General features: G+C 38.9%; 1 protein-coding gene and 1 long non-coding RNA gene across 11 annotated transcripts; one reads left to right on the top strand and one right to left on the bottom strand.

Moving 5' to 3' along the window:
- Positions 1 to 71,934: 71,934 nt before the first annotated feature.
- Positions 71,935 to 123,161, bottom strand: SPOPL (speckle type BTB/POZ protein like). Of its 7 annotated transcripts, XM_043487589.1 has the most exons (13): positions 122,909 to 123,160; positions 100,246 to 100,318; positions 95,343 to 95,502; positions 92,788 to 92,924; positions 92,485 to 92,606; positions 92,059 to 92,210; positions 90,020 to 90,147; positions 84,730 to 84,907; positions 84,594 to 84,649; positions 82,843 to 82,965; positions 79,667 to 79,809; positions 79,524 to 79,577; positions 71,935 to 76,165 (listed from the first exon to the last, which is right to left on the bottom strand). In XM_043487589.1, exons 3-13 carry the CDS (start codon positions 95,344 to 95,346, stop codon positions 76,021 to 76,023), a joined length of 1,242 nt encoding a protein of 413 aa, XP_043343524.1. In that variant the 5' UTR covers positions 95,347 to 95,502; positions 100,246 to 100,318; positions 122,909 to 123,160; the 3' UTR covers positions 71,935 to 76,020. The 7 variants fall into 7 exon arrangements, with proteins under 7 accessions (XP_043343524.1, XP_043343522.1, XP_043343525.1 ...); XM_043487587.1 differs by lacking the exon at positions 100,246 to 100,318; XM_043487590.1 differs by lacking the exons at positions 100,246 to 100,318; positions 122,909 to 123,160 and adding an exon at positions 121,650 to 121,673.
- LOC122453579 lies at positions 122,731 to 258,740 on the top strand. Of its 4 annotated transcripts, XR_006273112.1 has the most exons (7): positions 122,731 to 122,834; positions 143,233 to 143,322; positions 143,866 to 143,911; positions 195,924 to 196,055; positions 238,675 to 238,793; positions 253,426 to 253,553; positions 258,643 to 258,729. It is a non-coding gene; the product is annotated as an uncharacterized LOC122453579 (long non-coding RNA). The 4 variants fall into 4 exon arrangements; XR_006273110.1 differs by lacking the exon at positions 195,924 to 196,055; XR_006273109.1 differs by lacking the exons at positions 195,924 to 196,055; positions 253,426 to 253,553 and having other exon boundaries at positions 258,643 to 258,740.
- Positions 258,741 to 263,362: the final 4,622 nt, after the last annotated feature.

The raw sequence follows: 263,362 nt of genomic DNA, 5'->3' as shown, positions 1-263,362 counted from the left end.
TTGTTTTGTTTTTTTCTCCATTACTCTGGGAGGTGGGTCATAGAGGATCTTGCTGTGATTTATGTCAGAGAGTGTTTTGCCTATGTTTTCCTCTAGGAGTTTTATAGTTTCTGGTCTTATGTTTAGATCTTTAATCCATTTTGAGTTTATTTTTGTGTATGGTGTTAGAAAGTGTTCTAGTTTCATTCTTTTACAAGTGGTTGACCAGTGTTCCCAGCACCACTTGTTAAAGAGATTGTCTTTTCTCCATTGTATATTCTTGCCTCCTTCGCAAAGATAAGGTGTCCATAGGTGCGTGGATTTATCTCTGGGCTTTCTATTTTGTTCCATTTATCTATATTTCAGTCTTTGTGCCTGTACCATATTGTATTGATGACTGTAGCATTGTAGTGTAGCCTGAAGTCAGGCAGGTTGATTTCTCCAGGTCCATTCTTCTTTCTCAAGATTGCTTTGGCTATTCAAGGTTTTTTGTATTTCCATACAAGTTGTGAAATTATTTATTCTAGTTCTGTGAAAAATACTGTTGGTAGCTTGATAGGGATTGCACTGAATCTATAGATTGCTTTGGGTGGTATACTCATTTTCACTATATTGATTCTTCCTATCCATAAACATGGTATATTTCTCCATCTATTTGTGTCATCTTTGATTTCTTTCATCAATGTTTTATAGTTTTCTATATATAGGTCTTTTGTTTCTTTAGGTAGATTTATTCCTAAGTATTTTATTCTTTTCATTGCAATGGTGAATGGAATTGTTTCCTTAACTTCTCTTTCTGTTTTCTCATTGTTAGTGTATAGGAATGCAAGGGATTTCTGTGTATTAATTTTATATCCTACAATTAGAAAAGGAAGAAATGAAGAACCCCCAGGGTTAGTAGGAAAGAAATCATAAAAATTATGGCAGAAACAAATGCAAAAGACACAAAAGAGAGTATAGCAAAAATCAACAAAGCCAAAAGCTGGTTCTTTGAGAAGATAAACAAAATAGACAAACCATTAGCCAGACTCATCAAGAAACAAAGAGAGAAGAATCAAATCAACAAAATTAGAAATGAAAATGGAGAAATCACAACAGAAAACACAGATACAAAGGATCATAAGAGACTAGTATCAGCAACTATATGCCAATAAAATGGACAACTCAGAAGAAATGGACAAATTCTTAGAAAAGTATAACTTTTCAAAACTGAACCAGGAAGAAACAGGAAATCCTAACAGACCCATCACAAGCCTGGAAATCAAAACTGTAATCAGAAATCTTCCAGCAAACAAAAGCCCAGGACCAGACAGCTTCATAGCTGAATTTTACCAAGAATTTCGAAAAGAGCTAACACCTATCCTACTCAAACTCTTCCAGAAAATTGCAGAGGAAGGTTAACTTCCAAACTCATTCTATGAGGCCACCATCACCCTAATACCAAAACCAGACAAAGATGCCACCAAATAAAAGGAAACTACAGGCCAATATCACTGATGAACATTGATACAAAAGTCCTTAACAAAATCCTAGCAAACAGAATCCAACAACATATTAAAAAGATCATACATCATGACCAAGTGATCTTTATCCCAGGGATGCAAGAATTCTTCAATATTCACAAATCAATCAATGTAATACACCACATTAACAAATTGAAAGATAAAACCCATATGATTATCTCAATAGATGCAGAGAAAGCCTTTGACAAAATTCAACATCCATTTATGATAAAAACCCTCCAGAAAGCAGGAATAGAAGGAACATACCTCAACATAGTAAAAGCTATATGTGACAAACCCACAGCAAACATTATCCTCAATGGTGAAAAATTGAAAGCATTTCCCCTAAAGTCAGGAACAAGACAAGGGTGCCCACTCTCACCACTACTATTCAACATAGTTTTTGAAATTTTAGCCACAGCAATCAGAGAAGAAAAAGAAACAAAAGGAATCCAGATTGGAAATGAAGAAGTAAAACTCTCACTGTTTGCAGATGACATGATCCTCTACATACAAAACCCTAAAGACTCCACTAGAAAATTATTAGAGCTAATCAATGAATATTTATTGGCTTTTGAGCAGCAAAGCAGCGTGAACCCACACATAACACTCTCTTCAGTAACAGTAATACAAATGGTGCATGAGATCTCTATCTGTGTGCTCACTTGGATCTCTGTTTGAATTATTTCAGTCTCTTAGGCTTTACAGTAATAATTTCATACACACAACTTTTGTCTTGCCTTACTGTTTATATTTCATGTGTTCCATCATCAAAGAAGAAAAAGTAAGTTCACCAAAGCCAGAGATCACGTTTTATACTTTTTTGGAATGTCCCACAATGCCCAAATAAAGTTGTTGCCCTTTAAGTGATTTCTATCTGATGTTATACTGCTTTGGTCCGATGCATGATACAGGATGCTCGAGGCTGGTGCACTGGGATGACCCAGAGGGATGGGATGGGTAGGGAGGTGGGAGGGGGGTTCAGGATGGGGAACACATGTACACCCATTGCAGGTTCAAATCAATGAATGGCAAAACCAACACAAAGTTGTAAAGTAAAATAAATAAATTAATTAATTTCTTAAAAAAATAAGCAGCAAAAAATAGATAAATAAAAGATTTTTCAAAGCAAATCTAAAAAACAAAAATAAAAATAATAAATAATAAATTAACATAGGAAATTATGTACTTAAAGCATTGGCTCTAATGACTCATTAAAAAAATAAAGATGGAGAATTCTTAAAAGATAATAAAAACAGCATTTTAAGAATCATGCTAATTCTACTTCACCTAATAAAACAAGAAAGAAGAGTATATTTTTCTTTCTTGTCTTTGTTTTTTGTCAGTGACACGCTTACATAGATTCATAATTCCAAAGATATCAACATGATACACAATGAAGCCCTCACTCCCACCACTCTGCTTCCTCTCCAGAGGAAAACTATTGTATAAAAACCATGTGTATCCTGGCAGAGATGAATGAATACGTTCAGAAGTGTTTTAAACGATTCAAAACGTTTTCTTCAGTTTCCCCAGATTCTCCCTTTTGTGTGTATTTGTTTAGTTGAAGCTTTATGATGTTTATTTGTTATTGTCTCCTTTTTTAATTTAACAAATCACTTTCAAATATCAAGTATTTTTAATTTAAAAAATCAATTTACTTTTCATTTTATTTTATTTTTAATTGGAGGATAATTGCTTTACAATATTGTGATGGTTTCTGCCATACATCAACATGAATCAGTGATCCATACACGTATGTCCCCTCCCTCTTGAACCTCCCTCCACACCCCACCCCTGTAAGTTGTCACAGAGCACCAGCTTTGGGTTCCCTGCCTTATACAGCAAATTCCCACTGGCTATCTATTTTACTTATGGTCATGTATATGTTTCAACGTTACTCTCTCAAATCATCCCATACTGTGTCCAAAATTCTGTCCTTTACATCTACGTCTCCTTTGCAGCCCTGCAGATAGGGTCATCAGTACCATCTTTCTAGATTCCATATAATTTAAAAACATTAAATACTGTTAATGCAAAAGTATTATTAATTTTAAAATATTCTTAAAATAATAAGAATCTCATCACCAATAAATTAAATATATTTTTCTTGTCTGTACCCCATATATAGGGATATGTGTGTATACATGCATATACACCAGTTTTTATGTAGTTGCTATAGGTACAGTATGGTAACATGATAAATATGCCATTATATCTTATATACAAAATTTTTGACTGGAATATAAAGACACTAAATACATTTCCTCAGTAAATCATATGAGAAATGCTGTATGGCTCAATATGTCCTCAGAAATGGAATAACCCCAGGATTGTATGAGTAATGGGACCATCTCTACTTTCTCTTTCTTGTCATCCACACTGTAACAGAGGTCCCATGGAATTATTCTAGTACCAAAAACATAAAACAATTTTGCAGAACTTGGCCAAAGAGAAATTACAAACCTTAATTAAGAGAGTTAAGCTCAATGGCGTCTGGGAAGCAAGCTCAATCTCGGATCCCCACTAGCACTAATGAGGCAAATGCAGTCTATCACTAGCATAGTCCCACTCCACTAGTTTCTTGAAAGAACCATTCAAATCACAGTATAACAAAGTCAAAGAGTCTTTACAGGAAAGGAGAGCTAATGTTTATTGATGTTTACTATGGGCCTGGTATTCTTGCCTGGGAAATCCCACGGACAGAGGAGCCTGGCTGGCTACAGTACATGGGATCACAAAGAGTCAGACATGACTAACGCAACTTGACACATGGCTTTGACACCATCCTAGATACTTTTCAAATAAGTACCAACTTTGAAGTCAGTTCAGCCTAGGTTTGTGTCTTGGGCCTGCCATTGAATAGCTGTGTGACCTGGTGGGCGCTAGTGGTAAAGAACATGCCTACCAATGCACAGGTTCAGTCCCTGGGTCAGGAAGATCCCCTGGAGGAGGGCATGGCAACCCACTCTAGTATTGTCACCTGGAGAATCCCATGGACAGAGGAGCCTGGGGGACTACAGTCCATAGTGTTGCAAAGAGTCAGACATGATCGAAGCAACTTAGTACAGCATAAACACATGCATGCATGACCTTGAGTCATTTGCTGAACTTCTCTGAGTTTTCTCATCTTCAAAATGGAGTTAGAATACCTGGTTCACAGCAGTGTTGAGGTGAAAGTAAATTTCACATAGATTATGAAACATAAGGAACAATAAGAACCCTAAAGCACAGCATTCTTTTTATTATTTTCTTGTTACTATTACTTTTATAAAATGCCGTCATAACAAAGCCTGTGTAAATAATTATATTTCATTGTTTTTATTCAAAATCTCTGCCTCTAAAGTACTTGGTATATCAGTGAAAATGTCCTTAATACCAGGTTTAAAGCAATATATGCAGGAAACAGGTAGTTGGACTTCTCAGGCATCTTCGGAGAAATATCTACTCAAGACATTTCCTTTCTTTCTTTAGGAGAAGTTGAATATTTAGACATGGTGCCTTGCATGGAGAAAGTCAATTTTAAAAACAACTACAGCTAAATTCTTAAAGTCCAGATTTCTTAAGTAGGGAATAGATATTTCACTAAATAAAAGATAAAGCAAAAGTAAATTGATTTTTATTTATTTATAAATGCTGTTTAACAAAATACTGATGACTAAAGGAAAGCCTATGACCAAAACATTATTTGTATACTGAGCACCTAGTGGATGGTCTTGCCACCCCCACCATCTCCTATCAATTTTACTTTGCTATAATCAATGTAATTTCATTGCTGAATCCCAGAAGCTATTTTGTGCAACATGGTCCTGCCAGTTGGAGTCTTTTGATAGTGCTGGAAATGAGCACCTCTTGCACTCTAAGCCTGTCAGAAGTTCTATCTTTACAAGGTAGGACCTAGAGACACTTAGGGACTGCTGGCCATGATGTTTCCATCATGCAGGTAAAGAAGCAAATGAAACTGTCCTATAGAAACAGAAAGAGGGAAGCAAACAGAAAGAAGCATAGATGAGAAATAGCCAGCACGCAAGTCTCTAATTCCAGCTCATTCCAGGGGCTACCTGCAATCCTTGCCTTTGAGTTCAGAGAGACTATGTATCATTTAAATAAATATTCTTTTTTCCCCCTATAGATAACTCTATTATCCAGAGTCAAAGCAAGATATAAAGATCACTCAGATCATCTGAGAATCCTAGGGAAGAAGTAAATGTCCTGACTTATTTGACTTTAGCCTTGGCCATGTTACATGCTTTGGCCACTTGAATGTGGATAGACTTGACCTCTGTCCTATCCAAGCAGAACATTTCCATGTAATTGTGGGGGCTGTGTTGGCTGTCTTTGGAGTTTCTACCCTCTGTCATGAAAGTGTCATACCCTTTCAATCTGGAATTTAAAATAAGACACTTGGAATTTGAGCCACAGCTGACTCATACCTCCCATTAACATGAGCCATAAACAAGTGTCTATGGTTTTAAGCTTCACTGATTCAATGGACATGAGTTTGAGCAAGCTCCAGGAGATGGTGAAGGACACAGAAGTTTGGCGTGCTGCAGTCCATAGGGTTGCAGAGAGTCAGACACAACTGAGCGACTGGAACAACAACAAATTGTTTTAAGCTACTGAAACTTTGCAGCTGTTTGTTGCCACAGTGAAAACTAATAAATACAGTGAGGGATAATAGCTAGAGGCTTTCAGTACCTTAGGTTAAGAAATAAAGGAAGAAATAGTATATTGAGAGCCAATGAAAGCTGCAGGAATGAGGAAAAGCTGCGGTCCAGGACATGTAGCCACTGCTCAAAGAAGAGCAGAGGAAAGAAATGAATATCCAGGTCTCTCTCTCCTCTTATCCTTGTTCATATTTGACAGCATCTCCCACTGTCAAAGTCAACCAGAAGTCAATCAGTGAGAGGACCCATGAAAAGAAGTCCAGAAGGCTCAGCACCCCAGAGCATAAAGCGACATGAGAAGGCAGAAACTAGCCATTAGCCATAATGGCAGTGAAAGGATGGAAAAAAGAATATAGATTAACTCCAAAATAACTCAAACATATTTATGTGTCACATAGCCAAGAGTCCTACAAATGTGAAACATAAATTTTACTTACACAAAGAATTAATGAGAGATACATGAAAATTTGAGATCATTCTCTCAATAGAAAAGAACTTAGAGACCATAGGTTACTAGTAAGCTATAAGTTACTTTATTGAAAGGAAATAACTTGATAGGAGGAGGAGTCATATTTTATCTAAGCTGATTCCATGGTACCTAAGGTTGTTACCCATAATTTATACATTACATAAGTACTGGATCAGGACAATGACAGCAATGATAGATTTGCTTCTCCTCCAGCATGAATTTAGAGAGCTGTATTTCTATTTTCCCTATTACTTAATGTAGAATAAAAAGAAACTTTGTACTGTGGTTCTCAAAGATTTTAGGTAACAAAAAATAGTGTTATTTTGCAAAAGACAATCCTGAGTTGTGGGATTCTACAAGTGATTTATTCTGCTACATCATGGGAAAATAAATGCTCTTTCCAACTGACTGAGACTCTTTTCATTTGTCAACTATTGATCCCCTCCCACAACCTCTCTTCTTAGCTCCATGATTCTTCTAGAGGTTAAACCAATGAAGCCCGGTCCCATTTATTTCTTCCTACTTTATGCTGTGGTATCACCATCGATAACCTCAGAGCGGCCAGCCACTCATCTTCAGTTAGTAGCTCTGTGGCAGACACTAGCTAGAGGGAGGATTTTAGAGGCTGTCTAGGCATTTCCTTTCAGCATCTAATAATATAAATTAAACCCTGAAAGGAACTACAGAAAGCATATTTTAAAGAATTATTTCCTTTCAATGTTACATGCATCTACATCCGCAGTGCCCCTTGGTTTGCATTCGGCAGACAGAGCAAGAAGGAAAGTCATAATAGGTATCAACACCTTCTCTGTTAGTTAGGAGGCAGGCAGATTCCAAGAGAACGTGAAGGGAATGGGCCTAGCTGAAGGTCAAAGAAAAATCACCATGACTCCCAAAGGCCTCTGACAATTTATTTTTAGGGTCCACTCACAATGTCCCCCTTACTTTTAGCTCCTTCAATCTTGCTGAAGAACTTTTTGCTCCCTAAAGGTGTGTATTTATTGTTTCTAATTCTTGAGTTACTTCTCCCTATTTCGGAGCTATTGTGCAAAGATGTTCATCTTTCTCTTAAGTCCTCCCATTAAACTGGCATCATTCTAAACACCCCAGAAACCTAGACTCCCCCACAAATGCTTAGAATACCCAAACACTAGCCTATATTTTAGAAGTGAGAGGCAAAAAAAAAAAAAAAATCTATCTAAATAATTGTTGATTTCTTTAGATAGATCAGTGATTTTGTCATTTGAAGGATATCATCATTTGAGTTGCACTAACTTCTTTTGAGACTGGAAGCTACATAACTTTTCTTAATGTTTCTTCTCTGCTTCTTTTCTAGTCTATGAAATACTAATAGCTGGTCATCTGCCCTCAGTGATGCTTGACCAATATTATTAAAAGTACTAGTAGATCAGTCTTTCTATTTACTCATGTTTCATCTTGTCCAAAAAATTATTTAAAGTGTCTCAGAGGGAAAGATTTGTTTTAATACAAAATGCTATAAATCAGAGATGACAGATGACTTTTATGCTATGTGAAACTTTATTGTTTGGTAGTGGAGGCCCAGGAAATGGTGTTAAAAAGGATTTGCAGCCTGCCTTGCTGCTCACTAAGAATGAGTGACACAATCAATTAGCAATGTTTGTCATGAGTGTGTCAGGGGAAAACAGATATACCATCATAGTTTTTTTTACATGAAAAAATGAAATCTAAGTTTTAAATGAAAATGTAAGTAAATAAATAAACCATGTACTGGAGAAAGTTTCCCCAAATATAACACTAAGGCAGAAACTATAAAACAAAAAACTGATAAATTTGATAATTGAATTTTTTAAAATATCAAAACAGACTATACAAAAATACATTTAAAGAAATGAGAAACTAGAAAATATTTGCCAATACTCACTAAATAAGGTATTTATACCCTCTTAACTCGAAAGAGCTCCTCTACATTAATAGCCAAAATATAGTCTTCATCATTAGAGATAGAGAACACATCAGCTGCACCTTAAAAAAATACCTGGCTTAGAATGGCTTAAGCAAACATGTTGTTTTCATGTAAAATTAGTCTGGAGGTAAGTACGGAAATCTGGAGCTGCTGTGGAAGCATCATGATGTAATCTCACCAATAGGGACCAGACTCTCTGCTGGGCCTTCCTTTGCAGTTGGCCTCCCTCTCCTCCTCACCACACAGTGAAAAGGCTTGCAGCAATGCACTCTTACATCAGGGAGGATGAAGAGAAAAGACAGGGCAAAGCCAGAAGAAAAATGTAACAAGCTGGCTTATCTACCCCCTTTTAAAGGGCTTTCCTCGAAGCCCCTCCCTGTGAAGTCCACATCTCCTTAGCTAGGACCGCACATACGCAGCTGCACGATGGGCTGAGAAAACCACTGCTGATACTGCTGTCGTTGTAGTTTAACTTGGCAGATGAATAACATTGAAGTTGAATAAAATGAATAAAATTTGAGCCCTGAATAAAATTGAAGTTGTTTCACTACAAATGAAGGGGAGAATGGGATTGGGGAAAGCCAGATACGGCATCTGCCATGAACATGAACCTGCAATTCAGAGGAAGGAAGGAGGGAGGCAGGCAGAAGGCAGGAAAGAAGTTAATTCAAGACAGAGGGTGGGAGGAAGGTATGGGTTTCAGGTGAACTGCAATGTTGTATGGTTTTCTAAACATTACTCACCAGACCATGATTTACCATCTCTTTTTTCACTTAAAAAAGGACTACTAAACTTGGGTTCTCTGCAAGTTGTTACTCTGCATTGTAAAGAGAAATTTATAACATGATTTAAGTTTTGCAAAAACCCTTTAGACTAATTTTTAAAAGCTGCACTTTGTTTTTGTTTTTGCTTGGGTGTGTAGGAGAGAAAAAATGACTTCCCCTCTGACTTCTAGGTTTTTGGCTGAAGACTGCCCCCTCCCCATAATGAAAGAAAGATTAACAAGAGAAAACAAATTTAATTTAATGTTGTATGTACATTAAAGATATGAAGCTCAAAGAAGTGACAAAGCAGGCAGTTTTTCAATACTTTTTAGACAAAGGAAAAATAACCTTGTGAAGAATTGGTAAGCAGAAAAGTTTGACCTTAGGGTAATAAATTAGTGAGAAGGTAACAAAGTTTGTTTATGGAGTCTTCCAGGACCTGAATTCCCTGTCCCTGGTGATAAGGATGACTCCTCTCCCCTGGTACAGGAGCGTGCACTTCACATGAGAGATTTATCTCCTACTTTCAAGGGGACAAAGGAGCTTCAGAGTGTCCTTGCACCAGCTATTTCTTAAATGACTTTAATTCAAAATAATCAAAATGCCAAAGTGGTATACTTGGGAATGGCCTGCCCTGAATGTCATCAATTGGTTTGTTTTTTGTTTGCTTGTTTGTTTGTTTTGCTTTAACTTTTTAGCTACAAAGTCTCTTAGGAAACGTCAAGCAATAGGATATTGAAATCATATTTATTGAGACACAGTAGTTGGGTAAAATCAGTTTTAAATGATTTTCAATATTCGCTTCCTTTAAAAGAAAGAAATCTCTACCTCTAGGTGTCTAAAGTCAAATTTTATTTAACCTTAAGTCTGAAAGTCTTTGAATTCATCATATTTAATAGCATCTTGCCCTTCTCAGACCTGTGGTCTCCCTAAATTTTTGGAACAGCTATATCCAGGACTAAAACAAAAGGGACCTCTCCCCTGAACTCCAGACACATGCACCCCTCTATCTATTTGACATCTCCATGTGGATGCCATAGGCATCTCAATCTTAATAAATCCAAATTCAGTCTCCTAATCTTCAACCCAAATTGGTTCCTCCCACAGACTTCCATCATCTTTCCCATCACTCATCCCCAAAACCTTGAAGTCATACTTGTGCTGTGCGTTTTTCTCATACTTCATATCCAACCCAATTGCAAATCCTATTAGAGCTGCCCATTCAACTGCCCACCCTGTTCTAAATCACATCCCCTCTGGCCTGGATTATTGCCTCCTACCTGGCTCTCCTCCATCTATCCAGGCTTTGACGGTCTGTTCTCAAGTAGCAGGCAGAAAAAGCCTTTAAAACGTTAAATCAGGTCATACTACTCTTTTGCAAGTCCCACCTTGTCATTCAAAGAAAAACCAAAGTCTCTACAATGGTCTCTCATCATCTGACTTTGCTATTTCTCCTCTCACCTTATTTCCTTTAGCTTCACCCCACAGCAGGAACACTTGCTTGCTCAGGTTCTGCTAACTCAGTGGGCATGTTCATTTGCCCTCTGGTTCCCTCCATGGGAGCTTCAGTCTGAGAGCCACATCACAATCTTCCTCCACCTCCATCAGGTCTCAATTCAAATGTCTCCTTATCAAGTGAGGCTTTTCCTATGGGAAAAGAATATTTGCAAATGAAGCCCCTGACAAGGGATTAATATACAAACAGCTCATCCAGCTCAACATGAAAAAATAAACAACCCAATCAAAAAAGTGGGCAGAAGATCTAAATAGATATTTCTCCAAAGAAGCCATAAAGTGAAGTGGCTCAGTCGTGTCCAACTCTTTGCAACCCCATGGACTGTAGCCTACCACGCTTCTCCGTCCATGGGATTTTCCAGGACAAAAATCCCATATGAAAAGAAGCCATACAGATGGCCAAAAAGCACAAGAAAAGATGTTCAACATCACTAATTATTTATTTAAGTTCAGTTCAGTTCAGTCACTCAGTCGTGTCCAACTCTTTGCGACCCCGTGAATCGCAGCGCGCCAGGTCTCTCTGTCCATCACCAACTCCCGGAGTTTACTCAAACCCATGTCCATCCAGTTGGTGATGCCATTCAACCATCTCATCCTCTGTCATTCCCTTCTCCTCCTGTCCCCAATCCCTCCCAGCATCAGGGCTTTTTCCAATGAGTCATCTGTTTGCATGAGGTGGCCAAAGTACTGGAGTTTCAGCTTCAGCATCAGTCCTTCCAATTATTAGAGAAATACAAATCAAAACTACAACGAGGTATCACCTCACACAGGTTAGAATGGCCATCATCAAAAAATCTACAAACAATAAAGGCTGGAGATGGTATGGAGAAGAGGGAATTCTCCTACATGTTAGTGGGAATGTAAGTTAGTACAATCATTAAGGAGAACAGTGTGGAAGTTCCTTTAAAAACTAATAATAGAACTACCATATGATCCTGCAACCCCACTCCTGGGCATATAATTTGAAAACATGCTGTGCCATGCTAAATCACTTCAGTTGTATCCAACTCTTTGTGACCCTATGGACTGTAACCCACCAGGCTCCTCTGTCCATGGGATTCTCTAGGCAAGAATACTGGAGTGGGTTGCCATGTCCTTCTCCAGGAGATCTTCCCAACCCAGGGATCGAACCCATGTCTCTTATGTCTCCTGCATTAGCAGGCAGGTTCTTTACCACTAGCACCACCTGGGAAGAATTTTAAAGCATTCATGTAGCCCAGTGTTCATTGCAGCACTATTTGCAATAGCCAAGACATGGAAGCAACCTAAATGTCCATCGACAGATTAATGGATAAAGAAGATGTGGTATTATGCGTTTATACAATGGAATATTACTCAGCCATAGAAAAGAATGAAATAATGTCATTTGCAGCAACATGGATGGGCCCAAAGATTGTCGTACCGAGTGAAGATAGACAGAAAAAGCTAAATATATGATATTGTTTATATGTGGAATCTAAAAAAATGGCACAAATGAACTTAATTACAAAACAGAAATAGAGTCACTGATGTAAAGGAAAAAAAAACAGTTACTTGAGGGTAAAACAGGGGAGAGATGAGGGATAAATTATGCAATCTGAACTGACATATACACACTACTCTTATAAAATAGATAAATAATAAGGACCTACTGTATAGCATAGGGAATTATATACAGTACTCTGTAATGGCTTATATGGGTAAAGAATCTTAAAAAGAGTGGGTATATGTATGTGTATAACTGATTTACTCTGCTATACACCTGAAACGAACACAACACTGTAAATCAACTATACATCAATTTAAAAAAAAATTTTAATGAGGCTTTCCCTAATCACACTATTTTAAATACCCACCCACCCTCACTTTTCTCCTTTCCTGCTCTATTATTCTTCATAGTATGCATCACCATCAACATTCTACATATTTTTACTTTCATTTTTATTTTATCTTTCCATCACTCTTTACCCACTCCTAAGAATAAAGCTTTGATGTGACTGGGGTTTTTCCCAGCTAGCTGTGTGTGCCTGGCACATGGTATATATTTGATAAGCAATTATTAGATGAATGAAAGATGGAATGAATAGTAAAATAAGACTATAGTACTGATACGGATAAAACCTCACTTCTTTTTTTCTAAATGTCTTATTTGACTTCTTACAGTTTTCAATAAAAAATTGTTTGAAATTGTTTTTCATTTAAATCAGTATATCTATCTCTCTCTAAAATTACGCTGCATTAGGAAGTGACCTTCTCATTTCTCAGTTTCTCTAGATTGAAGATCAGCACTTTTTTTCTTTAAGGTCAAGTAGGAAGTATGTTTAGCTTTGCAGGCCAAAGGGTCTCTGTCACAAGTACTCAACCCTCCCACTGTATTGCTAAATCTGCGCTGGGTACAATACTAAACAGAAGTGTATGGCTGGAAGCCATTGAGAATCTATTTACAAAAGCAGCTGTGAATCAGATTTGGTTCTTGGGCTGCAGTTTGTCAACCCCTGCTGTAGATGAAATCCCAACAGATTTGTTACTAATCCTGGGATATAGATTACCACAAGTCACTACCTCTGCCAAAAGCTATCAGTGTTTGAATATGCTCAACAGTAGAATCTGAGCAGAAACCAACTTCATGCTTGCCCTCACTGCCTTCCAGTCTGCTCTACAAACTGTTTTCTTTTCTCACCCCTGGATGAAATTTCAGACTGATTCTATAGCTTTTTCAGTCAGTCTCATATTCAGTCATTCTCTGAACCCTTTGAGATAGCAAAAAGTTCATTACTTTTTTTTTTAATTTAAGCATGAAAAAGTTTTAATTTTACTGTTGTATAATAGCATTTTAATTAATTTTAAAAATTAAATTTCAATTGCTTAAATAATTTATTTTGAAATTTAACTTAATTATGTTTGGTTTACAATGTATATCCCCTCTTCCTTGGATTTCTTTCCCATTTAGATCACCATAGAGCATTGAGTAGAGTTCAGCATTTTAAACACATAGCTGCATCACCTGTCTGAACTATCTTATTCCTTCAGGGCCCTCCTCCTCCCTAGACCCCTCTGGTCATTAAAGCCTATAGCACCCTTCCAGCTCCTATTCCATTCCAGCTTCAGTGTTGTCCCTAGTCTGTGTATTAATTTTGCTAATATATCCTGCCATGTAGTTTCATGTTTTGTATCTTTTTCCCTAAGTGGTGTCCAATCCTTTTGTGACCCATGGACTGTAACCTGCCAGGTTCCTCTGTCCGTGGGGTTTCCCAGGGAAGAATACTAGAGTGGGTTGCCATTTCCTTCTCCAGGGGGTGTTCCCACCCAGGGATCAAACCCACATCTCCTGCATTGCAGGTAGATTGTTTACCACTGAGCCTTAAAAAATAAACTTTATTGTTAAAAAATGTTAACTATCACTGGAGCCTTCAGAAAGCTGAAATCGATAGATTTCAACAGTAACGGTAAGGGCAAAGATCACTGATCAGAGACCATCAAAGCAGATATAGTTATGAAAACATTTGAAATATTGTGACAATTATCAAAATGTGACACAGAGATGGAAAGTGAGCAGATGCTTTTAGAAAAGGCTCATAGACATGTTCAAAGTAGGGTTGCCACAAACTAAAGATTTGTAAAAAGCTCAATTTTTATGAAGCATAATAAAACAGTATGCCTGTATCAATAGTAAGTACTAAATATTGTACACACCAGACTGAGTCTTCTTACCTCCCCATGTTCCTTTGATGAGAAAGTTTCTTTGATTTTACTCCCAAATCATCCACCCACCATGCCATGACACAGCCATCACCCACTGCTGTGTGCACTGACCTGGGCACTAAATAATCACTTCACTCCTTCTTGACCTCCCCGCTTGAATTTATTCTCTACTCTACAGAGAGAATCTTCTTTCCACTTCAAAATCTAAACTGGATCCTCTCTCAAGATCCACTTAGTCTTTGCTCCCCAAACTTCCTTTAAAACCTTTGCTGGCTTGGCATTTGCTCTGAGAATTGATACTCCTCCTGACTTAAAGGATAATTTTGGCTTGATCTGACCTCCCAGCCTTCCAGGCCATCTTGGTACCCGATCCCCTCATCCACACTGGTTGTACTTCACTCCTGCGCTCCACCTGTTTCCCATCTAAGGTCTCTAACCCACATCTGTCCACACACTCCCTCTCTGCACTTCCCTCCATCAGTTCAGTTCAGTCACTCAGTTGTGAACTACACTTTACGACCCCATGAACCGCAGCACGCCAGGCCTCCCTGTCCATCACAAACTCCCGGAGTCCACCCAAACTCACGTCCATTGTGTCAGTGATGCCATCCAACCATCTCATTCTCTGTCATCCCCTTCTCCTCCTGCCCTCAATCTTTCCCAGCATCAGGGTCTTTTCAAATGAGTCACTCTCCGCATAAGGTGGCCAAAGTATTGGAGTTTCAGCTTCAACATCAGTCCCTCCAATGAACACCCAGGACTGATCTCCTTTAGGATGGACTGGTTGGATCTCCTTGCAGTCCAAGGGACTCTCAAGAGTCTTCTCTAACACCACAGTTGAAAAGCATCGATTATTCGGCCCTCAGCTTTCTTTATAGTCCAACTCTCACATCCATACATGACCACTGGAAAAACCATAGCCTTGACTAGACAGACCTTTGTTGACAAAGTAATGTCTCTGCTTTTTAATATGTTGTCTAGGTTGGTCATAACTTTCCTTCCAAGGAGTAAGCGTCTTTTAATTTCATGGTTGCAATCACCATCTGCAGTGATTTGGGAGCCCAGAAAAATAAAGTCAGTCACTGTTTCCTCATCTGTTTGCCATGAAGTGATGGGACCGGATGCCATGATCTCAGTTTTCTGAATGTTGAGCTTTAAGCCAACTTTTTCGCTCTCCTCTTTCACTTTCATCAAGAGGCTTTTTAGTTCTTCACTTTCTGCCATAAGGGTGATGTTATCTGCATATCTGAACTTATTGATATTTCTCCCAGCAATCTTGATTCAAGCTTGTGCTTCCTCCAGCCCTGCATTTCTCATGATGTACTCTGCATATAAGTTAAATAAGCAGGGTGACAATATACAGCCTTGATGTACTCCTTTTCCTATTTGGAACTAGTCTGTTGTTCTATGTCTAGTTCTAACTGTTGCTTCCTGACCTGTATACAGGTTTCTCAAGAGGCAGATCAGGCAGTCTGGTATTCCCATCTCTTGAAGAATTTTCCACAGTTTATTGTGATCCACACAGTCAAAGGCTTTGGCATAGTCAATAAGGCAGAAATAGACATTTTTCTGGAATTCTCTTGCTTTTTCGATGATCCAGCGGATGTTGGCAATTTGATCTCTGGTTCCTCTGCCTTTTCTAAATCCAGCTTGAACATCTGGAAGTTCACAGTTCACATATTGCTGAAGTCTGGCTTGGAGAATTTTGAGCATTACTTTACTAGCGTGTGAGATGAGTACAATTGTGCAGTAGTTTGAGCATTCTTTGGCATTGCCTTTCTTTGGGATTGGAATGAAAACTGACCTTTTCCAGTCCTGTGCCCACCGCTGAGTTCTCCAAATTTGCTGACATATTGAGTGCAGCACTTTCACAGCATCATCTTTTAGGATTTGAAATAGCTCAACTGGAATTCCATCGCCTCCACTAGCTTTGTTCGTAGTGATGCTTCCTAAGGCCCACCTGACTTCACATTCCAGGATGTCCAGCTGTAGGTGAGTGTGAGTGATCACACCTTCGTGATTATCTGGGTCATGAAGATCTTTTTTGTACAGTTCTTCTGTGTATTCTTGCCACCTTTTCTTAATATCTTCTGCTTCTGTTAGGTCCATACCATTTCTGTCCTTTTTGAGCCCATCTTTGCATGAAATATTCCCTTGGTATCTCTAATTTTCTTGAAGAGATCTCTAGTCTTTCCCATTCTATTGTTTTCTCTATTTCTTTGCATTGATCACTGAGGAAGGCTTTCTTATCTCTCCTTGCTATTCTTTGGAACTCTGCATTCAAATGGGTGGTATATCTTTCCTTTTCTCCTTTGCTTTTTCAACTCACATCAAAACTTCCTGCATTCATTTAAATGTCATCTCCTCCTATTACTTGACTTCTAAAAACATGTTGAGGAACACACTAGGTACAAAAATAGCAAATTAATTGTGTGTGTTTGCAGCTTCATTTATTGCTATTTTCACTTAATTGTATCAGGTAAGGTGTTTACATGTGTGAAAGTGAAAGTGTCGTGTCGACTCTATGCGACCCTGTGCACTGCAGCCTACCAGGCTCCTCGGTCCATGGGATTCTCCAGGCAAGAGTACTGCAATGGGTTGCCATTTCCTTCTCCAGGGGATCTTCCCAACTCAGGGATTTAACCCAGGTCTCCCACATTGCAGGCAGATGCTTTACCCTCTGAGCCACCAAGGAAGCCTGTAAGTAACCAAAATTGCAAATCAGACTGGCTGGAACCATCAAAGACATTTCTTTATTCCAATAATAGAAAATGCCCAAAGTAGGGCTTTTTCAGAAATCCAGCTCCCTTTTTCTGCAGTTCGATCACCTCTGCCATTCACATGGACTGGCTTCATGCTCAGGCTCACTTCATTGTTTACAGCAGCAAAAATAACCATTTCTGTTTCAAACTTGGAACCCATATTCCACACCATCCGGAAGGGAATCAAGAGAATTCTGTCTGAATCATTAAGAGGAAGCCCATAGCTTCATTCTCAAGGCCCCACTGAGGGGAAGTGGTCCTCCAAGTGACAAATTGGGCAAGCTGATGGACTTGAATCCGTGAGAGCCCGTCCTGGAGCGGGCAGCTGGGGAGTGCCCACTCCCCATGGAGTTCTCCCCAAACTCCATAGCTGCTCTGCCTAGGGAAGGATTGACTTTATAAATGAAAGAGCAAGCTACTTTGGCAGAAGGAGCAGAGACCTGGATGCCTGGAAAACCACATCTTACTGTATTGTATCTCTACAGTAATAAACTGTGAACATTTCCCCACCTCATTCAATCGTGTGCTAAAACATTGCATTTGATATCTTCACAGTCTCCATGGTGTAATGTTCCATTTCAAGAACCCATGAATATGCCACTGTAATTTATTAGACAAAGAAGTCATTTTCAATGTTTTGAAATATTATTATTTCAGTGATTATTCTCCGTCTCTTCCTTTGCGAGGTTCATCTTTCTTTTCACCATGGGCACTTTATTTATCTATCATAATAGCTATTATAAATAATACTGAGATAAACATGGTTTTGTGCTTAAGTATTTTCCTACCTCTCTGGTTATTTCCCTGGGATAAATTCATAAAGGTGAGATTAATGGGTCAAAGACCCAGGTTACTGAAATATAAATTGTCCTCTGGGAAGATTATACCAATTTGGACTCTACAGCAGACCTTGAGTGTGTGGCTGGGCTGGTTTCCTAGTTTCCTTGCTTGACACATACCCCACCCCCCTTCCCATCCACCAAATGTCAGATTCTCTGCCACCTCCATGCCTTTGTTTCCATTGTAAACTCAGCCCGGCTACTGTTACTCCCCTTACAGAGCTTATGAACATGTGTAGAACACATATCCTCACCAATCTGACAGCTCCTCTTTGTTCTACCTTTCTATCATACTCTGACATCCCGCCAAATACAATGCATTACAATGATTTGTTCATTTTCCTGTCCCTTAAACTAGGTAGTGAATCATTCGAGGAAAAGGACTATTTACTTATTTTTAATTTTTTTTTTAATATTTGAGAATAGTTGATTAACACTGTTATGTTAGTCTTGGGTGCACAGCAAAGTGATTCAGTTATGTGTATACTTGTATCTATTCTTTTTCAAAATCTTTCCTTATTTAGGTTACAGAATGTTGAGCTGTGGTCCCTGTGCTATACAGGTCCTTGTTAGTTATCTGCTTTAAATACAGCAATGTGTACATGTCAATCAAAAGGACTATTTCCTGTTATTTTTAATACTAATATTAGACCCTGTAACCTCGCCCTTTAGCAACATCTGGAATGCAGGACATACTCAGAACTGTGTCTTAAACTGAGGAGACCTGGAAGCCACCCACCCTCATGGTGTAATCCAAGCATGATCCATCAATCCCCACATTGCTGGGGATGTTACTCTGTTGCTCCATGCAGTCTGGCCCCCTGTAGTAGTGTGAGTCGCTTAGGGCTGGCCCAGCTTTGGAACAATGTGTTTCTCTCCAAAGTACCACGGGGCTTGGCTGGATGTGGGAGGTGACAAGCCCTTTCTTTCAGCATCGCTGTCAGCCTGTCTTTGGGGTGCTGAAAGCAGCACGAGATGGTCTGATCAGGGAGATGGGCACCTGGGGTGGACTGAGCTCTGGATCTGAGGTCACTCCACCCTCTCTCCTCCTGGATATATTCATATCCATCAATATGGTTGGTGCATGTTTTGTTATTCAGAAAAGAGGGTGAAATTTGAATGTTAGAAGAGTGGGGAGTAGATGAGAAAGGTCTGAGGAGGTGCTAAGAAAGTAGGAACAGAAAACCATCACACCGCATTCAGCCAAGAAACTAGGCTAGCGTCTCTGTGGCAAAATGGAAGGAACAGAAACAGAACTGCTTTTGTTCATGTGACTGTTTATTTAATGGAAGTACTGAGGAGACATAAGGGGTAAAAACCAGAAGCTGGTGGAACCTGATACTCCTGAGCTCAAGCTGAGTGGCCTTCAGGCCAAGAGATGGAAAGAGGCAGAGAAGTACCTTCCCTTCATTGGCTCCAAGCTGTTGGCTAGAGTGCTTGGTGGGGCTGAAGTGTGATGGGAAGGACCATGTTGCCCAGGGTCAAGTTTTCAGCTGGTGTGGTCAGGAGATTGAGCAAATAAATACATTGAGAATAAGGGGACCCAGGTTTTTCATTGTAGAATAAAGGAGTTACTATTAAGAAAATGGGAATGCTAATCACTTATACTGCTAGACTGGCCTGAATTGGCCCATAATAGATAGATAAGTAGGTAGGCAGGTAGATAATGGATTAAACAGGTATAGGTGTATGTGTGTACATACATACAGTGATTGATACAAACATTCAGAGGCCCTGGAAGCAGCAACACTCTGAAAACTGATCTTGCTTTGTTAATATTATTTTCCATTAAAAGGAACCTGGGCTTCTTGAAGAAATGGCTCTCTCCAGGACTGGAGCAAGAAAAATATATAATAAAACTAATACCTTTTGTGCCAGAAAGTAATGAATTGCTGAAGGATAATGGAGACATCAGAAGGGCACACGAGTCAGTTTAAATAGGTTCCCTCTGGTGAAGCCCATGTCAATTTGAATATAAACTTGATAACTGTAACATACTGTAACTCCTTGAGTAAAATGGAAAGCATTGAGTACATGCTGATACAAACAAATCAATAAATGGAGGAAAAGGGAAAATTCCACCCTACAGTAGATCGCCAGTTCGTAAATCTAAAAGGGATGATGGAGTTAGAAGATCTCTGTCTGACACGGCCTGGTTTCACCACTGGGTAAATAGATAGATGGGCTGTTCTCACTCTCTTCCATGGTGAGGTTCATCTTTCTCTTGTAATAAAGTACTATATGTACCTTATTTATTATTCTGGATGTTTTTTGGTCAGTCCCATCTATTTTCCCATCATCTACAGTTATTTTTCAGCCCCTGAATTTGACCTCTTCACACTCGGATTAAATGGGACTTGCCCTTTGAAGCTTTCCTACCCTTTGCCACCACGTCCATCACCTCCACCATGGGTTTGACCTCTTGTACCCTCCTTCGTGCACACTTCGTTATTCAGTTGTGTCCAACTCTTTTGCAACCCCATGGACTGTAGCCCACCAGGTTCCTCTGCCCAAGGAATTTTCCGGGCAAGAATAATGGAGTAGGTTGTCATTTCCTACTCCAGGGGATCTTGCTGACCCAGAGACTGAATCCACGTCTCCTGCACTGGCAGGCAGATTCTTTACCACTGAGCCACCATGGAAGCCACCTTCCCTCACCTCCAGCCAAAAATCTAGCCCAGGTCTAGAGCTCTCAAGCAGAGGCAAAACCAGAATAATTTCTGCTTCCCAATATAAGGGTAACAGATAGAGTTTTTCCTTCATTTTCTTCCAATAGCTCATCCTACTTTCCCCATTCAATCTGAAATGTGTTTCCTGACACAATACTATGGTACTGGGTACTGTTCAGGACTCTTCCAGTCCCTTCCTAGTTGAAATATTACAAACATGATTGAATACTCTTTCCTTTCCATAGAATGTGCTCTGCACCTACTAGAAGGGTGAAGAGCAGATATAGAGGGGAAAACATCCAAACACACTTTGTTTCCCTCTTTTTTTTCTTTCATCTCATAGATTCTTCTTTTTATCCCTTACTGGATAATTACAAAATTATTATTTTGACTATAATATAGATGAAGAAGCAGTGGGCAAGCGGCCCCTGCATCTGGATAGTAGTTAATTCTGCCAGCACAAATTATGGAATCTGACATGAGCAATTTAATCATTTGAACCTTGGTGTTTTCACTGAAAAACTACAGATTTAACCTAATAACTTCTTTTTTTTAACATTTAGACTTACTTTTTTTAAACTTTTTATTTTGTATTGAGGTATAGTCAATTAACAATGTTGTGATAGTTTCAGGAGAACAGCGAAGGGACTCAGTCATATATATACATGTATCCATCCTCCCCCAAATGCCCCTTCCATCCAGGCTGCCACATAACATTGAGCAGAATTCCCTGGTCTATACAGTGCACACATGCATGCATGCCAAGTTGTTTCAGTCATGTCCAACTCTTTTGCAGCCCCATAAACTGTAACCTGCCAGGTTCTTCTGTCCATGGGATTTTCCAGGCAAGGATACTGGAGAGGGTTGCCATGCCCTCCTCCAGGGGATCTTTGCAACTCAGGGATCAAACCCATACCTCTTGCATCTCCTGCATTGGCAGGTGGGTTCTTTACCACTGCACCACCTGGGAAGCCCTACATGAAAGCACATCCCTTAAATACACCCTAGCCTCTGCTGTGAGCAAGAACTAGGCCTATTTTAAACCACTAAGCCTGTATCAAACCACTGAGTTTCCATGATGGGAATGAATGATATTTATTAAAGCATTGTCCTCTCCTAACTAAATCAGATACAAACTTCTTTCTGTGTCATTTACTTCCTTTGCTTGAAACCTTTCTGTATTAATACTGCCTATTCATTACATCTTTATTTAAATGCCATCCACTCCAAAAGGTCTGCCTTTTCTGATTACTCATCTAAAATAATCTAGTCCCTCTTCCATCCCTGTTTACCATCCCCTTACCACACACTACTTTTCTTCAAAGCGTATATCATCAGCTAATGTGGGTATATATTTATTATTTGTTTATTGGTTTCTCACACTGAAATATAAAATGCATTAGAACAATGCCAGCTGTTCTTTTTTTAATTTTTTTTTTTGTAGATACCTTGTGTATACTTGTGCTAGATCAGTGCATAGCTCATAGTAAGAGCTCTGTCAGTACTGAATGGTGAATGCTGCTAATGAATGAATGAATGATGAATAAGTGACTGGGTTTTCCCTGCTTTTTAGCAGCATGGCCCTGTCTGAGCTGCTGCTGGCACCATAGATCCAGGTGCCTCTCACACACCTCATTTTCAGCTGTCCCACAGCACCTGTCTTGTCTCTCTCCCATCAATTAAGCTTATCTTAACAGCTCCAAATGAGGCAGTGCGCCTCCTGAAAGGTGATATTCTGTCACGCTTCAAAAGCTGAGAGAAGTGAGAAATCAAATGTAAACTCCAACAAGGAGAACCGAAACCAGTCTTGGAGGCTGGATGAGGGCTGAGAACACAGCACTTCGGTGGACCTGGAGCAAGAGTGGCCCCACAGCTGGCTGCCTCCCAACCTCTACTTTCAGGCAGAATTTCTCAGTCTGCTAGAACTCCAGTCCTCCTCTCCTCTCTGGCCCTTGGTAGGCTTTGGACTGGGACACTTTTGGAAAGAATGTTGGTGAGAATAGGAGTCGGACAGCCTCAGGTTCAAAGCCAGGATCTAACCTCATCAGGTCCACCATTCAAGGTTAGGTCACATTCATTAATTCAGTGATTTTTACTGAGCGCTTTCTCTATGTGATTCTAAGTGATGGAAAAGCAGCTATAAAATAAATGTATATAAGGAATCTTGGGCAAGATACTTAGCCCCTCTGAGGCTCAGTTTCTCAGCTACAAAATGGGCCAGAAACCAGCTTCATTCATCTTTAAGAACTAAACATGACAGCATGTGAAAGGAGTTGGTACATGCTATTTCTTCATCTTCATTAATTCATAGCCTCAAGTATTTTAAACAAAAATTTTGGAATTCCCTGGCAGTCCAGTGGTTAAGACTCTGAGTTTCTACTGCAAGGGCAATCAAAAATAAAAAATAAAATTAACTTAATGTATTATCTTTTCTATAAGCATAAACAAAATAATAAATATACATGATTTCCTACAAGTTCAGTGAAATTTTTAAAAAGATGTATAGGATGCTATTTCAAGGAGTTTATAATCTAGTAGGAAAGATAGGTAAAATTTCACGATCCCTTGGTTATAATGTGACACACTCCCTGACAGAGAAGTCACTTGTTATATCATGCTTCACATCAGTCTGTAGTCTGTGGGATCGGGACACGTTTTCAAACTATAACTGGACTGAAACTTAAAGGATGAGAAGTTAATCACAAGGCAACAAGGCAGAAGGATGATGAGAGTACATGGGTGGAGCTCGGAAGGCACCTGGAGTGTAATAAACAAGGCCCAAGCCTCAATGGCCAGTACACAGTAAACAGAGTGGAAACTGATGAAGAGAGGTAAGATGGTACCCAACTAGGTAAGCCAAGGTTAGGACATTGGTGTTATGCTAAGAACAATGGGAAATCATTGCAGTACCTAAGCAAGAGAGGGAGGCCAGGGTATAATCAGTTCTGCGTTTATGATGATTACTCGGGTTTCCATGAAGAGAATGGATTGTTAGAGGAAAAAGCATAGAAAAGGGGAGTCAATCATGTAGGAAGCTATTGCAAAATCCAAGTGAAAAATAAGAATTCCTTGGACAAGAGCATTAACAATAAAGATGGAGAGAGGCAGATGAACCTGAGAGATATTTAGGAGGCAAAATCAGTAAGACGTTGTGATGGATTGGATCTAGGCAATGAAGGAGCAGGTGCACCGTGGAAGACTCCTCAGTTTCTAATTCGAACAACTCAGAAGATGCTGCTGCCATTTCACTGAGATAAGATTCTCTGGAAGCAAGGCCGGCTGAGGAGAGAGATCATGATGATGACTTTGGACATTGTGACTTTGCAACCACAGAGTGGGAGCCCACATGTGCCATGGTGAGGACATTACTTTCCTTAAGAGTGACTATGAAGCCTGGATTAGGACCCAGTAGAGGAAATGTTCAACTTTCTCTTTTCACTCCCAGCCTTCCTTTATTAATTATTCAACATATGCCAAGCGCTCTTCTAGATACACCAGTGAACCCACCAAGTCACTGCTCTTGTGGAGTTTACTTGCTAAAGGAGTAGACAGATAACAAAATACACAGACAGTGCTCTAGCTAAACAGCAAGAAAATGAATAGAGCAGGGTGAGGAGGAGAGGTGGCAGGCTGCTGTTTCGTGTATTAATAGAATGGCCAAGGAGTGGAGTCAGGAAGATGGCCGTAAACATGGTGATGGGGAAAGGGGATTGCAGGCAGAGGGGACCAAAGAATCATAAAGACCCTGAAGTGCATTCACTTGGCTTGTTCTAGGAGCAGCTCAAAGACTGAGGCTGGAACCCAGCTGAGTGTGGTAGGAGTGGATGCTAGACCACGTGAGGGAGGAGTTGGCTTTTACTCTTGAGTGTCAAGGCAAGATGGAAAACATTGTACTGTGAGTCAGAGAGTGACAGGAGCTATGTTCTTGGCACAGAACATTTCAGACTATGCCCGGAAGCAGAAACATTCATAACCAACCAAACATTAGAACCAACTCTCTCCAATGCTCTCTTTCTCTTCTATTTCTACTTCAATTCAGTGAATGAATATGAACAGCTGTAGGACTCAACTAATTTTTTTAAATGACATTTACGGAACATTTGCTCTGATAATCTTCCAAGTCCTTTCACAGGTGACAAATGGTTCAAGAGCAGCCTCCTTTCATTAGGCCTTTACTGGAGATCAACCATTTGGTAATTCATGACAACTAGGAAGTGGATGGATTTTATTACCTTTATTTTACAGAATGAAACTGAGGCTCAGAGAAGTTAAGTATCTTAAATAAAGTTACACAGCCCATAAATGGTAGAGGCAAGACTCACCAGATATGGCCAGGGCTTCCAGACTCCAAGTCCACGTGGTCTCCATGGCTCTGAGATGAAGGTTGGATCCCTGGGTCAAGAAGATCCCCTGGAGAAGGAAATGGCAACCCACTCCAGTATTCTTGTTTGGGAAATCCCGTGGGCAGAGGAGCCTGGCATGCTGCAGTCCATGGGGTCACAAAGAGCCAGACACGACTTAGTGACTAAACAGCAACACAACAAAATCCAATACTACAAACAGGAAGTACATAGTTTATAGAATTTCAAACATTTTCAGGGAAAAAAAAAGTAAAACCTTTGTTCAGTGTTTCCATTTTCCAAGTGGTTTCTAAGTGCTTTTAATATGGAGGGCAATAACTCGGGCTTTTTTTTAATCGTACACAGCTAATTACCAGACATACCCGTCCTGCAAGCATTTAATGCCTACATAAAACATGGGGCCATAATGAAGATAATTGAAAGTATGACTTTCATCAATATTTAATTAGCATTTGGTGCTAACTCATTATTTCGGTACAATTAATTTGACATCTTGCTATATGTCCTGAACAGATTTCAATCCAGAGGGCTGTTTTATTGGTGAGACATGTGTAACACTCCACGTGCCCCTACCCAGAGGAAACAATATGAAATATGAGGGAGATGATTGACACTTTAATCTAGTTCTGAACAGTAGAGCCTAATATATTAAAACCAAATAAGCATGTTTACTTAGCAAGGCAAATCCAGGGCTAATGAAAATCCTGGCCTTGCTTAAGCATCAGGGAGAGAACCTACTGTTTGAGCACAATTCTTGGGGAGTCAGCTATTGCACTGGACTGGGGAAGCATTCAGAGCTGGATACCTGTGATCAGAGGTTTAACAACTGGGACTTCCCTGGCAAGCCAGTGGTTAAGACTTGGCACTTCCACTGCTGAGGGAATGGGTTCAATCCCTAGTTGGGGAACAAAGATCTGGCATGTCCTGCAGGGAAGTCCTGAGTAGAGTTCTGTGTGTGTGTGTGTGTGTGTGTGTGTGTGTGTGTGTGTGCGCGCGCACATGCGTGCTCAGTCATGTCTGGCTCTTTGCGATCCCATAGATGGTAGCCTTCCAGGCTCCTCTGTCCATGGAATCTCCCAGGCAAGAATACTGGAGCGGGTTGCCATTTCCTCCTCCAGGGGATCTTCCTGACCCAGGGATCGAACCCAAGTCTCTTGTGTCTCTTGCATTGGCAGGCAGATTCTTTAGCAACTGTGCCACCTGTGTGATACTGTTGTATTTTTTTGTTGTTGTTTTTGTTTTTTTTAAAAAGAGGTTTAACAAATCATACACCTGTACAACCATGGAAGCTCAATGTATTATCCTGCTAGAGGCAAGGGATTCTGCAACAGGAGAAGAACAAAGAACTCAAGGCCAGACTCCTGTGACCTGAGTTTCAAGTAGGTCCCATAATTTAAGCATCTGTTGACCTTTAAGCAGCCCTATGGCTCAGTTTATATATGTGTGAAAATGGAAATGGTAAATATGACTCATCAGACCTGTGTTTCTTCAACTCTCTGTGGTGAAGGACTAGTGTCTTACATTTTGTTTCATCTTTGTAATTTCCCATTGGTTGTGAATTGAAACATCCTTGAAATACATACATACACAACAACAACAAAAAAAACAAAGAATGAAAACAATAACACTATTCTGGGCACTGATATGATTAAATAGCAAATAAAACACAAAGAAGTTTCCTGAGTCCATAAACCTTATAGCCCAATGGGGAGAAAAGAATTAGTAAATAAGTAAACTAATAAAAAAATTGATAATTTGGGATAGTGACAAGAGATGTGGGGGGGCAGGATACCAGGTAGTGGGTCACAGAGTGATAGAGCATGGTGGGCTGCTTTTAACTGGGTGGTCCTTGAAGGGGGATCTCTGAGGCAAGGATCTGAAAGTTGAGATCTGATGGAGGAAGACACTGGTGGGTGTGGGTCTCAGGCAGGAGAACTGCAAGCGTGTTTACATGCCAGGCACTAGGATAGAATCCAGGGTGGCAAAGATCAACACGACTCTGAAAAAGGCATTTTCTAATTAATACTAATAAACAATTGGAACATTTTAATGTAAGGAAATCTGGATATTGCATTACCCTTTTTGTGTGACTAATTGTTTTTAAAAAGTTATTAGCTAATAACACTTTTATTACCTACTGCATGCCAGGGTTTCTTTCAAGCAATTTTCATATACTCATAGAAATCCTAAAAGCAGTTTTGATGATGATGATGACTATATTTTTATTAGTGAATAGTTAATAAAAAGGCACAGAGTAGGTAATTTCTAAAAACCATAGTTAACAAGTTGGAGGAGCAGAAATCAAACTCCAATAGTACGAGGCCAGACCCAACACGCCTGACCTTTTGTAGTTGACTGAAATTATTCCTTACTCTGTTACTGTGCTAGAAATATATCCTTCTTACATGGAGCTCAGAAGGTTTATAGGTTTTTTAAAAGGTTATCTTTTCATTTTGGAGTAACAAATATTTTTTTCTATGTCAATATGCAAATTTACCAGTTTGCAAAATGAAAAGCCATAAATTCCTCATTAACTAATTTATAACTCGAAAAAAAGAATAGAAAAAATAAAAGGACCTACAAAGTAAAGTCTCAATATTTTATTATTAGACTCAATAGATGTAAAATTACTCTTTTCAAATACCATATGATATTGCTTATATGTGGAATCTAAAATATGATACAAATAAACTTCTTTACCAAACAGGAACAGACTCACAGAAAATAAACATATGGTTACCAAAGGGGAAAAGGGTTGGGAGAGGGATAAATTAGGAGTTTGGGATTAGCAGATACGAACTACTATATATAAAATAAATAAAAAGCAAGATCCTACTGTATAGTGCAGGAAACGAAATTCAATATCCTATAATAAACAGTAATGGAGAATATGAAAGAAACAAAAAAAATTACTCTTTCAAATTGCTCTGCTCTTATTCTCAATTTTTGTGCTTACCTTACACGGATCAGTAAAGGTTCACAAACCACACTTGCAGGGCACTGCTTTAGACTTCTCTCAGGGTTGCGAGATTAGTGAGTGGAATAGATTTTAAAATAATTGGAAGGAGTGAACAGCACTCTACTTCTGAGCGGGGGGCAGGCAGTGGTGGCATTTGGATACGGGGAGGAGACGTGACTTTTCTTACGATGTAAGTAAGAAACAATGCTGATCCCCAATTTGGAGTCAGTCAGCTCTCTGAGATTTCCTGAGGCTCAGATTCAAGAACAACAGCTAGTTTAAGCTTAGTCCTACTGTAAACAGAAGGTGAATGGAATAAATGAACTAATTGGCATGCTAATAGCAGGTATGACACATCAAAACTTGAAAAGCAGAGGGAAGTCTGCTTTAGAAAGCAGTGCATCGCTGTGAACATCTCTGGGCTTCTCTGTAGAGCACATCTAGTGGCCGCTCACCCCACTCCCGGTAAGGAAGCTGGAGTGTTTACCTCTAGGCCCTGCACCATTGCCCCCTGGCAGTTCTAACTTCCTGGCACTTCTCTGCCTCTTGCTTGGGCCAAGAAGGCGTTAAGTGGAGGTGAGTGCAGTAGAATGCTGACCGACCATTTGTACTGGAAAGGTGAGTGCTGGGGGCACATGGTGAGGGCACCTACCACGTCTGTTACATCCTTGAAGGGTGAGCATATCCGCCAAAGGCACGTAAAACACAGCCCCTGTCTTCTCAGATCAAAGCGGGAAGCTACGTTGTATGGTGGACAGCTTGTGGGATTTGGATTTGAAAGGAGTGGACTCATCTCCAGACCTTACTGGTTATGTATATTGGATGAATCTCTTCAAGTCTTCGGTTCATCTGTATGTTTCCTTATCTGTGGCATGAGTAGCATAATAGTAAAAGGGACGTAAGAGCAAGGCAGTGCGTACCAAGTGAGGTATGTAACTGATGGAGAGTGCCTTTAAACAATCCATTTTCATTTTTTCTATTAGAAGCTTTTAGAAAAGAAGTTTTCATGTGATAAGGCATTCAAAAATTACTTGGAAAGCTTATTTAAAATACAGCACCCTGGATCTATATTTAGAGTTTCTGATTCAGTATGTAACACAAGATTTTGCATTGTTTAAAAGTCCCTATGTGACTCAGATGGTAAATTCCCTGGTGGCTCAGATGGTAAAGAATCTGCCTTCCATGGGGAGACCTGGGTTTGATCCCTGGGTTGGGAAGATGCCCTGGAGGAGGGCTTGACAACCCATTCCAGTATTCTTGCCTGGAGAATACCCACGGACAGAGGAGTCTAGCAGGCTGCAGTCCGTTGGGTCGCAAAGAGTCAACACGACTGAGGGGCGACTAACACTGCTACTGGATTTAGCAGATGGGGCAAAGAGGAACAATCAAAGGCTTTAAATCAGAGGAGTCATGTGATTGGTACCAGACTGCAGAGAAATGTCTCTGGCTGCAGCACTGAGGATAGACTGGGGGGAAAGAAGGCGAGGACTGAGAAAACAACCAGGAGAGAATAAACTGGAATAAACCAGAAGAGAGAATCTGAGATCTGGAACTGAGGCAACAAATAAGAGAACAGAGAAGAGAAGACATGAGAAATAGGGACCCAAGTACTAATAATGCAGAAGACAAACATGTGTATGCATACCATATGCTCCTATTTTGCTTATAAATTTGTGTGTATATATGTATAAACACACACACATTTACACAGAAAAAAGAGAAAAAGAAATGTAACCAGATGTTAAGAGTGGTTATCTCTGAATGATAGGATATAATGGTGATCTAAAAGATTTTTTTAAATACATGTTTTTCTTCCAAAATGCTCTATAATTAAGCATGGATTATTTTTATGATTAAATTTTTTAAATAAAAAGAAAGAAAGAGGGAAGAACTTCATTATAAGATAGGAGTTCACAAGGGTGATGAGGAAGAGACAGAGGAAAATCTATGAAAGAACAATCCGGGCTTCCTGATGACTTGAAAGCAGATTCTGGAGAACCACTTGCACTACTAGTTAACTATGATGTGACAGGTTAGATGAGACGGGATTTTTCCAGCTCCTACTGTCATCTCATTTGCCTTTAAAATACAATTAAATAAAAGTTACTGCAGATTGATTGATGGCTGGAGTCCTGCTTGCTTGCAAAATGGGTAGGATTTGAATTATATATTTATTGCACATAGAATAAATCTAATGCTTTCCTATTTCTTTAATGATTTTTAGCTTTAAAGGAGAGTCAGATATCCACAAGGGAGGAAAAAAATCCATAGTTTTCAGAACTGACAAGAATATAAGGCTTAGCAAAACCCATGTCAAGTACCACAGTTTGGTAATCTATCTAAGAAAAAATCCAATAGTTCTCCTTAGATTAGCATATGTTAATTTTGGCTGCATAAAACTTCATTGTTGATTGAAGATGAAATGAGTCAATATAATCCATGACCACAAAATGTGGGGTAACATAGAATGGAGCTTTCAGGATGGTCACTATTCCTTTCTTGAATGAACTTTTGATGAAGGTCTCTTGTCATACTTTCAGTTTAAAAAAGAGATCCAAAACTTCCCTGGGCTCCCTAAAGCAAACAACAGCCGTGAAAAATCCTCACAGTGCTTCTCCACTGACACCCAGCAAGGGAACAGGAGACCTCCTAGCCTTCACCTTCAAAGAGGAACTTCAGGGGGGCTTGAAATAGCAGAAGGGCTAGTTACCTCACAGTGTTAACAAAAGATTGCAAGAGAGGTTTTCACTGAAAGCTAGGTTGAGCAAGGGCATCACCATATTGGAGGAGGCAAGGGTCAGAAAGAGCAGGGTCAGGCTCTGCTACTGTTCCCAACAAAACAAACGGCCCCAGTCAAACTTCCAAGAGAGAAAAGGTTGGTGCATGTGTAGGCAAAGCTTGTAAATAAGAATGCAAATGGTGGAGTTTGTGTTTAGAGAACACCAGGACAGAGGTAGAAATTTATGCAGATGAGTAACAAACAAGCACATCTCAAGCCAAAACTGTAGCAACACTTACTGTTTGCTGTCTGTGGCTCAAGAGGTCAAAATATCTCTCTACAGTCCTGTTCTAGAAAAGCAGTTCAGTGATTCCTACGAACCTTTGCAGAGGAGCCAGTGATCCTGCAAGGGACCCTTATACCTGTAGATATGCAAATTTTTTTTTTTTTTGGCCACACCACATGACCTGTGGGATCCTAGTTCCCTGACCAGGGATTGAACCCGGGATCTCAGCAGTGAAAGCATGGAGTCCTAACCACTGGACCTCCAGGGAATTTCTACATATGCAAATCCTATAAGAATATATGAGAATGCCTAAATAGAATTACCTGTAAAGAGCATTGGTATTGCATCTCACCTATATTTGTATTCTTGCTACTACTTTTTAAATGTATATCAATTTTAATGAGATTAATTCTTAGTAACTTTCCATATTTGATATTTTCTCACAACACATACAAAACAATGGGTCAACTGTGGTGTGAGGAACTGTGAAACTTCCCTGCTCAAAAAATTAGGAATGCCTGCCTTAAATAATTTACAGTTATCAATATAAGACAGTAAGAGAACTGATAATAGCTTAGAGATGTAGTTCTTAGATTTGGTTGTACATTCTAATTACCTGGGGGGCTCTTTAAAAACCCAATGCCCAGGTCACACTCCAGACCAATTAAATCAGGATCTGTGAGGTGAGACCCCAGCATCAGATCATTTAAAGCACATATATTCCCATTTTAATTTCTTTGAAAACTGAGAAGTTGCACTTGAGAAACAATTATATGTATAAAAAAGTATAGACAATGGAAAGTAAGTCTCCTCCCACCTCTTATTCCAACATCTATTATCTTTTCAGACACAGCAACTATGACCAGCTTCTTGGCAATGATGCACAGATATCCCTAGCATATGTAAGCATAAACATTGATATTCTTATTGTTACATGAATTGTTCACAATTATCTTCACCAAACATACAACAACCTCTACTATATGAATGGATGTAGCATGAAGGTGTAAGCCCACGAGACTACAAGCTGAGCAGAATCAGTTGTTTCCAGGTTTTGCATAAATATTCTTTTGCTATATGTTTATTAATTTTGCCATCTGTTAGCACTCAGTGATAAACAAGCAGTTACAAAGTACTTTGAGAGATAAACTTTAGTTTGAGAAGATTCTATCAATTACCTTAATTTTTATGCAAATGCACGCCACTGTTAGAATTCAACCTTGGAACTAGTTTGAGAGCAATCGCCTTGAAGGATTCAGAGCAGTGCTTGAATGAGGGAGACAGAAAGGGGTAGAAAAGGAAAGGATGATTTGTCCTGGCTCCATCCCTAGAAGAAGAGAAGAAGAGTCAGGTCCCAGGAGTTTCCAAGATTAATTTGAATTTGCTCAATATCCATGCTTTCTCTTTCTATTCCTCTGGCTCTCTCTCTCTGGGCTTCCCCTTTTAACAACCCACTGCACACTGTTCCCCGCTAAGGTCAGGGGCAAAGTCTTATAACCAGTGCATCCCTAATGTCTTGCACGGTATTTGGTTCTGAAATGTAAGATCCTCAGGAGCAGAGTCATCCCGTGTGTGAGTGCTAAGTCACTTCAGTGTCCAATTCTTTGCAACTCCATGGACTGTAACCCACCAGGCTCCTCTGTCCATGGGATTCTCCGGGCAAGAATACTGGAGTGGGTTGTCATGTGCTTCTCCAGAGGATCTTCCTGACCCAGGGATCAAACCCATATTCCTTATGACTTCTGACGGCTGGTTCTTTACCACTAGTGCCACGTGGGAAGCCCATCTATTAGCAAAAGGGATTGCCCCTTAAGCTACTGTGAGAAGAGGTGTGGGTGGTTGATAATGAGGTCAAGGGAAATCTGCAGATGTCAACAAAGAAAATGTTGTCCCAAGAATTTTCAAGGAAGGAACACAGAAATCAGAAAGACCAGGTTCAAATTCCAGTGCTGGCACTGTCTATTTAACCTTCAGCTGGGCAATCTTCACGGCCTCTGAAATGTATTCTCTGAAGCTTTCGTTTCCTTGGAGATGTGGTGTGGGTGGGGGCATTGTAAGAAAGTGGCCACATGCATCAGGCCTGGTGATCTTGCCTCATTTCATTCAAAACAGTTGTTTTTATCTTGTTGGGAGTTCCCCATAACATCTCATTTGAACAAAATTTTTCTTGCTCTAAATTTGGTGAAAATTCACTAGACAGATCATTTTTGAGATTTCTTCTGGCTCAAACATTCTAAGATTCAGTAATTTCTAGACTCTGAGAACATGAAATTAATATTTCAGACTCCTGAATTTTCAAATCTGTTTCTTCTCTGGCTTTGGAATTAATCATTTTCTAGAAGTGCCGTCTATGAGAATAACATTCCCATACTGGCACTCTAAATGCACATAGGCATAAAGGCCTTAATAGCTTTTCATGATTTACCAAGAAAATCAATCATTCTCTTCTCTGGTCAGACTTGTAAAATAGCAAGTGGGATTTACTAGGCATATGAATGGCCCACAAAGTCTTACTTTCCCAGTGAAAATTTCCAGTGAAAATCAAAACGTGGAAAGTATTTTTTGCTTCCCCCAATTTCCCAACAAGCAGAGGAGGAAGCACACTTTTCTGATAGCTCCCCCTTCACTTCATTTATAGATAACAAATGAGAGAGACGCTATCCTAATAGAAATCAGGGGACTCAAGGATTAATGATTGATATTTTCCCTGGAGCTGACTCCCCAGCCCTGCCAGAGGCGGGCTCTCCCTCCAGCAGCTGTCCTGCATCGCTGATAACTGCCTCACACAGAGAAATAGCAGCAGCTGCAGCGGCCACTCTCGTTTCCAAATTCTCGGATGCTAGGACTTAGTGAAAATTGAGATTCCTGAGTGTTTGGGGAGGCATATTGGACCAGCAGCTAGGACAACTGAGTTCTGGCTTTGGTTTGACTGTGTGACTTGCCTTAGTCTCAGAGATGGGAATAATGATCCTGGCCTTACAAAGCTCAAGGGGTCACCATGAGATGAGATGCAAGAAGTTTCATTTCTGTAGGTTGTCTTGGCACCTGTGACTGTAACAAAATACTGGAGACAAGGCAGTGTCTTAAACAACAGTCATTCACTTCTTTTCAGTTCTAGAGGCTGGAAAGTCCAAGATCAAGGTGTTGGCAGATTTAATTATTGGTAAGGGCTCTCCTCCTGACTTACAGAAAGCCACCTTTTTGCTATTCCCTCACATCAAAGTAGAGAGAATGTGTGTATTCTGGTCTCCTCTTCTTCCCAAAAGGACACTAATCCCATTATAGGGCCTTCACCCTCATGACCCCATCTAAATTTAATGACCTCCCAAAGGCGCCATCTCTAATGTATGTATCTTGGCTCAATTTGTTTATTTTTATTTATTTACTTTTTGGCCACCCACATCGGGATCTTCATTCCCCAACCAGGGATTGAACCCTCACCCGCTGCAGTGGAAGCTTAACCACTTAACGTGGAGTGATTAAGTGGTTAAACATAGAGTGATTAAGCCAACTGGACCACCAGGAAAGTCCCAGCCCCAACTCTAAATATTATCCCTTTGGTGGTTAGGGCATCAACATATCAATTGGCGGGACAGGGACAGCAGGGACACATTGAGTTCATACTCAAGACGAAGCACTGTAGAAATTACCCATGTGTTGAAGAATGTGGAATGATCTGATCAGTATTTATCCCAACCTCTCTAGAATGCATTACTGTACTGTAGTAGAAGTTAAAAATGACATGCCTCAGATGACCTTGCAACCAGTGGTCTGGTGTGATTGGGTTTTGCCAATCACACGCATTTATGAGAGACTTGAGTGCGGGCTTGGTTATAGTGAAGAGCCTGGGTTTTGCTGGTGCTGGCTGTTACAGGTGTGGCCTGGTTTTGCAGCAAGCAAGCAGCTGGAGAGGCAGCCTCTGGATGAGAAAGTCAGTTTAGTAATTGTGGTTGACCAGCTACTCCTTTATCAGCCTGATTCTGGACTATGGCCTTGGGAGTCTCCTTGGAAGCTCTGCCTACAGGAGTTCCCTCCATCCTCCCAGTGATTCTGTAAACCATGTAACAATCAGCTATAAATCCTGCCTTAAGATCGCTAGAGTCAAGAGATAGTTCTGCTTTTCCCAATTCAGTTGCTAAGAAGAAATGGGACTTCAGAGAGAGGTGGAACAGGTCTACCAATTTTCAGACTGATGTTTAAGAGTTGTTTAAAAATTATGTATGAATTAGCACAGTATCTCAGGACAGACAGGCAGAATTAGATTGAGGAGCTAACCTGTGGATAAATCTTAAAGATCCTTGTATGTTTTACTAAGAGCATTATGCCCTTAGTTTGCAGCTGATAGAAAGCAACAGATTCATGTGTGTGTTTCTGAATGGTCAGCCAGGATAAGCTAGAATTGCATATAACACCAAAATCATAGTGGCTTATAATAGGGAAGGCTTATTTCTCTTGCATTCTTTCTACCTGCCTGATACAGTTAGGCTCCAGCTAGGACCCATTAATCAGAGAAGGCAATGGCACCCACTCCAGTACTCTTGCCTTGAAAATCCCATGGGCAGAGGAGCCTGGTGGGCTGCAGTCCAAGAGGTCTCGAAGAGTCGGACACAACTGAGCGACTTCACTTTCACTTTTCACTTTCATGCATTGGAGAAGGAAATGGCAACCCACTCCAGTGTTCTTGCCCGGAGAATCCCAGGGACGGCGGAGCCTGGTGGGCTGCCATCTAAGGGGTCGCACAGAGTTGGACACGACTGAAATGACTTAGCAGCAGCAGCAGGACCCCTTAATAGAGCACCTACTACCTGGAACTTTGCAGGTCTCATAGCAAAGCGCAAAAGAAGTTAGAAAAACCCACATGGTTTGTGACGACAGGTCATGATACCACTTGAAATAAGCCAGACAGAGAAAGGATCTAAAAAAGGTAATGAACTGTATGGAAAAAGAATCTAAAAAAGAGGGGATCTATGTATATGTGTAACTGATTCCCTTTCCTGTACATCAGAAATTAACATGGCATGTTAAATCAACTATGCTCCATAAAAATTAATTTTTTAAAAAAGAACTGAGTGTTGAAGTCTTGCTAACTTTGTTTAAAAGCCCTAAAAATAATTGCATCCAGTAAAACCTCAAATAAATATTCATACATTTTATAATAAAAAAAGAGAAAAGATTGAAGAGATAACATAATGACATTGAATTCCTATTCATTCCACAATACTAAACACTTGTTATTCACCATACATTTTCCTGCGCTGGCTCCAGCATGGAGTGGTTCGGAAGATGGACAAGGTCTTTGGTTTCATGGAGTCTTTGGGTTAATAGGTACTTATTATGTGCCATGTGCTGTTATAAACAGCTTTCCATGTATTGTCTCATTTAATCTTCCTACTAATATCCATAGTTTACAGATTAGTAAATTGAGAAGTAAAATATTTTGACCAAGGCCAGACAGAAAATGGCAGACCAAATCTGCACCAAGGCAGAATTCCAATTGCTGACCCTTCATAGTAAATCATCACTCAGTTGAAACCATCCTAGGCAAGCATGACGGAGACCCGTGGGCTGGAGAAAGGGGTAGGTGGGGGGGTGGGGCTCAAGAGAGAGAACAAGGAGAAACACCTGGGCTTGACTATAGAGTAGATACAAGTAGTGAGGGAGATGGATCTCAGAGGTGTTAGGACACTTGGCAGATGAGTAAATGGATTAACTCATCTTTAACTAACATAAGTGCACCAGAGGGAGCCCATTTGTAAGGGACAATAGTGACCTTGATGTGGGACACATACATTTGAGATCCCTATGTGAGGCATCTAGATTTATTTTGGAAAAGCTATTTTAAAATTTAGGGGGGCAGTGAGAAATAGAAGTATAGGGAAACTTGGTTGTGTAGGATTTTCACTGATGTCATGAAGCAGAGGAGATGGTATCCCAGGCATGCGTGCGTGTGCTCATTTGTGTCCAACTCTTCACGATCCCATGGACTGTAGCCCACCAGGCTCCTGTCCATGGAATTTTCCAGGCAAGAATACTAGAGTGGGTTGCCATTTCCTACTCCAGTGGATCTTCCCCACCCAGGTCTCGAACCTGTGTCTCTTGCAACTCCCGTCTTAGCAGGTGGGTTCATTACCACTGCGCCACATAGATTAGTTTAAAAAGGTTAAAGAGTTGATGCTTCGCTGCTATAGCCAGAGGAATATGTCCAATTGTACAAATCAGAGAGGAACTCAGAGGATTTTTTCCTGTAGATGGGGAGAAGATTGCTCAGATGAGGCTCAATTTGGAAGTTACCCACTTCCTGTCAAAATTCATTTAGTAACAGGCAGCTGGATGGGACATTTTGCCAAATAGGTACTACAGAAGCATAAACCTCTTCCTTCTTCATAATTGCATGGATCTTTACTGCAGCTAAAAGGAACAGAAATTAAATAGTGAGGGAAAAAAGGGTTGACATATGCTTTATACTTAGTGTCAGAATTAGAAAAACATCTGGAACATCAACCATGCTATAAGCAAGTAAATATTTGGGAGCATAAAATTATGAAATATCAACCAGGGTAGATACCCAAAATAATCGTCAAATTTAGAGCTATTCTGAGGGTCTGATGTGAAGGAAAGGGAGCAATTCCTTTGAGCCATCTATTTTAATTTTATTTTATTTTTTTTTTTTTGAGCCATCTATTTTTAAAAAATTTTTTTAGTTTTTTGACTGCACCCCATGACATATGGCAGCTTAGTTCCCTGACCAGGGAGGGAACCTGCACCCTCTACACTGCAAGGCAGCATCTTAACTCTGGACCACCAGGAAAGACCCTGAGACACCTCCAATGACAGTTTCCCCAATGCCCTTGTTTGGGTGAATATGAGTTACATCTGAAGGGACTGAAGCATTGGGTTTTTTAAAAGCTGAACACCTGTTATGTTTTGGTTCTTCACAATTTTTCTGCTGTGTTGGTCCAGAAACCATCTTTATCCTTGGGGCCTGTCTGGAAATGACCCTTTTCTGTCCTGCAAATGTCAGGTAAGTATCCAAATAGTTTCTTTAGGAGAGTCTTGTATGTAGCAAGGTTTGTATGTGGACTGAAATATTAAGCAAACAGATTAGTAATATAAATTCCATGTTTTAGCAAAGACTGTCCCTGCATTGTTAAATAAATTCTTCACCCTAAAGCAAGAATAGAATTGTCCTGTACTTGGAAACTGTGGCTTGTTCTTGAGAGATGCATGTGAATTCTCATCTAAACAATTATTCACAAGAGATTGATGCTAAAACTCGGCCTCTGTGCAGAAATGCCAAGTTGAATCTCAGAGACAGTTTTGGGTGAAGTAGAAAGGAATAGCTTTGTTGCTTTGGCAGGCAAAGGGGGACAACAGGAAACTCTTGCCCTCAAAACCTGTATGTCCCATCCTGGGGGGATTTGGTGAGTATTTATAGCAGTGGTTCTAGGATGGGGTTGCTGATAAAGATTGGGGTGTGTTCAGGGCCTGCACTCCTTTAACCTGGCCTCAGATGGTCTCCTGATGAGCTTCTGCGGTTCCGGAGGTTATCAAACTATGATGTTCTTTCTGGAATGAAGAATGCTTCAGTAAGCAGTTAACTAACATCTTCCATTTGTTGGGAGTTTTAGTTCTTCAGTAGAGCTCAAAGATATTGTTATGTATATCTCTTGAGGAGGAACCAGGCCCCTGCTCCCAAGGCTGCACTAGTTTCTTGACTGCCCCACCCTTGTCTCTGCATGCCCTCCCTTCCCTGATTAGTAAATTTTATTGTTGTTCAGTTGTTTGTTGTTCAGTCTGACCCTTTGCAATTCCATGGACTGCAGCATGCCAGGCTTCCCTGTCCTTCACTGTCTCCTGGAGTTTGCTCACACTCATGTCCATTGAGTCAATGATGCCATCCAAGCATCTCATCCTCTGTCATCTCCCTTTCCTCCTGCCTTCAGTCTTTCCCAACATCAGGGTCTTTTCCAGTGAGTTGGCTCTTTGCACCAGGTGGCCAAAGTTTTGAAGCTAAAGCTTCAGGCTCAACATCAGTCCTTGCAATGAATATTCAGGGTTAATTTCCTTTAGGATTGACTGGTTTGATCTCCTTGCTGTCCAGGGGACTCTCAAGAGTCTTCTCCAACACCACACTTTGAAAGCAGTGCATGTGCAGAGTCTTAACCACCCAACCATCAGAGAAGTCCTTCTCCATGTGCTTTTTAACAGACTTAGGTCTGGAGAAGCAAGCAGGAAGGTACAGGGTAAGAAACCTTTATTGAAGATGAGAAAACTTGGACTATTTATACCCTGTTCCAGCTCTTCTTTATTATTTCACTTTAAACATATTGATTAAAACATGTTTTAATTTTTCAATTAAAACAATTTCAGTTGTTTTAATTAAAACAAAATTTAATTTTTTAATGTTTAATGTTTCCATTTCTCTTTGTGTAAAAGTTTTTTTAAGATATAAAGAGATAATTATTTAAAGATATAAAGATATTATATTATACAATTATCTAAATATATAAAAATCTGAAAGAGCTGTGAATATAAAATTTACTGATGAAAGGCATTAATTTCTTCTGCATATATTTATTTACCAAATCCATGGGAGTGCGTCTGCTGGCAGGAATGTGGACTTCATTTACACTGAGGTTTCAAAGGCTCCCCAAAGCAGATGACCTTTCTTTATACTATTTGGCATCAACATGAAAAAAAAATGTGCACACAATAAATATTTAACTTTCAAGTCATGTTTTCCTTTTGATGTTTATCATAACTTCTGGGAGAAAATGTTTAGACCATGTTTTATCCTGGGTTCCCAGGTGATAGAGCTGGAGGCAAAACGTATGGACTAATATTTATTAGAGATTAAAATCTCCAGGGAACAGGAATAGAGACAAGGGTGGGGTGGAGGGGAGAAGCCCGCCACCACCTGCTCCAACTCAAGGGTACTTTTCCAAGAAGTGTTTCAGAAGACAGAGACTCAAGATGGTCCACTACATGTAGAAGAAAGAAAGAAGACTGTACTGCTTCTCCACTTCCATTTCTCACTGGTCAAAGGTTTGCATCTGAGGCTGTGTTGACCCCCCTCACTGGTAGCTGTGCCCGCCTGAGTGGTCCGAGCATCCCCAGCTCTGCCAGGAGGAAGCCCAGCCAGGGCAGAGCAGGCAGGTCGCACCTGTGTGAAGTGAGATGGAGCGCAAGCGGCCTCTGGGGCCAACCTAGTGCCCCAAAGCCTCGCGGGAAGGCCAGGCTTCCAGGAACTTAAATGGGACTTCCTGGTAGTCCAGTGGTTGAGAATCTGCCTGCCAACGCAGGGGACACAGGTTCGATCCCTGGTCTGAGATGATTCCACTTGCCACTGGGCAGCTGAGCCAGTGGGCCACAGCTACTGAAGCCCGCACACCCTAGAGCCTGCGCTCCAGGAGAAGCCACCACAATGAGGAGCCCGTGAACCACAACTAGCAAAAGCCCGTGTGCAGCAACGAAGACCCAGTGCAGCCAAAAATAAATAAAAATGTTAAAGGCCTTAAAAATTATTTTTAAAAAAGGAATTGTAAATGGTGCTTAAGAGGTGTCAGCTCAGAGCATAATATTTAAGTATTTCAGGGGTTATTTTACTTCACAAAAATTTGGGTATATTTTCTGTATTACTTTTCATGAAAATATAGTCCAAAGCAATCCATTAGAATGACACACTCATGAATTCTTGTAGCATCTATAGACACGGAACACTAAAAAACTATTGTTGACTGAAAAATAAATGCACAGCTTACAAGGGAGAATTATGCTTTATTCGATGGACTTGCTGAGGACTCAAGCTAGGGAGACAGCTTTTCAAACAGCTCTGAGGGACTGCTCCAAAGAGGTAAGGGAGAAGCCAGGATATAGGAGTTTTTGCAACAAAAACCAGGTAGTTGGAACATCAAAATATTACTGTTAATTGAAGAAAACTAGACATCGCAAGTCAGTGAACTTAAAGCTTTTTGGTATATGGAAAGATGCAAGAATTTAGGTTCATTGAAACCATTCCTTTCATACACACCTTAATTTTCTAGGGCCAGGACCTGCTTTTCAGGTCCAGAAATCCTCTCGGGGTGCATATTCTGGGGTGGCTTAGGTGCTGCTGGCTACACGGCCCCAACATCCTTTGCTTATGGATACGGCAGGTGACATTGTTCATCCACACCGTCCAGCCCTGAGTTCTCCAGATGCTGTGTCCGTGTTTGGGGACAGTGGCATTTCTGATTCACTCATTCATTCATTCAGCGAGAATGCATTGGAGCCTCTCTCTACTCTGTGCCAGCCTCTCTTTTAGGCTCTGGAGATAAATGATGAATGTGGATAACTCCTTAGCTCTTGTGGTGCTACTTGCTAAGGGAAGAAGCAGTTAATAACCAAGTAGACTAATAAAAAAATAATTTCAGATGATGATAAGGGATACAGGAGAAATGTAACAGGGTGATCAAATAGTTTTGTAGGCTCTGAGATTCTAGATCTGGGTTAATTTTTTCACGGCTGGTCACTGGTTTTCAAGTCTTGCTATAAGTACAAGAGCATTGGCATGCCAATGCCTTCAGGCATTGAGGGGTGATTTTATCTTTTGTATCTTCAGTGTCTTCCTAAGTGTCCATTTAAGTATTTATGTTACTAGGAGACAGCCTTAGTCCAACAAAATAATGTCTTCTTGAGGAAAGGTGATATAATCATCTGAGCCATAAAAGGCCTTCTTTCAACACCCCCTCCCCACATCATACAAAGACTGAAGTTTCTGCCCAGGAAGGTGCCCTACGGGGTGCTCTGTAGTAAAAGTTCAATGGCTTCAGAAGAAGAATTTGGCCTGTCCATTTTAACCAATCTGTTCTTTTATTATTAGTTGTTGTTTAGTCGCTAAATTGTGTCTGACTCTTTTTCTACCCCAGGGACTGTAGCTCACTAGGCTCCTCTGTTCATGGGATTTCCCAGACAAGAATACTGGAGTGGGTTACCATTTCCTTCTCCAGGGGATCTTTCTGACCCAGGGATTGAACCCAGTTCTCCTGCATTGCAGGCGAATTCTTCATCGCGGAACCCTGGGGAAGCCCTTAATTATTAGACCTAGATATATATTTGGAAAAAAAAAAACTATCACTAAATTCTAAATAGTTTCTATTTTTAGACTTTGTTATTTTCCCTGCAGTGTACTCCTCACACTCTCAAAGGAAAGAGAAAAGAGAAAGCAAAGTGATGAAAGAAAAAAACAAGATTTTTATAAGTCTTTCTGGTTTTACTGTACCTGCATGATAGGCTAGCACATGCTGGAGTTGTAACAGATAATCTCAAAATCTCAGTAACTTTGCAGAGCAGAGGTTTCTTTCTTACAAAATGTCTGCTGTGGGTCACTATAACCCTTTAGAGCATCTTTCCTCTGTGTATGAGTCAGCACTCCAAGCTGTGCTTCTCAACAAGAGTCCCAGTCTGGCGCTAGGCAGCTTGTCTATACCTTGGCCTGGCAATAACACGTCATTCCCAACTGGGGCCTATCAGCCAGACCAGTCACATAACCCTGCCCACTGGTGAGGATGCTGGGAAGTGTGGCAGAGCAATGTGGGGATGTTTGCAAAACCCTGCTGTCTCTCCCACACAGATCTCTAAGGAAAAAACACACAAAGAAGTGAATGTTCATGGATGTTTGCCTGATTCTTCTACCAATGCCAACATAGGGGATCCTGGGAGACTCCTACACAATTTTACCCAACAGGTAGGAGGAATGGAAAGGACGCCTGGCAGAGTATCTCACCGAGGTTCTTCCACCCTCCACTCCCCTCCATCCGTGTGCGTGTGTGCTCAATCGCTCTGTCGTGTCCAACTCTTTGCGACTCTATAGACTGTAGCCCACCAGGCTCCTCTGTCCTTGGGATTCTCCAGGCAAGGATACTGGAGCGGATTGCCATTATCTTTACCAGGGGATCTTCCCAACCCAGGAATCCAACCTGTGTCTCCTGCGACTCTTGCTTTGACAGGTGGAGTCGTAACCACTGAGCCAACAGGGAAAGCACCACCCCATCCATAGTTATGATTATTTCTTCTTGAAGTTGTCATTTTCACGAGATAGCTTACCCAAAATGTAAATGTTCCCTGAAGCTGTTTTAAATACTTTCATGACAAGTTCTGGAAATAAAGCCAAATACATAGGTGCCAATAACCCATTTCAATCATTTGTGAGATGGCTATAAATGTAAGCATGTTGACTTTTATTTCATCTTTCATCTTATTACATTTTGCTCAGATTCAGAGGAAGCCATGATTGAATACTCACCTTAAAAAACAGGAGTCTGGCATCAGGCAGATTCTGCTGTGATAGGAATAGGCTCTGAAAACTACAAAGCACCCTTCTCAGGGCCCTGCTCTAGTGGCTGAAAAAAAGAAGAGAAATTCTCTGTGTATGTTTGAGAATACGGACAATTAGCATCACAACCTTTTGCCAATTCTTCCATCATTGTTCCTCCAAATTAGGATGATAAGCCCTAATTGGAAATTTCTGGAAAAGAAGTGGATTAGGGTAAGGGAAGGGATGGAGGCTAGAAAGTGTGCCCATTCTCAAGCCAATGCTGGCGGACATCATCTTCTCCTCCGTTCTTAGGCTCTCTTGAATGTCTTTCATTCATTCATTCAGCTGATATTAAGGAGCAGTATTAATCCCTATGAAAACTGCTGAGGAATCAACGGTCAGTGAAATGAACCTCATCACTGCTCAGGGAGCTCTGTCTCGTCTGGGCACCAAGAGGTGCAGACATCACTGCAGAAATGAATCTATCACTTGCTGGTCTCAGAGGACAAATAACTTGTTTGCTCTCAGAGCTGTTTTCTGCTCTTGCCCTGATGCGCTGCATTTCCTCCGCCCTCTGGCTTTCTGGTCCATTCAGATGGCAGAAGGCACAGATTGGCGGGATTGAAGGGTCGGAGGAGGGGAAGCCACGAGCTGCTGCTCGTCTTCTCCGGCTAGCTGGGGCTGTCATTATAACTCGCCCACGTGGCTTCTCACCAGAGTTCCCAGAGCCCTTCAGGCCTCTCTAGCTCCTCAGCTCTGATAACCTTCTCCTTCCTCATCTCCCCTCCAACCCCAGGGATGTCAAGGGCTTCCCATAGTCACTTCTCCTGTGTCTAGAATCTCTGGAACCGTTCCCTTCAGTAAGTTCCTTCCAGCATGAGTTCCCTTCCTGGGGAATCACATAATAGACACCCTGATGATGGTCCAGAAAAGATATTTTGTGCCAAGAGAGTATATAATGAGAACTCTGTCATTGTCAAGGTCATAGGAAAGATTTTTTGAGAAAGTGATGTTTGAGCTGAGATTTGAAGGCTGAAAACAGTTAAATAGGCAAAGGATGTGGGTAAGAGAGTTCCTAGGAGAGAGAGGAGCCCGGGTAAAGACTCTGAGTCAGAGGAGCTAAGAGCCATCTAGAAACATAAGTAAGAGTAGTGGTACCTGAGTGTTGCTGGGTTTCCCTGGTGGCTCAGTGGTAAAGAATCTACCTGCCAATGTAGAAGATGTAGGATTGATCCCTGGGTCAGGAAGATCCTCTGGAGGGGGAATGGCAAACCCACTCCAGTATTCTTACCTGGAGAATCCCATGGACAGAGGAGCCTGCTGAGTCCATGGGGTCGCAGTAGAGTTGGACATGACTTAGCAACTAAACAACAGCAGCAAACTGCGTGTAGGGGGCAGCGAGAAGAAGGATGGATCCACAGTTAGAAACAGACTGGATCATGCTGAGGACCTCATTTGACAATGGGAAGCAACATAAAGGCTTTAAGCCAAAGAACCATATGATATGCATTTTTAAAGAAGTTTTCTAGTAGCCACATTTTATTATTTAAAAAAATTATCTATTATTTGACTGAACTGGATCTTAGTTGCAGCCTGCTAAATCTTCAGTTGTGTCATGTGGAATCTAGTTCCCTGGCCAGGAATTGAACCCAGGCTCCCTGAATTGGGAGTGTGGAGTATTAGCTACTGGACCACCAGGGAAGTCCTACTTTATGCCACTCTGTCTATAGTGCAAAAGATATGAGAGAAGTGGGTGAGAATGGATTTGAGGAGGGTCATTGGGAGCAATAGCTCAGGCAAAAGGAGACAGCAGCCCTGGCAAAATGGTTTAGTTCAGTTCAGTTGCCCAGTCCTGTCCAACTCTTTGCGACCCTTGGACTGCAGTACTCCAGACTTCCCTGTCCATCCCCAACTCCCAGAGCTTGCTCAAACTCATGCCCATCAAGTCAGTGATGCCATCCAACCATCTCATCCTCTGTCATCCACCATCTCATCCTCTGTCATCCCATTCTCCTCCTGCCTTCAATCTTTCCCAGCATCAGGGTCTTTTCAAATGAGTCAGTTCTTCACATCAGGTGGCCAAACTATTGGAGTTTCAGCTTCAGTATCAGTCCTTCCAATGAATATTCAGGACTGATTTCCTTTAGGATGGACTGTTAAGGCAAAATGGTTGTCTGAGGAGGCCTTACAAATAGCTGAGAAAAGAAGAGAAGTGAAAAGCAAAGGAGAAAAGAAAGATATACCCATTTGAATGCAAGGGGAGATAAGAAAGCCTTCCTCAATGATCAGTGCAAAGAAATAGAGGAAAACAATAGAATGGGAAAGACTAGAGATCTCTTTAAGAAAATTAGAGATACCAAGGGAACATTTCATGCAAAGATGGGCACAATAAAGGACAGAAATGGTATGGACCAAACAGAAACAGAAGATATTAAGAAGAGGCAAAAGGATTAGAAATGGAGAAAAGTGGATGAACTTAAGAGACATCTAGGAGATCAGTCAACAGGATCAGGTGATTGATGACTTAGGGAGGGTGATGGAGAGAGGGACTCCAAGGATGACTTCCAGGGTTTGGCTTACATGGGTGGGTGAATAGATGGTGTGCCATTCACCAGGACAGCAAACACTGGAGGAGGAATGGGCCTTGTGGGCACAGATAGGGTGAGGAGAAGACAGATCATGGGTCTGGTTTTGCTCACATTGAATTTATAAGTGCCTTAGTGATATCCAAATGCATTTGTCTCTAGTAGGTAGATGGATAGATGGGGCTGGAGCAAATTGGTGGCAGATTCCTATTTCTTCACTCCCCTGAAATAGAATTTTATGCTCACACCCTTTGACATGTAACTTTGAAGTGACTCTCCCAGAGGGAGGAGCATTTTTCTTTCACTAATCTTGGCCTTGGCCATGTAACTTTTTTTGATCAATATAATTTTGGTGGACAAGCTGTAAACAGAGACTTTCACATTTGGCTTGACTTCTTGTGTTCTTCTGATCTAACATGAAAGGGTATGTTTTGGGGATCCCCTGGCCTTCCAGTCTAAACCCCAGAATGAAGCCATGTGGAGTTGACCTGAACACAACCTGCAGCCTGGGTCCAGCTGATCTCAGCCTGGGTCCAGCCTGACTCAGCTGATCTGAAGACCTGTGAGCTTTGCTGTAAAACCACTGAGTTGTTGAAGTTGTTATGCATCAGAAACCAAAGAACATTGTTCAAGCAAAACGACCAGACAGGATTCAAATGAGATGTAGATGGTAATTATAACCATGGTATAGATGAGAACTTTCAGGGATCACATCCATTATGGAATGTGGGGGCATGTTCATTTAGGATAAGGCTGGACAAAGTTTTCTTTGACTGTACTCCAACTAGGCTGATAATCAGGTGCTCTGGCTCCAAAAGTGTCACTGCATTCACACCCAAACCCTGCATTCTTTATCCATCTTTTGACTTACACATTTACAGTGCATTCTAACCGACCATATATCTTTGAGTGGTAATGGCTCTGCCTTTCAAATATTTGTTCTCTGTGGTAAAAATCATATAATATAAAACATACTACTTTAACCATATTTAACTGTACAGCTCAGGGGCACTAAGTATATTCACAATGTCTTGCAACTCTCACCATCATCCAACTCTCAAATTTTTCGCTATCCTAAACTGAAACTCTGTTCCCATTAACCACTAACCACCCATTCCCTTTCCTCCGACTCTGCCTCTGATGTCTACCAATGTGCTTTCTGACTCTATGAATTTGACTCTTCTAGAAATCTCATATATGTGGAATCAAACAGTATTGTCTGCACCTAATGTATACTGAAATGCATTTTTAAGATAATCTAACAAACATTTGCTTTTCCTTTAAAAAAAATTCGGGGGGAGGGGCATGTACACACTGCTTTATTTATGTATTTATTTATTTTTGGCTGCACTTGGTCCAGCAATGGTGTCAGGAGTTCTCTGACACAAGCTATTGTGTGTGACACATCTCTACAATTCAATTCGACTTTGACCCCACACTCAGATGCCAATTGCCAGGTCCAGGTTGTCACCTGTGCCTCTGGGTATCTGGCTATAGATTAGTAGTTCCAACAACCCTCTCCTTGGGTTTGATTGATTTGTTAGAGCAGCTCTCAGAACTAAGAGAAACATTATACTTACAAGATTACAGGTTTGTTGGGACTTTCCTGGTTGGTGGTCCGGTGGTTAAGAACCCGCCTTCCAATGGCAAGGGATATAGGTGTGATCCCTGTTCCAGGAACTAAGATCCCACATTCAGTGGCGCAGCTAAGCCTACATGCTGCAGCTACTGAGTTTGCACGCCACAACTCGAGTCCACGCTCCAGCAACTAAAGATCCCACGTACTGAAATAAGACAGCTACATAAATACACAAATCAATAATTTAAAAAGACCCAAGACAGCTAAATAAATACACAAATCAATAATTTAAAAAAAAAAAGATTTGTCATAAAAGTAAATTTTTTATAAAACATAATAAACAACATAACAAATGCATAACAAACATAAAATACATAACAAATAACAAAGGGTTATTTGTTATAAAATACATACATAAATACATCTTTTAAAAAAAGGTTTTTTATAAAAAGGATATTACTCAAGAACAGCTGGACGGAGGAGATGCGTAATTGCAGGGTGTGTGAGAGGGGTGCAGGGTTTTCAGGCCCTCTTCAGGCACCCCCTCTTCCCAAATTTCCTTGTATTGACTAACCCAGGACTTCTCTGAGCCCCACCCTTTGGGTTTTTTATGCATGCATGCATGCTAAGTCGCTTCAGTCATGTCCGACTCTGTGCGACCCCATAGACAGCAGTCCACCAGGCTCCTCTGTCCACAGGATTCTCCAGGCAAGAATACAGGAGTGGGTTGCCATTTCCTTCTCTGTTTGGTTTTTTATAGAGACTTCATTATGTAAGACTGATTAAATCACTGGCCTTGACAATTGATTCAACCTTCAGCCCCCTTCCCTCCCCAGAGGTCTCGGGTTGGACTGAACCCGCTAGTCAGCTAGATCCCTCCTCAGGTCCTTTTCAAAAGTCATTTCACTCACATAAATCCAGGTGTGGTTGGAAGTGGGGGATTTGTTATAAATACTAAGATACCTTTATTGCTCTTTTCACATGGGAATTCCAAGAGTTTTAGGAGCTCTGTGCCGGGAGAGGGGGTGAAGGCTAAATAAACATTTCTTAATATATATAACACACAGTGTTCAGACTCTCCTGGTGGTCCCGTCCTTAAGACTCTGCATTCTCAATGCAGGTTTGATTCCCAGTCAGGGAACTAGATCCCACATGCCACATGCCGCAACCAAATAAATATATGAATAAATAAGGTGCCTTAAAACAAATAAATAAATCACAGTATCAAGCAGCTAATAGTTCCCTTTTGAGAAGGTTTGGTGCTTCCATAGGTTCAGAACTTCTATTTGTCCAGAAAGAGCAGCAACCAAAAGGGAGAGACTTGGTCAATGATGAGAGCCCAGGGCACGCTGTGTGTCTTCCTGGGGCTGTGTTTCCCCCCAGATAGAGATTAGGTTACGGCTCCAAAGGAGTCAGGAGATTCAGTCAGCTCCCTAAACAGAAGTTCTCCCTACACAATGTCCTTCTCCTGATCTAAGTTATTAAGTCCTGTGACTCAAAGTTCAGGCTCTAGAGTCAGGTAAGTGGGCAGAGTTGAATTCTGACTAACTTTTCTAGTGTTGGTCTTGGGCAAGTTAATGTTTAAAACCCTCCTGTTACTCATTTGAAAATGGAAACAACTGTCTTATTCATCTTGTATCACTATGAGGATTAAATGGAAAACACTTAATACAATAGCTGACACATGGTAACCACTCAGTAAATAGCAACTCATTAACATTAGACAGAACCCTAAAATCTTTCAAATTTATAGATTCCCCAACACCATCTCAACTGCACCTTAAAGATCAAAGATCAAAGTTGACCCTGAAAGTTGTACTGAATAATGGACAAACTCCTTCTATATGCCTCTAAAAGTGAATCACATGATCTCTCTTTTAATTAATTATTTATTTATTTTTAGGCTTCCCAAGTGGCTCAGTGGCTGCAATGCAGGAGACACAGGAGACTTGGGTTCGATCCCTGGGTTGGGAAGATAACATGGAGGATGAAATGGCAACCCACTCCAGTATCCTTGCCTGGAAAATTTTATGGTCAGCAGAGCCTGGCGGGCTACAGTCCATGGGGTCGCAAAGAGTCACACACAACTGAGCACCCATGCTCATAGTAGGCATTTGTTTCTGGCTCTGCTGGGTCTTTGTTGCTGCTTACAGGCTTTCTCTGCTTGCAGCGAGCTGGGGCTACTTTCTAGCTGTGGTGCACAGTCTTCAGTAATTGTGACATGCAGGTTCAGTTGCCCCTCGGCATGTGCAATCCTCTCAGAATAGGGATCCAACCAGTGCCCCCTATAGTAGCGGGCAGAATCTTCACCCCTGGACCACCAAGGAAGGCCCACGTGATCTCTGCCTGAAATCCATCCTAGACTCTCTGTAACTATTAGTCTTAGAATAATAAAATCTCTCCTATATTTACTAAGGCTTATAAAGAAAAAAAAATGATGTCATTCTCCAGTTTGGTGATCAGTCCTGATAATGTGTCCAGTAAGCTCTTGACAAATCCAAGTTACAAAGACAACAGCTTTATAGCCATTTCTTTTTATCTTGTTTGTAATATTGCACATTAAATAGGACATGTATGCTGCCAGGTCTTGTTCATTTCAAAGCAAATTATAAGAGGTGACTCAACTGCGCACCAGGAGAAAGAGTCCAGTGTTTGACCAGCCGGGCCACAAAGACATCTGCTTTCTGACAAGTTGACAGATCGAAGAATTGAACCTTAGTGAATCTTAATGCCATCTGTCATCCTCCACAGTGTTCTTCACTTATTTCTTTGTGAAAGAATGACTAATGATAATTCCTACTAGAGGGCCATTTGCATATTCAAGCTCAAGTGTTATATAGAGTAGAAGAGATGTCAATTCGTTGAGGGGACAAACTCCTTCCCTCCAGACTACAATGCTTCTTTTCTACCCACTGTTAATATTAGGTTCCCTACTGAAACCCAGGGAGACAAAATAATCATTCAAGAGCTGAGCCCAAATCTATTTTCTCATTTCCAAGAACAAGAAAAAACAGTATCTTTTTCTCCTATTTTAGACTAGATTTTTTTTTTTTTTTCTAAATGTGCTCTGTAACTGCCATTGTTCATAGGGGAAAAATGATCTGGATACAACTGGCCTAATCAGCTCTTAATCTGTGTGTCTAAGTGACTGATTACACCTCGTGTTACCCACAGAAGCAGCTGCTGACACCTGGGTCCTTTTGAAAGTGCTGCCTCTGACATCAGTGCCAGGTACATGGCCCTGGAGACTCCAGCCTCCGGAGCATAGAGAAGCCGAGCCATTGCATCTGGTGGAACCAATCAGCGCCAAAATCCTGTTCTGTTCTCCAGATGAATGAGCATCAAGATAGCCATCCTTCCTAGATTGTGAGCAGCTGCTGGCCAACATTGCCACCTTCCAAAAGGAGAGATTTGGAAGGAATGAACCCAGACTATGCCAGTCTGATTTGTTAGACGGTTTGATCCCGGGAACAGATTGGGAGGACTTGCTGCTGCTGGGAGACTGCACAGGGCTCTTCCTAATTATGAGGGAAACAACGGGCCAATCGGAGGTTGGAAGAAGCGGCATCACTCTCTAGCTGGCCACATGTTACCTTCAGCTCCCCCTCTGCCAGCCTGAAATCAATATTCCTCTAGGCTGTCAACAAAGTCCACTTGGAAGAGGTGAGTGGGGTGTGAAGGGTGAATTGGAAGTGTCCCAGCAGGTAGAGAGGAGAGTGTGTTTCTGGTAGGAAAAAATCTCGTAAGTCAGGCCCATGGGCTTGAAACACCATGATGCTTGGGTAAGTTTCTGAGGGCAGCAGTAACAAAGTACCGCAAGCTGGGTAGACAATAGATCTGTTGTCTTGCATTTTTGGAGGCTAGAAGTCTGAAATCAAGGTGTACTCAGGGCCACAATCCCCATGAAGTTTGTAGGCAAGAATTGCTTCTTGCCTCTTCCAGCTCCTGGTGGTTCCTAGTATTCCCTGGCTTCTGACCGAGTCACTCCAACCTCTGCCTCCATCACCACTTGGCCTTCCTCACTCTGTCACTCATGGCCTTCTTACAAGGACAGCAGTCATCACAATACACCAGCCTACCCTTAATATTTTGCTGGTCTCAGGATAAGATGTCAAATAGATACCCACATAGCATGTGTCTAATTATTTAAAGTTATATTTTAAGCTACAAGTTTCAAATATTCATGTTATATTCTCCTCTTTTGACAAATATATTTTCATTATTACAAACTTTAAAAATAAATTGGAAAGCTATGGTTTTGATTTAATTGAAAATTGGCAAAAGATCAAAGATGATCTTCCTGCATGTTCTGTAGAAGGGTTGGTGATGTTAGGATGAGCCATAAAATAAAACATTCGTAATTCATAAATTATCATATATTTATTCCACAGAATTTCTTTTTCTTGCCTTAATTTCAGAAAATATACTAATCATGTTGCTGTTATCAAGCTTTTCACATAATTTTTGTTTTATTGACATTATTGCCAAATTAGACCAAATTCCTTGGATGATTATTGTTCCTAGGTAGTTTAATATTAATCTTAAGAAACTTCGCTGAGGTATGAGCAACTGGAATTTTCAACAAAATGCTTAAACAAATGCCTATATTCAGTTATGAAATATTTTCTATGTGGCAGGAACCCACTTGCTGCAACTAGTGAAGCCCATGCGCCTAGACCCTGTGCTCCGCAACAAGAGGGGCCATCGCAACAAGCAGCCCAAGCACTGCAACTGGAGAGTAGCCGCTGCTCTCTGCCCCTGGAGAAAGCCCGGGTGCAACAATGAAGACCAGTGCAGTCAAAAATAAAATAAAGTTAATTAATTGAAACAAGGATTTTTCATAGAAATGTCATGTGGCACAGCAATCCCACTTTGGGGTATTTACCCAAAGGAAATGGAATCAGATCCAGAAGAGATATCTGTACTCCCAAGTTCACTGCAGCATTATTCATAAAAATACGGAAACAACCTGTGTCGTCAGTGGGTGGGTGCATAAAGAAAATGGATATATGTACATGCACAATGAGATATTATTTACCCATCAAAAGGAAGGAAATCCTGCCATTTGTGACAACATGGATAAAACTGGAGGCCATAATGCTAAGTGAAATAAGCCAGACACAGACAGATACTGCATGATCTCAGTTGTCTGTGTATTTTTAAATCCTTGAGCTACTTTCATATATTTCATTTCCTCTATGAAGTCATAGAATTTTAAACATTAAAATAATCTTATAAAGTTTTATTGGATTTGGCCGTGTATGTAGCTAGAGCATCCTCTTGACTGAACTATAACCTCAGGAGCAGGGATGTTAAGAACTTTACTCATCATGGTCTGCCTTTGGTTTTAGAGGCAAATAGGTAAACTAAAACAGCCTAGTTTAAGTTCCCTTTGGTAGACTAGGAATTCTGGGGACTAGAAGTCCTTCAGCAAAAAATACTGACTAAAATAAAGTACCAATAATATCTCTTAATCCAGAAATTCCACTTCCCATTTTCTACACAGAAATATACATGAGGAGGCAATATATATATGATGTCCATACTTTTTAACATAGAAAAGTCCAAGAAATCAAACATATATTTTACCCTTCCTTTACTGACAAGCTGAGGTAGAGCCATATTACAGAACTCATCAAGGCAATTTTAAAAGGATGAAATAGGCATGTCAATATTCACAATGAAAGATTTTCAATACATACCTTACATAAAATAAAGAGCAAATTGAAATAAAATTGATTTTGATTTCAAAGTTAATGTTTGGGTTATGTTACAATTACATTTTTTGTCTAGGATATCGGGCTATACTTCCTATTCCTCTGCATCTTTCTGAACGGTTCAGTTCTGAAGCCGCTAAGTGGGACAGAACAAGGTAGGCAGCCACACCAGAGAAAACAGCAACGATAGTGGTCCAGAGTGGAATGTCAGGGTCTGAACAGGGCGAGGAAGATGCCCACGTGAACTTGAGGGGGTGGCAGAGATAGGAAGTAGAGTACACTCTAGAAAATTGATCTGGGACTCTGTTGGTTCAGTGGTTAAGAATCTGCCTTGTGGTGCAGAGGACACGGGTTTGACGCCTGGTTGGAGAATGTGTGCGACTACTTCTGAGCCTATGCATTGCAGCTAAGACCACATGCAGTCAAATAAACAAACAAATATTTAAAGAAAAAAAAAGGAGAGTGATCAAATAAGTATATTAAAGATAGTGGGAAATAGGTTTATACTAGCAAAAAGATGGTCTGTATCTGTGAAAGGGAGAACACTGAAATGAATCCTGTGGTTTAATGTTGGATTTGGAGGTTATCAAATGTGAACTTGTAGTGTTCAAAATACACAGATAAACATAGAATAAACACTGAAAAAATATGTAAATATATATGTACATGAATATGTACATGTACGAATATATATATTCCCTCACTCTAATCCTTAAAAGCATCTGAGATCTTCCAGTAGCAATAAGCATGTGAAGTACTCAGATCCTGCCTTCTACATACTATTTTCCACTAAAGGAACTGGGGTTCCTTGAAAAAATGCTTGATTCTAGGGCTGAAGCAGGAAGTAAAAATCAGAAACATCTCCCTGTATAAGGAAGCAAGGAAATGCTTAAAGAATGCTGAGACATGAAAAAGAACACAGAGGTCAGCTTGGTGAAGGAAGCCCTCACTGGGCAAAATCAGGGACACTTTGACCATCAAAAGAAATAATAATAGTAATGGATTATAACCCACTGCATAAAATAGAAAATCATGTTCATATAAATACATAATCAATCGAAAAAGTTTCATGAAGCATGGGATACTTATGTAGTTTCAAAGTAACTCCTCACAAAATGTTTAGTTTCAAAAGATTACAAAGCTACCTTTCAGTGGAAAAGCCCTGCTGCTGCTGCTGCTAAGTTGCTTCAGTTGTGTTTGACTCTGTGCGACCTCATAGACGGCAGCCCACCAGGCTCCCCCGTCCCTGGGATTCTCCAGGCAAGAACACCGGAGTGGGTTGCCATTTCCGTCTCCAATGCATGAAAGTGAAAAGTGAAAGTGAAATCGCTCAGTCGTGTCCGACTGTTAGTGACCCCATGGACTGCAGCCCACCAGGCTCCTCTGTCCACAGGGTTTTCCAGGCAAGAGTACGGGAGAAAGCCCTGCTGACAGCACATTAATTAAATAATCAAGGTGAACATAATGGGATAAATGGGAATCATGTGTCACCAAATATACAATGAGAAAAACCCAGATTTACTTCTGGGATATTCCCACCAGTGTATTCCTGCATATAACTTCAATTTAATCATGAGAAGCAGAAAAAAATCTAAGCCAACTCAAAAACTCAAATTGAAGGACATTCTACAAAATAATTGGCCATGAATCTTCAAAATTGTAAAGGTCATGGAACTCAAGGAAAGACTGAAGGAGACACAAGACACATTATTATAATCAAATGCAACATGAAAAGCTGAAGGGCAAATTTTGTCATAAAGAACATGATTGTGACAACTGGCAAAGTGAGAATGAGGTATCAGTTAAGATGAATTTAACATACTGATGTTGATTACCAGATTTCAATGGTGCTATTGGCTAACATCCCTGATGTAGGAAATTCACATAAAAGTATTCAGAGTTATGGATTATCAGGTCAGTAACTTCCTCAAAACAATGCAGGAAAGTAAATTCTTTGTTCTATACTTGGAACTTCTAGTTTGCAATTATTTAAAAAATATTTTCTTAAAGATAATTATACAAAATAATAGTGCATAAAGCCTATTCCAAATATAAATATAGAAAAACAAAACTATGTATAACTTTACATACAGATTTATGGAAATATGTAGAAAGAGCTTTAGATGACCAGTGGTTATTATATATTTGGGGAAAATAGTTGGTGGGGAAGTTAGGAGGGATTCTTGTTTGTGATCTAAAATATTTTGGTATTGTTTAAATTTTTATTCAATGATAATATATTGCCTGTGTAAAATGAGAAGGAGGAGATAAAACTATCGCTATTTGCAGATGATACGATTATTTACTTGGAAAGTAAAATTAACTTGAAAACTTCCTCACGCATGCAGTAAGAAAATTCAATAAGGTAGCAGAGTAGAAAATTAATATACACAAATCAATGGAATTCATATATACCAGAAACAAGTTACAAAATGTAGTAGAAGAAAAAAAAAAACCCATTTCTAATTGAGTCAAAGAAGGATATAATTTATAGGGGGAAAAAAATAACAAGATGTCAGTCCTCCCTAAATTCATTTAGAAATGTAATATAATCTCAAAAATGCCAACAAGATACTTTTTAAAAAACTTCAACAAGTGATGCTAAAGTTTACAGGGAAAAATAAATGAGAAAAACAGCATGGGAAGTTCTGAAAAAGAGAAGCATTGAAAAGGGTCTAGAACTGTAAGATGCTAAAACAGATAATAAACTGTTCATAATGAAATAAAGACAAGAGAACACTTCCCTGGTTGTCCAGCGGTTAAGATTCTGTGCTTCCTCTGCGAAGGTGGAGGGGTAGAGGGGGCGGGGGATGGGGGTGGGGTGGGGGTTGGTTTGATCCCTGGTCCAGGAAGATCCTGATTAGGGCACAGTGCAGTCCAGCCAAGAAAGGAGAGAAGAAAAAAAAAAAAGACAAAGGAACAAAATAAATATTCAGAGATAGATCTATATGAAGGTGGCATCTGTTAGAGAGGCAACAAAATCAGCTTTTCAGTAGGTGATGTTGGAACAGCTAAAAATAAAAGTCTGTGATAAATTCCATAGGAATCAAATAATTCAATGTTAAAAAATATATAAAGTTACTAGAGGAAAACATCAGGAAAGTCACTTGCAAACTTGCCGTAAGTTCTTTCGACCTGAATCAAATCTAGGCACTATTAAAGAAAAGATGCATACATTCATCTCCATAAAAATAAAAACTTCTATTCAGTAAAAAAAAGTACAAGCAAAGGCAAAGTATAAGTGATTAACTGGAAAAAGTATTTATTGCCAATTTACTTTAGCAGTATAGTGCTAATTCTTCTAATACATAAAGAGCTTCTACACAAACGAGATTATGATCTACACAATTTACAACATTAAAGGGAAAAAAGAGATATATACACTTTTTATGGGAAAAAAAATGTTCCTTAAATGAAAAAAAAAAATTTAAGCTTTATTCATATACATATCTTCCCTGGTGGCTCAGTGGTAAAGAATCTGCCTACCAATGCAGTAGACCCAAGTTTGATCCCTGGGTCAGGAAGACTCCCTGGAGTAGGAAATGGCAACCCACTCTAGTATTCTTGCCTGGAAAATTCCATGGACAGAGGAGCCTGGCAGGCTCCACGGGGTTGTGAAAGAGGTGGACAAGACTTAGCAACTAAGCAACAATAGAAATATAAATTAAAACCATACTAATATAAGACTTTCAGCATATTATGTTGGGAAAATTCCAGCCATTTAACAATGTATCTTGTTGGGGAAGCTGTAGGGAAACAGCACTTTCATTCATTGGCAGGAGCAGGAACTGCTCCTGTGTCAGTAACCTGGCAACTAACTATCAAAAGTGCAGATGTATTTTACCATTTGACTCAGCAACTTCATTTCTGTGTACGAACTGTGGATTAAACATAAATAACAATGCAGGTTGGACCTCAGGGGACTGGAGAGGTGTATGATCTAATCCATGGTTTTTCTGTTTTCTGTACCATGAGTATTTTCTTAAAATGATATCTTATGCAGGATAAGGGTGCTAGCTCTCCCGGAAGCAAAGAGGTAAACTCCATTTCACAATTCTGAGATTTCCCTTTCCAAGCTGATCATCATTCACTGTGTATTGGTGTATTGCTCTGATTTCAACATTGGTTACAATTCAGAATAAGATCCAGCGGTCTCTAAGTAGAAGCTGTTTTCTGTCTGATGTCACCTGTAGTCATCTTGCCTAGGTGGACTGAGTCCCCTGCAGGTCCCAGCAGAGGGGATGAGAGCCGTGAGTAATTTCTCATTCTTCCAGCCTTCCCTGAATGACAATGAAATCAAGGGGAACTGATCAGGGAGAAGAAAGGATAGAGGACTAGAGAGAAAAGGAGTTGGAGAAGATCAGATACAAAATACAGGCCTAAAGAGTCTTAGGCAGAAGGTCACTTAACCTGAGGCAATTTGAGGAAGAAATTCTCAGCCTCCTTCTCACAAAACGAACTCAAAGCCTGAAGAGGTACAAACATTGACCAAGAAGCTAGGAAATCACTAAAGTTGAATGTAGACAAGAATCAGAGATACATTTTACTATATTAAGAGCTGCAAAGGAATAAATATAGCCATCACATAAAGATATTTCTGCAAATCGGAAAATCAACAAACATTTTGGAGAGGAAGGGAAGGGATAAAATGCTGCCTGAATGGAAAATAAAAACAAGCAGATGTCTGATCCAGGAGGAAAGAATATGGACCATGTGAGGAATGCTGACTTTACAGATTAACAAAACACTCAGCTTCATCTGTTTGCTCTGCTGGCTTCTAGTTCAGGAAGTTGGTTCAACATGCTTTTTTTAAGAATCAAGAAACCAAAGCATGATTCTTCTTACTTTAAAAATCTATTGCTTCAGAACTTACGGTTGCCACAGGGAAGGGATAGTTAGAGAATTTGGGATGAACATGTACATACTGCTATGTTTAAAATGGATAACCAGCAAGGACCTGGGCTTCCCTGGTGTCTCAATGGTAAAGAATCCACCTGCAATGTGGGGAGATCTAGATTCAGTCTCTGAGTTGGAATTTCCCTTAGAGGAGGGCACAGTAACCCACTCCAGTATTCTTGCCTGGAGAATCCTCAAGGACAGAGGAGCCTGGCGGGCTGCAGTCCATGGGGTCACAAAGAGCTGGACACTACTGAGTGACTAAGCACACAGAACAAGCACCTACTCTACAGCACATGAAGTCTGTTCAGTGTTATGTGGCAGCCTGGATGGTAGGGGGTTTGGGGAAGAATGGATACGTGTACATGCATAGCTGAGTCCTTTCGCTACTCACCAGAACTATCACAACATTGGTATACAGCTATACCCCAATACAAAATAAAAAGTAAAAAAAAAATCCATTGGTTCAGCCTCAGTAAAGATGAAAGCCAAATTGAAAATAAGTAGCACTCCCTTAAATTGATCTGACCTGGTCCATCTCCTTTTACTATACTATGGTATAGGAAGTCATCCTTTCTCCTAGGGAAGCACCAAGGTCTTTGCTCCTAGGACATGAGAGGTTATAATTGCAAAACTCTGAATAAAGGAGATCATAGCAAACTACACAAGGTAAGATGACAACTGTCCCTAAGTGAGAACTGATCCTACTGTAAATCGATCTATCAGACTGGCTTGCTGAGGAAAAAAAAAAAAAACAGTAGAAACAGTTTGCTTCTTAACTTTCACTTTTCAACGTGTACCTAATGACAAGGTCTATAGAAATTTACAGAGACTTTTGAAGGTTAGTAATGCAGAATGAGTTAAACAAATCCTTAAAAGCAGTTTGCATTTAAATTACAATGTGAATATCCACAATATCAATATTTCATTTGTAATCACTGCAACAAAGAGCACCTGGTTTTATCTCAGAAACAATTCAAGCCCAATTTTGGATTTCCAAGACATAAAGAGGGTTTCCCTCCACTGTAATAAAAAAAAGAAAGAGAGAAACTAGGATACACTCTTTACCTATAGCACTAACAAAGAAAATGTCACGTTTCTTTTGGCATCTCAAGGTCCTGTGTCCTGGCTGCCCCATTTTGCTGGGAGGAAACAAGAAGACTTGAGAGATCTCTTGCTAATTTGAAAGAGAAAGTCGTTAAGCACAAAGTTACCCAATGGTTTTGGCCAACATCTGTTCTAGGAGGCAGCTGATCCATCACGGGGAATTAAGAGTCTGTAGCTAAGGAACTAAAAGAAAAGCTTTTGAGAGTAGTCCCGTCTGTGGAACCATTCATTTGTTTCATGATTAACTGGAAATTCTTAGTGGTGCCGGCAGTGAGGTAACATCCCATTCTAGAAAAACTGTTCTATCCTGTACTATCTAACTTGTCTGGGGGTGGTGTCAGGTTTGAGAGTTTTTAAGTTTATACCACTTTGGCAGGGGCCAGCGGGGGCGTCTTTAGGCAAAAAAAAAAGAACTAAATTACCATTGCAAAATTTTCCAGAAAAGTGAATCTTTGTTTTGAATGAGAAATCACACTAAATTACAAACTTTTAAAAGGTGATAAATACAGACATCACAAAATCAATACAAACACAATGCTTCTTATTAATTAATGGCCTGACATATTTCTCTTCTCCCCTACATTTGCATAATCTTCAAATACTTCTTCATATTGATAATTCTGTAATATATCATCTCAAAAGAAGTAACAGAAACATAATTCAGCCTGAAAAATAGCTGATGAAATTTATGTTATAATACTGATAGCTTTTTCAAAAAAGTTCAGCCTCACAACTCGTTAGTAACGAGATGCTGTTTGGATACATAAAACATGACTTAACACCCAGTTTTACTGCATCTGTAGTACTGCTACTGGTTTTGTGCCCTACACACCATAGAAATTTTGATCAATTTTATACAAATCCATCAAGAAAGAAAAAAATGATTGTTTATTGATAATCACATGTGGGGCATTCCTTATAAGGTACTATGTTCTCCCGGAATACAGCTTCCATTTTTCCTAGGCGTTAATGAGAACCAAATTCACCTCTTGAAAATTTATGCATCTGAGGATTGGGAGACTTTCCCACAGGTCACGTGACTCCATACACATCACATATTATTTCTCCTTTATGACCTATATTTGGGTTTCCCTGGTAGCTCAGCTGGTGAAGAATCCAGCTGCAAAGCAGGAGACCCCAGTTTGATTCCTGGATTGGGAAGATCCCCTGGAGAAGAGATAGGCTACCCACTCCAGTATTTTTGCCTGGAGAATCCTCATGGGCAGAGGAGCCTGGTGAGCTATAGTCCATGAGGTTGCAAAGAGTCAAGACATGACTGAGCATGTCAGATGCTAAGCACAGCACAGCAGATTACCCATCTATTTCAATGCCAGGTGCAGTAGGACATGTTTATATCAGGATACATTTAACCCTACACCTTTTTTACACTGTTTCTGGGAAGTTGGCATGGTGGGCAGTAGGATTATTTCTGGAAGTCATCCCTACACCAGACCAGTGAGCAATGATTAACTGTACATGGATGTTTGCCATCCTCCTCCATAGATCCCATAAAACCCAAACTAAATGTGTTCCTAACTCAATCCTTCCCTGGTTTGGAGGCTCAAAATGCCTAGGGCCCCTCCAATACAATACCACCCCACCCAATACAAGGGAAAGAGTGTTAGAGAGTTGAGGTAAAAAGAGGCAACAGTCTTAACCAATTGCAGTCTGAACATCTTATTTTGCAAATTTTATGAAAACATATGACTATGCAATCATATTACAAACTCTATCCCAGAGTGTTGGAAGGAGCTCATGTGTACAAGTGAGGGGCTTTGAAGCAGAAACTTTATTAGTTTCATGGGAAACTCACACTCACACACTGGCCACATTAGCACAGTTTGGAAATACTGAGTCTACCACTATGTCCGTTTTCATGGCCATCAGACCCAGTTAGGAGCTCAGCATCTTCGTTCTCCAACTGTTCTCACACTGTTCTCTTCCTTTTCTTAGCTTTCCACATTAGCCTCATCTTTCTCCATTTTGTTTTTCTGTTTCCCATGTCAGGATCTTAAACTAATGGCCAACTGTCTCACTGAAAGGTGAAAACTCTTCATTCCCCCAAAGTAAATTTCTAAGAGTTGGTGTTCAGTTTAGCTAATGATGGATCCCGTGGTGGTGATGAGAGCTACTTTCTCCTATAGCCTAGTATGTGCCTGTAGGTATGTCAGTGTAAGAGTTGCATTCACATCCACTCTGTCATACAATCCTTAGAACATTCCTATAAGGTAATAAACTTATTAATGTTTTAAAAAATGGGTAATTAAACTCAGAGTTTAAGTAATTTGCCCAAGAACACACAGTTGGTAAGCAGTGGAGGATCCCATTTGACTCTCAGTTGCTTAATTAAATCTGTGTGTGCTTAGGAAACTAAAGCTGTTTGGCAGACCCAAGTTCTAATCATATGGCCTAGAGTGAGTATCTCTCTAATGTCTATGCAGCTCTCTTCAGTCACTGTTATCAAGTTTACTAAATCCTTCCTCTAGGTCCAAAGTGTGTCTATCTGGCTCCTTAAGGCAGAAAGTTACACATAGGAGACTTTGTGCTATACACCCATTCAATTTCCAGCTTCCTTCCCATCTTGACAATACACTTTCCAAAGCACAGGAGTTAGGGAATTACAGGGAGGATATGGACACTTAAGATTTTTCTTCAGATGCTAACAGTCCTCTGGTATTTATAAATAAAGCACATTTTGAATATTCAGAGAGCAGGAAAAGAACATGTCTTCAAAGGACTACAAATATCTTTTCAAGGGAATAAACCTGAGACCAAGCAGATAAAAAATTAAGAAAGGAAATAAAAATAAAATTTACATGTGTATTACATACATATAAATAAAATTTATATGTATATTTTACATATAAAATGATCATGATGACCAAAAAAATTAATGGAAATTAAAAAAAATTTTATTTTATTTTTTGACCTCATTGCATGGCATCTGACATCTTAGTTCCTCAACCAAGGATCAAATCCGTGCCCCCTGCACAGGAAGCAGGGGAGTTGTAATGACTGGACTGCCAGGGAAGCCCCAATGGAAATTTTTTAAATGATTAACAAAATCCCCTTGTCTTCACCCCTGCTAGGCCTCAGGGGAAAGCTGTTGGCACTTGCATTTCACTCTCCTGCTAACTTTTTATAGCAAATAGAACCAGGATGCCCTTCAGTTTCCTACCACCAAATGTGTCAACTTACCATCATCTGCTCTGATTCCATTTCCTTCCCTCTTGTTAAACAGGCCAGAACAAGTGTCTTTTTTTTTTTCTTTTCTATTTAAGGTCAATTTTATGTTATTGAAAATCATCCCAATGTGTATAGTCAGACATCTTACATAGACCATTAACTTGATTCTTACATACTCATGTTTTCCCACTCACTGCAATATTCCCATTAGCTTAACAACTGTTTTGTTATCAAAGTAGTACAGGTACATTATACAAAAAAGGCAAACAGTAAAACTAAACCTGTTGTGAGAAAGAGCAGCTCCTGCTTCCCAGAGGCAAACTCAGCCAACTCAGCCAACTCTCAACTCCTCCTTCTTTCCAACTCCAAACTTGCTGTTGCAGCTATTTCTTCTTTCTTTTTTTTGGCTGAGTCTTGGCATGTGGGATCTTAGTTCCCCGATCAGGGATCGAACCCATGCCCCTGCAGTGGAATGACAGAGTCCAAACCACTGGACTGCCAAGGAATTCCCCTATCATTTCTTTTACTTTTTAGTTTCAGACATTATCTATCAATTTCCCACTGAGAAAGATTAAGAACATCACAGTTTGTAGCTATGGCAATAGTCAATGTTTACATATCATGCAAGTTCCCAGTTAAACTACATAGTATGATCTGACTACATTTCTTTCCTGTAGGATTATTTGTGTTCCTGGAGTTAACAAATGTTTTTGTATATTTGCTTAGTTTTCTAGTTATCAACCATTAACTTATTCACTAACTCTGTGCAGAATTCTCTAAGTAAGTGCAAAAACAAGAGAAGAAAATTCAGGGGAATTTTACCTAGGGGAATAGGTAAAGAGAACTGAAATTTTAAATATGCAGTTAAATAGAAGATATTTTATTTTCCTTCTTTTAATTTCTTTAAAAGATATTGGCTGTTTAGAACAATAACAATAACATGATAATTTGGGGGCTTATAAGGTATATACCCTTGGAGGAGGAAATGGCAACCCACTGCAGTATTCTTGCCTAGGGAATTCCATGGACAGAAGAGCCTGGGGAGCTACAGTCTATTGGGGTCACAAAGAGTCAGAAATGACTGAGCAAACACAAAACCACCATAACATATATAGAAATAAAGCATGAGACAAGGGTGGTACAAGAAATGGAGGAGGCAATAAATGAAATTAAATAACTGCACTTTTTTTTTATAACTCACATGAAATGATGCAACATTAATTATAAGTAGACTGTGATAAGTTAAGCATATATATTTTAAGTCCAAAACAACTACTAAAAATGCAAAACAATAAAGCCAAAAAAGTAAAGAGAGGAAGTGAAGTAGAATATTAAAAACATTTGTTAAAAAGGGTGAGGAAATTTAACTTATAGCAACTACAAAGAAGGAAATAATTAAAGTAGGAAATCAATAAAACAGAAAATAAACAACAATAAAAAAGAATATTCAAAAGATTATTAAAAAAAACAAAATTTGACCTTCAAAAAGATTAATTAAAGCAGATAAACTCCTCCTAAGATAGTCAAGAAAATAAAGGAAAATAAATACCAATATTAAGAATGAAAAATGGGTATCACTACAGATTGTATAAACATTAAAAAGATACAAAAGTGAAACATGATGAGAAAAAAGACGAGAAATAATTCATGCCAATTAAGTTTGACAACATATATAAAACCATCATAAGTACAAAAGCACAACTTACCAAAATGTTCATGAAAAGAAGTAAAAATCTGAATTGCTTTATATTATTAAATAAATTGCATAAAAATAAAATTCCTAGAGAGAAAACTTCTGGTCTAGATAACTTCACTGGTGAATTCTTTTGAAAATTTAAGAAGGCAATATTGCCGTGTTACACAGTCTCTTTCAGAAAATAGAGAACAAAGGAATATCACCTAACCCATTTTAGAATAATTTAGCTAGAATAATTGTAATACCAAAACCTAATACAACTACTACAAGATAAAATGAAACAAAACACACATATACATATCAAAAATCTCTCTCACACACACACACAAAATTCCTTAAACACATAATGGCAAATTTAACCAGTAAAATAGAAAGAGTACCTTATAGCCAATTTGGGTTTATTTCAGAAATTCAAGATTGGTTTAAACAATTTGAATTTCTCAATGTAATTCACCACATTAAAAGAATAAAACAGAAAAATATGTAATCATCTCAACAGATACAAAAAAGAATATTTGCCTAAATTCAACACCTGCTCATGAGAAAACCTGCAAACCTGGAATGGAAGGAAGCTTGTGTCTGTTAAAGCCATCTATGATAAATTGCAGATAACACCATACCTAATGGAAAAATAGTAAACTTTTCCTCTTTAATTCAGCAAGCTGGGAACGATGCTCACTCTCTTCACAACTATTTAACATTGCACTGGGGGTTGTAGATAATGAAATAAGCCCCCTCCTCAAAACAAAACAAAAAATATAAAGAATAGAAAGAAGAAGCAAAACTCTGTTTTGTTCTAAAAGACAAAAATTTATGTTGAAAATCATAAGGATATGGCTGATTCATATCAATGTATGACAAAACCTACTGAAATGTTGTGAAGTAATTAGCCTCCAACTAATAAAAAAAAATTTAAAAAAAAATCATAAGGAATATACCAAAAAACAAAAACAAGTGATTCCTTCAACAGAAATCGGGAATGGAGGAGGAAACAAGTGGATGCGATAAATATCAAGATGGGAGAGTTAAACCCAAACACATCAACAATCATATTAATTGGAAATAGACTAAACACTCCAAGTAAATTGCAGAGGTTTTCACACTAAAAAGGCAAGATCCAACTATGTCCTCTTTATAAGAAATAGGCTTAAACATAAAGACAGGCAGTCTGAAAGTACAAAAAATGGAAAAAGATATACCTTGAAAACAGTGTAAGAAAGCTGATGGGATGATGTTAATCATTAAATCTACCTCAAAAGGAAGAGTATCACTGTAGGTAAAGATCTTTTATGAAGATAAAAGGATCAGCTTAGCAAGAATATGGGCTTCCCTGGTGGCTCAGCAGTAAAGAACCCACCTGCCAATGCAGGAGACATGGGCTTAATCCCCTGGAGAAGCAAATGGCAACACATTCCAGTATTCTTGCCTGGGAAATCCCATGGACAGAGGAGCCTGGCAGCATACAGTCCATGGGGTCACAAAAGTTAGATGTGACTTAGCAACTGAACAACAATAATTGGGATCTTATTTCTCATAAATGATTCCTGCCATGACCTATTATATTGCAGATTGTCTCCAGATTTTCTTAGCTATTTTACTAAACTAGCATTAAATTTTAGATTGAATTTGGTTGCTTCCATGTCCTGGCAATTATAAACAGTGCTGCCATGAACATTGGGGTGCAGGTGTCTCCTTCAGATCTAGTTTCCTCGGTGTGTATGCCCAGGAGTGGGATTGCTGGGTCATATGGCAGTTCTATTTCCAGTTAACCTAGATGCCCATCAGCAGACGAATGGATAAGGAAGCTATGGTACATATACACAATGGAATATTACTCAGCCATTAAAAAGAATTCATTTGAATCAGTTCTAATGAGATGGATGAAACTGGAGCCCATTATACAGAGTGAAGTAAGCCAGAAAGATAAAGACCAATACAGTATACTAACACATATATATGGAATTTAAAAATATGGTAATGATAACCCTATATGCAAAACAGAAAAAGAAACACTGATGTACAGAACAGACTTTTGGACTCTGTGGGAGAAGGCGAGGGTGGGATGTTCTGAGAGAATAGCATTGAAACAAGTATACTATCAAGGGTGAAACAGATCACCAGCCCAGGTTGGATGCATGAGACAAGTGCTCAGGGCTGGTGCACTGGGAAGACCCAGAGGGATGGGATGGGGAGGGAGGCGGGAGGGGGGGATCGGGATGGGGACACATGTAAATCTATGGCTGATTCATGTCAGTGTATGGCAAAAATCACTACAATATTGTAAAGTAATTAGCCTCCAACTAATAAAAATAAATGAAAAAAATTGAAATAGTCTTCAACGTTTTGTACAAAGAATATTTCATTATTATTGGTGGTACTTACTCAAATAAACAAGGTAGAAAAATTTTTTTAAAAATTGAATTTGGGTCTTTTAGAAAAACAACTATATGTACCTCTCAAATATGTTTCCTTTCCCATACTTAATATTTCTTCATAGCTATCTCATTGCTTAAACTTTCTAGGATAATTAAAAAAATAAACATATTGTCAAACTACTTGTATTTTGGCCCTGATTCTGGGGAACTGCCCTAATGTGTTGTCATTAGGATGTTTTTGGCTAATGGTGTGAAGATGAGGTCTCAATGGTTTTGAAAAATATCTCCCATACTAGGTTTCTGAGAATATCTTGTGCAGAATTCAATTAGAGGGTTATATCATAAAACTGAACCATCTTCAGAGTTTTAGGTTAACCTACATGACTTGGTTTTTCATTACTGCTTTCTAGCTCTTAGGGTTTTATTTAAGATTCTCTTACATTTATAATAGAGATGGGTGTGTAAGCCTCACTTTTGGGTTTTCTCTTGGTAAAAGGGTGAAAGACACTAGGAACTGGCATTTACTAGGCTACCGCTACCACTAGGATAATGCATTAGTGTCTTACATATACTCATTTTTTTGCAGTTTTGTAAGGATTTCTGGTTTCATATTACACTAGTTTGATTAATAAAAGTATTGCTGAATTTATCTTTCAGTGTTTACTTCAATGCACATATCACGGGAATTATCATGAACTTCCTAGAAAGTTCAAAGAATTTCCATATAAAGTCAACCTATTAATAGTTCCAAGACTTTTGTGGAGGTAATTATTTTATAATTGTTTCCATTTTCCCCCTTGATTGTCAATTTGGCCAGTAAGAGCTTAAAAGGCCTTTGCTGACTGCAGTCCTACGTACTCATTCAGAATTCTCACTTGTATTCATTCTTACTCCCTTCAAAAAAAGACCTGCACACAGAGGGACTACACATGAACAGAAAGCACCGCTTTTCATCTCTACTGAATTTCAGTCAAATCACCATCTCCTCTCACCCCTGAGCCTCCATACTTACTCCCTTATAAAAATTCTCTCCTCTCTGCCTGGCTAGCATAACTATTGTTGAGATGTACTACACAATACCCACTGCTCTTCTATTCACAGGCTCGTATTTTATTGTTGATTTTATTAAACTCCATAAGAACAGAGATGTTTATTACACACCACAAATGAGATAATCACTGAATAGGTTTTTCTGATAGTAGATATGTTTTGTCATACTACTTCTAGATCTTTGTGATGTTATCTTTGCTTTCGTCCTTTTTCGTTTCCTACTTGGCTCTTTCCCCTGACTTTGCCACACACACAGCATTTTGTGCTTTTGAGAATACATATTAAATGCTACCAGTGGATAGCTTGATTATTTTTAAAAAATACATTGATATGAATCAGCCATGGGTAACTAATATAAATAAATGAAAAAAAAAATGCTTCAGTTCAGTCGCTCAGTCGTGTCTGACTCTTTGTGACCCCATGAATTGCAGCATGCCAGGCAGGCCTCCCAGTCCATCACCAACTCCCGGAGTTTACTCAAACTCATGCCCATCGAGTCGGTGATGCCATCCAGCCATCTCATCCTCTGTCGTCCCCTTCTCCTCCTGCCCTCAATCTTTCCCAGCATCAGGGTCTTTTCCAATGAGTCAACTCTTCGCATGATGCGGCCAAAGTATTGGAGTTTCAGCTTCAATGTCAGTCCCTCCAATGAACACCCAGGACTGATCTCCTTTAGGATGGACTGGTTGGATCTCCTTAGAGTCCAAGAGGCTCTCAAGAGTCTTCTCCAACACCACAGTTCAAAAGCATCAATTTTTCGGCACTCAGCTTTCCTCACAGTCCAACTCTCACATCCATACATGACCAATGGAAAAACCATAGCCTTGACCAGACGGACCTTTGTTGGCAAAGTAATGTCTCTCCTTTTTAATATGCTGTCTAGGTTGGTCATAACTTTCCTTCTAAGGAGTAAGTGTCTTTTAATTTCCTGGCTGAAATCACCATCTGCAGTGATTTTGGAGCCCCGCAAAAATAAAGTCTGACACTGTTTCCACTGTTTCCCATCTATTTCCCATGAAGAGATGGGACCAGATGCCATGATCTTAGTTTTCTGAATGTCGAGCTTTAAGCCAACTTTTTCACTCTCCTCTTTCACTTTCATCAAGAGGCTCTTTAGTTCTTCTTCACTTTCTGCCATAAGGGTGGTGTCATCTGCATATCTGAGCTTATTGATATTTCTCCCAGTAATCTTGATTCCAGCTTGTGCTTCATCCAGCCCAGCGTTTCTCATGATGTACTCTGCATATGTTAAAGAAGCAGGGTGACAATATACAGCCTTGATGTACTCCTTTTTCTATTTGAAACCAGTCTGTTGTTCCATGTCTAGTTCTAACTGTTGCTTCCTGACCTGCATACAGGTTTCTCAAGAGGCAGGTCAGGTGGTCTGGTATTCCCATCTCTTTCGGAATTTTCCACGGTTTATTGTGATCCACACAGTCAAAGGCTTTGGCATAGTCAATAAAGCAGAAATAGATGTTTTTCTGGAACTCTCTTTTTCGATGATCAGCAGATGTTGGCAATTTGATCTCTGGTTCCTCTGCCTTTTCTAAAACCAGCTTGAACATCTGGAAGTTCATGGTTCACGTATTGCTGAAGCAATATAACTAATATAAATAAATGAAAAAAATGCTTAAATGTTTATAACTCAAAGTTTAAAAATGTGCGAGAAAACATTTTAAATTCTCAATTTATGGAAGAATTTTGCACTTTTATTTCCCAATTCTGGCTCCTTGTTCCTCTCATCTAGTTTCCTGTTTATATACAATAGGTAATCACCTTCATGTTTTACATTTTATATTTGTGACCCAGCCAGGGTTCAGTGAGGGAAGGGAAGTAGGACCCTCTGTAGGGTTGTGGGTTAACTTTAATGTTTATATTTTTAAGTTCAGTTCAGTTCAGTTCAGTTCCTCAGTCGACCCCATGGACTGCAGTACACCATATTTGTAAACAATGTTACAGTTGGTCAGACTTCCTTCTAACAGTTTAATACTCAAGGCCAATCCTTTTAAGCCTCAACTTCCTATGCTTGAATTACTTCTGATCACTTTTCAGCATTTCCTATAATTTGGGTACTATGTTAGTACACTGCCCCTGTATAATTTGTGTTAACTTTAGAAGTGAATTACTAAACAGCTAAGAAGTCTTGTTCAAATTTTTTTTTCACTTAAAATGTATTGCCTAAGAAACACATTTTAAATTTTACTTAAATTTATTGCTCACTCACACTACTTTTGTTAGAAACATTAATCACTCCTTCTATTCCAATTATTATTTTTGAACCAATTATGCAAACTCCTCCTCTGTAAAGTCATGGCCACTCCAGTTTCAAGTGGGCCCTCAGGGTTTTTCTTCACATCTGCTATTCCAGAACTCCTCTGCTCTTCTCAAATCTCTGAAACCAGCAAACTATAGCACGGAAGTCAAATCCAGCCCACTGCCAGCTCCTGTATAGTTCTAATGGAACAATCACCTTGTGTTTACAGTCCATGGCTGCTTTCACATTACAGTGGCATGGCCAGTGCATAAAACATTACTACCTAGTCCTTTAGAGAGTCACTTTGTTGCTTGTGTGCATGCTCAGTGTCCAACTCTTTGCGACCCCATGGACTGGAGCCCACCAGGCTCCTCTGTCCTTGAAATTCTCCAGGCAAGAATACCAGAGCCGGTTACCATTTCCTACACCAGGGGATTTTCCCAACCCAGGGATGAAACCCACATCTCCTGCATTGGCAGGCAGATTCTTTACCACTGAGCCACCTGGGAAACCCAGGATCCTAGGCTTTTTCAATTGCATGCCACTTCCAATTTTTCTTATGTGTGAAAAATTTTCAAATGACCTGCACATACTTTGGGAATTTATCAAGTACATATTCTAAAAATCTGCTGTGGCGGTAATATCACAGTCTTCCTGACAGTGGTTGCTTTTGTGCGTGTGTGCATGCTGCTGTTGCTATTCCTAAATCTCACAATTTTTTTCTTTGCACTTACCCATTAAGGCCTGGTCTGAATTTGGACAAGAGGTAAGATCAGATACCAGAGGAATTGTTTGGCTCTGATGTTACAGACTGGACAGAGATATACCTGAATCCTTTACAAATGGGAATTAAGGGCAGAGGGCAAGAGATGGAGGGAGAAGGGGAAATGAAGCACTCATAACAGGGATGACAAGCTCCTTTGCCACCATCCACTGCAAATGCATGGAAACCTCGGCACAGAATGTAAGAAGGCAGCAATAATGTAAATGTCTCTACTTATGTCTTCTATCTAAAAATAGTGATCAAAGCAAATGCCAGTCTTGACTTCTCTTAGAAACGAATGAGGTGATAGAATGAGGAAAACACAACATTCAAGTGTTCTAAAATAAAGTATGAAGGGGGCCAGCTGCTGTAGAATAAGGGAGAAGGTCATATATAGTTCAAAGTTTACAGTATGACCACTTGTCCTATCTTACTGTAGCTGTATAGGTAATACTTAAGTGTTTCAACCCTTTTATTCTTTTAAGGATAATTCAGTGTGTGTGTGTGTGTGTGTTGAGTATACAGACTTTTCACTGTACATTTCTGTCACTTTGGCCATGTATTTGTGTATGTATGTAAACTTTTGGCCACATTTTGTGGCATATTGGATCCTAGTTTCCTCACCGGGGATAGAAGCCATGCCCCCTGGACTGGAAGGCAGAGTGTTAACCACTGGATAGCTAAGGAAGTTCTTGGCCATAACTGTTAAGCACTAATTATGTTGCTGTTATCAAGTTGGTCCAGTAATATGGTGTCCGAAAGTTGCTCTTTTTGACAGTAGCAAATAATTAGCTGCAATTAAAAAGGGGTAGGAGGGCCAGGGAAAAGGAATATTTAAGTGCTACATTAAATTACATAATATGAGCATTAAGTCATTCCAGAAAGGTGGTGAAAAGTGAAAGTCGTTCAGTCGTGTCTGACTCTTTGTGACCCTATGGACTGTAGTCCACCAGGCTCTTCTGCCCATGGAATTCTCCAGGCAAGTATACTGGAGTGGGTTGCCATTCCCTTCTCCAGGGCATCTTTCCTACCCAGGGATTGAACCTGGTCTCCTGCATTGAAGGCAGATTCTTTACCATCTGAGCCACTAGGGAAGCAAGTACATATATATGCAACATCTCCAGATCAAGGAACAGGCCTTTAGTAGGTTTCAAAGAAACACTAGCCTCCCTATGTAGAAAAGACAATTACTATGCATAATTCTAAAGGTTACCACATCAAATACATAGCTCTTCTTGTAAAGCATCACAGTAACCTGAAAAAGAATTATTCATACTTTCCAAATAAACACAAAATAAACCACATAATTCTGAATAAGTAGTAACAACTTTATTTTAACTCAACGTGCTGAAATGCAAAAAATATTTTCAGCAACAAGATACAAAAAGTATGTATCTCATCATTGACATCAGCTGATTAAAAATGAGGCTGAAAAGTTCAATGTGTCTTTATACATTTGAATCTTGAAAATCAATTCCCCCCAGAACTAATTTTTAAATAATTTCAGCAGACTTTTATTTTCAAAAATGGGACTCAAGTTATATCTTCATTCTAAAAAACTGAAGGCAAAAATTAACTGGGTTACAGTATACAATGATAAACTCTAACAACAGAAAAAGATTTAAATATAAGAGTTCTTTTTCAAACGTAAAGTCCACATACTGCAAACAGAAGACACGGTGTGGTGATTTCATTCTGAGTGAAGAGGAAATCTCGCATGGTAGGCACTCAATATTTGTTCAACTGGACCTAAAATTTACATCATTCCATTTTAACACTTAAACAAAGTAGAGCTCATAATCTGTATAAAAGAGGTTTGCAAAATACTCTTATGTGTGCTGAAAGTGCTGTCTTTATAATCTGAAAACACTAAAACCCACCCACCCACCTTGTTTTGCAAGAATACACTGAATATTTTCATTTTACCCATTAAAGAGCATGAACATCCAACTCAAAATTATTCACCTCTTCAAGTAGACTTGGCTTTGAGAAAAGCTTGCTGAGTTGGACTTAAAACAACTTACTGAAGTCCCTAGTGTTCTATTTTAGTTAACACCAGGAAGCATACAAAGATTCTGTTTAGATTTTGAATTTATGCACAAAACTTAAATGGGTAAATAAATTAGTTAATTACACATCTGGCAATTTAAGCTCTAACTTAAATCTAGTTTAAAAATAAAACAATAATGTTCATGACAAATTTTTAAGAGATTTCATTAATATTTTTAAACTCAATTTCAAAACTGATGTCCTAAAAAGGCACTGTTTTCACATTTCATCATGCAGTAAATTGGTCACATTTTTGAGAATTATAATTTCCTCAATTGTCCCCCCAAATAAAGCACATTTAAATGGAATACATTTCAACTAACCTAAACTTTCAACATTTAACTGAGTCCTATTTTCAGAAATTCACTTTTGAACATACCACACACAAATCCAAGCAAATATACATATACACACATACACACGCACACACACTTGCCTAATGACCACATAATACATGCAAGGATCTCCAATTACTATTTCAAGACAATGACACATGAGTATTCAAGGAGGTAACAATGGCAGGCCATATGTGATGGCACCTTCATATTTGTGCTCCAAATATCGATACACACTAAAATTAAAAAATGAAAAAGGCACAAATATAGTGTTTCTGTATCTCAATCTAAAGAACAGTTCTCCAACGGTTACTTTTATAATATGTAATGTTTAAGACCAGTAACTACTTTTCTAAGAAAGAGCTGTTTAGGTGACAAAAGGGAAACAGGAGCAGGCTTTAGTTCAAAAGGCAACACTGCTTTGGACGAAATCTGTGTCTACTGAAAATCATGTGTATAGTTCAAAAAAAAAGCTATTAGAACACTCACTTCAGAATACATTAACAGTTTTACATTGCCTCAAGAACCCACAATACCAAAAATATACATAATAAATAAAAAAAATAAATCAACTACCATGTGATTCTGTTAACATAATGGTAGGCATTATATTATCTGAAAAGTGGACATTTCTACAAACGTGGATATCCTTACAGCACAGTGTTTGACATTTTTGGTACAAAATGTGTTACCAAACAAAAAAAAAAAATCTTTATAATAAAACCCTTCAGAATTTGCAATAAACACTAAAGTAAGGGTAAGCTGAAATGTATATTATAGATGTTACCACTGAAGTCACTATGGTTAGAAATGTAGATTCAAGCAGTGAATTAATTCATAATGCATCTGTGTGCATTTGATATAAATGGATACACCAGTATTTTTTTTTAATATATGACAGCAAAATTCTAGGGCCTAAGAGGGGAATTTTTTTCTTCTAAGACCCTGGCAAAATCTCAAATCCTTAAAGTGTATATGTATGTGTGTGTTTTTTAAGCTGCACACTGTAAATTTAAAGGCTCAATCTTACGGTTTAGTTAAGAAGTGAATTTCTGCTCCCTATAATACTCTTCCATAGGACAGAATCCATTCATACGTAAGAATCCTTCTTCTGTCCCAACGTAGTCTTTCAATATTAAATTTAAGTTAATACAACAAAGACTCAAACTACAAAAGAAGAAATGAAGATATCTGAAAATACCATCTTTTCAAACTTCAGTCTGATGTGGATAACAAACGATTATTTGACAGTGTTTGTTCAATGTAAATATGAATCATTCTTGGTATATTAGGATTCAGTAAATACCTAATAGATAACAAAAATAATATCTATTTTAAAACTTTAGCTTCATTTTTTTTCCTTTTGCCCTAACTTCAAAAACTAAATAAACAAATTATGCAAATTTTAATCTGGAGAATAGTTACATAGGTAAATATACAGATATAAGCATTCTTTTTTCCAGTGACACACTTTTTCCCCTTGTGGTCAAACACAAATCCTGCCTAAGCAGCATACTCCACGGCTAGAGGAAATACGACGCAGCACTCAACACTGATCGCTCCTGCTTCGCCGTGACGACGCACTAGAACAGACCTCTGCTGTGATCAAACTGAAGATGTGTATGTGTTTTAAAGCTAAAATTCACTTATAATAAAGAACTGGCCTGTGAAAAGCAGTTTATAAACAGTTTATCCTGTTCACATTACGCATTATTTCAATTATCATCCACAACGTTGGTACAGTAACTGAGACAGACAGGAGAAACCTAGGGAGGAAAGAAGGTTTCAGGGTGTAGCCTGACATATTTCTGGGGGTCCTCTCCTTTGGTCTTCAAATAATAACAGTTCATTGTTTTTAGAAGGAGAGTAGATTAGGATTCATTTACTGCTCAGGTGCCTTCTCCAAAGTGTGATAAAACAGTAGTAAGTTCAATAATGAATATCTGAAAGTCAAACCAATGTAACTATAATTGGGAATACCTTTCTTAATCTATTATCACAAACATCCCCATTGCCTCCATCTTTCTTAAAAAATTCTTTCAAAAGTTAAGACAATTAATTATACTACATCAATTCCCTCAAAAGAAAAAAAAAAAAAGAGTACCATTTAGCATATAAAAGTTACACATTAAAAGTGCATATATATCTTTCTTAATTGGCCCAGTCATTAAATTTACATTTGGTCATCCTTACTTTTAACATATAGAATTCTTCATGTAAATGTAGGTCACTATAAATTAAAAAAAAATTAATTCAGCACTAAACATGCTTTCTTCTTATTGAAATCTTAACCTCAATCAGTTCTCAATCATTGTAAACTTGGATAAACTCACAAAGAAACACAAATAAAGGTTTGTTATGCTTCTCTTAGTTTGTTGGACAGTTAACATACAAACATCACAAATTTCACTAAAAATTTGGGCCAACTCATTGCATATTTGCCCCCTGAAATGAAAAATAAATTAGAACTGAAGCAGTGTATTGCCATAACTTACCTTGAAGGTAAGCAGGTTCTCCTGTATTTATAGAACTTAGACTAGAAACATTACCAGTCATCTCCAACACAAGTGCTTTTTTAAAGAAAAACCTAGTTTTAAACTTTTAGTACAGGACAAACCCTACAAAATTCATCTGCCTTTCTCAAACTAATGGAAGATCCTTTTGAAACTTACTATCTTCAGTTATCAGTATTACTGCATTATGGAGCTAGTGCAATCCTGCATAGCCTTGGTCTCAATGACAAGGCACAATAAAAAAATTAAAGTATTACATGAACAAGAGAAGTCACTGAAGATAATTTAAGGCCTTGAAGTGAATTAGAGTATAATCAGTCTAATTTAAAGCTGAAGAATAAACCATAAATTATCCACCTGAAATGCAAGCAATATGCTTTTTCAGCTTCTGTTCTGTGGACAAGACAACAGAAACAACTCTTGCTTATGGTTTGTGTATTAGAATCCTTCTGGACCTGGAGGAGTAAAAGTCAATTCCATTTTTCTACAGTTCATGGAAGGTTTCAAGACTGTTTTAGCCGTTTTCGTGGAATACCAAACTGTGGACACTGTGCAGATGCTAGTGCTCGGAAGGCTTCTGCTACCAAATGTGGGTGAGACTGAATCATGGACTTCCACCCGGATGTTTCCATTATGTCCGCTGCTTGGCTGAAAAGTAAAAGTAAGAGATGTTTACTAAGGAGTACTTTCCAAAATGCATTGTTGCACTGTCATTTTTTTTTTTAAAATTTACAGATTTCAAAATTCTGTCTCCCCTATGTATTCACACCACTTGAATTCATTAAAATATCATCTTTACCTTATTGGTATTTTCTGTTGTAACTGAAACTGTCCAATTTTTCTGCAAATTCTACTCTCCTGAAGTGTATGACACTGGTCTGCAGAGCTCTCTCCCACTGTTGCCATTTCTACAGTCTTTCAAGCGCTCCTTTCTCTGGCTCTTACACACAGGTTTCCTCTAGAGTTCCAAGTTTTGCCCTCTACTCTTCTTTCATCTTATCTCAGCCACTTTCACAATTTTAACTATCATACTCAACAATGATAAACAGTGATTTGCTAAGTTCTAGACCTCCCCACAAGGTCTGTCCCCAACCGCCTGTTCTCTTTACTTGGATGTGCCTTGAAAGCCATAAATTTCAGACTGAGGATAAGAACTCAGCATGTCTCTCTTGATCCCTAAATTCTTCCTCTTTCATGTCCAATCAGCTCATGCTTCCACCATCACCCAGTGATTCAAGTCAGAAACCTGGAAGTCACCCTAGATACCATCCTTTCCAATCAATCATTAAAGCCCTATTTGAATGCCCAAAGGTATCCTGAATCCCTAGTTAAGTAAGGTCAACAACATCTCATGCTTGAATTATTATAAAAGTCTCCTAATTTCTCTTCTACTCCCCTATCATGCTCTTCTCAAACCAGCTTCCATGCTACCTCAGCAATAAACACCTTAGAAAGGTCTTCTGCTGTTCTCCAATGCCAGTACACAGGTTCTTCAGAAAGAGAGATGAGAAACACAGTTTCCGAGTTCTTCCCCCAGCTTTCTACCTCCCATTCCATGCTTTGGCACTTTGTATAATATTAATAACAACAACAACAACAATACTGAACTGTTTATTGTTAAAGGACGTACACCATGCTGAGTTAACACAATTACTCCAGCAACAAATCCAGTTATCCTTGCTTGTTTCCTGTCTTCTCTGCTTTGTACCTACCTACCATCCAAATAATACCCAAATGTTACAGGCTGCCCATTCAAAATATTACATCCTTTTACTCCCTCTAGCCCCACCATCACTAATCAAGTTCAGTTTTTACCTTCATCTCTTGCCTGGACTACTTCAATACCCTTCTAACTGGCCTACCTATACATAACCATGCTCCTTAATTACCACCACCACCTCAACCACCCCACGCTCAAGAACGCGGAGAGACTGCTAAAACACACACCTGATCACATCCTACTCCAGGTTAAAATCTTTTACTGTATGCCCATCTTCTTTGAATAATGTCTAAAAGCCCTAATGCTATTTAGATGGCCTTCCATGATCTGATCTTTGCTTTTCTCTCTAGCTTCTCATGCTCCTCGTCCCCATACTGTTCTTTCTTATCTTCAAACCATTGCACACCTGTATCCTTTTTTTTTGGGGTGGGGGGGGGGACATACCTTTCCACCTCTTCCCTCTTCTTCACCAGGGTAACTCCTACTAATACTTCAGGTCTTTATACAACAATTCTTCAAAAGGACTTTCTCTGACACTTAGGTCAGGTCCCTTTGCTACGCTCAGATGGGTATGCTCTCTGCCTTACCTATTGTTACACTTTATTTCAACTACTTTGTTTAGTTTCTATATATTTCCTGTTAAACCATAAACTCCATGAAGGCATGAAAAACATATGTTGTGTTCATAAATATCTGTCAAATGAATGATCAACTATTGCTTCATGCATCTATACTTGGATTCAAGCAATGCTTTCTGTCTGCATGCCTTTTATTTCCTCCTCAGTTCTGCTTATTCTTATTCAGATTTTAAGACAAAGCTCAGTCATCTCTACATCTAAACCTCCAGCCTTGTGTCCTGCACATACCCTTCTTTATGACATTACTTACCATATTATAATGAAACATGCATGCATGAGTTTCTGTCATTAGATAAATTTCTTAAGAACAAGGATTCTTCCTCATACTTGTTTTTATATGCAGCACCCTAGCATAGTGCTTGACACACAACTGATGCTAGGCACATGTCTGCTGAACAAAACATTAGCTAATAACAATTAAAAAATGTGCCTGACATCAAATTACTAGTGTACTTCCACGTTTACAATTTCAACTCACTGTTTAGGATCACATAGATTATTAATATACCTGATATTTTCATTGATTTAATTCAGTAAGTATCTATTGACGGTCTCAACATACACTATAGTTTCTACATGGGATAGAGAATAAGCTTATATTTTTTGACACTGTAAAATATTTTAACAGACTAAAATCAGAGATTGAATGTGGCAAAGTATGAAGCATCACAAAATTATCATTCTATTTTTTTTCTAGGAACACATACCATGATAATGTATTATCTATCACACACTGACCAATATATAGACTAGCTAGTATTTTAATATTATTCACTCATTTTTACCTTCAGAAAACAGAATTCACGAACTATTAAGAATTCAGTTAACCAACTTCAAATCTATCAAAACAGATGAAAGCAAGGGAATCGTAAGTCAAACATTCATTTTCTTGTCTTTGACACAATCTCTTTTTCTTACATCAATTTTTGATAATTTCCAAGACAGAGTTTAACGGTTTATAGGCAAAAACTAATCAAAAGCAGATGCAAATTCTTCAACCTACTGACTCTCCTTTTGATTTTGAGTAACTGCAAAGAGTAAAAAAGTCACTCTAAAAATGAGTGAAGAAAGGGGAAAAAAAAGGGAATAATAAATTCTCATGGTTATGTCATTCTGAAGACTCAGGCTTAGAAAGACGTCATGACTGCCCTGCCCCCTAGAGTTTTACCAGGGGAAAAATCAAATTGCTACCATTTCTGGAAGGCTAGGTAATTAACCTAATGCAGAATGTGATGCAAAGTACCTGGCTGCCCTAAGAAGCAGTGGCATTCAAATGTCAAGACTTTCCAGGCTAATCTGGAGGGTACATTTCCTCATAGGATAAAATAAATATTTCCCACATTTTTAGAAATGCTTCCTGAAGGGGCAGGCATAGGGTCTCTAGCAGTCACTGAAATACCTGGACTGAGCTACATGCCAATATGAACATATATGTCCATCCCAGTTCACATTATAAGCTGATCTACAAGGGAGCATAGCCTCAAGAATCCACTACGTGGTTAAATTATTATTTTTTTAAACTGGCAGTTTGCTTCACGTCACTAATATCTGGATTCATACTTATTGTAGATGAACAAAAGGCTATGCAACAAACACTTAATTTCATGTATGCAGATCAACTTTAAGTCAGAAACTGATGTCGTCTTACTTGCTGTTCCAGTTTTTCCCATCTTTACACCCAAGCTGTCGAAGTACACTGCACCTGCATTGAAGATTTAAACACACTTAAGAAAAAGCCAGGTGGAAAGCTGCTGAAGGTGTCGTGTCCACTGAGATGCAAGCACAGCTTACCTGTTAATAAAGTCTATGGCTTGTGCTTTCAACTGCTCCGCACTGTGCAAATCTGCAAGGACAAGGGTGTCAGCAACATTCTCTACTGAGAGGCTGCTACACAAAGCTTCTTCACACATGACCTTCAGCCGTTCCAGTGCATACTATCCAGAAAGGAAAACACAACAGTAAACACTTATTCAAGCTACCGAGTTCTAAATACATGGTATTTATAACTTAGGAAATGAAGTTAAAGCACATTACACATCAAACTGAGGGTACTTTAAAAGTCTTTTAAGTTGTTTTAAATATAAAGAAAGTATGAGTTACTGCATTCAAGACAAAGACTAATTTTTCTTAAGAAATTTCTATCTAAGTTCAAGATACAGGATGAAATGTCAACCCACTCCAATATTGACTGGAGAAACCTGTGGACAGAGAAGCCTGGAGGGCTGAAGTCCAAAGGGATATGACTGAGTGACTGAGCACACATGTAAGGTATAGTGTATTTTTAAAACAGAGGTTTATACTTTAAAAACCTCTTAGAACTCAAAAAACAAACAAAAAAATACCCTTATTACTCAATACTCTTAATGAGTATATTTCTCTTTTCTACTATTTTAAACACCAGTCAGGACACTGCATATTGTCACTACTTAATCCTGAAGAAAAATTATAAAGATTAATACTCATAACCATAATTTGTATTTGACATACATGTGAAGAGAACATATTTGGCAGCTTTAGTGAGGTATAATTGACATACAAGAAAATGCACATATTGTTCATACAGCCACATAATCATCATTAAATCAAGAGTGAACACAATCGTTATGCCCAAAGTTTCCTTCTATCTCTTTGTAATCCTCCTTTCTCACCCCACCCCAGGCAAGACCTCTGATATGTTTTCTACTGCTAGAATTCACATTTTCTGAAGTCTTCTATAAAAGAAATCATACAATTTGCACTTGTTTTTATCTGGCTTCCAGTCATTATAATTATTTTAAGATTCACGCATGCTATTGTCTGTGTATCAGTAGTTCTATGCTTTTTATTGCTCAATGGTATCCCATTGTCTGTTGATGAACATTTGGGTATTTCCAGTTTTTAGCTGTTACAAATAAAGCTGCTATAAACATTCATATAAGTCATTAAATGGGCATATGCTATCTTTTCTCGAGTATAAACCTATAAATAAATGTACTGGATAACATGGTTAAGTGTAAAACTTTAAAAAAATTGCCAAACGGTCTTTCAAAGTGGTTGTATCATTTTACACTCTCATAAGCAGTATATGACAGTCCACATCCTTGACCAGACTTGGTATGGTTTTAATAATTTTAGCTGTTGTAACAGTCAAAGAAGTATCTCACAGTGGTTTTAACTTACACTACCCTAACGAGGTAGAGCATCTTTTGATATACTGAATGGACATTATTTTAAGAAGTGTCTATTCAAATATTTTTATTTTTAGAAATAACTTTGTTTACTTATAATTGTTTTGAGAGTTCTTTGTATAGTCTGAATATGAAAGTCCTTTATCATATATATTCTGGATAAAAGCTGTTCATCCGTTATGCTTTGCAAATATGTTCTTCCAGTCTGTGGCTAGTCTTTTTATTCACCTGTGTCTTCTGAAGAAGTTTTAAATTTCATTGAAGCCCAATTTATCATTCTTCCTTTTATGTATTTTTGGTGTCATAGCCAAGAAGGCTTTGCGTAGTGTAAGGCTATGAAAACATTCTCCTATATTTTCTTTTAGAAGTTTAAGATTTTTTTAGGTTTATAATCTATTCTGTGTTACTTTTTGTATATGATGTGAAGTACACACATACAGAGTTTGGTTTTTTTCAAGAGTTCAACCACAGTTTATCTTTTTGGTACAGACTATCAATTCCTACAGCACCATTTACTGAAAAGACTATTGTTTCTCCAATCAACTATCCTTGCATGTTCATCAAAAATTATATAGTCATACATGTGACAGTCTATTTCTGTACTGTCTATTCTGCTTCAATGAGTTATTTGTCTATCTTGTCACCAATACAACGGTGTCAAATACTAAAGCTTTATGAGTTTTCCATTTTATTAATAATCTTTTTCAAAGTTATCTGATTATTTTAGGTCCGTGCACTTGCATGTACATTTTTAAAACAGCTTGTCAATTTGTACCCCTCATCCCTGCAAAGGCAAGCTAGGATTTTGATACTGACATGCTGGTTCTACTAATCAAAAGAGAAGTGAAATTTTAACAATGTTAAAATTTCTAGTCCATTAACAAAACTTTCTCTCCATTTACTGAGGTGTACCTGAATTTCTGTTATCAGTATATTATAATATTCAGCATACAGGTCTTGAACATCTTTTGTCAGACTCATGTCTACGTGTTTTGTATTTTTCGTTCCATTATAATGGCATTTCTACATTTAAATTCTGAGACAGTCACAGATTTGAATAAGTTGTAAGAAATAAGACTCCATATACACTTGTCCCAGTTTCTCCCAATGGTAACATTTTTCAAAATGAGTATAATTATCACTATAAATATGTATTCATGTATACACATACAGACATATACATGGACAGAAGTAGCATGGATATTAGTACTTTTGGAGAAAGCTCCCAATGGGTTTTAGCATTTTCAGGATTGAGAACTACTGACTTTGAAATTTCCTGCCACTTTTACACTGTTTCCCTATCTTCAAGAAATAAGCACTGTAAAAGAACATTACAAAATAAGATTTTTTTCTCTACATCCTTGTATCAAAAAATAAATCTTATGAATACAGGATTAAATTAGAAAAAATACACAATATTTTCTTCCTTTTTTATAGATGAATGTCATGCACTATATCTTAAGACTATCTCAAAATTGCAATAAGTTATACACACTACTGTGTGTGTGTTCTCATAAAACAAAGTAAAGATACACTCAAAACTACTGAGTCTGACGTTAACATTCCATTTGTTCCATATACTCTAAATTAGCTCAAGGTATTTTTATGTCTTATTGATTTAAAATTTTTTCATTTCCATGTTATCCCACTGCGTTATTTCATAATACTCTCAAGAGGCATCCATGAATAGTATAAATTAATTCAATACTTCAAGTTATAGAGGGTTCTCATTTGATGATAGCTTTCTAGATATGTCAAGTTTGAGGACATTTTTCAGCTCTTTAAGACCTAATTACTTACTTTGTCTGCAGCTGCCAACAAGTTGTCAGCCATTTTGTCAAGGTTTGGCGCTTTCCCTGTGTAAATGAATCTCATCATTTCTTTAAAAACCTCAGGGTCTACATCATTTATTTCCACTCGATTCTGGTATTGAAAACATAAAAAATGTTGTATTAAAAAAAAAAAAAAACACATAGACAATGAACCAGAGCAAAACTGACAATAGTTTTAAAAGCCCCGAGTCTGCACTTAAGCAATGTACAACTCAAATATTCATTAAAGCGTATTTTAAAAGTTAAGCAGGCAGGTCTAAGAAGAAGTATACCAAGTCAAGCACTACCATGTAGAAACAGAAACCCCAGTTTCTCAGTTAAAAAGTCAAATACAAATAAAAACAAATCTGTAAGGCCAAACTAAATATATCTTTATTCAGTTTCTGACCACTATCTTAGAGGAAGATGGCTATTAACTTTTTTTGTTTAAAAGAATTAGGTTGTAATACCACGCCTAAGACCCTATAATGGTTCTTAGTCCCAACTTTAAGTAAAGGTAAGGTCACGTATTTGAGAACGTATCAGAGTTCACAACCTCAGAAATCTCCTACAAAAACGGCACGTGATACTATCTTCTGGTACATCATCTCTCTGCTTGGGACATACTCAAGTCCAAAGACGACTGGTTGCTTTTTAACTCCTGAATCTTTGCATTTGGTTTCTCTCCTGAGATCAATGAAGTTAAATATCTAACACTATATATATATAATAAAACAATACCAAACATTTCTGACCTTTTGATGACAATAACATTTGACATCATTGACCAGAAGACTGATCACACTACCGGGCCAGACCAACAATCAAAGGAAAGAAAGCAGCTATTTTATTGCAGCCTCTAGTTCTGCAGGGAGGAGAAAGCTGAGCCACGTAAATAAACCTATGAGTTGCAATAAGTTGGAGCAATAAGGCTCACATGTAAGACAATCAGCAAAAATCAATCTCTGGTCTTTAGTCTGACTACATTTCAAAATGGCAGATGAAAGAGAAATACCTGGGAAAACCAAATGGGTAGTATTACAGTTCAAGTAGACTAACAATAAACATAATTTATGTCCTTTATTGGGCTTCCCTGGTGGCTCAGAGGTTAAAGTGTCTGCCTGCAATGTGGAGACCAGGGTTCAATCCCTGGGTCGGGAAGATCCCCTGGAGAAGGAAATGGCAACCCACTCCAGTATTCTTGCCTGGAGAATCCCATGGACGGAGGAGCCTGGTGGGCTACATTAGTCCATGGGGTCACACAGAGTCGGACACGACTGAGTGACTTCCCTATCACCTATGTCCTTTATTAAATATAATACACAATATTCTTATTATAATGGTAAAAAGAATGTAGGAATTGTTTCTGTTCTAGAAAACAAATTCCAAAATCAACTCAAAAGTGCAACTCGAAAGTCTAGAAAGAAGGAATATACACCTTAACTGGAGAACTCTCAAATAGGTATGGATCAGAACAGTCCTTTCAGATAGCTATCATTTTGATATCAACTATCCACTTATTTTGCTATTGTGACACCTCACGATAGCAATAGCTGTTATTTGGAATGCTAGTCCACATTAAGCTACATCTATTTTTCTACTATAGAACCCATTTCACCCCATCCTCTTATTTCATTCTAAAATCATAACAATAAGAACATGCACTGTTACTTTTAAAATACACATTCCAATATTCTACATGTATATAAATTAGATGTGAGCCCTTTAAACAAGGTTTACCTTTTTGCTTTCTTCCATTTCATGTTCAAACATGGCATTAAAAACTGGGGATCGAGCTGTAACAAGATTAAGCATCATTATTTAATGCAAAACTTTATGAAAGAAATGCCATATATTACTCAAAAGTAGAAAGTACCTGCAAGAACAGATTTATGAGCTTTAAATTCTTGTCCTCTCACAAAAAAACTGCAATCTGTAAATCTTGTGTTTTCCCAGAGATTACCTAAATCTTCTGCTAGTCGGCATTCAGGCACCTTTAGCGTATTTGTATTAGTATGTCCTGATATATTTACTGAATCTTGGACCACACTCACCTAATAAAAAAAGGGACAGCAAGAAAAAATACTTGCATAAGTTAATATCAGCAGTAAGCTACTAAGTTTCAACCTAAATTTATCATTAAAATCATGTAGAAAATTCAATGTACTCCTTATCAAAAATGCTAACATCTGGAAACTGAATTTAAAGCCACATATTAAAGCAGAGAAATGATACAGAAAAAAAATTGAAATGAATTAGATAATTTTAAGTGACATTTTACGTAAATAAATGGCTTACTGATTCCTGAGAATGCTCAATTATTAAAGTAATCACAAAAACTATTTCTCAACAACAAAAAATGGTCATAATATTATTCCAAATTCAAATAGGAGAAAATACTTTTGTGAGGAGAAAAAATTTGTAATTTTCTTTTTTATTTCCTCACATTACAGAACTATCAACATTTAAAGTTTATCAAACACAATAAACACAGCATAACACTTATGACATTTTAGAATATTTTAAAATGTTGTTTAAAACTACAGACTATAATATGCAATTTGGGCAGCATTTTAAGTGTTGTCCCTACATGTTTCAATGCTAATAACACTGATTTAAATATTTAGCAATATTGATTTAAATTTTAAAGTATAAGAATTCTCACAAAACAATGTAATTTTAGTGTTCATGGAAATCTTTCACTAAAAAAACAGTAAGAATAATATAACTTAGTTCGATTCGAAGACCTTTAATTTACCTATGAAATAATCAATAAATAAAAGTAGGTATGACTAAAACATTGCTTTTACATGGAGCCCAACATAATATGGATTAAATTATTTCTCATTAAAGATGACTATATTTTGAATGAAATCTTAAAACACCACTAAGTTTGGCACAAACTTTAAGAAAAGGAATACACTATTAATATTACTAGAAATTTCACATTTAAGAAGTGGAAGAAAATACTACCTCAACTAGTAAAGCAAATGTTTCAGAGCAGATGAACCATCTTTCACAAAAAATGCTGTTGTGGTTACCTACATTTTTAGCTGCTAAGTTTTGTGGTTGTTTGTTTTGCAGCAATAGATGACTGTTAATTTAAAGCCGTATTTCATAAGGTTTTCTTTAATTGAAAGTAGGTATGTACATGGACAAATAAACTATGTAGAAATTGTACACTGGAAACGGATAAAATGGACCAAATTACTAACATGCTAAGAAAGTATAATAATAGTCTAATATAAAATGCTTGAGAATATTAAGTCTCATTAGTCCTTATTCACCTAGATGTAATAACGTCTATTTCATACAAATGAACAGACACTTCTAAAGAAAATCTTTATTTTCTGAGGATATTCTCACTAACCTTTTTGTTTCCCTGATTTTATTAATCTTTTTGAAATCACATGCCATAAAAATCATCTAATCCAATCACCTTATTTTATTAAAAAATTTGAAAAAGTGAGATCCAGAGAAGATAACTAAAGTGTCCTAAATCCATTGCTAGTCAGTATCAGAGGAAGACTAGACCTACATTCCCAGATTCCCTTTTTTAGCATTCTTTGCACTATACAGTATTTCTCTGGATTTTTTTTTTTAAGGTAGTAGTATTAACACTTTAATGCAATTATGGCTCTGAAGGGATTTATTGCAACAATCTTGTAAGAAGTTTTTTCAAATACAGGAGCTAAGACATTATACACATAAATAAGTCCTCCAATAAAAATTCCATTAACTTTTAATTATTCAAATTGTTTCTAAAATTTTACAAATTACAAAACAGGCAGGGGGAAAATCTTCAGTAATTTTTACCTGATTGCTGTTATATCATACATTATAACTTAATGATACTTAAATAAAAAATACTGGTATCACTATTCAGGGTTTAGTCAAGGGTCACAAAGACACTATTTACTTGTTCATATCAGCACTGCTCTTATAACTGGTAGTGAGCAAAAGCTGGAGTGAATTAACAGCTCAATTACTTGCATAAAGTACATAGTGGAGTGGTGCAGTCATAAGAATGTGATCATATTTAAATTTAGGAAAGGATTTCTTAAGTTCTATTTATTGTTTAATTATCCTAACTCAATATATTTAATGTGAAAGTTTCACAAAAATCAGGTGATAGAAGGAAAAAAGATTAAAAAAAGATATCTCATAGATATGTTATATTTGACTATATATAATCGTAATTCAGAAGAATTTTTATTACTGGCATACACGTCTACATATAATTACCACAGCAGCCACAAATTTTAAGTAAGACAGAATTAACATTTCATACACTCTGAAGAGTATTCAACGGACTAGAGAGCAGAAATTAATGATCTAATTTAAACTGTTATGCAATGAGTTATGATGATTATTTTTTCTGATACCTATAATCAAGAAATTGGTAAAATTTTAGCTTTTTCTAGTACATATTCAAATATAGATAATGAACATTCTTATGAATGGAACTTAGAGTAAAAAAAAATTCAGAAGAAAGGCTGAGATTCTTTTCTGAAGTGGTTGGTTCTCTCAAAATAAAATGACAAACGCACAATACTCAAAACTGACAAATGCTGCAAAGTAATACCTCAAACCCATTTGACGGCTTTTTCAAATTTGCTTTTGGCTCAACTCTGAGGATATAATTCAGACTAAAGATGAACATGTGCAGGCTCTAATCAGCTATGACTGTCCTAGAAATCTGGGTCTCCCCTAGTGTGGAATTGAGGTGACTACTGGTTCCTATTTTTAAAACTCTCTCAATTCTCTAAACAAATTGTAAAGACTAGCTAGGAATTTACAAAGGTGCACAGTACTACAAATCTTGATGCTCTAATCAACTACTGAACCATCCCTCACACTGGCTCCAAAATGAGAAACTTCTAAGTAGTCCAATTTCATATCATTTTCCTGCATAGTGGGTCTCAGACTTCCTGGTTTTTAAATATAGGTATCCTTTTTTAGAAACTGGGTGATAGAAATATGGTTGTCAATTTTCCATCTTGTCATTTTTAGAGAATAAAACCCAACTCCCATCCATTACCAAAAGTATATTAAAACAGAAAGGATAACTTAGTAACAGAAAAATAGCAGGAAAAAAAAGTTCTAAATGAATTAATTTAATTTTATGAAAAATTCATTACCTATATTATCTATCTGTATATATAGTCTTCTGTTTACCACAGACTAGCATGGGTCTATAGATTGAGACTATTTAAAATCTGTTGGATTCCAAAAGATAAGTTAATCTAACCAATTTTATATTTTTCCTACTTATTCTTCAATTCCTGTTTTCTGCATCACTTTGGAAGAGGCAGAAAGAACTGTTTACACTGACAGAAATTTCTAGCTCTGGCTACTTGATTCATAGGACTTGCAAGATTACTTATGTCTTGCACAAAAGGGTAGTACCAAACTGCCTTACCTGTCTACAGCACCACTTGCAGGGGAGGGGGAGGAGGCAGTTCTTTAGGTAGTGCAGTGCAATGCTTCCTCCTCTTCTGCAAGCAGTGCTGGAGATGCTGTAGAAGGAAGGGCATCAATGAGAGGTATGGAAGAAACGGTGGAGGGCATGGGGAAAGTTTGTTTAAAGCCCACCTATGTTAAATACCGTGCCCAAGGTATGAATGTCTGTATCAGTAAAGGTATGTATTATAGGATCTAACACTAAAGGTGATCAACTTAAAATGTTTGTCACTGGTGGGTTCTATTTTTAGGAGGTGACAAGCATGTAAAATTTAGCATGGGGATAAAAAATATACTTCAAAAACATGTATCAAAATAAATCTTAGTTTCAGCCTTCATTCTGAATTTTTTAGTTGTCTAGGTTCCAATAAAATATACTTAGGGAAGCATACTTTAGTAAACAATATTTCAATTCTAAAAACAGAAACATTTTCTTAAAATCCACAAAAAGACTTTTAGCTGCAGTAGGTAGATTTTTTTTTCCTTAATTGGATTACATAGCCTTTAATGTCCTTTAATTCTACGATTATGTGATTAAAAGAAATTAGTATGTTGAAATTTAAGATAACTACTAAAATTCTGAAAAGATTCTATATTAAGAATGCTTAAGTAACACACCCTATAATTATTTAGAATACTACTTAGAATATCTATTGGCAACAAATGCTTTAGTGTATATTTTTATCAAATTATTTAATGATAAGCTCTGCTCAAGATACTTGTGCTATGTGCATTATCAACCAAATAATAGTATTCATAACAAATTCATCTTATAGTTCATTTAACTTGTTTAAGTGAAAATAAGACGCATTCTATTTGCACTATGTAGTCTCTGGGGCCATATTTCAATTATTCTTCTGACACAGCATAATGACATATAATTAGTTTGTAATCCTGCCAAGAAATTTTACACATTTTCTATAAGAAGCGTCAAGCTAATTCAGTAGCAGTTAAGTAAGTTATTGTGCTTTTAAGACACTCATCTGTCTACAATAACCTACTGAAATATATTTAATGTTGAGGTTACCCTATCATTTCAACAATTCATATAGATAAAGTATGTAATAACAATGACAGAAGCTAGTTCAAGCCTCAAATTAAGACAAATCATAAGTGTAAATTATTGGAAGGGGCAATGCTAGCAACTTTCAAAAGATGGCATTTCATGCATATGATTATATCATACATTTGTCAACAAAGGTGTAGATTAAAAATTTTGAGATGCCATTATTTACAATGCTAACATCTGTTTGAATAAATGAACAAAAAGCTTCCCAATCTTTTCTCAGGCACTTTCACTACCATGCAAGTATGGATTCAAACTGATAAGCCACTATATTTAATATCACCAATCTGAATATGACAAAAAATGCTGACCATTTAGAATTATTCAGAATGAAGAAGATATTTAGAAATTTTCATATAAAGTCATACACATCCAGAGTCTTTGTATGAGGAAAGTATGTGACAATATAACTGTATAAACAATTTATAGCTAACGATAGGAATTTTTGCAGGCTGACTACTATACTGATTTCTAAGAACTTGTCAGCTTTTACTGTTAGAATAGTTATATAAAACCTTACCAGTTATACCAGTTAGTTAATTTAAAAAGTGCAATCAATATTGCTATAGTGTATATTTTTGCTTTACTACTAACTATAACCAAACACTGAGTTCCTTGAATAAAAAAATGTACCCACCTCACAAAATAATGTAAGCTTGTCATCTGGTAAAAGACCATTAGCTTCATCAAGCAAAAAATCTCTTCGAATGAATTTTTTAAAACCCCAGTCCTTCCCTTGTACAAATCGATATGCTCTTTGGCTTTCTGGTGGAAAACACAATATAAGTTTAAAAAAAAACAAGTATTCAAGAAATATTCTGCTAATAATAACAATTAAATGAATGTGTAAAAATAGAACTTGACCAATACATCCATCATAAAAATTATAGATATGTGTTTTCATAAGTAAAATGTCAATAAGAATTACACTAGATAGAACCAGATCATTTCACAGCACTATCACAAATTCTGGCTATTATCAATGAGCTCACTTTCAGATTCCTAGATCTCTAAGTAGAAGAAAAGCCAGATCAAATCCCAAGGAGAAGTAAGTGATCTTTTAAACAATCTAAGTCCTTTAATAATAAAGTAGGATCAAAACACATTGGCAAAGGCATAGTATTCACTATCTAATATCAGAACCAGATTAGAAATATTAATTTCTTGCTTCTTTCTTTAAAAAAAGGATGCTCTAAATCACCAGGGCATTCTATAAGCTTTCCTGGGATAACCATCCCACTGATGTAAGTTTTATGGAACTAGAGAAAAATCCATTAACTGGATAAAAAAGCTAAAAAAAAGTCCCCTATCATTTCTTAGGTCTTTAAACATAAACCCATCACCCCTAAGAACAATTTTCATCAAGGTCCACAAGATGGTTTTAGTGTGATCAGTAAAATATTTAATAAATGTCTAAAGTAAATGTTTCTTATGCCTTATATATACTGGTTAATAACTATATACTATGAAATAAACAAGGTCCTTCATAGAAAGCATTCACTATTGCTATACAAGTTGAAGGTAGAAAATCAGTAATATATCTAATTGAGATACTCCATTTTATGGGCTAAGTGTATACCATTGAAAGTTTTATGTTGAAACCCTACCCACAGTGTGATGGTATTAAGTGGCCAATGACTGGGATTAGATGAGACTGTGAGGGTAGAGATCCTCATGAATGGGACTAGTGCTCTTATAAGAGACTCCACAAGCTCCCTGGTCCTTTCCACCATGTGAAGACATAATGCAAAGTTGTCAGGTCTGTAAGTAGAGTCTTCACTAGAATCTGACCATGCTAGAAATCTGATCTTAGATTCTTGGCCTCTAGATTTGTAAGAAATAAATGTCTGCTGCTTATAGGCCACCCAGTCTATGCTACTTTGTTACAGCAGCCTGAACTAAGACATTATTTTATCTTACATGTCAGAATTATGAAAATACATGTGAAACTATGTATTACTTCAGCAAGGAGATGTATTACTTAAAATGTGTTTTGGAGAGTTTTTTTGTAATGATGTTACTTGATTTTGTTAATCACTTTTGGCAATCACTTAAAATTTAATGTACAATATTATTTTCCTGTTATACACACTGTACGTTTTCTACAATGATCTTTTACTATGAGGTGCCAGGCTACATTTTCAGCCGGCTATAATTCAGAGGCTTGAACTGAATTTAACAGGTTCTAAGACTAAGAAAAACCGTTTCCTTCCAGTCACTGTTTAGTCCACTGCTCAAAAAAATTACAGTGACAAAATATCAGGGCACTGAAACATCTTTCACATTGTTCTTTAGATTTGATTATCTGGCAAAAATGGCAAGGAAGAAAAAGAAATGCTTTCTGAACACCTATTATATATGCCAGACACTGAACCAGGTACCTTGCCCTAATAGCAGCTATTATTACAAGTGAAAAATGCATGTCATTTTAGTACATGAAAAATTTAAATTTTAATGTGATTTAAAACTAATTTTACATGTCTTATGAAGACTTAGTGAAACAACTGTAACTTTACCCTGGCATTTAAGATTACCAGCCAAAATGAAATGTTTTTGGTTAAGGAGAAAATAACTTTAGGGAAAAAAATCCTGTTTTTCTAGGTAAAAGTGCAAAAGTCACAGTACATATACACAGTTACATAAAGACATCTTCCAGTCAGTTTGGAAATCACTTACCCATTGCTTTTGTTTCTTCCCTTTTAGCATTCAGAAGGGAAAATTTGAATTTTGCTCGAACTTCACTTTTTGGACAGCTGACTAAAAGCAAATATAAGGACAAGTAGTCTTTACTTTCATCATCTAATCCCTTTGGATTTACTCTCAGGCACCTAAAATAAAACAACAGGCTCACATGGAGGAAGAGAATAGTTTAAACATTCAAGAGAGACAGAATACTGAAATCATCTGTTAAATAATCTAAATAATACAACAGATCTCCTGTCAATATTCTCACAGTTCTTTACAATTCTCTATACTACTAGGAACTTATTATAAATCAAATATAAAATCTGACAAATGTCCATTTAGAAACAGTAACAATGAAACTATAAAGTGCTAATGATTACATCAAAAACAAATATCTGAAAAAACCAAAAATCTTACCATTTCATTTTGTCACTGGGGCTAGATGAGAATGTTGAACTTTTTAACACTTCACCCATTTCTTCTCGACAAAAACTGAAGTTATTAATGGTCCACATGTAGGAAAATTTTACTACTTTAACCTGGAACATTCAGAAAAGGACTTTTACAATGATGACTTTTATATTCTTGACTTGTCACATGTTGAACATCCTATGACTCATCTCCTAACACTTCTAATAACAATGCTAAAGTGCTTCATAATATTCTCAAAATAGTATACGATATCTAGCATAAAGTGAGGCATTTTTTAATAGAATGTACCTGTGTATAACACCAGCTTTCTGCTATAGGACCGATAGACATATCTCCAGAGAGAGGTGGGGTGGGTTCCCGAGACATTGCCACTTTATTGCAGTCTTCTAAGATGTATGCAATATCCCACACAGGTGAGTACTTTACTACAAAGAAAAGAAGTATCATTTAATAATCACTAAGTTTAACTGAATCAAGAGGGAAGAAGTTATTTAAACGGTCATAAAACAACTACTTTCTCAAATTACATTATGAGGAAATGTGACGATTTCATTTAAATTAATGAAAAATAATTTTTTAAGAAATAAATCATAAGCCTTTATGCCATGTAATACTTGAATCTAAATGAAGTTAATACTTACAGAAGCTATTTTACAAAGGCATACTTAAATGATCACAAATCAAAAATAAAATACTGTAATAGCAAGATCATAACCATAAAAATCACAAAATAACATGGAAACTTACTGACAGCAATGATTATCTGATTCACTTTCCTTCACCTTTCTATTGACATATATGTGAAAATCAAAAGGGTTAGAAAGTTAGAACAGCCCTGGAAACTACAAATATCACTTACTCATCTGTCAGAGCCCAAAGCTTTGATCAACTATAAACAAAGATCAGACCTAACAGGCAATGCTGAAGAATTATATTTCACAGAACTCTACCTCTATCTCAGACACACAGGTTCTCTGATAAGACTTTGTCCATATCAGTATTTCCTACCAGATAATATCAATTGTATCATAAAATTTCTTCCCAATTAGCTGTTCTTGAACTATATCCATTTGGACACACAATTAATCATCATAACCTGGCCAGGACATTAGTAACTAGATGATGCTTTCCAATTTGGAAAAGTCTATAAAATAAAGAAGCAAAATCCAAAAGATATACATAATTATTATACTTTCAGGGGTATGGATGGTTTCAAGATTACATTCTAGTACAAAGATTGAAGTCTAGAGAACTCTTTTTCATTTAAGAATAATTAATGAGCAAAGAAAACTATATGAGTCCTATAAGAAGAAACTACTAAAGGGAAAAAGGGAAAGATTTCATTCAAAATGCAGAAGAAAATATTTGCTCTGAGTATCATGTTCCATTAAAGGAACAAGAATCAAGATGGCCCCATTCTTCTTCTCATTGTTAAATACATATAGAAAACAGGATTAATTATTACAGAGTTCTAAGGAGAAAGGGGCTGTAGCAGAAAGATTGTACACTATGTCAGGTTTTTATTCCTTTATGATTAAATTATTTCCCCTTTCAATAATGCTATCTATACTAATATACTGACCCAAATGTTATTTATGTAAGTTCCTCACATACGGAAGAGTTCCTATCAGATCAAGTACTTGCAGCGCAATGCAATAAACTAGGGAACCAGCAAAGTAGCCAGACAAGAAAGTCAGGATGGTAACACTGGGAATGTTCTATGAGGAGCACTTGTAAGTCACAACGACCATTAAAGGAGAGGTGAAGAAGAGTGAAGGTGAAGAAGATGCTCCTTAATGAAGCAAGAAGAGAGGAGATAAATGGCTGGAGGTAGTAAGAGTGCCTCAAAGAAAAGTGAATACACAATTTAAGAGTATTGTACACTGTCACTTTAACAGTTATTCACTTCTACATAAAAATTAGGTACTTCTCTTAATGAAGTACCCCCAGTTGTTGTCTTCAATTACTTTTATAAACTACAATTGGTTATTTACGTTTGAAAATAGAACAGCAGACTGACAGTCACAACAGGGAGCTGAGATCACTAATAACAATACTGTTGTTTTAAAGATGTTGGTTACCCTTTCACATTTAAACAGTTGTATTGTGGTATAATTTACATATCACAAAATTCACTCATTTTAAATGTACAGATCAATGATTTTTAGTGAGTTTAGTTATATAGCTATGCATTCATATAGTTTTAGAGTACTTCCAGTATCCCCAAAAGTCCTTTCCACCCCCAAATTTAGGGAACCACTGATGTGCTCCCCATAGTTATATGTTACCTAGAAATTCTATGTAAATAGAATTATACAACGTGTAGTTTTATGTCTGGCTTCTGCCTTTTTCCCTGAATATGTATCATGGTTTCCTGTTTCTCTGCACATCTCATAATACTTGGCTGAAAGCTGGACTGCAGCAACTCTGCATTATGATTTATTTTTCTATGCATGGCTGTTTCCTTCTTAGTAACTTGCTAGGATTTCACTGCAGTATTTATATCTACCATATTGTGTAGTTGCTGCTGATACATGTTTGGCTTTTTATTCTTTTTTTTTTTTTGGCCTGGTTTGCAAAGCTGCAGGCTTTCCCCTTTCTTTCAAACCAAGTTTGCTACTTTTAGTTGACAAAGCCATGGTCTTCCCACCCCCTCCTGGCCCCAGATCAAGTCCACCTCATCTGGCTGCAAAGCTCTGATTTTCCTGGCTAACCCCATTCTAGTATTACCACTGTCGTCTATTGGGCTGAAGGTAGAAACAGGAGGAGAAATATGAGTTAGATATTTCTAAGAAAACTCACAGTTAATAAATGTACCAAAAGGGCAATGATTATTGACTTACCCATGTGAAAAGAGCCTGATCCTAGTCAATATTTTTGCCAGTGATTCTGAAGCAAGCTAATAAGCCACCATGACCAATCTTGAAATCAACAAACCAACAAAAGTATTTGCAATGCACAGAGCACACAAACGGGGTAATTTCCCTAATATTTAATGATTTCCTAAAAATTAGAAAGAAAAAAGAATACAAATTAATTCACAGAAAAAGAACTTCACTCATAATTATAGTAGTATAAATTAAAACTAAATTAAGAAGCCATGTTTTAACCCAGCATTATTGTAATAATCCAAAAAAAATTGGTAAGAGTTTAAGGATTGGCACTCTCATACATTTCTTGTGGGAATATATGTAGCATGTTAATAACCTCCCTTCTCATTTTTTTATGGTAAAATTTCTGGTAAAAAGGAAAGGAAATGATGATAATAATAAGCTACTAATTTTAAAAGTATAAAAACGCCTATGTGTTATTTGATGTCCATGAGAACCAATTAGACGATTGTCAACTAAGAATTATTTCAAAAAATTCAGGAAAAGATGAAGAAGCAATTTGCAGGAGAATAGCTAAAAGTGGGAGGTGGGGGAGAGTTGAATTTATAATTTGTAATACATTTGTAATCAGTAACGTATTAAAAAAAAAAAAACCTATACCATTTTCCACTACAGTATAGTCCAAGATTCTTTTAAACTATCAATTCATACAGCCAGGAAAACTACAGGGAAGCATATAAACGCTACCGGCAAATCTTTTCTAGGACAATTTTATAGCTAGTATCAAGGGAAACTTCTTTTGGTCAGATTCACCCTAGACATTTATCTTGGGACAAGTATTAACAACTATGGGAAAAGATAAGCATATGCCTTAAAGGAACTCACTTTAACTAGCATATATAGGCATAGCTCAAGATATTAAGGATTCAGTTCCACACCACCACAATAAAGCACTTATCACAAAGCAAGTCACATGAAATTAGTCTCTTCTATAACTATGGAGACTAAATTAGCCACTATCAGAGAATAAAGTACTTTATTTAGATCATTTTTAAAAACTAAGAGTCATTTTCAACAACTGTATAGTATTCGTAAGTGTGTTAGCTACCAAGCTTCCAGACTAATGGAATTAGTTGTAGAACTTGGAAGTACTACAAAGATGAACAACATGTAGTCCTTGTTTTGGAGAAGACTATAACACAGTAGGAGAGACAGGTACATGTGTGATTACTTTCAATATGGTAATATGATAGAGGAAGGTACAGAGTAATAATGGAGCACCTTCAGGACAGGAGGATGTGGTCCCTGAGCTGCGTTCTAAAGGAAGCAAACAAATTACAGAAGACCACAAACTACAGCAGAGATTTTAACAGCAGGAGTTCTACACTAAGAACAATGTGAATCATTGCTTTGTCATGAATTCTGTAATCTTACAGATACTGGTTCTTCCTTCTACCTATTACAAGATTATAGTACCTCATTTCCCAATGGTTGGTGAGTAGATAACATGAAATTTTATATATACATACATAAATATATAAAGTACTTACACTCAGCATAATGTGATTACTAGAACAGACACATAGCAAAAAAAACTTCACAGGTGACAGCTGAAGATAATTTAGGCAGTGGTGGTTAAGACTGGTAATAACCAAGACAATTAATGTATACAAAAAGTACTTAGAGGCTATCATGGGGTCCTCTACCTCTGAGTATGACAAAATAGCTGGCAAGAGAACTAAGTTACACTGTGTAGCAGAAAAACCTGGATAAAAATAAAGTAACTATCTATTTAGAGGCATTTAAGAGCTACTCAAGCAATCAGTACAGAGGGTCCCAAGACTCCAGAGAAGAGGGAATAATCTGAACCCAAGCTGACAAGTCTACAGATACTTTTTTTCTAAGAATATTTACTGAGTCTAGCCACAATGTATAGTAAGAATCCAGGCTTTGCCTCAGATTCAGAACCATAGATATGGAGGAACTACATATGGAGGGCTGACTATAAAGTTACATGAGAATTTTCAATTGCTTAGGAGGTTGGTGCCCCTAATCTCCATTTTGTTCAGGAGTCAACTGTATTTGCTGTTTGGAGAAGACTTCAATATAGGCATCCCTCAGAGATATTGAGGATTCTAGACCACTGCAATAAAGTGAATAACACAAGTGACTGACAGGAATTTTTTTCTTTCCCAGTGCATCTAAGTTATGTTTATACTATATTGTAGCTTACTAAATGCGTAGTAGTATTTGGTTTAAAAAAATGTCCATACATTAATTAAAATATATTTTCTTGCTAAAAATGCTAACCATCATCTATCAAAACCAGGTTGCCATGAACCTTCAATTTGTAAAAACAACAAAACCAAAAAAAAAAACCACCCCAAAAAAACACACCCCACATTATCTGTGAAATACAATAAAGCAAAATGCAATAAAAGTTGTGCCTGTGTCAGTGTATAAAAAGATCTAGGCTAAAAAGAATGAGAAAATATATAACTTACATCAGGTACAGCTATATTAAGATCAGATAAAAGAGATTTTAAAGCAAGAAGCATTAGGAGACATAAAAAGGAAAATAAAATGTGAAAAAAGATCAATCATGAAAACAATTCTAAATTGTCTGTATGCAGTATGATTGATTCAAAAATAATCACAGTGGGAAACTTTAATTCACTTCTGAAAGAACAATCTTAATGACATATATACATATGTAAACATAAATATATATATGTATATATGAAGGGTGGAAGGGATGGAAAAAGGCAAGAGGCAAGCAGCAAGACATAACACTCAACAGCAAAAGAATGAAATTTACTTTCAATAGCACAGGAAACATTTACCAAAACTGACCATATTACTGCAGGATAAAGAAAGTCTTGCAAATACTGGTCACTGAAATCATTGAGAGTATAAACCTTAATTGCAGTGGGATTAAGTTAAAAATCAGTAAGGCAAAGATAACTAGAAAATACCTACATCTCTAAAAATTTAAAAAACTTTTCTAAATTTATGGGTTAAGAAAGAAATCACAATGAGAATTAGAAAACATTTTGAACTGAATATTAACGATAAGAAATGTCCAAACTTTTTAAAGATGTAGCTATAATATTCAGGAAATTTACACCTTTTGTGCACATATCAGAAAAGGCAGGCTGAAAATCAATGACTTAAGCTTCTATCTAAAAAAGCTACAAAAAAGTAAGTAAAAACCCAAAGAATGTAGAAGGAATAACAGAGATATGAACAGGAACCAGTGACTTAGGAAAAAATGTACAAGAGAAAAAAATACAAAGCCAAAAGCTGGGTCTTAGAAGAAAATAGTAACATTGACAGATTTAGTTAGACTAACCAACAAAAGAGGCAGAACCAAATTTACAACACTAAAAATAATGCTCTAAAAGATAATGAAGCTATCATGAAAATGTTACACCAACTTAACTACCAACTTAGTTGATAATTTAAATAAAATGAGAGAATCACCTGAAGAACATCACTTCCTAAAACTGGCATACAATGTGAAAGAAAAAACCATATATAGTCCTGTTTTTACTTAGTGGCTACTTTGGAAAACTGCAATATTAAAGCTAAATAACTAAATACGTTGAAACCCATCAAGTCCACTCCTAGGTACACAGCCAAAAGCATACACTCACATGTTCTTCAAAATATACGTACAGGACAGTTTATAGATTGGCCCCAGATATAAATACAGACAAAGCAATAAAGCACTTGTGACTGCCAAAAGCTGAAACTACCCAAATGTTCATAAGTAATAGAATGGATAAACTGCGGTACATTCATATAGTGAAATATTATACAGCAATGAGAATGAACTATTACAACATGCAGCCTGAATCAATCTCATGAATCTCCTAAAGTCAAACATGCTGTATAAATCCATTCTAAGCTTTAAACAGGCAAAACTAACTTAAGATTTAAGAAGTCAGAAGAGCAGAGGTATAAATGATAAGGTTTTGAGGAATTATGGATGATACCAAGGTTTGTAGTTTAGAAAACAGACAAGTCAATGATAAAGGGGATTCATGTAAGTCACAATAAGAAACTGGGTTTTTGGACAACTTAAAGAGTTTGGGAGTAGGGAAGGAAGTGGAATTATCAACATAGTCAAGACGACCAGAAGAATATACATTTTTATTATAGCTTTAGAGAAGTATACACACAGAAAAATGATACAATTAGTTGAATGTTTAACTATTAGCTCCTTATGTGCCTAATCATGTAAAGATCCTACTACTATTCCAGTAGGTGCTTACTAAGAGGGAATAGCTCATGGATCAGAGGAAGTTTTCTCTGCAAATGCATTTTCAGTATGATACAGAGAATCATTGTGAAAATTTATTTTATAATAATCCACTTCATAGCCAACTTTGTAGAAAGGGCTATCTAAAATGTGTAACTTTTTCCTGAATAGAAGCAATCTAATAATATCAAGAATAAATATTTTGTAAAGGTTTTCTCTTGATATATGCCAGGCTTAAGTATTTGCCTAATTTGACTCCCAAAATAACTCTATGAGGAGGGTAATCACTGCTTCTGCCAATGTTACGGGCGAGTAAAACACAGTACAAAAAGGTTTACATAATTTGCCCAGGATTATAATGCTAAAATTTGGCAATGCCTGCCTGGCTGCCTGGATTAAAGCCTAAACTTATACTAAATTCCTATAGACAACCTTTCCAGCATGTTACTAACAGAAAACACACACACACACAAAACCAAAGAAATGAAAAGACAAAGCAAAGGTGATTCATACTCTCTTCCAAACTCATATGATACATAAATGGCCTTTTTATCAACTTTCTAATTTCTAGACATCTGGATCATGTACTACAGCCAAAATGGAACTCTGAAAACAGTGCACAGTTTAAGACAGTGAAGTGAGCACACTTACCTGTCTCTTTTATTTCCCAACATTCCAATGAGATGAAAACAAATTTTTACAAAACAATGAAGTCATAACAGGACTGGAAAATAAGGATGATATTGGTAGATCAGAAATTTTGAGACGTTCGAGGTAGATAATAAAACAAAATAACCATGGTAGAAATGGAGACAATTTAGGAGACAGAATGGTACACTTAAATAAAACAAGAATAAGCGTCTTTGAAAAACTGATCAGAAAACAATAACTGTTGTTAATTAAAAATGTAAATGATAAAATAAATTCAATGGGCAAGATAAACAATAAAATGTTACAATTGACGGAAACTATTCTTGATAAAGACTACCCTTGAACAGACAAACTAAAACCGCAAAGAATATAGGAAATAAGAGAAGTTAGGAAGCTGGAGATCAGAGAGAAGAGATCCAATATTTCAACAAGAGACCCAACAGGTGCTCCTCAAGGGGATAAAAACAGAAATAGGGCTTCCCTGGTGGTCCAGCGGGTAAGAATCCATCTGTCAAAGCAGGGGAATTAGGTTAGATCCCTGGTCTGAGAGGATTCCACATGATACATGGCAAAAGCCTGTGTGCTGTACCTACTGAGCCTATACCCCAGGGCTTGCAAACTACAACCACTGAGCCCATGTGCCTAGAGCCGTGCTCTGGGACAGGAGAAGCCACTGCAGTGAAGTGTAGCCATCACTCACAAGCTGAATAAAGCACATTTTCAGACAGCAAATACTTGAAGTTTGCCATTCTATTTTGAAAATTACTCAATGAACTCCATTTTTGTATGACATGATTTGGTGAGTAAAAAAAAAAAAATGCTCTCAGCACACATGTCTATTTCTAAATTAACATATTATTGTACTAATATCTTTATGTACAAAGCATATAGAATTAAAAATAACTAGAAAAAAACCAAATTATTTAATTCTTAATATACTTGATACCTCCTAAAATGATCTTGTGAAATCCCTTTATGTGGATGCTTCTTTTGAGGACCACAGCGCTAACCAAATGAAAAAGGAATCTAAAGAAAAAAATCAAGGGACTGAAAAGACAATAGAATTGAATAGGTCTTGGAAGAGAAGGAAACTGAAAAAGAAAAAAAAACAACAAAACTAGGAGAATCCACTAGAATTAATTTGATATTCAGAAAATTTTCCATTGTATACAGGATTTCATTTCATTCTGAGGCCATTCAACTGTGTTCTACAGTAAATATTTATATTATCACATTATAAATACTTGGGTTTAAAAGTTTTAGAACTGGCCTGTAAATAAAGTAAGAGAAATTACAGTTACAGAAAAAAATGCAAACACCTTGATGATGTAAAACTAACAGTGAATAATGACTGAAAGACTGAAGAGAGGGAGGTAGGCAACACTGCCTAGACAAAAAGCAGGCACAGTAGGAAGTGAAACTGGGAGTGGGAAGGTAGCTTCCTATTCCTTTTACTCTTAATATAAAATGAACCTCAATATAATCATGACCTTTACTTTTAAGAAGTATATATAGCTGGGGGGGGGAGTATTTAACATGACATGCGCATTTAGAAAACTGGAATTGGTTTGCCATAGGCAGTTCAGTTCACCCTCTCAGTGGTGTACTACTCTTTGAGACCCCATGGACTGCAGCACGCCAGGCCTCCCTGTCCATCAACAACTCCCACAGTTCACTCAAACTGATGTCCATTGAAGCGGTGATGCCATCCAACCATCTCAGCCTCTGCCATCCCTTTCTCCTCCTGCCTTCAATCTTTCCCAGCATCAGGGTCTTTTCAAATGACTCAGTTCTTCACATCAGGTGGTCAAAGTATTGGAGTTTCAGCTTCAACATCAGTCCTTCAAATGAATATTCAGGACTCATTTCCTTTAGGATAGACAGGCTGGATCTCCGTGCAGTCCAAGGGACTCTCAAGAGTCTTCTCCAACACCACAGTCCAAAAGCACCGATTCTTAAGCGCTCAGCTTTCTTTATGGTCCAACTCTCACATCCATATATGACTACTGGAAAAACCATAGCCTGGACTAGAGAGACCTTTGTTGGCAAAGCAATGTCTCTGCTTTTTAACATGCTCTCTAGGTTGGTCGTAACTGTTCTTCCAAGGAGTAAGCATCTTTTAATTTCATGGATGCAGTCACCATCTGCAGTGATTTTGGAGCCCCAAAAATTAAGTCTGCCACTGTTTCCCATCTATTCGCCATGAAGTGCTGGGACTGGATGCCATGATCTTACTTTTCTGAATGTTGAGCTTTAAGCCAACTTTTTCACTCTCCCCTTTCACTTTCATCAAGAGGCTCTTTGGCTCTTCTTCACTTTCTACCATAAGGGTGATGTCATCTGCATATCTGAAATTATTGATATTTCTCCCGGAAATCTTCATTCCAGCTTGTGATTCCTCCAGCCTGGCATGTCACATGATGTACTCTGCATATAAGTTAAATAAGGAGGGTGACAATATGCAGCCTTGACGTACTCCTTTTCCTATTTGGAACCAGTCTGTTGTTCCATGTCCAGTTCTAACTGTTGCTTCCTGACCTGCATACAGGTTTCTCAAGAGGCAGGTCAGGTGGTCTGGTATTCCCATCTATTTCAGAATTTTCCACAGTTTGTGATGATCCACACAGTCAAAGGCTTTGGCGTAGTCAATAAAGTAGAAACAGATGTTTTTCTGGAACACTCATGCTTTTTCGATGATCCAACGGATGTTGGCAATTTGATCTCTGGTTCCTCTGCCTTTTCTAAAACCAGCTTGAACATCTGGAAGTTCATGGTTCATGTACTGCGGAAGCCTAGCTTGGAGAATTTTGAGCATTACTTTACTAGCATGTGGGATGAGTGCAACTGTGCGGTAGTTTGAGCGTTCTTTGGGACTGCATTTCTTTGGGATTGGAATGAAAACTGACCTTACCAGTCCTGTGGCCACTGCTGAGTTTTCCAAATTTGCTGGCATATTGAGTGCATCACTTTCATACCATCATCTTTAGGATTTGAAACAGCTCAACTGGAATTCCATCACCTCCACTAGCTTTGTTTATAGTGATGCCTCCTAAGTCCCACTTGACTTCACATTCCAGGATGTCTGGCTCTAGGTGAGTGATCACACCATCATGATTATCTGAGTTGTGAAGATCTTTTTTGTACAGGTCTTCTGTGTATTCTTGCCACCTCTTAACATCTTCTGCTTCTGTTAGGTCCATACCATTTCTGTCCTTTATTGAGCCCATCTTTGCATGAAATGTTCCCTTGGTATCTCTAATTTTCTTGAAGAGATCTCTAGTCTTTCCCATTCTATTGTTTTCCTCTATTTCTTTGCACTGATTACTGAGGAAGGCTTTCTTTATCTCTCCTTGCTATTCTTTGGAACTCTGCATTCAAATGGGTATATCTTTCCTTTTCTCCTTTGCTTCTGGCTTTTCTTCTTTTCACAGCTATTTGTAAGGCCTCTTCAGCCAGCCATTTTGCTTTTTTGCATTTCTTTTTCTTAGGGGACGGCCTTGATCACTGTCTCCTGTACAATGTCACGAACCTCCCTCCATAGTTCATCAGGCGCTCTATCAGATCTAGTCCCTTAAATCTATTTCTCACTTCCACTGTATAATTGTAACGGATTTGATTTAGGTCATACCTGAATGGTCTAGTGGTTTTCCCTACTTTCTTCAATTTATGCCTGAATTTGGCAATAAGGAGTTCATGATCTGAGCCACAGTCAGCTCCTGGTCTTGTTTTTGCTGATTGTATAGAGCTTCTCCATCTTTGGCTGCAAAGAATATAATCCATATGATTTCGGTGTTGACCATCTGGTGATGTCCATGTGTAGAGTCTTCTCTTGTGTTGTTGGAAGAGGGTGTTTGCTATGACCAGTGTGTTCTCTTGGAAGAACTCTTATTAGCCTTTGCCCTGCTCCATTCTGTACTCCACGGCCAAATTTGCCTGTTACTCCAGGTGTTTCTTGACTTCCTACTTTTGCATTCCAGTCCCCTGTGATGAAAAGGACATCTATTTTAGATGTTACTTCTAAAAGGTCTTATAGATCTTCATAGAACTGTTCAGCTTCTTCAGTATTACTGGTCAGGGCATAGACTTGGATTACTGTGATACTGAATGGTTTGCCTTGCAAACGAACAAAGATCATTCTGTCGTTTTTGAGACTGCATCCAAGCACTGCATTTCGGATCCTTTTGTTGACTATGATGGCTACTCTATTTCTTCTAAGGGATTCCTGCCCAGAGTAATAGATATAATCGTCATCTGAGTTAAATTCACTCATTCCAGTCCATTTTAGTTCGCTTTTATTCCTAGAATGTCGATGTTCACTCTTGCCATCATCTCCTGTTTGATCACTTCCCATTTGCCTTGTTTCATGGACCTAACACTCCAGGTTCCTATGCAATATTGCTCTTTACAGCACCGGACCTGGCTTCCATTACCGGTCATATCCACAACTGGGTGTTGTTTTTGCTTTGGCTCCATCTCTTCATTCTTTCTGGAGTTATTTCTCCACTGATCTCCAGTAGCATATTGGGCACCTACCGACCTGGGGAGTTCATCTTTCAGTGTCCTATCTTTTTGCTTTTTCATACTGTTCATGGTGTTCTCAAGGGAAGAATACTGAAGTGGTTTGCCATTCCCTTCTCCAGGGGACCACATTTTGTTATAGTCAGCTCACATTAAATGTACCTACCACCTCCATCATGCACCTCTCTTCATTTATTGTCTTTTATGCCTGAGTTTTATGTGCACAGTTTTGTTTTTACCTAACCTATGATCTCCATGAAGATTTTTCTCTTCATTTCTGCAGTGCAAGGCCTAGAGTTTATTTTTTAAAAAGAAGGAAGGGACTAATTAAGTGGTCTGAGGAATTAATGGAATAGCTAACTCAAACCTAGATGCAAAAAGAGAATAGCCATCTTGTAGCTCTAATCACTTAAACCAGTTTATTTCACATTTACTCAAGTTCACTAAAGTGTATATAACACGGAGAGAAAGGTTTCTCTTTGAAACAGAAACAGCTGTGACTCTCAGGAGCGTGATTAGACTCAGCGGCCTCACACCTAGACACCGGTAACAGTCTTTGGGGAACAGGTGCAGGGGGTGATGAAGGGTACTGCAATGGAAATATTCTGAACCCTCAAGAGAAAAAAAAAAAAGCTGGCTAAGGGTGGAAAGACCATTCTTTCGTCCTGATTATACATACCATATAAGAGGAAAGAGCTGGGGAGAGCGGGAGGAGGGTGCTGGCATCCAGGAGTTACAGCTCATGATGATGAAATCACACAGGGCCTTACTCCCCGCCTTTCCCCACCACAGGGGTTGAGCAAATACTTCCTTTTACTTTATAGTCTACTTTGTTGTTGTTGTGTTAGTTGCTCAGTCATGTCTGATTCTTTGTGACCCCATGGACTGTAGCCTGCCAGGCTCTGTCTATGGAGTTTTCCTGGCAAGAACACTAGAGTGGGCAGCCGTTTCCTTCTCCAGGGATCTTCTCGATCCAAGGATCAAACCCCAGGTCTCCTGCATTGCAGGCAGATTCTTTACCATCTGAACTACCAGGAAAGCCCCATAGTCAACTTTACCTGGGCTTTAACTTTTTCCTATTTTGGCTATTAATAGAGGCCTAACTGAAGCAGTTGTTTATAGTCTGAACTCTCTGCCCAAAATAAAAGGTGACTTTTCTTTAGAATTTGGTAATTTGAAGTTTCTGTAAATCAAAAGCAGACTATCTGTAACTTGATATGGCCCAAATAAGTAGTTCCAGCCTCTTACGAAATAACAAATGGTAGACTCACAGCTTTATATTTCTCTAGGGCAGTGATTCTCAAATTTAATTGTGCATGAGAATCACCTGGAAGACTTGTTAAAGCAGAATACTGAGCCCCAATCCCAGGGTTAATGCTTTAGTGGGTCTGGGTCAGGCCCCAGAATTTACGTTTCTAACAAGTCTCAGGTGGTGCTGATGCTGCTGATCTAGGAATTTCACACTGAGGACCACATTTCTAGTGTGAGGATTAGACCAGAAAGCTATTAATACCAATAATACATTCATCTCATCATCACTGCTGCAGCTATCCATTTGTCCTCCACTTATGACTCAGTCGTCACAGACTTCAGGCTACAGGCAGACTCAATATTCTAACTAGGTATTATCCTGAGAGACTAGGCTGGTTTTCACCTTCTTTGTCCCAAGGTTTTACTCCAGTGTTATGGCACCTCTTTTGAAATCTATAACATCTTCTAACACCAACAGTAAGGAAGGAATTTTAATTATACATATATGGAACCTTAATTAGAACAGACAAAATAGACATTTTAAGACCAACTCTTTCTCTATTTGGTAAATCCTAAAAGTCATTAATACTTGCTGGGGAAGGTTGGTACACAAGCAGGAATTTAAAACCTCTGCTTACTGTTGCCTTATCATTCAACACCAAGGTTCTCCTTAAAAAAAAAAAAAAGAGGAACCCCTGTGTGCACACACTGTAATCCCACAAAAATCCATTTCTGTTGATTTAACATTTTTTTAAAAGGATTAAAAGTAAAAAATCATTTAACATTTCTCAACATAGACACACTATGAAGTGAAGTGAAGTCGCTCAGTCGTGTCCAACTCTTTGCGATCCCATGGACTGTAGCTCACCAGGATCCTCTGTCCATGGAATTCTCCAAGCAAGAATACTGGAGTGGGTTGCTGTTTCCTTCTCCAGAGGATCTTCCCGACCCAGGGATCGAACCCAGGTCTCCTGCAACGCAGGCAGATGCTTTACAGCCTGAGCTACCAGGGAAGCCCCAGACACACTATAGCTTATCTTAATAAAGGTAAAAACGGAAAAAAGCCCTGGAGTCTGTGTTGAGAGATCTGGATTCTACCCTGAGCCCCTTTTAGCTTCAGATCACACATGCTCCTGCACAGCACTGAGCTTCTGGCTAAACAAAGCATTCAGGGCAAGAATCACTGAATCTGATCCAGCTTTACCATAAGCTTATACAGGAAGACTCATACACTGCAGACTAAGAGGTGCTCGGTATCACTACATGATCTCCTCGCAGCGCAATGACGTTCTTGGGGAAAAAATAAACTACCAATCACTTCAAAACCTGATTGCTTTTTCTGTGGCAATTTCTTTGGCTTTTTTTTTTTTTCCTGTGGCTTTTTCTTGGGCAACCATTTAAAAAAAAAAATCATCATTTAAAAACAACTAGATTTGTATGTCATGCTAGTTGCTACAAGCTCATTTGTTTTCTTATTACTTATGTAAATAACTTATATACAAGGCACAGTAAGAAAATTATAAGCCTAGATAGATCTGTGTTAATGGCCATATTCCCTTAAAAATATATGAAGCACATAATTTCACTTTTTAAAAGGAGGCTATTTCCAGAAATCTTATAAAGACAGTATTGGGATTTTAAAAAAATCAGCCTTATTTAAATGCTTAGCATGGCACTTTATAACTATGTTCATTAAACTTCATGAAGTAAGATTTTAAATTATAGTGATATATAAACTGTGGTGAACCAAAAAAGGGCAAAACTAGCAGTCAGGAGATGACTCAGTATGGCAAGCTGCGAGACCACTACCCTAGTATTTTTTTGTTTTTACTCATTCATTTGTTTCTTTGTAGTCTATTTCTCTCAGCCCCTCGCCAATCACTGACTTGTGCTCTGCACTGAGCTAAGGTCTGTGGAAACAAGGAAGGAAGACAGAATATGAACTAGATCTCACAAGGCCCTTCAGGTAAAGCCTTTATCAGGGCTCTAATTTACAAATTATAACAACACTTCTTTCTCAAATGCGAGAGAAGCTATCTCAATGAACAAACGACAGATAAATTAACCATATTTCTTCTTTAAGCACCAACAGTGTTTTAATCTGTCCACCTTAATTGCCACTTCTGTAAAACATTTACTAACCAAACACTTTACCCCCATACCATTTTCTTCAGCAAAATGAATAATTCCTTAGCTACTACCTAAGCACTTTCATAACCATTGCCTTGCATACAGAATTAATCAAATGTAGTTATTAGTATAGTAATCCATAAGATTTTATTTCATAGTTTAGAATTTTACTCTTACACATATTATCTCATTTGATCCTTTAAACAACTAAATGAAGTAGCTACTTCTCTACAGAGAAACTGAAAAACAGAAGTAATATGATCTAAGGTCACAGAGTTAAAAAAAAAAAAACCAAAAAAAACCCAAAAGACAAAAAAGTAACTCAGAAATTGAATCCAGGATTCTTAACTGGAAATACTATGGTTTTTCAATTCATCAAACATGCAGAACTCCTTGAGATGATTCTATTTTCAACTTTACATAACCACTGCCTATTGTATAAGATGGCATATACTAAGAAAAAGACATAATGACTAGATTTGAAGTCAACTACTGGAAAAGTATTACATATTTGCTAGACAGCACATAATTTGTTGCCTCCTAAAAATCAAAGTACCAGGTAGCATTTAGTATTATAGAATGATCCACAGAACACCATCAGGGTTAAGAATTTGGTTTCTGATTTTAGACTTGGGTACAAATCCTGCAACTGTGTAAGTTCTCTGGGTCTCAATTTTCTTGTTTGTAAATTGGGAATAATAAATGGTAATATCTCAAATGACTGCTATATTGAATGGGACTATACAGACAACACCCAATATAGTGCCTGGTACATAGAAAGCACTATATAAATTGGTTCAACGTGTACGAGCACTAATACAAAATTCAAAAAGAGAACTAGTTTACAAAACAGTAATAATCTCATGAACTATGAAGAACAGTTAAATTTGCCTGAATATGTTTTTGAGGTTCTATTTTTGCTTCTTTAACCTTTATCATTTGGCTTTTCATCAGCTATTACATGAGCTATGAATGCTGCTGCTCTCGCACTGCTTATCTCCAACAGCTTCCGACTCCCTTTTAATGTGGAGGTGTAACTGTACAAAGATAAACTGATGCCCAAAGTGTCTCTGAGAAATTGCATAATCTTCAAGAGAACTTTCTGAGTAATGGAAATGATCCTATATCTTGATTGGGCTGTTGTTACATAGGTGAATATACCTGTCAAAACTCATCAAAATGGACACATAGGAAAAGATCTGTACATGATATAATGCAAATTAAAAAAAAATTTTTTTTTAGATTTTATAGCTCTTGAACAAGTATTCTGGCCCTTATCTTTCTCATCCTCAGAAAGGGAATAATTTCTCACTCAGAAAGAATATAATGAGCGTTAAGAGATAAGGTCTATAAAGTACTTACAGTAGTTTCTGCACAGTTAGTTGCCAATTCTGGATCCACTTACATTAACCCTAGGTATTGTTTCATCTGAGTCCTAAAACATTCACCCATAATAAAAGCTATATTTCCTCCCTTCCCTCTCCCTTTTCCTACTCTTCCCCTCATCTCTTTTATTAGTAAACATTTGATTAAAGCTTTAGCCTCCATAAGGTATTATTTTTTAAAAATCATAAGTCATTTTTCTTCAAAGTTCTCCTTCTTCTCATTTAATTACAGTAAAAAACATGGCAACTGCCTGGTGAACCAGTGGTTAAGACTCTTGTGCTTTCACTTCTGATGGCCAGGGTTCAATTCCTAGTGGGAATTTGTAAACCAAGTAAACCAAGTAGCATGGCCAAAAACAAAACAGAGTAGTTTACTTTTCCTAGTTTTCAAGTCACTTTTTAAAAAGTGTCTAAGCAATGTTCTTTGTTCTAGAATTCCAGGACACTGGAACTATTTCACGTTCATCTAGCATTTAACTGAGCAAACATTCATTAAGAACCTAAATCAGCCAGGCACTGAAGAAACATAGATAAGGTCAGAGAGGCTAAAGCAGATCAAGTAGAACCACTAATAAAAGTCTTACCAAATAACAAAATATTGCAAAATAAAAATCTTACCAAATAACAAAGTATTTAAACTAGAAATTCAGCTCCTCAGTTGTACTAGACTCATTTTCAGTGCCCAATAGATGCAAGTGACCAAAGGCTACCAATAATGGAATGTGGGGATCATAGAACCCTTCCACCACCACACAAAGCTCTACTAAAAAATGCTGCTTACCCATTCTGTTCCAGGATCGCTCAATCATGATTTCAGCTTATATAACCTACAATTTTCCACTGATACCAGCTGCCATCATTCTGATTTCATGAATCTTGCAAGCTATTCGAACATGGAACAACAGGCTGGTACCCAAAGAGATGAAGGCAGAGGCATCAAATCTCTTACCATCACCTGAGACCAAAAGGAGTTAGTTGCTCCTTATCATTAATGTCCCAGCCCACTTCTAATCATGGAGAGCCCCACCCTGATACTGTCACTGGTTATAATGTATCTGAGATGGGTTTGGCAAAGAGAGGAGTACTTAAAACTTTACCACCTGTTAAGACAGACCTCACTATTACACATGTCTCTTACCTATCACTAGACCACACCATTACAGCAGCTAGAAATAAAAATTCTACCAAACTACTAAGGCTTATTTTAAAGCAGTTGTTAACAATAATGTTTCATTAAAAATTAGACATTATAAATGTTAAGTCAGACAAGATGTTGGGACATCTTGTTAGTTACTAGTACTAACCTAGACAAAATTAGGAAAAACTATCATCCTTGAGAAAGATATGAGGAACTACTTTTGGGGACTCAAATTATAAAATCTAGGGGAAAGAAATTGTCTGTATCTTTATACTCTGCATGTCTATAATCATTAAAATGGCTTAATCCTCCTTAAAGGAAAACATTTCATATAGCTGCTTAGTTTACAGAGGAAAAAAAAGATGAAAAAAAAAAAAAAAAAAGGGAGGGGAGGGCAGACAAAGAGAAAGAAGTTGAAAGAGAAAGAAATGAACTGATCCATGAAGAACAAAGTGTTAAGAGACCCTGGGTTTTAACTCAGTGTTTTTGAAATAATGTAACACATGGTCAACCTAGACTAAATACAAGGAGGCTATTGCCATCTACCTACCAGCCTTGACCTTTCAAGGAAATGCTTTGCAAAATAGATGTTCTTATACTTCAAGAGAACACTTTAACTACATGAATGCCATCTCAGCTCTTCTGACCATAAGCTAATAATTTCAAGATTCTTGTGACTAGCAAATCAGTAGCTACTCAAGAATATGTAGAGCATCAGTGTTAATCAAAGAGCTGCAGCACCCAGGACAGTACTTTGTAGCAGTTAAGAAGTAAGGTCAGATGTTAAAATACTAGCTCTACAAATGCATAAGACAATGTTAAAAAGGGAAAACTATGAGTTCATCTGCAGTTATGAATCTCTATGAGTGTTTTAACAGAAGAAATCAACAACTAATTATGATTTCCAAAAGATACAGGAATGGTGCTTCCCTACGTATGATTCTAACATGATCTATATTCACTAGGGAATGAGAAGAGACCTACCACACCCTAAGCCTCAAAAAGATACACAGGTAAAAATATTTGTCACATCCTTGGTATTTGCTAGACAACCTGATAACAACAACAACAAAAAAAGTAGCAATACTGTCTTCTGTGACACAAGAAAATTTTCACATATAACAGAAAATTAAGTCTAAAACAACATAGCAAGCTGTGGGCATTTGGTAAAATGTGCTCAACTTTCAAGTTCTGAAAATTGAGTAAGCTTGGCTGTGTAGCCAGTACTTCCTTTATTTAAAGGGCAGGAAAACCTCACAAAATAATGAATGAACACAACCTACAATCTGGGTAGATAGTCAAGAGCAAGTGCATTTCAGCATTGCATGATTAGAGCTTTGGGGCAATCCTACAGACTAACTCAATAAAAGGGCCTACAGAACTTTTTGCCAGCTTGCAAAATCTTAAAACCTTTCCCATGTTTAGCAACAGCTAGGCAGAAATGCACCATTTATCAGAAAGTCAGTAAACTATACAGTGAAGCTGCAATTTTCATGACAGCATTATTTTCCTTAAATTAGACTTATATTTGTTTTACATTCTGCATCTTACCAACTGACAAGGCAACCAGAATCATTTGATGAGTTTTATGAAAATATACAAGTCTCTATTTTCCTTTGGCGTGCACATGGGAGGGGTATGTTAGTATGCCTGAAGAAAGGAATCACGTATATTTTGAAAAACTAGCCATACCACTTTACACCCACCAGAACAGCTAAATAAATCAAACAATATCCAGCAAATGTTGCAGAGTATGTGCGACAAATAGAACCCTCGTTCACTACTGAAAAGACACTTTGGAAACACTGGGTAATATAAACCGAAATGGAACAAAAGCACATACGGTCCAAAAATTCTACTACAGCAATTATGTGCACATGTGCAGCAAAAGATATGTACAAAAATATTCTAGGGGGGCATTAGGCATTGTGACTCAAAACTGGAAACCACTGAGATGTTCATCAACAGTAGAAGGGATAAATTACAGTATTTATACATACATAGTCATACAACGGGGTGGAATACAATAAAATGAGAATTAAGAAGCTACCACACTATACACTATACTGACGGATCACATAAAAACTGATTTAAGAAGCCACACACAAGGGTGTGCTGCTGTACGATGGTACGTGAATGTCCATGAATGTATGTTACATTCCAATAAAAGTCTACCTAAAATTGGAAAAGCAAATCAATATGTAATAAATAAGCAACTCTGATGCCTAAACATTTATAACACAATCTGATTCCCAGTGCCACATCTCCTCCATGCCAAGACTGGGATAGAACACTTAAAAAAAAAAAATCCTCCCTCATATTAATCTAAACCATTTTTACATTAAAACAAAGAAGGCTATATTAGGGTAATAGAATGCAAGAGACAAATCCTTTTTAAGGAGAGAAGACACTAATCTGAAAAGAATTTTAACATCAAAGCTCTCCCTCTCCACATTACCTTGACCACACTCCGATCCTCACCACCTAAAAGGGCACTCTTCTCTGTCATTTATTTAATGGAAAGATTTGAAAAGAAATGACCTATCCTAGCAGGGTAGTTATGAGCATTGAAACAAAAAGAGTGGATACATCAAGTCTTCAGTACTGTGCCTATTATGCACTCAATGACTAAACAGTATTAATAAATCCCAAATAGTGAGTCTTCCAGGTCAAGGGCTATTTCCAATTTATTACTGAAATACAGAACCCAGCATTTAACAGTTGGCCAGTTTATGGAATAAACAAATGATGTGAGTGTAAAACAAAAAGAAATAAAAGCAAGGCAAAAGTGGGAAAAGGGGAAATACCAAGAAGCTCAAAGGAAGGGCTTATTTTTCTATCAGGGTAAATGACAAGATTTTAAATCTCAAATGAAGCAACAAGGAACTTCCCCGGTGGTCCAGTGGCTGAGAGCCCACCTGCCAATGCACAGGACACGAGTTCGATCCCTGGCCCAGGAAGATCCCGTATGCCACGGAGCAACTAAGCCCGTGTGCTGCAACGACTGAATCCCATGCCCCTGGAGCCTGTGCTCCCCAACAAGAAAAGCCACTGCAGTGAGAAGCCCGTACACTGCAAACAGAGTGTAGCCCCCTCAACTAGAGAAAGCCTCGGCTCAAAAAGGAAGACCCAGTGCAGCCAAAAAGAAATAAATAAACCTAAAAGAAAATGAAGAAACAGGAACTTCTCTGGCAGTGCACAGGTTAAGACTGTGCTTCCAATGCTGGGGGCTGGGGGCACAGGTTTGATCCCTGGTCAGGGAACTAGGGTCCCACATGCCATCTGGTATAGCAAAAAAAAAAAAAAGTGAAGCAACAAAATCACATACATTAAAACTTTTACAATAAATAAAAACTGCCTCATATATAAAAATAAAAACTTTTCCTCCATATATTTCACAGTGCAGAAGCCAGATGTCTTAAATACAGTTCTTTGATACTGAAACTCTTAAAAATATTTCCGAACGAATTCCTTATGAGGTTGACAGGAATCACAAGTATATAACGGGTTATTTTTAAGACATCCGTCACAGCACATCAATGTTCTGATTAAATATGTCATAACAGAAAGGAAAGCTGATTTCACCGAACCCTCATACAGTGGTATTATTTTTATGAATTTAGGTATCAAAATCATCAAGACTGCAATCTTACCAATACATTAGACTTTCAAAGACAAATTAATAAAATACTTTTAATCTCTATTGTGTGCACAAAATAACAATGAACTATATTAGATCCTTTCCCCTTCCTTTTAAGCATCTCCTTATTCTTAGATTAAGAATAAGAATCTTATTTATTTAATTAACTGTTTTTAATTAACCAACATTTACACAAAGCAATTTATGTGGCAAGCATTACTCTAAATGGAAATAAAACTCATTTGATTCTTATAACAACTCTTACAAGGTAGATATTATTATCTTTTCCATTTTACAGATAAGACCGCTGAGGCAGAGACGCTAAGTAACCTACCTAAATTCAGAAAGCTATTAAAAAGCAGACTGGATGCACTCTTAACCTCTATGCTATACTGCCTAGAGATCTCTGAGGTAAAGTAAAACTAAGTTTATCCTGACTTCACTTGATGTTGGGAGGTTGGTTATGTTGATGATCTTGGGTGATAACCTGAACATTAAACAGCACTTATGGCACATTTCATAAATTCTAAGATACCCATTTTTAAAAAAGTATATATTTTAGTATGTCTGAAACTGATGGCATTTTACAACTGCAACTGACAGTGCTCTCTCTGGTGTACATAAAATAACAGTGCATCTGGTAACTGCTGGCAAGCATGCTTCAAAAACCTACGCTATGACCCTCACGGGTTAGTGCTAAGTAAATAAGAAGAAATATCTAAATTACTCCACAGGTCTGGTACAAGGGCTTTAAAAAGCGTATTTCTTCCCCAAAATGATCTGTGACGAAATTGCAGGTAGAGGTATCTTTCCACTGCAGTAAGTTGTCCCTCTCTCAGGCCCACGCTGAACTAAACCTGCTTATACACTGCTAGGGAAAAATAACTAGTTTCATTATACAATTTGATGAAGAAATAAAGAATTTGGGGTGGGAAAAAGGCCGGCAGACAAAATAACAGCGAAATTGAGATACCTGAGAAAATAAAATCAACAGGAAAGCATAAATCAAGATACCTCGCCAGTACCACTTGATTCAAGCCAGTTCTCAAATGCCACTGATAAAAATGCTCACTTAAGTATTTCAGTTTTTTAAAAAATATACTTTGAATGCAACCAGAATTGACCAGATACGCTTGGTGTGTGCCCATGTCCTACTTGAACTACTCTAACAAAACTGGACATGTTAAACTTAATGACCATATTGCATAGCTAACTGGTTATCAAAGGTTTAAACTGATCCTAAGAGTGGCCACCAAAAAAATTTAAATAAATAAAAAGTTCAATTCATTCAGGACTTCCCTGGTGGTACAGTGCATAGGAGTCTGCCTGCCAATGCAAGGGACACGGGTTTGATCCCTGATCTGGGAGGATTCCACAAGCTGCAGAGCAACTAAGCCCCCGCACCATAATAACCATGGAGCGCCGGCTCTTGAGCCTGAAAGCTGAAACTATTGAGTCCATGTGCTGCAACTAGTGAAGGCCGTGTGCCTAGGGCCTGTGCTCCACAATTTAACTAGAGAAAGCCCACACACAGCAAAAGAGAACTAGTGCAGTCAATAAATAAATGTTTTTTAAAAATCCAATTTATTTAAATATTCCTGTGTCAATACTTGCCTTGATAATTACAGAATGAATAATGTTTTAATTTTTTCTTTGTCTGCTTTTGTGTTAGTGGTTAAAGCTACCTTTCAAGGTAACTTCCCACTAAAACACCAAAACTGCATCCAGATTACAACTAAAAAAAAAAAAACCCACCTTGCACTTTAAAAAAACCCAACTGTGTACTTTACCTTAAAAATCACTTAATTTTGATGGGGCAGGAGGGAGGGGACTAAAATGCACTTTCACAAAACTAAAGATTTGTTCTGTACATATACCCAGACAGGAAACAATGGTATCTTCTTTAATGGTGTATTAAATCGCAAATAATATTTTAAAAGCCTCATACTACTTTTCAGTTACACACAACCTTTGAGATACTGCACCACCTAATAGAAGAGAGAAACCTCTGTTCTTTTGTATTTGTTAGTCTTAATTATTTTTATTCCTGTAATATTTACACTTTAAGTGTATAAACAACCTATCCCAGACATAGTTTGAGGTAATGCTATTTTATATCTGTAGATCAAATTTTTAAAAAACTATTTTTTTATGTATGTAAAGTTCTATTTCACATAGTTATATAATTCAGAATTTAATGTTAAAAATTATCCTGTCTTCCTTTAGAACATGTAGGTAAGTCTGAAGAATATCTGAAGAGTTCTGCATATGTATATATAAATAAAAGGCTTGGGAAAGTGTACCTGTAAGAACTGTAATATACAAAAAACATATAGTTGTTGTACAAGAATTTATTAAGATTTAAAACACTAAAAACCAGGGAGAAGATGAGCAAAAGACGGGAGGAACTAATAAAAGAAATTTTTTTAAAGTTATAATTTTCTTAATATAAAATGGAAGGAAGACTGACTTAGCAGATTAGAATAATGATGTTTCTACAAAAACTTAAGAAAGGATATCAAAAGCAAAAATTTTGATAGTCTATCCTGTTTTTTAAAAACAGATGTCTTCTAGAACCTTTATTTACTGTGTTGGTAAACCATAAAGAAGGCTGAGCGTTGAAGAATTGATGCTTTCGAACTGTGTTGCTGGAGAAGACTCTTGCGAGTCCCTTGGGACTGCAAGATCAAACCAGTCAATCCTGAAGGAAGCCAACCCTGAATACTCACTGGAAAAGAGCTCCCTGATGCTGGCAAAGGGAGAAGAGGATGGCAGAGGATGAGACGGTTGATGTAACGGGCATGGATTTGAGCACACTCTGGGAGATAGTGGAGGACAGAGAAGCCTTGTGTGCTGCAGTTTATGGGGTTGCAAAGAGTCAGAACTCCAATACTTTGGCCACCTGATGTGAAAAACTGACACATTTGAAAAGACCCTGATGCTGGGAAAGATTGAAGGCAGGAGGACAAGGAGACGACAGAAGATGAGATGGTTGGGTGGCATCACTGACTCAATGGACATGAGTTTGAGTAAACTCTGGGAGCTGGTGAGGGACAGGGAGGTCTGGTGTGCTGCAGTCCATGGGGTCACAAAGAGACGGACATGACTGAGTGACTGAACTGAATGAAACAGTTGGACTCAACTTAGTGACTGAACAACAACAAAGCCCATTTTAACATAATTTCTCTAATACGTTTTTTTTTTTGGTCAACTAAGGTTTTGCCAATTACAGCATTCTTCATGAAGGAATCCCTGAAAATAAACTGTGTTCTACTATGATGTAAGACTTTAAGTCTCAGACCATTTAGACTATCTAAAATAGCATTTACAGTATCAGGGGACTGCTATTATTTCACTGAGACCCTAAGTATGACCACTGACCATACACCTGATGGACAGGAGTAAACTCCTAGCAATCCTTACCAAGGCCTTAACTTTAATTCTCTAAATTTGAGAAAAAGCTATATGTATAAAATTTCTCCCATCCAAAAAAAAAAAAATCATTAAAATATAACCAAAATATTCAAGTTATACTATCAATTACTTAATGATTCTATAAATATAGGTTATAAAATATAAAGCTAACCAGCAGAAACAAAACACCACCTAGGACAATAACAAAGAAAAGCTTTAAATTTTGAAGGTATTCAGAAGCCGTGTGTGGTGGCTAAATAGCTAGTGATATTAATCAAAAAAGGAAACAGAAAGATGTACAAGAGGCAAACTTTTGAATGGTATGGCCAAATTCTCTAATCTACCACCCATACGTGACAGTCACAATCCCTTTCCTTTGCAAGCTTTCCAAATAAACTCCTCCACCCCTGCATCGCCCTTTCCATCTCTCCATTTGTCCTTCTGAAATGCTCTGCCCAATGGTCTGCTTTCTTTTGAAAGCTTTCCCTAAGGCCCCTTCTCTCTGCTTACAAGGCAACCTGAATAAACTGCTATGACAGCACTGATCGCACTACACAACATTTAACTGTCCATTGTCCCTAGACTCTGGGGTCTAAGTGAATTCTGAAAAGTCTAGTAATAGTTAATACTTGATAAATAGTACTTAAAAAATATATTCTATCTGAATATATTCTAAATGAATGAATGAATGAATGAGTTTGAGATGCTTACAGAACACCCAGATTAACCATAAACAGAAACATGGCTTTGAGCTCAGGAAGGAAGACATGGTTCATGTTATAGATCACATTTTACCCTAAATCTCTAATTGTTGCTTTGGCAGATTAAGACAAAATTCATAATCAAATAGTTTATGGATGGACAGACAACTGAGACATAAAATTTTTTGCCCATAAAATACAATGTGTACTCTTTGTTGTTGTTTAAGTCGTTAGGTCATGTCTCAGTGACCCAGTGAACTGTAGCCCGCCAGGGTCCTCTGTCCATAGGATTTCCCAGGCAAGCATACTGAAGTGGGTTACCATTTCCTTCTCCAGGGGATCTTCCCGACCCATGGATCAAACTTGCATCTCCTGTATTGGTAGGTGGATTCTCTACCACTGAGCCACTGGGGAAGCCCTGTGTTCTCTCTAATTTCCAACTTAATTGATTTCTCAGCTTCAATCAACATAGATTAGCCACACCCTCCTTTTTTGGCCTATTGCCTTGGCTTCAGTGATGCTAAGGACAATCTCCTTCAACCTCTGGCTATATCTTCTCTTTCCCCTTTGCTCCAGTTCTTTTTCTCAATGTTAAATACTGAAGAGTCGTAGGGACCACATCCCTTTATCTTCTCTATGTACTGTCTGCTTAGGCAATCTCATCCCCCACCTTCCACATTAAGACATCCATTAACAGCTATATACTGATTATTCCCCACAGAATTACGATCAATATCTCCCCTATTACCAGAAACTAACACAAAACTGCTCTCCCTTCCCCCAGTATTCCCCTATATTAGGCACACGAACCACCAACCCTGGAAATCAGCTTTCTCCTCTCCCTAGACTTCTAAATCGAATCCACCACCAAATCCTATTAACTTTACTTTTCAAATATTTGTCAAATACTGCTACTTTATCATTGCCAAGTCTGGACCAAGATTTCATTATCTCTTGCCCAAATTACAAAAATAGCTGAATTCAATTCTGCTCAAAGTGTGATCTGTGGACGCATACTGATCCACAAACTCTTGTTATTGGTGTGAGACAAGGTAAATACAGCAACAGAGGGTACTCAGAAATTTTTAGAGCAATCTGACAGACACATATCCATTTTATTGTACATTACCAAAGTACCACACAAACTATAAAGTAAAACAAAACAAAACGGGTCTTTCGCCACAAATAAGTTTGAGAAGCACTGGCCTAACTGGTCTCCTTGCTTTTACTCTTGCTTGTCTCCAATCTGTCCTCAACAGAGCGGCCAAGTGATGGTTTTAAAGCAAAAATTTAAGGAACTTATTCAGCTGTTTGACATTCTCCAGTGGCTTCCCACTACCCCTAGGATTAATTACAAAAGACAGGTAAATCCCACTGCTGAGATTTTTACCAAAAAAATTTTTTTTTTCAGAAAGGTGAAGAATCTTGTTTAAAGTAACCAAAGAAGAATCGGAAGACTGGAAGGTCTGGGAGGCAACAGGATAACAGACTCTACAACCATATGACCTGGCTCCACTGCTTACTTAGCTGTGTGATTTTGCGGAAGTAATCTGATTCTCGGGTTCCTTATTTGTGAAATGGAGATATAATAAAGGCTTTTCAAAGGGGGATTGTTGAGAGATTTAAACAAGTTAATATATATAAATCATTTGAAAGAATGGCTGGCCCAGTGCTTTAGAAGTATTAGTGATTATCATTATCTTTAACATTTTACTAGTGCTCTTAGAAGATAATTTTATCTTCTTACTTGCTCATTGTCTGTCAGTGAAATTACAAAAAAAAAAAAAAAAAAACAACCCACCAAAAACAGTCTATATTATTATTCTCTGATGGAACTTTTCTCAGAAGACTTAAACCCTACAGAAACTGAGTTGAGTTACTATTTCCTCAATTCTCTTTCTCAAGCATAGGGCAGAGCTAGCACCAATCTAGGTGCATAGAAGAGTAGTTAATTCATTACATACTTTGGATGCTTTAGAGCAATAGGGCCTGATATTTACTGGAACCCCTGCTGAAAAGGGCTGCTCCTGTGTATTCTCCAAAGCCTGGCATGATGTAGGTGCTCATTAAATATTTTTGGAAAGAATGGTTCTTTTCAAAACCAAAGCAATAGTGCTTAGCACAAAGTAGCTACTAATTGTCAATTTCACTCCACCCCCTTCAAAGTTTCTACAAACTTTAAAAGTATGATTCTATGGGATTCATTTTTCTTGAACTGGGGGAGTCTATATTATTTAAAGCCAAAAATGCAGAATACAGACAGTAGGAAAGCCAAGAAATAGAAACCAATGTTGGCAGGAACTATGTGGAAACAGTAAGAGGTGGAAGATAGGTAGAATTTGGATATGCAGGGGAAAGAGCAAAGGTTATTCTAGGTCAGGGAATAGCATAAGCAGCAGAGGCAGTGTCACCCAAAGTTTAAAGAACATTCCATTGGTGATACAAAAAAAAGAAAAAAAGATTTTAAGCTATACACAGGCAACATATTTGAAAGTTCCATATGCACATGTTTTTATGTGTAATTAGGAGAGCAAATTGTGATTCCAAACTTTTACTACTTATAACAACATTAACAGAACTTATTTGGACTTCTTAAAAAAGTGAGTTGTTTAAAAAAAAGTATCAAGAAAACAATGCACAGGAAGTGAGCAGATAGGACAAAATTAGTTAGGATTTTAAAGAGTAAAACTTGGGGAACATTAAGACACAGTCATGTGAATAAAACCAGTCACTAAGAGAAAAGCAATGAGTCTTCTGAATGGAAGCCTAAGCTCTATCCTTAGTAGCAATTCAACATAAAGGACAAGCAGGTATGAAGTATCTTAATAGTTCTGAGTATTTAATTGTAGGGCTACAATTTTCCTCAGTGAAATCCTCATTTTCCCTATGATAAATACGCTACACAATTCAATTTCAGTTACTCCCAAAACAAAGATAATTTTAAATTTCCAAATAGATACCTGAAATTGATAGAACGTATAGCCTGGTAACTTACCTGACAATAAGGAGCTAAAACTGTACTTTTCACACTAGAAGGAACTACTTTATACAGCAACAAAATATGAATCATAGCTACATCACAAAAGCTGTTAAAATAAAAAAAGCAAAAGACAGCTTTCCTTCTCTCCACTTCTCTCAAAATTAACCTACCAATAGCCAAATCAAGCTAAGAGATGACGATAAAGACACACTTATTGAACTCTTTATCAGGCACTGCTGTATCTTACCTGAATTAAGTTATGCAATTATCACCACCATTTTATGAAGTACACTCCTATCCACATTCTACAGCTGTAAGAATATGAGGCACAGAGAGATTAAATAACTTGCTCAAGCCCAGATATGGTAGATGGAAAGGCAGGGATTTAGATCCTGACAGTTCAGAGTCTGAGCTCTTAACCACTGGGCACCATTTATCTCAAGAATAGCAGGATGGTAATTTGAAATATTCCACCTTCCCCATTATGACAGGAGAGATGTAATGTTTCAAAATTTGAACTTTTTTATTAGTTAAATTTCCAGTCTAAGAAACAGGAGTTTCATCAGTTTTATGGAAACACTAGGAAGATGAGTATTATAATGAAATAATATAGGCCCAGGAGTCTTTCAAATACAGACAAAGCACCAGAAGCTTCAGAAGCCTGGCTGTAAATGACACTATTCAGAGAAAGATGCCAAAAGTTGGGATAAGCAGAAGGTGAATCCTATTTCTACTCGATTTACTGCTTTGAAGGAGAAAATTCTGCCCATCCCCTTGCCTTTCTGTAATTCAGTTACACAAATGCACAGATTCAAGAGGAGTGAGGGGAAAGGATGACAGAGGGAGCAGAAAGATGATGAAGTCAGGACGTCGTGGACCCTGAACCGCAGAGTCCGTCTGATGTACCTGGTGAGGGAGAATTATGGGAGGGCAACGTGTACCTGGGGGTAGGGAGGTTGAGGGCAGGGTCACCAGGGTGGAGGCACCCAGTGGTCCGGCTGCAGAGCTGAGAATTCATCGTGAAACGGGGTAATGGAGGTACTTTCGAGTGTATACTTTTGGGATAAGGAGGTCTGGACGTGAATGCGGGGGTGGGGGGCAGTTTCTCGCTCTAGGCAGGACTCAGGGTGGGAAAACAGACAAGGTATTAAAGGGCGGGCGCGGAGGTCTACAGTTCATAAAGGGGGAAGAGTGGCGCAGGCAAAGGGGCAAGGCTTGCGGAGGAAGGTCGGGGGGATCCTGGCAGAAGGAAGCAGGGAGTCAATGGGGGAGGGGATGATTCCCAGGGGAAGCAGACACTCGCGAGGTTAGGGAGGTCCGGGGGCCGGGGGTGGGGCCGGGGGGCGGGAGGCACACCTCAGGAGCGGGGGTCCTGGGCCGAGGAGGAGGAGGGCGCCGAGAAGCGGGAGGAGGCCGCTGGGTTCCACTGCAGGTGAGTCCCGGGGTCGAGGGGGGAGCAAGCGACCACGGCTGCGGCCGGGACCGCGGCGGGGGAGGGGCACCTACCCGGACGTGAGGGGTAGCGGCGGGCAGTCCCAGCGGCGGCTCCTCTCCGGCTGAGGTGATGGCGGCGAGTCCCTGTGGCGACCGCCTCCGCCGAGCCGCATCCCTCCTCCCCAATCCGCCCTTCTCTCCTGTCTCCCGCTCCTAAACTTCTTCCCCGGGATAAACAAACCCGCCGCCAGGGGCGGCCGCCTCCGCCGCTCCCGCCCCCACGCAGGCCCCCCCCGCTCCGGGCCCGTCCGGGCCCCGGCTTCCGAGTTGCGACTCCAGCCCCAGCCCCAGCCCGCGAGGGCGCCTGCGCGCGGCGGCGGCGGCGGCTCGCAAGGCCTTCCCTCCCTCCTGCGCCGGGCACTTCCGGCCCGGGCCGGATCCGCCGCCGGGATTTGAATGTAGCCGGCGCCGTTTGCGCCGGGCACTGGCTCCAAGCCTGGCGGGCTCCACGTCCCCGGCCGAGCCGAGCCTGGTAGGGACGCCCCCGCTTCAGTGCAGCATAAAACTTTCCTAAAAAACTCACTGATCCCCGCCCCTAACAGCTTATCTAATTGACCTAGGGTCAGTGTGAAAGGCGACTGCTGTTTTCTGCGCACGGTTTTCTTAGGGCTGTACCAGGCTGGAAAGCCAAGATACAATTTGTACCGATCGCTCCCTGTGAGCTCAGAACTATATGACTCCATAAAACAAAAACAGAAGTATAGAGACTTCCCTGGCGGTCCGACAGTTAAGACTGCGCTTCCACTGCAGGGGGCGCGGGTTCCATCCCTGGTGGAGAACTAAGTTCCCGCAAGCCACTCAGCGCGGCCAAAAGGGAAAATCAGCAACAACAAAACGGGAGTATACAGTCTCTCAATACGGATAAAGACAACAGTCTGGTAGGCAAATGAAGTGCCATGGTGGAAGCGTTTTCCGTTGGAGGAGATGAGCCGGAACTATCAGGCTTAGGAAGGGAGGGGTCCACGCAGGGGCGGCTGAAGGATGCTTGAGAGGCCTATCAGAGCAGGAGGCCTCCAGAGACTGGACGTTGGTAAATAGAGCTATAGCTAAGCAAATGTCTTAAGAGATGAGGTGACTGCCTCATGGAGTTCAGAGAATGTAATCTTATTTATGTATTTAACACAAAAAACGTGGGTGGAATACAAACAGCTACAGCCAGAATTTCAGAAAGGAGATAAGACCAGCATAATCAGGTCTCAAAGTTGCCTTAGGCAAAGAGTTAAAAAACAAGTGAAAATGAGCATTGATATATTGGGGACTGTAGGGAGAGGAAATATTAGTGCAGAATTTCATGTTCTTCAAACATGAACAAAATCAGTTACTATTATTTGCTGTACTCATTGTGGGTGTGTGTTAACTTTACGGCATGTGACATAAACAGTACAAATTACATGTAATTTTTGCCCAGGCCTTTTAGCTGTGTCAACCTCTTATCACTCATGCACTTTCTTTAATCGACCATTATTATGCACTAATAAATGTAATAGGTTCAAGGAATTGAACTGCAATAAATCCTTCAGTAGATTTCCAATTGTGAGTTAAGAAATGAGTGGTACTTGGTGGCTCTCAGTACTTGACTGAATTGTTCCTCCAGGTATTATTATAGTCTTTCCCCTAGGCTTGCTTTCTTTGCAGTATTAGGATATGTCATTCTTTTTCTGGCAGTATTTGGTGAATTTATCCACTGATAAAATAACAGTAAATAGTAAAAGATGACACCACCCTTATGGCAGAAAGTGAAGAAGAACTCAAGAGCCTCTTGATGAAAGTCAAAGAGCAGAGTGAAAAAGTTGGCTTAAAGCTCAACATTCAGAAAACTAAGATCATGGCATCCGGTCCCATCACTTCATGGCAAATAGTTGGGGAAACAGTGGAAACAGTGACAGACTTTATTCTTTTTTGGGCTCCAAAATCACTGCAGATGGTGACTGCATCCATGAAATTAAAAGACACTCCTTGGAAGGAAAGTTATGATCAACCTAGACAGCATATTAAAAAGGAGAGACATTACTTTGCCAACAAAGATTGGTCTAGTCAAGGCTACGGTTTTTCCAGTAGTCACCTATGGATGTCAGAGTTGACCATAAAGAAGGCTGAGTGCTGAAGAATTGATGCTTTTGAACTGTGGTGTTGGAGAAGACTCTTGAGAGTCCCTTGGACTGCAAAGAGATCCAACCAGTCCATCCTAAAGCAGATCAGTCCTGAGTGTTCATTGGAAGGACTGATGTTGAAGCTGAAACTCCAATACTTTGGCCACCTGATGCTAAGAACTGACTCATTTGAAAAGATCCTGTTGTTGGAAAAGATTAAAGGCAGGAGGACAAGGGGATGACAGAGGATGAGATGGTTGGATGGCATCACTGACTTAATGGACTTGAGTTTGAGTAAACTCCGGGAGTTGGTGATGGACAAGGAGGCCTGATGTGCTGCAGTCCATAGGGTTGCAAAGAGTTGGACATGACTGAGTGACTGAGCTGAACTGAACTGAATATGGCTTGTAATTAACGCTAATAAAAATGTGATTGGGAATTCCCTGATAATCCAGGGGTTAGGACACCTTGCTCTCACTGTGGAGGGCCCAGGTTCCATCCTTGAGGGAGGGAACTATGATCCCACAAGTCTCGGGGCATACCCACCCCACAAAAAAGAAAAGTTTGGCAAAGTAAAAGATGACTATGATCATCATAGATTAAAGATTTATTATCAGTCCCCTACAGAACTTCCTTTCTTGATTTGATTTCCCCTAAAGAACTTCCTTTCTTGATTTGTTGGATACCTATTGGAAAATTAGATTATTAAAAGAGGTTTTAGTTTAATGCTGACATAAGTAACTTCTAAAAATATAGAAATAAGTAACAGCTTTATCACTAGTGTAGAGCATAGTGAGCTTCCAGTCATGTATCAAATTTACATTGCTTAAGGCATTAGCTGTCATGACCATCCAACTCCTTAGATGCCAAGAAACTTTATGATAACTGATTTTGCTGCTCATTGTCAGTTTTCTATAGGAAACCAGTCCGGTTCTCAGTGGATGTGGCTGATTCGAAACTCTTATTGCAGATAATAGGTTAACAGCACAGAACAGAAGAGCCATTCATTCTCTGAGCTTAATGCACACCGAGGAGGACCACATTTTGAATCTTCTTGATTCCGCCCTATGAGACTGTCTGAAAAGCTATCCGTGCACTCCAATTTGATGTTTTAGTGACTGTGGCATCTTATACCTCTTTTCTAAATTAAACACCACAGTTATTTCCATTTCATGGCATAACCGACTTACCAGTGTCTTTCATACTACCACCCTGTTTTGTACTATCATTTTCCAATTCTAACTGTCAAAACCTATAGAATTCATAAATCCAGTATTCTGTTTAGAGATAAAACAGAAGTAACGATGTGCTTATTAGGAAACAGTATCCTTCATGAATCCTAAGTGACATGCTCTCTGAGCTCCCCTGGACATTTTGCCTCATACCCTTACCCTACTAATGTGGTTCACCAGATGCTTCTCTTCTAATGAGCTGGCTTCTGCTAACCATATACCCTCCTATCTTAAATTTTTTTCAAGGGAACCACTCTGGTCTTACTTTTTACAAGCTAACACTTGTGATCAGACTCTTAACATTTAGTTTTTGGAATTTAGGTGGAAAGAAAAGAAAAACTCTTTTAGTAATTATCTTTCACTGTTGTTGATACTAGGCCTTTTATCTGGAGGAAAACACTAAAGCCTTTTCTTTCTTATCTCTGGCTTTTCATCTTGCATATAAATTCCTAGGTTTGTAGTACTTTTACATTATATAATATTCACTTTTTAAGGATCCAAAAACCTAAGAACTCTAGCATTATACCTACGACTCTTGTGTACTGATGCCCCCCCTCCCCCCAAAAGGGCAAGTTTGATGTACTTATCACTTAAAAATCACTCCAAGAAAACTGAGAATAGACCCCAGAACTCTGAGAACAGGATCTTTTATGTCTTTTAAGTCCTTCCTTGACATTTTTTATTTTCATGTCCTCAGCTATGATATGTCAAATATTTTGAGATGTCCCCTTGTTTCAAACACATTCATGTATTTAATGCTTTGGTTCTTTGCATACTCTGTCTACTGTAGAAGAAAGGATTTTTGTTGTTTAATCACCATGTGGAGAGTAAAAGTTGAGTTGCAGCAGTTTACTAGTTGGCATACTGTTACATTTTCTAGAAATTTAACTGAATATTAAATTTAACCAAGTTTGAAACATTTTGAGACTCTTAAGCCACCAATAATCCCTAGATTCTGGATCCATAATGCTCAGTGAGTGAGACAGCAATACCTCTACCTACACAATACATTGTCTTGGAAAAATCTTGGTTACCCTACTTGGAAATCCTCTATTCACAATGTAATGTGAGAAAACAACAAAAATGTTCTCTTCTACAAGATTATCCAAGGCCTCTAGAGCATCGCTCTAGGCACACCCTGAGAACTCTCATCCAAGGTCACTTACGGTTACTGGAAATATTTTTACTGTGCCAGGATCCAGGTGGTCGCTGCTGCCATGATCTAGTAGTCCCTGATGATCTCTCCCTTCAGCGTGGCCAGCTAAACTCTCTCTCCTCTGCTGGTGCCCCGACCTTGCGCCTTCTCAGCTTCCCAGGTAACCTGAGAAGTTGCGGTTGATTCTGGTCCTTGGAGATAGTCCCAGGGGAAGCCTGGAACGCTCCACTGTGCTCTCCAGCCAGGGTCACCAGCCTCTGCAGCAGCCCCCAATGGCCCTAGATGTGAAGCCGCTCCGTCTCCTCCTCTTTTATCTCTGCTCAGTCATCACAATGTCTCCAGGTCAGGGTCTTTGGTCCCCTCCCAGAGAGACACACCCTAATGCCTATCAGGGCAATTTCTGGTTAGAGGAGTTTATTTAAACATCTGCCTCTGCTACGCCCACTGGGTGGGTCTCAGACTCTAACCTTCTCCCTCAAAATTGGGGCATATCACTCCACTTTCTTCTGACCCTAATTCAAGAAATGGCAGCCCCATGGCTGTTTTCTCTGGACATAGTAAGGGGCCCTGCCTCCAGTGGGATCTCAAATGGGCTTCTGTTTCACTCAGACCAAGCACTCCTTCTACAAGGGGACGCATGTAGAGCTGGGCCCTGCTCCCAGACCAGCAATCTAGAAGTCCCACAGGGCCCATTGGGTGAGCTGCAGCGGTGTTCCTGGGGCTGCCCAGCGACCAATCAGACGCTAGTGAACCCAGGAATCTTGGAATCTCTGGGCCTCAGTGTTCCTTGACTTGCTTCTTCCTCCTGCCCTATATGCTCAGATGGATTGAGTTCTCCCGATCTGAATTACCTTCTGCTGCCTCCTTGCTTTAGAAACTACGCCCTGCTGTCTAGTTGTTGCCAAATCTGCATTCATGCCCCTTCACCACACTGAGTGGCCGCCCGCCTCCAGATGGTTCTCTCTGCTGTTCAGAGCCTTTTGCCGCCAGCGCGCTTGCCAGATTGGAAATCCTGGTATGGCCATTTCCAAAATCAGACACCAGAGTGCCATCCATATCTGGGGACACTGCGCCTGCACATCCCAGCACCCAGTCAAGCCCAGCCTTTGTGAAGGCACCTGCCAGACACCCTCCCTGCAAGCCTCCCTTGCCTTCCCTGAATTTCTAGCCTGGGTGATTTGGTGTTTTTGCCTTCCCCTCCCTGCCTGTCCATCCCTGCTGAAGTTTTAGCACCCTTGACCTTCTTTGTCTTAACTATGCCAGGCTGGAGAAGGGCCAACTTTAGGGCTATATAAATCCTGGATATAGAGGCCTCTTCCCAAACATGAAAAGATGTAGCCACATCTTACATGAAAAATACAATGTTTTGTTATGCAAAATGAAAGAGATTCATCTAATTTTCCTTTCGAAATATTTAATAATTTGATTTTGCAATTCTCTATTTTAGAGCCAAGACATTTTCTTTTCCAGCTCTCAAAACAATTTGATAAAACCTGGAAAAACTTATGGGTCCTGGGCACTGTGCCTGTTCAGTGAGCACTGTTCAGTGAGAACCTGAACCCTTAAAAGGATTAAAAAATGGCACTGGGTGGGGGGAGGCAAGCCCTTCCACACTTGACTGCATCTCAGGGCTTCTTCCCCCAGTCTCATCATCACTGAAATCTTTCTCTTCCCCAGTTTTTATTAACTGGGTTTCTCTGTTTGATCCCTGCCTTGGTCACTCATTTTTCACCCATGCTGCTCACGTGTGTTGTTGTTGTTTAGTCATGTCTGACTCTTTGCGACCCTATGGACTGTAGCCCACCAGGCACCTCTGTCCATGGGATTTCCCAGCAAGAATGCTGGAGTGGGCTGCTGTTTGCTTCTCCAGGGGATCTTCCTGACCCAGGGACTCAACCTGCCTCTCCTGCATTGGCAGGCGGATTCTTTCCTGCGGAGGCACCAGGGAAGCCCAGTTTGCAGTGTTAGCTGGCTGGTCTGGACTGCACAGCATCAGCATTCTGTAGATCCCCTTTCACAGCACTCCTTCCGCCACTGAAGGCCTTGGGGTCTTGTCTTGAAGCGCTCTCACCCCCTGAGACTGCAGCTTTCAACTTACGGCTTATGTTTGCTTGACCCTGTGGGTATGACAGTGAGGATGTCTTTGGATTGGACTTCGGTAAGTCTGCTCCATCCATCTCTCTGCCGTTCCCCCCCACCCCTCCCCGCTGTATGAGACAGGTCTACAGTTTGGATGCTTCAGTCTTACCCTGTCTGCTAGGGCTGACCAGCAAAGCCCACTTGTGTCCAAAGCAGAATAACTACCAGAAATCACACTTTGCATTTTTCTACTTAAGTGCCTGCTCACATTTCTCTGTGTTGTGTTTTGAGCACGTCCTTCCCTGAGTGAAGTGAAGTCACTCAGTCGTGTCCGACTCTTGGCAACCCCATGGACTGTAGCCTACCATACTTCTCTGTCCATGAGATTTTCCAGGCAAGAGTACTGAAGTGGACTGCCATTTCCTTCTCCAGAGGACCTTCCCGACCCAGGGATCAAACCTGGGTCTCCTGCATTGTAGGCAGACGCTTTACCATCTGAGCCGCCAGGGAAGTCCTTCCCTGAAGGATTCGCTAATTATGCCTGTGTGACACATGGCCTTACCGCTATACTTCTCTGCAGGTTTTCCTGATTATTCATTATTGCCGATTGAGCTTATATACAAGAAACCAAAATGTCCCCAGCAATTACCCCAGATTATCTCTCTTCTAAGTATTAACTGTTACTTAGCTGAAATAGCCATTAGAAGTTTGGCTTTTACTTTCCAGGATTTCTGGATTTTATTGTAGTAACTCTATCATTTCAATATATTTATTAAAATTGAATTATGAATATTCAGTGCATAGAGTGAACCAGTATTACTTCTTTAGTCTCCTTTTCTTAATATTTTTTCCCCAGAAAGAAAATTAGGCTAGCCTTTTAAAAATCGTGTTCTGCTACCGTCTACAATTTTGAGAGGAGAGGTGATGCATGTTTTTATTTTCATGTTGTCAAGAGCTCAGCAAGAATTTGCTTCTATTTTGAATGTGGAGCCTACTGTGTGCAAAACAGGTGTGAAAAAGCCCAGCTTCCTTTCTGAACACCTATTAAAGCTGTTTTCTTTCTTTTCTTTTCTATTTTTCTCAGTTGTTATCACTTAACCATAAAAAGTCTGGATATTTATACAAAATGTTATTGCGCTTCATTTGTCAAGTTGACTTTCTGAGTTTAATTTTTATTTTACTGATTTATTTGTTTGATCCAGGATAGGCTTAAGATATATTTTCCTTGACTTGAAGGAAAACATGATTTAGGTCCTGGAGCATTCACCTGATGCCGTGCACTCATTCGTGGCGTCCCCTCTTGGCATATGCTATGATTCTGAACCTGTTGGCCTTCCCATCCACCCAGTGCCCTTTCCCCTCTCTGCTCCACATCTTAAACAGCTCTTGCAGACCATTTCCCAGGCTCCTGTGTCAACTGGCTTCCTGCTGGAAATTCAATAGGAGACATTGTCAGGATCCTGGAAGGAAGGAGGAGTGGAGAAGCTGGTGTATTATTCCCCTCTTTTTCTGCCTTAGGCACCCTCCCCTGCAGCAACTGTGATATCTCCCAGGCTCCAACTCTGCTGGACAAGCCTACCACCGAATCAGCCCTGGCAACACTGTCTCCTCCCTCTGGCCTGTTTTAAAAGCGTAATGGCGTCTTGTGCTTGATAATCCCTGAATTCTTCTCAGTTTTTCCATCATTTGTGCCGTGGATATACAAAATCCTCTGTTGAAAGTAATGAGTGTGGTTTATTTTTTTCTGGTTAGACTCAGCACATTTGTCCATTTTATGTTTTTGTAAAGGTCTTATCTTGTTTATAGGGAAAGGAATGATGTTCACAGAGAAGGAGTTATTTTATTTTACCTTATTTTTTGCTGTACCTTGCGCCTTTCAGGATTTTTGTTCTCCCACTAGAGATTGAACCCATGCCCCCTGCAGTGGAAGTGTGCAGTCTTAACCACTAGACCACCAGGGAAGACTTGAGAGGTTGTTGTTAAGTGGCCAAGTCATGTTCGACTCTTTGCAACCCCATGAACTGCAGCACGCCAGGCTTCCCTGTTGTTCACCCTCTCTTGGAGTTGGCCCAAGTTCATGTCCATTGAATTGGTGATGCCATCCAACCATCTCATCCTCTTGTTGCCTCTTCTCCTTCTGCCTTCACTCTTCCCCAGCATCAGGCTCTAACTTAGGGATCTGTTTGTGTTCCTCCACTTGGCTTGGCTAATGTCATTGTTCTTTTAGCTCCTTACCTCCCACACTTGCTTTCCAGTACGTATTGTATTGGGCTGGTAATACCCAGCCCAAGCCCAGTCCTTCTCCCATTCTCCATCCTTAAAGCACATGACATCTGTCTTCTGGAGTCATATCCATATAGATGCACAACAGCCTGCTTTAAAATATTTTAAATCCCATTTAATATAGTGTTCTGAACAAGAGTGTGACAGCTGTAGGATAGCAGAAAGGGCACTGGATTATCCAGCCAGAAGCTGAACTTGTGTGACCTTAGCCTCTTTCTGCGCAACAGCATTCTGGGTAGTAAAACAGGGAAAAAAGATGACTTCTTCATCAGAGTTGTGAAGAGCAAATGAGATTATGGAAGGATTTTATGAATGATAAAATGTCAGAAGCTACTTAAAAGTGGTGAATAAGACTTTTTTTCCCTCAAAACAAATGTAATTTTGAAAGTTAGCACAAAGGTATTTCTCAGTTGGAATTTATACTGAGGTTTATTAGCATTACACAGCCTTCTTATAACACTGGATTTCTCAATCTTGGTTCTATTGACGTTTGGGACTGGATAATTCTTTGCTGTGGGAGGCTGCTCTGTGCATTGTACAACGTTTGGTGGAATTCCTGCCTCTAGCTGCTAGATGCCAGTAACACCTTCCTCCTCAGTTTTGCCAACCATAACATTTCTAAACATTGCCAAACTGCGCTGGGAGAAAAGGTGGAGCTGAAAGCATAAAACCTTAGGTTGAGAACCACTGATCTAACCCAATCTACTTGGAAAAGTAGGTTTTTCTACTCTTTTAAATTTTTATTTTAGGAAAAATTTAATTTTGCTATTCTTTTTATAAGGTAACCTCTTAATTTAGGCTGTTAAAAAAATATTTTGACTTTCAAAGAGATTTTGGAAAAGGACTTTAAAAATGCAGTTCAGTCATGGAACGTACCCTCTCTAACATTTTAGAGATCCATAAACCCTGTCACTGATCACTGTCATAGCAGTCATGTGTCTCTTACTAAGTATTTATGTTGGAGAGACTCATCTTCCTGCTGAATACTGTGGTTGGACTGCCTAACTAAGTGGACTTACTTCATACAGTTAATACCTTTTGTTATTTTTATTAGGTATTAAAAAACCACACGAATACCTTATTGACTATCATATGCTGATATCTTTTGATATCCTTTAAGGCAAGGGACCTCTAATATTAGTAGGAACCTATATTTCTGTTATAACTCAAATATTCTGGGTCTATACTTATATAGACTACCTTGAGTAGCAGCAAAGTTAGAATTTTATGACCATGACTGCTAGGTCATAATCAATAGAATTTTTCATATTATTGGTTCCTAATATGATATTCTTCTTCACCATTGGATTTCTAGGACATTGGAAACAAACTGTAGCTGTTTAAAATCCAGAAATTATTGGGAGTTCCCTGATAGTCCTGTGGTTAGGACTTGGTATTGTCACAGCCATGGCCCAGGGCTCAACCCCTGGTTGGGTAACGAAGATTCTATAAGCTTCCCAAGCTACCAGGTACAGCCAAAAAAGAAAAATCCAGAAATTATTATTTTAAAAATATTGATGTCAGGTGTCTGAAACTATCTCTCCTAGCTTATGTTGTCAAGTTCCTAAAGCCAGTTTCCCGTCTCAACTCTGACAGTTAGCTTTCTTACTAGCTTAAGAAAATGTTGATCAAAGCAGGTGGTAAAACAGGAGAAACAGGTTGTAGCAATAGGGCTATTTTTGCTGGGAAGATAGAAGAGATATATGATCCGTAACATATATTGCTAAGTTTTACGTTTCCAAGATTGGTAAAAAGGTTGCCGCATCAGGAGAATTAAGTTCATTTCTCATCTATGGTATTTTTTTTTTTTTCACATTCTGGTTAATCTTCTTTGGGAACCTATGGACCCTCTTCAAAAGACTTATCAACATGAATAATAATATCACTATAATTAATATTGTAATGGGGTGGAGTGGGCACACAGCTGTTATATATAATAACAGTGCCTGTTATTGAGAGACCCTTAGTGGGAGGTTAGAGGTCCTACTCTGCCAATAGTCAGCCTCCCAGTGCTGCTCCCAGCATACATTGCCGTGAAAGGACCTTCTTGCTAGGGTTCTCTGGGTCCTCTAGGCCCTAAGGCCTGGACCTGGCAAGTAAGCTAAGGGCCCAGGGTCAGGCTGAGGGCTGTGTCCCACAGAGCTCCTGATCCCTCCCCATGGCCTCCCACTGGCCAGGCCCAGGCCTCGAGGCAACAGCGAACCTCTCCTTCATCCTCACCTCTGCAGCCTAATGATGGCAGCAGTCTCCATGGGTCCCAGTCCACGGAGGCCTCAGCAACTGGAATGTATCGACAATGCTATTAAGGTGGCGCTAGTGGCAAAGCACCGGCCAGTGCAGGAGACGTGAGGAGACGCAGGTTCGATCCCTGGGTTGGGAAGATCCCCTGGAGGAGGGCATGGCAACCCACTCCAGTATTCTTGCCTGGAGAAACCCATGGTCAGAGAAGCCTGGCGGGCTACAGAGTGAAATAGAACTGAAGTGACTTTGCACACACGCACTCCATTAAGGTAACAGCTTCAGGTAGCTTCAATCTCTCTGTTCAAGTTTCAAAAATTCGTACAGTGTAGATCCATTGTCTACCCCTGGGAGGTGGCCAGAGGTCAGGGTTAAGCTGCAAGGATGCCACACATCATTACTTCAGGTCCCCCCCTGTGGTTGGGGCTATTCTCAAACAGGGACAGTTGTGAACTGGAAATGAACATGAATGGCATTTGCTGCAACATGCATTCCTATTGATCCTGTACACATAGTCCTCTCCAGTTTAAATGAAAAACCTGAGTCCTGGATGCCTGGTTCGCTCAGTGATGACACCTGGGCAGGGTCTGGTACTGAAAGCACCTCCAGCTGAGATCTGCCTCCTTGTAGCCAGGATTTGGACCTCAAAGGGTGAAGTTGAGCCTTGGGACCTTGCACTCTCTTGTCAGACCAAGTAATAATATTTTGTTTGGTGGAGGTTTATAGGAACATCATTCATTACCTGGCCATGACCTGACCTCAAGGGCAAAGGGTCTGACATCAAGAAGTGTGCAACAACTAGCCATGCCCCTCCCTCACCTTTCCTATAAAAAGGGCTTTGCTAAGTGCTTTTGGGGAGTTTGGGGTTTTTAAGGCATGAGCTTTCCAGCTGGCTTCCCAGGTGGCATAGTGGTAAAGAATCCGCCTGCTAATGCAGGAGACACAAGGGATCCCTGGGTCTGGAAGATTCCTTGGAGAAAGAAATGGCAACCCACTCCACTATTCTTGCCTGGAAAATCCCATGGACAGAGGAACCTGGTGGGTTATAGTCAATGGGGTTGCAGAGAGTCGGCTAAGCAACAGCAAGGCACGAGCCACCAGTCTCCTTGCTATGGCCCTGCAATAAACCTTTCTCTGATCCAAAGTCAGACGTTTTGGTATTGCTTGGCCTCACTGTACATTGGGCATACAGACTTGCATTTGCTAAAAATATTATATATTGCTCTTACAGATTTTTTTCATAAAGTATTCTAATAAGAACTGTCTTATAATTGAGGTAGGTAGTAGGAGTTTATGATCTAGAAAGTGCCATTAAGCTGGGCCAGAAAGTTTGGGTCCTCTTCATACTATTGAATTTGAATGACTTTGGACCACGTCTGCCTCTACATTCACTGTCATTGCCCCAGTTTATCACATATTACTTCTGGCTTACAGCTTCACATATTCTATCTACCCTGTGTACACATTTGGATCTGCAAACTCTGTCAGAACAAAACTTTGGCTAGCATACCATACTATAAATCAATATATTCCCCAGTGGAAGTCTCTTCTTTCCGAAGAAGGAATCATTTGAAGTATCATTGTTTGCCTCATCCATTTTTTGAGATCTGAGAAGAAAAACTATAAATATATATAGAAATGGCCTTGCCAGATTTCCCATTCTCATGATAAATATTGGAGGAAAAATGTTGATGATGGATTATTTCAGATTCTTCCTTGCTACTTCTGCTTAAGAGAAGCTGTATGGCCAAGATGGAATTGTAGGGACTAGATTTACCCTCCCACTTGTAACAACCAAAACAAAACACACACACAAAAATGAAAACAAAACCAAAGCAGACGAAATACATGAAACAGTGGTTTTCAAGACACTGGCTATCAGGCAATGAATGACAGTTATTCTTGAAAGAAACATGAGAGATGAGACCAACTGTTGCCCCAGTGTATTCACTTGAGAAAGTTTTCAGGCCATGGTATATGGCAGAAGAACTAAGGTAAAGCCCAATTAGGACCCTGAATTGAAGAGATGGAGGTTGGAGTCTAGAGAGATCAAGACAGAGTTGATGAAATGAATGACAAAGAGGACAGAGCTACCAGGAAAACACTGGCAGTCTGCAAAGGGACCCTTATCAAATATTCAGCAGAGTCCTGATCAGCATATGTCAATGAGGAAACTACATGAGGCTCAGGAAAGAATCATCTGGAAGCATGAGAGTCTATGCCATTGTCAGTTCTTACGAGCTGGATGGAAAAACTCATAATTCATAAGGCACTGGGTAGATTATTTAAGAAGGTACTACCTCATTAGTGGGAAATAATTAGCCTTATACTGAGAACTGCTCCCAACCTGTAAAGCGGTAAAGGCAAAAACTGAAGGGCTCAAACTTATCATCATTCCTGAGCAAAGCTCTAGAAAATCTATGAGAATTCAAAAGCATCCATTACCCAACAAAATGAAGTCCAGAAAGTATGTGCATGTGTGCTAAGTTGCTTCAGTTGTGTCCAGCTCTCTGTGACCCTACGGACCGTACCCTGCCAGGCTCCTCTGTCTGTGGGGTTCTCCAGGCAAGAAAACTGGAATGGGTTTCCATGCCCTCCTTCAGGGAATCTTCCTGACCCAGGGATCGAACCTATGTCTCTTACCTCTCCTGCATTTGGCAGGTGGGTTCTTTACACTAGTGCCACCTGGAAAGCCCCCACAAAGTATGCATGCAGCCAAAGACTGCCAGGCCTGCAGAGAGAGAGGAAAATACAACCATAATGAGGAGAATAATCAGTAAGTCAAAAGTGACACAAATTGATACAAATGACATCATTAGCAGAGAACATTAATACAGTTAATGTAACCATACATATTCAAAAAGTTACGCAGAGATTTAAAAGAAGATCTCAATCGTATTTCTAGAGATGAAAAGTACAATATGCAAGATGAAAAATACATTAGATGGGATTAACAGCAAATTACATGTATCAGGAGATAAGATTAGTGACCCTTTCATGGATCACAGCCTTGTGATGGCGAAGGGGCTTGCATAACTCAATGAAGCTATGAGCCATACCATGCAGGGTAACCCAAGATGGACAGGTCATAGTGAAGAGTTTTGACACACCTTGGTCCACTGGAGGAGGGAATGGCAATCCAGTCCAGTATTCTATCCATGAGAACTCCATTTTCCCAGTAGTCATGTATGGACGTAAGAGTTGAACTATAAAGAAGGCCAAGTACCAAGGAATTAATGCTTTTGAATTGTGGTGCTGAAGAAGATTCTTCAGAGTCCCTTGGACAGCAAGAAGATCAAACCACCAGTCAATCCTAAAGGAAATCATCCCTCAATATTCATTGGAAGGACTGATGACGCTGAGGCTCCAGTACTTTGGCCACATGATGAGAAGAGCTGACGCATTGAAAAAGACCCTGATGCTGGGAAAGACTGAAGGCAAAAGGAGAAGGGAGTGGCTGAGGATGAGAAGGTTGGATAGCATTACCTACTCAATGGACATGAATCTGAGCAAACTCTAGGAGATAGTGAAGGACAGGGAAGCCTGGTATGCTGCAGTCTGTGGGGTTGCAGAGTCAGACATGACTGAGTGGCTGAATAACAACAAAATTAATGAGTTTGATGGCATAACAGTGGAAACAATCCAAAAAGAAACCCACACACACACACAAAGAATCCAGAATAATTGAAGAGCATCAGTGAGTTGTGGGGCAACTTCAAGCAGGCTAATAAATAAGTATTTAGAGTCCGCATAGGAGAAAAGAAGGTAGGGACAAAAACTTATTTGGGAAAATATGTCCCGAAACTTTCCAAAGAGTAAAACCTGTAATCCCATGAATTCAAGAGCCTTAATGAAACTCCATCACAAGAAACATGAAGTAAATAAATTACACGTAGGTCTGTCATCACAAAATTGTCAAAAAAAATAGTGATAAAGAGGAAGAACCTCACAGTATCCAGAGATAAAAGATATGTACAGAGCAATAAAGGTGAGAGTGATATGAGTTTTTTTTATTTTTTTTTTAATTCAGTTCAGTTCAGTCACTCAGTTGTGTCCTACAATTGAAAACGCAGTGGAGGAACATCTTTAAAGTAATGAAAGGAAAAAACTTGTCTGTTTGGACTTATATGTCCTGCTAAAATATATTTCAACAAAAGTGGTGAAGTAAAGATATCTTCAGACATACAAAAGCTGAAAGAATTCATTAGTAGCAGACACTATAAGAAAAGTTATAAGCCATTCCTCAGGCAGAAAGAAATTAAGGTTGAAATTAAGGAAAGAATTGTATGCACAACAGTATAAAATTGATACATGTAACATATACAAAAATTAACTCAAAATAGATAAAAAACAAAAATATAAGAGCTATAATTATAACTGTTGAAAGAAAACAAGATTATGAATCTTAATGACCTAATTAATTAATGCTTAATTAGGCAGCAATTTTTAGATATGATGACACAAAACAACCAAAAAAAATCTGAATACATTTCAGTTCAGTTGAATCGCTCAGTCGTGTCTGACTCTTTGCGACCCCATGAACCGCAGCATGCCAGGCCTCCCTGTCCATCACCAACTCCCGGAGTCCACCCAAACCCATGTCCATTGAGTCGGTGATGCCATCCAACCATCTCAGCCTCTACCATCCCTTTCTCCTCCTGCCTTCAACCTTTCCCAGCATCAGAGTCTTTTCAAGTGAGTCAGCTCTTCAGATCAGGTGGCCAAAGTACTGGAGTTTCAGCTTCAGCATCAGTCCTTCCAATGAACACCCAGGACTGATCTCCTTTAGGATGGACTGGTTGGATCTCCTTGCAGTCCAAGGGACTCTCAAGAGTCTTCTCCAACACCACAGTTTAAAAGCATCCATTCTTCGGCACTCAGCTTTCTTTATAGTCCAAGTCTCACATCCATACATGACCAATGGAAAAACCATAGTCTTGACTAGATGGACCTTTGTTGGCAAAGTAGTCTCTCTGCTTTTTAATATGCTATCTAGGTTGGTCATAACTTTCCTTACAAGGAGTAAGCGTCTTTTAATTTCATGGCTGCAATCACCATCCACAGTGATTTTGGAGCCCAGAAAAATAAAGTCAACCACTGTTTCCACTGTTTCACCATCTATTTGCCATGAAGTGATGGGACCAGATGCGTGATCTTAGTTTTCTGAATGTTGAGCTTTAAGCCAACTTTTTCACTTTCCTCTTTCACTTTCATCAAGGGGCTCTTTAGTTCTTCTTTACTTTCTGCCATAAGGGTGGTGTCATCTGCATATCTGAGCTTATTGATATTTCTCCCAGCAATCTTGATTCCAGCTTGTGCTTTTTCCAGCCCAGTGTTTCTCATGATGTACTCTGCATATAAGTGAAATACGCAGGGTGACAATATACAGCCTTGATGTACTCCTTTTCCTTTTTGGAACTAGTCTGTTGTTCCATGTCCAGTTCTAACTGTTGCTTCCTGACCTGCATACAGGTTTCTCAAGAGGCAGGTCAGGTGGTCTCGTATGCCCATCTCTCAGAATTTTCCAGTTTATTGTGATTCACACAGTCAAAGGCTTTGGCATAGTCAGTAAAGCAGAATGACTTCGTTAAAATTAAAAACTCATATATTAGAGGACACTATCAAGAACGTGAAAAGACAACCAAAATAAAGGCAGAACATATTTTCAAATTATGTATCTGGTAAGGGACTTGAATACAGATTGTATAAGAAGTTTTACAACTCAAAAATAAGAGGAACTGGGACTTCCCTGATGGTCCAGTGGTTAAGAATCCAACTTCCAATGTAGGGGACATGGATTTGATCCCTGGTCAGGGAACTGAGATCCCACATGCCACAGAACAACTAAGCCTGTGAGCCAAGACTAATGAAGCCTGCTCACCTCAGCGAAGACCTAGCACAGCCAAGAATAAATAAATAAAATCACTGATTTATTTTTAAAAATAATATGAATAATTCAGTTTAGGGAATTCCCTGGCAGTCCAGTAGTTAGGACTTGGTGTTTTCACTGCCGAAGGTCCAGGTTTACTCCCTGGTTGGGGAACTACGATCCCACAAGTGGCATGGCCAAGAAAGAAAATTATGGTTAATTATATCCTGGTGACTCAGACTGTAAAGAGTCTGCCCGCAATGTGGGAGACCTGGGTTCGAGCTCTGGCTTGGGAAAATCCCCTAGAGGAGGGCCTGCAACCCACTCCAATATTCTTGCTTGGAGAATCCCCATGGACAGTGGAGCCTGGTGGGCAACAGTCCATGGGGTCACAGAGTTGGACACTCCTGAGCGACTAAGCACAGCACATATCATGATAAGAATGTTTCAAGAATGATTATAATCAGAAGAGAACCAGCTTATCTTCCCACTCTCAAATCAGTTGTATAAACTGTCCTCCATTTAACTTCTCTCATCTCTCCTTCATTCATCCTACAACTCCACTGACACAGTCTTTCAAGCTCACCAGTGACCTGAATGTCTAACTCATTGTTAGCTTTTGTCCCAATTGTATTCACTCTTAGCAATATCAAAAATAGTTTACCACTACATCCTTTTCAACACAGCACTTTATTTTCTCTTGTTCCATGAAACCAAACCTAGTTTTCTTTTAGCAAATTTGTATAAACAGCTGCATATGCATAATTTTCATTTTGATGTCTAATAGGTCCCTAAAACCTAACACGTACATGACAAAATTCTTATCTATTCATTGTAACTCCATTCCCTAAACACATATCAGACCCATTCTACTCTTCCCATATCTTGCTTATGAAAGTTGGTAACACAATTATTTGTTCAGATGTTCAGGCCAAAAACTAAAGATTCATTTACCATTTTTGATTACTCTCTTTCCATAATCTTACCACATCAAACCCACTAGCAGGTCTTAATAGTTCCAACCCTCAAATGTATCTGCATTTGCCTCACTCTCCAGTTTTTTATTCAAGTTAATCAGAGAGGGAACATGTGGAGTAATGCTGGAGATTAGAGTCCCTTGGACTGCAAGAAGATCCAACCAGTCCATCCTAAAGGAGATCGGTCCTGGGTATGCATTGGAAGAACTGATATTGAAGCTGAAATTCCAATACTTTGGCCACCTCATGTGAAGAGTTGACTCATTGAAAAAGACCCTAATTCTGGGAAGGACTGGAGGTAGGAGGAGAAGGGGACCACAGAGGATGAGGTGGCTGGATGGCATCACCGACTCGATGGACATGTGTTTGGATAGACTCCGGGAGTTGGTGATGGACAGGGAGGCCTGGTGTGCTGCGGTTCACGGGGTTGCAAAGAGTTGGACGTGACTGAGCGACTGAACTGAGAACTGAGATTCTATGTGGTTTTATGGACCTTTGTAAGGATTTTGCCTTTACTCCAGTGAGTTGCAGAGTTTTGATTGAAGTACTAACATAATCTAACTTAAGTCTTTAAAGATCGCTCTGATTTCTTTGTTGAAATTTGACTGGGGAAGGGGGCAGAAATAAACATAGGAAACTCACAAGGCTATTGCAGTTTTTAAAAATTGATAGTTTGGACTATCAGTGGTACACTGTTAAGCTGGTACCTCAGTGGGTGACTGGAGCTTAACCTCCTCAGTTAAAAATGGGGAAATCTGAGAAAGGAGAAAAACACATCGCTTCCAATTAGTCCCTCTCCAGGGAGAGAGAGAGAAGGTAAATACACACCAACATCTGGGAGGCATTGTCTGAGTCCTGCAGATATGAGGAATGGGGCAAAACACTGACAACGTCTGATAGCAGGATATGAAATAAAGGTTTATCTGTAGGATAAATTACAATAAGCAGAATTGTTGGGTCAAAGGACAAGTATGTTTATAATTTTGATAGACAGCTTCACTGGTAATGGAGGAGTAAGTGGTGGTTGAATTCTATTCTAATAAAGTAGATGTAGCTCATGGGAGAAAAATGAAGATCAAATAATGATACCAGGAGTATGGTCTGAACAACTGGAAGGATGGGTGTGCTGTTTCCCAAGTGGGTGAAGACCACTGCAGGAGCATGTTTCAATAAGAAGAGATAGGAAGATTGACTTGAACATTTCCATTTAAAACCGTTTATCCAGGTATCTAGATAGAGATCAAGTAGAATTTTGGATATATGAGTCTGGAATTCAGAGGAGAGGGCTGGAGAAATAAATTCTGGAGTTATTCATGTGTATGTGGTATTAAAAGCCATGAAATGATGAAATCACTAATATAGGCAGCATAGAGAAAAAGCCATAAACTGAACCCTGGGGCCCTCTCTTGGTTAGAAATCAGGCGAATAAGGCAGAACCGACAAGGAAAGCTATGACACAGCAGCCAGGAAAGTAGGACAAACGTCAGGTGAGTGTATTAACGTTTTCTGATGGGCAGAATTGCAGTGTTCATGAATGCCAAAAGTAGTAACACAGTGGAAAGGGAAAAATTGGTGATGCAGGCAGAGAGATGAGATTTTCTGGAGTGATGTCCTTGAGTAGGCAAAAAAGTATGGGGTTAGGATACTAGAGAATATGTTGGTCTACATAGAGGCAGGGGCAGTTCATTTGTAGTAACAAGAGGGAAGGCTGTATGGGGCACAGATACAAAGAGGTAGGTAGATGTTATAGTGAGAAGTTCTTTTTTGAAAGAGAAAGAGAAGAGAAAAGAGAAAGAGAAGAAAAAGAGAAGAGAGAAGGTCAGGGAACTGAGAGGCCATGGTAAATATTATGGTCACCAACAATCATTGTAGGAGTAGTATTGGATAGAATGACAGTGAACCAGGGGATAAAATCTTCAAGGAGTGAGGAGAAATCTTCAGTGGGTACCCTTATGATAAGGGATACATGTTATGGTAGGAAGAAATGAGATTCAAAGCTGGAATTTGGGGGAAGAGTAAGGTAAATGATCTGGAAGCAGTAAATAAAATAGTAAGGAGGATGCCTAGCCCACCACTAGGTCCAATGGTGAGAGATGCATGAGAGATGGTGTTGGTACTGCTTGTGAGGGCTCCGGGAAAGCTTTGTTCCCAGGAAGAGACAGAGACATGTGGAAATGTAAACATCCATGGATTAAGTTTTTGATTAAGTAACTAGAGCATTACTGATGTTTAGTTTCTAGGGAAGAGGGATACTAGAAGTCCTTAAATGTAGGGGTTGGCCTATATAACATAGACTTGCCCTGCCCAAATGCTAGGAACACCCCCATTAGGAATCTAACAAGAGAAGAGGTTGAGGATACTCTTAGTTGGGTTCATCCAGAAAGCAACATTGATTGTAAGTTGTTTATTTAGAGGTGCTCGGAAGACCAGTGAAGGAAGAGGAAAGTGATGCAGTGAAAACAAGACAACCAGTGGTGTACTGTCAAGCTGGTACCTCAGCAGGTAAGTGGAGATTAACCTAATAGGAAGTTAAAAATGGGGAAATCTGAGAAAGGAGCAAAACATATTCCTTCCAATTAACTCCATCCTGAAGTGGGGAGAGAAAGCTAAATACACACCACATCTAAGAGGCATTAACTAAGGGCTGCAGCTCTGAGAAATACGGACAAAACACTGACCGCATCTGTCACCAGGGTGTAGAATAGAGGTTTATCTGTAGGATAAATTAGAACATGCAGAATTGTTGGGCATTACAAACAAGTTCCTTTGTAATTTTGATAGACATCTGTGTCCATTACACAAAGTACACTAACTTACATTCGTACCAGAAATGTATGTGTCTATTTCTTCATATTTTCCCAAAATTTATGTTCTATTAAACTCTGCTTTTTGCCAATCTTCTAGTTAAACAAGTGTTTCAGTGTAATTTATTTTTCATTTATCTCATTAGGAGTGAGGTTGAGCAACTTCACATATATTTAGAATTCCTTTTTATTTTTTTTTAACATGCAAACTGCATGTTAATATTCTTTGTTCATTTTTCAGGTTATCCGTCTTCTTACTGATCTGTAGAAAAACAACCCGTTTTGATGTGAGTACAAATATTTCTCCAATTCTTTGTGTGTCTTGGAAATTTTCTTATGGAATTCTGTCTGTGCCTCTCCTTCTCCATTGCTAGTCCAGGCCTCCATCAACTCCCGCCTGGACTGGAGACCTAAGCTCCTACCAAGTCTCTGCTCTCTCCTGGACCCTAGTCTCTGTACAAGACAGGGTGGGCTTTGTCACATAGGAATGAGATCATCAGTTCAGTTCAGTTCAGTTCAGTCGCTCAGTCGTGTCCGACTCTTCACAACCCCATGAATTGCAGCATGCCAGGCCTCCCTGTCCATCACAAACTCCCGGAGTCTACCCAAACAAATGTCCATCAAGTCAGTGATGCCATCCAGCCATCTCATCCTCTGTCGTCCCCTTCTCCTCCTGCCCCCAATCCCTCCCAGCATCAGGGTCTTTTCCAGTGAGTCAACTCTTTCCATGAGGTGGCCAAAGTATTGGAGTTTCAGCTTCAGCATCAGTCCTTCCAATGAACACCCAGGACTGATTTATTTTAGGATGGATTGGTTGGATCTCCTTGCCATCCAAGGGACTCTCAAGAGTCTTCTCCAACACCACAGTTTAAAAGCATCAATTATTCGGCGCTCAGCTTTCTTCACAGTCCAACTCTCACATCCATACATGACCAATGGAAAAACCATAGCCTTGACTAGATGGATTTTTGTTGGCAAAATAATGTCTCTGCTTTTTAATATGCTATCTAGTTTGGTTATAACTTTCCTTCCAAGGAGTAAGCGTCTTTTAATTTCATGGTTGCAGTCACCATCTGCAGTGATTTTGGAGCCCAAGAAAATAAAGTCTGATACTGTTTCCCTATCTATTTGCCATGAAGTGATGGGACTGGATGCCATGATCTTAGTTTTCTGAATGTTGAGCTTTAAGCCAACTTTTTCACTCTCCTCTTTCACTTTCATCAAGAGGCTTTTTAGTTCTTCTTCACTCTCTGCCATAAGGGTGGCGTCATCTGCATATCTGAGACTATTGATATTTCTCCCGGCAGTCTTTATTCCAGCTTGTGCTTCATCTAGCCCACCCTTTCTCATGAGGTACTCTGCATATAAGTTAATAAGCAGGGTGACAATATACAGCCTTGACTTACTCCTTTTCCTATTTGGAACCAGTCTGTTGTTCCATGTCCATACTCACCCGTAAAAACACCCCCCGGGGCTATTTGCTACTTCTCAGCACATTTAAATCTAAGCTCCACTTCATGGCTAGTGTGACTGCATGAGTCACATCTTACCTACTCCTCTCAAGTAATCTTCTACAGCTCACCATCCAGAGAATGGCCTCCTTTCAGACGCTTGAACAAACTGAACTTGTTCATACCTTATGGCTTTTGTGCTTTGTGCTTTATACTCCTTCTGGCAGGAATGTCCTTCCCTTAAACCTCTCATGGTTCACTCTCTACCTCACTTGGCCTTCAGCAAGCGTATCACTTCTGTGAGTATCCTGCCCTCCCTACCAGAGACAAAATGGCAGACGCCCACATATCCATACCCCTGATTCTCAGGTCTGTCCCTGCCTCTGTGCATTATCTTTGTTTTAGGATTTAGCGTAATGCCTAGAATTTAATAAACTCTTAATATTTTATGCAAAACTATGCCTCAGAATAGAAGGATACCTTCTTATATTCAGATTCTTTTAAGTCTTTCACATTTTAGGGCATTTTTGAAGTAATTTTAAACAAATACTATTGTTTGGGGAAAACAAACTGAGATGGCCAAAATCAATGCTAATTTAAAATGCTTATATAAGTCACCTGATTGAATTGTTCCAAAGGGAAAGAAAAAAAGGAGGTACAATAATGTAAACAGCTTTAGTTTTTTTGGCAGGGGTGATGAGTGATGAGAGTATGTATGCCTTTACAAAGATAATCATGTAAGCATACTTTTAAGTATCACTTAAAAAGCAATGTAGCAAGTGTAAGTATTGTGAAGATAGATGAAAAAAAAACAAAAAACAAAAACCCCTATCCTAACGAAGAATTTATAGATAGATACAGCTTAGAATAAAAGTTACAGTTGATAACATTATATTATACTTAAAGAATTCCCTCACTTAAATAATTTTGATAAAAATGATATTACTATTAGAAGATGGTAAAGCAGCCTCAATCTCTTGAGTCTGCTTGTGAAGGATATTTGCTTGAAGAGCTACCCTGACTCAAAACAGACTTAAAGTAAACAAGAAAACAAATTTTTGGTTTTATTAAGCTGCTAGGACTTGGGGCTGTGTGTGTGTGTCTGTTTTTGTTTTTTTGTTTTTTTTTAACCAAAGCACAATCTAGCCAATGCTGACAAATACAGCTATTTACTGTACAATATAACCCTGAATTAATCTAATCATCTAAGAGTGAGTGAGTGAAGTCGCTCAGTCATGTCCAACTCTTTGCCACCCCATGGACTGTAGCCCACCAGGCTCCTCCATCCATGGAATATTCTAGGCAAGAGTAATGGAGTGGGTTGCCATTTCCTTCTCCAGGGGATCTTCCCGATCCAGGGATCGAACCCGGGTCTCCCGCATTTCGGGCAGCTTTACCGTCTAAGCCACCAGTGAATCTCTCTGCAATATAATCCTGAATTAATCTAATCATCTAAAGGTAGATTCAAATAGTTTATATGTTTTTAGTCTCTCCTGTATTCTTTTAGGAACAGAGCAATGTATAAAATGATACTTACATAAACAAGTAAATTTGGACATCTTGTCTAGAAATACTCACCTATAAGTATGAAATTTTAAAAATACAACTTTTAAAAAATAAAAAAGTTTCATCAATCATATAGAATTTATATCAGTTTAGCCTAACTTTTAAAAAAGTATCATAACCACAATGTTTGAAAAATAAATCTGTGGGTCTTGTCATAATTTTTATAAGATATATAAATACCAAAAGATTTTATTCTAAAACAAGAGAAGAACATAGATGGCCACATGCACTTGGAGTTGAGAGTGTTAATTTACCAGATAGAAGTCTTAGTTCACACTGTTAATGTCAAAAGTCAAATCTTCAGTTTTATAAAACGTGTTAAAACTATATCATAGAAATACCTGTTTACTTTAATAACATTTTAAAACACGATGCATTTTTAACAGTAAACTGTATTTTTCATATCCTCGTTTTTCACCGGACATGAGAATTTCCCAAAGACTGGCTTGAGACACCACACAAGCTTCTTGAAAGTGAAAGTGTTAGTCACTCAGTCATGTCTGACTCTTTATGACGCCATGGACTGTAGTCTGTCAGGCTCCTCTGTCCCTGGAATTCTCCAGCCAAAAATACTGGAGTGGTTAGCCATCACCCGGAGATCTTCCCGACCCAGGAATAGAATCCGGGTCTCCTGCATTGGCAGGCGGATTCTTTACCATCTGAGCCACCATGGAAGCCCCCAAGCTTGAGACTATCTGGAAACTCCACTTCCCTCATTTTGGTGTCTGTTGTGTGGTACTCTTCTTCCTTGGAAAACCAGGATTTTGAGTGAGCTATGCTTGGTGGTGTGTAATGGCATTCTTTGGGGCAAGGGTAGAAGAATGTAAACTCATCATTCCCATTTGGAAATGTTTAATCCTAGATTTCCCATATCCTATTTTTAAATATTAATTTATTTATTATAATTGGAGGCTAATTACTTTACAATATTTTGGTGGTTTTTGCCATACACTGACATGAATTAGCCACGGGTACACATGTGTCCCCCATCCTGAACCCCCCTCCCACCTCCCTCCGCATCCCACCCCTCTGGGTTGTCCCAGTGCACCGGCTTTGAGTGCCCTGTTTCATACATTGAACTTGGGCTGGTCATCTGTTTCACATATGGTGATATACATGTTTCAATGCTATTCTCTCAAATCATCCCCTTCTAGAACCATCTACCAAAGGACACATGGGATCACAGCAAATTTCTTACCATATTGTACTAGCATGTTCTACCACATCTTTCTGTATAGGAATCTTTTTGTTTCTTTCACTGGTTACAGTTCTTGACTTTAGAATCTTATTCCAAACCAGAATATATTCTCTATGATATGTAAAAGTTCTATAATTATATGTGTTCATATGAGAATCAGAATAATTACCAGTAATGCCTTTTGTTATTATTTACCACTGTATTAAAAAGAAAAAATGTATTTTATTGCCTACAGTATTCTACAGTACCTTTTTTTGTTTTAATTATGAAGTTGTTATTGTGAACATACTCTTGAATCATCGTCATCTAGCTTGGAAATTCACAGAACTCAATTACTAAGTTAATGTCTATGGCCTGGTTTATAATAATATAGTTTAAATCAGCCATTGTTCCAGGAGAGAAACAGCATGGGGTAGTGGTAGATCAAGGCCCTCCACAAGAGGCAATTGTCCTGGATTCTGGTGCTTTCTGAGTTGCAGAGAAATTCTAGCATGATATTGAACTTTACTCCATAAAAGGAAGACAGGGACATAATTATATCTTGATGATTAGAACACAGGGGATAAGGCAAGATGATCTTTTCAGGCCTCTTCTGATCCTAAAACCATTGGCTGACTTAGAATTAATGCCATATTAAGGATCAAAAGTTGAAGAAATTACCTCTTTTGGGTGGAGTTCTATTTATCCAGAAATAATGTCTATCCAAAACCTCTAGCTATGTAAAAAACAATTATCTATTCTTTTAAACAGAAAACTTAAAAAAATACCCAAACTACCAAAAAATCTTTTTAATTTTGTTGTTAAATAGTATGACTCTGGAAAAGAAAGGGAGAAAGAAAAAAAGCCAGTGAATAAATGAATGTACCATAAATCAAGTCAGCTCTCATAAGAAGTGGTATCTTACTTTTCCCTTGTAAGTATAACAGAAAGACAGACAAGGAATTATTACAAGTTTCGCAGGTCCAGGTGGCTTTACCTGTAGACGAAAGAGTTGGATTACAGAAGAAAGTTCTTTTGAGTTTCTTAAGTCATACTTTCATCCACTTTCTTAAGTCTTTTCTTACCAAAGAGAAGTAAAACAACAGAATATTTAGGTTTGGAAAAGTGCTAATTGCTAGAACACTCAGCCACAAACACTCTGGGTTCAGCTGGAATGGAATGGACAAAAAAACCCCAAACTTCAGCAAGTTCATTTAAAACATACCTGCTTGAAATCTCTTTGATTTGTGGCTTTTTCTTCATGACTTCTCCAGACATCTGCTTTTATTTCCCTACAAGTTGTTTCAAAAGATAATGAAAGGTGGTTAAAAAAGATTTTTCGGGCTCTATGGGAAAAAGAAAGTATAGATTATTTTTGTCCTTGCTTTGATCATTCTTTCCATGACTCTCCAGTCGGCCTTCATAAACTATTACTGAGATCAAAACAACAATTCCTGTTATCACTCTGAACAGATATCTGTCTGAGTAAATGTGCAGAAGTTTCTTTTCATTGGCCTGCTCAGAGCAGAATTCTTAGAAATATACAGCATAGAACTCCTATAGCCCTATTCATTAAAAACTCTTGATTTGTTACTGACAAGGGTTCCTTGGACTCTCAGCAGAGATAACAGCTTTGAAATGAGACTCAAGTGTCATTTCATTTTATGTAGCTACAGATATGTTCCTGTTATCCTTAAATATCTTATCTTTTCTACTTTTATTGTCTCTAGTTCTTCCCAGCTGGAGACAATAATGTCCTTCACTTGCTGAACTAGTCTGACCCCAGTTCCCTGGAAGATCCTAACCAGGTCAGGAGGTTAAAGCAGTTTTGTTAGCACCACCTGTAGATAGAACCTAGAATTACTCTTGCTAGTTTGTAACTGGCATGGCTGTAGGAAGCTCTTGGATTGGAGTACATTTTGTTGCAGGATTTGTTTGCCACTGTTACCGCCTATATTAATTCAGATTACGAACATGCTCTCCTCTCCTTGTTGGACTATACTCCCTGAGCTGGACCTTACTTGGCTATGACTCCGACTCCCTATTTGGCTTGCACCAAGTCTCTTTCCTGTGGACTCTGACTCCTGGCAAGAGCCTTGCTGTGAAGAGAGTTATAATCAACATCAGATGGATTCTGGATGCTATTCTTTGCCTGACTGATGGGGACCCTTAATTATCAGCTTTGAGGCTGCCGTGTCCTTTGGCGTTTGACTTCCTGGCTATTCTAAAAGCTAGCTACTCAAGACTGGTTGGTATCCTTATGCCCTGTTTTTCAGTCTCAGCTTCTCTGCCTTTCCTGGTTATACATGTTGCTAAGGTATACCAACGTACCTTAAGTCTCAGTCTGCCCTTTTTTTTTTTTTTTACTGAATTATAGTTGATTTACAATGTTGTGTCTCTGGTGTACAGCAAAATGATTCAGTTATATATATGCTTACGTGGTGGTTCAGTGGCAAAGAATCCACCTGCAATGTAGGAGATGCAGGAGACTTGGGTTCAATCCCTGGGTCAGGAAAATCGCCTGGAGGAGGGCATGGCAATTCATTCCAGTATTCCTGACTGGAGAATCCCATGGACAGAGGTGCCTGGTAGACTACAGTCTGTAGGGTCACAAAGAGTTAGACACAACTGAAGTGACTGTGCATATGTGTGTGTGTGTGTAATTTTTCATTATGGTTTATTACAGGATATTGAATATAGTTCCCTGTGATATACAATAGGACCTTGTTTATCCACTCTATATATAAAGTATGCATCTGCTTATCCCAAACTCCCAATCCAACTCTCCCCTACCCACTAAACCCTTGACAAGCACAAGTCTGTTCTCTATGTCTGTGAGTCTGTTTCTGTTTCACAGATAAGTTCATTCTTGTCATATTTTAGATTTCACATGTAAGTGATATCATACCTCATTTGTCTCTCTCTTCTAAATTACTTAGTATGATAATCTCTAATTGCATCCATATTGCTGCAGATGGCGTTATTTCATTCTTTTTTATGGCTGAGTAATATTCCATTGTAGATATTTGCCACATGATCTTTACCCATTCATTAAGGTTGTTTCCATGTCTTGGCTATTGTAAACCGTGCTGCTGTAAACACAGGGGTGCATGTATCTTTTCAAATTATAGTTTTGTCTGGATATATGCCCAGGGAAATAGATGGGGAAACAGTGGAAACAGTGAGAGACTTTATATTTTGGGGTTCCAAAATCACTGCAGATGGTGAATGCAGCCATGAAATTAAAACATGCTTGCTCCTTGGAAGAAAAGCTATGACCAGCCTAGACAGCTTATTAAAAAACAGAGACATTACCTTGCCAACAAAGGTCCATCTAGTCATAGCTATGCTTTTTCCAGTAGTCATGTATGGATGTGAAAGTTGGACTATAAAAAAAACTGAGTACTGAAGAGTTGATGCTTTTGAACTGTGGTGTTGGAGAAGACTCTTGAGGGCCCCTTGGACTGTAGGGAGATCCAACCAGTCCATCCTAAAGGAAATCAGTCCTGAATATTCTTTGGAAGGACTGATGCTGAGGCTGAAGCTCCAATACTTTGGCCACCTGATGTGAAGAACTGACTTATTTGGAAAGACCCTAATGCTGGGAAAGATTGAAGGCAAAAGAAGAAGGGGGTAGCAGAGGATGAGATGGTTGGATGGCATCAGCGACTCGATGGGCATAAGTTTGAATAAACTCTGGGAGGTGGTGATAGACAGGGAAGTCTGGCGTGCTGCAGTCCATGGGGTCACAAAGAGTCAGACATGACTGAGTGACTGAAATGAACTGATGCACATGTGTGGGATGGCTGAATCACATGGCAACTCTATTTTCAGTTTTTTGAGGAACCTCCATACTGTTTGCCACAGTGGCTCTACCAGTTCACATTCCCACCAACAGTATAGCAGGGTTCCTTTTTTCCGCACCCTTTCCAGCATTTGTAGAATTTTTAATGATGGACATTGACCAGTGTGAGGTAGTACCTCATTATAGTTTAAATTTGTATTTCTCTAATAATTAGTGATGTTGAGCATCTTTTCATGTGCCTATTGACCATCTGTATGTCTTATTTGGAGAAATATCTATTTAGGTCTTCTGTTCATTTTTTGATTGGGTTTTTGTTGTTGTTGTTGTTGTTATTGACCTGTATTAGCCACTTAATATTTTGGAAATTAACAAACATCATCAAATATCATCAAAATTAATGATGTTGGTAACACCATTTGCAAATACTTTCTCCCAGTCTGTATGTTGTTGTTTTGTTTTGTTTATGGCTTCCTTTGATGTGCAAAAACTTGTAAGTTTAATTAGACCCCATTTGTTTATTCTTGCGTTTGTTTCTATTTCCCAGGTAGACTGACCTAAGAAACCATTGGTATAATTTATGTTTGAGAACATTTTGTCTATATTCTCTTTAGGAGTTTTATAGTGTCATGTCTTATGTTCAAGTCTTTAAGCCATTTTGAGTTTATTTTTTTGTATGGTTGTAAGGGTGGGATCTGACTTCACTGATTTACATGTAGCTGTCCAGCTTTCACAACCTGACTTGCTGAAGAGTCAGTCTGCCTAATTTATGACACTGTGGTGTTTATCCCTATATGCACTGTGAGTGCATTTATTTTAATTATTTTAAGATAAACGCTCTGAAGATTAAGGCATTATATCTCCAACTTTCTCTAGAATCCTCAGATCCTGATGTGGAAGAAAGAACTCTTAAAGCTCTTTGAAGCCCTTGAAGCCACTACTTAATTGACCCAGATCATTGTACTTACTATTTATAACCTGTCCATCCACTTTTGGATCTTAGGACCTACATGAATGACCCTTCATGTATCTACATGAGCCTAATAGAAATCACTGCTTATAATTCCATTTCTTAAGATTACTGAACTCCCCTGAACTTCAGAAGGCATTCCTTCTCTTAACAATCCAGTTTATACCTAAAGTTGCTTTAAATTCAGCTTTTGACCCTGTTTAGCAGAAAACATGATGCTGATATCTAAATAGTGTGATTTTATTTTGTAGTCTGTGACAGCTGAGCGGTATCAAAGTTGTGACTCTGGCGCTGGAGTTTTATTTCCCACAGCACAACTTTAGTACTTAGTTTCTTCAGTCTGCTAAAAACATTTTTTTTTTTTATCAACACAACTTTTAGTTCTCCTTTTCCTCCTAGAAATCTTTTCCTTCCTGACATCTTTCCCAGATCATTTCTGTTCAAAAACCTTCATTTTAAGCATTCATTGCTCAGATCTTTTTTTCCCCCAACCTTGTCCTTTGTAATGTAGATTAGATTTTTCTTCAGAACACCAAATTGATAATAATTTCAGTCAAAAGCACAATTAAGGCACATCTAGGTCACTGGAAGAGTTTCATGATGTTCCTGTGTCCTGTGCTCACAGTGAACAGCAGACTTCTGTGGTTCCACCGATAAATCGCCAGACAAGGCAACGTGTACATTTTTGTCTTGGTCACTCAGAACTCTGTGGGTATTGTTTTAAAATAGGTCGGCTTTTGTCCTCCCCTCAAGTACTAATCTGTTAACCTGATATGTATTACTGATTTTCACCTTATGTGTATAGCAAGTAGTCCCCTAGTATCTGAGGGGATACATTCCAAGACCCTCAGTGGATGCCTGAAACTTTGGATAGTATTGAATCCTGTTTCCAGTTGACCCTTGAACCACAGGGGTTAGAGCTGTTGTAAATAATCTGACTATTGTACTCTGCCACCCACATCCACTGATTCCTCTGTATCTGAAGTTTCCCGGTGCCTCTGGTTCTTCTGCATCAGAGGTTCTGAACCTGTAGATCGAATCAACCTCGGATTGTGTGGTTCTGTAGGATTTACTACTGAAAAATATTCATGTGTAGATGGACCATGCAGTTCAAATCTGTATTGTGAAGGAGTGAACTGTACTCTATGTTTTTCCTATACTCATGTACCTATGATAAGGTTTAGTTTATAAATTAGGCACAATAAGATTGACAACAGTACTAAATGAAACAATGGTTACATTATATAGTAGTAAAAAGTTTGTGACTGTAGCCTCTCTCTCAGCACATATCACGCATTGGCTGTTACTTTTGGGTTTGCAAAACTAACTCAAATTTCTTTTTCCTTCTTCGCAATTACATGGATAGAAGATTCATTCTTACCATAAATCTTAGCAACCTCAGCATACATTTTTCTTTTCCTTTCTTTGTTGAGAACTTTTACCTTTTCTCTTAAAGGAAGCACTCTTATGGTAGATCCGGATCACCACTCTTGTGCTTTGGGGCCTTCACTATGTAAAATAAGGGTGACTTGAACACAAGCACTGTGATGCCATGACAGTTGTTGTGATAACTGAGATGGGTGCTAAGTGATTAATGGACAGGCTGCACTGGACATTGGGGTGGTTTGAGTCCTGGGAGGGATGGCTGAGATTTCATTACACTGCTCAGAAAGATGCTCGATTAAAACTTTGTTTATTTCTGAAATCTTTCATTTAATATTTTCAGTTGATCCTGGGTACTGAAACCATGGAAAGTGAAACTGTGGATAAGTGGCAACTACTATATCCTTTTCTGCTTTTCTGAGGGATGTTAGACATCCTATCCAACCTGGTCCACAGCTGTTATCCTGGAAATGTTCAGTCACCATCATTCTGGGATTCCCTTTATCTCTGTTTTAAATTGAATTCTCTGCTTGATCCTTGTCTTCCTCTTTCTTTATTGAATCTTTCTTTGCGACAACGTATGTTTTCTGTTAGTTGCCTGAGAAAGGGTGTGTGAGAGGATGTTAGTCAGGGTTCAACCAGGAAAGACAGAACCAATAGGAAAGATACACTAAGGGATTTATTTCAAGAAACTAGCTTAAGTGACTGTGGAAGCTGGTTAGACAAGTCCAGAATCCATAGGGCAGGCTGTTAGGAAAGGCAGGCCTGAAGTCTCAGACACAGACTGGAGCTGCAGTCTGCAGGAAGAATTATTTTCTCCTTCTAGAAGACCTCAGATTTGCTCTTAAAGCCCTTGGATAGATTGAATTGGGCCCATTGAGTATATCGAAAATAATCTCTGTTACTTAAAGTCAACTGATTATATATGTGTATTTTCCCTATTCTTTTTTGAAATCCTAAAAGTTGCTTAAAGACTGTAAGGAAAACTTGCTGAACCATCCTCATTCAATGAGAGTTTACCCCAGGTGACTTAGATATTGTACCTCTTCTTAGAGAGTCTTATGAATCTTTATTTTTGGTTCCTCTCTTCCCAGCCTCAGTTTAAAAATACTGTGCTTCCATAAACATGTCCCACCCTTTCTAGAGATGGTAAATAGATACAATTAATTGTTACTGCTTTTCTTATTTACATTTTATTTCTTGCCTGGATTTGGATTTCCTCTGGAAAAAGAAAAGATGTCTTAAATATGGAACTTCTCCGGATTACTACCTTCATCTACTGTGTTTTAATTCGCATTATTTTCAGTCTCATATTTTGGCCTTTTTCTGATCTTGCCTAAACTTCTAAGGGTTTCTGATTGTAGCCATCCATATATTATAAGCTATATATAAATTTGAACTTCTAGTATGAAAATTCTAAGAATATAGGCATTCTCTTCTTTAGAAAGCAAATTATAAAGTTTAGCATCCAAATTCCTGCTACTGTGACAAATTCCACCCTGAATAGCATAGGAAAAATGCATTCCAGCTTCATTTACATTAGCAGTGAATTTCAATTCATAACCAGTTGGCTTTAGAAGTACTGCCATTCCCTTTCCACATCCTTATCTATAGCTTCAGCCTACAACCAAGTCCCTGAGACATATGGTTTTGTATTTCTTGGAAGGTTTGCAGCAATTCATTACTACATTCAAAATTCCTTGAGTCCAGCTGCAACGTGTAATTACTCCAATGCAAAAAGTCAAAATACATGAGAATGTACTTCTCCAATAATTTCTAATTCATATATTCAAAGCAACAAACTCATGTTTATTTAGATTTTAGAACGGTAAGGTAGAAGCTCAATTGAGTGTTGGTCATAATGATACTTTGGACAGTAAGTATGGGGACTACAGGGGTTTTATTCAGCAGTGAACATTTGATAAGTTGTGTCAGACTCTTTGTTACCCTATGGACTGCAGCACACTAGGCTTCTCTGTTCTTCACTGTCTCCTGGAGTTTGCTCAAACTAATGACCATTGTGTTGATGATGCCATTCACCATTTTGTCCTCTGTTGCCCCCTTCTGCTACTCTCAATGTTTCCCAGCATCAGGGTCTTTTCCATTGAGTTGGCTCTTAGCATCAGGTGGTTAAAGTATTGGAGCTTCAGCTTCAGCATCAGTTCTTCCAATGAATATTCAGGATTGATTTCCTATGGGATTGACTGGTTTGATTTCCTTGCAGTCCAAGAGATTCTCAAGAGTCTTCTCCAGCACCACAATTCGAAAGCATCAATTCTTTGGTGCTCAGCCTTCCTTATGGTCTGAATCTCACATCTGTATATGACTACTGAAAAAGCCTTAGCTTTGACTATTATGGAACTTTTTCAGCAAAGTGATGTCTCTGATTTTTAATATGTTTGTTAGGTTTAGGAGAAAAGGAAAGCTATACCCATTTGAATTCAGAGTTCCAAAGAATAGCAAGGAGAGATAAGAAAGCCTTCCCCAGTGATCAGTGCAAAGGAAGAGAAGAAAACAATAGAATGGGAAAGACTAGAGATCTCTTCAAGAAAATTAGAGATACCAAGGGAACACTTCATGCAAAGATGAGCACAATAAAGGACAGAAACAGTATGGATCTAACAGAAGCAGAAGATATTAAGAAGAGGGGGCAAGAATACACAGAACTATACAAAAAAGATCTTCATGACCCAGATAACCATCATGGTGTGATCACTCACCTAGAGCCAGACATCCTGGAATGTGAAGTCAAGTGAGCCTTTAGGAAGCATCAGTACGAACAAAGCCAGAGGAGGTGATGGAATTCCAGCTGAGCTATTTCAAATCCTGAAAGATGACGCTGTGAAAGTGCTTCACTCAATATGCCAGCAGATTTGGAAAACTCAGCAGTGGCCACAGGACTGGAAAAGGTCAGTTTTCATTCCAATCCCAAAGAAAGACAATACCAAAGAATGTTCAAACTACCGCACAATGGCACTCATCTCACACACTAGCAAAGTAATGGTCAAAATTCTCCCAGCCAGGCTTCAACAGTATGTGAAGCGTGAACTTCAAGATGTTCAAGTTGGATTTAGAAAAGGCAGAGGAACCAGAGATCAAATTGCCAACATCCACTGGATCATCCACTGAAAAAGTAGGAGAGTTCCAGGAAAACATCTACTTTTTCTTTATTGACTACTCCAAAGACGTTGGCCATGTGTATCACAACAAACAGTGGAAAATTCTTTAAAGAGATGGGAATACCAGACCACCTTACCTGCCTCCTGAGAAATCTATATGCAGGTCAAGAAACAAGAGTTAGAACCGGAGACATGGCACAACAGACTGGTTCCAAATCGAGAAAGGAGTACGTCAAGGCTGTATTTTGTCACCCTGCTTATTCAACTTATATGCAGAGTACATCATGTGAAATGCCGGGCTTGATGAAGCACAGCTGGAATCAAGATCACTGGGAGAAATATCAATAACCTCATATATGCAGATGATACCACCCTTATGACAGAAAGCCAAGAAGAACTAAAGAGCCTCTTGATGAAAGTGAAAGAGGATAGTGAAAAAGTTGGTTTAAAACACTACATTCAAAAAACTAAGATTATAACATCAGGTCCTATCACTTCATGGCAAATAAGTGGGGAAACAATGGAAACAATGAGAGACTTTATTTTTGGGGGCTCCAAAATCACTGCAGATGATGACTGCAGCCATGAAATTAAAAGACCCTTGCTCCTTGGAAGAAAAGCTATGACCAACCTAGATAGCATATTAAAAGGCAGATACATTACTTTACCAACAAAGGTCCGTCTGGTCAAAGCTATGGTTTTTCCAGTAGTCATGTATGGACGTGAGAGTTGGACTGTGAAGAAAGCTGAGCGCTGAAGAATTGATGCTTTTGAACTGTGGTGTTGGAGAAGACTCTTGAGAGACTGCAAGGAGATCCAACCAGTCCATCCTCAAGGAAATCAGTCCTGAATAATTGTTGGAAGGATTGATGCTGAAGCTGAAACTCCAATACTTTGGCCACCTGATGGGAAGAACTCACTCATTGGAAAGACCCTGATGCTGGGAAAGACTGAAGGTAGGAGGAGAAGGGGATGACAGAGGATGAGATGATTGGGTGGCATCACCGACTCAATGGACATGAGCTTGAGTAGGCTCCGGGAGTTTGTGATGGACAAGGGAGGCCTGGCGTGCTGCAGTCCATGGAGTCACAAAGAATTGGGCACGACTGAATGACTGAGCTGAACTGAAGTGAGATTTATTATGGCTTTCCTTCCAGGAAGCATGTGTCTTTTAATTTCATGGCTGCAGTCACTGTCCGCAGTGATTTGGGACTCCAAGAAAATAAAATCTGTCACTGTTTCTACTTTTCCTGCTTCTGTTTGCCATGAAGTGATGGGACTGGATTCCATAATCTCAGGTTTTTCAATGTTGAGTTTAAAGCCAGTTTTTTCACATTCCTCTTTCACCTTCATCAAGAGGCTCTTCAGTTTCTCCTCACTTTCTGCCATTAGAGTAATATCATCTGCAGTTCTAAGGTTGTTGATGTTTTTCTTGGCAGACTTGATTCCAGCTTATGCTTCATCCAACCTGGCAATTCACATGATGTACTCTGCGTATAAGTTAAATAAGCAGGGTGACAATATGCAGCCTTGTCGTCATGAACCTTTGATAAAGATTTAAAAATATTTCTACACCAAAAGGACTTCTCAGCATCACTGCTACTTTCCAATAGTAGCTTTGTCAACAAGCAACTAGATCAACCAAAATGAAATATTCACAATCAATCAGTAGTTGGGGAAATATTACTTACTGTCAAACTATTTTTATGCTGTAAAACCCAAACAACCTTATGTGGAATTCCAATATATAAAACAGATAAAGAAAGAATAACTCAGGTTGAGGAGTATGAGATGCACAGAGAGAAGTGAGTTTAGCTTTTTCTTCATAGCATAATGGCCAGGAACTCACATCTGTAGAAGTCCAGAGTTCTGCAGATCATGCTAGGAAAACCTTAAATCTGTATTATTTCCCAGAATATTTTGGTTATTTGCTGAATAATCTATTGCTAATCATAAGCAAGTATTTTAGAACATATTACGTAGAGTACACCTGATCTTACTTGATCCAGGAAACTAAGTAAAACTAATTTTGGTAAGTATTATATACTTGATGTTTGCTACAAGAATATATCTTTTTTTTTTTTTTTTTTAAGAATATATCTTATATGTTCTCACCACATACACACACAAAATGGTAACTATGTGATGTGAAGGATATGTGTAACTTTTTCACAATATCAGTTCAGTTCAGTTGCTTAGTTGTGTCCAACTCTTTGCAATCCCATGGACTGCAGCACGCTAGGCCTCCCTGTCCATCATCAACTCTTGGAACATGCTAAGTCTCATGTCTATCAAGTTGGTGATGCCATCCAATCATCTCATCCTTTGTCATCCCCTTCTCCTCCTGCCTTCAATCTTTCCCAGCATCAGGTTCTTTTCCAGTGAGTTAGTTCTTCACATCAGGTGGCCAAAGTATTGGAGCTTCAGCTTCAAGCATCAGTCCTTCCAAAGAATATTCAGGATTGATTTCCTTTAGGATGGACTGGTTGGATCTCCTTGCAGTCCAAGGGACTCTCAAGAGTCTTCTCCAATATCACAGTTCAAAAGCATCAATTCTTCAGTGCTCAGCTTTCTTTATGTTCCAACTCTCACGGCCATACATGACTACTGGAAAACCATAGCTTTAATTAGGCAACCTTTGTTGGCAAAGTAATGTCTCTGTTTTTTAGTATGCTGTCTAGGTTGGTCATAGCTTTTCTTCCAAGGAACAAGTGTCTTTTAATTTCATGGTTGCAGTCACCATCTGCAGTGATTTTGGAGCCCAGGAAAATAAAATCTGTCACTGTTTCCATTGTGTCCCCAAATATATCTGTATATCAAATCACCACATTGCACACCTTGAATTTACACAAAGTTATTTGTCAATTGTATCTCAATAAATCTTGGAAAAAGCAAAAATTAAAAAAAAAAAAGAAGAATCTTCTCTTGCTTATATAGGCTTAAATTCACTTTGTTTTTAATTGTTGTGTTTATAAGGCATTTGTCTCCTAAAAGTAGATTTGTGTTTCAGTCCCGGTGGCAGTAATGCTTCCTTTGTAGAACCTATCTGTGTGGCCTTGGCCAAATCTGACTGGGCAGAGCACAGAGCACCCATTTGCTGCTTCTTCTGACTGCTGCCTCAATTTGGTGGCTGTGCCACATGTATGGCATTCAGAAATAGCAGTTGTATACCTGTCGAGTAATGAGCCAGTCATGGTGATTTTCAAGTCTGAATGTTTTTTGATTCTGCAACCAAATGAATGCAATCATGCATCCTTAGCCTGTCCTAGGCTTTCATCCTCTCATTATTTAACATATGGAGTTAGTTTTTTATAGGCACTTACTTGGGCAACTATATAGCTGTTACAGGGCCTATAAAGTGAAAGTGAAGTCGCTCAGTTGTGTCCGACTTTTTGCTTCCCCATGGACTGTAGCCTACACCAGGATTCTCAGTCCACGGGATTTTCCAGGCAAGAGTATTGGAGTGGGTTGCCATTTCCTTCTCCAAGGGCATATAAAGTTTAACCCAATATGGCTCTCCCTCTAAGGATCTTGTTATGGTTAATTCTTATATCTTCCCTTCTGCCCATCTCTAGAAATTTCACTTTTCTTCTTGGAACACTGTACTAGGATTAGATTTGCTTCCAAGGACTGTCCATGGCTTAGAAAAAATGAATCTCTTGCTTGCCAGCATCTCCACGCAAACTCTACGGAGTCAGATTCAGTGCCAGAGGGGATGTGTGCTCTGTTTGATCAGCACTGATTTCTAAGCTGGGCCCTGGAAGAAGAAAACATGGATTTTGTCAGTCTCTGTGGAGCTGGAGAAAAGGGTCCTGACTGCATTCTGTCCTGATTACAGCTGTGCTGCTACCGAGTGTGGCACTCAGAATACCTGCTGTGGTCACATGGCAGCTGAACTCAGTTTGCATGCAGCAAATGTGAGGGCCTATTAAATAGATGAGTTGTACAATCTGTACAGTATCCAGTTCTTGACTTGGAAGTGACTTTGATAACTTCTCCTTCCTCAAGAACATTGTCTCCTACTATGCACCGAGAATGTCAGGTTCCTACCGATCCCCATGATGATCCATAAATATCTACCCTGAACTCATGACGATGATTGGATTCAGCATTGTAATTGCACATGCCTGACTTTTCCACTTTGTCAAAAGCCTCCTCCCTGGAGTATCCCCCAGTGTGCATGTCATATCCTGTTAGGTAGATTTTAATCCTGTAGGACTCCTTCTCATAGTTTTATGAGCAAAGATCTCATTTAATTCTCCATCATTTTTAGCACTTAACACATTGTTAGTGCTTTAAAAGGATGACACAATGCCTTGACTAAGTAGTATAGAGTGCTTATAAACTTAAAAGTACTTCTACATTGATTATATTCTGCAATTTCCACAATTACCCTGTGAGGAATGGCAAATCCCTCTTTGTGAGGCATAAAAGGCTGAAGTCACAGTGAAGGTGTCAGTACTAGATTTAGGATTAAGTTCTCTTGACTTCTAGTCTCAGACATTTTTGGTTAAATATTGTCTCATCGCATCATTATTCTCTGAAAGCTATTCCCACCAGAAATCTCATTTTAATTAGATATTTTGTCTCTTGAAACTCTATAGAGTGTCTAGTGTTTACAAAACCATGCTGGTCAGAGGCAGGATTGCCAAAAGTAACTAAAAGATATACGGACAAAGCCAATAGGAAGATTTTTTTGAAGATTCTTTGAAACAGGATAGTGCAATGTCAGATCCACCTTGACACTAAGTTGTGTTGAAAACTGTGTCTGTCATGGGGACCACTGGGTGCCTTTCTCACAGCCACTCCAGCTAGGTTTTACAACAATGTTCAAATAGTGAGACTCTGTCCCAGAGCCTCATTGGGCTTCCTGCCATATCTATGGATCTATGATCATGGTGTTAATTTTAGAACATGGAAGAAATATTAATAAGGAGCATGAGTCACACTTTACAAATGAGGATAGAGGATGTGAACTTAAGTGACCTGTTCTATCAGGGCAGTGGAACCGGGCAGGCTTCTTTATTCATTAACTGATTCACTTAGAAAACATTTATTTCAAACCCTATTTTGTTCCAGGAATTATTCTAGGTACTGGAAATACAGCTGTGGGAAAAAAAAAAAGTCCAAAACCACTGCTTCAATAAAGTTTATATCCTAGCAGAGGAAGGAAAATTATAAAAAATTAAATTATAGAGTATATTAAATATGGCAACACATTAAGAAAAATAAAGCAGATGTCTTTGTTTGGGTTGCTACAACAAAATACCACAGACTGGGTAGCTTAAAAATAACAGATATTTATTTCTTATAGTTCTAGAGGCTGGAAGTCTTAAGTTCAAAGCTATAGCATAGTTACATTCTGGTGAAGTCCCTCTTGGGCTTCCCAGGTGGCCTAGTGGTACAGAATCTGCCTGCCAGTGGAGAAGATGCAAGAGACGAGGGTTCCATTCCTGGGTCGGGAAGATCCCTTGGAGAAGGAAATGGCAACCCTCTCCAGTATTCTTTCCTGGGAAATTCCATGGACAGAGGAGCCTGGTGGGCTACAGTCTATGGGGTCACAAACCATCGGCATGACTGAGCATGCATGCAGTGAAGGCCCTTTTTCTGGTTTATAGTCAACAGTCAACATGTTCTCATTGTGTCCTCATATGTTAGAAGGAGTTAGGAGAACTCTGTGGGTTTTTTTTTTTTTTTTAATAACAGCATCAATCCCAATCGGACTTCCCTTGTGGCTCAGATGGTAAAGAATCCACCTGCAATGCAGGAGACCTGGGTTCGATCCCTGGGTTGGGAAGATCCCCTGGAAAAGGGAAAGGCTACCCCGTCTAGTATTCTGGCCTAGAGAATTCCATGGACTGTATAGTCTCAAGGTTCCAAATTTATTATAAGACAAACTTGCCTTACTAAACTTCAGGTATATGGGATCTTTTTCATATTCCTGGGAGAAGATGAGGGCAATATTTTACAGGGCTGCCCCCACCCCTGACTTCCGGGATTTGATGCTAGCTGCCCCTTGTTTTATCAGTGCATTCTCCATACAGGCAATGATCCTTTGATGGATTAGCCCCCAACAAACTGGGAAAGTACTAAGTACTGGATTCCTCCACCTGTGTAAATCTCGTGCTCTGTGGGGCTGAAGAGCTTTCAGATAACTTTTATTTTTCTTGTGGAATGAAAAGATTTTCTGAGAGTAAGTTTAAAGGTAGTTGAATACACATCAGCATTGATCCCTATCCTTTAGGCATTGGATCTCAGATTTAAGAGTATATAAGAATCAGAATCACATGTGTTTAAGCAAACTCAGGTGGTGAAGGACAGGGAAGCCTGGCGTGCTACAGTCCACAGGGTTGCAAAGAGTCAGCCACGACTTAGCAACTTAACAACAGCAAGAATCAGTAGGAGTTATTTAAAAATGTAGATTCTCTGGGCTTCAGAGATTCAGATTCATTCACTTTGGAATGGAGCCTATGAATTTGCACAGTAGGTGATTCTAACGCTGATTCAGGATGAGGAGAGACACTTACTTTTGACATGGATGAATGAGTCTGTTACACAGTGTCTTTGATTCAGGAAGAAAAATTAGTAGTGTTCCTGGGAAGTTTATGGACTGATTATGATCTTGAAAGAAATCCTCAAAGTGCATTTTGTTAAGCCAAACAAACTGTATGTTATAGAAAAGAGAATGTGAATACATACAAGGGAGGTTTTTCTAATAACTAGCTTTATTGTCATGGGAAAGCAGCATGTGGATAAATGTGGGACTTGTCATTGAAATAAAAACAAAGCATCAGTTTGAGATGATACAGACTTTTTCTGTGGGAAATAAGATTCTGCTAGCTGCTGTCTAAAGCCATCATACATAATTATTATTATTTAGGCCATGTGGTTTGTGGGATCCTATTTCCCTGACCAGGGATCAAACCTGGGCCCCCTGCAGTAGAAGCATGGAGTCCTAATCACTGATCATACATTTATTTTAAAAAACAAAGCAGAAAATATATACAGAGGTAACTTCTTAGGTCCCTAACAACTCGCAGATTCTTTGAATGTTTTCAATGTACTTGAAGGACAGAGGACCGGCCCCCATTTTCATCATGATTTTCCCCTACTTTCTTTACCCCAGAGACTTCCTGGTGGCACAGAGCAATTTGAAACCCTTTCCAGATATTCTGGTGAAAATTTCCTTCTTACTATGGTAATAAAAGAGTGAATCAGAGTTGAAATGACAGGAATTGCTACTAACTTGGAACAAGACATATAAACCACATGAATGACAGGATACAAGAAGGATCTGTATTGGATAATTTCTGAACTCTCTATCTCTGAATTCTAAAACCCTGAGTTCACATATAATCACATCTACCCTTGTGTAAAACTGTGTCCTGTTCTGGGAGAACTCACAGAATCACATCTTTATACCTCATTCCCTGAGTAAACTCAGGGGCGACATGTCACCCAGCAATAACCCTGTCTCTTTTTTCCATCTTTTAAATGATTTATAGATAACAAATACTTAATTCTACCAAATGCCTCATTACAATCAAGGAAAACAGTTACGGCAGTTTTCAAAAAAGAAGGTTTTAATTTGCATGTAATATGCCTTTCAAAATTCATTTCAAAATGCACTCACTGTCTTGTTTTGAATTCTTAGTGTCATTTTTCCCCCTCTGGCTCTTCAGTATGTAATGATTTGTCAGTCAATGGCATTCCTATAGGTACATCTCTGTCAGAATTCCGAAAGCGCATTAGCAGCGGTAAAACAAAGCCCTCAGAGGTAGGCATATTTTACTGTAAGATAACATTCCCCTTTTAGGCGTTGTTTGCCATGTGTCTTTGAACACCTGGGGATTGTATTATCTCATTGTAGCAGAAGGCTTGGTGTTTTCTAATGTAATTATGTGATGAGAGAAAGTGGAGTTTAGAATGAACTGTATTGTGCTGCTTATGTTTTTAAATGACAGTATAATAACAATACAGTAAAATAGGTAACTATAAATAACATACTAAGAGAATAATATACAACTACATCTAACTGGAAGTACTGAGGACTTCTAGAATAAGTCTCTGTAATGATTAAATAGGTAATCTTAAATCAGCTTAATTTATTGTCTTTTGTTGTTTTGTTTAGTCACTAAGTCGTGTCCGACTCTTTGGGACCCCATGGATTGTAACCTGCCAAGCCCCTCTGTCCATGGGATTTCTCAGGCAAGAATACTGGATTGAGTTGCCTTTCCGTCTCCAGGGGATCTTCCTGACCCAGGCCACTGAGCCACCTGGGAAGCCCTAATTTATCATCTTTTCCTGAGGCAAATTTTTCCCCTACAGAAAGCAGTAAATCTAAATGAGACATTGGATATTTAATTTCATTTTATTTTTTGCAGTCTAGCATTATTGTCTTTTTTGATTAAGCACCGTGGTTTTCTTTTGGGAATTACTTCTTACTGTTTGCAGTCTTGTTAATTGTCAACTCTGCCCTCAGCTGGCTAAGGTATGAGTAGTCCATAGTTGCTATATAACACAGGGAGCTCAGCCTGTTGCTCTGTGACAACCTAGAGGGGTGAAACGGGGGTGGGGGGTGGGGGGGCAGGTGTGCTGGGAGGGAGGCTCAAGAGGGAAGGGATATGTGTATACTTAAAACTGATTCACATTGTTATACGGCAGAAACAAACACAACATTGTAAAAAAATGATCCTCCAATTAAAAGTAATTTTTTAAAAAAAGTTTGAGTCCATGATCCAATCAGATATGTTCCTTCCTAAGATTTGACTCTTTAAATGTATGTTAGTCGCTTCAGTCATGTCCGACTCTTTGCGACCCCATGGACTATAGCCTGCCAGGCTCCTCTGTCCATGGGATTCTCTAGGCAAGAATACAGGAGTAGGTAGCCATACCCCTCCTCAGAGGATCTTCCCGACCCAGGGATTGAACCTGGGTCTCCTTCATTGCAGGCAGATTCTTTACTGCCTGAACCACCAGGGAAGCCCTTTATATATATATGATATAAATTATATATATTATATATAATACTTATATATAATATAATAATATAATATATATAATATGTATAAATAAAATCAAAAAATTATTTTTGGGCTATACTGGGTCTTTGTTGCAGCATGTAGAATTTTCTGGTTTCGGGACATGGGGGCTACTCTAGTTGCAGTTCATGGGATTCTCATTGTTGTGGCTTCTTTTGTTGTGGAGCATGGGCTCTGGGACACACGGGTTTCAGTAGCTGTGGCACATGGGCTTAGTTACCCTCTGACTTGTGGGATCTTCGTGGATCAGGGATCAAATCTGTGGTGCCTGCCTTGGTAGGCGGACTCCCAACCACTGGACCACTAGGGAAGTCCCCAAGATTTGACTCTTGAAAGGAGTGATAGAAGATAGAAAAAATAGAACCTATTCATCCCCTGAGGGACCCTGATAAAACCCTAGACTGGTTCTTACTGCTTGGGTCCCTGGAGCTCTTTCCTAAGCACACTTCTGCACTTACTCCTTTGGTCTGTGAGTCACTCCATAGCCTTCTATGGAGGCTTCTAAGTCCTTTTTGTTATTCAGGTCTTCCAAAGCTTCCTCATTTGATGGACAAGAACTTGCACTCCTCCTTAATCTGTGTTATCTTTCTAAAGGATTATATGGAATTTAACACTTTTTATCAGTAAATATGTATTCTACATATATATATATATAAAATATATATGGAAAATTTACTTCTTTCCATGGATTGTGTGTTTGTGTGCATGCTTGTGTGAATGCGTGTTGGTATGTGAGACACATGTGCAGATACCAAGATTCCATCAACATTTTTATGAGAACGTGGTCTTTTCTAATTAAGTGCAATTGCTGGACTCAAAGCAGAACATAGGCATATTCTAAGGAGTCTCCTTTAAGCACTCTCTCCATTCATTAGTGAATTTGTAAGCCCTATTTTAGTCAAATGAAAAGAGGCACATTCTTTTTAAAGTTGGTACACAATGCTATACACATACTAATCTCATAACAGGTTTGCGCTTAATATCCAGAGAAAGAGCTTAACTAATTAAATTCTATTAACTACTGTGAATTGAATATGAAAAAGATTGTACAGGCTTAGCAATAACAACAGTCCTGCAATGTCAACACAGATTCCTTAAAGGGCTCAAAAGAATCTAGAAAAAGATGTTAGTCTAAAGATCTAAGGCCTGGAAGGTATGAGATTTTAGACTTAGTTTTGAGTCTTTTATTGGATGACCTTTGATGTTTATTTTTTATTTGACCTTTCATGGTTGTAATTTTCCCAGCAGTGGAGGGAAGATAACAGTTTGTTTCTCTTTTTTTTGGCCTTGCCGTGTGGTACGGGGGATCTTAGTTCCCGACCAGGGATCAAACCCGTGCGCGCTTCAGTGGAAGCACAGAGTCTTAACCACCGGGCTATCAGGGAAGTCCCGAAGATGACAGTTTATTTATCTACCTCACAGGATTGTATGAAGATCAACTAAGAAACCCTCCCATTATGCTAAGTGGGATAAGTCAGACAGAGAAAGACAAACTCTGTATGACCTACTTATATGTGGAATCTAAAAACACTGAACTCACAAAATCAGGGCTTCCCTGGTGGCTCAGATGGTAAAGAATCCGCCTGCAATGCAGGAGACCTGGGTTCGATCCTTGGGCCAGGAAGATCCCCTAGAGGAGGGCATAGCAACCCACTCCAGTATTCTTGCCTGGAGAACAGCGTGGACAGAGGAGCCTGGCAGACTACAGTCCATGGGGTCGCACAGAGTCGGACATGACTGAAGCGGCTAAGCAGCAGCAGCAGCATAAAAACAAGGAGGAAATTGATGGTGGCCAGAGGTTGAGGGGTCGGGGGATTGGGAATGTTGATCAAAGGCTTCAAACCTTCACTTCTGAGATGAATAAAATTATCAGTGCTGTATTACATAATTGAAAGTTGCTCTAAGAGCAGAGCTTTAATATTCTCACCACAATAAGATGGCAACTATGTGGAGTGAAGAATGTGTTAACACAGTAGTAATCATTTTGCAGTATATACATGTATCAGATGATCACATCGTACACTTTACAAGTACACCATGTTATACAGGCATATCTCAGAAGAAATATTGTGGGTTTGATTACAGGCCACCAAAATAAAGTGAATATTGCAATAAAATGAGTCACACCAAATTTTTGGTTCCTCAGTGCATATAAAAGTTACGTTTACACCATATTGTAGTTTATTAAGTGTGGTATAGCATTGTCTAAAAAAGCAGTGTGCATAATTTAATTAAAAATTCTCTATTGCTAAAAAGTGCTAGCCATCATCTGAGCCTTCAGCACTTCTGTACTCTTTTTGCTGATTGAGGGTCTTGCCTTGATGTTGATGGCTACTGACTGATCAGAATACTGATTACTGAAAGTGGAGGTGGCTGGGGCAGTTTATTAAAATAAGACAGAAATGAAGTTTCCTGCTGCTTTTTCTGAACAATTTCTCTGTAATCAGAGAAATGTTTGATAGCATTTTACCCAGAGTAGACATTCTTTCAAATTGGAGACAACTAAATTTACATAATATTCTAAACCCTTTGTTGTCATTTCAACAGTCTTCACAGCAGCTTCACCAGGAGTAGTTTCCATCTTAAGAAACTATTTTCTTTGCTCATCCATAAGAAGCAACTCCCTATCTGCCGAAGTATTCTTGTGAGATTGAAGCAATTCGGTTACATCTTCGGGCTCCACTTCTACTTTTAATTCTCTTGCTATTTCCATCACATGTGCGGTGACTTCCTCCACTGAAATCTTGAACCCTTTAAAGTCATGCATGACAGTTGGAGTCAACTTCTTCCAAACACCTATTAATGTTGATATTTTGATATCTTCCCATGAACCATGAATGTTCTTCATGACAACTAGAATGGTGAACCCTTTCCGGAAGGTTTTCAGTTTACTGTGCCTAGATCCATCAGAGAAATCACTGTCTGTGGCCGCGATAGCCTTACAACATGTGTATTGTAGGTAATAAACTTGAAAGTTGAAATTAGTCCATGATCCATGGGCTGCAGAATGGATGTTATGTTGGCAGGTATGAAAACAACATGAATCTCATACATCTCCATCAGAGCTCTTGGGTGACCAGGTACATTGTCAATAGGTAGTATTATTTTTAAAGGAATTTTTTTTTTCCTGAGCAGTAGTTCTCAACAATGGGATTAAAGCATTCAGTAAACCATGTTATAAACAGATGTGCTGTCATCCAGGCTTTGTTGCTCCATTTATAGAGCAGAGGCAGAGTAATTTTAGCCTAATTCTTAAGGGCCCTGGGATTTTAAGAATGGTTAAGTGTACAGTGGCTTCCCAGGTGGCACTAGGTGAAGAATCTGCCTGCCAGTGCAGGAGATGAAGGAGACGGGTTCAACCCCTGGGTCGGGAAGATGCCCTGGAGGAGGAAATGGCACCCCACTCCAGTATTCTTGCCTGGAAAACTCCATGGGCAGAGGAGCCCGGTGGGCTACAGCGCAGGGGGTCGCAAAGAATAGGACTCAACTTAGCGACTAAGCACGGACTCACGCAAGTGAGCCTTAGTCCCTAACGAGAGTCAGCCTGTCCTTGGAAGTTTTGAAGCTAGGCACTGACTTCTCTCTAGCTGTGGAAATCCTAGGTGGCGTATCCTTCCAATAGAAGGCCGTTTCACCTACACTGAAAATGTAGTGTGTGTTTGTTTGCTGTAGTCGCCTTTGTGAATTTTCTCAGCTAGACCTTCTGGATAACTTGCTTTTTCACCTTGGACTTTCATGTTATTGGAGATAGCTTCTTTAAACTTCAGGGACCAACTTCTGCTGACTTCAGATGTTTTCTGTGAGTCTCCTTACCTCTCTCAGCCTTCACAGAACTGAAGAGAGTTGGGGCTTTGCTCTGAGTTAGGCTTTGGCTTAAGGGAATGTTGTGGCAAGAATTACCAGATTGTGACACAGAGACAGAATGTGAACAAATGCTGTCGGAATTATTATGCCAATAGACTTGCTCAACATAGGGTTCTCACAAACTCTCAGTTTCTTAAAAAAAACCTCAATATCTGTGAATCAAAACAAAGTGAGGCACAATAAAATGAGGTATGTCTGTATATCAATTGTATCTCAGTAAAGCTGGAAAGAAGTGAGATGACCTTCAAGTAGTTCAAGGGAAGTATTCTTTAAATTTGAAGCCCATAAAAGTAAAAGATAAGATGACAATTAAAGAAGTAGAAAATAATTAAGTCACTGTATGCAAGGGTTTACATGATTTGTATAGAGGACCCAAAATAAATGAAACCATTGAAAAGCAGATTTAAAACAATGCTAATCACAGCTGTACAAAAATGTGAGACTTTAAAAAAATGGACTTCCCTGGCAGTCCGGTGGTTAAGATTCCATGCTACCAATGCAAGGACAGGTTTGATCCCTGGTTGGGGAACTAGGATCCCATATGCCACAGTTTAGTTCGGTTCAGTCGCTCAGTCCTGTCCAACTCTGGGCAACCCCATGGACTGCAGCACACCAGGCCTTCCTTTCCATCATGAACTCCTGGAGTTTACCCAAAGTCATGTCCATTGAGTTGGTGATACCATCCAACCATCTCATCAAGATTTTTAAAAAAGGGGGGGACTTATTTGAAAGCCAATTTTATGAGGGGAGCTCCCAGTTTTCTTTTAATAGATTATTTCTTTTACAGAGGAGGTCATGGGAAGCCACTCCAGTATTCTTACCTGGAGAACCTTATGGGCAAAGGAGCCTCATGGGCTACAGTCCATGGGATTGCAAAGAGTTGGACATGACTAAAGTGACTGAGCACACACACACGCACCCCGCCTTTTGCAAGTGTATAACAAATGGGAATTATTATCTACCAGTCAATGGCTATTTCTTAAGTTCTCTGCTAGCTATATTTTTATTGTCTCAACCCCCCAAATAAAGTGAACTGAGTACTGTCTTTACTTTACAGAAGAGGAAACTGAGATGCAGAGAAATTAAATTACTTGCCAAAAATGGTAGCTGAGATTCAAATTCCCTGTACATACACTTCCACCTAGAGACTGCCTTGACCACATGAGTTGCTTTGGCCAGTGAGATATAAGCAAGCATGATGTAAGCAGAGGCTCAATAAGGGCTTTTTCTTTGGGGGCTTGTCTTCTCTGCAGTTCTTCCTGTTGGAACTATGAGACTTCCCAAAGCAGCCAGGTGAAGGAGAAGGGAGGTGCCCAGAGGATGGTCAGAACCAAGACCCCAAACACATGGCCTCAGTTGATCACTGATCACTATAACAAATATGGTAGAGTGATTCCCTTGTATGTGTGATGAGGACATTAGCACGTATGAGATATCTCCTCTCGTCTCACTCTATCCATCTTCCAGGTACTAAGAGTTCTTTTTTAACTTACAGAAATACATAAAGCACTATAACAATGATTCTCTTTCCCTGAGAACTTTGTAGAACTGCGCTCTGTTGTAAAGGGATCTGAGGGCAGCATGGTTTCTTCCCCTGTGACACTGATTGGTTTTTTCTGTATTTTGCTTGATTTCGTTTTTCTTTATCCTTGATAATGGCCTAGCTAGTACATAAAGGATAACATACCTAGAATGTAAGTTCGTGTTGACTGCTAGGCATCAAGTTGACTTCAAACACAGCATATTCCTTTAGTCTGTACGATTTATTTTCTTCATTTCTGGGAAACTTTTCTTGTTCTATATTTTCATTTTTTTCCCCCTGCTTTATTTGCTTGGTTCCTGATATCCCAATATCTTTATGTTAGATCCTCTTTAACTTTCTTTCTTAACTGTTAGCTTCTCTCTGATCTCTTAGATCTTTCTTCCTTTTCTTCTTTCTCCTTCACCTTCTTTATGCATTTATTATTGCTAGCTTTGTCTTTGTGAGAGCAATTCCATAGTCAGCAGAGCCTTTTTCCTTCTCTTTGCTCTTTCTGATTTGTTTATCTTTTCTTAATTTGGCCAAAATCTGTTTCAGTGTTTACAACTCAGGATCGTGGCAAGAAACAGAATTGACCTACCATGCTTAAGATTTAGGGATATTATGAAAAGGATTACTGTTGGGATGGGGATGAGGTTAAGAGAAAAAAAAAACAAGAAATAGTTAGATCCCAGGGACTAACAACTGCTTGAAGATGCTACTGTCCCTAGGACTATGGCACAAGGGGAGAAGAGTGTTCCTGGAGTCCATTGACAGTGAACACGTGAAAGAGGGGATCCCTCCCATGTAAGCTAGAGTCGTGGAAATGGCATCCCACTCCAGTAATCTTGGTGGGAAAATCCCATGGACAGAGGAGCCTGGTGGACTACAGTTCATGGGGTCGCTGAGAGTCAGGCATGATTGAGCATGCACATATGCATGGGAGCAGGGAGAGAGAGGGGAGAAATACCTACGATTTCCCCTCCTCCCACTCTCTAATTTCCAACCCCCCTGGAAGCCTGAGGACGTGGGAAGGTGGTGAATCTCAGGGATCTGCTTTGCCTGGACCAGAGCAAGGCAGAGAGGGGCAGGGAATGGTGGTGACAGGGGTGGGTGGAGGTTGGCCAATGAGAGTAACCAGCACATTCTTGTCATGTTACTGTCTTAGAGAATCACAAAGATTTTAACTCTTCAACAAGTCTCAAATATTTACTTCTATTCGCTGGAGAGTGTGTGTCTGCACATGCACAAACACACATACACACATGTGTATGTGTGCTTATGTACATGTGTGTATTTACCGAGTTTCCACCAGTATCTTCATGAAGTCTGATCTTAACAAATTTGAGGGAAGATATAATCTTTAAAGCAGGAAACAGATGGTATCTTAGAGAATCTCTGCAAATAATGAGTCCCCTTCATTTTCTGTGTTCATCAGCTCTATTTTGTTTAAAGAAAGAGAGAAGAGCCACAGAAGTTTATAGCCGGAGAACCATATTATCCATCCTCAATTATTTTTCTTAGACTAGCAAATTTCTTTTTATCTCATACTTTTGCTTTATTGATTTGTTTTTGAGCCATAAAAAGTTGAATTTTTATTCTTATTAAGTCCATCCATTGCCTGAAATAATTGGGAGACATTACCTTCTTGTTTTAAGTTAGAATTTCTTCTAAGTGGGACTCTTTTATTTCATGTTAAATATTTGTTTATTCTTGCCATGCTATTATTTTCATTTTGATCGTGCTTGGGTAATAATACTCAAGTGATACAATGTTGAATCCCTCTTCCTACCATGTGAGAAAGATTTATTTCTTTTCCTCACATTTACAGGTGGTAGGTTGAGTGTTTTACGTTTTATCCACTTTTCTATAGCCTGAGGGAATGGTAGGGTCAAAGGATCAGCTCAGCTAAGGGAAACATGTGCAATCTGCATTTTCTTTGAGTGCTTGGACTCTGTCCTATCTCTTGAGAGTTTCTCAAAGGCTTTGAACCAACTTGCTGTGTTCCAGTCTAAGGAGAGAGCTATCCAGCTGTGTTTGGCAACCACTGTTAAAGAATGTTGACATTGAATGGACCTTAACCTTATTACACTAACTGAAGTCAGTCAGACAAAGACAGATATCATATGATATCACTTATATGTTGAATCTTAAAAAAAATGATACAAATGTACATACTAACAAAACAGAAATAGACTCATAGACATAGAAAACAAATTAATGGTTACCAAAGGGGATAGTGGTGGGAGGAAGGAGAAGATACATTAGGAGTATGGGATTAATATACACACTGCTATATATAAAATAGGTAACAAGGACCTACTGTATATATAGCACAGGGAATTATATTCAATATATTAACCTATAGTAGAAAAGAATCTGAAAAAGAATAGATATCAATGTATATGTATTACTGAATTACTTTGCTAAACAGTTGAAACTAACACAACATTGTAAATTAACTATAGTTTAATAAAATAATTATTTTTCAAAAATCTTTAAAAAAAAGGAGCGTTGATATAAGAACGGGTCTGAAGAATTGTCTGAGCCACCAAGGAAGGCCAGAAACAGGAGAGCATCGCAGAATTAAATAAGTTGACTTTCCTATGTGAAGTCAGGAGATGTTAGATCTAGACAGACAGCCTAGCATATTTCTCTGAGAAGAGATCTCTTACTTGGCTCTCTTTAAGTCTGTTATGGATAACTAGCAGCCACATAATTTCATTCTGATGTTGGCTTTATGAATTAGAAAGAAAGGATACCAGCCGAGAAGTTGGGAAAGCCCGTGAGCATCATTCATTGTAGAAACAGAAACCCAAATAAAGGAGTTGGATAGAGATGTTTCTAAATAGTACAGTGAGAAATGGGTCAGTGAAAAGAGCTAAGAAATAGCTGGTTTAATTCCATTTCCATAAACTCCAGGAAGAAGACCACAGAAAGTATTAAGCTACATGGTTTCTTACCACTATAATTTGATTATGTTTTATTCCCCGTTAGTAAAATGGTGTGCTGAAGTCCATGGGGCAAAGAGTCAGACACAACTTAGCATCTGAACAATGACAAGTAAAAAAATCTTTAGAAAATATTTAAAGAGTTCTGTGTAAAGTGAATATGCATTTGTTTCTTCATAGTACCTCTCTGTTGAGCATCCTGTGGAAGTTTTGCTCTAGTTTTAAGGAATGGGGAGAATAGGGGTGGGGCAGGGAATGGAAGAAGGGGGTAGAATTATTAGCTATAAATATGATGCAATCCTAAAGCTCCTGGTGGTCATCTTTACCACTTTGAGGGGGAGAATCAGTCCAGAGCAAAACAGAGAGGGAAAAAGCCAAACTCTTGAAGACATCGTTGAAGCACCATGATCTAGCCGTACATAAAGTTTATTGTTTGAACTTCCTAGTTAGTTAGAAAGCTAGACAAGTCTTTGTTTTTATTACATTGGGTAAGATTTCTGTTACTGATTCTGTTACTGTTACAGTAACAATAAGATTACTTGTTACTGTACAAGTAAGATTTCACTTGTACAAGTACCAGTGAAAGTCACTCAGTTGTGTCTGACTCTTTGTGATCCCTGGACTATCCATGGAATTCTCTAGGCCAGAATACTGGAGTGGGTAGCCTTTCCCTTCTCCAGGGGATCTTCCCAACCCAGGGATCAAATCCAGTTCTCCCACATTGCAGGTGGATTCTTTACCAGCTGAGCCACAAGGGAGTTCCCTTATTAATATATTTCCCAGGGATCAGCAGGGAGAAGCGTGGTTAAACTTCAGAAATAGCTAGGCTTTCATTTTGGAAAAGAGGACCCGTTTGAAGGGGATGAGGGTAGTCAATGAAGAGAGCACTTAGCAACTGTGTGGAAAACAAACAAACAAACAAAAGATAACAGAACAAGCAATAATAACAAAACAGGTGAAGAACTTAAATCCTCGAGAGCCCCTCTTGAAGGTAGGGCAGCCTATTTATCATGTCAGTTGATACATCTGATTTGCCTGGCTAGGTGAATATTTTTTTCTTGTTTTCCTTTGTTTGTTCCTTTCCACGTATTGGATAATGTCAGGGGTTTTTTTTATGGAGGAAGGAAGCACTAGGAAGTGAGCATGGGAGAGGTGTTATTACTGTATGTTTTTGTAATTTCTTACAAAAATTGGTAATTATTTAAAAATTTTGCTGTTTTATAATTTTATATCAGTCCTGTTTTTTTCCCAGAGACTGCAAGTTCTTTGGAAACATGGATTATATCATATCTTGTTGTGCCAAGACACCTAGTGTTTGGTACAGTGCTGGACAACCCCAATCATGGAGCATAGAACATGTTTGTGGCAGAAACCAGAAACTTTAACTTGGAGTCAAAAACAGTTGCCTTGGGTGTGATGGAGGTATCTTGCTCCTAGGAATGGCACAAAAATAGAAACCTCAGAAAGGAAAGGGACCAAGGACCAGCTTATGGCTTAAAAGTATCATTAAGCATCTGATCTACTTTGACATTGTTAAAAAATTATCTCCAGAGAGAAAAAAACTGCAGCAAGTAGTATACATCTGTTTTGTATCAAAATTTAATATTGTGCTGATTTTGTGAATGACAAAATGGTCTATTTACAGCCACAAAATTTCAAGCCATCACTTTGTGACTAGTAATATTTTGCCTTTTAAAATTCTAAAAACTTATCATGGATACTTTAGGAAACTAAACTTTGGAGGTCAGAAGAGAGCAACATTACTTCATTCTTTTTCTTAAATGAAAAGTTGTAAAGCTTATTTTGAAGCATTGTGATAAAGATCCTAAATGTAGTTGTAGTTTTACTTATCTGATTGGCTTAATGCAATCTTACTGGGCCAGCGGACCAGCTATTCAGAATTAGGTAACAGGTTGGCAAAACATGACATCATCATTTGTGACAGTCTTAGACAAAGTTATAAAACAGGTGAATTTAGCCTTCAGAAAATGCCACCTTCTCTTTCTAACCTGATCCCCCTTTTCAGTGCTCTCTTTCTTTCATTCCCACACTATCTAAGAAAATAATCAAAATACTAATCTGGTCATGTCACCTTTGATTGAAAATGTTCCAGTGGCCTTTGCCTCCTGGTAGAATAAAATCCAACTTCCTCTGCAGGATAAACAAATTTTGGTTTTGTGATATGGACCTTTCTTATCTTAGGAATCTGCCAGTGAATTTGATCCCTTTCTGAGTTCACTGTTGTCCCACATTATTGGAGGTCAAGGTCTTCTAAATAGCACACTTCTTCCTCATTCAATTTTTCAAAACCAATTGAGAGACCAGACAAAAGTATAAAGGCATATGGGAACCAAAATATGACCTCTGTTACCAACAGGATATTAGAAAAATTTCCATTGGTGGAGAAGTGGGCTTCCTAATACCAGTTCCCAGAGCTACCATCCCAGTAGATGGTCATACTAACCAAGACAAGGGCAGGCGGCCCATGCTTGGTTCCTGTGTGCCCCACAAGGTACTTCCCTGCAGGCAACCTCGGTCCCAAGCAGGAGAGAAGGGGCTGGCCTTCTTACACCCAGTCTCTCTCTTCAGATTTTCCAATCTTGTTAACTCATTCTTCCTTGGAGGAGGACTGAGTGAGGTCAAGGTGAGGTGGGATGAGGAAGGCCAGGTTTATGATACACATGAAGGACCCTCCATGCAACATGAAGCATAATAAATGGAGAAGCATCACTCCAGTTAGACAGACTGACTTTCCAGCTTCACTTTTCTTATTACCAAAGCACAAGTTTTTTGTTTTTTTTTCAAGTGAAGATTTATGGATGTTGGCGCCTTTATTGCTTGTATGTCTGAAAACATCTTTATTTTTTCTCTTGCTTATGAATGATTATCTGGTTTGATGGCTCTTTCAGGAACTTCACAGACCTTCCTCACTGGATACGTGATGTAAGGCAAGGAAAAGTGCTAAATTTGGGTGATGGTTGAGGGGTGCTACCTTCTAGCCACAAATATTTGTCTATATTTTCTTTACATATTGGGTTTTTGCCTAATGCTATTTTTGAAAAAGATCTTGTCAACAGACAGAACTTGGGAAATGTTACTGTAGACTAGTTCTTATAAAAGTTGAGAACAGATACTTAACTAGCACTTTATATGTCAGGTACACTAAGTAATGTGTGTGTACAAACACTGGTGAAGTGAAGTGAAGTGAAAGTCGCTCAGTCGTGTCCGACTCTTCATGACCACATGAGCTATACAGTCCACGGAATTCTCCAGGCCAGAATACTGGAGCGGGTAACCTTTCCCTTCTCCAGGGGATCTTCCCAACCCAGGGATCAAACCCAGGTCACCCAAATCACAGACAAATTCTTTACAGCTGAGCCACAAGGGAAAACATATTACTTTATTTTTCAAAACAAACTGGTGAAATCATTATGATATCCCTCTTTTATAGATGAGGAGATTGAGGCCCTAACAAATATGTTTTCTGAAGTTACATAGCTAGGAAGAGGTACAGCTGGAATTTGACCCTAGTATTCTGAATTCAGAGTGTATATTATAAATGATTGAGAAATGTTTGTGCATCACTGTGAAATGTAGAAAGTTGGAATGAATCCCATGTCTAAATACTGGAAGGGGAGAAAAAGAGCCTTGACTTCCTTGCTTTGCTGCTGGACTTTTCCTGTGCCACCACACCACTTTCAGGGTGGCAGATTACTCTGTGCTCATGTGATGCTGACTCTGGCCAGCACCACGATCACTGCTGCTGAGTTAGTGGAGATGATTCCAAACTCGGATATTCTACATCCCACTTGACTTTACCAGTTAGATGACTCACCAAGCTTCTCGAACTTAGGCAGTCCCCAAAAGACCTTGTGATTCCACACCCCACAGACCTGTTTGCCCTGCCCGCTTCTGTTTTCAGTAAATGGCATCATCTTTTGTCAGTTGCTCAAGCCAGAAACTTGTTCGTCATCTTTAATTCCTCTCTCTCCTCACCTCCCACATCCAACCCACAAACAAGTCTTTTTGATACCAACCCCAGATACAGCTGGAATCTATATAATTCCCTCAACACCACCGCACAACGCTCTTAAGAAAAACAACGGAGAAGGCAATGGCACCCCACTCCAGTACTCTTGCCTGGAAAATCCCATGGACGGAGGAGCCTGGTGGGCTGCAGTCCATGGGGTCGTGAAGAGTCAGACATGACTGCGCGACTTCACTTTCACTTTTCACTTTCATGCATTGGAGAAGGAAATGGCAACCCACTCCAGTGTTCTTGCCTGGAGAATCCCAGGGATGGGGTCGCACAGAGTCGGACCCAACTGAAGTGACTTAGCAGTAGCAGTAGCAGCTATTACTCCCTCATATCTTTTCCTTTATCTCTGCAGAATGAGCGCCCTCTATACACCATCTGTTTCTTCAGAAGTTTACACTTCAGTACTTTCAATAGCAACACTACCCAATCCTTTTTCTTCTTTTGGAAGCTTATTTTGTGGGAAATAAATTGTCACAAACATCTCAAAATTTACCATGAAAAATCACATTTCCACAAAAAATTTCTTTCAAAAGGCATAAGAAATTATAAATACACACATCCTACAACTGTCTTATCCCCAGTTTCTGTATGCTTGATCTAATGTCTAATTCATATGGTTACAAAGTTGTTAATATTTGGAGTAAGCCATTTGGGCATATTTTATGGAAATTTGCCACAAAAGAACTTTTGCTATCTGTTTCAGTATTTAACTTTTTAAGATTTAATATCAAAATATATACTTGGGAAAATTTAATTTCAAACAGAGTACTTAAACTGTATTGAACTTGTTTAGTTTGGACATATTTTAATCTTCTTGTTGTTATATTGGCATGTTATAATTAATGGCCTATTTGAAATTCCATTAAATCTTTTATTATCAGAGGTTCATAACTGCAGCATAAAAATTCTTCTCCATGCTGAAACTTGTTATACAAGGTCTCAGCCTAGAACCAATTAAAAAAATTAGTCATTAAATAGTTTGTCTTTGAATGCAGACTTGTCATTTTCATTAATTTTTTGACTAAGCTGTTTAGCCAGGTCTATACTGCTCCATGCTAATACTCTAAAAACTGTTTTGGAAATGTTCATAGGAATAGTGATGAGACACATGGGAAGAATATTTCTCATTTTAGGCCAGGAGTGGTGTGCCTCCCCACACCCTCTCTAGTATCCTTCAGTCCAGTATCTTTCTGGCTCGTGACTGCCATCAGGTAAGCCTTTTATTCCTGCTCCAGGGTTGCCTATCTGTGCAGGTTGGTGTGTGGAATCTTAATCAGACATTCAGTGAATTCTCCTGTTTTCAGCCCCACATTCATCTCCCATGTTTAGGGGTATACAGTCCCACAGGCCTCTGAGGCTCCTCAGGATTCTGCTGTGAGAGTCCAGTTGCTTCCTGGTTAGAGAGATGGAATAATGCAGAAGAGCAGTCACTTGAGTTCCCATCTTGTATACCATATGCTGGCTTTTTAATCTTAGACCAGTCACTCAACTTTGAGTCTCAGTCTCATCTATAAAAAAGGGATGGCAAGCTACCACAGTTTTTGTGGGATCAAGTGAATTAATGAGGATAAGGTTAAAAAGACAACAGAGGGCTGATTGGGCAGGACACAGGAGATCACGGTAATGACCTGGTTTTTACTCTGAGTGATATGGAGAGCCATTGAAAGGTTTTGAGTGGAGAAGTAAAATGATCAGATTTATATTTTTTAAAAATAGAAGTTTTTACCACTAGAACTTTCTGGAAGATTAAATGTCTGACAGATTGTAAGGGAAGAGTTAATGTTGGTTGGAGGGATTTTGGCTTTAGCAGTGGTGGAGTTTCCATCAAGTGGGATTTGGTTTGGTGTAAAAGCATTTTGATTTTCTGTTGGACATCTAGATAAAGTGTTGGGGAGAGAGTTGTGGACAGGAATTGTAAATGTGAGAGTTTTTGTATAGAGATTATGTTTAATGCCATGAGAAGGGATTAGATGAACAATGTGGTGAGTGTAAACAGAATACCAGGGACTGAGTCTTGGGGCACTCTACCAAGAGCTCAGGGTGAGGGAGAGAACTGGAGATGAAAAGGATTGCTCAGTGAAGTGTGAGGAGTCCAAAGGAATGGGTGTCCTAGAAAGCAAATGAAGACAGTGGTTAGAGGAGAAGTGAGGATTAATGTTCAATGTGGCTGATAAGTAAGATTAGAACTATGAATTGATTATTGGATTCAAACAGTAAAAGTTGATGATGACAAGAGTAATTCTCATGGGGATTTAGGCAAAAGTAAATGAAGTGGTTTTAAATAACAACAGAAGGAGAGGAATTAGAGGTAGCAAGGTAGATAAGTCTAAATGAGATTTTTCTGAAAATCAATAAAAGAAACAGGGTGGTAGCTTGAAGATGTTGGAGACAAGAGCTGATTATTATTATTTTTTTTTAGAAGAGAGAAACAATGGCTTATCTCTATGTGCTGGGAATCAACCTTGGTGGACAGAACTCTAAAATGTTATAGTTTAGTTCTAGATGTAGAATCTTTACATATAATAGCTAATAAATGAAATCTATGGTCACAGCTGTGTTACTGTGTTTATAAGAGAAAAACATTTGTAAGCATAAAGCACAATGATTAAGCGCGTATATGAAGTTTTGTCTAGCTTCAGAATTCCAACATATGGGCTCAGTTGCTTCAGTTGTGTCTGACCCTTTGTGACCCCACGGACTGTGGCCCGCCAGGCTCTTTTGTCCTTGGGATTTTCCTGGCTGGAAATCCCAGAATGCTGGAGTGGGTTGCCACAGGCCTCCTTCCGAGGATCTTCCTGACTCAGGGATCGAATCCATGTCTCCTGCATTGCAGGTGATATTTTACTGCTGAGGCACAGGGGGAATCCTTCAACACATTATTGCTTACTTCAAAGAGATTTGATGAGAATGCCTTTAGTCTACTGGTATTTATTGAATGCCTGATACATCCCAGGCATTCTTCTAGATGCTGTGTATATAAGCACTGGACAAAACAGAGATAATCAGTGCTCTTGCTTTTTCACAATGACTGACATATAAAAAGCGTTCAGTAAACGTAAGTTCTTCTCATTGTTATTTTCATTGTTATCATCATCATCATTGTCATCAACATCAATACAGGCCAAGTAATGTCTGGAAATACTCAGAAATACGGAATATAATAAATGCTTGAGAGAACAGTGAAAATATAAAGAGAAAAGGGCACAGAATGAATCTATTTTTTGAAGATGAGAACTAGGAATAGAAGGTAGAAGAAGGGATATTATGGTTTGATATCAAAGTGAAAACTCATAAATTAAATAGAATGGCTGTATGAGCTCTCACAGGTGATATTCAGGCAGCAACATAAGCAGTGTATTAGGTATTTTGACTTGCCAGTGATATGATAGTCTTGGGAGTTTCTAAGATCTCTTATGGGGCTTCCTTGATGGCTCAGCGGTAAGGAATCCCCCTGCCAATGCAGGAGACTCGGGTAGGATCCCTAGGTCGGGAAGGAAATGACAATCCACTCCAGTGGGGAGCAGGAAATGGCAACCCACTCCAGTATTCTTGCCTGAAAAATCCCATCGACTGAGGCGCCTGGCAGGCTACAGTACAAAGGGTCGCAAAGAATTGGACACCACTGAGCGACTGAGCACACATGCACAGCACTCAAGATCACTTATGGATCTAAAATGTAAGAATTCTATAAAATTTCTATCAATATAAATGATTCGTCCTGCTTGGAATTTTGACTCATGTGTTCTTAGGTGAGCCATTTAACCTCTTTGGGTGTTAGTTTTGGATCTCATCTGTAAAAAGATAAGTCCACTGACAATGACCTCTAATAAATTTTTAGCTCTAAAAACACTAGTGAATGAAAACCACCTGATAAAATTTTCCCACTTGTTTTCAGTGTTTGTTTTTCTTGGAGCTAGGAATGTGGAGAATTCTGATATATGCATAATATATAATTCTATGATTCTTACTTTTCTTTTCCATTATATGAATTATATTTGAAAGAAACTGTAAAAAGAAAAAAGAAACTTTGTTTCACAAGCGAGCAGAGATGGCTCAGTAAATGAAAACTGTATTTGAGAGAGAATAACATGCAGTATAGGCAAAATCACTTATTCTTTGTACTGAAACCTAAGTTATTAGAAGTGAACAAAATTGCAAGCAATTATTGTGAGAAAGAGCTCCTGCTTGTCAATCTTAGGATGTTGACTCTGAGGGCTGGTTCTGTGGTGCTTGGGAGTATTGAGAATAAGACAACCCTTCCTAAAAAACCCTTTTTTTAAATTTATCTTTTTTCCCCTTCAGTGCTCCGTCCTCCTTCCTCTTTGCTTCTTCTCTGTGCCCTTCCTTTTTGCTCTTTCTAAATAAGTAGTTATTTGAGTATCTATTATATGCTCACGTAAGTGATGAAGAATGGGGGCAAGGGAGTAAGTATAAGACTTGGTCCCTCATTTTGAGGTATTTGTGGAGTAAATAAGGAAGGAAGGAAAAGAGAAAATACAATAAATGTAGGTCTTACAGTGTCCTCGCATTGTACTAAGTGCCGAGAAGACAAAAGATTCATGACTTCACATGGTGTATAGTCTGGTATTTGGCAGCCGTCACTCATTTACTCCACTCAACAGCCCTGTGAGATACTTAGCATGTGCTCATTTTACAGATCAGGAGAAATTTGTCTATGTGTGTGTGAATCTAAAGTCATATTTCTCTTCACTACATTGTACTCCCTTACAGGAACAGCAGAATATAATTGGATCTAGTGCAATGTGGGATGGAGTTGGCTGTATTTATAACATATGAGAAAAGGAAAAGATATTACAGATTGTTGGAAAGATGGGTGAGGACTTTATGGAGAGGTGGAGACTTGAGTCATTTTCTCCATTCATTCCTCAATGAAATATTTATTAGGGACTTTATGCCAAGCATACTGCTATATCTATCTGGCTTAGTTGTTTGTGACAGACAAATTTTAAAAAAGATTGATGCTTCCAGATAACATTATAACCAAAATTTGTAAAATATGTTATATAGGGCACAAAAGTCATCTTTCATATTTTTTATCTTCCTAAGTTCAACTGACATAAACTAATTTCAGTTTCTTGAATTAAGAGAACCTCTAAGATCTTACAAAAAGTCAACCAAGATTCTTGCTTTATATTAGGTTTTCATTTAAAACAAACATTTAGCACCATGTTCCCCAAATGTAGTTGAAAAAGGTAATCACTTGGGATACTTCTTAAACTTAGAGATTCCCCCCAAATCTGGAAATCTATATTTTTAACAGTGGCCCCAGTTTATTTTTTTCATCAGCAAGTTTGGAAATCCCTAATTTAGCCCAAAGGCACTGAAATTTAGCCTTTGATTTCATGATAATCAGCTCAGACTTACACCGTCCAAGTTGGTTTGGCACACAGCTGCAAATGTCAGTCAGATCAGTGGGCCCAGTGTACTTGAAACTGGCTTTAAGTTTTGATGGGAAAAAAGCATTCCAGACCAGAGTTAGGTGAACAAAATTTGAGGTTATTAATTTTTAACCATTAATAAAGGGAAGAAAAACCATATCAGTGTCATTTAAAAATTCCTAACATTAATCTTTTGAGGGAAGAGAATCATATGGTGTAGGTAAAAAGATGGTGGCAGTATCGTTCATTTTAGGTTTATACATGAATATATGAAGCAAATCAAATGTGATAGGAAAGATGGAATTCTGTTGTTGTTGTTGTTGTTTAGTTGCTCTGTTGTGTCTGACTCTTTTGTGACTCCATGAACTGTAGCCTCCCAGGCTCCTCTGTCCATGGGATTTCCCAAATAAGAATACTGGAGTGGGTTGCCATTTCCTTCTCCAGGGGATCTTTCTAACCCAAGGATCAAACCTGCTTCTACTTTGGCATGCAGATTCTTTACCACTGAGCCACCAGGGAAGCCCAATCTAGTTTTCAGGAAAACATTATTGTTTTCTTTTCAGTTTTAATAGAATTCAAGGCTGAATAGCAAGGGGTGACCAAGAATTTTAGTGACAAAGTTTTTGAATCCTAGAGGAGGATTAGTAAAGAAAAAAAAAATCTATTTATATATAAAATGGCAGGCAAATATTTCTTAATGGTGATTATGATAAGCTTTCTCAAACCCTGAGCTTTTCTTTCTTTCTTTTTTTTTTTTTATTTTTTGATTAGGCAACTCAGGGCTGGCTTGTGCTACAGGGAAGAAAAGGTATTTTAGCGTTTCAGTCCTTGGTAGTAAAGACTAATGTGATCTGTTCTGGATATTAATCTGTATGCTTAGGTTTGTGTTGGTCCTGGACTTAACTTACTGAGCAATTTTGAGAAGGTTACTTAACTGCTCTGCTTTTCATTTAATCTCTGTCAAAGAAAGGTAACAACACATATTCTATAAATCTTGTTCGATTATTGTGAATGTTAAATGAGATAATGGGTGTTAATACGGAGAGTTACTAAACTCCACTGATAACCATAAAACCTATGTACTTTGTCTCAAAATGGCCTGAAAAAGCATTACTCTGCACTGTTTAAAAGGACTATTTGGTCAGGAAACCTAAGTCAGCCAAAGGAAAGGCGCTGATAAACTTTCGAGATCCTTCTAATGCCCACATTCTCTCATGTGATACAGTTGTAAGTTCACGTCGTTACCAGAAATCATTTGCGCATCGGAGAACGCAGGAGCAGTGGTGTGGGAGCTGCTTGTAAAGCTCCTCGGTTCCTGCTCTGCTTGTTGAGCAGCTCAGAGAGGCTGTCATGATCTCCCACTGGCTGCTTCTCACTGGGCCTGTAACTCAGCGGCTTGTGTTCCTTCCTAATTTACATGCCGTGACTCACTTAGAATGCCAAGTGGGAAAACGCTGGCACTGCAAAGGTTAATAGAAGCGCTGACACAACTCTAATTGCAGAACCACAAACCTTATCTCTGTAATTGTAGCCAGCACTTATCTCAGTTTCTCATACTCGTCAGCCCATTGAGATCTGCCTCGGCTGAGGGTGGAAAGGGGGGCCCCTGGCGTCCTTTGAGTGAGCAGGGTCTGATAGAGTTATCAGGCCTGTGCAGCTGGGACGCCTGCTGCTGTTGGGTGTGTTTTCATAATCAGTGTTTAGGCAGAACACCTGGACTTCTGCAAGGACCACCACTCCCCGGCCCACCTCAGCTCTGTACTGGTTCCCTGACTGGGAGGGGCAGATGAAACCAAAAGGGATAAAGGTGCCAGTCTGAACTGGTCCTTAGACGCTTGACTGACTGTTTCCCATTAGGTCATTGTGTATCCTCATTTGAATATATGTTTGTTTTCATACTTAGGGTAGCTTGGAAAAGTGCTCAACTCATCCGTAGTAACTGACTGTAGCATTTAAAAGCCCAGGCATGCTGATGCTTGTTGAGTGTAATTGGCCATGCTACAATAGTGGTGGCTTTGGGAGGTTGGAGATGCTAATATTGCAAATTTGGGATATCAAGTTGGCTAATTTAATGAGGACACAGACTTCTTAATATCAAGATGATATTGACCATCACCATTGTTTATCTCATTGTTAGCACTGAACTTTTGTCTAAATTGTATACCTTTATGGTGCTAATTAAATCAAAGTTTTTTCCAGTAGTCATGTATGCATGTGAGAGTTGGACCATAAAGAAAGCTGAGCACTGAAGAATTGATGCTTTTGAACTGTGGTGTTGGAGAAGACTCTTGAGAGTCCCTTAGACTGCAAGGAGATCCAACCAGTCCATCCTAAAGGAAATCAATCCTGAATATTCACTGGAAGGACTGATACTGAAACTCTAATACTTTGACCACCTAATTTGAAGAGACAACTCATTGGAAAAGACCCTGATGGTGGGAAAGATTGATGGCAGGAAGAGAAGGGGACAGGAGAGGATAAGATGGTTGGATGGCATCACCGACTCCATGGACATGAGTTTGAGCAAGCTCCAGAAGATGGTGAAGGACAGGGAAGCCCGGAGTGCTGCAGTCTATGGCATTGCAAAGAGTAGGACATGACTTGAGTGACTGAACAGCAGATCAAAGTTGTTGGGCTAATATGTCTAGATATAAAGATTGACATTGGTTTTTTAATTGTAATCTTCATACTCTGTGTTTGGCTCTGGTTAAAGATTTCATGGAGGTGCATGTATGAGAAATTATCTGTCTTCCTTCCCTCCAACCCCCCCCCCCCAACCCCTGCCACACACATATCTTCCTTCTTTCCTTCCTTTTTGCCAAATGACACTTCTATGCATATGCTTGCTGATATTCATGCTCAGTAATTTTATCCTGATTTTGGGTAGTTCATGGAGCTAACATTTTCCAATTGAAACTATGTTTATGGAAAGACACTTCTGAAACTTTGTATTGATTTCCAAGGCAAACACCTTTACCAGCCTTTACAAAGGAATATCTGAGGTACAGAACAGCATTGCTTTTGGCTCCTAGAGTCAACTATTGGGGAATGTTCAATTCTTTCACTCTGTTTCCCAGCAGAATCCAATATACTCAAGATCCACACATCTCTCATTCCATCTGACTGTTGATGCTGTTGGTTGAATAGGTTCCCCATTTTCAGTAGTAGTTTGTTTGAAAGGGAGTATGGAGAGAGAAGAGCTGATGGTGACACAACAGAATGAGTCGCTGAGCACGACAGACTCCAGTGATTGGTGGCGAGGAGACTTTCAGAGAAAGGACCCTTTATAATAAGCATCACTCCTCTAATGCGCTTTGGGACAGGGGCCCCTGCTCTGGACCATGATGATAACAGTCTGAGTCATGAGAATGAGTGGGTGTATGAGTGCATATGGTTTGTATACTAGGGGAAACAAAACATATGCAGAAGAAATCGCTACTGAAAATTAAAGCAGCTCTATAAAACATTGTGAGGGATGACATAAAGGAAGCAGCACTGAATAGATGAATGTGCCAGTGGCAGACCTGCAGCTCAGCGGTAGTATTCTCACATGGCTAATAATAGCAATAATAAAAATGAGGATGAGCATTTACCAAGCTTTTATTAAGTGCAGGAGCTGTCTTAAGTGCTTCACCACGTTATTTACATAGGTCCTTGAAGCCACTCAATGAAATAGTTACAGTTCTTATTTACATTCAGATGGTGAACAAAGGCATAGGGAACCCACATGAATTGTTTGACTAGTAAGTTTTTCAAGTTGTGTCTAACCCAGCTGATTTTGATACCAAGGCCTGAGTGATATGCTACTTCCAACAAGACCAGTTCAGAGTGTTCTTTAGTTTTTATTCTTTTCTCAGAAAGTTTTATAGGTCTCTTTAAGTCAAGGAAGGAAAAATGGCTAATTAGGACACAAATCACATGTACTTAAACTATGATCTCTGTGAACTACTATACCTCTAAAGCATTGTTTCATAGTCAGTACCAGGTGATACAAAGAGGGAAAGACAGTTTTCAGTACCGTAAAAAAGAAGTTTTGAAGAAAGCACTGAATCAAATGAGTATAAGGCTCTACTTTAAAGTCCTTGCTGATCTCTTCATTTTCAGAGCAAAAATCATTACATGTATTTAACTTTGATCAGGAAAATTATATATTTACTTCTTTGAACTTTGTATGTGAATTTATTCTCAAGGGTTTTAAAACTCTGAGATTGTGAGGCTCTTCTAGGAACTAGATTCTTTTCCCGTATTGAATTTCAGTCTTGCACACACCTGGCCTTTTGAGGGAGTGGGAGAGTGATTTTTTTAGGAATCAGTGAGCTAAAATGGACTGGAATGGGTGAATTTAATTCAGATGACCATTATATCTACTACTGTGGGCAAAAATCCCTTAGAAGAAATGGAATAGCCATCATAGTCAACAAAAGAGTCTGAAATGCAGTGCTTGGATGCAATCTCAAAAACGACAGAATGATCTCTGCTCATTTCCAAGGCAAACCATTCAGTATCACAGTAATCCAAGTCTATGCCCTGACCAGTAATGCTGAAGAAGCTGAAGTTGAATGGTTCTATGAAGACCTGCAAGACCTTCTAGAACTAACACCGAAAAAAGATGTTCTTTTCATCATAGGGGACTGGAATGCAAAAATAGGAAGTCAAGAGCTACCTGGAGTAACAGGCAAATTTGGCCTTGGAGTTCAAAATGAAGCAGGGCGAAGGTTAACAGAGTTTTGCCAAGAGAACACACTGGTCATAGCAAACACCCTCTTCCAACACAGAAGAGAGGACTCTACACATGGACATCACCAGATGGTCAATACCGAAATCAGATTGATTATATTCTTTGCAGTCAAAGATGGAAAAGCTCTATAATCAGCAAAAAGAAGACTGGGAGCTGACTGTGGCTCAGATCATGAACTCCTTATTGCCAAATTCAGACTTAAGTTGAAGAAAGTAGGGGAAACCTCTAGACCATTCAGGTATGACCTAAATCAAATCCCTTATGATTATACAGTCAAAGTGACAGATTCAAGGGATTAGATCTGATAGACAGAGTGCCTGAAGAACTATGGACAGAGGTTTGTGACATTGTACAGGAGACAGGGATCAAAACTATCCACATGGAAAAGAAATGCAAAAAGGCAAAATGGTTTTCTGAAAAGGTCTTCCAAATAGCTGAGAAAAGAACAGAAGCAAAAGAGAAAAGGAAAGATACACCCATTTGAATGCAGAGTTCCGAAGAACAGCAAGGAGAGATAAGAAAGCCTTCCTCAATGATCAATGCAATGAAATAGAGGAAAACAATAGAATGGGAAAGACTAGAGATCCCTTCAAGAAAATCGAGATACCAAGGGAGTATTTCATGAGCACAATAAAGGACAGAAACGGTATGGACCTAACAGAAGCAGAAGATATTAAGAAGAGGTGGCAAGAATACACAGAAGAACTATACAAAAAAGATCTTCACGACCCAGATAACCATGATGGTGTGATCTCTCACCTAGAGCCAGACATCCTGGAATGCGAAGTCAAGTGGGCCTTAGGCAGCATCACTATAAACAAAGTTAGAATTTCCAGTTGAGTTATTTCAAATCCTAAAAGATGATGGTGTGAAAGTGCTGCACTCATTATGCCAGCAAATTTGGAAAACTCAGCAGTGGCCACAGGACTGGAAAAGGTCAGTTTTCAATCCAATCACAAAGAAAGGCAATGCCAAAGAATGCTCAAACTACTGCACAATTGTACTCATCTCATATGCTAGCAAAGTAATGCTCAAAATTCTTCAACAGTACATGAACCATGAACTTCCAGCTGTTCAAGCTGGATTTAGAAAAAGCAGAGGCACCAGAGATCAAATTGCCAGCATCTGTTGGATCATTGAAAAAGCAAGAGAGTTCCAGAAAAACATCAACTTCTGCTTTATTGACAACACCAAAGCCTTTGACTGTGTGAATCACAATAAACTGTGGAAAATTCTTAAAGAATTGGGACTACCAGACCACCTAACGTGCCTCCTGAGAAATCTGTATGCAGGCCAGGAAGCAACAGTTAGAACTGGACATGGAACAATGGACTGTTTCCAAATAGGAAAAGGAGAACGTCAAGGCTGTATATTGTCACCCTGCTTATTTAACTTATATGCAGAGTACATCATGCGAAATGCTTGACTGGATGAAGCACAAGCTGAAATCAAGATTGCTAGGAAAAATATCAACAACCTCAGATATGCAGATGACACCACCCTTATGGCAGAAAGTGAAGAAGAACTAAAGAGCCTCTTGATGAAAGTGAAAGAGGAGAGTGAAAAAGTTGGCTTAAAACTCAAAAAACTAAAATCATGGCAATCTGGTCTGATCACTTCATGGCAAATAGATGGGGAAACAGTGGAAACAGTGACAGACACTATTTTCTTGGGCTCCAATATCACTGCAGGCAGTGACTGCAGCCATGAAATTAAAAGACGCTTGCTCTTGGGAAGAAAAGCTATGACCAACCCAGACAGCATATTAAAAAGCAGAGACATTACTTTGCCAACAAAGGTCTGTCTAGTCAAAGCTGTGGTTTTTCCAGTGGTCGTGTATGGATATGAGAGTTGGACCATAAAGAAAGCTGAGCACCAAAAAATTAATGCTTTTGAGCTGTTGTGTTGGAGAAGACTCTTGAGAGTCCCTTGGACTGCAAGGAGATTTAACCAGTCAATCCAGAGGAAATCATTCCTGAATATTCATTGGAAGGACTGATGCTGAAGCTCCAATACTTTGGCCACCTGATGCGAAGAGCTGACTCATTTAAAAAGACCCTGATGCTGGGAAAGATTGAGGGCAGGAGAAGAAGGGATGACAAAGGATGAGATGGTTGAATAACATCTCCGCCTTGATGAACATGAGTTTGAGCAAGCTCCGGGAGTTAGTGATGGAAAGGGAAGCCTGGCATGCTGCAGTCCATTTAGTTGCAGAGTCGGACATGACTGAGTGATGGAACTGAACTGAACTGCAATTGATTTGACTCCCCAGCATGAGGAAGTGGACTGCAGTGGGCAGACTTGCATTGGATGCTGATGCCAATCAGTTCACAGCTCTGCCTTTCCAATCTGTGTGTGACATGAGCAAATCAAGTCATTTATATTCTCTAACACAGTGATTCTCAAACTTTAGCACACTTGTTAAAACTCAAGTGTGCTGGACCCCTCCCCAGAGCCTCAGATTTAATATGTCCAGAGTGTGGCCACAAATTGGCCCATGTGATACTAACACAGTCCAGGAGCATATTTTGAGAAATGCCACAGCAATTGTCAGTTCTCTCATCTTTTTAAAAATATAATAATAATAATAATTATTATTGTTAATTGCTTTTTGGCTGTGCCATGCGGCATGCGGGTCTTAGTTTCCTGACCAGGGACTGAACCCTTGCCCCCTGCAGTGGAAGGGCAGAGTCTTAACCACTGGAATGCCAGGGAAATCCTTCAGTATTCTCATCCCTAAAGTGGGGACAATAGTGCCTCCCTCACTAGACTGTTGTAAGGTTTGGAGACAGAATCTTAAACTGACTTTCATACCTGTGTGTGTACACTTGACACTATGACCACCAGTTTTGTTTTTTTTTTTTTTTTTTAGTGCAATTTGTTAAGTCTACCACTTAATTCTATTTGGATTGTTGAGGACAGTGATAATTTAAGGTGTCTGGATATTGATCACTTTGTAAAATGTTTCAGGTAACAGATTTGTGGAGTTCACTTGCAAAAATTAGAAGCATCTGAGGAGGAGGAGAACAGAACCAGTGATGGGTGCTTATTCAGGGTAGGGCAAAAGCTCTGGAGCAAGCCTGCCTCCTCTTTGTGTACCGTTGCGGAAGGTCTCTCCTGATGTTCAGTTTGGTCTAATGACTTACTAATTCATTCACTCAATGCTCATTGACTGTGCATTTCCTTGTTGCTCTGCTGGATTCCTAAAATAAAAGGAAGAAAGATAGTGTTCCAGGCCTCAAGAAACTTTAAAAGTCCTTTGAATCTTTGGTTCCAGGCTAACTCCTGGGTCATCAGTCATAATTTTAGTGTATTTATTGTTTTACAAATCTCACTAAATCAATCAGCTGTACACATATATTGAACAACACATTGTTGTCTGTCCTTCATTAGGTTTTGTGGATGGTATGAAGAGTGTACATTAAGAATCTCTGAGCTCAAAGAACTGAGAGCTTATTAACCAATGTATATTTAAATATTACACAGTGCCAACGCTAAACTGAATATATTAACTAGAAATTAATGAATGGTCAAAGAGGGAAGCCTAAGAAAGATTGCTTTGTGACTGAAAGTGCTTCCAACATGTGATGGGCCCCTCCCCACTACAATTCAGAGATTTAAGATTGAGTCATTAAAACTGATTTTTAACCTCAGTCCAAACTTGGAGTCTAACTGAAATCTAAAAATTACTGAAGTATATGGCAAAGAGAAATCTGTTTGTTTTTTTTTCCCTATGAGTATTATTTTGCATTTCTACTCTTATTTTTGGGGTTCTGGAAATTCCAATTCATCAAGACATTTGCTGACCATATACCTGAGACTCTCTTAAGTTTGTTTCTTGGCTCTGAATTTTGAAAGTGACTCTGCCGAAAGTTGCAGAAAAAAAAATTTTTTTTTGGCCACTCCATTCGGCATGTGGGATCTTGGTTCCCAGACCAGGGATTAAACCTGTATCTACTGCATGGAGTCTTAACCACTGGACTCCAAGGAAATGCCAAGAAAGTCTTTACTTGTAACTAGCTCTGCACATGAGAAAGAAAGAATGTGCAAAGCTTTTTGTGGAGTTTAAGTTTGGTCATAAAATCCTCTCAGTGTATCTCTGGCTATTTAATAAAATGTAGCATCCTTCATAGGCAACTGTACTGTTACTGACATAAACGTATCATTAATGTATTCATTCAGTAGATGGGTACTTAACATCTGCTAGGTGTCAACTGTTATAGAAATGGTTTTGTACTGATTTTTGCGCATATTCTAATTTAATCCCAGTAGAATCGAAAGGCTCACATTTAAAAATTCTCAATTTAAAAAACAAGCAAAAGACACAAAACAGATCTATCATAAATAAAACTGAATCTTATATAATAAATTAAATATAAATTATAGTCAATTATAGAAATATAAAATGTATGAATTTTATTTATGTATATATTATATATAATTTTAATATATTTTAGATTTTAAGATTAAGAACCACTAACTTTATATAATTTAATATAGTATATTTATATGATGGGCTTCCCAGGTGTCTCAGTGGCAAAGAATTCGCCTGCCAAGCAGGAGACTCAGGTTCAAACCCTGGCTGAATAAGATTCCCCTGGGAAAGGAAATGGCAACCCACTCCAATAGTCTTGCCTGGGAAATCTCATGGATAGAGGAACCTGGCAGACTACAGTCCACAGGGTTGCAAAAAGAGTTGGACACAACTTGTTATCTAAACAACAATTTATATGATATGTGATTATGATTTATGTATTATTTATATATGATATATATTTTAATTTTATGAAATTCATATATCATTATTTATATATTAAATAATATATACTTTTATTATGATTTACATTATATAATGCATATACTATATAAATATAATGTTAATGAAAGATAATTACAATGTAAATTATAATTATGAATAATGTATGGTTTATATAATAAATATAAGTATGATCATAAGTCTTCTGTTATCAATTGGATGTTGGTGTGAAAGTTTATAAATTACATATAATTTATGTAATATATATTTTATATTTTAAGATTGAATCATTAAATTTATGTAATTTAATACACTTTATATAATGTATAACATCTATTTATATGTGCTGTTTAATTATAATCATAACATTCATGAAGAGAAGTGAAAGAAAAGGGAGAAAGGGAAAGATATACTCAATTGAATGCAGAGTTCTAGAGAATAGCAAGGAGAGATAAGAAAACCTTCTTAAGTGAACAATGTAAAGAAATAGATAAAAACAATAGAATGGGAAAGACTAGAAATCCTTCAAGAAAATAAGAGATATCAAGGGAACATTTCATGCAAGGATCAGCATGATAAAGGACAGAAATATTAAGGACCTAACAGAGGCAAACGATACTAAGAAGAGGTGGCAAGAATATACAGAAGAACTGTAGAAAAAAAATCTTGATGACTTGGATAACCACAATGGTGTGGTCTGTCACCTAGAGCCAAACATCCTGGAATGTGAAGTTACGTGGGCCTTAGGAAGCATTACTATGAACAAAGCAAGTGGAGGTGATGAAATTCCAGCTGAGCTATTTCGAATCCTAAAAGATGATGCTGTTAAAGTGCTGCACTCAATATGTCAGCAAATTTTTAAAACTCAGCAGTGACCGACCACAGGACTGGAAAAGGTCTGTTTTCATTCCATTTCTAAAGAAAGGCAATGCCAAAGAATGTTCAAACTACCAAACAATTGTGCTCATTTCACATGCTAGCAAGATAAGGCTCAACTCCTTTAAGCTAGGCTTCAACAGTATGTGAATTGAGAAGTTCCAGATGGTCAAGCTGGATTTAGAAAAGACAGAGGAACCAGAGATCAAATTGCCAGCATCTGTTGGATCATGGAGAAAGCAAAGAAGTTCCAGAAAAAACATCTGCTTCATTGACTATGTGAAAACCTTTGACTATATGGACCACAATAAACTGTGAAAAATTCTTAAACATATGTGAGTACCAGACCACCTGTCTCCTGCGAAACCTATATGCAGGTCAAGAAGCAACAGTTAGAACTGGACTTGAAACAGCAGACTGGTTAAAAATTAGGAAAGGAGTACATCAAGGTTGTATATTGTCACCCTACTTATTTAACTTCTATGCAGAGTACCTCATGCGAAATGCCAGGCTAGATAAATCACAAGCTGGAATCAAGATTGCTAGGAGAAATATCAACAATCTCAGAAATGCAGATGATAGCACTCTAAAATGGCAGAAAGTGAAGAGGAACTAAAGAGCCTCTTGATAAACGTGAAAGAGGAGAGTGAAAAAGCTGGCTTAAAACTCAACATTCAGAAAACTAAGATCATGCATCCGGTCCCATCACTTCATAGCAATGGGTGGGGAAAAAGTAGAAACAGTGACATTTTCTTTTCTTGGGCTCTAAAATCACTGCGGATGGTGACTGCAGCTGTGAAATCAAAAGATGCTTTCTCCTTGGAAGAAAAGCTATGACAAACCTCGACAGCATATTAAAAAGCAGACACATTACTTTGCCAACAAAGGTCCGTCTAGTCAAAGCTATGGTTTTTCCAGTAGTCATGCACAGATGTGAGAGTTGGATCATAAAGAAGGCTGAGCACTGAAAAATTAATGCTTTCGAGTTGGGGTGATGGAGAAGATTCTTGAGAGTCCCATGGACAACAAGGAGATCAAGCCAGTCAATCCTAAAGGAAATCAACCCTGAATATTCATTGAAAGAACTGATGCTGAAGCTCCAATACTTTGGTCACATTATGTGAAGGGCCAACTTATTGGAGTAGACCCTGATGAAGGGAAAGATTGAGGACTGAAGGAGAAAGTGGGCAGCAGAGGGTGAGATGGTCGGATAGCATCATTTACTCAATGGCTGTGAGTTTGAGCAAACTCTGGGCAATAGAGAAGGACAGGGGAGCCTTGGATGCTGCAGGCCAGGGGATTGCAGAGAGTCCTAAGTGACTTGGTGACTCAACAGCAACATAACATTTATGTTGTGGACAAAGAATGTTTCCTGCTGTTTCAGTAAACAAAGGATGTTTTAATCATAAAACTTTTATCCCTAGAGGCACCTCTAGTGGTCCACCCTGAGGGAAATTCAGGAAGGAGAAAAACAGGGTATTGCCCTTAGATAGTTAAGATGCACATCAAAGGAATGGTTATAAACCCAGACTCTTGGATCTTCCCTACACGGAAAAGCACTACCATCATTAATTTGTTGATTTAAGATGTCTGTTTTTGTGACTAGCAGTAGTATTTGAATTTAGACTACATTTGTTTGTTTTTTCAGCAAAAACTCCTCTATATCCTGGCTTCTCCATTACCTCTTTGGAATGGTCCCTCAGAGTTATCTAACAGGCTGCTGTTCTGGATTGTAGTTCTCAATAAGGCCCTGAATAAAATATAATTCTCAGTCTTCAAGGTATGCATTTGTTTTCGGTCAACAATATATAATTATTTGCATATATTATACTATGTTATGTTTATGATTTATGTTATATATCTAGATATTGTTTATCTATGATAAATGTAAATATAGTCATAAAGCTTCTGTCAGGCATTTTTTGTTGTTGTTGTTAGAATATTCAAACTTGAATGGAGAAAACAGTGGGGGAAGAGTTGAGTGAAGCTAAATTATATTCTAGACCTGAAACTCTATGACCCCTTATAGCTGGTTAAAAGATTACTAGCTAATGAGGGAATATCATTTTTGATAAAGGTCTTAAAGTCCTTCTGAGTTTGTTTAATCATCACTACTTCATTCACACTAGTGTTTTCTTTGTTGGTTCATTTAGGAAGCTAGGGCTTCCGTTGTGGCTCAGCTGGTAAAGAATCTGCCTGCAATGCAGGAGAAGTGGGTTGGATCCCTGGGTTGGGAAGATCCCCTGGAGAAGGGAAAGGCTACCCACTCCAGTATTCTGGCCTGGAGAATTCCATGACTGTATAGTACATGGAGAAGGAAACGGCAACCCACTCCAGTATTCTTGCCTGGAAAATCCCATGGACTAAGGATCCTGGTAGGCTACAGTCCATGGGGTTGCAAAGAGTCGGACATGACTGAGCGACTTCACTTCACTTCACTATAGTACGTGGAGTTATAAACAGCCAGATAGACTGAGCGAGTTTCACACTGAGCATAATGGGTCAGTGTGATAAATGAAGGCTTACAGAGGAACAGGAGCCTTAAGAAAAGATTGCCAATTGTAAGAAAAATTCAGACTAACCATTTGACAGTTCTGCCTGGGGCTGTTCCCATTCTTTGTAAATAACCAGTTGTGTAATAGATAACACTCTTAACTTGAGGTCACATATTGTTTTCAAAATATAATTAAGAGCTTTTAAAAGTATCTCTGAAGGTTTCACGCTAACATTTTTGGATAAATTGTCACTTAGTTAGTATTTGACTTTTTTACTTAGAACAAAAGTAAAAGAAATAAAGCCAACTTTTCAATAGAGATTCTTAAGATTTGTTAAATTATACTTTTAAATCATGTTTTGGTCAATTTTCCTTTTCATTTCATAGCAGAGTTACTTTATATGAGCTTATTTATTCATTTATGAAAGAAAATGTTTATATATCAAAGTTTTGTGACTAGGAAATTTTTTAAGATCATATTTTTTTCCCCTGAAACATGTTAATTTTGAGCGATGAGCCCATGTTTCTTTTCAGAAAATATTATTTATTTATATTTATTTTTAAAGTTTTTATTGGAATAGAGTTGATTTACCATGTTATGTTAGTTTCTGTTGTGCAGCAAAGTGAATCAGTTATACATATACATATATCTGAAAGGTCGGGGCATGCCCGGGAAAAGTGCCGCAAGGCAAATTCCGGAGGCTGGCTAAACTTCCGGGGACCCACCCCCTGCAGCCTGGTCCAGTCGGGTACCGACCCGGAGCCCTCGGACACTGACCGCCGCTGTAGCCCGCGCTTTCTTCCTTATATGAAAAGACCTGGCTTAGACCCGGCCCTGGCTATAAAACCCCTCCCCGCCCCTCATACCTCGCAGACTCCCTTTGTCTCCTCACTCACCCGCCCCCGGGAGTTCTGCCGGAGAGCGACCGCTCAATAAAGGCCTTTACCACCGGTCCTTAGAGGCGGCTTTTTTTCTCCCGCGGCGTTTTTCTAACAATATCCACTGTTTTTAAGATTGTTTGCCCATTAGGTCATTACATAGTATTGGGTAGAATTCCCTGTGCTATACAGTTGGTCCTTATTAGTTTCCTATTCTATATATAGTAGTGTGTATATGTCAATTCCACACTCTCAATTTATTCCTTCTCCTCTTCCCCTCTGGTACTTTTAAGTTTCTTTTCTACATCGGTGACTGTTTTGTAAATAGGTTCATTTGCACCATTTTTTAAGATTCCACATATAAGCAATATGATATCTGTTTTTCTCTGCCTAACTAACTTCACTTACTGTGATAATCTCTAGGTCCATCCATGTTGCTTCAAATGGCATTACTTCCTTCTTTTTTATGACTGAGTAATATTTCATTGTATATAAGTACCACATCTTCTTTATCCATTCATTTATCTTGGCTACTATAAATAGTGCTGCTATGAACATTTGGGTGCATGAATCTTTTTGGATTAGAGTTTTCTCTAGTATATGCCCAAAAGTAGGGTTTCTGGGTCATATGGTAGTTCTAGTTTTAGTTTTCTAAAGAACTTCCATAGTGGCTGCACCAGCTTACATTCCCATCAAGAGTATAAAAAGTTTCCCTTTTCTCCACACCCTCTCCAGCATTTGTTTGTAGACTTAAAAAATATTTTTTTAATTTTTTATTGAAGTATAGTTGCTTTACAGTGTGTTAGTTTCAGGAGAATCTTTCAGGTTTTTTGAAGTGTAAAAGCAGACCTCTTCACCCTGGGGTAATCTGGTTAATTTAGTAATCAGCAATTAAAAGTTGATGTGAAGCAGTAAGTTTTGAGATGGTGTGATGATATGACTAAAACCCGAAAAGAATCTGTGTAAAAACTGTTACAAGCAATGGTGTAATTAGTATAGCAGCAGAATTAAGATTGACATACAGGACTCACGTAGTGGTCCAGTGGTTGAGAATCTCCCTGCCAATCAGGAGACAAGGGTCCCATCCCTGGTTTGGGAAGATCCCACATGCTGCAGGTCACCTAAGCCCCTGCACCACAACTGCTGAAGCCTGGGCACCACAGAGCCTGTGTTCAGCAATAAAGGAAGCCACCACAATGAGCAGCCCATGCACACCCCAACTGGAAAGTTGTCCCTGCTCACACAGCTAGAGAAGGCCCACATATAGCAGTGAAGACCTAGTGCAACAATAGATAAAAAAGCTATGACCAACCTAGACAGCGTATAAAAAGCAGAGATATTACTTTGCCATCAAAGGTCCATCTAGTCAAAGCTATGGTTTTTCCAGTAGTCATATATGGATGTGAGAGTTGGACTATAAAGAAAGCTGAGCTCTGAAGAATTGATGCTTTTGAACTGTGGTGTTGGAGAAAACTCTTGAGAGTCCTTTGGACTACAAGGAGATCCAACCTGTCAATCCTAAAGGACATCAGTCCTGAATATTCGTTGGAAGGACTGATGCTGAAGCTGAAACCAATAGTTTGGCCACCTGATGTGAAGAACTGACTCATTGAAAAGACCCTGATGCTGGGAAAGATTGAAGGCAGGAGGAGAAGGGGACAACAGAGGATGAGATGGTTGGATGGCCTCACTGACTCGATGGACTTGAGTTTGAGTAAACTCCGGGAGTTGGCGATGGACAGGGAAGCCTGCCTTGTTGCAGTCCATGGAGTTGCAAAGAGCTGGACATGACTGAGTGGTTGAACTGAACTGAACTGAAAACCTTAAAAAAAGAATTGACATACAAAAATGGAATGCATTTCATATATATAATATGTAAACATCTAAACAAAAAAATTTGAATAAAATAGCAGACTCAAAATTAAACATAATCACAGATACACCTAGACATAAGCTCAACAAGCAATGTCTAAAATTTCCACAAGGAAAATTATGAAACTGCTGAAAGATTTAAAAATATACTTGAACAAATGGGAAAGATATGTATTTCTGGATATCATAAAGATTTCATTTATTTCTAAATTAATTATTATATTAATATAATATCAATATAAATGCCACCGTGTTTTTCTTTCCTGATGTCAGAAAAGTTGATTTGGAAGAAAAGTAAGAATAGATATGAGAATCTTTAAAAAAAAAGAAGGTAATAAGAGGATGCTAGTCCTACATATTACATCACACTAGAAAACTCTATAATTAAAATAGTAGCATTATAGCATGAGTAGAAGGAAAAAACAAACCCAAAGACAAAGGAAAATGTAGTATAAAATCATCTCATAACAGTAAGGAAAAGGTGAATTTATTTAAAGAACTGCTATTAGCGTAAGTGGATGGTAGTAGAGAAAAGAAAATTGGTCTCATTCCCCATCTTGCACATCAGGACAAATTCTAAGTGTCATATGGTTAAATTAAACCACACAAATACTAGAATAAACCATGGGTGAAAACTCTATGGTCTGGGTATAGGACAAATTTTCCTAACTATAACTCAAGATACAAAAGTAGTAAGAGAAAACACTGATGATTTGACATCCTCAAGAATTGGATGTAGAACAGCAGACTGGTTCCAAATCAGAAAAGGAGTACGTCAAGGCTGTATATTGTCACCCTGCTTTTTTAACTTATATGCAGAGTACATCATGCAAAATGCTGGGCTGGATGAAGCATAAGTGGGAATCAAGATTGCCGGGAGAAATATCAATAACCTCAGATATGCAGATGATACCACCCTTAAGGCAGAAAGCAAAGAAGAACTAAGGAGCCTCTTGATGAAAGTGAAAGAGGAGAGTGAAACGTTGGCTTAAAACTCGACATTCAGAAAACTAAGATCATGGTATCCGGTCCCATCACTTCATGGAGAATAAATGGGGAAACAATGAAAACTTTATTTTTGGGGCTCCAAAATCACTGCAGATGATGGCTGCAGCCATGAAATTAAAAGACCCTTGCTCCTTGGAAGAAAGGCTATGACCAACTTAGATAGTATATTAAAAAGCAGAGACATTGCTTTGCCAACAAAGGTCCGTCTAGTCAAAGCTATGATGTTTCCTGTAGTCATGTATGGATGTAAGAGTTGGACTAAAAAGAAAGCTGAGCCCCAAAGAATTGATGCTTTTGAACTGTAGTGTTGGAGAAGATTCTTGAGTGTCCCTTGGACTGCAAGGAGATCCAACCAGTCAATACTAAAGGAAATCAGTCCTGAATATTCACTGGAAGGACTGATGCTGAAGCTCCAATACTGTGGCCATAATTCAAATATGTAAAAAGCTTATACATAACAGAGGAGAAAAACAAGTTATAGATCCTGTAGAAAAATAAGCAAAAAGTTAAATAGACAGATTAATAGAAAAAGAAATACAGATGGCCTTAATCATTTGCAAGGTGTTCAACATTGCTGATAATAGCAGAAACACAATTTAAGGAGAAGGCGAGGGTGGGATGTTTCGAGAGAACAGCATCGAAACATGTATATTATCAAGGGTGAAACAGATCAGCAGCCCAGGTTGGATGCATGAGACAAGTGCTCCGGCCTGGTGCACTGGGAAGACCCAGAGGGATCGGGTGGAGAGGGAGGTGGGAGGGGGGATGAGGATGGGGAATACATGTAACTCCATGGCTGATTCATGTCAATGTATGGCAAAAACCACTACAATATTGTAAAGTAATTAGCCTCCAACTAATAAAAATAAATAGGAAAAAAAAAAAAAAAAAACCAACCAGAGCTAAAAAAAGAAAAGTACACGGAGACCCCATTTCCCATTGACCGAATTGGCCAAAACCCAAAAGCTTGATAGCACCCCCTAATGGCTTGATGAGGCAATCTTATACTGGTAGGAATGCAGAATGGTAAAACTTCTAGTGGAGGGTGAGTTGGCAGTATCACTTAGTTGGCGCCGAATTCTTACTTTCAGGAACCTATTTTGAATAAACCACCAAGGGAAAATAGGAAGATATTTGCACACAGCTATTCATTGCAACAGAAGACTGGGAAAAAACCCAAATGCCCATCATTAGGGGACCGGTTGAATGCTGTTACATCCACTCAACGAGATACTGTGCAAGGATAAAGAGAAGTGAGAAGGATCATATACATATACACTATGAACCCATCACTGGAATGAAAAGATTAAAATAGACTCAAAAGAGGTGACCACTGGCTGCAGTATATAGAGCTTATTCATGAATTGGCAAACTTTCTGTAAAGGCTAGATTACTAAACATTTAGTATCTGTGGTCTCACAGGGTTTCTGTCACAACTATTAAAGTCTGCTCTTGTGATGCAAAAGAAGGCATTGGCAACATGTATACAAATGGGCTAGATGTAAATGCTTTCCAGTAAAACTTTGCTTTCAAAGATGAGCAATGGCCAGATTCAGCCTACTGGCTATAGTTTGCAGACACCTGACAGACTTTTGGAAAGAAATTAATGAGACAAATTGAATACTGATTGGATAGAAGAATTGAGACAAGAGTGAATGAGCCCTTCTATTTGGAAAGGGGAGAAATGAGAGGAACAGAGCAGTTACTGGTCCACTAGAATACTGGAATCCTATTGAACAGTGTGCTCCTGTGGAGTGGGGACTGTTCCAAGTTTACACCCTTGTCTTGGTTCCTGTAAGTAGATTTTCAGATCATTGTATCCTCTGACGTTAGCTTTGCCTTCTGGGAGTTCCCGCTTTTTCAGTTATCATTGTTGGCCCTAGCTGAAAATACTCTCCTTGGAGCTGAGCAGCCCCTCAGTCTGCTTCCTGGGCTGGATTATTTATTATTGGCTTAGCACCTGGACTCCTTTCTAAGGTTGGGAACTAACATTTCTCAGAATCCCCCTCTTTAGATGGTGTGGGATAGAGTTGGCCAGTTAGAGGAACTTAGATGAGATGAGAAGGCAGACAGAAGCAGAAGATGCTTCTCTTGGAAGGTTATGACAGTCAGACACAACATGTAGAGATGCCTGGTGGGCCTCCTGTTCCCTCCTCCTGCTCCAGCTAATCTTGATTGCTGGCGGCACTGACCTCAAGCCTTTGTAAGCTTGACCGGGGCCCACAGAGGCTTCACAGAGCTCTCCACAAGCTCCTCCTGTGCTCGGCTTTCCAGCTCCTCTCTGGCAGTGAGATGCACAGGTTTCTTGTGTTTTCCTGCAGGCTCCAGCTTATCCGCTTGGGGCAGTGTGTCAAGATAAAGTCACCAGTGACTACTGCTCCAATCTGTCAACTACTTCTGAGACTTTCACTAACTTAGCTCAGTACACAGGTGGGTAAACTCATATTCCCATAGTAAATCTCTTATTCCTTGTAATACTTATAGTGGCTCTGTTTTCCTGTTAAGTGAAGTCAAAGTGTTAGTTGCTCAGTCATGTCCCACTCTTTGCAATCCTGTGGACTGTAGCCCACCAGGCTCCTCTGTTCATGGGATTCTCCAGGCAAGAAAACTGGGGTGGGTTGCCATTCCCTTCTGCAGGGGATCTTCCTGACCCAGGGATTGAACCCTGGTCTCCTGCTTTGCAGGACTGTCTGAGCCACCAGGGAAGCCCTTAACTGCAAATGATATGCTATCTGTGGAAAGTCAAGGGCAAGAGTCATGTTATGTGTCAAATAGTCATTCATTTTTAGTATGGAATAGATAATCTTTTGGAGGACAACTCCCTCAAAAACAAACATGGCTTCTGGTCTAGTTGATTACATTTAGTTCCTCGTACCAGTATCCGTGCCAACAATTCTTTTGATACATGCTTCTTTTCTTAAAGTTAACTCTGGACACTTGAAATGAATCAGATTTTTATCAGCAAGCCATTCCTTAAACCTTAAGCCTGTTCTCTCTCTGCCTTATGTTCAACTAAAAGGATTTTTGTTTGCTCTCTTTACTGACTCAGAAGTTTTAAAATGAGGTAACATGGGTTTATAATATGTTTCATGTGTGTGACATTATGTTTTGACTTCTGTACACTTTACAGAGTTCTCACCGCCAAAAGTCTATGTCCATCTGTCGTCATACAGTTGATCCTCTTTTTACCCATTTTGCCCTCCTCCCTCTCCTTCCCTTCTGGTAAGCACGACTCTGTTCTCTGTCTCTACCTGTTTGTTATTTTTTGGTTTATTTATTTGGTTTTATTTATTTATTTGACCACACTGAGAGGCGTGTGGGATATTAGTTCCATGACCAGGGATCAAACCTGGAGCCTCTTGCATTGAATGCTAGGAGTCTTAATCACTGGACCATCAGGGAAGTCCCTATTTTGTTTTACTTTGTTTGCTTGTCTTATCCTGGATTTGCAGATGTAAAAGTCTAGTCTGCAGTAAATCAGATAAAACTCTATTTGTAGTCTTCATATGCATTCCGTGCTTATGTGTGTGTGTATGTGCATGTGTGAATTGGGAATATGTAGGATGTTGTAAGCTGTCAGACATAAGGAGAGGCCTGGACTTTTTAGGGAGGAGAGTGTGAGGTAGTAAGGTCATTTGTAACATTATTACCCATTTTGAAGGCATTGGATGGTGGGCTTTTTAGATGTGTGGGGTTTTAGGAGTAATTGGCCAGAACCATCACTTACATCTTTAAATTTCAAAAGAAGTACTGACTAAAAAGATACAGAATGTGAGAGTTGTGAGTTGAGTTCTATGTGGGGCAAATTGAGGACTTCAGGCCAGTGCCTCAGATAGCTCTGAGAGACTGCTCCAAACAGGCGGTGGTGGTGGTGGTTCGGTCACTCAGTCGTGTCCTCTTTGCGACCCCATGGGCTGCAACACTCCAGGCTTCCCTGTCCTTCACCATCTCCTGCAGCTTGCTCAAACACATGTCGATTGAGTTGGTGATACCATCCTACCATCTCATCCTCTGTCGTCCACTTCTCTTCCTGCCTTCAATGTTTCTGAGCATCACAGTCTTTCCCAATGAATAGGCTCTTGCATCTGGTGGCCACAGTATTGGAGCTTCAGCATCAGTCCTTCCAGTGAATATTCAGGGTTGATTTCCTTTAGTATTGACTGGTTTGATCTCTTGCAGTCCAAGGGACTCTTTAAGAGTCTTCTCCAACACCACAGTTCAAAAGTATCAATTCTTTGCCACTCAGCCTTCTTTATGTTTCAACTCTTACATCCATACATGACCACGGGAAAAACCATAGCTTTGACTGTATCAACCTTTGTTGGCGAAATAGTGTCTCTGCTTTTTAGTATTCTGTCTATCTTTGTCATAGTTTTTCTTCCAAGGAGCAGGTGTCTTTTAATTTCATGGCTGCAGTCACCATCTGCAGTGATTTTGGAGCCCAAGAATATAAAGTCTGTCACTGTTTTCATTGTTTCCCCATCTATTTGCCATGAAGTGATGGGACCGGATGCCATGATCTTAGTTTTTTAAATGTTGAGTTGTAAGCCAACTTTTTCACTCTCCTCTTTCACTTTCATCAAGAGGCTCTTTAGTTCCTCTTCACTTTCTGCCATAAAGGTGGTGTCATCTGCGTATCTGAGGTTATTGAAATTTCTCCCAGAAATCTTGATTCCAGCTTGTGCTTCATGCATTTCACATGATGTACTCTGCATAGAAGTTAAATAAGCAGGGTGACAACACACGGTCTTGACGTACTCCTTTCCCGATTTGGGACCAGTCTGTTGTTATATGTCCAGTTCTAACTGTTGCTTCTTGACATGCATACAGGTTTCTCAGGAGGCAGGCAAGGTGGTCTGGTATTCCCATCTCTTTAAGAATTTTCCACAGTTCGTTGTGATCCACACAGTCAAAGGCTCAAGAGGTAGTCGGGGGAGGTCAATATATAAGATTTTGGTGAAGGGGGTGTTCAGTGCAATGAAGCGCTTACTTTACACAAGGCTTTCTGCTAGTCACTAGGAGCTGATGTCACCATGAAGTGATATAGTGCTTTTCTAGATATGAAGAGATGTAAGGGTTGGGATCATGAAATCAGTTCCTGAAAATATTTAACTATCTAAAGACTTGTTCCACCATTTCCCTGGAGCACAGAGTGCCTCACTCTCCACCCTGCAGTCCCTCAGGGGATATTGAAGGCCAGCAGCTGCAGCAGCACAAGATTCAGTTTCTGCAGAGGCCGATGGCAAATGCCCTCATTGTCCTTGTTCAGTCTCTGGCAAAATGCTTTTGGCAAGTAAGTGCCAATTTACTTGGCACTTGAAGTGTGGCAAATGCTGTAGACTAAATGTGTGTCTCCCAAATTGATTTGTTGAATTTAAATGTTGAGTTGTAAGCCAACTAATCCCTAACGTCAGGGTGTTTGGAGGTGGAGATTTTCGGAGGTGATTAGATCATAAAAGTGGAGCCCTTGTGAATGGGATAAGTGCCCTTATGAAGGAGCCCTAGAGAACTCCCTCACCTGTTCTTCATGTGAGCACAAGGGCCATCTGTTAACCAGGAAGCAGGTTCTCACCAGACACTGGATGTGCTGGTGCCTTAATCTTGGACTTCTCAGGCTCCAGAACTACGAGAAATAAATGTCTGTTGTTTATAAGCCACCCAGTCTGAGGTTCTTTTGTTATAGCAGCCTGAATGGATTGAGATTGCAAGTGTAAGGAATCTTCTTTCCTTGTTGTTCAGTCGCTCAGTTGTGTCTGACTCTTTGCAACCCCATGGACTGCCCCACGCCAGGCTTCCCTGTTCTTCACTCTCTCCCAGAGCTTGCTCGAAGTCATGTCCATTGAGTCAGTAATGCCATCCAACCATCTCATCCTCTGTCATCCCCTTCTCCTCCTGCCTTCAATCTTTTCCAGCATCAGGGTCTTTTCTAATGAGTCAGCTCTTCGCATCAGGTGGCCAAAATACTGGAGCTTCAGCTTCAGCATCAGTCCTTCTAATGAATATACAGGATTGATTTCCTTTAGTATTGACTAGTTTGATCTCCTTGCTGTCCAAGGAACCCTCGAGAATCTTTTCCAGCACCACGGCTCAAAAGCATCAAGCCTCTTTCCTTACCTAGTAGCCATTCCTCCTCTAACCCCTCCCACCTTGTGGCTTCTTTTATCTTTCAAGGTTGTGACCACTGTCTATCCAAATTTAAACCTAATTACTGAGTAAAAATGTCGAAACCCCAAAGACCTAACACAAAAGGTTTGTTCTCGCCTTAAGTCCTAGGAATTACTTTGAGTTCATTCTTTTGATTCAGCCATAACCCACTTAGCTGGATTTTAAACATCACCTACTTTTCCAACATAGCTTCTAACATTAATGGTATTTCCAGAACACCCCAGGTTACAAACACCGAAGAATAAAAAAAACGTAAGAGGAACACTTCCACATTGCAGGGTGATGACATGTACCCCTGCTTAATCAAATTCCCAGCCAATCATAAATACCAAGGTCATCTGAACAAATTGATTGCTTTTGCATACCAAAGCTCTGATTTAAATTCTCAAGCCTCCATAACTTCAGAATCAATAAACATTTATTATTGTCCTTATATGTACCTCTGAATAAATCACTGTGTAATTTTACCTCTTAATTCTCAAAGGTGTAATATAAAAATATTGATTTTAATAGGTTTTTGTGCTACTAAAAGAATATGTAATTTATGCATTCAGACCCTTTAGCACGATGCCTAAGGCATTGATCCTGTGGCTACGAGCAATATGTGAAAACTTTTCTTTTAAAAATCTTTTATTGAAGTGTAACAGTCATATAGAAAGTACACACAAATTGTAAACTTACAACTTTATGGATTTGTGCAAAGTGAGCACACCTGTACAGTCAGTCTCTGAATTAAAACATAATAGAATGTACCTGTCCTCTGGAAGCTCCCGTCTCCCAGTCAGTATACCCTGAAAAAGATAACCACAACCTATTTTCTAGTACCATCAATTAATTTGGCCTGAGAATAAACTTTACATAAGTTGAGTCCTACAACCAGAAACTTTTTGTGCTTGCTTTTAACAAGTGTGCAAGAAAACCCTCAACATCGTGTTTAAGTAATTCATCTACATTTTTGCATGTAGTAATAGTTTTTTGATTGCTTTCTAATATGCCTTTGTATGAATATCACATTTTCTGTTGAAGAACAGGTTTTAGCTATTATGAGTAGTGAGGTTATGGAAATTCCTAGGTGTGACTTTTGATGAACACATGCATGCTTTAATAACTGTGAATTGCTGCTAGGTCAGAGTGTGCCCATATCCAGCTTTAGCTGATACAGCCAGACTTTTCTGAAGTCGTTATCAGTTTATACTCCTAGTAGCATTCTTGTTTGTTACCTTAAGAACTTTGTCAACATGTTTTTTTGCCATGGTTTAGCCATTCTGGTGGGCATATAGTGGTACCTCACTATGGTTTTAATGTGTAATGTGGTAACTAATGATGTACACATTTTCATGAGTTTTTGGGCCACCTTGATGTCCCTTTTTGTATAGCATTTGGTTAAGTATTTATCTTAGTTTTTCTATTAGGATGTTTGTCTCTTTTCCCCCCTCTTTGGCTGCACTGCAGGACATTCAGGATCTTAGTTCCCTGACAAGAGATCAAACCCTTGCCCTCTGCAGTGGAAGCATGGAGTCCTAACCACTGACTGCCAGGGAAGTCCCAGGATGTTATTGCTTCTTAAAAAAATTAATTTGTAGGGGATTTTGTGTGTGTGTGTGTGTCTAGGTATGAGTCTTTTATATATCTTACAAATATTTTCTCTGACTCTGTGGCTTATCTCTTCTCTCTTTTAATCTTTTTTGGTGAGCAGAAATTCTTAATTTTAATATAGTTATTGTATCTACTTTTCTTTTGGTAATTTTTTTTGTTGTTTCCTCTTTAAGACATCTTTGCCTGACCCAATTTGATGAAGATATTCTCTACTATTTTCTTTTAGATGTGTGAGATAGCTTTATTTCTTCTTCTTCTTCTTTTTTTTTTTAATTTTTGGTTGCACTTCATGGCATGCAGGATCTTAGTTCCCAGGCCAGGGTTTGAACTTGTGCCCCTTGAAGTGGAAGCCACTGGACCACCACCAGGGAAGTCCCAGCTTTATTTCTTAAAAATAATTTTCATACTAAGTATAGTAAAAGAATACAAATGACTGTCATTGCTTTCTTTCATTTCTGTCCTTCTTAAGCAATTGGAATTTATTCATGTATTTATATTGTTATCCAATGCAGTGTTTCCCTAAATGTTTCTTTAAGTGCTACCTGCACAAGAACAGATAAGTTGATCTCAAGTAGCTTCATGTGTAAGAGGGAAACAGTAAGTGTAAGTAAATGACTATGCAAAGATAGGAAGGGATAAAAGGAATAAAAGATACAGATGAGAAAACATGGCATGGGATGATACTATTTTTTTTAGGTGGGTGGCAAGGAAGGTTGTATGAAAGAGACAGCATTTAAACCAAACTTGGTAGTGTGGATGGAATTTGGACATGATGAGACAGTAAAAATATTTCAGAGAGCAAGAAAATGATCAAATGACTGGAATTGAAAAGATGTGGTTTATGTGTATATATGTGAAAAAGCAGGGGTAGTTTAACCAGATAGTTTATATAAACTGTGACTAAAAAAATTACTGACTTTGACTATTCAACAGAAACCATACATGTAAATGCATGTCATGTCTTACAAAGTAGTTGTATTAATTAGTGCATTAAAGTTATATTAACAGAAACCAAATCCAGCCAGTTTAAGCCCAAGGAGAAGTAAAAATGAGTGGGCATTTCATGGAATCTAGGGGTAGTGGAGCAGCTAGGCTTTGGGAACCAGTAGGGACTAAAGATTAGAGCATCGTAGTAACCTAGGTAATTTTTTCTTCATTTATCAGTTCTGCCTCTCAGAGCCTCTGTTTCCTTTTGTCCTCTTGCTCTATAGTGGTGTCTTGGTTTGCTTGGACTGCTACAACAAATATACCATAGGCTGGGTGACTTATAAACAACAGAAGTTTATATCCTACTGTTCTGGGGGCTAGAATTGCAAGATAAGGGTGCTGGCATGGTTGAGTTGATGAGGACCCTCTTCTGGCTTTATATTGCTGACTTATTGTGTCCTCATTTGACAGAAAGAGAATGAGAAAGCTCTCTCTCTCTCTCTCTTTTTTTAAAAATAAGGACACTTGTCATGAGGGCTATACCCATATAGCCGTAAGGTTCCTTATGATCTAATTACCTCCTAAAGTCTCCACCACCAAATATCATCACATATTGGGTTAGGATTTCAACATGTGGGTTTGGGGGGAAAGCATTCTATCCATAATAAATGGATTGATTTAATCCATTTATCCCATTAATCCTAAATCCCAGGCCAGATGTTAGAAAACAGCTTCTAAGAACTCTGAAGTAGGTCTTCTCCATTCAGGAATTCAGACAGAAGTACCTAAAATCTTAAATTCCCTTAAGAAAGGCTCATTGGCTTATTGACTTAGTTTGGATCAAGTACCCATTCCTGATCTAATGAGTATGGCAGAGCATGGCATAGGAGGTATGTGACAGGAAGCATCATATTGGCTATTGTGATTCCTTGAGTCTTTGCATTAAAACTAAAATGATATTTGAGCCTGGGGAAGGAGTTTACAGAAAATGGAAAGTAGATTATTTAATCAGTTCAAGAGGTGTCACCCTAGAAGGCTGTGGTAATAACTAGCAAGGTGATGTAATATTGAGGATGATTCATTGAGCATGTATAGCAAGCCAGGTCCTTGTGTTTCTTAACTTTTTTATTTTGAAGTGATTATAGATTTACAGAGCAGTCGTACAGATAACATCCAGAACTCCCGAATAAGTATTCATCCAATGTCTCCTAATATTAATATCTTACGTATTCATGGCACATTTACTAAAATGAATAAGAATGAACATTGTACACTGTTGTTTAAACTGTAGACTTTAATTCAGATTTCACGAGTGTTCCACTAATATCCTTTTTCTGTTCAGAGTCCAATTCAGATATTACACACACTGCACATAGTCATCACGTTGTCAAGTCTTTTCCAACTGATGACAGATTCTTAGTTTTCTTTTATTTTTTGTTATCTTGACACTTTAAAAGAATACTAGTCAGGTATTTGTAGGATGTCCCTCAATTTGGTTTAATTTCATGTTTTCACATGATTAGACTGGGATTAAGGGTGGGAAGAATACTATGGAACTGATATGCCCTTTTTTTCACATCATGTCATGTTATCGGGGGTACATGATATTTACATAACTTCCAACTGGGGTATAAACCTTAATCATTTTGGTTACGGTGGTGTCTGGCAGGTTCCTTCACTGAAAAGTTACTAAAATTTGTAAACAAATGTTAAATCACCCTAGTAATTGATAAATATTTGGGGCGGTAATACTTTGGGGCTAAGGAAACATCCTCTTACTCCATAAAGTTTCACCCAAAGTCAATTTGAGCATTCATCCATGGGTCTTGCCTGCAGCAGGTGTTGCTGTGTCTAATGGTGATATTATTTCCCCTCATTTCTTCTCTGTTTATCCTTTGGAATTCTTTTCAAGGGAACGTATCTTCTCATTTTATTTATGGATTCAGTCATTTGTATAAATAATTTTGGGCTTATGGATATTTATTTTCGGGGGGTCATAATCCAATATTATCTTTATTATGTTGTTCCAGCTCTGACTGTTTAGAGCTCTTTCAGGTTGGCTTTCCTGTCCTTTTGTTGTGTAGTCATCCTTTATTGTTTGTTTTCTTTTTTAAAGAACTTTTAGATGGTTCGATTTATCTGTATTTTCCCTGTTCCTGTTCTAGTATCTTCTGTTTCTTCAGGGAATCTTGAAAAATATCTCCTTTTATTGGAAAATGGTATTTAGAAACTCAAATCCAGACTTTAGGTCTGCTGATTGCTAACTGGAGTATCACTGCTTTGAGGCCCTCTCTGGTAACAGAGCTAGGAAATATCTGTATGTATGTTAAACCATGTATATACATAATTGTAGTTACTTTCATTGTTGTTGTTCAGTTGCCCAGTTGTGTCCACCTCTTTTTGAATCTCATGGACTGCAGCATGCTGGGCCTCTCTGTCCCTCACCATCTCCCAAAGTTTGCCCGAGTTCATGTCCATGGCATCAGTGATCAACTTCAACAGCACCATGGACATAATCTCATATCTATCTGTAAATATATTAAAATAAACATGAATTCATACTGATATCTCTGACTCCAATATAGTAACACAGGATTCGTTTTTGCCTTCCTCTCTTGCATATTTGTAATTTCGTTCTCCAGCAGTGAGGAAACTCCTGCCAGATGCTTTTTCTGTGATATTGTATTAAATTGCTCAACTATGCTATGAGAGTTATCTCAGTGTTACTGATAGGAAAACACTTAAACTTTAATAAGCTTAAGTGATTGTCTGCAGGCACAAAGAAAGCAAATGATGGAGCCAGTGGATTCGAAGTTATTTAAGTGTCATGTTTGTGCATTGACTTACGGTTAAGGCTACACACTTAATATGATACAACTATCTTTGTACAGAGGATGAGATGGTTGGATGGCATCACCAACTCAATGGACATGAGTTTGAGTAAACTCCAGGAGTTGGTGATGGACAGGGAGGCCTGGTGTGCTGCAGTCCATGGGGCTGCAAAGAATCTGGCATGACTGAGCAACTGAACTGAATTGAATCCTTGTATAAAATATTTTTAAAGTTAGTCTTTTAATAAATACAACAGGTTTATTGAGATATAATTCACATCCTATAAAATTGACCCATTTAAACTGTATAATTCATTCTTTTTAGTATATTCACAGAATTGTGCAACCATCAACATTATCTAATTTTAGAACATTTTCATCACTTTCCCTCCAAAAAAATCTATAGCCAGTAGCACTAACTGCCCATTAGTCCTTAACCTCCAGGCCATGGCAAACACTAATCTATTTTATGCTTCTATATATAGATCTACCATTTCAGAATATTTCAAATAAGTGAAATCATACAATATGTGGTCTTTTGTGATTGTTATTTTTTAACGTAGCATAATGTTTTCAAGGTGCATACATGTTGTAGCAAGTGTCAATAATTATTTTGTGTTTTAAAATGTAATTTATATTTTTAGAGCACTTGTAGGTTCACAAAAAGTTGAATAGAAAGGGAATTCTCATATAATACCTCCTACTCCAAAACATACACAGCGTCTGCCACCATCAACATTGTACATCCAAGTGGAACATTTGTTATAATTTATGAACCTACACATCATTATCACTCAAAGTCTATAGTTTACATTTGAGTTCACTCTTGGTGCTGTATATTTTATAGGTTTGGACAAATATATAATGACATGTATCCACCATTATGGGCTTCCCTAATAGCTCCCCTGGTAAAGAATCTGCCTGCAATGCAGGAGACCTGTGTTCGATTCCTGACTTAGGAAGAGCCCCTGGAGGAGGGCATGGCAATCCACTCCAGTGTTCTTGCCTGGAGAATGCCCATGGACAGAGGAGCCTGGTGGGCTACAGTCCATGGAGTTGCAAAGAGTCAGACATGACTGAGTGACTAAGCGCAGCACAGCATCCACCGTTATAGTATCATGCAGAATAGTTTTGTTGCCCTAAAGATCCTCTGTGCTTTTCCTGTTCACCCCTCATCCTCCCAGCTCTTGGCACCGCCGATCTTTTTACTGTTTCATTAGTTTATCTTTTACAGAATGTCTTATAGTTGGAATCACATACCATGGAGCCTTTTCAGATTGGCCTCTTCCATTTGGTAGCATGCATTTGAGTTTTTGCCATGTATTTCATGTCCTGATAGCTTGTTATTTTTTAGTGCTGAATAATATTCCACATCTGATTTACCAGTCACTTACTGAAGAACATTCTGGTTGCTTTTAAGGTTTATCAATTAAAATTAAAGCTACCACAGAACATCGAAATATTTGAAGAAAATATTGGCAAACGTAAGGGGAGAAATTGACAATAATGCAATAATAGTAGGGGGCTTTAACACCCCACATACATCAATGAACTCATCATTCAGACAGAAAATCAATAAGGAAATAGGCCTTAAATGACATATACCAGTTGGACTTAATAGATATTTAAAGGACAGTCTATCCAAAAAGATTAGAATATACATCCTTTTCAAGTGTACATGGAAAGTTCTCCAGGATAGATCACATTCTAGGCCACAAAACAAGTCTCAGAGAATTTAAGAAGATAGAAATTATATTAAGCATTTTTTTGGACCACAAGTGTATGAAACCAGAAATCAATTAAAGGAAGAATAATGGGAGAAACACAGACACATGGAGACAACAAACGTAAACAACATTCTGCTAAAAAACCAATGGGTCAATGAGGAAATAAAAGAGAAATCAGAAAGCACCTTGAGACAAATGAAAACAAAAACACAGCTTTCCAAAATTTATGGAATGCAGCAAAAACAGTCCCACTAGGGAAGTTTATAGTGATATAGGCCTCCCTCAAAAAACAGAAGAAAACTCAAATAAGCAACCTAACCTACCATTGAAAGGAATTAGAAAACAATCAAAGCCCAAAGTCAGCAGAAGAAAAGAAATAATAAAGATCAGAGAGGAGATAAAAGAGAACAACAACAGCAGATGCAGTATAAAAAGATTAATGAAACCAAGGCTTTTTTTTTTAAATTTTAGAGTTGATTTACAATGTGTTAATTTTTGTTCTACATCAAAGTGATTCAGTTATACATGCATACATATATATATATATGTGTGTATACATATATTATTTTTCATATTCTTTTCTATTATCACAGAATATTAGATATAGTGATCTGTGCTATAGAGTAGGGCCTTGTTGTTTATTCATTCTATGTATTATAGTTTGCATTTGCTAATCCCAAATTCCCAATCCACCCCTCCCTCCCCCTTGGCAATCACAAGTCTAGTCTCTGTGTCTGTGAGTCTCTTTTTGTATTGTAGATAAGTTCATTTGCATCATATTTTAGATTCCACATATTAGTATGGGTATTTATCTTTCTCTTTCTGACTTATTTAATGTGATAATCTCTGGGTCCATCCATGTTGCTGCAAATGGCATTATTTCTTTCCTTTTTAAGGATGAATAGTATTCCATTCTATATTCCATTGTACCACATCTTCTTTATCTGTTCGTCTGTTAATGGATATTTAGATCATTTCTATGTCTTGGCTATTGTGACTAGTGCTGCTATGAACATAGTACTGCATGTATCTTTTTGAATTTTACTTTTGTCCAGATAGATGCCCGGGAGTGGAATTGTTGGATCATATGGCAGCTCATTTTTATTTTGGGGGGAAACCTGAGTACTGTTTTGTATAGTGGCTACACTAATTTACATTTCTACCAACAGTGTAGAAAGGCTCCCTTTTCTTCACACTCCCTAAGGAGTTTTTTGAAAAGATAAAACTGATAAGCTGTTAACTAAGTTCATTAAAAAAAAAAAAAAGGTGAGAGAACCTAGTAAATAAAATAAATGAAAGAAGAAATTACAACCATTATTACAGAGATACAAAAAATCATAAGAGAAAGCTACTATTATATGCCAACAAATTGGACAACCTAGAAGAAATAGAGAAATTTCTAGAAATATTCAATCTTCTATGCCTGAATCAAAAAGAAATAGACAGTCAGAACAGACTGATCACTAGTGAAAATGGATTGTGTTGTTTAGTTGCTAAGTTGTTTCCAACTCTTTTGTAACTCCATGAATTGTAGCCTGCCAGGCTTCTCTATCCATGATATTTCCCAGGCAAGAATACTGGAGTGGGTTGCCATTTCCTTCTCCAGAGGAATCTTCCTGACCCAGGGACTGAACCTATGTCTACTGCATTGGTAGGCAGATTCTTTACCACTGAGCCACAAGGGAAGCCTGAAGTTGAATTAATAATCAAGAAAATCTCAGCAAACAAAAGTTTAGGACCCAAAAGCTTCACAGGGAAATTCTAACAAACATATAAAGAAGACCTAATACTTACCTTTCTCAAACTGTTCCAAAAAGCTGATGAGGAGGGAACACTCCCAAATTCATTCTACCAGGTTACCATTACACTGATCCTAAAAGTGGACAAAGACCTGCCAGAAAAGAAAATTACAAGCCAGTATCTCTGATGAACATGGTTCAAAACAGGGTAGCAGCTCAAGTGGAGTATTCCCTAAGATACCATGTTCTGGGTCAAAAGCCACATAGATATTATGCCTGTGTACCATCCTGCTTTGATTGCTGTAGCTTTGTAGTAGAGTCTGAAGTCAGGAAACATGATGCCTCCAGCTTTGTTCTTTTTTCTTAAGATTGCTTTAGCTGCTCAGGGTCTTTTGTGTTTCCATATAAATTTTAGAATTATTTGCATGGAACACAACAATGACAGAAAGAGCCAGAATCTGCCTTCATGTGGCATATGCATTAATGGAGGAAACCATCTTGTAAACAAGGAAGTAAAAATAATGTGGGACAGTGGTAAGTGCTCAGAGGAAAGTCATATAGCAGTGTAGGGGCATGGGGGCTGATGAGGTCTGACAACTCAGTTTTGGGTAGGGTGGTCAGAAAAGTCCTGTCTGGGAGGGAGATTAAACAGAGATTGAAAGAGGGAAGCAATGCCCTTAGAAAGTATTGGGGAAAGGAGAGTCCATATGGAAACACCCAAGGGGGTCAACCTTGGCTTTCCTGAGGTACTGTTAGAAGGTTGAAGCTGCTTGAGAATAGAGGAGAGAAAGAGTGGTGGGAGATGGGGTGTGAGGGGTGATTGTTGCTGTTCAGTCACTAAGTCTTGTCCGACTCTTCGCAACCCCGTGGACTGCCAAAAAGCAAGACTTCCCTGTCCTTCACTGTCTCCCGGAGTTTGCTCAGTCTCACGTCCATTGCGTTGATGATGCCATCCAACCATCTCATCCCTCAGTCTTTGCCAGCATCAGGGTCTTTTTCCAGTGAGTCAGCTCTTTACATCAAGTGGTCAAAGTATTGGAGCTTCAGCTTCAGCATCAGTCCTTCCAATGAGTATTCAGGCTTGATTTCCTTTAGGATTCTCTGATTTGACCTCCTTGTTGTTCAAGGGACTCTCAGGAGTCTTCTCTAGCACCACAATTTGAAAGCATTAGTTCTTTGGCACTCAGCCATCTTTATGGTCCAACTCTCACATCCATACATGATTACTGGAAAACCATAGCTTTGACTATATGGACGTTTGTCAGCAAAGTGATGTCTCTGCTTTTTAATACACTGTCTAGATTTGTCTTAGTTTTTCTTCCAAGGAGCAAGCATCTTTTAATCTCATGGCTGCAGTAACCATCCACGTGTGACTTTGGAGCCCAAGAAAATAAAATCTGTCACTGTTTCCTCTTTTTCCTCATCTATTTGCCATGAAATGATGTGACCAGATACCATGATCTTAGTTTTCTGAGTGTTGAGTTTTAAGCCAGCTTTTTCACTCTTCTCTTTCACCCTCATCAAGAGGCTCTTTAGTTCCTCTTTGCTTTCTGCCATTAGAGTGCTATCATCTACATATCTCAGATTGTTGATATTTCTTCCAGCAAGTAGTATCTACAAGTATTAGGGGGTTTCCCCTAAATTTTATACATTCTCACAGTAATCTCTATGAATAACTGGAATTGCTGAACAATTGCATTTTTTTTTTTTTTGAAATTAGAAACTGATTTTGAAATAAAAATATTCTATTTCTCCTTAAACTTATGTGCCAGTCTCAGCTACTCTTTGTCTTGCTTACCTTACTTATTCTCCTGGAGTCTCAGAGACAATTTTCTGTACCTTTACACAGAACTGGATACTATTTGCTCTAAGTACAAAATACATTTTAACCCACACATGAAAAGAGTCTGTTTCTAATCCCATAGTTGCTTACACAAAACTGATACAGCTGGAAAGTTCCTCTATGTAGATTGATGCTCCTTGTCTTTATTACATGATCATCTGCTGTTAAAATTAGTCTCATTACTTTAAATGTGTACATGATAAAACTGACTTACTTTGTTCTCCCCAAAATAGCACCACTTTGGACTTGGAAGACAAGACTTTCAGTTTATCCTGTTTCACACACTAACTCTGTGGTCTTGAGTATCTAGTAATCTTCTTGAAACAGAATTCTAATACTCGATTAAAAGAAAATGTCAAGAATGATTTTAAAAGGATTATCATTATCATTGCCAGCACCAATTACATCATTTGGCACATGGTAGATAATCAATCAGAGAAGGCAATGGCACCCCACTCCAGTACTCTTGCCTGGAAAATCCCATGGACGGAGGAGCCTGGTAGGCTGCAGTTCATGGGGTCGCTAAGAGTCAGACACGACTGAGCAACTTCACTTTCACTTTTCACTTTCATGCACTGGAGAGGGAAATGGCAGCCCACTCCAGTATTCTTGCCTGGAGAATCCCAGGGACGGGTGAGCCTGGTGGGCTGCCATCTATGGGGTCGCACAGAGTTGGATACGACTGAAGTGATTTAGCAGCAGCAGCAGCAGCAGATAATCAATATTTTAATGAAAGGATGTATTCAATAATATTGTTTCTCAAGGGTATAGTTAAATGCCTCAGTAGACAACTTACAATGATCATGACATTTTCTTCCCTATAGTTTTTGAGAGGAAAGAAGGACCAAAATGGTGTGGTTAACTTAGCAAACATTAATTAAGCCTTCATATATGGCAAGCTCTATACTAGGTACTGGAATTCTAGGAAGAAGTAAGAAGAATCTTTGCTTCACAGGTATTTGTCTTTGAACCCATGTATGGACACGACTGAAGCGACTTAGCAGCAGCAGCAGCATGGAAACCAATTACCTATTTATTGATAAGTTTTCTGTTCCTCATATGTTTTGTGAAATGTTAGGACTATTCAGAACTATACTGAGCTATATTTATTCAGATAAACTGAATAAACAACTCTATGATCAATTGGGTTTAGTTTAAAATATTTCTCTTCTTAATTAAGTAAAGTCAGATCCACAGTGTGTGAAGATCAGGCTCCTCACTGAAATTATCTGAGAGTTTAATTTTTTTCTGGCTGCACCATGCAGCATGCAGGATCTTAGTTCCCTGATTAGAGATCAAACCCATGCCCCCTGCATTGGGAGCAGAGTCTTAACCACTTGACCACCAGGAAGGCCCTACCTGAGAGTTGAAAATCACCAATTCCTGGACCCCATCCTGAGAGATTCTGATTTAATTGATCTGATAGAGGCCTGTGCATCAATCTTTTTAGAATGCTGCCCAGGTGATTTTAACATGTGGGTAGGATTGAAATTTCATTGTGTTTATTCTGTGCATTTCAGGAGCAACTAATTTCACATATGCATTTCAAATTCTCTTTTAAATGAACAGCATTGAAATCCTATTTGTTCTTTAAAAAACAGCAATCAACAATATACATGTGTATTTCACTCCGAGAGCACTGCAGCCTGACAACCTAAAACGCTTTGGCTGAGAGGTCTCAGCATATGCACAGTGTTTAAACTGGGGAACTCTTGGACTGCAGACCCCTGAGCGAGTTAGAACCCACTCCTCATAATGCAGAGATAGATGATTTTTTTTTTTTGAGGATCTCCAGGAAGATGATCTTTGATGGCTTTTAATCAACTCCCCAGTATTTAATGCAACATTTTCTATGTAGGTACTTGTGAGTGTTTGGGGGAGGGAAGGTCTCTATTTTAAATCAGATCTATTCAGAGGGGACTGTGAACTCATCTAGGATTGTTAAAAGAACTACTGCCCAATAATGTAAAAACACATAGATCACTGAGTGTTTGGAGAAGACAGTGTTGGGTGCTTGGGAGCAAAGCGATGTCTCTCTAAAATCCAGTCCGGTAAGAGTTAAGAGGGTGTTTCTTGACACTCCAGAAGAAATTCAAGAATGCCTCCTACTTCTTCCCACTAGGTTTCTAAGAATGACTCCAAGGCAGAGGAAGGTGAATGTGAAAGGTTTCAATGTATCCAAACATCTTTCTTTTCTAAAAGTGAGTCATTACAGTTTCTTCTCATTGCACTTTCTGTTCCTTCAGAATTTAAAGCTTCTTTTCACTTTCTGCAGTTTGAACTTTTGCCATATACTTACTGTTGTTTGATGTTACTGTGTATTTGTTTCTTTCTTATTGCTGTTTTGCTCAGCAGGCAAGCAAGGTGTAGCCTAGGATACTGCTTTAATTGTTGTTGTTAATTGGTCGATAAATCATGTCCGACTCTTTTGCAACCTCATGGACTGTAGCCTGCCAGGCTCCTCTGTCCATGGAATTTTCCAGGCAAGAATACTGCAGTGGGTTGCCATTTCCTTCTCCAGGGGATCTTCCAGCCCAGGAATCAGACTCACATCTCCTGCATGGGCAGGCAGATTCTTTACTTGGGAAACCCTGCTGTCTTATTACACTTATTTTATTTTTCACTGATGCTGATTAGGACAGTGCCTGACACATATTAGGTGCTCACGAAATGTTTGCTGAAAGAACTGTGAGTCAGTGTTCATTGTCGTTTGCCACTATCCACTTCCTCACTTGACTCTGAGGAAATTACTGCAATCTCCTTTCACTGTTGCCATTCATGGATATTTCTAGCCAAGACAACAGCTATAGCTACAAGCAGATAGCTATGTATATATAGCGGCACAACGGACACATAATCATGGTTGATTCCAAGGCACATGTATATGTCTGATGCTTCCTAAATGATAGACTGCTTGGTTAACTGAATGACAGAGAATGTTTGACTTCATTTCTGGGAGTTTATGTATAATGGCTGGTGGGAACCAGAAGGAAGTTCAGTAGGAACCCCCCCCCCCCAAAAAAAAAAAAAAAAACATTGACATGGGTGTTCAGATAATTGGGATTTAGATTTTGCTCTGCTGCTGTGAGACCTGAGACCTGGGTCGGGGTAGGGGGTCCTCAGTCTATCTCTGAGTGAGTGAGTTGAACCAACTGATTTATCAGGTCCTTTATATATTTCATTTTTGTGACTTCAGACATACTTGCTTCCCAAAGCAAGGAAAGACTTAATAAGTACTGGGGATTGACATATAGAATTCACATCTTTTGGAAACATTTCTAACAGTGACAAAGAGCAAAGAGATTTGGCTTTCTGTGATTGGGTTCATTTATAAGTAGTGTATGAGTCTTTTATGATTCAAATCTTTAAAGTACTCAGCCCTTTTGATAGACTGAGTTTCTATTTTCTTATAATTCCTAAACTACAACAAACCCTCTCTGGGATGTTATGCAAATTAACCCATTTGTCTTAATGGGGTTTGATTCATCCTCTTTGCAAGCATGGAGCTAGAAATCCTTTTTGCCCTTTCATAAGTTGCCATGCTGCTCTGAGATTACCCATGTTCTAACACGACTCACAGCACTTCCCACACCATATTGTCTGTTTTCCACTAGAGAAACTATGAGCATCTAGGGGAATATATGGTAAGTACTCAGGCCACAGTAGTTGTTCCTTCAATTTTGGTTAAGTGAATGAATAGATGAGTGGAGCATTTTCTATGGTTACAGTTAAATAAATTAATAAATCAAAATTTCCCCTAATTTAATGATACTGGATTAATTGATGGGTTTGATTTCAAAATAACACTATTGCAGTGAGATTAGTATTTCAAAACCTTACTCCCCATGATTATCAAAACTTGGCGTTGATGTTCAAATGGCCGCTGACCCATGTGGTGTGATTCTATATTTCCACAAAAAAGCAGAACGTAACAGTGTCAGGTAAACATCTCACCAAATGTTAAAAAGAAGAAACCTTGAATATAATGTAGTCATTTTGGTGGTAAGGAAACAGAAGCCTAATAATTAATTTGCCCTAAGTTCCCGAGAGGGAATCCACAAATCTGAGACCATAACCGAAGTTTTCTCATTTCTATCTTGTCCTTTACCCTTAGGACACACACAGTATTGATTGCTTGTGCTTGGACTCCGAATGAAATGGAAAGCCCCATTGTGTTCATTGTTTGCTCATTCTCCACAGGAGGGGGTTTAAGCCTGTGATGCTATCCTCCCCTTCATGCGCCTCACAGCACACACATTTGGACACACACACACGCGGCATTTCAGTGCGGTTTGCTTGCTGCACTGGGCTTACTCCCTCACTTCTTACCCTCTTTGTATAGTCTCTGCATGGACCTGTAATTCAGGAACTGACAGGGAGTGTGGAAGGAGCGGAAAGTCAGTCAATGGATGGAGGCAGGGAGTCTGGAAACGGGCTGGTGGCAGCCACAGCCTGGTGGCCTAAGCCTGCAGAGGCACTCCTTGACTTTGAAGTTTATTTATTTATTTATTTTTTGACTTTGAAGTTTAAACACATATGCTCATGAACATCCTCATATCAAAATCATGTTATACAAGTTGCCAAACCCTTGGGAATCATCTCATAGAGATAGAATATAGGATGCAAGGTAGCCTGGATTTAAGTGCTAGGATTACTAACGTAATGATTTACTGTAAGTAATTTATTGTAAAACAGTTGTGGTGTTTTGACAGACTGTTACTTCTCTCAAGTTCACTTTTTTAATCTATAAAATGGATTGTATTGGTTTCTCTGAGCTGCCATAAAAAAGTACCAGAGACTGGGTGGGTCAAACAGCAGCCATTTACTTTCTCACTGTTCTGGAAGCTGGAAGTCCAAGATCAATGTGTCTGTAGGGTTGGTTTCTTCTTCTGAGATCTCTCTCTTTAGTTTGCAAATGCCATCTTTTCCCTCTGCCTAAACATAATTTTTTCTGTGTGCATGTCTGTGTCCAAATTTCCTCTTCCTATAGGGACACCAGCCATATTAGATTTGGAACCATTCTAAAGACCTCATTTTAACTTAATTACCACTTTAAAGACCTTACAACTAAATATAATTACCTTGAGTGGACTTCAGCATATAAAATTTGGAGTCATACAGTCTAGCCTATAACATAGAGTATATTTTATAACCTAAGAGTTGAATATCCAATGAGTTTTTATATGCAGAATGCTTTTCAGAATATACTTTTCTGCATAAATGAAGAACCTGACATTTGGCAATAGGAATGTTTAAATCCTTATTTTTAGAACTCACAAGCTGCATGGTTCTAGTGGCCATGTAAATGTTCAGTTTCATGGATTTGTTGCAGGGCGATGATGTTTAAATATCTGTATTAACACACTTCTATATATTATGACATTTTTTTTTCTCAGTATTTTGTGCACCTCCTTTTTTCCATCTTTCACCAGTCAAACCTGTCCCCTGATGTGGGCTGCAGAAGGTTCCCAGGGTAGGATTGGGACATGTATAGACACAGATGGGGTCTCCCTGCATTTTGCAACCGTAGATGGAGAGAGCAAGTGAGTACACACAAGATCTAGGCAGACAGCACCTTAACAACCCCACAGATATTTCTGTCCCCAGTGTAACATGGAGACAGCAGCAGAGAGAGTTAAGACCTTCAGGGTGAAGTGTACAAACATGAGGGATGTCGCTGCAGAAAGCTTGTGGTCTGACTACCAGGAACCAGACAGAATGAAAGGTCTCTCAGAATCACTATGTGGACAGTGGACTTCCAGGATTATATCACAGCAGGAGACAGCCTGCACTGCCACAATAGGATAATTTGAGAAGGCATTATCTACAGGAGGAGTGATCCCAAAGGTGTGGGCACAGTGTAGGGTGTAGGAACCCAGGGCCTGTAGCTAAAGAACTGTTATCACTGCTGGGCCAACCGGATGAAGAGAGGGCAGGATTCTAGAAGCTAGAAGGAAAACAGCGCACAGGGAGAAGCCTGCTTCCTGTGGACGCCAGAGGGAAGGGAATCATGTCTGTGCGCTCCGTTTAGTTTAGGCTCCAGGGCAGAGTAGAATGGAGATGGGTCAAGAATGAATCTGGAGGGGACACATGGAAGATTTCGGGGGGTCTGGCTCCAATTTCTTGGCACTACATGAGTCTCTAGAACTTTACCATAATCCTGGGGAAAGGGAGGAGAGTGGGCACAAAGTGGTTAATGCTGAGTTTCCACCACCATAGCAGGATAGACTCAAAATAGTAAGTAAGCTGAATTATAGAAAAAGACATATGTTATACTTGTAAAACATAAGTTTTGGAATCCACCCCATATAATCCATAAGTCCAGTGTTATATCTACCATATATTAATACATGTGTATCCCCCCTCACCCACATATCACACACACACACACACACACACGGAATCCATGAGTTTCATCTGCATCAAATGACAATGCAAATGATATTTGCACCGGGTTATAAAATAGAGGAAAAAGTGCTGGCAAAGAGAAGGGAAGACTGAAATGAGTGAAAAATCAGTAGGAGTGCATTAAGTCAGAAATGTCAAGCAAGGAAGGAGGAAATGGAATTTGAAATGGCAGGAGCCACTGGTATTATGAGCAAGAGACTTCTTGATTGACATCAGGCCTTTCCAGGCAGCCAGGATGAAACCAGGAGAGGGAGCAGCACTTAGCTGCCCAAGGAGAAGGAGGGTCTGTGTCCCTGGGAGACACAGAGAGAAGCCTCATTTTCCAATTTCTTGTTTTCCCTTCTAGTCTACTTGCAGGCAGGTTGTGTCTATTCTTCACAATCATCTCCTCTTTTACTAGTTTGAGTGGGGCTCAGTTCCATGAATATCTGTTAGAAATTCTGCAATTGTTTTATGTAGCTGATTTAAATTTTTGAACTTTAACCCCCATTCTTCATGACACAGAAAATGAAATCTGAAAATTGAGTCAAATTTATTCAGTTACTTCTGGTTGGAAACTGTCCTAATCAGGATTGTTTTACCTTCTTTTCCCTCTTTTCACCTAGATTGAGACTCTGAGGACATTAAGCTTTAATCACTGGTGGCAAGAGTAAAGAGGGAGCGTCCATTGTTAGTATTCTCTTTCACACTGAACTTGTATCCTTTAAGTCTATAACAGGTATTATCTGCTCCTAATGTTGTCCTTATTAACCTTGGTGACTTATTGAGATGTCACATCCTCTTCTAATCTTCTGTTGGACAGTAACACCCTTTGTTGCTGAGTTCCCTCATCCCAGCCATAAGAGTCTTCCCTTCTCATCCCTTCAACTTCACATGCAGACTTTCTACTCTTGAAATGTATAAAAGCTCCAACTTGTGGTCTGTGTTGCATGCAGCCTGCTAATATAAAAATAATATTATTCCAGAAAAGGAATGATCACATGAGAGAGAAAGAGACTGATTCTTTCCAACTAAGGGTATTTTTCAACAAACATGATATTTGATTCAAAGTGACTGAAGCTCAAATCCTACCAATTTTGGCTACTTATTGATTGTATGGTAATGGGCAGTTTAGTTAAAATTACTGAATGTGGTTCCATAATTGCAAAATTAGAGAAGAATGTCTGTGTCATAGGGTTTTGAGAGGAAAAAAGGATCTGGAACACCATAAGTGCTTGGTAAATATTGCCTCTATTCTACCTCATTTCATTAATGGTGTAGGTTTGTGGGCAACGCGAGAGGAAAGGACTGACCATGAATTAAAATGTGGAAAATGTTTTTCTGTTACTCTCTGTCCTCCTTTGTGCGTCCTTCCTTCTTGTCTTGGGAAATTTCCTCAGCCCAGTAGGTAAGGGAAACAATTTGGGAAGGGTTGCAGAGGAATCTTTAATTGCAGCTCTTCCAAAAGCAGATTAGGTACAATGGATAATGTCTTTGGTTAATTTTGGTGCCTTGTAAGGTTGAACTGTATTATGTATAAAAGTTTTATATATCATAAAGGAAACATTATGAGTCAATGAGAAAGAGAAGGATTATTATATAAATCTTATTTGGGGAATTGTTTAGCTAATTGAAGAAAAATTCAACTTGGATTCTCATTTAACAGCATAAACCAAAACATCAGAAGTAAAATGTTAACTGAACAATATCAAACTTAATAGATCTATAGTAGAAATAAAAGGTGATTTTTTTTTCCAATTTCTAGATAAGGGAATTCATAAAAGAAAGGAGTGGTAGTTTTGACTAAGTTGTTTTGTTACATCTGACTCTTTGTGACCCCATGGACTGTAGCCCACCAGGCTCCTCTGTCCAGGGCATTTCTCAGGCAAGAAAACTGGAGTGGGATTGCCATTTCCTTCTCCAAGTTTTGACTATAGAAAAATGTAAAATTTTGCAAAATCAAGAGTGTTATGAATAAGTTTAAAGGTAGAGAAACTGACAAGTTATTTAACAATGTATATCAGTTCAGTTGCTCAGTCGTGTCTGACTCTTTGCGACCCCATCGACTGCCACACATCAGGCTTCCCTGTCCATCACCAACTCCCGGAACTTGCTCAAACTCATGTCCATTAAGTCAGTGATGCCATCCAACCATCTCATCCTCTATGTATATGACAAATTATTAATAACCTTCATTACATAAATTGGTATCTATGACAAACCTAGACAGCATATTAAAAAGCAGAGACATTGCTTTACTGACAAAGGTCTGTATAATCAAAGCTATGGTTTTTTTAGTAGTCATATATGGATGTGCGAGTTAGACCATAAAGAAAGCTGAGTGCTGAAGAATTGATGCTTTTGAAGTGTGGTGTTGGAGAAGACTGTTGAGAGTCCCTTGGACAGCAAGGAGATCAAACCAGTCAATACTAAAGGAATCAATCCGGTATATTCGTTAGAAGGACTGATGCTGAACCTGAAGCTCCAATTCTTTGGCTACCTGATATGAAGATCCAACTCATTAGAAAAGTTGCTGGGAAAGATCAAAGGCAGGAGAAGAAGGGAGCTGAGAGAGGATGAGATGGTTGGATGGCATCACTGACTCTAAGGACATGAATTTGAGCAAACTCCAAGAGATGGTGATGGACAGGGAAGCCTGGCGTGCTGCAGTCCGTGGGGTCGCAGTTGGACATGACTGAGTGACTGAACTGATACTGGTCATGTATGTTTCATGTATAATTCCATTATATATATTCTTTTCCAGCTTAATTTTCCTTCTAGGTGGAAAGTGCTTTTTCTTAATCATTTCAAGTGAAAATAGTGTAAAACAAATTTATATCTTTCTGAGATTTTAACTATTTAAAGAAGATAAAAACAAGGAAGGAATACAAATTAATAGTAGTTGCCTTTGATTTGTGAGATTATACTGGTCCATTTTTTCTCAGTTTTTCAGGGCTTTTCAAATATTTGCAATCAGAATCAATTATCTTAAACTCAGAAAAAAAGTTTATGTTCTCAGTACACTAGGAATGTATTGTCTACATTAGGTTAAATGTTTGTTAGAAAAATTGACAAATCCAATGAAAAGAGGCAATTGTCCTGAGGTTAGATTATTATTAATGTGTAATGAGAAAATATTTGTTGGTGTCATGTATATAAACAAGAATATCTATATCAATATTGTAGAATGAAAACAGTTAACTTAGCTCTTAAATATAGGTAAGGGATTGAGAAACTAGATTTATAACTTAAATTTAACAGAGTTAAGTTTATAGCATAATCAGAAAACAGTTTGTCTTAGTATATATGATGTCTAGGAAATTAAATATCTTTGCAAATTGATTGAGAAGTTTCCTTTGTAGACTTAAATGACAAAGCAAAAAATAAAAATTTTTTTAGGTGCTATCAATAAAACCTGCTTGACCTGATTTTTTTTTTGAAAAAAATTTTTGCAGAAGAAAGTTTAATCTTTTTTGACTTCCATGTAGCTTTAGAAAATAGCTTTGCCATAATACATATAGTCAAAACAGTGATTTCATATTTATATTTCTTTTCAGGTTATAACACCCTTACTTGTTAACACTGTGATGATTTGATTATGATCAGTTTGTGGGATTATTAACCATTCTTGGTTTCTTCTCAGCTCATTAACTAGCAAGCTAGGCACTGAGTGTTGATAATAAGCAGTTTCTCATGGACTGTTGCTCAGTATTACCAAATCTTTTTAGTTTTATGAAGCCATTTCCATTAGAGAGTGAGTAGGTTTTCTATGTTGTTTTTCTGTTTTGCACATGTCAGGATTCCATTAAAATAAATATGTCTTTATCACCTAGTTCCCAATTATTTTTTTCCTAAGAAGCAGCAGCACTTATTCAGTGTTTCAAATACCATCAGGTTAAAAAATTGTTTCTTAAATCAGTTTTCTAAATAAGTGGAGCTAGTTTAGCTAAAATGGCACTACTCAACTTACCTGGGATCTTGCTAACAAGGGTGTGAGAAAAAGCAAGTTGAAATTTTAAAAATAGTAGTGGTAACTTGGCTGTTATTATTGAGAAGTAATGGCATCGATTTTAATTCACAAGTTGGGAAGGTTCTGATTAAGGAAGCAGACCAAATTCATTCTATTTGAGAGTGTACTTGTTCTCAGGTACCTGATAAAATTTTTTTTTTTTAATTTGAAGGATAATTGCTTTACCTAATTTTGTTGGTTTTGAGTTTTGCGTGGTTCTGTATATTCTTTTCCCATGGTCAGGTACTCATGCCTGCTCTCAGCTGGTGTTCTACAGGCTCTTCTGTGTCTGAAAGTGTATTCCTGATGTATCCATTGAGAGAGATGCACTCCACATCCACCTACTCCTCTGCCATCTTGTTCTCTCTGATAAATGTTTGTGGTTTGAGTGACCTGGAGTCCATTAGCATTGCTGAGAAGCCTGGAAGAAAGGTACATGGAGAAGAAAGTATTCTGTCCTTCATGTTTATATAAGTTAAATAGCTATTCAGGCAAAAATGATGAGGAAGTTCATCATTTAGAACATTATTTTTTCAGCATTGTAGTTTTCACTGCTTCTTTAAAAATTAAAAAAAATGTAATGATGTTTATTTCCTGTGAATTATCAAATCAGTTCCTTTCTCCAACTTTCTAGTCAATTGTCTTTTTCTTTTTTGTTTGCAGAAACTTTTAATATAATATAAATATTTTTTAAAAAGTGCTTATTTCACTATTTACTCTTTGTTACTCTCTGTAACTTAATTGCAGATTTCTCACATTGGTTTTATATCTTCCCTCCTCTGTACCTGGCTCAGACAATCAAGAATCTGCCTGTAAAGGGGCAGACCTGGGTTCCATCCCTGGGTTGAGACGATTCCCCTGGAGAAGGGCATGGCAACCCACTCCAGGATTCTTGCCTGGAGAATTGACAGAGGAGCCTGGTGGACTACAGTCCATAGGATTGCAGAGTCAGATATGACTGAAGCGACTTAGTGTCTGCGCGCGTGCACACACACACACACTCCCTAGACAGAATGCAGTCCATTTCAGAAAGTGAGAGCAGTCCTGAAATATGAGGTGGTTAGTTTTTATGGGCTGGGTAATTTCATAGGCTAATAAGTGGGAATGCAACTATTTGGGGGAAGGGGTGGGTTTCCAGGAATTGGGTCACTGCTCACTTTTGGCCTCTTGTGGTTGGCCTCAGAGATGTCGTGGAGCTGGTTGATGTGCCATTTAGCTAGTGATGTATTACAGTGAGTACATAATGAGGCTCAAGGTCTAGTAGAAGTCGACAAATCCACTATCCTGGACCTAGTTTGCTGTAACTAGTTTATGTTGTGTCCTCAACAGCTGTGTCATTCATTTAAAGATTGTGCCCTGTCCCCTTAGCTCATGTGTATATATGTGCTCAGTCACTTCAGTTGTCTCAAATTCTTTGTGACCCCGTGGACTGTAACCCTACAGGCTCCTCTGTTCATGGGATTTTCCCAGCGAGAATACTGGAGTGGCTTGTCATTCCTTCTTCCAGGGAATCTTCCCAACTCAGGGATCCAACCCATGTCTCTTGGATCTCCTGCGTTGCAGGTGGATTCTTTACCTGCTGAGCCATATGTCTTATATATAATTCTATATATTTTAATTTTCACATTGGGATTTCATACTTAATCCATAAATTGCTGAAGGTATTTTAAGAAGTAGTATATGACACTGTATGATCTCAAAGAGTCATAACTAATTCATGTTAGATAGAACATGGCATGACATATAGTATGTATTCCATAAAAGCTGACCTATTAAGTAAATTAAAATTTTTTCAAAATCATTCAAACTCTGACAAAAATGAAGCTAAGATATGTATTTTGACTTTTTAAGTCAGGTTTATTATATACTTTAAAATTCACTGTTTATGAACTTGGTGGGTTTATACAGACACGTAACCACTTAAGATTTAGAAGGTTACATTCCCCCCAAATTCCTTTGTGCCTTCTTCCACCTCTGGGCTTCCTTGGTGGTTCAGGTGGTTAAGAATCTGCCTGCAATGCCGGAGACCTGGGTTTGATCCCTGGGTTGGGAAGATCCCCTGGAGAAGGAAATGGCCACCCAGTCCAGTATTCTTGCCTGGAGAATTCCATGGAAAGAGGAGCCTGGCAGGCTACTGTCCATGGGTTGCGAAGACTCAGACACCACTGAGCAACCCACACTTTCACTTTCCACCTCCAGGAAACCAGTGAACTCTCTGTCACTAGAATTTTGCTCTTCTAGAATATTGTATGAATAGAAGCATGTATTAATAATATATAGCCTCTTGTGTCTGCCTTCTTTAACTTACTGCATCTGTGATTCCTTCATGTTGTTATATATAATAGCAGTTTATTCCTTTTTATTGGTGAGTAGTATTCCACTGAATGGCTATAATATAGTTTGTCATCCACTCACCAGTTGATGGACATTTAGGTTATTTCCTTTTAGCTTGTTTTTAGCAATTATGGATAAAGTTGCTGTAGACATTTCTGTACAGGTTTTGTGAGGATGTAAGCTTTTATTTCTCTTGGGCACACACCTCGGAATGAAATTGCTGACTGTTCTGGTAATTGTATGTTGCTGGTGGGGATTAATGGTGGTGAAGGAAGAGGACAGGATAGGTTCTCTGCTATCCTGGTGCAGAAGAGAGAGTCTCCTGGCCCTTCCCAGCAGGAACAGCACACCTCTAATGGCATTAACACAGGATTCTGGACTGGCCCTCCTCCAGGGTAGAGAATTTTTCTTCTGTGTTCTCCCATCAGCAGTGGGTCTTCACCTCTGCTCCTCTCATGGCAGCTTCAGGCTTTTGCTCTTTGTGACAGAATGGTCTGAGCCAGGTGCCTGAATTACATGCTTTGCCCACAGAAGCAGCTGTTTCCCTCTTGCTGGTCTTGCTTCCAAGGGGGGCTCTGTCAGGGTATCCACCATGCCCCCATTTTTGTCATGAGCACCTTTGCTGAAGTCCCTGGAAAAGAACCTGGAGTTAGTACCAACTCCACTTGTGTCTGGGGCAGCCAGGGAGTCTTTCCTGTCATATGACCCACAGCCCTTTGTGCCGTTCTAAGTTGCTTCAGCCGTGTCCGACTCTTTGCTACCCTTGGACTGTAGCCCACCAGACTCCTCTGTTCATGGGATTCTCCAGGCAAGAATACTGGAGCGGGTTGTCATTTAACCCTCCAGGGTATCTTCCCGACTCAGGAATTGAACCCATTACTGATTCTTTAAAGGGTCAGTTGATTTTTTTCTTACTCAACTTCATGGCAGCCTATGCATTTTCTCCCATGTTCTGTTACCTCTGAGCTAGTCCACTGGTGCTTGATTTAATTCAATTTCTTTCAAATATAAAATTTAATTAAGAGCAATTTCACACAGTTTAATTTCTTGTATGATAATTACTGTGGATTTCCTATTAGGGCATCCATGGAAGGGAAGTTAGATGGTTGAAAAGGAGCAAAGTCTGAATCCAAGGAAATGTGCTTCTCAAACTACTCTCCCACACACCCGTAGAACAGTGGGGTTTTGCTGCCAAATTTCACTAAGTTGGTATGTTCCCCAGTACTCAGAAAGTAGTTAAGTTTCTGTGCAGAATTTTCTGAATTCTAAGTTTTTACCTCATAATTTGTTATTATGGTAAAACCTTGGCAACTGCTGCTGACTGTTTGCTCAGTGGTTCATGCAGCTGGGTAAACAATGAACATGAAAATGGCAAATTGGGCAGCCAATCAAGCTCTTTCATCACTTCATAAAGTAATTGGGTTCATCTTACACGGTTTTAACTTGATAAAATGTTTTCTTGAAAATTTTTGTGTGTTTTGGGAATGTGGAGACCTGTATCATTTTAGAGATTAAAAAATTTTGCATTGCCTGCAGAAACTCAGAGTAGTCTTGTGGAGAAATATTGCAAAGCAAAGAGGAATATGTAGTTATAAAAAATTAGGGTCAGCAAAAGATCTTTGATTTCAATCTCATGTTATTTCTGTTTCTGTGCAAATTTTTACCATACATTTTTACTGCAGATTATTTCAAGTCATTTAAAAAGCCAAGATTTCAGCCAAATTTATTTAAAGACCTACAGGGAAGACATGTTAATCTTAAAAAAGAAAAAAAAACAAACCTTATACCTAATCAAGGGGGCTGGAAAGTGAAAGTCGTTCATTGGTGTCTGACTCTTTGCGACCCCATGGACTATACAGTCCATGGAATTCTCCAGACCAGAATACTGGAGTGGGTAGCCTTTCCCTTCTCCAGGGGATCTTCCCAACATAGGGATCAAACTCAGTTCTCCCACACCCCAGGCAGATTCTTTTCCAGCTGAGCCAAAAGTGAAGCCCAAGAATACTAGAGTGGGTAGCCTATACCTTCAACAGTGAATCTTCCCGACCCAGGAATCGAACTGGGGTCTCCTGCATTGCACATGGAGTCTTTACCAACTGAGCTATCAGGGAAGCCCTGGGCCCTGAGGTGTCAAGAAATTTTAATTCATGATGACTTTTATCTTGGAGAAGGGTATGGGAAGACTTCTGGACTGGTTTGAAAACAGCTGAAACATATCCAGGAGAATTTTCAACTTTTGTAAAATCCAGTGAGTAAAATACATAATTCTACAAGACATGGGGTAGTCTGTATGTGTTAGAGTTAAAGGTATTCTTGGACATAAGATCCCCCTTCAAATCTGGAGTTGATTTATGTCTTGCTTTTATGTTTAAACATAGATGATGGAAGTATAACTTGGTTGGTACACATATATATTTTGTAGTAACATTTTCTGCTAGAAAATGTGTTTCTAGTTTATAAAATGGAACTAAATATATCAATATTTTGTGGCATTCTGTGAAGAGTGCCATGATTTCCAAGCAATTCCTCATGTGTGTTTGAGTTGACTTTAGGGAGTATTCACACGATTTACTTTAGACGATAGGGCATAATCATCTTGAATTTGGCCCTGAAAAGTGGTCATGCTTAATTTCCTCATCTGTAAAATGGGAGTGATAATGGTGTCTAGTTCATAGAATTATTATGAAGATTAAATGAGGCATAACTTGTAAACTGATTGTTTCAGTGCCTGGCCATAGAAAGCCTTCACTTAGAATTTAGCCATTATTAATATAGAAGCATAGAAGTGGTCATGGGCTTGTTTTGCAAGCCGTGTAAAAAAGTTATGCATCATTGTATAGGTACTTCCATTGAAATTGGAGGAAACAACAATGATAAGATTAATTCTCTGGCTTTTTAACTTATAGCATCTATTGTGAGGACCAACTGAAGTAATGCTCATAGTTGTGTGTTGCAACTTTAAAATCCCTTACACATAAATTATTTGGGGGTTGCAAAGTTAACAGCCATTCACACCAAGAAAGAAACTGTCATTGTTTTTTTGTTTACTTGTCATTTTAAGAGAAACTGTCAAGTTTTATTTTATATATATATTTTACTATTTTATTATCCTGGGTTTCTTTCTTTCTTTTTTTAATAATAGCTTTTCAAACCTTGAGTAAGATTAGTAAGATCTCCTTTTTCATAATATTTTTCCAATCTGGCAAGCATTTGTATCAGTGCAGGATTTTAGGTCAGTTAAGGATGTATAGCAAACTTAGTCATTATGTAGCCTCCCACACCCCAGAATTCTGAAATAATGCTTTGCGTAGGCAGGCCTCCCTACCCAGGATGTGAGTCTGACTCTGCAGAGGGTTTTCTGTCATCATCTTTCTCTGTAGAACCAGAAGAGGGAGCACCCGTCTCTCTCTATCTAAACAATCATAATAGCTTTTGAACATATGGTGGGCCTTTCATGATTAATTTTTTTTATAAAGATGAAGTTTGAATAAAGATGTAAAATTCGAAATATGAATGTCCATTAATTATCTTAATTCTGGCAAGTTTAGACAAATTCAAAGTGGAAATGTTCTTTTAAAAACTACATGTTGTCATGGAGTGAATCTGGGTGCTATTGAATAACTTTACCACACATAATTTAGAATATATTAGTTGCTGGAAGTAGAGGGGAAGAGGAAGTTGACAGTGACTGAAATTATTTAATAAACATTTATTGAGTACTTGCTATGTGTCAGATCATAAGTTAAATTATGTAGCTACTTAGATGAATCAGACTCAGTCTGAAGAGCCCAGACAGGGAGGAGAAGTTTGGGAAAAGTCACTTGAAGAAAATATTGCCTAATTTCTAAAGAGGTTTAAATAGAATTTTGTGGAATGAATGAAAAAAAGACAATAGTATGTATGTTAATAATACAAAATTTAACATTTTAACATGGTACTTTAGAAACATGGTGCTTACACATGCACTACTTATTTAATTAGAATTAGGAGAGGTTTAAATTTATACGGATAGTAAACTGCAAGCTAGGTCTCTGAGTGCAAATCCTAGACCTTTACCCTTTCCTTATGCTTACTATATAAGGTATTTACAATCTGTCTTTTAAAAGTAAGGAATCTCTTCGCAAATGCATTCTTAGAAAATGAACATATTGCTTTGGTATTAGACAGTGATCTCTTTCAGAAGTTATCCTCCCAGTGATACTGTATCTGGGGTAACGTTCCATGTATATCTGTGTTCGAAATTTGAAAAAACTGGTTAGATTAGGCAGTTTACCTAATGTACAGACCTAAATTCTGGACCAGAAGAAAGTTACCTAAATAGTTTACTTTGAATTCATTAAATTTTGTGGGTAAAGCAACCTTTTGGATATTAAAGAAATAAAATGAATAGATATTACAAAACCTTTTGAAGACAGTTGATAGGCAACCAGATCTTTCAGCAAACAGAATTACTCTTATAAAGGATGGACAGGAACTCAAGATGGATCAAATGCAAAGGAGACATGAGATTTTGAGAAATTTGATGTGGGACTAGAAAGTTGACCCAACTATATGTTAAATACAAGTTATTTCAGTTTTGCTCAAGACAGGATGTAGACCAATATTTTTTTTGGCATAAAACAACCATTTTGTTATTTCTTTCAGTTCTGTTGACTGCCTGGGCTCAACTAAGAGATTCTTACCCAAGGTTTCCTTTTATTTTCTTAACATCTTCACCTACTTATCCCACCCCCCCACCTTTAGCCACCTCTAGTAACTACCAATCTGTTCTGTTTCTATGAATTTGGTCTTTTTAGATTCTGCATAATGAGATTTAACAGTATTTGTCTTTTACTGTCTGACTTATTTCACTAGTATAATGCCATCAAGGTCTATTGATCTCATTGATAAGTGACAGGAGTTCCTTTTTATGACTAAATTATATATATATATACATATGTGTCACATCTTTATCTATCCATCTGTCAATGAACACTTATGCTGTGTCTATGTCTGAGCTATTGTAAATAATGCTACAGTGAACATGGGTACACAGATATCTCTTTGAACAATGGTTTTCATTTCCCTTCAATATATGCTTAGAAGTGGATTTGCTGGATCATATGGTAATTCTATTTTTAATTTTTGAGTAATCTCCATAGTGTCTTCCATAGAGGCTGCACTCATTTACATTTCCAGACCCTACTAATTCTTAATTGTACTTCAGACAATTAGATTTTCTAAATTGGTATGGGTTATAACATGTATGTGTATAATCACATAAGCTAATGTTCATTAATTCCTGGGTCTCTGGCTTATGGCCTTCTCGTATGCTTCTGCCCCTCTCCAAGGGGTAATGTGATTCTTGCTTTCTTTTTCTGTCCTATCCTCTAGCTGCAGTGGGTTTTCACTCAGGCCTTAACATGGCAGTTTTCATGCTCTTCCTCCTGCAGATTAAGGCTTTTGTTTTATAGGGAAATAGAGGTGAAGGGTTGAGCCAGGGTTTTGGCAGCAGCGCACGGCAACCCACTCCAGTATTCTTGCCTGGAGAATCCCATAGACAGAGGAGCCTGGCGGGCTACAGGCCATGGGGTCACAAAGAGCTGGACACGACTAAGCGACTTAGCACGCATGCATGCACTATTTCCCTGCATAGCTGGCACCCTAAGGAGAACATTCTCAGGATTCTTCCTAATCATCCCTGCGACTGCCTGGTGGGGGTTCATGGAGTCAAACCCTGCAAAAGGGTGTAAAGGCCCCTGTAGCTGAGATCCTTAGGTACTTGGCACTCTCATGCTAGCTCACCCTTATCCTCTAGCAATTTGTTTAAAAAATTAGCTGCACCCGTCTTTCCAGCTAAGGTGGTGTCCAGTGTTGTCCGCCCCAGGTAAACAAGTACTTGGTTCTGTTTCTCCCCCAAAGCATCCATATCTCCCCAGACTTCAGGTTACTTGGTGGCCCTGCAACCTCAGTTCTTTAATGGGTGAGGAAAAGTTTGTCCGCTTTGACCTTGCTACAAAGTTGAAACAACACTCTTCCCCTCTCTTTGCATCTCTGAGCTGAAAACCCTTATCTTGATTTTAATCATTATCTGTGCCATTGTCTTGTCTTTATTCCCCTTTACCGTGTATCTTAGAATTTACTGTGCATAAGAATCAACTGAGAAACACATTAATAATGCATATTTCTGTGTTGCATCTCTAGAAATTTTAGTTCAGTAGTCTGAGGTAGACAAAAAGAGCTTGAATGTTGAAAATGCTCCTCAGGGGGTCCCCATTGCTAACAAAGACTTTAAAGGGCACTATCCTCTCAAAGGTAAACTTTCCCTGATTGTGTCCAGGTTGATGCCTTATATATTTTAGCCTCTCAATAAATATGCAAAATATGCCTTGAATTTAAACTAGTTGGATAGTAACAGAGATGAGAAGAAACTTCTCTTGAATACTCTATCTGTTTCTCATGTTTATGAAACCTAGCCACAATTCAAGTTCCAACTGAAACTCCAAATATTCCCACCATCTTCTTGGAGTACAAAGCACTGGAGGAGTTTGGGGGCAGTGAGTCAAGAAAACTCTTCTTACATCCCAGTTTTATCAGTACTTAGTTGTGTGATTTATCTAAGATGCTTAAACTTGTCTGCAGTTCACTTTTCAATTTGGTTAACAAGATGTAGGAATGAAGTTGACTTTGATCATAAACATAAAGATCATAGCAATCATAAAAATCACTTGGAGAGGTGTTTATTTTTACTCATAATGTGTGAGTGTATGTATATTATATATACATACATGCTGTTTACATAGGTGCTTGTATATAAATGCATTTATGTGTTAGCCGTTCAGTCGTGTCCAACTCTTTGTGACCCTCATGGACTGTAGCCTGCCAGGCTCCTCTGTCCATGGAATTCTCTAGGCAAGAGTATTGGAGTGGGTAGCCATTACCTTCTCCAGGGGATTTTTCAGACCCAGGGATCAAACCCGGGTCTTCTGCATTGCAGATAGATTCTTTATCATCTGAGCCACCAGGTATTTTTACTCATAATGTGTAAATGTATGTGTATATACACATATATACATTATACATATATGCCTGTATATATATGCATACATATATGCACTTACACACACACACACACACACACACAGACACACACACATATATAAATTGTAGATCCCAGTCTTGCTATCCCTGGAGTTGCTGAATCATTCATCTGAGGTATTTTTTGTTTACCCTCTCTAGATGATTCTAATGATCAGTCATGATTGGAAACCACTGAATTAGAGGCTTTCTAATTTGTCAAGTCCAAGCATCCATCTCCTTCTATTGAACTCCCTCTGATGGTCATACACCTAAAAGTATAATATGTTACATTTCAGTTTTTATTTGGATTATGAAATAAAAATTCCTGAAACATTGAAATATCCTTGATGATGGAAACTATGTGTTATCCTTTTCTCCTGAATAGAGTTCCTAGTGCAGTTTATAGAATCCTGCAAGCAAATTAGTAAATTTTGTTGACTGATAGATTGAAAGTAGCCAGAAGTCAGAAGTCAGAGAGGAAAGGGAAGTTAGAGATGGGTGGGAAGAAACACAGCTGTCTTGGTCTTAGCTTATGTGAATAGAATATCTTGGCAGAGGGATTTTAAATAGATTGGATAGGTGACAGAGGAGCACTGGCGGAGAGGAAGGTGCCAGGAGTCGGGATAACTAAGCCGTTGATGACATCTTAGTTGGGAGTTTCCGAAATGTGGAGGAGGAAATGACACATGTGAGTGTGCGAGGGAAGAGCCTTGGAGAGGAAGGAGAACTAATGAGGGGAGGCAGCTGCATGTCTAAGGGCTAAAGACAGTTGTCAGAGAGAAAGTCTACAGTTTGGGAAGGAACAAATATGTGTAGCACAAAGACATCAGAAAGCTTTAATTCCTGGAGATTAAAAGAAGTTGAGTTTTACTGAGAGGGCAGCTGCCCTGGAGGTCATCAGCCATCTTTGTGAGAGATCAACTTCTATTGTATAAATTCAGTGAGATTTGGGAGTCAGTGGCATAGCCCCAGCTATCCTATTCTCACTGATTAAAAAAAAAAAAAAGCCTTAATAGAGTTTATATGGGATGCTATTCAATTAATTCTGATGCATGTGTCAATTTGAGTTAATAGTAAAATATAATCCCAGATGTATAAATGCATTTACCTGTTGAATGAATTTGTGTAATTCTTTGGTTGTCAGTTGTGAAGAACACTTGCTCAAATGAAAAAGTCAAGTTTTAAAATCTGACAACAATTAGGTATGAAAAGTAAATTCTGTTCTCATCAGGATAGTAAATGTTTACTATCAAGAAGGAAGGTGGGATTTTGATTTACTTCATTGATCCTGTTAGTGGAATAACTTCTAGGAAGGAAGTATATCTTATTAGATATTTAAAAATAATATTTGTACCTAATCCTGAGGACTCACTGCAAGGACTGGAGTGAGCGAAGATTAATGATTTTATATGGTCTTATCCAGCAATTATCTTGGTGCCTATGTTTCCTTGAAAAGGAGAATTAGTGTTCAATTGTTATGTTGAAGGAGTGATCCCCTTTTTAAAAGATATATTATGTCATACTTGCAGCCTGAAGATGACTGATCCTTTGAAGAGAAGGTAGTCATCAAAGAATACACAGCCACAGACTTGGAGAGGCAGAGAACTGCTGTATTTATTACAAAGCCAAGTGTAACAGAATACCTAAGGTAGGCAAACCTTAACAACTAGCCACTATAATGGTGGTGACTTTAAGTAGGTGCAGGAGCAAAGTTGTGAAGTCCATGTCCCAGCACAGAAAATATGGAACTCAGAGAGAGGTGCTGTTCTGGGCCCGGCCGTTCCCTGAGCCTCCTGGTTCCAGGTTTATCACAAGTTCTTTGTGAGACAGACAGGTTGTCAGAACCTCGTATGTATCCTTTCTAGTTCATTGTATTTTAATATGTACTAGGCAACGTTACCAAGTATGGAATTATTTGATCTCAGTAAATATTTTTGTCATCTTCATGAAGTTCTGAATAGGACCACCCCTTGGTACCATTAGATGTAGATACTGAAACTAGGAATAACTTACCTTACTCATGGTCAAGGATGTAGCGCTAAAGTCAGTACTGTAGAGTAGACCTTGGCGTGTTATTTGGCGGCCTAACAACCATCAACCATTCTTAGTTTTCCTGTGACTTTTGGGTGAGTTTCATCTATTTGTGGGCAAGCTGAGTATGTCAGTCATGTGTCCTCCCCTGGGGTGGATAGCCATTCCCTTCTCCAGGGGATATTCCCGAGCCAGGGATTGAACCCATGACTCTTGCATTGCAGGTGGATTCTTTACCATCTGAGCCAAAAGGGAAGCTCCCTGAATATGTCAGTCATGGGTCCTGCCCTGTCCTAACTGAAAGCCAGACTAGATGATTGCTTATACTTAGAACCTTTGGCTGACTGCATCGAGAAAAAGGTTATTTGAAGTGCATTCATTCCAGCATTTGGACTTTGGACTCACGAGTCAGTCGCATCACTAAGCTGTCTTGGTTTGTGATTTTCCCTGTTATATTTTGAAGGCTAGTTTCCTTTCCTTCTTCCCTCTATCCCTACTCCTTTCTTCCTTCTTTTCTTTTCAAATAAAACAGCAGCATATTTAAGTGTACAAAGTGGTTTGATGTACATATGCATTGTGAAATGATTCTTGCAATTCAGTAAATTAGCACATCCATCACCTCACATAGTTACTTTTTTTTTTTTTGGTGAGTATGCATAGCAAATATCTCAGAAAATTTCAAGTATACTACACAGTATTATTAGCTGTAATCACCTATAGTCATCATGCTATATAATAGATCCTGAGAACTTATTCATCTTATAACTTAAAGTTTGTACCCTTTTATCAACCTCAAAGCCGTTTCCAGTTTCCAGTTTCAACACCTAGTATCCCTTCAGTAAATTATATTTTTATAAAAAGTAATCTTTGATATTTGAACTCTCTGAAAATATAGTGCAAATTCTTTTAGTAAACACAGTGAGCAAAACCAGATAACTAGCCCCAGAATTCTCAGGAGGAGAATAATTTATCTTAGGCAATATTTCATATTATAAAATGTCAACAGGTTAAAAAAAAAAGGAGGTAAATATTAGAGACAGTTTTTGTTACTTGTGGGTCCTCGGGGTCTTCCCTGCTGGTAATGTTGGTTCATTCAGGGCCGGCTCATGTTTGGCTGTCCTTCTATTGTCAGCATATGGGATCAAGCATTGCAAATATTATCTGGGCAGATTCAATGAGCATTAGTTTACCTTTAGTCACATGGGTCACATAAACGAAGATAAAGCCAAGGTAGATAGAACAGGAGGGGCAGTCAGGCCCCATCGGCACACAGGTTGCAGAGCTCATGCATCAGGAACTACAGACTCAAGATGTGAGAGTGGGGATTAAAAACGGCAGGCACCCAGGTGCACAGGCTATTAAAAAAATGTGCTCAAGAGTCTGAGGCGGAGCATCCGAGCACCATGTATTGACTCTAGGCAAAGACACAGATGCTAGAATGTCATTTCCTCCATTTGAATCTGTATTAGTGTTGTGACCCAGGAAAGTTATATAACCTCTCATCTCTCTCTGCCTGTGTGTCTTGATGCGTAAAGTAGGGACAACTGTAACTCCTACCTTAAAAGTGTTTACTGAGGGTTAAATGAGTTAATATAGATAACAGTGCTGAGAACAGTGCTTAGTGTGTAGTAAGTGTTTAGTAAGTATGAACTCTGAAAAGGCATGGTATGATCGGGGTGCATCTGTGAGCCTCTCTTAGGGCCCCGAGTGCAAGCAGAAGGAACAGAGAACACTCAGGTAGAATCAGCAGTCAGGGGTGAGGCTCTGGGAATGCTTGCCTCTCCAGTGAAGTCTGAATTTGGAGACAAATAAATGTGGCACAGCATTTCCAGAAGGAAAACTTGCTGAACCCACTTGAAAGAGACCTAGATATAATTCCCATTCTTCACCACCCATATTTTGTATTAAAAACAATTCTGCTCCACTATAGAGGCAAGCAAATCCTTAACCTTTCTTCCCTTATCCATAAAATAGGCCGATCCTCTGTGCAAAATGAAATTAGTTGTTTGAGAGTGTTTTATACATTTATAGAAAGTTTATATTATTCGGGATCCTTTCAGTTGCAAGTGATGGAAACTCAACTCAAACTAGTTAAGAAGGTAAGTGGAGTTAATTAGCTGATGAAAGTGGACAGAATATTGGGTATTTCATGGACTGAAGGACAAGCTCTCAGAACCTGATCCTTGGAGACTGGGACTAGTATTTCAGGTACCTGGATTTTTTTTTTTTCTCTTCACTAATACTACTGTGTAGCACAGCTCCAAAGGTCACTGTTCACTTGGGGAGCGGCTCTCCATCAGGAGTGAGGGGTGCCCTTTGGAAATGTGACTTGCTCTCTTCTCTCCTTGATTTTGCTTCTCTTTGAACCTTATTCTCTTCTGCACCACGTAGGTTTCCTGCTGAGGGCTGGGAACTATGGCCACCTGCTACTCTAGCTTGTATCCTTCCAACACTGTAACAGAAAGAAAACAAAATCTTTCCTTTCAGTTTAAGTGGAAAGGTTCCCAAGGAGGACTCTTGATTGGCCTGGTCTTGGTCATGTGCCTATTCCTGAGTCACTGAGGCCGTGAGGATGGAGTCTTGTGATTGTAGGAGCCGGGGTCATGTGCTCATCTCCTAAGTGTGCATGAAGGAGGGGTGGGGTGTGTGGAGGGAATGTTGGTGATTGAAGGTCCAAAGAACGGAAATATGAAAGGCCAGCTAGAGTTACCACTGTCTACTATGAACAAGAGCATTATCATTTCCTGATGTTTGAGGTTATTCCCCACCCTTCCATCCTGCAGTAATATGAAGAGTGTGTTGAGAAGAAGTAGTAGTTATATGCCTAAGGGACACATATTAAGCCTAGATTTTCATATTGGGAAAACAGACTTCTTGATGAATTAAGAAATTTCACCATAGCTGTACTATAATTCTTCACCATGACCCTTTTGGAGCACTTTAATGCCTCCGTGAATGAGAAATTATTTTCCATACTCTCTTCGTGTAAACATGCTTCTTAACAGTCCTGAAAAGAGCTGGTAACTATCTCTGGTACTATAAGGGCACTAGGTGAATGTATGGATTCAGCAGGCATTCATTCACTAAGTAAGTCTCTTGAGTGTGCTCACAAACACCAAGAAGTCAGTGTGGTTTCGGGACGACAGCATGTGTTTATCAGATGTTCTTGCCAAGACGTATAAACAAATAGAACTGGCACTATGGAAATGATATGTGGATATGTTTCTGGAAATTTAAACAGGAAGTATTAATCAGTGAGCAAAAGAGTTGCACTGGGAATTGATAACCCTTTGAGGGTCGCTACAAAGATTAGATGTGTATGGATGAATAATAACGTATATAAAAACCAAAGGTGAGGTGAACTGACAGTCAACTCAAGTTTAACATAACAGCAGAGTGCCTCCTCTTTTCCCTCAAATTTCTTTACTCATCCTTTCTAGGTTTCTATTTTAAAGACCATTCTTCACAGTTTACACGCAACCTTATTTATTGATAGAGTTTTAGTCTTTCGTTTTCTTTATATCCAGAATTTTTGTTGCTAATATGATCCCTGCCATATACAATATAAGGAAGCCGATTCACAGAGAGGTTAAGTAACTTGACCAAGCTTGCAAAGATCCTTAGTGGTAGAGCCAGAATATGGACCAAGACAGGCTGGCTCCAGAGCACATGCCGTTCACTGTTCCACTTTGCTGTCTTCACTAAATTCAAGGTAAATGTTTAAATCTGGTGCATTGTCAAATTCTCCTCTTGCAGGAGAGTTTTTGTGTCATCATATAGGATCATTGTATTCAGCCATTTGTTAAACACAGCAACAAGGTTATAATTTTTTGAACATAGATGTGCTCTGAATACAGGGATAATATGAGGCTAGAACCGTCTCATCTACTTACTGGCTGTGTGAATACTGGTATGCACAGATTCTTCACTTTCAACAAAGGGAACATACTAGCTGCTTGACATACCTCAAAAATAATGGGAGAAAAGAGCAGGAAGTGTAAATTGAGGAAGCACTAAGAAAATCAGTGCCACGAAAATGAAGCAAATCAAAACCACCACCAACTTCTCATGATCTTTTGTCATCTCATTTCCCTGGTTTTGTCCTGTCTAATTTAGATCATAAACTCTCCAGTCAGAAACCATCACCTCTTTGTACAGAGTACTAAGGCTGGTGTCACTATTTAATAAAAACCCAAGAAGCAGCAGTGAAGTTTTTAAATTAAATCCACAGACCTAAGGTGAAAGTTATATTGAGTTCCAACTTTAGTTCATTATGGCAAAGTTAAGATAAGGACATGGACTTATTTCCTTAATTTTCCTATAACTAGTATATTGTAGCAATTAAGAGAAAGTGGTCCAGAGTCAGATTTCCTGGGTAACAGTTTCTGGATTGGCATCTTAACAATTATATACTGTTTTGAACTTGCTATATTTTATAGATACCAAGAAATACAGTATTATACGTTTTCACATCTCAGAAATTGAGATGACTCATACAAAGAACAGTGTTTTATGGCCACCATTGGCCTCGTGGCAGCTGAGACGCAGCTGACATTGTCAGAGCACAGAACCACACTTGGTCATTGCTGTTCATGTTGTCATCACTTTACGGGAGTTTATGGGCACTGATGTTACTGCACATGCTAAGTTAATTTGCATTTAAGTTGTTTTCAGAAAGATCACACAATGCACTTGGCTTTAAGACAAAAAGTTACTGTATACACAGAAACAGAACAGGGGGCTTAAATTTGATATTTGTGAAGCAAATATTCATCATTAGAAGAATGATCATCTTGACAGACTTTCTTGCAAAGGAAAATCAAGTGCTTAATAATATCCCAAAGAGGAAGATACCCACACGTAGCTGAAACTGTGTTTATTTTGTTGCTGAAGTATACCAAAAGGATTACTTATCACACACCAAGTCATGCAACTGAACCACACACAGTAGAAATTTCAAATCCCTTTGTATATTGAGGAAAAAATTGCAAAGCAGCTTTTGGTGGTATGATACAAGAGTGCTTTCAACAAGTGTAAAATACAAATTCGAAGCAACAGAAAACATTATGTCATAGTTTACTTGGCAGTATTTTCCCTCTTTTGTATTTGTATATTTAAAGAAGCATGATGTGCTGATGGCCTCCTTGAGATGATAAAATACAGAATCTATCTCATAGGCTGAGTGAGGACTCAGTGAAATAACATAAGTAAAGGGTTATTGCTGTGATTGACTCACGGTAAGTGTATAATACACATTGGCCATTTTATTAGCATCATCAAATGACAAAGGTCTCTCATTTTCATACCTGTTCTGTTGTAGATTAATAGGGATTGGAAACAATTCAAGTGGGATACATTCCATTTGAAAATAAAATGTGGTTTTGTGATCTCCAGGAGAGCTGGAGGGGAAGTTTAATAGGCAATGTTAGGAATCCTGCCAAGTGCTTCACAAGTCAAGGGATGAGTGAAGTGGAAGACGTCGCAGCATGTCCAATGTGGGATGGCTTTTTTTTTCTTGTCTTTGACTGGAGGTTGCTCTGGTACTACCGTAAGAAATTGCTACCTAGCATCTTGATAGACACAGTTTCAGCTATGTTTCCAGAGCCAAGAAAATTGAAGACATTTCTATGTACCACCTTGGTTTTTTTATTCAAAAATTGTAGTGTTAATTTCAGTGTACCATTTCACACAAAAATTATTCATAGCTTTAGAATTTTTGAGTTTAGCAGCACTTTGGAGCTGCAAGCACATTATAAAGACTTTATTGAAATATTCCCAGGTAAACAAATGTGGGCCTCAGCTCAGTGAATTTACACAATGTTCAAGTACACAACTGAATTCAACCTCTGAATTTTAATTTTCATCTAACTCAAATTCTTGCATTCTTTAAAACATAAAAGGAAGACTTTATAAAGTCATGAGTGACGCTAATTGGGCTGTGGTTTTTTTTTCAGGATCCATTTCCTGGTTAGAAATCAACATTTTGAGAGACTTTTTTCCAAATGTCTCTTAGATTGTGTTCAGGAGTCTTTATTAAAAGTTAATGCTTATTTTTTTAAACAGATTAACTTCTGAAGTCTGAAATATCTATTTTAATATATTTGACTTTTATTAATCAAGATAACTAAATATAGAAAAATGGATTAAGTACATATACACCAACCTTCTCTCACTCACATTTTTAAGTTACTTTTTGTGAAAGACAAGCAAAGATTATGTGTACTTGCTCTTTACAACTTTTATTATTTCAAAAGTGTAAAGATGATAACACATGATATTTGAGGTCTTCTAGGAGTGAGAATCTCTCATATGGCCAGAGGAATTATTGAAATTACGTTCAAAAATAATTCTGGGTTTATTCACATGGGCAAATTATTTTGTCTTCTTTTTGCATCATAATTTTGACTGCTACACTCCAGTTTCTTTTTTGGCTCTGAAAACTATTGGGAAATGTTTTGGTTATTAAGTGCCATAATAACTGTGTCATGAGATAACTGCTCTAGCAGTCAAGTAGTCAAGTTCCCAATCACGATACAGTGCCTCTGGACAAGTGGACTTTCATGTGTGTGACTGGAGGTTAACCTGGTATGTTCACTTATTAATATTTTTAACAAAATTATCCTTTAAAAAATGAGGGGGCGGGGAGGGAAATGCTGCTCTGAGACTTCTTTGCTGGCTTAAATTTACTTTTCCACGTCCAAGTAATGAGTGCTTTTTTTTTAAGTGACATCATACATAAGATGAATTTTCCACTTTTCACATTCAGCTTGTTTTCCCAAAGGGGTCAGGTAGCTGAAAGAGGAACAGACATGACTGCTGAGTATGGTTTAGATCTTTGAATTTATCAGATCGATCAAGGCGAAAGTTTTTTTTTTTTTCATTTTCTAATTTTTCAGTATTTTGTTTAAGAAAAAAAAAAAAAGGCCCAAAATTCTAACCAATGATGGTAGAACTTTCTTCAAAATGTCTCGCTATTAAATATGTGATATGAAATACTTTGGTGTTAGATAAATCGCAGAATGGAAGAGAATTTTAAGAAAACAATTCAAGTGTTTTACTGTCTCTTTGTGTTTGATAGTCAACTCTATTTTAGGAAGTCCCTTTTAAGCTGTGGGAATGTAAAACAATTACCTTTCAAACCACTGAAGTGCAACCTGAATATAGTTAACAGCTCATCTGGCTTCCAGGTGTAAATTAACCTTGTATACAGGCCATTAGGAATATTTAATGATCTTTTATTTGTGAATCATCAGCATTCAAAATTTGACTAAATGTAATAAAAGATAAGCAATACAATAAAAATTCTTGAATGCAATTAGGAAACAAGGCATTATTTTTATGATTTTATTATAACATGCAACATAATTTCCCCTGATCCCCAAGTCAATGAATTTTTCTGCATTAATTCCTCTTTAGAAGACCACTCTAATAATATAAGGAATCAGTACCCACCCACCTACCATCACTTCAAATGCACACCCAACAACAGGAAATTCAGGGGCTCCCAAATCTTCCCCCATCAGCCCACAGGTCTTTTGCTGGCAAGGAGACAGCAGTGGACGCAGAAGAGCACACACATCAGGAAGGGAGACAGAGTCTTAAAAGCTCTGTGGCAATGTCCCACCAAGGTAATTTTCTAGTAGGATGCTTGAGCAATACATGGATTTGACATTAGCTCTGTCTATTAACTTCTCTGGTGGCTCAGACAGTAAAGAATCTGCCTGCAATATAGGAGAACTGGGTTCAATCCCTGGGTCAGGAAGATCTCCTGGAGAAGGGAATGGCTACCGATTCCATATTCTTGCCTGGAGAATCTCATGGACAGAGGAGCCTGGTGGGCTACTGTCCATGGGTTGCAAAGAGTTCGACCCAACTGAGTGACTAACACTTCCAGTTTGCTTTTCTATTAACTGACAGCAACACCCTCCTCACTTTTCCCCTTCTTCCTCTTTCTCTCCTTCCTCTGTTCATTCCTCACCTGTCTCTTTCTGGTTTTGGTCTCCTTTTCTGTCTGGGTCCTCTACTGTCCCTCTTTGCTGTCCTCTCTCCTTGCACTCGCCCTTTGAGAGCACACATCATCCCAGTTCTCCTCCATCCCTGATCTCTTTTCACCTCCAACCCACTGTTCACTGCTGCCTGCAGGACACTTTCAGCTATGGTTATTTAAATCCTGTGGATTCCATTTCTTGTCTTTTGAAGTCATCTTCCCCTCATTCCTCAAACCAGCTCTTGATCCTTGCTTCCTTATTTCAGTGAGTAGTCTTCCCAGTCTTTCAGATATCTATGCCTCAATTCTTTCTATAATCTTTGATGACTCCCTTTCCTTTTCTTCCTACATCCATCCGATCAAGCGTGAACCCTCCTGACTACTTTTGTTACATCCTTAAATCTGTCTTTTCATTTCTCTTTCTAATATTAAGTGTAGACCCCTATCATAATTTATCTAAATTCATTTTCACTTCCTTTCTCTTGTCCTTACTGATCCATCCTGCACACCATGTCAAGATACCCATAATATCACAAGATTCCTAACATAGTACAATGAGTGTTTCATCTCATCAAAAACCTTAAATGACAACCTGGTGTTGTTACTGTTCAGTCTCTCAGTCATGTCTGACTCTTTGGGATCCCATGGACTGCAGCACACCAAGCTTGTAGTTCATCTCCTAGAGTTTGCTCAAACTCATGTCCATTGAGTCGGTGATGCCATCCAACCATCTCGTCCTCTGTTGTTCCCTTCTCCTCCCACCTTCAATCTTTCCCAGCATCAGGGTCTTTTCCAATGAGTCAGTTCATCATATCAGGTGGTCAAAGTATTGGAGCTTCAGCTTCAGCATCAGTCCTTCCAATGAATATTCATGGTTGATTTCCCTTAGGATTGACTGGTTTGATCTCCTTGCAGTCCAGGGGACTCTTAAGAGTCTTCACCAACATCATAGTTCAAACGCATCACTTCTTCAGTGTTCAGTCTTTTGTGTGGTCCAACTCTCACATCCATACATAACTGCTGGAGAAACCATAGCTTTGACTGTATGGACATTTGTCGACAGTCATGTCTCTGCTTTTTAACATGCTATCTAGGTTTGTCATAGCTTTTCTTCTAAGTAGCAAGCATCTTAATTTCACAGCTGCAGTCACCATTTGGAGTGATTTTGGAGCCCAAGAAAATAAAGTCTGTCACTGTTTCTATTGTTTCCCCATCTATTTGCCATGAAGTGATGGGACCAGATGCCATGATCTTTGTTTTTTGAGCCAACTTTTTTGATCTTTGTAAGCCAACTTTTACACTCTCTTTTACCTTCATCAAGTCTCTACTTCCTCTTAGCTTTCAGCCATAAGGGTGGTGTCATCTGCATATCTCAGGTTATTGATATTTCTGCTGGCAGTCTTGATTCTGGATTGTGCTTCATCCAGTCTGGCATTTCTCATGATGTACTCTGCATACAAGTTAAATAAGCAGGGTGACAATATACAGCGTTGATGTACTCCTTTCCAAATTTTGAGCTAGTTCATTGTTCCTTGTCTTGTCCTAACTGTTGCTTCTTGACCTGAATACAGGAGGCAGGTAAGGTGGTCTGGTATTCCCATCTCTTTAAGAATTTTTCACAGTTTGTTGTGATCCACAGAGTCAAAGACTTTAATGTTGTCAATAAAATGGAAGTAGATGTTTTTCTGGAATTCCCTTGCTCTTTCTATGATCTGGTGGATGTTGACAATTTGATCTCTGGTTCCTGTGCATTTTCTAAATCCTGCTTGTATATCTGGAAAGTTCTCAGTTCACATACTGTTGAAGCTTAGCTTGAAGGATTTTAAGCATTAACCTGCTAGCATGTGAAATGACTGTAACCATGTGATAGTTTGAACATTCTTTGGCATTGCCCTTCTTTGGGACTGGAATGAAAACTGACCTTTTCCTGGAATGAAAAGTGACCTGTGGTCACTGCTGAGTTTTCCAAATTTGCTGGCATACTGAGTGCAACACTTTAATAGCATCATCTTTTAGGATTTGAAATAGCCCAACTGGCATTCCATCACCTCCACTAGCTTTGTTTGTAGTGATGCTTCCTAAGGCCCACTTGACTTCACACTCCAAGATGTCTGGCTCTAGGTGAGTGATCACACCATTGTGATTATCTGGGTCATGAAGATCTTTTTTGTCTAGTTCTTCTGTGTATTCTTGCCCCCTCTTCTTAGTATCTTCTGCTTCTGTTAGGTCCATACCATTTCTGTCCGTTATTGTGCCCATTTTTGCATGAAATGTTCCCTTGGTATCTCTAATTTTCTTGAAGAGATCTCTAGTCTTTCCCATTCTGTTGTTTTCCTCTATTTCTTTGCATTGATCACTGAGGAAGGCTTTCTTATCTCTCCTTGCTATTCTTTGGAACTCTGCGTTCAAATGGGAATATCTTTCCTTTTCTCCTTTGCTTTTCGCTTCGCTTCTTTTCACAGCTATTTGTAAGGCCTCCTCAGACAACCGTTTTGCCTTTTTGCATTTCTTTTCCATGGGAATGGTCTGGATCCCTGTCTCCTGTACAATGTCACGAACCTCCGCCCATAGTTCATCAGGCACTCTGTCTATCAGATTTAGTCCCTTAAATCTATTTCTCACTTCCACTGTATATTCATAAGGGATTTTTTTTTAGGTTATACCTGAATGGTCTAGTGGTTATCTCTACTCTCTTCAGTTTAATTCTGAATTTGGCAATAAGGAGTTCATGATCTGAGCCACTAAGAGTTAGGAGTGATTTTTTTCTCTTGATTAATTTATTTGTTTTTGGCCTCATCAGGTCCTGGCTGCAGCCTGTGGGCTCTTCGTTGCCGTGTGTGGGCTTCTCTCTAGTTGTGGCCCGAGGGCTCTAGAGCATGCAGGCTCAGTAGTCATGGTGCTTAGTAGCTCCGTGGCACGTGGGATCTAGAAGTGATTTATACTGCAAGATATCAAATCTAATTCAGACAGTGTGAGACTTGAGCAAGAATAGACAAACAGACTTGCAATTGATGAAAAAAACTTCAAAGCAATGAGATTCTGGTATGGCAAAAACCCTTTTATTAAGTGTAGATATAAGAAAGATTCCAGAAATGAACTCACACATTTATAGTCCCTTGATTAATGAGAAAGATAATGCTGCAGTGCAGTGGGAAAGGATGATCTTTTCAATAAATGGTGCTGTGTTAATTGGATATTCATATAGAAAAAATGAAATGTTGACCCTTCTCTCATATATGTAAAAAAAAAAAAAACCAATGGTGCATGGAGCTAAATGTGGAAGCTGAAACAAGCTAAGGGACGCATACACAGAATCATTAACTGAAAAGAAAAGTAATAGTTAACCAGATGTGTTAAAAGTAAGAAATATAAAAAGTGAAAATGCCTGCCACAGAGTGAAAGATTTTTGCAGTGCATTGGTCCATCAGATCTCAAAGTGTCAGACACGACTGAGTGACTGAACTTACTGACTCAGGAGAGGTATAAAATAATTAAGAAACTCCTACAAAATAATAGGAAAAAGCAAGTAACCTAGTAGAAAAATGAGCAAAGGACTTTAACTAGTACTTGATAAAAGAGGATCTATAAATGGCCAATAAACACATGAGGAGATGCTAAATCTTACTAGACACTAAGAATAGCAAACTGAACCGTCAATGACATACCGCTGCACATCCACCAGGATGGCTGACATTTTAGAACCCACACAATACCATGAGCCCAAAGAAAGCCAGCGCCAAGCAGCCTGGGGTGGAGGGGGTGGGGAGATTCCATTCATTATTCCTCCCTGGGCCTCCACAGTCATTCTCCAAGCAGCAGTCAGATTATACTTTACAAAATGTTTGTCAGTGTCTCAGTTCCTGCACAGGTTTCCCACTCTATGGAGGATGAATTCCAGACTTCATAAGGTCCTCCCCACACACTACTCGGTCTTCATCTCTCTCTCCTCCTCCCTCATTTAGCCCCAGCTTTCCTGACCCTCTTAGGATTGATTCATGATTGGTGATTTCTTTTCTAGAAAGCACATCTTTTCATGGCTATTCCCTTTCTTTTAGGATTCAGATCTCAGATTTCCTCTGAGAAGCATTTGCTTATTGTGAAATATAAAGTAGCTTTCTCCCACCAGTCCTGGTCATTGTTACCATAGCACCAGACTGACATATGTATTTGCTGTTGAATGTCTGGATCTTCTCTCTATAACATAAGCTCTAAGCTGTCTTTTTCATGGTTGTGTCCCCAGGTCCAAGAATAATACCTGTCACATAGTATATGCTTAAACATATTACTTGCTTTTGGAAGGGTGATTGGAAACTCCTTATTCTCCTGGTTGATTTTGGCTTTGTTACTTATTTATTTTTTCCAAGTGATACTCCTCAGCCAGCCAGTAGGATTTGATTTCAGTGAGGGTATATTACGAGGAAACCAGAGCTCAAGGTGGTCATTGGAAAAATGGAGAGGAGATATGCTTGTTCTAGAGAGAATTTTTTTTTTCCCCCTGAGGAAAGAGAGAAGTATGTTTAGAGTGGATTTGGGAGACCTCTGCTGTCTGAGGTGCCATCTAACCCTACCTCCCTTCTCAGGAACCATCTGTAAAGTCTGCATGACTCATGAAGCACTTGTAGGTTTTGGGAGAAAGGAGGATTGTTCACCGTGTGCTGGTACGGAGTTCGTATACAAGGCGAGGTAGAGAGTCTCAGCATTGTGAAAACGGGCTTTGACCCATGGCATGAAATATGGATGCTGAAAACCTGGAAGACTGATCGAAGATGCCAAATTCACATCTTCTCATAAAGTGATAGAGAACTTCTTTCTTAGTGTGTGCAGCAAATCCAGGGAAGGATTCTGATCAGCTTCCCTTGGGTTATGTGCCCATCTCTTGAATTAATCACTGTGTTGTGGGAAATGGATTTTGTAATTGATCAATCTGAATCATAGACTGGACCCAAGGAGTATGAGGTAGAAACTGTTAACAGAAGGCAGGACTCACAAAAGGTGCTGGGCAATCAAACAATAGGTTTCATAGTCTCCCAGAGTCCTCTTTCCTGGGTCAGAAGATCTAGCAACCAGAGTATTAATAGGACAGAGGATCAAGCAGTATCTTATCAATGGCCTTCTAAAATTCTTCAGAATTAACCTTAAGGCATAATTGCAACTTGGGGATGAATTTGCACGTTATGTAGTTGTAAAGGATCATGACAAAGAGGATGCTGAGCAGAGCTAGAAAGACCTGGTTTAGATCTGCGTTTTATCCTCTGTGACCTTGTGCGAGTTTTGTGTCTTGGGACCTGAGCCCTTTCAGTTGTGAAGGATTTTTGCATGGATGAAGAAATGTGAGTTATAAAAAAAGATTATGCAAATATAATGTAAGAAGTTTTTACCCTTGGTCCCCAATCACCTGGGCTTAACCTTTCTGAGGCATAGCCTTTCAGGGTCTCTAGGATCATGGAACTGCAACTCCCAAGGTTAAGTTTAGATGCTAAGTGTAGATCTAGACAGAGAAAACTGGTTAGTTGGGAATCTTGGGAACCAGAGTGTAAAATAAAAGTGAGTTCCCTCATTGCTGCCAGGAAAGAGATGGATTAGCAGAGCACTGAAACTACCAAAAGTCAGGATTGGGGCAGCTTCCCTAAACCCAAGGTTGCCTAGGATCTTCTAGGCAGGTAAGCAGTCAGATAGGTAAGCAGGCAGGTAAGGCAGGGAAGCAGTCAGGTAGTTCCTGCCCTGACATTGAAGAAACTTTGATAATGATTCTTAAACCCTTTCTGTCCCATTTCTTGTTTGTAGGACTTGTTCTCTGGAGGCTTAAAGAGAACTATTGATTATATAGGATCTTATTTTATGATTACAGTGTTGCTATCACATTTCAATAAGATTACAAATCTTCAAGAATAAATATATAACCACCGTTCATTCAATAAAACTAAATTAGAAACAGCATGTGTAGACTGGAACCAGAATTCCAGAGTTAAGTGTCAGTTTACTGCTAAACACCCGTGTGACCAAAGCAAGTTACTTATTCTTTCTGTGCCTTAATTTTTTCCTCTATAAAATGGGGAGAATTATAATATCTAGTTCACAGGGTTATTTCAAGAGACAAAAGTTTTTTTTAATAGTGTGTAGTAAGCCCTAGATGCATGCTATTAATAGCTATTAACAAGGCAGCCCTTATGATATGACAGGTACTATGCTATATTTACATCATCTGAATTGTTGTTTAATTGCTGAATCGTGTCTGACTCTTTTTTATCCCCTTGTACTGTAGCCCGCCAGGCTCCTCTGTCCATGGGATTCTCCATGCAAGAACACTGGAGTTTTTTATAGATGACATATCTGAGAGGTGGAGCTCTCTGCCCAGGGTGATACAGACATCTAGAATATGGTGGATCAAAGGTTGGAATCCTGTTCATCTGTTGAGGGCTCCCGTTTTCAGTGACGTCTTCTGGTTACCTCCTGGCCTGTGGAGTCCCTGCCCTCAGTGCTGGGCACCCAGATGTTCCTTTCCAGAGCCAGGTGTCTGGAGCAGGTTGATCCTCCTGGAGTCTCCGGGTTTGATTTCAGTCTTAGCACAAGCCTGTGGTTTTCCCCAGAGCTAACTCACATAGTGGTTTCACAATACAGTGCTGAGTGCAGAGGTTGTGTTGATCCATTTTTTTTCCTCCTTGTCATTTAAGGTCAGGATTGGATACAGCTTGTGAAATATATATTGTTCACAGCCTTTTTCTGTTCACTGAACTTTCCAATTAGTGTCCACTTAAATGGATGCCGGGGAGAATTTCTTACAAGCCATGGTGTCATGTTGAATTGTGGTGATTATGAAGGCTACAGTGACAGGAAAGACATAAGATTTTTTTTCTCTCCTCATATAGCTTGATTAAAAACTGGCTGTGAAAAAGAACCGTTAAGAATTCCCTGATAGAAAAGGACATTAAGCCTTTTTTTCTTTTCTGCCATGTTGTTGTTAAAAGTCCTTCTAATTTAAATGTTCCATTTCCTTGAGTTTTGTTTTAAAGATTATAGTTGTATATAGCACCCTCAGGGTAATGTTTTATTGATTATCAAATGTCTCCAGTGCATTTCTGCTCTCTGTGTATTTAGGTAAAGAACAAAATAGTGTGGGTTTTCTATCTTTCATTCCAAATGTCATTTGCTGTGAGCTATTTTCTTGTATTCAGTTGCTTTCTTTTCCTTTTGTTTATCTTATTTTGCATACACTTTCACTTTTTTACAGAATTGGTTATAATGTGGGATTATGCTGTGTTCTGAGGGTGAATTTGAACATTAGGAGTGATATTTTATTTTGTGACAGAAAGATTAGGGTATTTTTTACCTCTTTTATTCTCCTTCAAAAAAAAAGAAAAAAGAAATGCCCCAGTCAATGAATAATTTAAGTCCTTGAATTCTGAAGAACATATTTGAGTATTTCATGGTGTAGGCATCTTTATTTTATGTTTCCTTCCCCAAGGCAGGAGAGGTACCAGGTATTACAATATGAACTCAATCAGTCATGTCCTTTCCCCAGGCTCTGTGGTGATGAGAGTCTCACCTCTAAGAGGATTTAATTCTTGGACAGGAAGGGAATTCAAGGAAGCCGCTGTCACCCTTATTTAATCCATTGTATTTTATGTAAGTCTAGGAGTTTGGACTTACAGCTTCTCTTGCACTAAAATCAAAAGGGTAGGTTTTCCTATTAAATACAGCTGTCTCTGGAGTTCATTCAAGGATGGCTGGGTTGAGATCAGGGCCGGCAGAACAGGCTCTCCGGGTAGTTCCCTTGCAGCCCTACTAATGGCTCAGTGGTAAGCGTGAAGGGAATGGGATGTTTCTCACTGTACTTTGGTTCTGGTTTTTGGCTCAGTTTTACCCAGATCTATTGTGGCGCTCTGGCTATTTCAGTTTTTTTAAAAAAGAGCATGTGAATACTAAAGAAAAGTAATGATTTTGCTTATCAACAATTTGGAGCATATTGGTAGCAGAGGATAATTTATGCTGAATTGTATCTGCTCCCAAGTTTCAAGGCCATTTCAGGGTGTGGCAAGTCATGAGCATAGCTAGTTTGCTTTTTAGAAGTGAATTGGCCTTCTTTGTAAGTTGGTTGTTTGAAATTCAGGAAGATCATAATCTATACAAAGCATTATTAAGAGCACTGACATAATTCCTAGGCTAGCCCGCTAACATCTATTGAACTTATAATGCAATTGTGTGATATAATTGTACTGATGAAACCAATACCCATTTGGAAATGTGTTTGGGGTTTCAGTTACCTTTACTGTGGCCCTGGTTTTCATATCTAATATTTTTTCCTCCACCCCCACCACCTCCATCACTTTCAGCTTGCCACATAGAGACATGCACTTCTCCATCTCATGCCTCAGAACTCCTCATTTAGTCTTTCTCAGTTTAGTCTTTCTTCATTTAGTCTTTCTCATTTAGTCTTTCACATGTTCAGTGTATCATCTTTCTATCAAGTCAAAGCCCTCATTTTTGCTAGCCTTTCTACTTAAAATTGCCCCCTTCCCTCTCCTCTCGACTGACTCCCCTTTGTCCTTCACTGTGGGCGTCACCTCTGCAAGGGTTCCTCCACTCACATTTCTGTTTGTCTTAAGCCTACACATATTCAAACTGCCCAGGGTTTCTGAGAGCATAGGGAGCCCAAAGAATAGAAGATGGCCAGTGAAACTTCCATACTCACATGGAAAGGTAAATGCTATTCCCACTGGCTCTTGCTGGTACCTGTCTCTGATGAGCACTTGCCCTGGAGGGATGTGAGAAGATGCTCTTCTACTCTTCTGACAATGGTGGTGAGAGTCCTCCAGGGACTTGCATGTGTCTTTGAAGAAGATGACACCACCAGCGCCAGTGCTAAGCTCAGTCACAGCTGCCCTCTTCTCGGCTCCCAGGGTTTCAGATCTTAGTGCTCAGGCTTTCAGTTCATATGGATAGTTTCCTCCCAAAGAAACAGGAGGCCGCACAAACACTGGGTCCTGACTGATTCTGTCCTGCACCCCACAGATCCAGCCCACCCTTTCTCTTCTTTTCCAGAGATTCATATCTAACAGTTGAGCTATATATTAGTTTCCCAGGGCTGCTATAATAAATGAGCCCAAAATGAGTGGCTTATAAAAGAGAAATGTTGCACAGCTGTGAAAGACAGAAGTCTGAAACCCTGTTAGGGCTCTGGAGAAGAATCCTTCCTTGCCGTGGGTAGCTTCTGGTTATTGCTAGCAATCCTCAGCACTCCTTGGCTTATAGATGCTTTATTCATCTCTGTCTCCATCTACACATTGCTTTCTGCCCTGAGTGTCTGTGTCCAAATTTCCTTCTACTTATGAAGATGCTAGTCATCTGGATTTTAGGACATATCTTAATCCATGGTGACCTCATCTTAACTTGATTACATCTGCAATAACCTTATTTTCACCTAAGGTCACATTTGCAGGTTCTTAGTGGACATGAATCTGGGGGAACACTACTCAACTCAGTAAAAGCAGTTTTCTCTTAAATGTTCAAAATCCAGACAATCTTAGGACATCTCTTCCCTCACAAAATGGGGATAGCTTCCAACACTCCAAAGAAGGATACTGCTAATAGTTATTAGGTGACTCATTCTCATAAAAAAGATTCCCCAACAGAGCTGGGAGGTAGAAAAGTAACTAGGGTGCAAAATTTAGGAGGTGTTCATTCTCTGTGTCTTTCAGGTATGGGGTTTTACTTATATGACCCTGAGAGGAGGTGTCTCCTTAAATTTTGGGTATCTGTCTCTCTTCTTGCCTCACCCAAGTTTCAGCCCTATGCCCAAGACAATACAAGGACTGTACCCATGAAAATGGTGGATGAGATGAGCAACATTCCTGGCATCTCTGTCAACAGAAAGAGAAAAAAACATCTATAGTTTTCTTCTGTGATACTGTACCCTGAGACATAATATAACAAAGGGTGGGATAGTTCCTCAGCACTGACTGAGTTAAGATCTCTTTATCTCATTCATTCCTCATACATCTAAGCAAGTATTAATGTTGTTCGCATTCTACAGATGCAGAAACAAACAACTGCAGTCCTCTTCCATCTCATGACACTTGGACTGCCACAGTTCCTGCCACAGCAGATGTTCAACAAATGTTTGAACCAGAAAGCCTGGAATTTCTTTTTCTTGGGCATATTTTTCATTTGCTCCATCACAGTGTAACACAGGACTTCCTGAGTACACAGCAGGCAATGAGTTCTTCTATTGTAACTTCATCCATGCACTCATAACTCGGAGTGACTTGTTGCTGAAACTCATGTACATATTCCCTCCTGATTTCTAGTTTCTGTCTTTTGTGTCATCACAGATTTCTTTTAGGAGTTAAAGTTCACTTCAAAGTCAGAGTGAAGCCAAAACCTTTTCCAGGTGCAATGACGAGCCTTCAGAGATGTCGGTAATCAAGGCTGGCCGGTGGTGGAGGGTCTCCTGTGGAGGCGTGGCTCACTGCAGGGACAGGGGCTCTGGCAGCAGCAGTCTTGGGAGCTGCCCCTTGGCGTGAGCCCTCGGAAGGCCTGGATTGTTTTGAAGAGATCATTAGTTTGTGTACTTGTCCACTTAGGCTGCTATAACAAAATACCACCGACTGGGTGGCTTAAATAGCAAGAAATGCCCTTTCTCCTAGTCTGGAAGCTGGGAAGTCCAAGGTCAAAGTGCAGGTCAGTTCAGTTTCTGGTGAGAGCTCTCTTCTTGGCATCTTTCCACATCCTGCTATGGCCTTTCCTGGGTGCCCGCCCAGAGAGAGAACAAGCTATCTCTTCTTATAAGGACACTAACACTGTTGCGCCAGGTCCCCACCTTTAAAATCTTCTTTAACTTCAGTTACTTCTTTACTTCAAACACAGCAACACTGGGCAATAGAGCTTCCACATGTGAGTTTTGGAGGCAATGCAAACATTGGGTCTACAATACAATGTGTCAGGCACTGTGACAGATAATGGCATGCAGAGATGAATTAGACATCATCCTGTCCTTAAGAAGCTTAGGGCCCAGTGCAGCAGGTGGAAGAAAGAAGAAAGAACTATTAGAGTTACCTGTGGAGCTTCTCCCAAACTAACAGGTAGCCACTCTAGGAACCCTTAAATTTCTCACTGTACAATTTGATGACCCCTGAAAAGTACTTAATTTTCTCAGCCCCAAATGATCCTAGTGCCCAAACCATAAAATATGCTGTTTTGCAAAACTCCCTCCTTGCCCGATAATTGAGCTGTGCCTAAGGGTCGTGTAACAACTTCAAATTGTGCTGTTTCCTTAATAAAAATAGAGAGAGATTTTAGGGCATCCTCCCTCTGAAATCCCTCTGCATTAATTAGACTTAATTGTGTAAAGCAATTTGATGATTAATTTTAAAAAACTAATAAATTATTAATGTTATAATAAATAATATTTAATATATTCTAATGAAGACTCACATTTATAAAGTATTCATTTTTTAAATACCATCTCTATAATTTATTACAGAATCTAATGAAAAAAATGCTACTTACAAGAAACTCCACCCTTGGATCTTGGTTAATTGTAGTCTGTATCCCTAGTTCACTTTTGCTGCAAAAGGACTGTTAAGTATATTATAGTGAACAGATCACAGAGAGAGAGAGAAAGTAGAACTTATTTCACATGTTGGAGAATCTTTCTTTTCAGATCTAGGAAGAGTTGGGAGTGGGGACAGCCTTCTTTAGTTACCACTTAGCTTCCGAAAATCACAAACTATTCCTTAGACTGTAAGTTTTCTACAGCGCATTGGGTCAGTAGCTAGCACACTGCCTGGCCCAGAAGAGATGAGTAACAAATAGGTGTTGAATGAACAAATAAATAGGCTCTTATTTCTCTATCCTGATGTTTCTCCAGTGTTGTTGGCTATGAAATTGGCTGATCTCCCATTAAGGAAAAGTAGGAGGCTTTAGAAAAGTACCTTAAATATAATTCCTTTTATCATATGGGGAGATCTAAAATGTGTGTTAATGAATACATAATATGCATACTATAACTTAGATTGAACATTAAATTTCTTCATGTAGAGTTAATCTTTTATTACACTGTAGACTGCTCATGTGTTCACAGTAAAGTTCTAGAATGCTATCCTAGCATGCCTTCCCACAAAAATAACTTTCCCCCTAACTACTGGGCAGAAATGAAACTTTCTGGCAGAAAACAGTACACAAGAGAAAAGCAAGACTTTTTTCTTTGTGGGGAAGGGAAGGGCATAGAGGATGACTGGTTTAGATATTAGTATAGTACAATCTGTGAAGAATAAACAACTTTATTTCCTTCCAAAATGTGCTTTCATTACTTGGCAAATTCAACATACATTTAATCAGATCATTAAATATTTCTTATAAGATGTCCAAAAGATAATAATGTCCTTAAAGAATTTTCCTCAGGCAGTGAGTATTTGCAGGCAAACACATGTAGTTGCATCATACTTTTTAATAATGGGATAGAGTTTTCCTTCGCCCACCCCCAAGACTAGAAATATTTTAAGTAAGGCCAGAAGATGGACTTTCCTTTAGACATAACACCAACTGATGAGAAGACAGGCCAGAAACTAGAAAGGCAAAATTGTTTTGCCAATCAGTGCTGTTTCAATTTCAACTTAAGTTGTTTGATACATAAACTGCCTCAGTTACTGCAGGTGATTGATGGGGGTTGTTCTTCAAGTGCTAAACTGTAAAACTATTTTATATAGCTGAAAGATATGGTAATTTTTTCCCACTGATTTGGGGGAAAAAAAGTAGTTTAAAAAAATAAACTCTGAACTTGCAGAGTTATTTCTGTGGAAATGAAGAAAACAACTTAGGATATTAAGTGTTAAAAAATTCACGCCCCAAATCTCAAAGCAATTGTAAAAATGTATTCATATTCCTAGGTGCTGCATTTTCTTTCTTTTTCCTTTTTTTTTTTTTTTCCTCTCTATAATGAGATGCAGTGTGTTTATTTGGGTTAAGTAAGACTCTCCACTTTCAAATGTATGCTGGAAGGAAGCTTATCTTCTATGTTAACGTTAAAAAAGCAAGCAAAAGCAATTCTTGGCACCACTGTGACTGGTTTAAAGAAGAAGAGGAGGATGAAGGCAATGATTTGACTGGGGGTTGCCCTAGCTTGCTGGGGAAGCTTACACAACCATTATTACTTCTTTGTCAAACATCCTGTTCATTTTCCCTGACCTTCTGCTCATTCCCAGAGTGGAATGCAGAACTCAGGAAAGCACTTGAACTATCTCAGTATCTAGTATCGTGTACCTTGCATGGCAAGGAGATCAAATAGGTCAGTCCTAAAGGAAACAACCCTGAATACTCATTGGAAGGACTGATGCTGAACCTGAAGCTCCAATACTTTGGCCACCTGATGTGAAGAGCTGACTCATTGGAAAAGACCCTGATGCTGGGAAAGATTGAGGGCAGGAGGAGAAGGAGGCAACAGAGGACAAGATGGTGGATGGCATCATTGACTCAATGGACATGTGTTTGAGCAAACTTTGGGAGATAGTGAAGGATAGGAAGACCTGGCATGCTGCAGTCCATAGGATCACAAAGAGTTGGGTGTGACTTAGAGACTGAACAGCAGCAAAGCCCTATAAGAGCTCTATCCTTAAAGATTAACTTTAGAGGAAACACTGACGGGTTTACAGTGTTGAAATCTCCTGTGACCATGCAAACATTTCAGGAACACTTTATAAGTCTTTTTTTTTTGATCCTGGACTCTGGGTACAGCCAAAACAACAAAGGTTTTCTCTCACTTCTTATTAGCATGTATTGAGTGTCTGTAATGAACAGGGTGTAGTGTGATATGTTAGGAACTGAGATTACTAAGACTGATCTCTAATCTTCCAAGGAAGGGAGGGGCAGAAAATCATCTGTGATGTGTGTAAAGCAGGCATAAGACCCTAGGGAGAGTTGGGGCTTCAGAAAATGAAGGATGCTTGCCAAACCCTTCAAGTTCATTTGTTCACCAATATTGTGCTGGCCAAACCAACCAGTCAGTGACATGATTTTTGATCCCATTTGCAACCTTTGACAGAGGGGCTGGGCTGAATGGTCAAGCAGCCAACTTCAGTAAAATGTGGTGTGTGTTACAGTAAATGTAAGCATAATAAGATGAACTGCTGGGGGAGCAGGGAAGACGCAGTGGTTAGTTCTTCCTGGGAATATTGCCTGTGATCTCAGAAGAAAATGACATACAAACTTTGTTTCTGTTTTGAAACTAATGTTTATTGTGGCTGATGGTTTTTTCACTAGGCACACGTTGTCACACTTGATTAAAAGGCGGTTATTTGAGTGGTGGGAAGAAAGCCTGGGAAAAGGTAGGAGTTTTCAAGGTGGGGAGAGTGGCAATCTTGGAGGCATGTTGCCAAGTCTTTAATGTCATTTGAGACAGCTCTTGGTCACTCAGCGGTCTCCGGAGGTTACGTGGGGACAGAGACTGAGAAATGTAATATGTAGTCAGAGAAACCACGTATCCAGTAAAAAGTTAAATTGCTATTAAAGATAAGCAGTGGTCTTGCCCATATCCCGAAATGATATTGGGGAAATCAGGATTTCACTGAAGTTCAAACATTTGTAGAAAAGAGTAAGGGTATAAAGAAATTTTAGCATTTTATAAATAAAAGACCAAAAAGTACAGTTATATTATCCCAAATTATAAGAATTTGTGTTCCCTATCCACTTTATTGTAAAGCTTTCTAAATATTCCCAGGAGTTTTCCCTAAATATCTCTGAGGGGCCCCAGGAGTATAAAGATGTTCATGAACCATTTCTTACTATCTCTAATGGTTTTCCTACTAGGGAAGCAGAAACTGATGCTCTCCTTGAGGATGAACACCATGACGACCACTCATTCAGGTCCTCTATCGCTACCATCAGTGGATCCAGACATCTACCACTGACAGCTCTGTATTCATTCCTTCCATGGATACCAGTTAATTTATTCCAGAAGCAATAGCTTCATAGGTGGTAAAGTCTCTTTCGGTTCAGAGCCTCTCACTCTGCCATGGCCCATGAAATACATTCATATTACCAAAATTAATTGTGCTAGTAGTAATTGAATTTTCAATGGTATATGTGGGGGGAACTAGTCCTCTCACCTCACTCATAACTTTGATAGACAAACATACTCATGCTTCCAGACTCCTCATGTCTTCTATGTTGAGTTCCCTGCCAGGCTTCCTGTTGCTTTTATTTAGAATCTGCAGGTGGTGCAGTGGTAAAGAATCTGCCTTCCAGTGCAAGAGATGCGAGTTTGATCCCTGGTTGGGAAGATCCCCTGGAGCAGGAAATGGCAACCCAATCCTATACTTTTGCCTGGAAAATCCCATGGACAGAGAAGCCTGGCAGGCTACAGTCCATGGGATGGCAAAGAGCTGGACACGACTGAGCACAAACACAGTCTGCCTTGGGCCTGCCCTTATCAGCTCAGTGGCTTCTTTGAATATGTTTGTCCATGGAAAGGAGTCATGGACTTACGGATTCAGCCCCCCTTTTCTCATAAGCCTTACTTGTTCTTTATTCATTTGTTTTCACAAATCAATTACAAAGAAGATGGCAAGTTGCTAACCTGGCAGCACCCAACTGTGAAGTAAATTCATGTGAGTCTATTGGGAAAGGGGTGGTAAAGCTTCATGGGTGAGTGGAGTCTGAACCTGGAGTGTGGTCTGTGCTCTCTGACACTAGAGGTAGAAAGAGAGGAGAGCAAGGGACTTGGAAAGAGCAGTCGGCAGGAAGTGGTGTGGCCTGGGAAGGAAGGGTCTGTGACCAGGATGATGAGATGTGATGGATAAATATCCCTGTTGGGTGGTGATTATCCGTCAAAAGAGAGGGGGACAGCGTTCACGAATGCATGCAGGATCACCTGAAGTAAGAGGATAAGACTGACAGGAAAACTGGGAGGGCTCCTGAGTGATTTCCTTCCTGGTTTTCCCCAAGGTCAGTAATAATATATGAACATTTTGAAACTATTTCTGTAAGTATTTTTAATGAGTGTAATTCATAATTAGCTACATTTTAAAATAAGTTTTAAAGAAATGGCAGTTTCCCTGTGGTTTTTAAAAAACTATGCGATTAATCAGCTATGTTTGAATATATTAGCTGTATTCTGAAGGAATGTTAGAAATTTTTCCCACACCCAAGTATTTTCTTCTGTAAGTGTACATTTTGTTTGTCTTGGGTCTTTAGAATTTTAACTTTTT

Source organism: Cervus canadensis, chromosome 15 (assembly GCF_019320065.1).
Source record: "Cervus canadensis isolate Bull #8, Minnesota chromosome 15, ASM1932006v1, whole genome shotgun sequence".
In the NCBI taxonomy this organism is placed as follows: Eukaryota; Metazoa; Chordata; class Mammalia; order Artiodactyla; family Cervidae; genus Cervus; species Cervus canadensis.
This window is presented reverse-complemented; position numbering and strand designations above follow the sequence as displayed.

What these genes read in the sequence shown, in the direction of transcription:
- SPOPL (XM_043487589.1), bottom strand. An exon ending in GGAAGAAACAAAAGCAATGG is followed by an intron (nt 90,148 to 92,058) that starts GTAAGTGATTTC and finishes GTTTTCCACCAG; the next exon opens with AAAGCCAAAGAGCATATCGA. An exon ending in TCATAAATCTGTTCTTGCAG is followed by an intron (nt 84,650 to 84,729) that starts GTACTTTCTACT and finishes ATCTTGTTACAG; the next exon opens with CTCGATCCCCAGTTTTTAAT.